The 288358-nt window shown below is 38.6% G+C and overlaps 1 protein-coding gene across 6 annotated transcripts; it reads right to left on the bottom strand.

The window, feature by feature from the left end:
- Window positions 1-83150: 83150 nt before the first annotated feature.
- TNS3 (tensin 3) lies at window positions 83151-251923 on the bottom strand. 6 transcript variants are annotated; one of them, XM_058831211.1, is made up of 33 exons: window positions 251856-251923; window positions 238906-238950; window positions 225904-226015; window positions 212906-212943; window positions 203948-203986; window positions 190970-191011; window positions 181614-181666; window positions 180260-180431; window positions 177843-177893; window positions 176518-176640; window positions 174927-174991; window positions 170771-170854; window positions 167493-167605; window positions 165849-165909; window positions 165620-165695; window positions 161128-161257; window positions 160127-160192; window positions 157259-157363; window positions 136705-137964; window positions 126977-127155; window positions 126516-126633; window positions 126329-126412; window positions 105982-106153; window positions 102989-103623; window positions 102279-102365; window positions 98367-98495; window positions 96029-96124; window positions 92509-92586; window positions 90729-90806; window positions 88586-88754; window positions 87514-87582; window positions 87345-87371; window positions 83151-86425 (listed from the first exon to the last, which is right to left on the bottom strand). In XM_058831211.1, the coding sequence occupies exons 8-33, from the start codon at window positions 180407-180409 to the stop codon at window positions 86281-86283; spliced, it is 4350 nt and encodes a 1449-aa protein (XP_058687194.1). In that variant the 5' UTR covers window positions 180410-180431; window positions 181614-181666; window positions 190970-191011; window positions 203948-203986; window positions 212906-212943; window positions 225904-226015; window positions 238906-238950; window positions 251856-251923; the 3' UTR covers window positions 83151-86280. The 6 variants fall into 6 exon arrangements, with proteins under 6 accessions (XP_058687194.1, XP_058687195.1, XP_058687192.1 ...); XM_058831212.1 differs by lacking the exon at window positions 238906-238950 and having other exon boundaries at window positions 251856-251899; XM_058831209.1 differs by lacking the exons at window positions 212906-212943; window positions 225904-226015; window positions 238906-238950; window positions 251856-251923 and adding an exon at window positions 207266-207377.
- Between the last annotated feature and the right edge of the window lie 36435 nt (window positions 251924-288358).

Here is a 288358-nt window from a genome sequence, read left to right as displayed (position 1 = left end):
TTTTGTACGTTGAACTGACCTTTCTAACCCATGCTGACACTTAACACTCAAGTATGTGTTTTGTAGAAAATAAGGCAACAAGGAAATATTCACAAACAAACATGCACAGAGATACAGGTTCTATTCCTTAAGCATCATTATTATATGTGCCTACATTTAATGCAGTTTGTTTGTGGCTGTCATTCTGTTTAGAGTAAATTCTTGCAGTAGCCAGTTATTGTGCTCTTTGATGGTACAGGATGCAAGTGGGCTCCTCAGTGCTTTGCTGCCATCATGTGCCTGGATAAATAAATAAAATTAGGGGAAATTATGGTGTTAAAAAAATATGATGTTAATAACAATGAGTCAAACAACTGTACAGCAAGACTGAGATTTTTTTAGAAGTGTGACATTTAGTCACTGTTGTTTCCTAAAAATATCCACAACAAATGTCATAGAATCGCAGAAGACTGGAAAAGATCATCAAAACCAATGTTTGACTTAATATATCACCATACCCGCTAAATCATATTGCACCAAGTGCCACATCATGGCTCACATCTTCTCTCTTTCAGGTTCTCTAAGACACCACTGTTTAAATTGTGCCTGGTAACATTTATCACCCCTTCAAGTAGCAAAAGCCTTCTGACTTGGAAATCCAGAAGGAAAAGTTCAACCTGCCTACAGAAGCAATTGCTGTGACCAAAACCAGCTGTTCTCAGGAATACCAGGTAATCCTGATGAACTTCATGTCAATTAAAAATTTATAACACAAAATAAAGTATGGAACGGGGTCTTAGTCTTACTAATGCTAACCATAGTCTACTACACAATACAGTTGAAGTGAATGAACACCACCTAAATTTCTGTACCTATAACATCTCTGGCCAGAGTTTCCTCTGGGAGAGGAACTACGTCTCTTTAAAAAGATAGGTATATTTTAAAAATATAAATAGTATATAGTATTATAGTAGCAATCCTTTCCCAGAATTGTTATCTAGCTTGTGGTACATGACATAGTGCTCTCATTTAAGTCTACAAGGCCACTATCAAGGGATGATTGCATTTATCCCTCTGCATCTTTTCCAGAAAACGAGAAATTTCATATGCCATACTCTGGAAAGAATTACAATCATAGAATATCCTGAGAAGCAATGGACTCACAAGGATCATTGAAGTCCAGCTCCTGGTGCTGCACAGGACAGCTTCAAGAATCACACCATGTGCCTGACAGCATTGTCCAAACACTACTTGAGCTCTGTCAGGCTTGGTGCTGTGACTACTTCCCAGAGGAGTCTATTCCAGCACCCAGCCACCGAAGAATCATTCTCTAATATCCAACCTAAACCTTCCCTGACACAACTTCAGGACATTCCTTCAAGTCCTGTCAAAGGCCACCACAGAGAAGAGATCAGTACCTGCCCCTCTGCTTTTCCTCATGAGGAAGTTGTAGACTGCAATGAGATTTCCCTTCAGCAAAGTGACCTCAGCTGCTCCTCCTATGATTTCCCCTCAAGGCTCTTCACCACCTTCACAAGCCCTGCTTTGGACACTCTCTAATAGCTTAATATCTGCCTTGTATTGTGATGCCCAAATCTGCCCCCAGCACTCAAGGTGAGGCTGCAGCTGTGCAGAGCAGAGGGGACGATCCCGTCCCTTGCCCAGCTGGTGATGCTGATGCCCCCCAGGACACTCCTGGCCCTCCTGGCTGCCAGGGCACTGCTGACTCACATTCAACTTGCCATCAACCAGGACCCCTTACCACGGTGCTGCTTTCCATTCTCTTGTTCCCCAGTCTAGACGCACAAGCACAGTTGCCCCATCATAGGTGCAGAATCTGGTGCTTGCAGTTGTTAAACTTCATATGATTGGTGATTGCCCATCTCTCTAATTTGTCTGTGTCACTCTGAAGGGTCCCCCTGTCTCAAGGGAGTCCACATCTCTTCCCAATTTAGTATAATTGGCAACTTACTTAATATTGCTTCGGGTCCTACATCCAAGTCATTTATGAAGATGATAAGGAGACTAAGGACCTAATACATGTTTTGTTCTTCCTTTTATTTCAACCAGCAAGACATTTAGTTTTCTTAGACTTAAAAGCTGGGACTGTCCAATTTGTATCATCTTTTTTTCCCTTTGTGTTCTTTGAGGATATTTTCAGGGTATAAAGTGAATACTATGACTAAAGTTCCTTTTTTAGAAAAGATCACACAATTAACCAAGTGAGTTAGAGGACTGAGTTTTTCAAATCTCTTACTGTACTTATTGTAGGATGGCTGAGACAATTGCATAAAACCAACGATGGGCTAACCTACATCTTCATGCTGTTTGCATGCAATGGGTACATTCCATAAGGAATGCCATATTCTATATATTTTAAGCTATCAAAATACTGACCTCATTCAAGTTTGGCTCAAAATTGAGTAGTAGTATTCCTCTTGCCACCTTTACATTAAGGACTACTGTCAATGCAGAACTTCAGTAATTTTTTCAAGTTTTTGTGCAAATCACAGGACATGCGAGTGCAGACCCAAAGCAGTAACTGGTTTCAGCAGCCACTTGAAATCTGAAGATTAAATTTGAGTTCACCTATTATAAACAGCTTTCAGATATGACAAAGACTTCTGGATTTTTAGAGTTTTGAGTTACTTTTCATTCATTTTCCACAATTATGAAAAACATATATCTTCCTTAAAGATATTTTACTCAATCTGTGACAAGACCTTTTACAGAGAGAAACCATAGACAAAATAGTTGCAGAACAAATACTAGGGATTCCAAAAGGAGATCTGTTAGATTAGTCATGGTTTGTAATGGATTCACCTAATTAAAACAATAAGAAATTATGTTTTCCTATTTGTGGATCAAAGATTCCTTTCTTTTAATTACTTTCAAAGTGTTCTAAAAACTGGGACTGCTCAACAGTAATAGAAATGTGTACAAATTTATGTTTAATTCCTTTCTTCTCTCTGACCTTCATTTTGTTTTTTATTCTTTTCTTTGTCTCAGTCAAGCTAGTAACTCTACAGATAGAGGACTAACACTGATGTTCCTGAAAAAGAAATCTTTCCCATCATATTCTTGCAAGGCAAAATTGAGTAGAATCATACCTTACAAAACCTGTAGCAGGCACTGTTTTGTGTTTTGGTGACAGATTTAAAAGTTTGTCTTATTTTTGGCAAACTTAATGGAAAACACTAGTAAATGTCAATATGCTAAGATTTTTAAAAATCAGAAATATTTTAATTGCTGAAAATCACTCATATTTCACAGTGTCCTTTTCATACAGTAGTAATTCAAATGGCACTAAAATGACACTTTAATAGTAAGTTCCCATAAGAATTCAGAGTCTACCCCCTAAATAGCTTACATTATTCATGTAGGAAACTTTGCCCAATAACCCAATTTACTAGGAGGGTTAAATGAATTTGTTTCCAAAATAATTTGTTTCCAAATTCATTTGTTTTCAAATTTAATCATCTTTCAGGCTTTGACATTTTTTTGGTACAGAAGTACTTCCTTTTTATAGATACATGTAAAAGATCCACCATGATATTACAATATTTTATACTACCTTTTTACCTTTCCCAGAGTCTGTTCTGGTCCTCTGCAATACAAAAAAGAAAATGGATATTTCTTAATACCTCTGGACCCATGCAGATTCTGCAGCTCCCCAAATAACCTTATTCTGACCTTTTTCACATTAAAAAGAGCACAAAAGGGCATAGATTTTCAAATACTTTCTTAATGTAGCAAATCATTTCACTCTGAGAAAAAAGGCATACATGGAAGGCAAATCATGACTTCCTAGAGTCACCTAGACTACTAAGATATATTCAGATTTCTAACTAGGGTATGTGAGGCAAAGAATGACACACATTCAGAAGCAGTCATCATTTTAAAAAATCCTTACAATTAAAATAAAAGTGCATATATTAAAAAGAAAAGAAAAGAAAATTTTCAACACAAAATATGTAAGTTGGAAAACTGCTAGCAAATTTTAAACAGCTCACTCTTAAAATCCTGTTTGATTGTCTGAATTCCCTTGTGCTTCCTGCATCATTATCACTGAACATAACTGTCAAGATACAACTGGCCAAATTTTGCTATTCAAGCTATGGGTAAATGTTATTTTAGCAATAACCAGGACCACCAAATTTATAATCCTAGAGCTGATAGTATGAGAAAGCCACAGACTTGGCTATCAGCTCATGAAGAAAAGAGTTGGAGTTAAACTGCTAGAAAGTATTATGGGAATACAGTCTTGTAACTTTGGAGTTTGTCAGCCAAAAAAGCATTGGCAATCCTTGATGACAAGGTAGCAACATATATGTCTTTTAGTCAAGTGAAAAAAACATATAACTAAGCAATGATAGTCTCCATTCCTGTAGAGTCACATAGTAACTTAGCCAGTGTTTTCAGGACTGGCAAGGTCTTATAAATGACACTTTTTAGTTATAGCCACTGGCCCCTGTGGGTATCAGTTTCACAGCTCACGGCAGCAGCAAAAATCAATCAGCAGAAATATTGGCAGGCATCTATAGTGGTGGAAACAACACATGAATTTTAAACTGAAGCTGCAGCCCACTGCTTAGCTTGGAACTTGTTCCTGGTGGTCTGCAGTCAACAGAGGATCTTTATCTGTTTAAACAGCAAATATATATATATATCTAAATAGGCGATTTCCTGTGAATAACCAGTTTTTATTTTCCAACCAAAAAAAAAAAAAAGGTGCCATACAAATCGTCAAATTCCTAATTGTGCAAGTTCTAAACATCCATATAAATTGTTCTGTATGTATTTCAGCAAGGTTATAAGACATTCACAGTACCAAATTTGATACTTACAGTATCAATTATCAATTTAGCCAGAAGTTTTAATGGAATGTTGATTTTACAAATTACTCATAACAGTGGCTTTTTCAGTATTTACAGAGGCCCAAAAAGAAATTTTGGAGCCAGAATTGTGTATTCAATCACGCAATACCAACCAGCAAAGGAACTCAAGACAATATACATAAGGATGTGCATAAAACTGCTCACACGCCCTGGCAGATGTACTCACACAAGCAACAGTCTTTGAGCTTAAAACATCAGAATGAAATGCCTAAAGAAATGCAGAGAATAGAAGCATATTGCAGTGAGCATTTAGGAGGAAAATACAATCTGAAAACAACTGAAAATTAATAATATGCAGTTTGACTTGTGTTCTGGTTTAGGAATGGTCTTTTCTAATTCAGTTTTCCCACTAAAACCACACCTCCACTCATTCTTTTGTCCCCCTCCAACTGGAGGCACAAAAGGTAAAGAGAATAGGTTGAGATAAAAACAATTTACTGGAAACAGCAATGAGGTAAGACAATGAGCAATAACAACAACAATATTAATAACTAAAGGTATAAGATAAAGAAATTATTTCCATGGAAGGTCCACAACAATAAACAAATAGTAGATGACTTCCCCTACCATGTTTTCTTGATGGGAAGGAAACCTCCCTGGAAGAGACAGAGAATCTCTTTTCCATGCCCTCAGCAATGATATGAAGTAAAACAAAATAATCTCCAGGTCCTGGCCATGCCTCCTCCTGGATACTGCAAAAAATTATCCCTGCCTTGTCTGGAACCAGGACAACTTGCAATAGTCATTCTAGTAAGTGTATACACTTAATAGCCAGGAGACAAATTCTTTTCCTGTAACTTTCAAAATTAAGAAACTTGAGATAGCCTTTGCAGATAATTCAGATATCAATTCTTCAGTGAATCGCCAGACCTGTACACTGCTATGTAGAAATAACTTCAGTACCTCCAATTACAAGACCTTGAAAACAGAAAATTCAAAGTAGGACAAGGTAGGGTTGAATTTTATTGACAGAGATTTCCACACGTAAAGTTTACCCTAAAAAGAGCTCAAGGAAGCAGATTTTTTGTTTTTATTATTGTATAATACTAGTCATGTAAAATGAGTTTTGCTGAGTTTCCTTTAATAAGTACTACAAACACTTTCTCTTTCAGAAATGAAAAAGTGGCACAGACTGATATAGAGCCCAAGAAAAAAGATGAACATGCAATTAAATATGATTGTCAATGGATTATCAACTGATTATCAACTCTCTGAAATTATTTCTTCAGTGCACAGCCCCTTTTACTGTAGTAGAATTAGTCCTAAATTGTTGTCATTGTAAATTCAGAATTAGCTCTACAAAACAAAAAACAAAACTAAAATCAAAACAAGAGGGAAAAAAGCATACTCCTCAATTACAAGATTTTGAAAGACTGATTTTTTTTAGAAAACAAAAACTAGTTATAAAGAAGACTTATTAACTTCTAAGGTCTTTGAAAGCAAATCATGCTTCTCCCACATGTTGACTTGTTAGTATTCTCCAAATCCTGCTTCCACAATCGGCATGAAAATACTCTTTGATTTGTGAAGTCTTTGAGGGCCTTCATCTTTGAGGGCCATCTCTTCTTCATCAACATCATCTGAAAAAGGCAGTTGCTTCCCACACCTAAGAAATATATTTATATTCAGCAGTTCAAAGAGAGTCAGAAGAGTGGCAAAAAGACCACACAGAGTGATTCTCAAGTCACTGTTACAGTTCATAACCTAACTCATCCAAGTAAAAGCTTTCCTCTTAACTCTCAAGACTGAAAGATTTGGAAGATGGGGAGACAAAGGTCATGGTGACTTGTTAAACATAACTGAAAGTGCATTTTTGTCACAAATTTCTCCTTCTCTCAGGTTTCCAATACATATATTATCTGAATGAGTTAAAAAAAAAATATTAAAAGGAAAGCTTTCCTGCTCTGTTGAGAATCCTGGAAACCAGGAAAGCCATCTGAAGCACAACCTTTGATTTGTTAAAATTGATGCTACCTCTGCTCCTTTTTTCCCAAGCAATTCTGTTACCTTCCAAAAGTTACAAGTAATTTTCTTGAAAAATATTTCACACAGATTAGTGGGACTATAATATGTCTGTCTCCTTTCCACCAATCCACAGGAGCTGAGGGGCATCCATGGGCATGTGTGGGAGAAGCAGTCGAATAACCCACCTCACTTCAGCCACGCAAAGAGGCAGAGAAAAATACGCCTACATTTCTGTCACGCCAGTTCACAGCCAAGTGCCATAGCACAGGCACCTCCTTGATAAGTTTAAACTAAAGCCAAGTTTTCATACATGCATTGTGGAGGAACTGTACAAAAAAAGTGTCTTCCCTAGTGCTTGCCATCTCCTGGGTCCCAGCCTGCACAATCTGAAGACAAGACTGCATAATGAAATAGATCAAAATTGAAATTTAACAGAGGAGTAAGACTACTTCTTTTGCACCTTTATCCAAAATAATTTTTACGTAGTTTCTTGGGTTTCAAATAAGCCAAATATGACTATTCTGAACAGTTTGAGAATATCTTGACTGACTTCTCAAAATGGTTTCTGATTCCAAATGTTTGATGAATTTGAACACCTGTATATAGTGGGCAAAAAATATGGAGTTAAACGAAGAAATTTGAAGTTAAACTTTAAAGTTAAAATAACATCTATGAACTCTGACATTTCATTATAATATTTTTTTTAAGAAATAGTATTGCATCATTTTGTAACATTTTCTTAGAGTAGTTGTATCCTGGTTCTTGGACTCCATGTCTTTCACACTGTGACATTAAAATATGTGAACATACTGTACACTAATACTGTCCTTAAACAAGGTTGGATGACCTTCACAAATGAAATGAAATTATTATCTTATTGCAAAGATGATCTCAACATTGGATGTGTTTCCTGCTGTTAGCTCACTTGGAATGTTCTTGGCTGAGAGTCAAGGTTATTCTAATCCTGGCAAAACTAAAAAAATTTACTTTAAAATTCCCATTGTCTTCTCTGTTCTTATAAACTGAGAATCCGATCTCTTCAATTATGCTAATTCTATTTAAGTTTCATTGACTCCAATACTACTTCTGTGCATTATAACTAGAGGCAGTTTTGCCAGGGCACTGTACTGGTACACAAGAGCCCTGAGGGTCTGCTAACACTTCTCAAGGGTAGGTTTTGGTGCACAGTGGTGTGGTCTGAATGCACAATCTTTATTCCACTGGGGGCCTTTAAATGCTTCTGAAACATTGCAAAGGACATAAGAAATAATGTCTTCCATAATTTAGTGGCATTTGCATGCTGCTATGGACCAGTACTAATAAATAATAACTAGTCCACACATGAGAAGATATTAGCTCTGACATCACTGTCATTGTAAAGACAGACCATGGGACAAAACACTTATGCTACTTCCTCGACCTTTCTTTTTTCTTTTTTTCTCCTTCTATTTTTTCCAAATTCGATATAGAAGCAAGGCAAAATCCTTAAATATTTTACCAAAAGAGCTAGCTTCCTGACCCCAGCATCCTCAACCTCATGCAAGTTTGGTAATTATTCTGTCAATCATTTATCAGCCTTGTTTTCACTACTAAATATGTTTACCCTCAGCTTGTCCAGGAAGTCTTCTGTTGCACTCCATTCCCATTCTTTTTGAAGATGTACTTTTGCTGGAAAAGTTGCTTACTAAACACAACACGTTTGAAGAGAAAAGGGAAACAGTTTACAGGCCCCAGCACGATGATTAAGGATGATCTTAAGCAGATCACCTTCCTTTAGCATGCCATAATTGTGCCAACAACAGCAATCTTCTCTGTAGAGAGACAGCAGTCCATTTTCAGGTACTGAAAAGTACAACTTTGTGAATTCTAAAGCTCACTGCTGTGAGCTAAAGAAAGTGCCTTTGCTTTATTAACTAGTTCCTGATTTATTTGGATCACATGGCTAAGGAAATACTGAAGGAAAATAAAGGGTACCCGTTCTTATTTCTCTCTGAAAAGCACCATTTAATTTAGTAGACAGGAACTACATTTGTTTGATTTCTTTATGATATCTTTCATTGAAAAATAAAATTTGATGGGTTCAGGTTACTGTTGTTTCAACAAACAGATCTGTGGGAGGTTTATGTGGCTTCTGCACATTTGCAAATGTAAATTTAGCCCAGAAGTAGCAAGGGGATACATGAAAAATTTTATGAGACCAATTGACATCAGTCCAAAATTCACCAGTGGAAAACCTAGGTGTATAATTTCAGAACTGTCAACCAGTAAAGGACTTCAGGTTAATTGAAAGTTGAAATGAAAGAAGAAAAATGTTTTCATCACAAAAGGTGTAGCAAATCTCCGTTCTGGTGGATTCAACTGGAAATTTATTTTGAAGAAATTAAACAGCAGGTGTTTCAAGTTCAAATTACTTGACATTCGGATAAAGGCTTTATTTCAGCTTTGAAAATAGCAAAGGGGATTTATGTTCTTTAGTAGGCAAAGGCCAATTCAGCTTCTTGACAGATACTAAGGTTCTTGTTCTTTATTTAAATTGTATTTACGTGAGCGCAGATTTAAAGAAATATCACAGATAGCCAGGTATTAGGACCTAAGTTGTGGTGACATCTTTTTTTTTCAGATTTGTTCTATTAGATATATTCCAAAATTAGAACCATTGTCATGACCCTAGCCTAGAGGACTTGACAAGCCAAAGATTACCTTTAATTCCCCTGTACTTCATTAGATTATCTTTAAAGATAAGAAATACGGAACGTAGACTATATATCATACCTTTACCTCAGTCAACTTTTTTCTCTTTGGAAAGGCATAGGAGGAATACCAATTGTAGTAGTTTGAAAGCAAAGCAGTGTGAGATCCCAAGTCAGAGCTACAATTTAATAGGAAAACTAAAAAAAATGCAACAGTATAAAAATGCTGACAGAGTCAGAATACAACCTGACACCCTGTTTGCTGGTCAGGGTGTTGGCAGCAGTCCGATTAAATGGTGGCTGGAGTGATAGACGTAACTCTATTGAAGTAGAAGAAGGGTCTGGTCTCCCTCCAGGAATCCAGTGGCTAAGGTCACCTACGGTGTTCCAACCTCAGATTATATCCAGGTAGGAAGGTTTGGCTCCTCCCCCTGGGTGGAGCAGCTCTCAGTGGAATGATGTAATTTTATCAGTCATGCAGTGAGACTCAATGGCCCATTAACAGAAGATATCCTCCCAGAGTTGTGAGGGATGGGTCATGGAAGAGATAAAGAACACTGCCCTACTTGGTTTTAACAGATGGTGATAGGATATATACTTTTGGTTACATCTTACATTGTAACCTAAGACACCAATAAAAACTGAGTTAGCGTAGAAACAAAGAAAAAAATTTTAAAGTCCTATCAAGTAAAACTTCATAATAGTATTTTTCAGTTATTTTTCATTACATGTATTCAGTTATTAGAGCTTAATTCTTCTCTTAAGAAACAAGCAACAAGATTGCCAATCCAAATCTTCCCCATCACAGTACATTCTAAATTTTGTGCTGCCGGATTTCCTTCATAGCAACAAAAGCCAAAGGCAGCATAGAAGTGAACTAGATTTGACAAATGGAGAATATAAATAGAGCAGTTAGTGGGTTTTTAATAAAAGTTCGACACCTAATGCTTCTCTCTCTACTGTGTCACAGTAAAATACAATTGATGATGTTGAAAGGATTTCCAGGACTAGTGTGGGAATTATGTCTCAAACATGATGTTTAAATATTTTTTTCTAGACTATTTAAGTATAATTTTTTTACCAATGTCAATCTTGTTAGAAAAGGGGGAATTCAATGAAAATTTGACAAAGAGAGAAAAAAAGAGGTAAAAATATTCAAGAATTCTCAATATACCCTTTTTCTCCACATAGATAACAAGTAATAAAACTTCCATTTAACAGCATATAAAAATTTTAAAATTAAGGTATGCATATTGCAAGCTGAAATACAAAACTTTTGAAGTGCAATCTCTGAAGCTCAGACTCTTCCCCTTCAAAGCACCATATTCCTAAAATCTCAAAAGCCCTCTTTAATGAAGTATAAACTTCAAAACAGCAACAAAGTGCAGTTAACTTACAAGTGGATCAAATTATTTTTACATTCCATTCCATTCCACCTAAAGTATATCAAAGTACTTCTAATTGTTTTCTTTGCAACCAAGCAGTCAGTAAATTAATTCCCTTGAACAAGCTATAGAAAAGCAGTCTGTTGTGTTACAAATACCATCCTTTTATACACTTAAGTACAAATTAAATGAAAATGTTGCAAAGTCCCTTATTCTACCGCTGTTAATGTTTCTGGGAATTTATTTTAATAGTTACCATATATAATAGTTATATTAATATAACTATATTTACTATATATTAATAGTTAAATAGCTACTCATAGCATATATTTCATACTGATGTTAATAGTATAATAATATTTATATTTGATAATACTAATATATTTGAAAGTGTTTGATGTTTCTTTTACTACACCTATAATGATTTTTGATACAAAACCCTTCAGGTTGCCCCATTCTTTTTATAAGATTTTGAATACATAGGGCTGGAAAATAGCACAGAGGGTTTGAGAGGAAGTGCCAAGTGCATATGGAACTATATAAATATTGACTTTTTTCTGCAAAGCATGACATTCTCCAGCAGATATACAGTGGTTTGGGGGGGGGGGGGGGAGGGGGGAGGGGGCGGAACAAAAAGAAAAAAAGAGAAAGAGAAAGAAAAACACACACAAAAAAACGCCACAACAAAACAACAAAGACTCAGATCAAAAAACATTTGTTCTTTTTGAGTGATAACAAGAAAATAGAAGTGAATTTAGGTAGTTACATTGCTGTTCATCAGAGCAAGAACCAAAATCAAGCACACTGAAGCAAAAACACCTAACACACTTCATCCTGCAATTTCTTTAACCATATCCAGTATTAGTTCAAATTACATTAATCCCTCCTGAGAAGTATTACTGAAATAAATTGGTTTCCATTTTAGAGGAAGACAATATCTCTTCTCTATCAAACGCGAAACCATTTCCTTGTACTTTAGCTTTTACAATTCTATAATGGATATAAGAATAATACCATTTATTTAGCAGTAGTTTTGTATCTGCTCCCATTTAAACTCTCTCATTAACAGACCAGATGTGAAGTCATTAGACATAATGAAAATACTATTTTCTTACCTATCACCTGAGCTACTCAAGTATCTAATACAAGACAAAGATGTATAAAACATGATAAGCACTATGAGAACAATTTGTTTTCCATTTCACCAACCAAAAGAAATTTAATAAAGTGTTCTCTCTCCTGAGGAAGGGCAAAAGGGGAAATCAGTGATTTCTCTGAAAGGGCTTCAGTGAATTTCTTTCTCCATATCACTGACATGAGACCAAAAGTGATTATGGGAAGATCTATAACTCATGGGCAGCATACTTACATGTAATCTTCATACAGAGTACCACATGAAATACAAACCAGTCCTTTGAGTATAGGAAATTCTTTTTCTAGCTGGCAGCTACACAGACTACATACAAATAGAAAAGACTCTTTTGAATTAGTAGAAATGTTGTAGTGTGTTTTATTTAATAATGTTAAGCTTTGTTGGAATGTTCCATTTCCCCCGGGTTAAATGTATTGGTTTCTACCTGTTGTTATCCCTCCCTCATCCTATCCGTCAAAATAAGCCCCTCCCTTCCTCCTCAAAAGTTCCTTGTCTGTCACCCCAACCCTGCCCCTACTTCCCTGTAAATCATTGTAAACCCCACCCTATTTTCCAGATCCTTCCCTGTCAATCATTTGTCCCTTGAGGCCCCACTGGTTAGTGTCTCTTGCTCCCTCCCCCTGCTTATCCCTATTGGTTTTGAAGTTGGAATCCCCTCCCCTTACTCCTCCCCTCAGGACTCCCTATTGGTCCATTGTTTGTACCCTCCCCGGAAGCTTGGGCTGTACTTAATCCGTTGCACAGCAGTTCTCAGGGTTCACTGGGATCTGATCCTTTACGGTGTGTGTTGCTCATTTTCCCATCCTTAATAAACCATTGCAGGGAACTTCACTCTGGAGAGACTCCTCGACTTTCTTACCTCCACCCCTAACACCGTGCACCACAGAGCTTGGGGCAGCCCAAGTCTCTGGAGGTTTTACTGAGGGAAAGGCCAATGCCCCAGTGATTCCCCACTCTTAGCACTTGCCTGCACCGGAGGGAGAGAAGCATCACTGCAAAGCTAGCCAGAGCTCCGGTGCAGTGCAGCGTCATAGACATTTATGAATTAAGTTTGCATATGGTATGCTACATTTTTTTCCAATAAATTAAAGCCAGAGTTCTGAAAGCAATAGTCAAGTAAGTGATCTGCTGATTTATCTAGATACAGACAGACAAGAACTTAATTAGATAGAAAGGGCCAATAACGCAACTGAAAATACACAGTGTCATGTATGGTCCTTTTTCACTGAGATACAAAAGTTAAATATTTAAAAGTCCTTTGTGCAAAATAATTGCCTCTTCTGAAACAACAGAGTTTGACACATTATATTTAATAATATGGAGGCCTACTTCTAAATAGTTCAGCTGTTCTCCAGGTACCTTGTCTTCTGTTCTGAGACAGCTGAACTCCAAAAGGTTAAGGCACTTTTAGGACAAAATTTCTATTGCTGCTTTGCACTTTAAACTGAATGGTTCATGTCATTGGCAAAATGTCAGGCACTCATGAAAGCTGCTCACTCACACTTCCCTGCTACAGCTGGATATGGGAGAGAAAACTTGAATGAAGGGCTCAGGACCAGGAGAACACTCCAATGGCAAAATAGAGATTAAATCTCAAAAACTAGAGATACAAAGTGAGTTTATTACTAGCAAAATCAGAGGAAGATAATGAGAAGTAAAATAAGTCTTAAAAACACCTAATTCAGGGCAAAAAAAGGAGACCAAGAGCTCATGACACGTACTTTTATATCTCCTGGTTCCTCCCAGAGTCTGCCTGCTGACAGGAGTACATTGGCCCAGTCCAACCTTCGACTGCAGCCCTTTGGTGGAGACTTTTCACCTCTGATTGGAGAATCTCTCTGGAGGATCCAGTGTCTTTGGTGTTTCCCTGCTGACTGCCTGTCCCATGTGAGACATGAAATGGTTGCCAGGCGAAGTCTCCCCAGAGACAAGGCTTTCTCCCATCTTCTCCTAGCTGTTTCCTGCAAGTGGCAAGAGTGCAATTCCTTCCCCAGATGCTTCTGACAAGCAGTGTTGAGACAGAAATCAAAATTAATTTGGCCCCTCACAGTTACCATTTTTATTTTTCCTTTGATGCCAGAATTACGGAAGATTAAAGTTATATTCTGTTTCAAAATCTTGAATCTGGGGAGGAACAGTCCCAGGCACCAGCACATGCTGGGATTGACTGAACACTGGAAAGCATCTTGGCAGAGATACAGAGTCCTGTTGATCTCAGGCTGACCATGCATTATCATTCTTTCTCAGGAATGAGAGCTACACTCAATTAAGTAATAAAAATATATCACAGGCAGTTTTTTGTGATAGCACTGGAAAGTATTACAGTGGTGCAGTTATCCTCCATAAAAAGATCAGATATCCAATCTACATATGTGATTAAATGCTCTTGAAATCCAACTTGGCAAAATCATGAGTGATCACTTGGAAAACCTTAGGTGTACACATAATAATAAATCATAATCCAAAAGTACAAAAGCATATTGTTAATACAGTGACCTTTAAAGCACTTTATTGTTTCAAAGGATTTCAGAGTATTACAGTCTAAAATCTAATGCAAATCCTTATTCACACTGGGTAGATTATTTCCTCTGAATAATGCCAGGAGTCTCTGAAGAACCTTTTAAAGGACAGATTCTGGAACATGGTGCCTTAGCAGTTGTAGCTCAGTATGGAGGCTTATTTCAAGACTGATAAAACATCTTCAATTCTCTCTCCAAATTTTAATTAAGTTATTTTCAGAATGTCTTTCTTAGCTAATGCCAAGTACTTAAATGCACCACATCTCAGTATAAATACATTTCTTTTTCACTCAGGAGCCAACTAATTAGCAGAGTAATTAATAAAAAACAGCTGGAAGTCTATATTGGACTTCAATGACAGAACCAAATTTTGAAACATAACTTTCATCCAAAAATAATCTTTAAATAATAATGAGTTTTTGCTTACTACAGTCTACAGACTTTTACCAGAGCTACTCTTGAGATTGTATATTATGGTACTCTTGAATGCTTTACACTAGTTTCATGATTTTTTCTGCAATTATTCCAAGATAGTCGCCTAGATTGTTTCTCGTTCTAAATTAAATTAATGATATGTGGCATCATATTTTCTACTATGTGACATACTATGGTTGGTTTGGACTCCCTTGTGACTTCTAAAGTTTTCAAATAATGGAAATCACAAGACCAAGTGGCACTTAGTTTCTTTCATAGGTATACTTCTTGTATGTGCCAACATACATGCCCTACAAATAAAATAGCATAGACAATGCACAGATGCAATTTCTGTTTCACCAACATACAATAAATTATATTTGAAAACTGCAGCAGTTGGTATTTTTTAATTTGAAAATATATATTTAAGAAGTTAATAGAATTCAGTTGTGTTAACTACAAAGAAAGGTTTGGAACTTGTACATGAAGTATTTACCTCTGTGCACCACTGAACATACATTGCACAGCCCACACTACCTGCATTAACACTGCACTATGGTGCATTGACAGAAAACACGCCAGTGGCTGGGAATTCCAGCACACAGGTGCCAACTTATTCCAAGCAAATTAAATTCTCCTTTCCCCTCTTACGCAGACATCACAGGTGAGCAAAGGTTCTTTTAATCTACCTGCTCTTCACACTCATTTTCACAGAAAAGTAGGTTCTTTCCTAAAAGTTAACAATTAGAATGGACTACGTACGTATATATACATATATATGTATAAATATATATATATATACATAGTATATACACATATATATCTATACAAATATATACATATATATACATACATACATATATATATATATGTGTGTATATATATATATATATATATATATATGAAAAGATCTCTATCCCTTTTCTTCCTGGGCAGATTTAGAGTACAACATAATCCCTTTTTTTATACTAAATAATATTGCATGTCCAGTGCCAAAACACACTTTTGGAAGAAGAGGTAGACAAACTAAGGTCCTAAAACAAAATTATTTTATTTTTGGAAGATAAAAGGGAAGAAGACTATATCAGTGAAATACCTTCATTAAGAAGCAAGCTTCCTGAAACTTTTGGTTGCACTGTGTCAGCTCATCTATATTTTTCACATTGTAAAAATCCCATCCTTTCTACTCTTCTCCAGTCCTCAACACGCAAATAATTTACCTTCTCAATTTATGTATGCATATAACAGAACAAGGATTTCTTTCTGTGCTTGGTATTATGCAGACACACAAAAAACTAGACATTTCTGTCTTTGAGTACCACAGATAGGATTTTAAGCACCATACAAAATACTGTTCAGTACTGAAAAGTTATGTTATGCTTCCTTTAGCGCTTGATATTGTTTCTTCAAGCAGCCCAAGGTTTTGTTTGAAGGAACTGCATGAATACCAAAGATGATGCTTCAGATCAGATATTCAGACTGCTACTTATAACGTAACTTATACTAACAACTCTACTTCAGTTATTAACTGTCACCTATGTTCCACTGAGAAAGTGAACTTGCAGCCTATCAAGCTTCCTCTATCACCATATGTTATGACTACTCAGACAAGGGATCTGATGGTGCAAGAACTGAAACATGTCATACATTATAAATATTAGATAATTGTTGGAATATATCCATGCAAATTCTCCTGCTTGCCTATACTTCCTCACAACAACATCAGTTGTCCTTCCAAATCAGTGTCTTGGGGTTGGTTTATGTTCTCATCCCGTTTTGGGGGTCTTCGATCTCTTCTGTCTCACACCCAAAATTCTTGCTTCCAAGAGTCCTTCTGGGGCACCAGGATTGGCTGCCTCTCTGGGATTTGTAAAGCAAGCCCTTTTTCCATCCCTTTCCATGGTAAAAGCCATGGTGAAGCCACCATATGTGATCATGAGCTTCACACTGGAGTGCCCCCTGCCGGCGCGGGGGAATCATCGCACCTGCCCTGCCTGGCCGGGAGCCACCAGCGCCCCCTGCCGGCTGTGCCCGGAACTGCACCGGAGGGGAAAGTGCCTGCGGCCCAGAGAAGGCGTCACTGGGCTTGTGGTGCTGCTCCTTCTGCTGCCCTTGTGGCTGTTTGTCTGCCTTGTTATACAGATATATTCTGGTAAAGAGCTGCTATTCTTTCTCCCATATCTTTGCCTGAAAGCTCCTTGATTTCACAGCTATAATAATTTGGAGGGAAGGGGAGGGATTCCAAGGCATTCCTCCATTCCAAGGGAGGCTTCTGCCTTCTTTAGCAGACACCTGTCTTTCAAACCAAGACAAGCAGTCAAGTTTCTGACTCAGCTGTAGAGAATTTATTTGTAATTTTCAAAATTTTTTCCTAGGGTCTTCATGAGAGACAGCAGGTAAGTTTTCTGGAGAAACACTGTGAATGTAATACTTGTACTAGTTGCCAATTACGTGTAAATTATGTAATATACTACAGGTTACTAATAATTTATCCACTGAAAAAAAACCCAAAAAAACCAAACAAGACCCCAACAATATTTTCTCATCAAAAATCAGCATTACTATGGATGAATAAAAGAAAGTATAACCATGCTGGCAAACTTAAATATACAGGAGCCTGGAAAACTCAAAAAGCTTTGTTAAGGGGAAAGTTGAATATGTCCTACACATTAACATCAATCAATTTTATAGATTATTCAAAAAAGTCTTCACATAATATTTCCACTAAAAGCAGATAGACAAAGCCTCATAAATCTTGAGAGTTTATGTGCCCTTTCCAGCACAAGTTTTGAGACTCAAAATAAGCTCTGAGTAAGTATGTGAAAACTTATCCAGACATCCAGCTTATTGAAGCTTATTCATTGTTAGTTGTCTCATCAAGCCCTCACTGAAAGAATCAATAAAAGCACAGGATACAGAAACAACTGCATCTGAAGTACCAGCTGTGTCAGCAGCTTGTTCCTACTATTGAGCAGTTTTGATGCAAAGGCTCTGGATATCTGTCCTGGGGTGATTCATAATATTATTGTATTCCATATCTATCTGCATCCAAAAATTGTTGTTGTATCTTTAAGACCATGCAGCAGCAGGGGCTTACTCTCTGCAGGCCTTTTTAAAATCTCTGCAACCAGGACTTTTGCAGTTCTTCGTGGCATAGTATTTGCTTCACTGTCTGCTTAGTCTTTGTTCAGGCAAAGGCTTTTCTTTTCTTTCGGGTTCTTTTTTCAGTTTTTATGGGGGTCTTTTTCCCCTTTTCTCTGGCTCTGAAGGCCTTAATAGTGTTTGAGCTGCCTTAAGGGCAAATTCCACAGCTGCCTGTCCGAAGCTGTAGGCATTGCACTTGCCGTAGCGGAGTGGAGCACCCCACTCTGGCCCCGGTGACTGCCAGCAGTGTCCAGCTGAGAAGAGACAAGTGGCTCCAGCTCAGCCGCTCTGCCTGGCCCTGCCTGCCCTGCCGTGCCTTGCTGTGGGGAGGAGGTTGACTCCAGATGAGCCGTCAGGCATTCATCTGCTGCTGGAACTGCTCCGTGAGGCATCTGACACCATTCTTTGTCCTACCCACTCAAGGCCATCCCGCCAGGCCTGGTAGTGGGAACAGGTATTTCCGGCATTTCTGGTCTCTTTGTTCCAGTGCAGCTGTAGGATTTAGCAATTTGATAGCTAGCAATTATTTACCTTTTATCCCCCCTACCTGTTGGTGTTCTGCTTATTAATAAATCATTGTTTTTTCCACTTTCATTTATTAGTATTAGCTCCTTGTTGGTGGAAAGAGATTGTTGGAACCTTTTAAAAGAAACAACCTCATTCCAGAGTATTCTTTAATTGTCTCAAACCAAGACAGTATCACAAGGCAAATCTCTTGACTGTATTGAAATTATTTCCTTGGGTTTTGGTATTTCTGTAGCTGAGATGAACTGCAAAAAAATATAGTTACAATTTTTAGATAAACTAATCTCTTACATGAGAAAGAAAATACATGTAAATATGGAATTAATCTTAGATGATGGTAATGTGCAAAAATACAGAACACATACTTATGGTTTTTAATTCCTCTGATATCTGATAATTTTTCTTCATTTCACTTATCAAAAAACGTGTCAGTAGATAACAAGAAAGTCTCTTCCAAATGATGCAACCACACAAAAGTAAGGGAAGGGGAAATGTTTCATACAGTCCACATTAGTAGAGATTAATTAAGTCTATGAACAGCTAAACAGGTGCTTCCCCAAAGGCAATGTGAAAGCTCATGTTCAACTTGAGACAGGTGGAAGGTTCTATTGGGTTTCCAAGTTCAAGCCACAATGATGAGCTCACAAGTTGACTGAAGACTCGTAAAAAGTTTAGTTTTTAAAATTCAAACTCATATATGACCCAAATATATGAAGACTGAGTTCTGAAGTTGCACAACTGACTCAGAGATCTTTCATGAATGTGCAATTTCATCTCAAATTTTATGAGGCTTTTTGCATATTTCTTTTCTATCCTGCTTTGGACTGCTTTAGATATAGAAAAATATCTTGTTCTCTGTCTCTTGTGTTCTGCTTTTAGAGTAATTCAAGAGGTGAAAATAAAAAATATAAAGGAATGTGTATAGTCAAACTGAGTTTTTAAATTTCAGAGTTCAGATCATGTTTGGGGTGAGAGCAAGGATGAGAGTTCATGTGCAGTGCAAGCAATCTACCCATCGCTATCTCAGCACTTACATAATTTGTTTTCTGTTTTACTAAACTGTTTTCTTTAAAGCAGTTCTCACACAGACTTTCATGGGGAATGGCTGACACCTGTAGATAATATCAGGTCCATTAGGAATCTTAAATTATGATCAGACAAGTGAAACTAAACTTTCTAAACTCCAGAATTTTCCTGCATATTATTTACTGTTTGTTTCATTTTTAGTGCTGAGTAACTTTACCAAAAAGAATCAAAATAGGCAAGGGAACTGTTGGAGAAATTTAATGGTACTCCTTGAAGGAATTTACACACACATTTGTGCTGAAATATAAAATTTTAATGAACATTGCATTGAGCAGAGTCCCACTGCAATACACAGCTCTACACAGTCTGCAAAGATGTGTCACAACTATATTTCCTATACACGTTTGCACCAGCACCAATCCAGAGTGCAGTTGTATGGGACAAATCAGCCCAGCCCTAGATTCATCCCCCACCCCAATACTGTTGCCCAAAGGTTGCTGTAAGCTTGGGCCCTGAATGCTCAGATTCCAGGATGATCTACAAGACAGTTCACAGGGGACAACTTCACTCTCTTGCAAGGAGTCAGTTATGCCTCTGGCATTCCTGCTTTAACGCCTTGCAACTGGGCCTCCTTGCTCTCCCTCTATTTGAAATCATTCTTCTGTCACAAATTACCACAGCTGAGCAGTTACAAATAGAATTTCTTTGTAAGAAGTAAATGCTAACTGAAGTATTATCCTGAACTGAACATAATGTGCGCTTACTTCTAGGCTGAAATCCATTTCTCCCTCTCTCTATCTCCCATTCTTTCCCTATTTCCCCAGTTTCCATCATCCTCCAATGCCTCTAACCTAACAGGAATTTGCACTCATTTGCAAGTGTTTTACTTCTACCCATTTTCCACAAACAGGAGGTGGAAAAGTAAGTGAGCAAGCCTCACTTTTGGCTGCCTGCATTCCACAAAAGGGGTTAAGCTAATGTGCTTCGTATGGTTTTTTCCCAGGAGAGTGTTCAAGTACTGAGAATAACACAGCTAAAAATTTCACACATCTCTCGGTCTGACTGCTGTGGATCAAGTGCTACAATGTTCAATTCATGCCCAGACAGGTGCTGAGTGGTGGCAGGTTTTTAGGCCACAGAAATGTTTTCCTTGGCACCTAGCCCCACATTCCTAATTCCATCCAGCATGCTTTCATTTGGGACAGAACAATAACACATTGCACCAAGAGGCCAGTCAGTTAGCCATGAAAGGCTGGCATTTACTAGAAAAACAAAACAGCTTCATCACATAATCCTACTCCTAGATCCAGAACAGGGGGGCAGGGGTTAGAAATCTTCTAGCTGCATTTTGTTGTCTAGATTTTTCTGACTAGAGAGCTGGCTCATTTGGCTCATTTGTCTTTGCAACAGGTATCTGGTAGAGGATAATCAGTGCTGTTTCCTTCCATCAGTACATGAACTCAGCAATATCAAGTCTGTCAAAGCAAGATGACAAAGCAGCATTCACTGTCATGAGCCTGCCAAATACTAGCCAGATGTTGGAAAGGGCCTAACTTGTAGGGTTGCCCACTTTCTGTTGTGAAGGCAGTGAGCACATTCAAAATAGGTTATTAACAATTATCCCATTATTGGATTCACCAAAATGAATGTTGTCCTTTGGCTAAATCCATGTATATTAATCTTATATGTGCTTAGAGTTGTGCTATAAAAAAATATATCCTATAGTACACAGCTGGAAAAGACAGTTTAATCACCGTCACAATTAAACAATCACAAAATATGTAAGGTAGGAAGGAATCACAGTGGGTCATCTAGTCCAACTTCCCTACTCAGGTAGGGTCCCCTAGAGCATGATACTCAGGATTGTGTCCAGATGGTTTCTGAATATCCTCAGGGAAGTAGACTCCACAACTTCTCTGGGCAACCTGTTCTTCCTCATGCTCAGATAAAACTTCCTGTGCATGAGTTTCTGCCCATTGTCTCTCATCCTTTTCAGCACCACTGAGAACTGCTTGGCTCCATCCTCTTGACACCTTCCCTTCAAATGTTTCAGATACTTACAGGTATTGATAATGTTCCCTCTCAGTCATCTATCCTCCAGGCTAAACAGGCCCAGCTCCTTCAGCCTTTCCTCATAAGTGAGATGTTACAGTGCCCTCATATTTTTCATTGACTTTCTCTGGACTTGCTCTAGGATCTCATTGTCTGTCTTGTACTGAGGAGCCCAGAACTGGACACAGCACTTCAGATGTGGCCTCACCAGGGCTGAGTAGAGGGGCAGGATCACCTCCTTCGACCTTCTGTCAGTGCTTTTCCTAATGTACCCCAGGATATCATTTGCCTTCTTGGCTACAAGGGCTTACTGCTGTCTCTTGTTGTCAACCAGAACCCACAGGTCCTTCTCTGCAGAGCTGCTTTCCAGAAGGTCAGCCCACAATCTGTATTAGTGCATGGTATTATTTCCCAGATGCAGGACACAACAATGGCCTTTGCTGCATTTCAGAATTCCACTCTGCCCATCTCTCCATGCTGTTGAGGTCCTTCTTAATGGCTGCCCAGCACTGAGGGCATTGGCCAGTCCTCCAAGTTTTGTCATCAGTGCACTTGCTGAGGAGGCTCTCTACCTCTTCAAACAAGCATCTGATGAGTAAGTTAAATACTGGAGCCAGTACTGGACCCCTGAAGAGCACTACTAGCTACAGGCTTCCAATTAGACCCTGTGCCACTGATCACAACCCCCTGAGATCTGCAGTTCAGTCAGTTCTCAATGCTGTACACTACGTTCACCTAATACCCACTTCCCTTGAGGCTATCCTGAGAGACAGTGTCAATAGCTATGACAGCATACAGCTGGGACTGTATGCTTCATAACACGAGGAGGCTTTGGCCACAGAGAGCAGACCCAACCAATCCCTGATGATGAACACAAGCAGGCAGATATTGGTCAATGAGCTGGGTGGTAACCATTCATAGCCATTCAGGTTAGAACATGGGGACTTTTGAACAGGGTATGTAAGGGCTGTGCAGACGCCATTAAAGGTGTCTCTGCTGCATGAAACCCCAATGTCATGTTGTCCCTCCATCTCCCCCAGCTGCCACAAATAGCTGTGCTGAAATCCAGGTAGACAACAACCACTGCTCTCCCTCATGTATCCAGCCACTTGTCCCATTGTTGTAAGCAATCACTTTGGTTAGGTATTATTTCCCATTGGTGAATTCATCTTGACTGATCAGCTTCTTGTCTTCAACATGCAGGGATTGAGGTAAGGCTGGCTGGACTGTAGTTCCTTGGGTCCTCTTTCCTGCCATTTTTGAAGATTGGAGTGACACTTGCTGTCTTCAAGTTCTCAGGTAGCTCTCCAGACTGCCATGACCTCTCAAAGATGATTGAGAGTGGTCTAGCAATTATGTCCATAAGCTCTCTCAACCCTGGTGGGTGTATCCCATCAAAGCCTATGGATTGATGGATGTCAAGTTTGAGTAAATGGTTTCTAACCCAATTTTGCTCAACCAAGAGAAAGTCTGCCTTCCTCTAGACCTTCTCCTTGGTCTTTTGGGTCAGGGTTTCCTGAGGGCTGGCCCTGGCAGTGAAGACTGAAGCAAAGAAAGTGTTCAGTATCTCAGCCTCACAACAGTGACACCCTTGCCAGTCTGCCGTTTAATCCTAATCCATAAATTCTCAAATTGCTCATCATCCTCACAGAGGATAATCATCCTCCCCAAAAGCAGTATCAAAATTTCCATTTCCTTATCCTTCATTTAGTGGTATGCTTCCTTTTCTGCTTGTGATGAATTTTCCATTGAAGTCACATTAACATGGAAATACTATGTCCCTCCTGCACACGGCTGTACCTCTGGATAAAGCAGAGCTCCTGGGAGCAGAATTAGAAACAGATACAATCCTGAAGTCACATTCTCAGTGTGAAGACTATGCAGCAGAGTTGCCACTAAAGATTGCTGAATTCAACCTTCATGACGAAGTTATGGGCCCCAATTGAAGGAAAGGCCTCTCTGCTCTGCATGTAAGAAAGCAATTCAATTACTTGTTTTAGCTGCAAAAAGAGCAAACCTCACCTACTCCCCCTCAAAAAGACATATTCATGATAGAATTTCAGAAGACTCAGACAAGACAGACATCATGTCTGAAATAAAAACACAAGAGTTCTGATTCTGTGCTGTTGCCACAGCTGACAGCATGCATGAAGAAATTAAGCCTGACTACTTTAATTGTATGCCAGGGTGCAAAAAACAGCATTAAGTTTTAACAACTCAGACACTTCTAAAAAAGAACACTTCAAAGTTTTAGAATACTCATTCACAACAACTTTCTAGTGACAGAAAAGCAATTAGAGTTGATGATGTTTCTCAATCATGTACAGCAGCATTTTAATTGACAAATTAAATTAAAATCAAAATGCTAAAGAACAAACTGCATTGTAACCTGTTATCTGTAATCTACATTAAGAAAACAGAGTAAAAGTGTGGGGAGGAAATGAAAAAGGTCTTCTGTGTTTAGCATGATTAGAGGAACACTGAGGAATGAAATTAAGACTTGAATTATGTCTTGAAAATCTATAAAACTGAAGAATGTGAACTGGTACTATTCTGTCTGTTAGACTTACGTCAAAAAGGAATAAAAAGCACAATGCTGCCTCTCACTGGACAAGCAATATTGATTTTACACTATCAAGTAAGTTACAGTAGTGACCCAAAACTTCCTCTGTTGCCTTTCTTCCTGCCAGAGTAGTGATATTTGCTAAAACCTTTCAAAGCCTGCATGTTTCATTCTTTTTTTTTTTCAAACTAGTGGCAGCACCACTCCAGCTTGTTACTGCAGAGTAACTGCTTCTTCTTGACATGCCTTTCATGTAGACTTAATCTATTGAATTCTTTGCTTCACTTACACAAAACATAAATATAAATAAACCAGTGCATTCTAAGTATTGCAAAAACAATTGTCTGACAAACAAGCATAGCATAACTGGCTGGCAATTGAAGTAACAGGCTGAATACACTCCACACATAGGAGTCTTTAGCAATACAAGCATCAATATAAATGCCAGCTTCCCTTTTTTCCATCCTCATTCCACCTCCCAAAAGAGAATCTGATCAAATATGGACTAGAAAATACAAATGTCCCCATAAGTGTACTGAGCCCATGTGAGAGACTGGAAAGATTTATGTCTTAAGACACTTTGAGATGCAAGTGTAGGGGGGAAGGGGCAGGTGGGGTCTTGCCCTGGGTGAGGCTATTACCTGGCCTCTACACCCCCACACCCAGAGCCTATATCCCAGCCTGGCACTGGCTGCCAGTCCCTGGCACATCACAGGCAATGCTCCACACCCGACTCTGGTGCCCAACCCAGCTTCTGAAGTGGCCAAATAACCAGCATTCCCACCTGGGGGAAGGAACCAAGAAGGCCAAGGGATATTTAAGGCTGAACATGTGGTTAGCACATCTTCACCCTGTCTCCTCTCAGAATTTCTATTATGTTCAGCTGAACACCACTGTTCAGCTAATAGAATTATTAATTACACCATGAGTAATTGTATTTGAGGATTTTTAATTTTTTCTATCTTTCTTTCTTCTTCTTTTAATTCCCTCTTCCTGGAATTTTTGAGTAACTTAAAATCAAACGGGCTTTGTGTTTGTTAAGTTGAATGGGCAAAGTTAATGCTTTGAGAAACATTTTATGTTGATTGAATGTAGCACTAAACTTTTTACTAAACTTCCCTTGATTTTCTGTAGTTGCTGGTAAAGCTTTTCTTGTTTTGGCTTCTTGGGAATATCTTATATTTCTTTCGTGAGTCTAACTCAGAGTATATGAACAACTGTAAGCTCTTGTAAAAGTCCCATCAGGTGAGATTTTTGGGGCCTTATAGCCCATAACAAGTTTCTGCAGCTAACTATGAAGCCAGGAAATGTTTTTGAAATGTTGGCTGAACAGCCTAATCTTGAATCAAGAGCCATTTTATTTTTGTCTTGTACACAATTAGTATCCATGTTAGTCTTCTCTGTAGCAAATGCCCATCTCCATGGTCATGCTAATAGAGAAAAAAAAGAACTTGGTGAGCAGCCCTGAAGTATTGTCTGCTTAATACAACACAACTTACTTCTCTTCATTTAAAAGGCCTTTTAGAAGAGGAACAGGAAGCATACATGAACGAAGTAGTCCTTAGGACATTATAGAGAATCATAGAATAATTTAGTGTAAATAAGACCTATAAGATCCTCAAGTCCAACCATTAATTTAGTACTGCCAAGTCCAACACTGAATCATGTTCCTAAGTACCGTATCTACATTTCTTTTAATTACCTCTAGGAATGGTGACTCAACCACTTCCCTGATCAATTTGTTCCAATTGTTGATAACCTCTTATATGAAGAAATTTTCCTAATACCCATTCTAAAATTCCCCTGGAGAAACTTGAAGCCATTTTTTCTTGTCCTGTCACTTGATATCTGGGAGAAGACACAGACTCCTACCTGTCTACAACCTCCTTTCAGCCAGGTGTAGAGAGCAATAAGGTCTGCCCTGAAAATCCTCCAGGCTAAACAACCCCAATCTCCCTCAGGCACTCCTCATAACACTTGTGCTCCAAACCCTTCACCAGCTCCATTGCCCTTCTCTGGAGACCCTACAGCACTTCAGTGTCTTTCTTGTAGTGATGGATCCAGAACTGAGCACCAGATTTGAGGTGCATCCTCACCAGTGCCAAGTACAGGGGTACAGTCACTGCTTTGGTCCTGCTGGCTGCATTACTGCTGACATAGGCCAGGATGCCACTGGCTTTGGATATCTGGGCATACGCTGATGCATGTTCAGCTGCTGTCAACCAGCACCCCCAAGTCATTTTCTGATGGGCAGTTTTCCAACCACTCTGCCCTAAGTCTGTAGTGCTTGTTGTGACCCACGTGCAGGACCTGAATATTTTCCTCTACTTAGTTCACGCCTTTCTTCATATACTATACACTACATACACTTTACACAACTTAGTTTTCAGCTTGGTCAGGTATATTGTAAAAATACATGTCCAAATCATAAAATTTACACCCAAATTTCACATTTTCTAATTTGCAACCAAAGATTTGAGACTGCTTTTATCCAGAAAACTGTGACTTAATATGAAGCCACTTTTCATATTAACTAAAAAAATACAAATCAATGTCACAGTGTGGTGGCGAACAGCTGGCCTGGAGGCCTCACAATTACAGGTGAGCCTAATTATAACTTGACAAGTCTGTGACATTAGGGAAAAGAGGTAAACGTCCCTAGGAGGAAGGCACAGAGAAGCTGGGGGATTCGAATTCAAACAGCAGATGCCAGCTAACCCCTAAAAAGCACAGACACAAGCAGCCATTGGCCAGTGAGCTGAGTGGTAACCAAATTCAGACAAGTGTAGGACCATGCAGATTTTTGAATGCCATATATAAGGAAGCAGCACTTAATAAAATTTGCTATTGCTACATGAACTTTGTGTGTCATGTTGCATCTGTCCCAACTGTGACATCACAGCAACTCCAGGTGATTTTTAACCACTAAGAGCCAGAAAAAGCTTTGGGTCAGAAAGTCCTTGCAGGCAGCCCAAAGGACCACAGAAGAGTTCCAAACAGCCAAAAGAAATGGGAAGGTTAGCTGATAGAGTTTTTAAGACATTCACTAAGACCAAATGGTTGGATTTAAGGCTCAAAATGCAAACAAATTATTTTCTATTGAAAAAACAAAGCTTTGAAGAAAACTTTATATAGACATGTGGGCTTTACTATGTCTTTTATGATTCAATATGTCATTCTGAGATTCCACTACCGGCAGTACTCATAATACAGACTATGTCAGGATTTCAACAGCCTAACTAGCAAACTCTCCATTTGAGAAGTCATTCTCCATATGACTTCTCTCAAACTTTTCTTCCAGAAACAGAAATGAACTGCACTCTGCCCTACACATAGTTTCCATTAAACAGCTTTGTTAAATCCTGGAAAAATATCAAAATTTTAAGACTAGTTCTTCCAGCCTCCTGAACTCAAGGCAGCCAATTTCTCTGTCTGATTTTGCTAAGTCAATATTAAAAGGGAAAAAAAAATCTTTATTATTCTTCCCCTCAAAGCAATAATTCTGCAATGAAATGTCAGTGCCTGAAGATTAAATGATAGGAAGACACCCGACAATTTTTATATGTTGGTAGAAAAAGCCCCATTTTCTCCTCTTTGTCCCTCCTCAACCCAAAATGGGCAGTGAATGGTCTAAGAAAAATTACAAAGAGAAAAGCACAACAGCAGAGGCTGCTGAGCAGGGTTGGTTCTTCTTTTTTGCAAAAACCTTTAAGTCTTCAATTGTGTTCTCTACTTAAGCAGAAAAAAAAAAAAAAAAAGAAACTTTAGAGTGTTTTCACAAAACATAATTGCATCAAATGTTTATGTTATGACAAAATAGCATTCTTTGATGAAAGTTCATTTTGCCAGAAATGTTTCTATTGGCTCAATATGAATTGGTATTGGCAGTAAGATAAAAAAAATACAACGCAATAAATTATTTTTCTTCAGGAACAAACAAGAAGCAGGGCAGAACTTCACTATCTCAATCTCTCAGCTATAAAATTTACTTCTCAAGGTTTCTTCAGGGAACTGTAACTAATAGAGGAAGTAAATAATCAATTTAATTCCAGATAAGTGCAATTTGCATGTTATCCAAATGAAGATGTTATCATTTTACCATTTATGTCCCAAATACTTACATTTGTAAGACTTTGGCCTCACAGGCACATACGATTCTCACAAAAGTGAATCAATTAGTAAATTTGTGTTATTGAATAGATTAAAAAATGTCAGTCAACATTTGCAGTTATCTCTTTAAGTCTTGAAAAATCTTATTTTCTTTCAGTGTTGGAATATACTATGATTTAACCCCAATGTGTAAAAATATCCTGTTTGCAAAACCTGTCTTCCCTTAAAACAAAATATAAGAACTATTCAGTCCTGATGATCAGATTGTATGTGCACACATCATTTTAAAAGACAAATACATAAGGCAATAGAATAGTATTTCATAAACTTATTTTTCATTTCAACGTGAAATAAACAGTCACACCTGGTACTTTATTACATAACTAAGTTTACTCACCTTCCAGTGAAAAATTACAGATACCCTGAGAGGCTCTCTAATAATTTCATATTTATTTCAATGTACATGTAAGGAAAGACAGAGGGATCACCCCACATAAGGAAAAGAGGTATAAGGACTACCAAATAATTTAGGAAAATAAATTTTTTCAAAATTTAATAATTTACACTAGAATAAGCACAGATTAACTCAAATGTGACATCCTTACATTTTGCTAGAGCTATTTTGTATTCATTTAATTGCAACTAAGAAATAAAGTCTTCCTACCGAAAAGTAGCAAGGCTACACCACTTACAACAGTTTCCTGAATAAAATGCAGGTTTTTACCCCCAAAGACATCTGCAAGCTCAAATATTAATATGTCCTCATAAAGTTCCTAGATTTTGTGGAAAAAATGTCAAGACAATTCTATCACTCATAATCAGATAGCATGAGACCTTGTATGTGACTACTTTTCCAGCAGGACATGCACTATCTACCTGTTAGCAAGCAGAATACAAATCAGGAGTTTCTTTTCTGCTAATACTTTACAATGAACTAAGCACAGAAAAGAGTTAAATTCAACTGTAAAGGAACTTTGTCAAGTATTCCCAAGGGAGATCAATTAATGTATGTGAGGTCTGCCTCTCGGTCTCTTCAGCAGCCACTGTTGCATCTCAGTTGTGATACCTTGAATGTCCCCATGCATTCTCCTGGCTGTAGTTAGTTGCCTAACTGAGGAGCCTCGACCCACTGCACCTTGTATACAGAGCCTCAAGGAGCAAGAAAAGTTACAAATGTTTTCCTGTTGCCCTGAAATTCTTCTCTTTCTGGCATATGCAGTTTGAAGTTTTAGTCTTTGTGACAAGGAGGACCTTGATAAATCTCTACCACTAGCAAACACACCCTGTTGAAATTACAGTATGTAGTTATTTCCAATAGTAAACACAAGAATTAAGTGAATATAACTGAAGGCACAGAGCGGAGTAATGGGAAACTAAATCATCATGGAAACTAATCCACTATTATTTAATGGCAATTACCTTGGGAAAGATATCTAAAGAGAGTTAATAATATAAAAATCTATGTGCTCCTATAATGGTATTTTCAAATGTCCTTCCACAGATTATGTATATTATTTCCACTGAAATTAAGTGAACCTTGTTTGGTATTTCTGAATCTCATAAATGACTATCTAGTGCATACCACTTTTGAAAATATGAGCACAGAGTCTGAATACCCCTTTGGCTCCTTAAATCAACACCTGCTTAATTAATCCTCTACTCAGCCTTTACTTCTGTACTAAAAAAGTACAACAAATCCAAGTATATTTAGGACTGTATAAAGAAACTACCACCAAAGAAGCCTCCCTGAAGATGCCTGACTGGAACTTTGGACTGTAAGTCAAAATACTGAGATAGATAAAGAAAAAACCCATTTTTCAATCGCCTGAAACAAACAAGTAAACAAGAACAAGAATGTGAGCAAGACCCAGCAGCTGTGGTGAGAATCATCTTTGGCTCGCTCCAGGGTAGGGGAGGCCATAGCCCACAGACCCATTTGCTGGGAGCAGGTTTGTACAGATTCTCCCCCCAGCTGAGGTGGGAGAGGAAGTTTCAGTGTGCTGTAACCTCTGCTCAGGGGCAGTGAACCCATCCTCCCTTACCCAAACTGGCTATGGAAGCTCCAACCCTGGGAAGGCCACATCTGTGGGACATTCAGGTGAGAGGCAGCTGAGGGGTGCCTCGATCCATCAAAGGCCCTCCAAAGTGCCCCCCCAGAGTCATTCCTGAGGCCTTGCACCTGAGGACCGCACGTGATGCAACAAATCCAGAGTCGGTTGTAAGAGACAATGGCAAATCCCCTCCCAGGGAGGTGCCTGGATTTTCCTACCTGGCCTGAGTGTATATCAATCCATTGAATTCTATGTTTTTCAGAGGGACCTTCACCACCAACAGGACCAGCTGGAATGGATTGGCAAAACATCGTTGGGATCCATGGAGTGGTGATATTTTCCTTCTTCTGTCCCTGTTCCTCTATTTGTCCCCGCCCCCCCCCCCCCCCCCCCCCCCGCATTTCCTATTTCTTTCTCTCTCTCACTCTCTCCCATATTTTACTATCAAATAAAAACCATACTATTGTCACTGGCATATGGTCTCATTTGCACCTTAACTCAGGCAGGGGCATTTCTAAAAACTTCAGTAATCAGATCTTGACAGCACAGGGGGAGAGTGACAGGGGTTAGGTGGAAGCGTATCACCCATCCTAGGGTCCCAACGACATCTTGTTGCCCCCCTCCATCTGGTCTTCTTGGTGGTGAGGGCCCAATGTTTAAGTTATAAACTAATATTTTAGTCTCTAACACAAGGAATTCCCTAACTACTTTTTGAACAGTATATAGTTTTAATACTTTTCATTTCTGTGAGTAGAGCATGGAGGTGAACAAGGTTAAACATAAAAAATTTAAATAGCCAGATAAATCTGAAGTGGATTTACAGAACCTTGAAAAGTCCTGCAGAAAGAACCGAACAAATTACACAAACAATAGAGATTATTCATTCCAAGTATAGAAGGTGTCCTGTAGAAGATGCAAATTGATTAATTCAGTAGGGCTGATACTGTAGGCTATTTATAGCACTTAGCATACACTTCTTTATTTCTTGTATTTCCTTATATTATTTATTGCTTTTATGAACTTTTCAGTCACTAATAAGGCATTCATCAATGGGCTAAGAAGGCAAAATGACAACAGATTGGAAAAGTAACCATGTATACACTGTTGTGCTCTGCTTACAAAGCTGGAGGAAAAAGAAGGATGGGAGACGCTGGGAGTTACAGACTGTTTCCAAGTAACTGCTATGTATGGTGAAGTCTTAACTTCCAAGCAAAGGCTAAATGTCTGTTTGTAGATGGGAAGTACTGAATTAATGTTTTTGTTCTGCTTTAGCACACAGCTTTTGCTTTACCTATTAAGATATCTAATCTCAAGCCATCAGTTTTCCTACTTTTATACTCCCACTGTGGAGGAGTGAGTGAGTGGCTGTATGAGGCTCAACTGTGTGTCAGGGTTAGCCCACAACAGCTGGGCTAGCAATGAGGTGCTCTTAAATAAATGTATGTTACAGTCCTGAAACAATTTACAGTGTCTCTAGTCCGGATGTTCTAGGCCTACACTACCTTGCATAAGTGTAAATGCGCTTAACAAGAGAAGCAAAACCATGAAGATGTAGATTTGCTCAGTCTCACATGCTTAACACATTTTGATGCTTAATTATCATGCTTAACCCTCATTCCGAAGGTTTAGATCTGGGCCTAGAGAATCATGAGCTATCAATAATGTAAAAAAAGGCTCAACTGAGGCATGCCAAGAAAAAACAAAAAGTAAAAAATTTACACTATTACTGTATGGTAGTAGAGACAGATATTTATTTTCAGGGCCATAAATCAGCTTTCATGGTCACTGACCTCCCTAAAAATAAGCACACTAAGATCCACCTGTGAATAGTTCATGTTTGTTTCTATTCTTCTCAAATATTCAAAGCAGAGAAGACCATGTGGAACCAGTACCTAAACATTAATAACAAACTACCACAGAGAATAATTGTAAATTTAAAAGATAAGGATAAACTCTTCTCCATCTGTTAGTTATTCTATAGGAAGGCTAAATCCTATTTCCTACCAGATAACTCAAATTTAAATAGTCTCACAGTAATTCATTCCCCTCCCAAATATACAGTATACATGGTCTGAGTGAGAAGTCTCTTGGCAGCGATGACATTCTGTGAAATTCCAACACAGAACAAGGCTTTCCATGTATGACTTAAGGCATCATTTTAGTGCATTTCATTTTTGTGCATTTTGTGCAGTACAACAAATCCTAATATAATATATTAGGATTTTAATCTCAAATTTAGACTCCAATACTGGTTCAGGCTAAAGCAGCATTTTTGTCTTTTGGTCCAAAATTCCTGCTCACTTGCTAAGAAATTTCATATTGTCTAAGGTTATTATAGTCACATGCCATTAACATAACTTTACTACTCACCTCACCCTAATATAAGTGAAATGTCCAAAGGCAGGCAAAATAGAAACAGAAGCCAGTAAAGATCCTGTATATTTTTTCTTTTATTCTATGTGTATCTTCTATAATTTTTAAAGAAACCTGTGTACACTAATACAATACAATAATCTCTTTTTGCTTCCATCCTACCTGCTGGCTGATAGATACCACCCTCCTAATCTGTGGGTTAGAATGAACAAGTCAGACAAGATTTATCAATTTTTCCTTGTCATTCACTCTACAGGGTTTTAAATAGATAAAACTGTCATTGGAGTAGGTGCAAGATGTTGGCAGCAGGAGGGCTGAAATGATGGATACTGTGCTGGCTTGGGCCAGTTACAGCAAGTTCCAGGGAGACCCATCACAGACCAGAGAAGACTCTACCAGTAAAGTTTGAGATGCATTTGTGAAAATGTATGTAAGAAAAGACAGAAAATATCAGAGAGAGAAAGGACCTGAAACAAAAACCAAACACCCCCCCCCCCACACACACACACAAAAATAAAACAAAACCCAAAAAACAACACAACCAAAAAAAAAAAAAAGGTGGGGGGAGAAACAAAACAGAATATCAGGGTCAGAGAAAGAGGAGAGGAAGGAGAAGAATGCTCCAGGTGCCAGAGAAGATACTTCCTGCAGTCCATGGAGGACCTGCACCAGTGCAGATAGTCACTGCCATCTATGGACAGCCCCGTGCTGGAGCAATCAATATTACTGAGGGAACTGCAGCCAGTGTAGAACTCATACCACAGTATATTTTCTTGGCAGGAACTGCAGCCTAAAAGAACCCTCTCACTATTGCAGGGCTGAAGTGTGAGGAGGAGGGAGTAACAGCTGTTACAGAGTGACTGCAGCGCACCATTTCCCATCTGCCTGCACCACTTGAAGGGTGGGGAGGGGGTCTAGCCGGAAGCTAGAGTGAAGGAGTGATACTGTGTCTGAGAAAGGGGTAAGGAAGGGTGTTATTTTGAAGTTTATTTCCCACTACTCCAACTAGTGATTATGTTTTTAATTGGCAATTAAGTTATTTTCCCCAAAATAAGCCTTTTTTGCCAACAAAACTGACTGGTAAGCAATCTCCCTGTCTGTATACATACCCTCAAGCTTTCTCATTCCCTCTCTTTTTGTTTTCTGCCCCATCCTCGGGGAAAGACGGGGGGTGAGCACACAGCTGGCTGGGATTTTGCCTGTTAGCTGAGGCTAAGCCACAATATGAAGTCATAAAAATGTTTGGTTTCACTTAGGTGTTTGCAAAATATTTCTTCTGCCCTTAGTAAGAGGAAATCATACTGGGCTACTCTGCACATCAAAACTTCAGTCCTTGTCATCATCATAGTCACTCTTCTGAAATATAATAACTAAATAAATAAATAGATAGATACTGTTACCAAACAAGTTCTGTTTCTTTAAAAAGGGCCCTATTCAGCAGTGGAGAAAAATGTTAGGACTTAATCAACAAGGAGGGTGATTTATTCCATGAAATAAATGGCAGTGAACAAGCAAGCTCTGGGTGATATCCAGGTGTTAGAAAAACGTTTAGGGTCTGTCATGCTTCAGTGCTCTCAAACCTGGGAGAGGAAATTAACAAATCCTGGAAGTGAAATTTATTGTTGAGACCTGGACACCAAGGATGCAGAATTTATAAACCACAAGGACAAGTTACAGAAACCAGACATGAAGAAGAAACTAAGCCAATTACTGGGATTCTCTCTATCTGGGAAAAAGCTAATAATAAGTCAGAAAATGTGGGCTAATTGTCATGAGAAGCAAGAAATCAATTACCAATAGATGTAACTTGTTAGCCAATAAACACTAATTCTTTTATTTGCTAAAATCTATAAATAGTTAAAAGCTTTGATAACTGATATATGTGATTTGTGGAGTGATCCCCATATAGCTCAACACTGAATAAAGTTGATTTTCGAAGCTAGAAAACTAGTTAGAGAGTTTATTTCCTGGTTTTCAGTGGTCATAGCACATGTTCTACCCAGTCTGAACATGAATATATGTTCATTCACACCTGAATGAACATGGATGTATGCACTGGATGAGGCTAATGTTGAAGAAGCTTTCTTGTCTGACCATCCAGGAGCCGCTCTGGCTGTCACACTTGCACCACCTAAGACTGTTAGCACTGAGACCGAAGCCCCATCGCAACACATGGCTCCAGTGAGTCAATGGGTGCCCTGCTTGACTCCCTACACATTCCATTAATAGGGATGGAATGGCTCAGCCCCATTTTCCTGGAGCAATCACAGATGTCTGGTTCCCTTAAGTTATGACTGAGCCTTTTATCGTGGTGCAGCAGCACAACAGCTTGTGCTGGTGCTGCCTGAGAGGAACCCCAAAGAAAGGAATCCCTGGGCTTTTGTTTCCTTACAGTCTGTGCACCTGCTCCAGTGGTGATTTGGGGACTGGAATCTTCTCATCCTTCATTTGTTGCCCTAGAGTCCCTGAGCAACAGACCAGCCTGCCCCCAAAGTCCCCATATCCTCAGCTGTGCAAAGGTTGGTGCCAGGTCATGGCTCGTTGCTGGGGGCTCCAGCCATTTCCTCCCACCCAGGGCACAACCTGCAACTTGCACTGCAGCTGCTCACTGAGCTGCCTGCACTGGCTGTAGTCCTCAGCCACATGCACATGCAACGGGTCACAACCTTAGACAGAAGAACTACTAGCTAAAACAACAGAAAGATGCTTTTCCTCTCTCTCAGTTCATCAGCTTAAAATATAATACCTTCCCCACTAAGATGTGTAAAACTTTTAAAATTATTTTACCCAAACACTCTGCAATTCTACTCTTTTTTGTTCTTACTTTTTTTCATAGCATCACAGTCTTTGACTGCATTAGGAAGCCGTACAGCACAATAAACACAGTTTTGTACAGCACAGCACCGAGTGCTAAGGACTTCATGTCCACAACACATGTGGTTGGGGGCTTTATTTTGGAGTAGCTTTAGTCTGGCCACTTAGACTGAGCACCTGTTAGTGATTAAAGTGCATTAGGTGTACTTTTGGAGCATATTTTCTGGTATCACTTGAGGGGGCAGGGGGGTGGAGCAGGAGGGAGGGAGGAAAAAAGTAGTTCCTGCACTCCAAAACCGTTTCAGGATATGAACCAAACTGTTTTAGATAGTAGCAATTGGGAGATAAAGTGCTTTCTTGATGCAGCTTTAAACACTACTTAAGTGTGTTATTTATTCAAAGAAAGTAAAAAGAATTTCAAGAAAAAAAATCCTGCAGCAAACGAAGAATGTTGTTCCAATTCTATTTCTTCATATGCAATTCCACCCAAGTTAACTTTATTAAATGTATCACATAAGGCATGGTAAAAAATCCTTTCCCTCTTATTTTGCATGCCACATTATATTTGATGCTTAAAGTCACAAAGCCCAGTGTAGCTTGTAGATCGGATCCCTCATATTTCCTGGCATATCCAAGCTCTCCATTAAAATAGGTATGTAGTTATTTGAGTGGCATAATGTCCAAGAAGAACTATTTTTCTACAATAAGTAATTTAAGAAATTACTATAATATAATGCTGATTATTTAAATAATTATTATATATCTTAATAGAGATACAAGTTTCTATTCCTTCTATAACTGGGTACTACTGATTTCACCAAATATTTTCCAACCACAGTCTTTCAGGCAAAGAACAAATAAACACCTATATTATGCAGCAAGATGAAATAATGGACATTCTGTACTCAAAGTAAAGGCAACACTTAGTAGCATGGCTATTTCTTCTTTCTTTAAAGGTTACCACTTCATTGGTCACAGAAGATTAGTATGGTCATTGTACACCAAAATGTACTACAGTATCCATCATTTGCATGTGTCAACAGATGTGTTACACAAAAGCCTGCTAAGGTAATTATTCTATTTTCAAAAATATCTTACCTTGGAGTCACTAGCAGGCCTGGGAACCATAGCTTTAAACAAATGTGAACTACATTTGTGAAGTTGAAAAAACAAATTGATTTATTTTTGGCTTTTGCAACATCGCCACCAAGTAAAATTTAGCATCTGTAAATGGCCTCTGTGTCCAAGTGAATGGACTGAAGTCTTAACTTGAGGGGAGCTTTATAACTGGCCCCTCTCCAGAGTCTGAGGCTTCAGGCTACATTCCTAGGATTTGCTGTGCAGGGACTCTTTTTTGCTGTGACTAGGTAGTTCTCTGTTAGAACTCATGGCAGAAAATCAATGTCCTTTTCATATTACTTGCTGTGTTTTCTTAACCTCTCAGAGCTCAAAACCCAGAGAGGCCGTATTTCATTCCAGCTATATATCATACTGGCAATTTCCTGTTGATTAACAAATATGCTACTAATGTTTACTAGTGGTCCTATCCTAATCCTCATGTGCATTCATTACTTCCTGACTGGCAGAGATAGCAGTGTGATCTGTCCAGGGAGTAGACAAGACATGTGTTCCTGGGTCAGCTAACTTGGCAACTGAGAGACATAAATACAAGATAAAAATATCATCATGTTGGGAAAACATGTTCTAACACCTTCTTTAGGAACTAGTAGTAGAAAAGAAAAGATGAGGGTAGGGGAACTGTGATCCTTTCTTCTTTTTCCTCCTCTGGTCTTTGAGTAGAAAATGAGATGGCAACAACAGATTCATTAAGATGGTGGTGGTGGTGCCACATCTATATTTTATCCTCCAAAATGACACATACAAATGTATGACTTGACCCTCTGAACAATAAGCTGTATTACTATTAATGCTGCTGGCATCAACAATAATTAACAAATTATTGTTAATCTGCAACAAATTACTGTTAATACCATTAACAAATTACTGGCAATGCTGCTTGATACTTGGTTAGGAAAATGCAGACTTGGAAAGTTTTAGGACCCAATCCTAATTCTTTACAAATGCTCCATGCCTTAGTCTTACAGGGGAGTGAGTTAGACATGATCCTAGAAATCCCAGTTCCCAGAAGTTTTTGCTCCAGCAATCCCAGTTCCCAGTAGTTCAACCAAGGTGGCAGCCATAAACACTCGTCTTTCTAAGCACCCATGCACTATTAACTAGAATCTAAAGATCACTGAAGAATTGAGGGTTTATTTGTGGTTTAATCCCAGCTAGAATCTGTGTACCATGCAGCTGCTCACACACTCCCTGATGCAAACCAAATGGGGAGGAGAATTGAAGGGAAAAAAAAGTAAACCTCATGGGCTGAGATAAGAACAGTCGAAGAACAAGATCAACAAGAACCAGAAGGAGGAGGAGAAGGAGGAGGAAAACGAAGAGGAGAAGAAAGCACAGTACATCTGGCTAAATTACATGTGGAATTAGAAATATGAAGCCACAAAGCAACTTTCAAACCTTGAAAACTAACTAAAAGTATGAATGAATGGCAGAGTTAAAAAAAACAAAACAAAACAAAAAACCAAAAAATATTCAGACCATGATTCAGGATGGCTTCCTGGAATTATAAGGAAAACAGAACTAAAATATTGACAGCTTTTTTTCCAATAAAAGGCTAATAGAAAATCAAAATCTGAAACATATAGTACACAACTATCATTTGCCATTCAAAATACCAATTTTTATTTTTTAAGACACTTTTCAATGCTAGAATAGGAATTTCAGGTATTTTCTGTTGTTCTAATTATTTTGCCTTCCCCAAATCAGTAAGACATGGATTTGGATTGCTGTACTATGAAAATAGCTAAAGGGAGAACAGATTGTTACCCATAATGGTTTTGTGAGGCCTTTGTAATCAGGTGTTCAATAAGGCCACAGGAGACAGAAATTCTCAAAGACCATTTTCCTTTGACTCACTGTTTTATTCTGCTGTGCCTAGCTGCTGCAGTGCAGCTTGCCAATAAATGAAGTACAGTCACTTTTCCTAATTTCCTGGTTATTACTGAATGGGGAAGGGAGGTGCACATGGTGCAGTTTCCAGGCCAGAGCATAAAGACCTCCTTCTTCACTTTCTGTATTAGAAGTACAGACTTGTGGGTCAGCCTCCAGAAGATTGTCACTATTTATTCCATTTAGCCACATATTCTTTACTTCCCCAATGCATGGATTAAAGTAGGAACTGACCAGGTCTCTTGATTACTTTCTAATACAACGATTCCCCGTCTATAGCAAGTTAGCTACATCTAGATACCCAGAAGCAAATGCTGAAGCATATTGCAGTGTGCTGTCCCATGTGAAGATCTGTTATTGATTTGAGATTATTTGAATCAAGCAGATGGAGCTCAAGGACATCCATATTCTTTAACTACAAATAAAACATATTACTCAAACATTCCTATTCTTTTAAAAGTATTCCTAGAAAACATAGCTTCCCACAAATCCTAGACCCACATATCGTAGACCCTTCCTAGCTCAATCATAGCACTTGCAGTTCATTCATGCTGTTGCAGTCCTTTTTTCCTGCTCCCTGCACTTACAGTAAAAATGTATGGGTTTTAAATTTATAAAGGATAAAAACAGTTGTGAGGCAGCTGGGTACCCTTTAGCAAGCACAATTAGTTCTTCCATCCTCAAAACATTAGGTTTTGCCAGAAGCACAGCTGCCAATAGCGGGTCAAAGACATAGTGCTTCTGTTTCTTACACCGTCAGGCCTTCACCTAATTTCTCCCAGCACCACCTGGCTGGGGTAAAAGAAATAACAGTCTTTCAATAGGAGAAGATAAGGGTTTGAAAAACAAAGTAAGTAGATACAAAATATTATTTTTAAAGCTGTTGCCAGGTGACCATTCATCAAAGAAGCCTTGCTCAAACCGCATCAGAATTACCTAATTGTTGTGAATCACTACCATGCCAGTCCCCCTGCCTTTTCTTGCTACAATGCTTCCCATTGTTTTTGTCAGACTGAATTAGAGTCAGAATGGGAGATACTTCTTGTGAAAATTCCTTAATTTCAAAGTCCAGTAATGTGCAGCATAGTAATTTGTACCTTATTTTAAATGGGTAAATAAGGCAGGTGATTGTTTTTGGAGCCTTTCTCTTCATTTATCTACAGTCTGGCAGTGGAATAGTCCCTTTAAGATTCATTATGAATGAGGGACACCTACTGGACAAAATTCACCATTAAAAAATCCATGTTTCCCTGGAGTTCCACAACCTGTTTACTCCAGAAAACAGCACTTAAAACCAACCACAGCTTCCTTTAAAAAAAAAAGGGGCAGGGAAGAAAGAAAAGTCAAGCAAGACGTTGGTTTTGCTTTCAAAGTTCTCAGTCAAATCAAAATGAAGTTTGTACTGAAAACAAGTGAGCTATCAGAAAATTAATCTCATTTTCCTGTCTGGAAAAGTAGTCAACAGAGAAGTGAGCAAAGACAGGAATTACTTTTCATGGAGGTGTTCAAAGTATTCAAATATACAAGTCATTTTTAGACTTGCTGTATTCAAATCTCAGTTTCAAAGAGAAAGCAGCTTCATCTCCAGTTGATTTCCAGTTCATGTTGGTGTGGGGTTGTAAGGCCCCACCAAGTTGTAAGATTTGGTTGACATGATTTTTAACAAGGCTTACAATTGTTCATGTACTCTGAGTTAGATACACTGTAGAAATACTGGCAAGGTATTCCCAAGAGTTCAAAACAAGAAAAAAGGGCTTTACCGGCAACTTTAAAAAATCAAGGAAACTTCGGCAAAATATTTAGTGCAGTACTCAATTAATATAAAAGAGTTCTCAAAGCATTAATTTAGCCCATTCAAGCTAGCAAAGTTTAAGCCTGTTCAATTACAAGTTACTCAAGAATTCCAAGAGATAATTGAAGGAGAGAGGACAGAAAAGATACAGAAAAGCACACATATAGCTACCAGGTCCTGTTTTTCCATGAGGATAGAAACTCCAAAAGGAGGTAGGGTCCAGATAAAGTGATGGTCTCGTGTTTGGCCTTAAATACCCCTTGGCCTTCCTGGGCCATTCCCCACATGGGAATTTTGGTCACTTAGAAGTTGGGTTAAGAGAGTGTGGGGCATTGCCTCTGGTGTTCCATGATTGGCAGCCAGTGCCAGGCTGGGATATAGGGTCGAGGGATGGGGGTGTAGAGGGCAGATAGCTGCCTCATCCAGGGCAAGGCCCCACCTGCCCCTTCTCCCACACATACGCCTTCCAAAATATCTCAACACATCAATTTTTCCAGGCTCTCACATAAGGTTGGAAGGCATATCTGGAGGTCACTTAGTGAAATTCATGTCCTGCCCAAAGCAGGTTTCTCAGAGCCCTGTTCTAATGAGTTATTATTACAGCCTGACAAACTACTATGGTGTTTGACAACGATCATGGTGAATGTTTTTTTCTCTCTAACTGGAATTTTCCATGTTGCAGCTTGCATCTACTGCTTCTTGTACTATCAACACACACCCTTGAGAATAACCTGTCTTTGTATTTTCTTTGCAAGTTGGTATGGACACCAATATGATCTGTCTTTAGCCTTTTCTTCCTAGAGCTGAAGGGATTCTGATATCTTGAGCTCTCATCTTAGACCCCTTTACCATATACTGGCAGCCATCCACTTGGACTTGCTCCGGTTTTTCCCTGCCTGTCTTTTGACCTGAGTTCATGCACAGAACCCTACATACAATCTCACAAGTATCACAGAGATAAAACCACTTCCCTCAATCAAGAGCACATTACTGACTTATGTTCAATGTGTGTTTCACCAGAATTCCCGATTCTGCTAAGCCTCTTCCCAGCGGTCTGGCTTGTACTAGTGCACAGGGTTGTTCCATCCCATAGGATTTTGCACCCTCCTTTATTGAACAAACTCAAATCTGTCTTACCTGCCTCTGCTGCACATAAAAAGTAATGACCTTATTGACAGGGACCAAGGTGGATTTAATTTATGCCTCAACATACATTACACATGAGGTGAAAGATTCCTAGAAAGCCTGTGCTGGCATCCCTACCCCTGGAGAGGCTTCAGCTGGCAACCAGTCAGGGCAGAGAAAGCCTCCTCAATGGGGAAAATACTTGAATGCCCGAGAAATCAAGCTGTGGGAAGAACTTTAACACATAAAAGCAGCCTACTACAAAAACTCGCTACAACACAGCGAGAGGCATTTTGGTTTGGGTGCCTTGGAGAGAGCGGGGGCTCACTTGTAGGTTCTGCTTGGCCTTTTCCACCCTGTGGTCCTGCTTCACCATTCCCATAAACCCCATCTCTCTCTTTCCTCTCTCTGCTCCATTTCTTTTCCCCTTTAATAGGAACACATACCCTTTTGGTTTTTTATCAAAAACTGTTCTCAGATAAAATGTTGCTGCATTTGCACTTTATTTTCGTCCAACAAATCCATCAAAAGAATCCTTCCCGACTCCAGCTTTTATAGAGGAATGGGACATTTATTCATTCTGTGTCATCATGGTGACACAATTACTGTTCTTAAAAAGTATGTTTTGCTGTCCTAGCTTCTTTATTGAACATAGAGCTTCTTAAATAATAAGGAAAAAAAAATCCATCATTCTTCAGAAAGTCTTAAAGTAGCATTTTGTTAAAGATGATGGGAATAGAGTATTTCACTGCCCAACACCCCATATATGCCAATACATATGCAAAGACAAACCTGCAGTGAGAAGTCACACTTATTTGCTATTAAATCACATCAATGCAACAGTTAAAAAACACAAGCCTAGCCACAGAGCAATTGTTCATATAGCCAGACAGCAAACCCTTTCCTAGGTGTACTGGTCTACAGCCATGAGTATTTATTTGCCAAACAACTGGACTGAACTCTGTCATAAAAAAAAACAAGCAAGTAAACCCCCACACACCACATACTATATGATGGCAAGAACTTGTGAGACATAAGCCAAAGTTTCAGGACCATCTACGCTTGGAGTGAGAACATAGTCACCATACAGAGTAGAGAAAGAAGGAAACAAACTTGCAATATTTTTGTGTTCAGGTGCAAAGTAAAGAGCTAAGATACAAAAGGGGAACGTCTGGAAAAACATCAATTCTAAGGGGCAGCATCTAATTTGATTAATCCATCTCCCATATGTGGTGCAGTCAAGAAGTCTGTTGCTTCAATTATATATAATGTGGCAGTTGGCAAGTAAGTCAACTGCTACAGACATTTAGAAATGCTGTCGTGTTACAGTGTTTATTTCTTTTTCTTATAGAAGTAAATAGTGCGTTTAAATTACAGTGAGAGAGGGTATAATACTATGATTTTATAGAAAGCAAAGGAGATACTAAAATAATAGCCTTCTGTAAGGCCTTTGACATGGTTCCCCACAACTTCCTTCTTTCTAAATCGGTGAGAGATGGACCTGGAAGGCTCACATTCAGTCTCTCTTGCCCATCATGGTATTTGCTGAGTGATCTCTCCCTGTCCTTATCCCAACACATGAACATTTTCCTCTATCTTCTCTCTTCTATCTAGTTGTGGAGGGAAGTAATAGAGCAGCTTTGGTGGACACCTGGCATCCAGTCAGGATTTTTAAGGGTGGAAACTCACCTGGATTATTGCTTTTAATACCATCAAGATTCAGTAGGATTTCAATATTTTTAAGGATGTGTGCAGACATTATTTATAGGCATCTATGTAAGCTGTGTTATGGTATTATTGCATAGATATACTGTGCGAGGCAACTACTAAATGTATTTAGTTAGTTAGTTAGGCTTTTTTCCTATGAATACAACAATCAAAGACTTCAGCAGGAACTGTAATGTCATCAAATTGTTTTAAAAAAGAAATCTTACTTAACATGGAATATTATGACGTGTCATTAATAGAGCTAAAGTAACCATTGTTTTCTTCCTTCTTTTATATCCAAACAGACTGAAAATATGTATGAAAAAAGTATTCAAGCATACTTATCAATTATGATAGTTACTGTGTCCCAATGGAGGCACTGTGCCTGTATTTTTACAGTGCTAAAAAATTATCTCTGCTGCATATAGTTTTGCACAATGATAGCAACATTACCACTTCCTAAATAAGTAAATAAATTTATAAATAAACAAATTTATAAATAAATAAAACCTGAAATAAATAGGGTTCTCACTCTTCTATGATACTGACTTCACAATTTTACAATTATTTGTGAAAACATTTAAATCCCATTCCATGACCTTTGATTTGACCCCGTCATTAGGCCCCATTTGTGATAGTATAATTTGGTGCCAAGACTTGTGTAAACACTTCCATCAACTAATAGATGAGCCAGAAGAGATTGAGGAAAAAAATATTCAATTTTGCCTTCAGACTGGAGATTATTCTCTTTTGAAGATACTGTTAAATTATGTAGACATATTGTTCTCAGAAACTAGAAAAAAAAATGAAAGCTTGAAGTAACCAAAATTCTCAGTCCTCCTTCCTCTGCAGAAACTGGCATGCTTCTCAAAAATTGTGCAGTCATATATAGACTGTTAGAAATATGTAGGTTGGAAAAGACCGTAAGATCATCGAGTCCATCTTAAATATACCACTAAACTATTTCCCTAAGTGTCACATCTATGCATCTTCTAAATATGTCCAGGGAGGGTGACACACCCACTTGCCTCAGGACTCTAATCTGATGCATGACATTCACAGAAGCCTCTTTATCATATAAAATGATCTGACAAATAATACCCATTATGATAAAGTTTTCTTAAGTGAAGCAAAATATCCAAATTTCTTGCTATTGTACAATCTCTCTTCTCTGTAGCAAAACAGGTGCAAAGCTATTAAGTGTCTTAAAAAAAACATAGGAGAGGACACGACATCATTCTGGAATTTCAAAGTAAATGACAGTTAAGTTAATCATTAAAATCAAGGCTTATGAGCCCAATAATATATCATGTTGACATGTTTACTTAGTTACTTAAATTAAGTTGCCATCTTTGCCTTGCCCTGTGCACTGTACCAGACATATCGGGGGTTTTGGCACCTTTACTATCATACCTATTACAAATACGCAACACATTGCTGTAGATAGAGGCCGTATGGATTAAAGATGGGAAAGATTTCCAGAGACAGTGGAAGGAAAGATAAAACTGCAATTTCCATGAACACAGGCAGAACAAGCTCCTCCAAAGATGTGAGCAATGCTTTAACTTCAATCTTTTTCAAAACTAGGCAGGTGCTATTACAGAAATCTAAGGTACAGTCCGCAGACTGGCTCTGCCATTAGGTCCTGAAGCAGGTTGTTCCTGCCAGATGTGTTCCTGATGCAGCAGAAGCACAAGCAGAGGAAAAATATAAGATCAGAGGGACATTGGTGAGGATGAAAGAGGGAGGTATAATTCTTTTGAGTCTGGAGACAGGGAAATTATACAGGTGTCAGGGCCTAGAGGGGAAAACCATTCAGAAAAAAGTGCTAATGGCTCCTTGGCTGACAAAAAGTGCAAGGGAGTCCGAAGAGGCAGTGCTTGCAAGGGATAATTTCTTAAAGCAATTACATATATGTTATTCTCAGTTCTGTAATATTTTAGATTTACCCATCCTTATATTTGAAAAATGTGCATGTTTGGAGGATGGGATTTGACTACATTTCAGAAATTATTTTCATAAGTTTATGAAAATTGCTGATGTTCTGACAGAGCAAGAGGAATGGGGAGGTTGTAGTGCAGAAGAAAGTAGAGATGTCTTATTCTAAAGGTACCTTTCCCTTTATTTCTTGGGAAATAAAAAACCCTAAAAATAGAAAGGAGGGAAATTAATAGAGAACTAAAAATAGAAAGGAAGCAGTAGGGCAATAAACACTGTTGGTAATCCCCACTTAGAGGAGAATACCTAGCAATTGCACCTCAGCAGCAATCGAAAGGCATATATTAAGAGTAACTTTTTAAACCTGAGCTTCTTGCAGACATTTTGAGAAAAGAAATATGGAATTTTATATTAGATTATAAATGGTGGCCCAGTTTACTGCTCACTGTCATTTCCATTTTTATGTTTTCCCAGGTACTGAATGTGAATCTTCCTTGCTGTAATTATGTTCTTTTAGAATTAGTTCCAATTCACCAGGGTCTTAAAATTCCTTTCTCTTTGCACAAAGTCTGGGTATATATTAAGGCTATTTTTTACTACTTCTGTGAATGCCTTAATAAACCTGTGGTCTTGCTCTTCTCAGAAATGTTACCAACAGGGTAGGGCAACAGCCTTCTTGAAACATGGGAAGTTTTGGCATGCAGCTCTTCACGTCTTCAACACACTTCAACTGCTCAATCATGTAGAAACCTCATGTCAGAGTCTGACTGTGTGAGTACAATCAACTGCCAACTGGGGAGCATTTACTCAGGCCCATCTTTATCTCAACTGAGTGTCATGATGCCATTGTGCATCTCTTTTCGTAAACAGGCTTGAAGAATATTCAATGACAGAAGTCCCTAAAATAAAAAACTCATTATAAACTGGAACAGAAGTTCTAAATGTTATTCTTGTAGAAATGCTATTATAAGGTACATGAATACCCCAAGCCTCCGATCCATTATTCACATGCCATTAGGATAAACAAGGTAAAAAGTCATAGACAATTTCATGGATTTATTTTTTGAATACATAAGGCCAGTAAAGAGTGAGAAGTCAAATGACTGAAGTTATAAAAAAGATCAACAACACTGCCAGAAATAAAAGACTCCTATCCACACTTTAACCTGCACCGAATCCTTTAAAAACTATATGAATTTCCATATGAGGTGTGATTTGATAAAAAATTAATCCAGTATCTCATAATAATAATCAAAAAGGGTTTCATAGGGCAGGTTTCCTAAAAGAGTTCAAATTAATTCTTCTAGCAGCAATCCACACCAGATTTTCATTATATTTCTCATCTTTACAATCTGCAGGGAACATTTTAACTATCAAATTTATGTGACTAAATTAAAATCTTCAAATAGGGGTGTGCTGTATTTGTTCAGACCACAGTTGTATTCCCCTCAGAGGCAATTTGAAGTACTGGAGATATTTACTCTCTAAGAATATTCCTTCTCTTCATCTACATAAATGCAAAAGTTTCCTGGACTTTAACAACAGTTATCATAGTGATTGAATTACAGATTCTCTTTTAGTAGAAATGATAAATAAGTAGGTAAATAGCTATTTTCATATTTTTTCATTTACAAGAAAAAATAGTGTACCTTTTTTCAAGGAATAACAACTTATTTTTTTAAAAGCTTTCTATCACCAATTGAACATCAGGCAGTGAAGGCACATTTCTCCAAGGTATTGCCCCAAAAATTAATCTCTGAATGTTAAACTGAAAGGGAGTGGTATCATTTGGCATTTACTTTAGATTTTATACTTATGAAAAATATAACTGTTCATAAAATTAGTACAGTACCTTTTAGAACCATAAGACATCATACAGAGGAGAAGTTAAGATTTTAGGACAATACTTGGAATGTCTTCTCACAGCATATTTTTAAATGTTTGCCAGTTTGTGCAAGGTCATTCCAAAGGGAAACAGAAGAAATGCTCCTAAGTATTTTCATGAACTTTAAGAGATGAGCTGTATCTGGCAGACAAAGTTTAGTTCTGTTCAAAGAGAATGGCAAAAGACTGAGTAATCATTTTTAGTCCCTCACTTCCTTCCAATGAAGGAATTTTAATGTGAAAGCCCAAGAATTTTGTTCAGCTTATCTCCACACCGCCTCAGAGGAACATGATAAAAACAGCTGCTAGAGCAACTTATGCTCCCTTCATCCTCAAGCAAGCAGCTTACATCAGAGTCAAAAATCTCCTTTCATTTACATTTATTTCAGTTACATTTGCCTAAATATAAAGTGAATAAAATACATCAAAATAAATCTAGTTCGAGGTCAGAGGTAACACAAATAGTAAGAGTTACAAACAAGACAGAAAAATTAGATTAGAACTTAAATAGCAATTTTCAATATGTCTGTAAATCAAAAAATATGTCCAGTGACTGGTCATTCATAGCTCTTGCTTCAGTAGTACATTAAAGACAAGGATTGATGTCTTGGTTAAGGTAATTTATTAGGACAGAAAGCAATGACTCTTTTCAACCCCAGAATGAACCCTGAGCAAGTCATGTAACTTCTGAAAACTCACATGATAACAACTTTATATCAACATGTACTCACTGGAAAACATAAATATTCTGTCCAGTGTCCTGATAAATCATTCATTTTAGTCTAATATTTCTCGATTGTGTATCTCTCAGAAACTTGGTCCAGTCCAGGAATTTCAATCACATCAGATGTCAGAATCCTGAACCTTGTGATGTCTCACATTAAATATGAAGAGCATCTTGTGCCAAACAGCATTGTGCCAAAATCAATAAAATAACTACATGAAAATTGATTTTTGTTGGAAGTCCACTAGTGGCTGTGTATAAGTAACCAACATGTGAAGAAGAGCAGAAGAAAAGCAATGGAGGCACATAGATTTTTTTATTGGCTAGAAAGTCAATCAAGACCTGTATAGAAATGATGGGTGGAATTTTCCATGTCCTTTCAGTGTGATTAATGTTCCACTATCTGCCTTGTGATTTGCGATTCTACTGAACGGCGCTACTTCTTTGAAGAAAGCCCAAAGGAACACATACAGAACAGAGATCCAAAGCTTTTTTCTCTGAATACCTTACTCTAGTATGCAATTATTTAGCTTCCAAGATACTCTAAGATTAACTGATCATTACCACTATAATAGTAGTTGCTTTGTAGTATAGCATCTGTCGAAGCAAGCACAAGCAAAATGACCATGGAGTTTTAGAAATCTTTTTTCTTTTTTCCACCTTGGCTTTCTAGCTTTATCCTGTACATTCCAATACAGGTTTCAACTCAGATTTGAAATGCAAGAGACAGGACACTTACTGATCCTGACAGCTTGAATGAGAGTCTCATGTACTAGATTTATCTCAATGCTACATGCCAACTCTCCTCTGATATGACCAAAATGTTTCTTTCAGCCATAGTTACATTGCTTTGCAAACTCCCCACTGCCTGCTCCTCATCAGATTACCAGCAAGAGATGGAAGCATCTCCAGATTCCACAACTGCCTCTGGTCCTTGGTATTTCCATGTTTAGTATTGCACTTGAACTCCAGCGCGCAAAGTGTGCACAACATTGCACAGAGACTTATGGACAAAGGCTCTTATTACTGACAACCTAAAATAATTGCAGACTAAATCTAACAATGACATTAATCTACAATTCAGTATTTTCCCTGTCCTTCCAAGCCTATTAATGACTTTGTTGCTTTCTTCTGTCAGGTAGAGTTGGGCTTTTATGATTTTGCAGTGAAGAGTGTCTCGCTGCAGAACAAGTTTTAAATGTGTGACATTGTTATGTCTATAAAGCTGTAATCACGAGGAAATATTCTTTTTTCTCCAAACACCCATAGTTTTTGGCAGTCAGAGTAATCAACACATCCCAAGGAAACAGAGTAGATATTTATCTATTGTAAGTAGGAACTTATTTAGTTCTTTGGCATTACTGAAGCCATGTGCTATGAGACTGTTCATTACAAAACAGATATTTACCCATGGGTAAAAGGAAATTAAAAATAACACAGAAAATCTTCTCAGTGGAAAGCAAGAAATACATACTTCATTAGTGTGTGGCTTCACAAAGGAATACATACTTTGAACTACTTAACCTGGCCTTCACACACAGCCTGATGCCTAGCTCCTCTTCAAGTCAAGATGGAGCTCTAAGGCTCAGCTTCCTTTAACCTCTTTGTCTATCCTAATACTGCATGTCTCTTATTTCAGCATCCTGTCAAGATTTCACAGTAGGAAAGAAAACAATCAGACACAATACAGTTATTCTGTACTCACTGTCTCAGTGAGTCAAAAATGGGTCTGTACTGAGGACAATATGAATTAACCAATGCAATTTTAGAAAAGTCAGCATGAGTACCAATGCTAATTCGCATCACATGTAAGTTAATTTGCCACAGTTGGGCTTTTTTTAGAGTTTGGAGTTAGCTCTGCTTGAGCCAAGTCAGATAATATCCATGCTAAGCTGTCATTTACATTACAAATATATACTCAGTTCTGCTTTGTACTCTCTAAGAGGAAACAGACACACAAATCTACTGGCAGTATTTACCACATGCAAGCGCCCAGGTGTGCTCTCTGGGAGAGTAGAAGCCTGGGGTACCCCAGACCAAACATGACTTTTTCCAGATAGCTCCAGCAGCCCCAAAAGAATGCCTCTTGGCTCTCCAGCCTTGAGCTCTTCAGGGGAAACACAGCTGAGAATGGGCAGAGCACTGCCCAGGAGGGGGTGGTGAGGGAAAAAGGAAGAAACAGGATGAATGAACTTTCCCCAAGTCAAGACTGTTTTGCCTGTGATAGTATGTGACCTCCTTGTCTTTGCTTTGACCCACAATATCTTTTGTCATTTTGTCTGCCTGTCCAGTTAAGGAGGATGCACAAAAAAGAACAACGGGATGAGGATTTGGCAGCCACACAATGTGAAAAAATATCTACTGGAAGGATTGATTATCTAATAAAATAATTCTTTATTAATAAGTCAGTGCTACAATACATGTACACATAGATCAACAGGTATTTGCCAGGGCTGCTAAAAGAACTATTTTGTTTTTAAATTAAGTGTTTAAAAAGAAAATTCAATACTCAAAGAATAGACAAAGGAAGAATCTACTGAAGTAAAAGGAAAGGGAAACACTCTACCAGATTTTAGATTAAGAGGAGGACTGACACCAACAATTACCAAACCATAAGCCTGCCTGGAGAGTCGATATTAGAGAGGAAAGCCATTATTCTGTACTCATGCTCCGTAGAGCCATGTGTGCAATTAAATTCATGCTTAGTCAGAATAAAAGAAGAATGTCTCATGAGATGCTAATGTCTTCCAGGTTTCTGACAATACAGTTATTACAAATCTCTAAGACGAGAGAAAAAAGGTCATGTATCAAAGAATAGCTGATTTTCTCTTAATATTTTATATCTGAGGCAAGCTTACACTGTACAAATTGCAAAACTAATTCAGATTGGCATGGCTATAGCTACTAGCTACCAAACACACCACAAATTAACTGAAGAAAAGCCAGAAACCTCCCAATTTGTATGAAGAAGTATAGTATACAGTGAGCTGCTAGCCATCCCTATAGCTCTTGTTCTGTAGCAAACAGGAGGAAGAATTAACTATTATATTCTTAAATGAAGCTGCTGCACATAAGTGTCTGGTCAAAAGTGGCAAATGGAATGTCCTAGGCATTATGCAGGCGAGCAGAGACATACAAATCCCAGCCTCGGAAGGTTTGCAATTGCCTTGTCAGACAGGTAGATGGGCTTAAACAGAGAAATGTGATTTGGGAAAACGAGGTTAACAATAAAACAAGCGTTCAGCATAAAAGCAGCTGTATTAGATGTGTTTGGTAGAGGAGATGTGAAGCCTTTGCAATAAAAAAAGTCTCCATTTTGGGGATGCCAACTCTACTTCAGGTCATAGAACAAGACAGCAGAGAGTCTCATATCACTCTGATGAAAATGTAATTTGTGGAACAGTTGGAAAGGGTGAGTAAAACTCAATACTAATATGCTTTTACTTCCTAGTGTTTGGGAAGGAAACAATAAATATTCCTTTGCTTGAGATTTACAGCAAGACACTTCATACACTATTTAAAAATAAATGTCATTCTTCACTGGTAACAGGGTAGATGAGAAGTCACATAGCAATTTATATTAACTGTATTGCATATTTTCACTTTTCAAGAGTGGAAATTATGTCCGCTAATTATATTTTTTTTCTCTTCTACTAGCGATTTTTGGTTTACTATTTTACTGTAAGTAATTCTACAACAAATTAAATACGTACTCAATAAGTAATACTTATTGTATTATTATTAAGTATACTCAAAAATACTAAATATTTACAACAAATTAAATAATTTGCATAGTCTAAAGTTTCCCCACTCCTTTGAAAAATGCAGAAAATTCTTCACAGTTTTTCTGATCACTCTCAGTGATTTGGTCAGAACTTCACTAGGGCCTGTTGGCAACTGCTGTTTTCACCACCATATAAATGAGGTCGCAAGGGTTCTATCCCTGAGAACATTAGCTTATATATGTGCAGCTACTCACCCTTCAATGCAAAGTCAAGTCTCAGGGTCATGTATCAAAAACAAGCCAGTGTTGGCCTAGTCTCACCCTTATTTTTGCAATAGGAGGTCACTGACTTCTGACTCATTTATCAGCTGCTGATGATTTGTTTGTTTGTTTTTTCCTTTTATTGTATCAAATGTTTCTTAGATGTCTGTAAACTTTGTTTTCATTTTGTTTATGTTTTTCTGGAAATGTGTTTTCCCACAGAGGTTTCTGAAGCAGTCATTATCTCTTCTTTCCCAGATTTGTGTGTTTTGGGACACAAAACTCAAGTAGCAACCTGTCTACTGCCAGATGTTGGATATCACATTATGTGTAGCACAAGGGAAAAATATGCCCAGAACCACAGATTTCTAAGAACTTAAGTCACTGATTCCAGGAATAGTATTCCTGGTGTACACCATTCTGAAGCAATGGCCACTGGGTGCTATGTTTGTTCACATATGTTCACAGCATGGATCGCAGTACCTCAAGCTGTGCATTATTAGATCCAGCCAGTTTATTCACTTACTAAGTCATATTTTATGGTTTGTGTCTGGCATAACTACTCCTTGGAAAGCCAGTGTCCTACATTTGTTTCATGTCTGAAATTAACCTGACCTCTAGGCAGTTTGCTTTCTGTGACATCCGTCATGCCAACCAGTACTGCTAATAAAAGTTTAAGGCATTTAACCAAATTTCTATGGGAAGAAAATAATGGTGGTTCAGTGACAACAAAAAAGACACAAATAGACAAAACATAAAACAGATACTCACTTGCTTAGTGTTACAAAAATGCTGTCTGGAAAACAATTAACTCATGAATCAGCAGTGTTATACCATGCAACAGTGTCACTTACTTAATGGATTAATTCAAAATTAATCTGATCCCAAAGATGCAGACAGCTAGACTAAATTCTTTCTAGTTTGTAAACCTTGTTCATCCCAACTATGCCTTATATTCTGGTAAAATCTATTTGATATAGTTATGTTTTTTCAAGGGATAAATAATATACTATCAATTTTATCTTGCTAAGGTTGAGCTTTGTGACTACCCATTTTGAAGGGATGTGACCTCTAAGGTTACTGTATTTAATAACAAAGTTCTCTGAATAAAGCAGTGATCTTCTTTTCATAATACTCTTTTAAAATAAAAAAAAAATCTGATTATTTCTTACATACATGGTAAGGGGAAAGAAACCCAAAGGAAACACTGTTTCACTCAGGAAGTTTATGGTAGAGTTAAAAGTTTAAACCTAGTTTTCTGCCAAGCCACTGTTTTGAGCCTGAACTTCATAGGCATCCTTTCAACTTCCCATTTATAGTCAAAAGTATAGTCTATTTACATACTTAGCATTTATAATAGTTGAGTTTGATCCCAGCCATAGCTCTCCCCCCCACTCCCTCCATGCTGCCATGACCACACAAACAGAGACAGAATGTTTCTTTTAGATTAAATCAAATTAAGGAATGCTTAAGCATAAATGAGTATGTTTCTGACTTGCTCCAGTGGGATCTATCTGTGTGGAAATGTGAAACTAAATCTACTCTAATTTGCTTTGGCAAATAAACCCCTCCCCTCACATTTCTGAAGAAACAAAAGGTTGCACGTACCCATCAGATACACTTTTGCTCCGATTCCTTATTGTGAAATTAGAGATTTATTTTTTAGAATTGACATGGTTCTTTTCCCGTCTTGCTCATTTATTCACACACTACCACAGGAATTATGTTGTACATAATTCCTGTGGTAGAGCATTTTTCAAACAGTAATTTAAAGTAGCAGCATTCAGTTCTGTTCAGCTACCTGAGGTTTGAATAGTGGAAAAAGAAAAAGAATGGAGTGGTATTTACTGAAGAAAATAAGGCAAAAAACCCACAAGTCATTCAGAACTGGAATTTACACAACTAAAGCACAGCTGTGTAGCAACCTGCCACCAAGAACGGTGAACAAGATCACATGGGAGTTAAAACTATGCATTGCCATATAGTAGATTGAGAAAATATAACTGACAAATACCTCAAGTTTTCTACTTTTTTGCACTTTCAGAATATTTCTATAAATGAAGATAAATGTAACACAAGGCATAAAAAATATTATTTCTCTGTCTGAAATTGGGACCTTGCCTCAACATTGTATGAATAAATTTGAAAAGAAAAAGCAAACTATGAGAAAGTTTTCTGATAATACAAGGAAAACTCCTCATTTCAAAATTGCCTTTCCCTTGTAATCAAATTCCACACAAAGGTTGTCATAGGAATAACATGACAGCCAATTGCTCACATGAGAGAATTCTTTGTAGGACTTTTGCCTGGACTCAAAAGCCCTCATGTCTTTCATCTACTGCCATTGCTTTGATCAGCCATTCTCTGAATCTCAAATTCTGATGGTATCAAATTCATGGAAGTAGGTATTAAGAAAAGCATGGGGTTGTGGGGAGAAGGTTGCTTGCTTGTGTTAATTAATAATATTCTTTGTTGGTTTCAAAATATTTTTATAATGGTAACTTGCTAGGAAATTGTTTGTAAAAAAATTGTCCTTCTAAGTGCTTCAGATTGCTGACTGCCAAAAAAAAAGAGGGGGTGCAATGGGAGGATTGCAGCCATTTCAGCCGGCTAAAATATGTTCCATGGGAAAAAAAACCAAAACCTTAATTAAAACATTACACTTTTTTTATTTTTTCCCTCCAGTTTAGTTCACTTTTTAACTTCTGGAAAAGTAGTCAGTGCTACTTTTCATTATCTGACCTATTTGTAATGTACTGGAAAGAGCTCTTCTCTGTGTGTTCAGGTTAGGATTTTTCCTTTTTTTTTCTTTCTGGGAATTTTCTCCCATGTGGTGCCTAAGAGATGATAATTATGACACTTAAAAGATGTGGATGGAAGGAGGAAGAGGGAGAAGGGTGAAGTGTGCTACCATCTCTTAACTGGGTAGCTTTCTCTTGGTAAGTGCAGAGACAGCACAGGATTTTGACTGCAGGGTGAGGTTCTGGGCTCGGCCCTCACTCACTCTCTTGCTCTTGGGATCGAAGTGGGGACAGGTGGGGTTTTGGTGCCAGACCATTGCTGCCCAGAGCATTTGCTGCCATTGCAGAGTTTTTGCCCTGCACAGTTTCTCCTTACCATGGGTGAGCCCTAGCTTGTAAGAGCAGCTGTTGAGCTGGGACCTTTCCAACACCCAATCACACTGGAAAGGACCCTCACCATCTACTCGGGTGCCATAGGGGAAAACCCACAATCCTGACACCCAATCCCTGGCCCCCTCCAGAGAAAACATCTCCTGTCTTCCTGTGGGAACCCAGACACCACTGCCCAGCCTCGCTGCTTTCTGCCACTGCTTCAGGCTTTTTCCTATAATTTAACCCGACACCCCACATCCCTATCCCCTTGTGGCTCCTGGCACAGCTTCAGGGGTTTTGATACATTGTTTAGCGACCCTGGCTGTGCCTGCCTCTGCTGTTCCAGCGTGCTGCTCCGAGGTTCCTGCTGTGGCCCATTTCACCATCCAGAGGGGGCACTGGGACCAGCTGCCCCCCGTGAGTTTGTGTGTTTGAAGCCCCGCTCTGTCTCTCCCGCCGGCAGCGCGGCCATTGCCCGTGTGGGGAGAGGCGGCCGGGCCCGCGCCACAGCGCCCCCTGCCGGCGCGGGGGAATCATCGCACCCGCCCTGCCTGGCCGGGAGCCACCAGCGCCCCCTGCCGGCTGTGCCCGGAACTGCACCGGAGGGGAAAGTGCCTGCGGCCCAGAGAAGGCGTCACTGGGCTTGTGGTGCTGCTTCTTCTGCTGCCCTATATATATATATGTAGATATATATATATATATGGATGGATGGATAGATAGATAGATAGATAGATAGAGATATAGGGATATATGCATGTATCTATGCTTTTCCCCAAGATACTGCCTCACACTGAGCGCTAAAAAAATATTTGTCCTGGTTTAGAGCAAATTTTGTGAGGAAACCTCTGAAGGGGTCCCTCTAGACAGCAAATTCAAGCAGCCCCCCCCCCCCCCCCCCCCCAGTTCAGGACACATAAATCTCCTTTGAGAAAAGTGGAAAAAACTGTTTATTTAACAAGCAAAATATTCACAAGCATAAAATAATTAATAATATTAAACGATAGAAACTCTCATTCTGAAGAGATGTAGCACGACTCACTCAGTCTCTTATCAGTCCCTCCTGTGCCGGAAAACACTGTGTCCCAGGCCCCAGTGAGCCAGAAGCATGAGCTCCCAGTGTTTTTTGGGGTTTCTCAGTCCAAAGCAGGGCTGATCAGTTCCAAGAAAAAGAAAAGCCACAGTCCAGGGAACTTCTCTGCCTCAGCTAGCTAAAGAAAAATCCCAACTAAAAGCAAAAGACAGTTCTCCCCTGCTCCCTGTCCATGGTACAGGCAATACACACCGAGAGAAAAGGAATTCTGGGGAAGTGAAAATGAAGCTGCTGTACACACAAACTGCGTGCCACCGCTTCCCCCTCCCTTCACTCTCAGATCTAGTTTTAAAGTCACCCTAGGACACACAGTCACCAGAGGCAAGGAAAAGATAGGAAGGTGGGACTGGGCTGAAAGCATTTTCATTAACCATGGAGCCAGCATTCTCCATCACAAAAGAGAAATAATACCATTCTGCTCATGGAATAATTAGGCCAAATAGGAAGGAGACTCACTCTTGATGTCAGTTCAGCCTTTCAGCATACATCAGATGTGGGTATATGTAAACTTGGAGAAGTCGCAGAAGGAAGTTCATGTCATTTTGTTTGAGCTGGATTACCTATCGTAAGAAACATTTATGGGTCTTTAGTATTTGTGCTTAAAGCTAAAAGCATAAAAAGACTAACATGGCTGAGATTTTTAAAAGTCCATGAGTACATGGGCCTCTCCAATGGGAAAGTTGCTATTTCTATTGAAATTGTAGGGCAGTAACACTAAGATTTGATTCTCCTTAAGCACTCTTCCATGATACATTAGCAATGGGTGGTAAATACAATGGTGAAAGCTAGAGACATGCATGGAGGACAAAAGCAGATATTAAGAAAATGGTGCATAAAAACAAAACATATACTGGCTCACTAAAGCGAAGTAAAGCTTCAGAAATTAAGGCTCTTGTAAAAATCTGAAGCACAGCCCCAACCACATGCCAGTTATCACAAGAGAGGTTTTGTTCAGCCTTTAATGTAAAAGTAAATCCATCAGTTCCACCAGGACTGCAGCCAACCCTGAGGACTTGGCGACTATTTTATAACTGAAATTATTGCCTTTTGGAAGTGATCCATGTCCCAGACTTGTGCATGACACATACAGTATCAGCAGAAGAGCCTGTATGAGACCAAAGTCATTTGGGTCTGGAAACTCGACTGATTTTCAGGTCAACTCTCCATGAGTTACTTCACCTCCTTCTTGATATTTACTGTGCAGTTTGAACACAGATTTCAGAAACTTGTTGGCTTTATTGTCTTGCTTTAATATATATCTCTAAAACTAACATTCAAACAGGCCCTGCCAAAACCAAATATTTTTCAACATACAGCTAAGAAGAAATCTTATCTTTCCCAGGACATTGAGGAAGAAACCATGAAAGTGGCATTTTTTTCCCTAGCAATCATTATTAATTTATTACAATGACATGCACATTTTTATTTAATTACAACATGCCATCCCTGTGCTGATGTATACTGTCCAGTTCTTTCTTTGCTCAAATAAGAAGATGGATAAAGAATTAATCACTGCAACAAATGCTGAGAGTAGTACTTTCAAAAAGTTGAAGTAGTTACCTTGCAAACAGGAAAAGAAAGGTGGGGGGGGGGGGGGGGGGAATACAGTTTAAAAGTTTGTCAAATAAGGGCAAAGTTGAGAAGCTTTAATTAAAATACCTTTTATTGACTTTCCTGTGATAAGACCAGCAGTCTTGGGCTGGTCTCCACCTTACCTGAACTGCATTTGTTTCTAATGAGGTAGTTACACATTAGAGTCCATGTTCTCACAGTTGCTTTCAAGTGAACTTGGAAGGAGGTGCAGAGTCTATTGTCACTATACATATAGCATCTGGGGCACATTATTCTTGGAAAAACAATAGTCATATTTAAAAAAAAATATTGCAATGAAATTTTATTATTATGGCCTACTCAATCAGCTGCAAGAGTAGTAGAGCACTGGAGAAGATTGGCATTGAAAAGGAATATAACAGGGAAAACGTGCTTTGATTTGGGGCCATTGTTTGTTTTCTTGTTTGTACTTTGCTATTATGGTAATCAGTTCATTTGCTCTAATCTCTAATGAATTCCACCAAATATGCAATCCTGGGGAAGGGCACCCTTTGAAGAACACATTTGTCATTTCTTTAGCTTCATCAAATGCTCTGAGCCAAATTTGTATACTGACGGATCTTCAGTGGACCTCAGCCAGTTTATATTCAGCTGAGTATCTGACCCAGTTAAAAGTTTGATTAATACCTTATTCAGTGTTCTTATCCCAATGCAAAGCACATTTGCACAAAACTATCACTTGTAGTAAAACAGTTATTCTGGGGAAAAGAAAGGATGTAAGTGAATTAATTTTAAGAAGTCAGTAGGCACGATACCTTCTGTTTACAAGTAAACAACAATACCAACTGCTACTTAAATAAAGATGCATTTTACAATAATAATAATTGCCATTGACAACCCTGACCCAGTTTATACTAAAAGATTAATGCTGCTATCCCCCACAATTACATTCTACTCACTATTGTATAACTGAAGAATCTTCTCACAGTAAATGTTTCTGTGAGTCCTCTAGATGCTGTACTTTGAGAGTTATTTCCTTTGTATAAAAGTGGATATTCAAGCATAAAAGCAAAAAATTATAAATTATCACTTGTGCAGTATTTTATAATGTAAATCCACTTATTATCAAAGTATCATTTTACAACCATTTACAACAAATGTTACATCAATTTACAACAAAGTATCAATTACAACAATTTCTCTATTCTTTAGAGCTTTTCTTCTCTAACACCTCAGTCATCTCTTTGGAAAAAATAGAGCAACAGCAAGATTTTAATGTCTGTTCTCATCTGACTGCTTTTTAATGGAAATTCCTTAGCTTCTGCTATATCCCTTTGAAAATGAAATGTCCAGTTCTGCATTCAGGATGGAATAGTCAACTCTCTAATTCCATAAGGGATCTATAATTCCTCCAGTGCACTACTTTGCAAATGGTCATTTATGATTGCTGTTGTACACTGACCTTCCACTAGCCTACCTACAGTGTGCCACAACTATGAGCAGTCAGAAAACATTTACAGCTGTCCAAAACTGGAGAGCTGAAACCTTCCTCTGGAGGTTGTAACAACTTCACTGAATTTAAAGTACCACTGGACAAAATACTGCAGTCTAATGGCTATAACACCATTCTTCCATTAGGCACATATGAGAAGTAAATATGATGATTTTCTGTGATTTTCTTTGCTGATGGATTTTAACTAATTTTACCAAATAAAGAGTATTTACCTAAACCCTTAATACTTTCCAGAATTTTTGTACAAATAAAGTAATTAACTTTCATGTGACTTACACTCTCAATATGTTTGTCTTCCTTTTAAGATAGAGAGCTTAGTAAAATTATATTCACAAGTTGATATCTCTTATAAGCTGAAATAAAGAGTTTGTTCTGAGATTATTACATTTTAAATTTTAGGCAGAATAGGAAGAAAATCATTCTATTTACCTATAAGAACCAGTTTAGGCTGCTTGATGCAGCTTGTAATTCAACTTTTATGTCAAGTCTTCACAAAGAAATGCCCATATTTCTGGAAAAACAATTGTTTAATAACTTCAAAGACATATATTTGAAAGACTTATTTCCTTAGCTCTCAAGAAAAACAACTATTAAGTCTAACTCAGTCCAAGTAGTTTTCTTCATCTTTAAAAGAGACTGTAAATATACACCTCCCAAAAAGTGCCATGTAAGATAGATAGGTGTCACACCATTACCTTATAGAGAAGCAAGCCACATAAAATAATTTGCTTAATTCAAAGAGAGAAGAGTGAATCTCAGGAACAATGTAAGAAACCTTTTATATTGAAACTTTCATGCAAATACAAATGAAAAAAACAAATCTGTTGCTGTAGCCTTTTCATTATTTGTTAAAGTCTGATCCATTGCTTCATGAAGTGACTGGAAATAGTTCCACTACAGTTCTAACTGGGAAGCAGATTGAGAAAAGCTCCTGCAGCCAAACTCAATGGGAAAAGCTGCAACAGTCCCAGGAGCAGTAGCTGTGCAGCCTGTTTGCCAAAGAAACATCCACTAATTTTACCACTACCAGGCAAGTTTACAGGGGCAGAAATAAGAATGCTATTCAATTAAGAGTACTTCTGCAGGCATAGCTAGATGAGAGGGGACAAAAATCTCTAAGCTGGCAATTTGCCAAATTACCTTTTTAATCCCAACATTTGTTCCTGTGTTTCCTCCGGAAGAAATAGTAAGGCATTTAGAGACAGGCCCATGTGGAATACGAAGACCTTTCATTTCACTGTCTAGAGCAAACATTAGAATTGTGTATTTAATCCTCAAAAGTATAAACATTAGCAAAGTTGTCCATTGGTAGGTACATGTCCTTTCCTGGCCTGTGAAGCTGAATGGCAGGGGAAAAGTATTTCAAGCAAGAAGATGCACCTAGCATCAGCAGACTTGTACCAATCAGTAGAGTAGCTGCAGACCAGAGGACTACACTAACTGGGTTTTAAGCTCTACTGATTTCCATTCTGGAACAAATCCAAGTCAGACACTAAACAAATGGATGACCATCTATGGCTCTATGTGTTTTTTAAATAAAGTTGTCTTGGCATAAAAACTTCTAATAATGGTGATTTGGCCTGTCCAGTTTTGAAAATTATCTATTAAACTATTCTAAAAGTTTGTATAAACAAAGTACTATTCTAACTCATTGTAGCTGATGATGTCATGTCTCAGCTTCTGTGCATGGCTGAATGACCAACTACAGGAGAAAGTGATCTGACTTCATGGAGTTTCCTGGCAGATGAGTAACTCATCAAGCAAACAACAGTAATTCTCCTCCAATTGGGAGCTCAATACAGTACAAAGAAAACAAACTTAAAATCCAGGAGAGGATTAGGAAAATATCTTCTAAAGACATTGCCATGGATTTAACAGGAGAACAGGATGAGGCAGCCTTGAAGTGGATCTCTAAGGATCCATTACAAAGATTAATAGATGCTGAGTTATTTTAACCTAAAACATATGTATGGCAATGTAGATATATAAAAATGAAGCCAGCTCATGAGGCACTGTTGGACAGCTGCTACCAAGGGCAGTTTTTTGATGTGCACAGTGCAGCTGTATTTTCAAGCAGAATAAATTCTCCCCTGTTGCAACTCCTCTACTACTGCTGTTTGGGTGAAGTGGAATAATGACTATACATCTAACACACCCTGGTCTCCAGCATATGAGTACAGTCAAAATTAAAGACTTGCCTGTAACCAGGATATTTGGTCATTTTTTTCAGTGATACTGATCATTCTGACTATGAAATCCATTTATCTTCTGGACTTGATCATGGACTTGCAGTATCAGCACAAGCACTCTCTGAACAGCTCAGTAAGAAACGTTATGTAGTAACTGCACTGTTTTTCTCCTTAATTTAACCACAGATTGTACAAACATCTTCTATGAGAGAACCACACAAATTGTAGGGATGTAGCTCAGACTACAGTGCAGCACTACAGTTTTTCAGATGTGACAAAGCTGGAAAAGTTCCACTTATGCATCTGCATTTACAGTCTCAATCTATCTTAATGGACAAGAGGAGTCAGTAAACAGTAATTTCAAAGTTGTGAGCTCACTGTTGAGAAAGCTCACTATTTCCCTATTTCTTTCAAGAAAAGCAACAAAATGCAGAAGTTAGATTCTTCACAGAGCATTTCTCTACTTTCCACGAGTTTGCTCTGTAGAGCACATGTGAGGAAGAAAAATGTCTCTGCTAGCCATGAGCAATTTTTTATATCTGTAATTCTGTCACATACTTAATATACTTAATATAAAGAACCCCAAAACGTTTGCAAAATCAAATGAAAATATTTACTCTGATCCATGTAGATGGTAAATATAAACATTAGTTGTGAGCAATCCAACCTAAAAAGCTTTTGACTAAATATCATCTTTTCAAGTTTCCCACAGATTTCCATAATTGTCGTATTTAGATACCATTACTGTAAAGTCATTAGAAATGATAAATGATAAAAGAAACAAGCCCTATGCAAGGATATTTAAACTTTACAGTTTCAAGGATAAGAAAAGACAGTTCTTAATAAATGAGATTTCAAAGATGTGGTTATAAATACCCCCTTGTACAATTGGGAGTAGGTGTTGCAGTTTTGTCATTTCAGCATCAATGTACTGAGAAGATACTTAAAAAGATTCCTCTTCATAATCCAAATCCATTATTATTTCTGCATATTCTCTTGGGGGAAAAAAAACAAACAACCCACACAAACAAACAAACAAACAAACAACTTAAACCCACCCGAATCCATCAACCCACAAAACAACACAACAAACTATGCCACAAAATCTTTACCAGACAAAGCAAAAAAGCTTGTCTAGGGAACACCCATTAGCAGCAGGTTTGAGCAGATTTCATGTAAGCCTTAGGACATGTAGGACACTACATGCACCACATCATGCTTTTTCAATGGTAACTACGCATGGAATATGCAAGTTCCTAATTGGTTTCTAATTGCACAATAGAATACAAGCATTTTAGAATGATATTATGCACAAATTTTGCTAGAAATTCACTTACATTGTGTTATTTTTAGATAAATACAAAATTCATTCAGAAATGAGCTATACTAATGCCCTAAAGGAAAGAAATGTGTGTCTCAGAGTACGCTGATGGAGTCCAGGATATAGGTTAGTGATACAGCAAGTAAGGATGATATGCTGTGTCACTCTCAATTCTTCATATTTCCTTCTGGAAATTTCTAAGTTTAATGCTGAGCACCAGGAAAGAGGTATAGTGAGCTATCAGAGGGGCCATGGTGGGGATGTGGAGGTACAATTCCCAGGAGAGGGGCACCAAGAGATCAGTGTTCTCCCTGGTAGGTTCCTACACCCCATTCAGATACTCTTCATTGCCCACTTTCACCAAAATCACCTCTGTCATTTGCTGCATTTTAGAAACAAAGTGGCATCATTCAGTTTAAACAGAATTGCTTAAACTTTAGATAAAAAAGAAAGAGAACTTTGAACAGCTCTGTTCAAAATAACCATCTCCTCCAAGGACACTAAGGGACACAATATGCCTCTTCTTTTCTGTGGAGCAAAAAAAGTGTTTGCATCACTGTGCGATCACTCTGTAATCTTAACAGCATGAAGTAAAGTTGAAGATCAGAGAATTAATTTTACATGCTCGAGCAGGTCTCAGGCACTGTACAAATGCGCCACCTCCTGGGCAGAATTTTCAGCTCTCAGCAAAAACATCAGCGGAATCTGGGCATTTTGGGAAACATTCAACTACCATTTCTGAAAAAAAGAGATGGAAGGGTTGGCAGTGCTGGGAGGTAAGGGAATACCAGTTAACCAACCTGACTCCACTGTGGGGAATATCTTCATGGCTGCTTAATTCCAAAGGCCTTTAAGCAAAAATCATTGTCTTTAAAACTCCTAAGCACAATTCCAAGTACTGCCAAGCACAGATAGTAAATTAAATTTAAAAAAAAAATAAAAGTCCCAAGAAAGAGCTCAGTTTCCATCTCAACCACTCTCTCCCAACTCTGTTCTCTAAACAGTAATAAAGGCAGATGCTCCCAAGAAAATGAGTCAAAATAAACTTGAGCACAGCAGTAATATGATGGAAATTGGGACTGCCAAGAGTTCTAAGTTAACTTTGCTTTTGCTTCTGTCATCACCTTGCATGGTCAGACTCCTTAAATTTTCTAGACTTTCACTTCCCTCCATTCCAGCCCGTACAAAAACATAATACAGTGCACATATATGAATATATGAAAATATAACACAATAAACCCATTCATGATAGTTTTGATTCTGGAAATCTTTGGTTAGTATTTTGATTACATAAGGAAAATCAAATTCTGTATAAAAGTTAGGCAAAATTATTTCCACTCTCCTCACAGATCTAATTAAATGCTACCAAGATTTTATCCATCTTTAGAACTCATCATATCAATCATCATATCATCATCATATCAATCAGTAAAGTGTGGGAGGTAAGAGCACCCATTGTCTTTCCATTCTCCTGAACCACCTGACCACTGAACAGACCAGCATCCAACACTTAAATCTTAAATCCACATTTTGCTTGCTTTAAAATGCACTACTTCTGAAACTCAGAGTTTCTGTGAGTTAGTATCATTTCTGTAAGAGCAGATACCCTTCTCAGATATCCCACTTATGACAAATTCTAAGAAAAGGAAGAAGAAAGTATGTAAAACTTCACAAACTGAGCTGGACTATCAGATACAGATGTGTTGTTCTTGTCTGTGAGAATGCAGGAGAACAAGTTAATCATCTAAGACCTCTTCTTTAAAATAAAAAAGTTTTCTCTCTGCATCACATGTCCCTGAAACAGTAGCCCCACTCTGTTCTCACCCTTTTTCTACCACCAAGCTGTCCAAGCTGGAAAAAAGATTTCTCCATTCCTTTGAACAACTTACAGCTGCCACACAATAACTGTGTTGTCAGTGTCACATTGTTAAGTACTGACGAGCATGCCACTGATGGAAAATCTAAAGTATAATCAGCTGCTAATTACAGAAAAGAGGTCTTTCAGTTTTAAGTGTAGTTTTTAATGAGATATTGGAATCTATGTCCAGAGCAGAAATAGGTGTCATATGCACAGTCTAGTAAACTGAGCAGGTAAACATACAGACATATGTATATAAATTACACATTAATATATGCATATAAGATTGCTAATATGGCAGAGAAATTATATATCAAAATTAATTATCTTTGACGTTGTGAAATTCAGACAACTTTCCCTGATATATTCAAGCAAGTCATTAGTTAAGCCAACAGTCATATCTTACTGCACAAATGCTCTTTTAGAGTTATGTGCATGCCTCATGCAGGGAACATTAAATTGGCAAGAAGAGATACTGAGGTTGGCACCAAAGATGACTTCATCTTGAAGTCATCATTGACTTCACTGACTTTGTCATTGAAGCATGGCTTCAAATAGCTGGCAATCAGGCAAGTAGACATAAGCAGATTTGCTTGTAGCAAGTAAAAGCATCCTATTTCCTGGTTTATAAACATATATATATATGTCAGCTTTCTTGCTTCACAATAAAAGCATCACAGAGATTATTACAAACATACTAAAGCATTTAAGCTCACACCTTTGCTTAGGCAAATTTAACCCTGCAAGGAAGATGCAAGGGGGCTTTAGAGTTTTAAAACATGGAATCTTAGAACAGACCAGGTTGGAAGGTCATCTGGCCTAACCTTTTCCATGGGAAAGACCTATGATGAGATTATCTAGAATGCTGTCCAATGCATCTTAAAACTCTCTACTACATCCCTGGTTGTTCTAGTTTGTTCCCTTTTTAGACATGAGTAAGAAAAAAATAGAAAAAAAAAAAATTAACTGTGTGTCTATGCCATCCTAACAATGCTTAAAGCAGAGCCATCTCACCCACTACCATAGCAATCCTACAGGCTCTGACTGCAGGATCAGGATTCACATTATGCAACAAGCAATCTCCAGACACAAACAGGAACCGTACAATTTTGTGAACCACTTCCTAATTATCTGTTTTTCTAAGCTGCGTATCATTCAAGAGTAATATTTTCCCCAGTTCACACAGCCTCCTGAGTGCTATAACAAGCTAATGCAAGCTTCTTAGGATGGGGGGGTGGGGGGTGGAAATTAAACCCATACATTAATTCCTTCATTTCCTCCCTTCCGTTTTTTTGCAAAGGATTAGGTAAGTTAAGGAAACATTCATGTCTGACCATTCTGATGTCAATGTAGCAGTCACACTTGCATCACTCCAGACCTGAACTACTGGGACTGAAGCCCCTTTGCAAGCAGGTGGCTTTAGCAAGCAGAAAGGTGTCCCCCTTGACTCCCTACATAGTCACAGTCAGTCAGTACAACCATAGTCAGACAGGTTTCCCTCACCACTTGAGCCCCAGGTTTCCTGAAGCAGGGTCCCCGAAGTTGGGTTCCTTCAAGTCATTTAATCATGGTGCAGCAGCAACACAACAGCTGGAGCTGATGGCTCTGCGGAGGAACCCCAAGCAAAAGGATCTCTGGGCTTTTGTATCCCAGTGATCTCTGGACATCTTCCTCACACACACTTCATGCCCCTTACATGTGCCTCTTGGTTGTGATAACTGGTCTGGAGCCCCCTCTTTGTTTATTTGTATTCTACAGATTCCCTTAGTGACCGCCACAGATACCACACACCCCTCTGTCTGGTGCCACAGCTCTCCATGCCCTGTTAGGTATGTTGTTAGGCAAACAGCCAGTGCCAGGTCAGGGCTGGTAGCCAGGGGCCATTACCCCCACCCAGGATGCAACCCGCAGTTTGCACTGCAGCTGCTCACTGAGCTGCCTGCACTGGGAGTTTTTTTTGGTTATTTTTTACTCTCCTGTCTTCTTGGATAAGCTTTGCCTTCAAACAAGCACTGAAGTGCTTATGATTCAAGGTTATGCTTTGGGGACTGCTCCCCACTCAGCAGCTGCTCAGCACGCAGCATGCCTCACTATCAGCCATTTGGTCAAGTGTTTGCATGATTCTTGCTGCTGAGGGACACCTGTCTGGCTCCCCCCTCACCTTTGGTGCCTGCCCTTGTCCTTGTGGGGTCTTTGCCTAAATGGCAAGCATGACTGCTAGGATGCAAAAGTAAATGCTAGCAAACCTCCAAGGCCAGAGTCAGCAGCCCCCAAATGATTCCTGGTCTTGAAGTCTTAAAAAACCACAACCAACAAATGATGGCCAGCTCTTCAGAGAAATCCAAGAGCCTTAGCAGTACTGATGGCTTCACTGTGAAGAAACTCAGGTTTTCAGTGGTGAAACAGCATCGGTATAATTTATCTGTGGCAAACAGGGTTTAGCCCATTTTAACAGTACATAGGTGGCAAAGAACTTTACAAGATAGACTGGATGTTTCACTAGCACTTAGGGTTTGAGAGGAATGGCATAGGAGGAAGTGTTGAGTCTTTTGTTGGTGAGTTAGCCTATGAAAAATAAAACTTACTAGGTAGGGAGTACAATAGCTGTTGTATTCAAATGACACTAACTCCTGAATTATACCACAACTCAGTAACTAGCTACATGCTGTTGTAATCTCATCAACAGGTGCAAGTGAAGTTCATGTTAGATCATTGCTTGTAGTGAAACTCAAATGAGAACTGAAAGATCTTTTATATTGTCCTAGTGAATGAAGGGATAAAGATTCTTCACATCATGATGGGAAATCTCTGAATGAGAAAATTTTACTTCAACAAAAAGTTGAAGTACAAAAATTAAATGTGAGGTCATCAAAACACTTCAACTTCTACTCACAATTGCTATTAACAATAAGAACAATAAGACAATATTTAATCATGCTAAGGTGAAATTTGATCATGTTCCAGTTTCTTATTTGCCTATTTCATGCACATATGGGAATAGAATAGACTATGGTTGGAAGGGACCCACACTGATCATCCAGTCCAACTGCCTGACCATTTCAGGGCTGACCAAAGGTTAAAGCATATTATCAAGGGCAGTGTCCAAATGACTTAAATGCTGAAAGGCAAGGTCAGGCATGACCAGCTCTCCAGAAAGACTGTTCCACAGGGTTTGATCTTGGTAAAGAAACGTTTCCTTATGTCAAGTCCAAACTTTACTGAGTGACACAACTTTCAGCCATTCCGTCTTGGCATATATACCGGGGAGAAGAGATCAGCACCTGTGTCTCCACTACCCCTCCTCAGGAAGTTGCAGCGAGCAGTGTAGTCACCCCAGAGCTTCCTACTCTCCATACTACATAAGCCCAGTGTCCTTAGCTGCTCCTCAGAGTGTCTTAGTTTAGGGCAAATTAGGGAGGAAAACTCTGGATGGGGATTTCCCCAGGGAAATGCCCCTCCCCACCAACCGGTCCGGGAAAGGGAAAAAATTTCTTTGGAGAGAAGTGGAAAAAGCTGTTTATTTAACAGAAAATTGAATAATATTAAATAATAAAACCTCTTGCTGTTCGATGGGATGGCAAATCTAGGAAGAAAAGTCCTTCTCATGTGGTGTGTAGCTCGGCTTGCTCAGTTTCTTATCAGTCCCTCCAGCGCTGGAAAAGTGCCGAGGCCCAGGCCCCGCTGGGCCACAGGCGTAGGCTCCCGGGGTTTAGCTGGGTGTTCAGTCCAGAGCAGGCTTGCACAGATCCAAGAAAAAGGGAAAAAAAAAACCAAAGGTCCAGGGAATTCCTCTGCCTCAGCTAGCTAAAACTAACTAAAAGCCAGGGAGAAGCTCTGTCCCGCTGTCTGTCTGCGCTGCAGACAACACAGTCCAGGAGCGAGATGTGTGTGAGTTATATTTTCTTTAACACAAACTGCGGCTTCTTTTTTCCCCCTCTTTTGCTCTCAGAGCCAGTCTTAAAGGTACAGAACTTAATATATAACATAAACCAGACGATTGGGGATACCAGTATCATAAAGTCACCCCAGGACATTCCACCCCTTATCCCCATATCGTCAACTTATTATCAAAATTAATATATATATATATTTTAACTCTACAACACATACATTATACAGACAAGGGAATTAATTCACGATCTTCACCCAACCATCAGATCTCCCTGAGGTACACATTGTGTTGTTCCATCTTTCCGCATTATCCACCATGTGCAACCCGGTCCCTGAGCAAAAACAACCCCACGAATGGGTTTGTTTGCACTCGAAGTAGAATTGATCCAAACTGTCTTTCCTAACAAACCTCTGAGATGTACCGCTGGGACTTTGTCTCCGTCTACTATATACAGGGCCTCGGATTGGGCTGGGCCTGCTCGGTTGGTGGAACCTCGGGTGTTAACTATCCAGGTGGCCTTTGCTAGATGCTGCTCCCAATTTTTGAAAGATCCCCCACCCAATGCTTTCAAGGTAGTCTTTAACAGTCCATTGTACCTCTCCACTTTCCCTGCAGCAGGTGCATGGTAGGGGATATGGTACACCCACTCAATGCCATGTTCCCTAGCCCAGCTGTTTATAAGGTTATTCTTGAAATGAGTCCCATTGTCTGACTCAATCCTCTCAGGGGTGCCATGCCTCCAAAGGACCTGCTTTTCAAGTCCCAGGATGGTGTTCCGGGCAGTGGCATGAGGCACAGGGTAGGTTTCCAACCATTCAGTGGTGGCTTCTACCATCGTGAGCACATAGCGCTTGCCTTGGCGGGTTTGGGGCAGTGTGATGTAGTCAATCTGCCAGGCCTCTCCATACTTGTATCTGGACCACCGCCCACCGTACCAGAGGGGCTTCAACCGCTTGGCCTGTTTGATCGTGGCACACGTCTCACAGTCATGGATAACCTGGGAAATACTGTCCATGGTTAGATCCACCCCTCGGTCTCGTGCCCACTTATAGGTGGCATCTCTACCCTGATGACCTGAGGCGTCATGGGCCCATCGAGCTAGGAACAACTCTCCCTTGTGTTGCCAATCTAAGTCTATCTTTGACACCTCTATCTTTGCAGCCTGATCCACCTGCTCATTGTTTCGGTGCTCTTCATTAGCCCTACTCTTGGGGACATGGGCATCTACATGACGGACCCTCACAGACAGTTTCTCTACCCTGGTGGCGATGTCTTTCCACTCATCAGCAGCCCAGATTGGCTTTCCTCTGCGTTGCCAGTTGGCTCTTTTCCACCTTTCCAGCCATCCCCACAGAGCATTGGCTACCATCCATGAATCAGTGTAGAGATAGAGTGTTGGCCACTTCTCTCTTTCAGCAATGTCCAGGGCCAGTTGAACAGCTTTGAGTTCAGCAAGTTGGCTTGATCCACCTTCTCCTTCAGTGGCCTCTGCGACCTGTCGTGTGGGGCTCCATACGGCTGCTTTCCACTTCCGGTTCATCCCTACAATGCGACAGGAACCATCAGTGAACAGAGCGTAGCGTGTTTCTTCTGCTGGCAGTTGGTTGTATGGTGGAGCTTCTTCAGCCCGTGTCACTTGTTCCTGCTCCTCTTCATCAGTGAGATCAAAGTTTTCACCTTCAGGCCAGTTTGTAATTATCTCCAAAATCCCAGGGCGATTTGGGTTTCCAATACGGGCGCGCTGCGTGATGAGGGCGATCCACTTGCTCCATGTAGCGTCGGTGGCGTGGTGGGTAGAGGGAACCTTTCCTTTAAACATCCACCCCAGCACTGGCAGTCGGGGTGCCAGGAGGAGTTGTGCTTCTGTGCCAATCACTTCTGAGGCAGCTTGAACTCCTTCATAGGCAGCTAAGATTTCCTTCTCTGTGGGAGTGTAATTAGCTTCGGACCCTCTGTAGCTTCGGCTCCAGAATCCCAGTGGTCGGCCTCGAGTCTCCCCAGGCACTTTCTGCCACAGGCTCCAGGACAGACCATGGCTCCCGGCTGCAGAGTAGAGCACGTTCTTCACATCTGGTCCTGTCCTGACTGGGCCAAGGGCTACTGCATGAGCGATCTCCTGCTTAATCTGAGCAAAGGCTTGTTGTTGTTCAGGGCCCCACTGGAAAGTGTTCTTTTTGCGGGTGACCAGGTAAAGAGGGCTCACAATCTGACTGTACTCAGGAATGTGCATCCTCCAAAAACCTATGGCACCTAGGAAAGCTTGTGTTTCCTTCTTGTTGGCTGGTGGAGACATTGCTGTGATCTTGTTGATGACATCAGTAGGGATCTGACGCCGTCCATCTTGCCACTTTACCCCCAGAAACTGAATCTCACGAGCTGGTCCCTTAACTTTGCTCTTCTTGATGGCAAAACCGGCTTTCAGGAGAACCTGGATGATTTTCTCTCCTTTCTTAAAGACCTCTTCAGCCGTCTTTCCCCAAACAATGATGTCATCAATGTACTGCAGATGTTCCGGAGCCTCACCCTTTTCCAGGGCAGCCTGGATCAGTCCATGGCAGATGGTGGGGCTGTGCTTCCACCCCTGGGGCAGTCGGTTCCAGGTGTACTGCACTCCCCTCCACGTGAAAGCAAACTGAGGCCTACATTCTGCTGCCAGGGGAATGGAGAAAAATGCATTGGCAATGTCAATAGTGGCATACCACTTTGCTGCTTTGGACTCCAGCTCGTACTGGAGCTCTAGCATGTCCGGCACGGCAGCGCTCAGCGGTGGAGTTACTTCATTCAATGCACGATAGTCCACAGTCAATCTCCATTCTCCTTCAGATTTACGCACAGGCCAGATGGGGCTGTTGAAGGGTGAGTGGGTTTTGCTGACCACCCCTTGGCTCTCCAGCTCTCGGATCATCTTGTGGATGGGGATCACAGCATCTCGAGTTGTTCTATACTGCCGGCGGTGCACCGTCGAGGTGGCAATTGGTACTCGCTGTTCTTCCACTTTCAGGAGTCCTACTGCAGATGGGTTCTCTGACAGTCCAGGCAAGGTGTTCAGTTGCTGGACACCCTCTGTCTCTACAGCTGCTATCCCAAATGCCCACCTAAGCCCCTTTGGGTCCTTAAAATACCCACTTCGGAGGTAGTCTATGCCCAAAATGCACGGGGCCTCTGGGCCAGTCACAATGGGGTGTTTCTTCCACTCATTTCCAGTCAGGCTCACATCAGCTTCCACTAAAGTAAAGTCCTGTGATCCCCCTGTCACACCAGCAATAGAAACAGATTCTGCCCCTACATATTTTGATGGGATTAGGGTGCACTGGGCACCAGTGTCAACCAAGGCCTCATATTTTCGTGGTTCAGATGTGCCAGGCCAACGAATCCACACAGTCCAAAAGACACGGTTTTCCCTAGCCTCTACCTGGCTAGAGGCAGGGCCCCTCTAAGCCTGGTTATCCTTCTTTCCTTGGGTATATGTCTTGGAGGTTCCTTCAAGAGAATCAGACATGTCATCATCATACTTGTCAGTTTGACTACAGGCTACTGGAGCGGCTTTCTTTTTGGTGGAGTATCCCCCCTGAGTCTTGCTGTCTTCTAATTCACGCACCCGTTGTGCCAGAGCACCAGTAGATTTTCCATCCCATCTTTTCATGTTTTCTCCACAGTCACGTAGGAAAAACCACAGCTCAGCTCGTAGCTTTTTCTCTCTATCTGGGGAATTTCTGCGTTGGGTCCCGGGGCTCTTGGACTGTACTGCCGAGACTGGAAGAAGATCTTCCTTGAGTTTCTTGAAATTCTCTTCCATTTTGTCTTGGAGGTTTTGCATATCTGTTCTCACAGCTGCAATTGTTGCCTGCATGGGGCCATGCACGGTATCTGCATATGTTCGAAGTTTCTTCGCCATATCCAGCACAGTCTCCTCTCGGTCATCCCGCTTCATTGTTGCTAAAGCAGAAGCGTATTCTTGTGGCCCAAGTCGAACAAGTTTTCGCCACATCACAGATGTACATGGCACCAAATCTGGATTTCTAGTACCTAAGTCACCCACGAAGACAATCTCTACTATTGCCATTTCTCTCAAGCGCTGAATCCCTTGTTCTATGGTTTTCCAACGAGTTTGCTGTATATAGAGATCGTCTGCACACAGATATCTTTGTGCCACACTTCTTAGGACCCGTTCCCAGAGACTGTAAGGGTCAGCCCCCCTCATCACTTCTTGATCGATAACCGGATCGTGCGACAGGGATCCCAGATGCCTCGCTTCAGTGCCATCCAGAACTGTAGCTTCACCTGCAGCATCCCACAGACGGACTAACCAACTAATTATAGATTCATCAGGTCGTCGAGTGTAATCTTTTCTCAGGCCACGAAGGTCCTTCAGGGAGAAAGGTTCACCAGCGCCTTCTGATTTTTGATCAGTTGCTGGTCTTGAGGGTCCTTCCCCCTCATCGCCATTATCATCATCTACTGGCCGATCGGTTTTGGTTTTGAATTTCATACCTCTCGTGGTAGGAGCAACAGACACTGGCTTAGGTTCACTGTCTGGTTTGGCTGCTGGCTTAGGCTCACTGTCTGGTTTGGCTGCTGACTTGGCTGCAGCCTGAGTGACTGGGGTAGCTGCTGATTTATCTGCCTGCCCTACAGTATCTAGCAGCGTGCGATAAGCATACACTAGGGCCCAGCTTATTGCAATGAAATTTTTCTTCTTAGAATCATCACAGCAATTCTCTTCCAGATATTTCCCTACTTCATCTGGGTTCTGAATTTGTTCACGTGAAAATTCCCAGGCTGGGGAATCAGAAAATTCCTCCAGAGTTCGGCCAATTCTCTCCCATTCTCTACTCCACTCAGGATTTTTCACACCTGAGCCTACTTCTGGGACAGGGGTTTCATTGGCTCCTCTGGATATCTCAGCCCTCACTCTAGAGAAGTTACAGGCCGTATAGAGGAAGCTTAACAGCTGAACTACCAGGAAAGTGACCAGGAAAGTGGTATCCTTAACACTCAGGGGAAACTGGATATTCTCAAAGAGGGACATAACAGATTCAAAGGAGAAAAAGGAAAGAAAAGGCTGAAAAGCCTCATCCCCTGCTCTTCCTCTAACAAACTGGGTACAATTACCAATAAACTCCCAAAATGTGCTACTGGGACTGGGAGGCAGGGTCGGGCGAAGAAACCATAAGCCAAACATACCTGACAGAAACTTCAGTAGTTCTATAAACTTCCTACAAATAATTATCACCAAGCCCAGCACAATAACCATTCTAATCCATGCCCCTCTATTGTGAAAGAGGGAAAAGACAAGTATTAAAACCTCAAAAAATTCTAGGGACCAGATCGACATGAAGGCTTCCACCCCGAGAGATATTATGTATCCAAACAACATGGCTACTGACTGCTTTATCTTAACACAGAATAAATACAACCAAAAATACAACCAACAATCAGTACAGGTTTTTCCACTTTCTCTCGCCCCGCACTGGGCGCCAAAAGCTGTATATGTCTTAGTTTAGGGCAAATTAGGGAGGAAAACTCTGGATGGGGATTTCCCCAGGGAAATGCCCCTCCCCACCAACCGGTCCGGGAAAGGGAAAAAATTTCTTTGGAGAGAAGTGGAAAAAGCTGTTTATTTAACAGAAAATTGAATAATATTAAATAATAAAACCTCTTGCTGTTCGATGGGATGGCAAATCTAGGAAGAAAAGTCCTTCTCATGTGGTGTGTAGCTCGGCTTGCTCAGTTTCTTATCAGTCCCTCCAGCGCTGGAAAAGTGCCGAGGCCCAGGCCCCGCTGGGCCACAGGCGTAGGCTCCCGGGGTTTAGCTGGGTGTTCAGTCCAGAGCAGGCTTGCACAGATCCAAGAAAAAGGGAAAAAAAAAACCAAAGGTCCGGGGAATTCCTCTGCCTCAGCTAGCTAAAACTAACTAAAAGCCAGGGAGAAGCTCTGTCCCGCTGTCTGTCTGTGCTGCAGACAACACAGTCCAGGAGCGAGATGTGTGTGAGTTATATTTTCTTTAACACAAACTGCGGCTTCTTTTTTCCCCCTCTTTTGCTCTCAGAGCCAGTCTTAAAGGTACAGAACTTAATATATAACATAAACCAGACGATTGGGGATACCAGTATCATAAAGTCACCCCAGGACACAGAGAAATTACCTGCCAGACCCTTCCCCAGCTTTGTTGCCGTCCTCTGGATGCACTCAAGAACTTTCATATCCTTTTTACATGGTGGATCTCACACAATAACCAATTGTGAGGGCATGCCAACAGTGAATACAGCAGGATAATCATCTCTTCGGACTGACTGTGTTTGATGCATGCCAGGACATGGTTTGCACTCTGGGCTGCCCACTCTCACACTGCTGCATGATATTGAGCCTGCTGCCAATCAGCAATCCTAGCCCTCTTCCGGCAAGGCAGCTCTCCAGCCACTCTTCACCCAGTGTAGACCTGTGTCAAGTGCTACTCCACCCTAGCATTTCGACTTGTTTAATTTAATCCCTTTAATTACTGTCCAATGCTCCAAGCTACCCAGATTCCTCTGCAAGGCCTCTTGTCCCTCAGGAGTGCCAGCAGCACTTCTCAGTTTGGAGTCATCAGCAAACTTGCTAATGGTGCATTCAAGCCTGCATCCAGATCACTGAGAGATAGATTGAACAGAACTGGCCCTAGAATGGAGCCCTGAGGAGCACCTCTGGTCACCACACACCAGCCAGATGTGGCCCTGCTCCCTGCAGCCTTTGAGCTCTGCCCTTCAGCCAGATCTTCACCCAGCTCACCACAAACCCACTCATCCCACAGCTGCACAACTTGTCTGAAGAACAGTCTTACCATGTGAAATACTGAATGAATTCCTTGTTTAGCTTTGCTTGTTCATCCAGCTATTGCTTTACCTACTAACCTGTCTTTATCAACTCAACCCATGAGTTTTCCCACTTCCACTCTTCCAAATCTCTCCCCCATCCTACTGCAGGAAAGTGAGAGAGTGGCTGTGTGGGGTTGTCACTGCTTGCATTGCCAATGCCAATAAGCATGTCCAAGGTCAGCTGGGGGAGAACAACCTCCGTTCAGACAAGCTCTGCCTTCTCCATGTGTGTCACTTCTCCTGCACCTGCTGCTGCCCATTGTGCTGCTCTGGTGTCCATCACAAACAGGTACAAACCAAAAAGTAGAAAAACAAATTAACAGCTCCCGAAGAGCTGCTCAGGAAACCTCCATAGGGCTGTGCTACTGTAAGCTGCATCAGTACAGCTTTGTGTCCATATCATTCCATCAGCTGGCAAGAGGTCAGGTTAGGAGAAGACAAAAAGGAAAAAAAAAAATCAGCATTTCTATTGAGTTTTTTTCACTGCACTTTGCATTGTATTCTCATAAAGGTCTCAGAGATGGCTAATTACATGAGAAGCTGAGCTATAAGTTTTAAAAATTAGCATGTTTCTAAACCTGAAGAACTTCTGTTGGCTGGTGGAGACATTGCTGTGATTTTATTGATGATACTGGTGGGAATCTGATGCCGTCCATCTTGCCACTTCACTCCCAGGAATTGGATCTTTCAAGCAGGTCCCTTAACTTTGTTCTTCTTGATGGTGAAATCAACTTTCAGGAGAATTTGAATTACATTTTCTCCTTTTTCAAACACTTTTGCTGCCATGTTCCCCCACACAATGATGTCATCAATGTACTGCAGATGTTTTCAAGCTTCACTTTTTTTTTAGTGCAGTTTGGATTGGTCCATGGCAGATGGTAGGATTGTGTTTCCACTTCTGGGGCAATCAGTTCCAGGTGTACTGCACTCCCCTCCACGTGTAGGCAAACTGAGGCTTGCTTTTTGCTGCCAAAGGGATGGAGCAAAATGAACTGGCAATGTCAATAGTGGTATGTTAATTTGCTGCCTTGGACTCCAGCTCATACTGGAGCTCCAACATGTCTGGCACGGCAGCGCTCAGCGGTGGAGTCACTTCATTCAAAGCACAACAGTCCACAATCAATCTCCATTTTCTGTCAGATTTGCACACAGGCCAAATGGGGCTTTTGAAGGGTGGGTGGGTTTTGACTCCTCTTTGGCTTTCTAGCTCACAGATCATCTTGTGGATGGGAATCACAGTATTTGGAGTTGTTCTATACTGCTGACGGTGCACTGTTATGTGGCAATTGGTACTCACTGTTCTTCCACCTTCAGGAGTCCTACTGCAGGTTCTCGGATAGTCCAGACAAGATGCTCAACTGCTTAATGCCCTCTGTCTCTACAGCTTCTATCCCAAGTGCCCACCTGAGTCCCTTTGGGTCTTTGAAATACTCACTTTGGAGGAAGTCTATGCCCAAAATGCATGGGGCCTCTGGGCCAGTCACACTACAGTGTTTCTTTCATTCATTTCCAGTTAGGTTCACATTAGCTTTTACTGAAGTCGAATTTCATGATTCCCCCGTTATGCCAGCAATAGAAACAGATTCTGCCCCCACATGTCTTGATGGGATTAATTGGCACTGCGCACCAGTGTCAACCAAGGCTTCATATTTTTGTGGTTCTGATGTGTCAGGCCAACAAATTGACACAGTCTAAAAGACATGGTTTTCTTTAGCATCTACTTGGCTAGAGGCAGGGCTCCTCTAAGCCTGATGATCTTTTTATTCCTGGTGTATGTCTTAGAGGTTTCTTCAAGGGGACCTGACATATCATCATATTTGGCAGTTCAGCTACAGGCAATTGGAGTTGCTTTCTTTTTGGTGAAACTTCCTCTGAGCTTTGCCTTTCTTCAATTCAAGCACCCATTGTGCCAGAGCAGCAATATTTTTTCTATCCCATTTCTTCATGTTTTCGTCACAATCATGCAGGAAGAACCACAGCTTACCTTGTGGGGTGTACTTTCTCTCCCTGTCTGGGGAACGTCTGTTTGGTACCAGAACTTTTGATCTGTATTGCCAAGATTTGGAGAAAACCCTCTCTAATCTCCTGAGTTTCTTGTGATTTCCCTCTATTTTCTAATTTCTGCAGACATGTTTCCACAGCTGCAATTTTTGGGCCATGCATGGTATCTGCATATGCTCAGAGCTTCTTCACCATATCAAGCAGTCTCCTCTCTGTCATCCCGCTTCATTATTGCTAAAGCGGAAGTCTATTCCTGTGGCCTAAGTTGTACTTTCGCCACATCACGGATATACACCGTATACACGGTACCAAGCCTGGATTTTTAGTTGTTAGGTCATCCGAGAAGAGAGTCTTTGTCACCACCATTTCTCTCAAGCATTGAATCATTTGTTCTATGGTTTTCCACTGGGTTTGCTACATACAGACATCATCTGCACACAGATATCTTTGTGCCACACTTCTCAAGACCTGTCACTTCCCAAGACCAGAGACTGTGAGAGTTAGCCCCTCTCATCATTCCTTGGTTAGTAACTGATCATGTGACAGGGATCCCAAATACCTTGCTTCAGTGCCGTCCAGACCTGTAGCCTCACCTGCAGCGTCCCAAAGACAGACTAACCAACTAATTATAGACCCATTAGGTTGTCGAGTGTAATCCTTTCTTAGGTCACAAAGGTCCTTCAGGGAAAAGGACTCAATAGTGACTTCTGATTTTGAGTCAGCTGCTGGAGTTGGCTTTGAGGGTTTTTCCCAGATTATCATTGTCCACAAGCCAATTGGTTTCGGTTTTGTGCTTCTTTCCTGCCGTAGTGACTGCCAGTGGCTAAGGCTCAGTGTCTGGTTTAGCTACAACCTGAGTGACTGGGGTGTTGGCTGCAGCCAGAGTGACTGGGATACAAACATCATAAAGTCACCCTAGGACACTGATTTGTTTTCTTGCCCCCTGCCTCTATCTGCTGCCCTACAGTATTTAGAAGTGTGCAATAAGCATGTCAGGGTCCAGCTTATTGTAATGAGCTTTTTCTCACTGGAATCATCATGGCACTTTTCTCTCAGGTATTGCCCCACTTCAGCTGGGTTCTGTATTTGTTTACATGGAAAGTCTCTGGCTAGAGGGTCAGAAAATTTTTTTCAGGGTTTGGCCCATATCCTCCCATTTTCCACACTACCCAGGATTTTCCATGGCTGGGTCTACTCCTGGGTCAGGGGTCTCATCAGCTCTTTTGGACACACCAGCCCTTACTCTAGACACACTGTGGGCTATATAAGAGGAAGTTTACCAGATAAAATACCAGGAAAGTGATCTCTTTAACATTCAGGGGGAACTGAACATTTGTAAAAAGTGAATTAACAGATTCAAAGGAGGAGGAAAGGAAAGGCTGAAAAGCTTCATCTGTTCCTCCTCTAACAAACTGAGTGCAATTACTAACAAACCCCCAAAACATGCTACTGGAACTAGGATGCAGGTTAGGATGAAGAAACCTTAAGCATACATTTATTGAACAAACTCCAGTACCTTTGTAAACTCCCTGTAAGTCATTATCACCACCCAGCACAATAGCTATTCTAATCCGTGCCCCTCTTCTGTAAAAGCTACGTGTTAGGGACAATACTGAAGCTATCTCCAGATAAGAAAATAAACCTAGGGACTAGAAAGGTATTAAAACCTAAAAACAGCCTAGGGACCAGAGATACATGAAGGCCTCCACCCAGAGAGACATTATGAATTCAAGCAACATGGCTACTGACTACTTTATCCCAATACTGCGTAAGTGAAACCAAAATGCAATCAGTGCAGGTTTTTTCCACTTTCTCAAGCCCCATGTTGGGTGCCAAAAAAGCATCTGTCCTGGTTTAGGGCAAATTTGGGAGGAAACTCGCAAAGGGGTCCCTCTAGACAGCAGATTCAAATGGCCCCTCCCCATACTGGTTCGGGAAAAGATTTCCTTGGAGAAAAGTGAAAAAAACAGTTTATTTAGCAAGCAAAGCATCAACAAACATAAAAAATGACTAATATTAAACAATAAAACGTCTCACTGTTCTGAAGAGATGGCAAATTCAGAAAAACCTCTTCATGGGGTGTAGCTTGGCTCACTCAGTCTCTTATCTGTCCCTCCTGCACTGGAAAATGCCGTGTCTTAGGCCCTGGTAGGCCACAGGTGTGAGCTCCTGGTGTTTTTCTGGGTTTTCAGTCTAGAGCAGAGCAAATCAGCTCCAAGAAAAAGAAAAGCCACAGTCTGGGGAACTTCTCTGCCTCAGCTAGCTATAAACTAACTAAAAGCAAAGGAGAGCTCTATCCCACTGTCCCCTCTGCAGACAACACAGTCCAGGAGAGAGAATCCAGGGGAGTAGGTGCAGTTTCTGAAAACAAACTGCACACTTCTCTTCCCTGCTTTTTGCTCTCGGAACCAGTCCTAAAGGTGCAGAACTTAATATTCAGCATAAACAGAACAGACAACTGGGGATACAAGCATCATAGTTACCTTAGGACACCGTGTTTATTCCATTTCTGCTGAGAAACAGGTATGGATGGATCCCATGTAAGTAATACAGAAAAAATATAAAATGTGGATGTTCTCCAACTGGTGTGAAATCAAATGTATATTTGACAAGAACAAATGCACATACAGATTTCAGCACATGTATATACCATATACTGTAGTTATGCCACTACATAATCAATACCACCTTTAGGGATTTTTTCCCTGATTTGTGACAAAACATACTGACGTGTTAAGCCACATTTCCTCATAAAAATCCTTAACAAACTTCTACATGCTATTTCAAATACCTGGTACCTGGTACTTGTTATGGAAAGAGACTGAAGTGGTCAAAAGTTGAGTGCTCCAACAAGGAAAATTATTTAATCTAGCAGTTACTTTCAGGGATTGCTGTCTTTTTGTCAGTTGGAGCAAAACAATGCTTATAGACGAAAATATGACTCCAAGTTTGCTGTAGAACTAAGTTATAAGAATGAATTTTAACTATTTTCATATGTAGGGAGAAATTTGTGTGCTGTGAAACTTCCTGCTGAAGTCCGAGGGCCTCCTCTCATCACTCGCATATACTAGGCATAAAAACTTAGCACGTGCTTCAGTGTGAGTTTCACATTAGCTTGCAAACAGAAAGGCTTGAAACTAGTACTTCAGTCAACATAGTTCTGTTTATTTTTAAAGCTGGATTATTCTACTGCATTAAACACAAGCATGCAGGTCTCTTGGGCCAACTCCATCCCACATCTTGATCCCCCATCCATAGAGCATTTCATCCAAATTTGTTATTCCGTGTTTTCTTTCATAGCTGCCATCTGCTTTACAAACAAATCATGACTTGTACATAATACAGGTGGCAACAAAAAAAATCCAAAAGTCAGATTTAATTAGACTGGATACAAATGGTTGTAGGTAGGGATGGGGCATCCACAGCTTCTCTGGACAACCTGTTCCAATGCCTCACCACCCTTTGACTCAAAGAATTTCCTTTTCTAAACTTACCCTCTTTCAGTTTGAAACCATTACTCTGCTACCCATCATCTGATCACTACACTGCCTGATAAAGAGTCCCTCCTCATCTTCTGTAGGATTTTTTTAAGTACTGGAAGGCTGTGGTCTCCCTGGAGCCTTCACTTTTATTACGCTAAAGCATCCAAACTCACTCAGCCTGTCTTCACAGAAGAGGAGCTTCAGCCCTCTGACCACCTCCATGGAGTCAGCATGGCTTTATTAAGAGGAAGTCATTGCTGATCAACCTTCTGTGGTGAAATGACTGGCTTGGCTCAAGGGAAACCAGTAGATATTGCCTTCCTGGACTGCAGTATGGCCTTTGACACTGTCTTGGATAACATCCTCAAAGACAAGCTGTCAGTGTAGATAGATGGGCAGACAGTAAAGTGGATTGAAAACTGCCTGCATAGCTGAGCACTGACAGTGCTGATGAAAGTGCAAGGTCTAGTTGGAGGCCAGTAACTAGTGGTCTACCCCAGGGCTTCATACTGGGTCCCCGGTCCTTTATAACATGTTAATCAATGATCTGGATGGATGACCAGGCAGAGTGTATCCTCAGTGAGTTTGTCAATGACATAAAACTGAGCCTGTGGAAGCTGCGCAGCCTGGCAAAGGCAGCTCAGGGGGAGCTCATCAATGTGTATAAATACAGGGGGAGTGCCAGGCTCTTTACAGAGGTGCCCCATAACAGGGCAAGAGGTGATTTGCACAGACTGAAACTCAGGAGGTTACCTCTAAATATCAAGAAACACTGTGGGGGTGACTAAGAACTACCACTGATTGACCAGGGAGACTGGAGATTCTACCCCTGGTGAACTCAAAATGTTTGGGCAAATGGCTCTTTAAACAATGGAGTTGGACTAGATGATCTCCTTAGGTCCTTTCTACTCTCAACCACCCTGTGATTCTGCAAATAATAAAACATTAAAACTGGTCCAAACATTTGTACATTGTGAGACACTAAATGTCTTCAAAGGAAGGGAACAGTTACAGTTTGATATCCCTTGTAGTGACATGAATGCAAATCCCTTCTCAGTTATTCAGCAAGATCCTTTAATTCTCTAAAAAGCTCCCCTTTGCCCTTTTGGTAGTTTGCCAGATGTGCTAAGACTCCTGCAAGGTTCCTGTTTCTGACTTTGGCTTTTAAGAACTTCTTTAGCTATTTGCCCTTGTAATTTCCTTTGTCCTGCCTGATACAGTTTACGCTACTGTAACCTTAATTCTAGGTATCAAGAGCAGAAGCAGATAAGGGATTTACTCCACCCATCTGGTGGGTCAAGTTTTCTTGTTCTAAGAATCTTCTAACACAAACATTTAAAAAATTACAAGGCAGCAGCTTCTGCCCCTTTTTATAAAGAGTCTGGTTGCATACTTAAAGGTCTCTCCAAAGAAATTACATAACTGACAAAAACAGCATTTCAAACACAAAAACGCATAAAGGCCAAGTGCTGACTTGTTTAGCCTTGCCAAAAGAAGACTGAGGGTCACCAGGGGGAGCAGATCTCCTGCTATAAATATCTCAACAGAGAGAAGTTATTCATACTAAGGAGAACACTGGCATTAAGAACAACTGCATATAAACTAGTTGTAAATATATCTAGGATGCATCCTGCAAGCAGATTTTCTTCCACTGGGGCAAACAGACTCCAGAGCAGCCTTAAAATGCACCCAACAGCAGCACACATACACAATGGCAGCCACATTCAAGAACAAGAGTTTAACAGGAGAGACTGGACTCTTGACACAGAAGATCCATTTTACCAATGCATCCCTGTCATCTGTTCCACATTATAACTCATTCTAATAAATGTGTTCACTTTCCATAAATAACAGTCACTTTACAACCATGCATAAACCTCACAATGTCCTGTAGTGAGACAGTCAAGTACACTGAATGAAAAATTCCTGCCAGTATATTTCTCACAGAAAAGGCGTAAGCATGACATACCAGAGTTGATCAGACTCAGAAATAATCCTGATAAAGCATGTATATAACACAACCTTCACTGTGTGTCTGATGCACTGATTTTGTACCTGTTTCAGCCAGGGGTAAAATTTTTCACCCCCCTCTGGAATATTTTCCAGTGTAAGCACTGTGGAGGCACAGTTAAATGGTTACAATATCTCAGAGAATGACATCATATTCTTCCTTCTTACACTAAAATATGTAACACAGGCAATAGATACTTTTATACCATTATAACCACAAATTAACTAGGAAAAATTATATGCTTTAACTGACTTGAACCACTAACACAGGCTCATGTGAAGTCCTTGAAAGAAATCTCAAACGTTTCTTACCACTAAACCCCAGGACCCAAATTACTCTTAATTCACAAAGAAGGTTTTGCTTATTAGCTGATTTTGAATGTCAGAAGGTAACTTTAATTCAGAAAAGACTGCCCTGTGACACTGTGTGGTGGAATTTCACATTTGTAATTTTATTATAATCTGAAAGAGGCGGTATCTGAAGAGCATAGAAAATGACTACAAAAAGAATTTATAGAACATTTATTTATATACTGAAGACCTTTAGATGCTTCTTTACAGCTTCAAGGAAAAAGTGAAAATTTTCACTAGTAGGAAAAACCAAGAAAGAAACATTAAATATTTCATGATACTGTTGGATACAGTGAAACCGTTTAATTAAAAATGTGGCTTTAGCATTTTTGTAGTTTAACACTGTATGATTATAGTAGTATATTTACTAACCACATTAACAGGAGTCTGGCTAAATATATGTGTCAACTTGCTGCCATTAGTTATGAAATTGCATATACACATCTACCAAAAATCTTGAAAGAAAGTGCTATATAAAGATTAATCTTTTATTTGCCATGAACACATAAGTTCCATGAATATTTTTCTACACATACTACATAATGGTACATACTGAACTATCTTGCTTTGTACATTTTTAAATTCATTAAAAAGCAAATGCACATGGCAATATACCATCCAAAGGAATGCAAAATTGAAAATCTCCCTTAGAAACAGGGTAACTTCTTTTTTCCCCACTTAGCAAGTAGAGCTAAACTCCCAGAAAATACCACCAGGAGTGTCAGCATGCAATCCCTCATGCTTTTGAATTCAGCAGACCTTGAGAAAGCACAAGGAATAAAAAATAAGGTCCTGAACGGAAATGACAATATATGGGAAAAAAAAGACATTTTATTTTCAGCCCAAAGGCCAACACTTAGTGTCTAAGAAGACACACTAAAATTTATTATCTACAGAAGTGAAAAAATATAGTAAAAAAATCCTCCTCATTTCAATGCTTACAACACATCAGATTAAAACCTAATGGAGACTTAAATCTACTTGAGATCTCAGCTGAAGAAATTCTCTGGGCTCCAACAGGGTGATGAAATTAGGCAACTGGAATCTTTGTACACCAAAAGAATCTTAAAAGAAAACTTGTTCTCACATTTTATAAAAGGAGGAAAGCTCCTAGAAGTAAGAACTGCATTCTTTTTTTGGATGGTACATAAACACTGTTTAAGTAGTATACTTCTGTGCCAAAATAACAGAATTATATGTTACTAATCAGAGGTACTTGCTTTTGTTGCTTCAATGGTAGCTATTGAATTCCACACTTTGGATTACTTCACCCTTCTACAGATATCCAATGCCCACTGCTACTAATAAACCACTTTCTGGTCCAAATACATTAAACTTCAAATATTTCTTCTCTCTCTCTTCCTCACTACCTTCCTTTTAAAAAGCATAAGGTTATTTTTTATTAAATTTATTTACAGAAAATTGGTAGCTACATAAATAATTTGGTAACACTTCAGCTATGGTCACTGTATAAGGTTTAACCTAGTCCTAATACTTCAGGAAATACAAAAAGAGCTGTCAAAAATACCCCATATTTTATACAGGAAAAATGCAGGTCTATTTGGTGAATAAAGGGATTAAAATCTACAAGTGGATAAAGTGGCTCACATATCAACATGCAAAATACAGAATGTTATTTTATTCCTCAGGTTATTCATATGATGTTGATGGCCACATATGAAAGAAAGAAGTATTGAATTTTTCAGCACTTGCCACACTAAAGTCACATTTTAACCATCCGTTCTCATACAGGGGTCTGGTAGGGCACTTTTTGAGTGAATGGGAACTACACAGGAGATCTCAGTGGCTTAATCTCCTTGTACAGGCTTCCACTGTAACCCACTGCATCAATTTTTTACAAAGCTAAATAGCCCTTTCTTATGCATTTCAAATATCAATGTGTTAAGAAAGATAGAGAGACATGTACAAGTGTGATGGATGCAGAAACCATGACATAAAAGCTCTCAAGAAATGGGACAAAGTAACAAAATAAATTCCATTCACTTTCATATTCCCTAACTTAAGGAATAACAAATCAAATACAGCTCCTACAGATTTAAAAAAAAAAAAAAAAAGTAAAACAAATCCTCAAAACTCTAGCAAAATAATGGAGTACAAGAATCCATAAACATAATTTCATATTATGTAGGGGAATGAAACAGTATTGCAGAAGCAGGAAATGGGAAGTGTCTGTAAGAGAAAAGACAAAATACCACACTATTGCCTCTAGCCAGGCACAGACTACATACACATTTACCTACACAAAACAGTGCTAGAGGTAAAGCTCAATAATGATCTAGTTTAAGAATTATCTCTATAACATACGAAGATCTGAGATCTGCTATAAATAATTTGTCATGGGTAAAAATGCATAAATTATACAATCTTCCTCTTTGCTTTTCCCTCATTTTTATCCTGTAGTTACTAAAATGCTTAATCTTCCCTGTTTAGTTCTCTGTATTAAAAAAATATACAAAAAAAGCCCTAATTATAGGACAGATTTTCACACTTATTTTTTGTTCTTCCACTTCTGCTCTACTGAAAAATTTTCACACTAAAACAGCTCAGTCTTCTTAACACTAAATGCAGAGCAATCTTCCTGAATATTCCACACTGCCACTCCTTTCTTACCAGAAAACAGCTTGCACAAACCTTCTCTTCACATACATCTTCCACTTTCTCCATTCAGTTCTCATCACTGATCACAGAGACATAGGGAAGAGCAAATAGCTTTCCTCACATGATCACTCTCATAAAAGCACATTTGCAAGGCCTATAACTACCATTGATGCAACCATGGCAAGTGCCTTTGTGGAGGTTTTACAAAACACTTTCTGAAAAAAAAAGTAGCGCAATCTAGTAAGTATTTCTGCTACAATAAATTATGAGAAACAGCATAGGAAGATATATTAGAAACCCATCAGTATAAAAGTTCTTCATTTATGCTTCATTCAGGTAAGGGCTACATTGCTTTGGGTGGCATGCAGCTTCTTTTCTTTTATCCTCTGATATAAAAACAAAGAAACAATGTTTTGTGAGGCATCTTGAAATAAAAGCCTGAGCTCTTGCAAACACAATACACAGATCATCCTCCGCTTTCCTTACTGGGAACAACAATACTCAGATACAGTTGCTGAATAGCCTTTCTCCCTCTCACAGTGATTTCCTTCGGTGAAGTCAGCAAAGAGCTCTGAATCAAGGATGGAAAGGCATCAGATCTTCTTCTGGGATCCAATCATGACCTTTGATACAAAGTTTACAATGGCACTGGCAGGTTGCTCTGGATCATGTTCCGCAAAGAGGTGGCATACGTTGTCTGTGGCACTGCCTTGCTTCCTGGCAATGAACCCAAACACTCTGCAAGGGCAGCAATCACAGTATATCAGAGAACTGACAGATAGGCATTGCCTCACTTCATAAAACAAACGATACTGCAGAAACCAAGCACATATGGCAGACTTCTGTGTTCTGATGAACAAGGTTCCATGTGACTGCTAAACACATCGGTCCAAATGGACCAGCCAACTCAGAAGAGAATCAGAGAAGGAGACTATCCCCTTCCTTCTATCCTGTCCATATGGCATCCTGTATTGTTTGCTGTTAGAGACACGCTGCTGACCCTGGGGATATATTTAACCTGATTCCATACTGCTGTTCTCTTACCTAGTGTGGGAGGCATGTGCTGCGGTATGTCAGGGATTGCCCAAAGACAGAGTATTGGACAAAGGATTTAAGCCATCTATTTCGTGTTCCTTTCCAGAAACAAGTACTAAGCCTCTCTAAGTTACTTCTTTTTATTAAAGAGTGACAACAACATTTGCCTTCAACAGAAAACACTTTGCAATGCACAGGTAATCACGTATTTATGCCACACACTAGTATTACTAGGAGTGTTTTCATTTATGTACCAAGGGAGGGATTTTTTTAAAGCAATCAGTCTAAATGAGACAAGTTTGTGTTAAGTCTTGCTGGCCGGGCAGAACACAAAACTGAGAGGCAGATATCTCTAATGTATGAAACCACAGTCAAAGCACAGTTCTGCAATCTAAATAAACCGTGCTAGGTCTGGCTCCATCCCACCACCACACCACATAATTAAGACTCAACTTGAAGAGGTGTAGATGAAGTAACCAATGTATAATTACAGAGGGCTGAGAGACTTTTGCCTCTGAACAACCACTTTCCCTTCCACATCTCAGACAAAAGTCATTTAGAACATCAAGAAACTGATCACTTTAACGATATTCCTAAAACATTCAAAAGAGACTCCACTTACTTTGCAGAAAGGCCATCTTTCATCCACCTTGTCCATTAAGAAAGCAGTAAAAAAACACAGAATGGAGAAATGAAAATTAAACCTATGTTAGTTTTGCTTTTTTTTTTGTTTGGGTTTTTTTATAAAATAATACAAATAATGTATCAAAAATACTGCTTGTCATACTTACTTTCTGTCCTGTGGATCCAAGGCACAGAAAATAACAGTGTTGACTGAATAATGTCGCCGAAAAAAGAGTCTGGATAGGAAGAAATAAAACAAATTTCAAAAACAATAAAGGTGTTCACAATTCTAAACAATAAACTAATCTAAAAAATAGATTACATTTAGTCTTATTTTAATATAAACCATATTCTTTGCTACCTCTGAGTGACTCTGAAAGCCACCTGAACTGCTCCAGCACAATAAATAAGCACTTAAAACAGTAACATCAAGTTTTTGAACTAAAGGAAAACTGATTCTCAAGCTAAGAGTACGAAATGTATTTTTTCTAAAAACTGGCCGTTTAGATACTATTTTAGTGGGACAGACAACTTTGTGGAACCTGTGAATAATTTGATAACATTATGTTTCAAAAAGGGAGTTATGTTTCAAAAAGTGTTTCACACTCCTAGGCATTACAATTAAGGTAAAGGTTCTGTGATCTGCTACAAATGATTGCAAACCCCATGGAATGAAGAAGTCTGGCACTTCTTTTTTTAACCTATAATGAATTCCTGTTGTCCTTCCTTTGTTATTGTAATTTTTTCTAATTGAAAGAGTTGCTGGTACCCTAACTAGCACTTACAACAAAGTAAATATAAATTAACTTTTTATTACTGTTTTTTACAAGCTATTCAAAACACTGTTTCAGATCCTGGAGATACAAATCATCTGCTTAAGTCAGCTCTGTTCAGTGATACTGGTCAAAGACATCATTAAGATCAATTATTCCACTGTATAGATTCAGTATCAAATGTTAGCAGAGCCATTACTTACCTTTTTTATAAGAAATAACAAAAGAAAAATCATATTAAAGTGACCTTCCAAAAGTAAAATACATCATGTGGAAATAAAGCCCACAGCTTAAAAAATACATTTTCCTGTACTGCAGCCATCTTACACAATCACCATCAATCCTATAGTTCTAGTATCCTCTGAGACAGAGATTGCAAAATGTAACTAGGAACGTCAAATTAACAGTGGCCAACACCTGACAGGGCCAGGGCCAGATATTCTCTTCCCATCCTTCTTTTGCTTACTTTCTTTGATTATCTGTCAGTGTGATTCCCTGAGCAGACACCTTGAAATGGACAACAGTTGAGACAGGAGAAGGATCTTGCATCAGTGTCAGGCTCAAGGCTTTCTGTACTGCCTGGTAGCCTGTGAGGGACTCCATCTCCACAGAATTCAGGTACCAAACGTTACAAGCTGTAATGAAAGAGGGGAAAATTTTAAGAAGTCATAGGCCTTTTCCTCTCCCTTTGGTTTTAATACTTTTATATCAAACCCAATTACTATATTTATCTATTACCCATAGATACCCTGAAATTTCAATAAATACAAGACAGCACCAGAGAGTACACTTGTAGGTAGTACTGGAGCAAAGGCATTCCTGAAAGAATGGGGATATTTTGCTTTTAAGTTCAAATACATCAGCCAGTAAGAAAGTACACATTTGCAACATACATTCACATGTTCTACAGTTTCAAATATCTGAACTACATTCAAGAGAAACCATTCACTTGATTGGCAAGACAAGAATGTTTACACACCAAAAGAACTGATGGTTATTTCTATGCTCATTTCTCATTAATTCCATAGTGTTCTGTATGTTTCATTATTTCAGGGCAAGTAAAACTTCCACACTGATAAAAATTGTTGACATATATTTTTAGGCCTTTTCTTTATTTCAGCATGCACTTACTTCTAGAAGTCCTGTTCTTCTTCTAGAGGTACTATTAGCAACTTCTGAAATACCTCTATAAAACAGATGCTCACTGGTTTCTAGGGCTACCAGTTACTTTTTTTACATGGTTTCCTATCAAATTTGCAGTGAGCACTAGGAAAATAAGTATTAATATTATATAGCATTATATAGTAGTACCACTACTGTATAATATTACATAGTACAGTGCAATCTGAAGTATGAACTATTATATAGAATTAATAGAATTATTCACATGCTTATTATGGGACTGTGCTATAAAGTCAAATTTAGAAACAAATTAAGAACAAGCAAGAATGATTATGCACATCCATAGCTAAACACTAGCACCAAGAGATTTTGTGTTTGGTAAAAACACTTGTGTAGGTATTCAGGACAAAATTTATGACTCTGTCAGTTGACACATACAAATTGCCATGGTTACATTTCATTTGTATAGCAGTTTCACTTGGTTTGCCAACATTACTAGGGAAGAAGAGATTTAAAGATTAAAGATCTAAGAAAATTTTGTTGCTGAATAAAGCAAGGTGTATTCTAGGGAAAAGCCTCTTATCTGTATGGTCTCTAGTCTTCAGTTGTCAGTGTCTAAGAAGCAAAGCATTTCTAGTCACCTTCAGCACTTACAACCTAGAAATGCTCATTAGGTTTTTCAGGCAGCTATAAAAAAACTAATCATTCTAGGAAAACACATAATATTTTGCTTGTGGAGTGAGAGAAGTATGGGTATAGAAGGGCAGGAAGAAAGTGTATCTACTTTAAAGTTTCTTTGAAAGGACTCAGTTTACATGTTTTTGAGTCTGCACTTCAGTGTTGAACTCCACAGCTTGAATGCTTCTGTGTCTAGAAAGGGACCCCTGATGTATCAAGACAAAAAAGAAACCCTCTGAGAACTTATCACAGTTAATTCATCTATTTTGTTTCCAAATACTTGTTTAAAAACAACAAAACAGGTTAAAAAAAAGGGAACTATCTTTAATATTTCTTTTCAGATTGATGCAACAGTAAGCATTTTCGCAGTGGTATTGTTAACCCCTCTGATGAGAACTTAACCCTAACTGAACACCTTCCTTAGGTGGCTTTTGCAGACCTCATACATAGTTCTTGAACCTCAGCAACCACAGGTTGAAAATATCCTCTCAAAGTTTATCAGTAACGAAAGTAATGTCAATGTCCTGTTTAAAAATTGCCATGCTTGAAGTAACCTACATATGCCTCATATTCTCATGAGACACATGACTGGAAACCAAACACAGGGTTATAGAACGTAGGAGCTGCTTGCAGAAAACAGAGAAAAGCTGGTACATATCCTCACTGTGCCCTTTACACTTCTACCCAGCACAATAAATTTAACTGCTACCTTTATGTATCCTTTAATCCAGTCTAAGCTTCAGCTTCTCCTAACCTGTAAGATACAAACTTTGGTAAGAGTCAAAAACAAGGATAAAAGTTCAACAGACCTGCACCCTGTTTGAGAAGCTCCGCAGCTGAGTTTGCAGCAGTTTGTGGAGAAGTTTCTGCTATCTCCTCCAAGGGATCTGCAAAGAGAAAACACTGTCCGTGTCTTGTATGGACTTGATCAACAAATCGAAGTCCACACTCATGTATAAACTTAGCACTTGTAACTGTGTTCTCATCTACCAGACAACTCTTGGCCAAAAACATGAAACCACCTTTTATCTGCAATTATAATCATTTATGTAGGTTTTGTGCTGCATCAGGTTTTTTTGCCTCAAGCACTGCTAGCGGGATGCTTAACCTTTATTTCCTGACAATAAAAGACATAACACAGGCATATGCTGGAGGGACTCACGTGATGACACATTAAGACAATACTTAGAGCTATATTTCCTCACTACAGTGTGATTTTAATGATCTCATTTGATTTTTATAATTTACACTAATTTCTACAGAAGGGCTTTATGTTACCATGATGAAGTCAATTAATTGTATTTTGATTAAGGGCATTACAACTTTCTCAACAACAACACAACTTTCTTCTTAAGTTGAAAAAAACCCATCTGAACCACTAAGAGAGAAGTGGAACATTTGCCTCCCAACTGATTGTTAGTAGCAAGAAAACTGTTCACCAACATGTTATTTCAGGTATATAAATGCATGTAAAAATATCTCACTTACTGCTGCATTTAGCATGAGGCATGCAGTCTTTCAATATAATCAAATGAGGAAGAGAGCTGTAATACAGTTTGTGACACTATTCATACAGCTAGAGTTACAGTTGTCCAAACATTTTAAATATTCCAGGCACTGTATCCTGTCATTAACTACAGAAGACCATCTTAAAATGCATGATCAAATCAGATTAAAAAATAAATCCAAAATAGAATTTCACTGTGTTATGTTTATTCAAGAGAAGGCAATGTTCCAGTCCTGTACCTCTGGAAGAACAGAGTAAGTTTTCCATCTTAGGTGAGGGGGATAAAAGCCAACCACCATGCTGTTTTGCCACATAAATGCATGAGATCTTTTGTTCACACCTTCCAAAGCATATTTTTGTGCTAAAATGGTTTCATTGATGTATTCACATAAATCAAATGCTATTTTTGTACATTAACATATGGTCTGTAACAAAAGTTTAAAGGGTTCAAAAAACCCTTTAAAGTCACAAACCACTAGAACATTTAATATTTCAGCAATGTGTCTCGTGTTAACTTCATGTGGGAGAATATCAGACAACTGAATTACTGGACAAGTATGAGCATTTTGGTTTTTATCTTAGAATGGTTTATGAAATTAGTATAAACAAAATTACAATCATAATCCCATGAAGCAACATAGGCTTTTTGATCATTTACTTTAACAATATCTGAACCTGTGCAAGTTGCTACACTTTTCCTGCCAGTGTCACACTCAGGGCATCATCTACTCTTTATCTACTTGGTATCCTTTTGCTATCCAGATCTGAATGAGTGGTTAAACCTAACCATATACTGGCATAGTGTCATGTCTAAGAAGTTAATTTGTCTTCCTACATGGTGAATTACTGCATGGACTTCCATGATGAATATATGTTTATGACTGGAATAACACAGTACCAGTATGCTCACAACCACACTTTGGATAACAGTCATCACCAATACTGAAGACAACAACACAGCTTCCTCCACGGTGCATTGTTGCTTAGACCTCAACTTGTGACACATTCATCTGCCTTCAGACACTGACACTTTGAAGCAAAACTTGGCTGGGAATATCTCTTCTGTACTTCAACAAGCATACCTCTGTCTGGGATGAGCAGCTTGCAGGGCAATGCCAGTGGAGTGATGGAATGCTGATACACTAGAGCTGTCAAACTCCCTGTGGTCAGAAAAGTAACAAGACATTCACAGTTAACTTGGTAGACAACAAGAACACTTAAGTTATGTTTGCTCTCAAGTATTTTAGATAAGGGCCCCCTCTGTTTCCCTTTAAAAATCTCTTGGGACCTAAGCCAAGATCTTCTTGAACCCATTAATCACAATCATATGTTCCCTTTCCCTCTTAAATACACCACTTAGATCCTAACCTAAATGTCTGTGCTTCAAATGGAGAAGCACAAAAATTACAAAATTAGTAACATATAGAAGTCAGTAAATTCTGTTCAATGCTCTTAACTGCTGCTACATTAAATGTAGTAAATTCTTACAAAGGTGGCAAGAGCACAAGAGGTTGCTTGTGCTACAGGATGAGGTAAAAAAAAGCAAATTCTACCTCTTAGCCACCTAGGCTTCATCATCTAGCATTCTGTCTACACACACCTTTATTTTGTACTTCTGAAAGTATAAAAGATAGACCACGTAAAACCTCTTCCGTTCAATGCAGCAGTGATGTACATAGCATTCTCTATTAAATTACTCTTCTTTTTTACTCAAAGTCACTCTTGCAATTTGGTCTTGGCTTGACTGAAGTAATTCAACATTAGTTATCTTTGATATTAGCATGTGAGACTATAAGGAGTGAGAGGAAGCCATAATATTCACCAATCTGTTTGTACAAGAAACCATCCTTCAATCCCATTTACTAACAAGAAGCAAACATTATAAAACCATGTGCTGGAGAAAAATCCCATTTCAACCAAAACCAACCTCACCTTCACAGTCCAACAAAGATTTCTTTGAAATGGAAAGATGACCCAATTCTACAAGGGTCTTAACAGAAATGCAGAATGATTGATACTATTAGTCCTTCCCTATCTTACCCATAAACATGTGTAAGAGTGCCTGTTCACCTACTTTGTGAAGCAGTTTTGAGGCTGTGTCCTGTGTTACAAGGTGGGGTGTAACCATGCTATGTATTCTACTCCCATCCATATAATTCTTGAAGTATTAACAGTGGGTTGTTTTCAACAGCTGCCCTGTGTAAACCCAACCTCTCAGACTGCAAGCTGGGTGTTAGATAAGGGAAAAGAGGCAAACCCTGCAAGGCAATGTTTCCTGGTTTTCACAATTAACTCAGCTGTGGTAACTACAACCATCCTGAGGGGGTCATCTCTGCTCAGGGGCCACCATGGACACCCAATGGCCCTAGCAAGAAAGGACAATGAGTGCAGTGACTCAAGCATTACATCACTCCATTGTGAAACTCCCCACCCTGAGGGAGGTACCACCTGAACCTGACAGTATATCATCTGTGGTTTTGGGGCACCACCACTACTTCTCAACAGACCCAGAGGAGGACCAGACCTTTCACAGGACCACCGCTTTCAACAAGTATGCAGTCATCATTTCAACAGGACTGCAACCACCTCTTAATCAGACTGCAACCACCACCCTGACCAACAGGGTGCAAGGCTGTACTCTGACTTCGTGAATTTAAGCCAGTTTTTCTGTATCGCTGCATTTACTGTAATATTTTTTATTTAACTGTAACTCCAACCTGCTCTCAAGGTATTTCTGTGGGGTTCATCTCTTGCTGTGGTTTATTTTCAAACCAGAACAGACTGTACACATTGGAGATTAGATGCTCAAACTAAATGACGAGTAGGGCTATACAGGTACTTCAAGATTGATGTAGGAATGGACTAAAAATTCTGATTTAAGGTAAGTCTCACACCAAATACTGATAAACTTCAATCTACCTTTATTTTAAATACTTTAATTTCACATGTCTTAATTTTATGGTAGATGACCCTTTCACAAGTGTATTTGGTGTATGTGACAAGGCCTGTAACAGGGGGTGGGAGGGCTGCAGGGTAACCTCTGGGTAGAGTTCAGGGGCTTTTCATACCAAACACAGCCCATTGCAGCAGATCCACTGCAGGACACCTATGGAACAAAGGTTGGGTGCAACACAGCAGAGGGAATGCCATGGACAGAGGAGGAGGACAAGGAGATGCTCTGGGTATCCAAGTTGCCATCCCCCAACCTGCAGCCTCTGGAGGACCTCACATTGGAACAAATGGGACATTTTCTGTGGTTGACAGAGAGCACATACTCTGTATTGTACATACTCTACAGATTTTTTCCCCCACAGGATGGCAGCCTACAGGGAAAGCCCACATCCCAGGAAGGAAAAACTGGGAGAGGGATGAAGCAGCAGAGGAACTGTTCTGTAATGACCATATGCCCTCTCACCCATTGCAGTGGGCATGAGGAGTCTGGGAGGAAGCAGTGAAATTGAGTTTGGAAAAGGGGAAGGAAAAGTGGTATTTAATACTTCTTTTTGTATTTTCTTTTGTATGTTCTTTTTTAAGGAAGCTTCCCTGTCTGACCATCCAGGAGGCACTCTGGCAGTCACTCTTGCACCACCTGAGATGGTACTCAAAGCCCCTTCACAGCTACACACCCCACACTTACAGTCAGATGCTTCCTCACAAGCTCAACCCCAGGTATCCCTTAGCAGAGTCTCAATCTTCCAGATCCTTAAAATAATTTAATTTTGGTTCAACAACTTAATAACAAAATAACACCTCAAACTGGGTGCCTACAAGAAGAGATACCCTTTGAGTCAATGGGCAGGAAAGTCTGGAGATTGGCTGCTGCTGTGTCTCTTGAGTATCTGGTCACCTGGCCACACAGGTCCCTGGGCCCTTTGTTATGCAAAGGGTCAGCAGGTCATGGCCTCTTGCCTGGGACACCCACAGATCAATCTGCAGTTTGCACTTCTAGCTTGCAAACCCAGCTACCTGCACTGAATGTATGCCTCAACATCTGACTACCTGAATATTGATTTTAATTGGAAAAACATTAAAATAATTTTCCCAAATTGAGTTTCTTTTGCCCTGTAACTAGTTAGCATCTCCCTGTTTTCATCTCAACCCATAAGCTTTCCCATCCTATTTTCCCCTCCTACCCCAAATGAGTGGAAAGCAAATGAGTGAACAGCTAGGTAGGTCTCTGGCTGTTTGTCATTACAGGTATTGTTACTTCCATCACATTATATTAGGTAGGCTGACATAGCAAAATGTACTTTGTGAATATCTCACTCTGGTGTCATTTTTAGCCACCTTATATGCAGCATAAATATAACACAGGACAAAAGGTCCTGAATCAATTAGGATGATAAGAGAGATTTATCTCAGCTTTCTGCAGCAACACTGGTAGTGGTAGACAAACTTGACTGTTTGAAGCTTGGTCATGTGCATCTGTGCTGGAGTGCCCTGCACATCTGCTTAATGTAAATGTGCAAAAGGCTCCTGGAACCTTGGAATGGGTTCCTACAGAAGTCATCAGGACTCAAACAAAGTAGTCTCTCATTTGTATTCCACCCAAGTCAGCATTGGCAAGCCATTTTCTCTGTCTCTGTGATGCACAGCACTTACCAAAATATGGTTCATTCGGGCATCCTTTCAAGCGTACCCCCTTCTGAGTACATTCAATCAGAAAATGCCTTACAAGTTCATTTGACAAATCTCCAACTGCGTTGAAAAAGAAAATTCATGAAAAGAAGCAATTAACAGACAAGTCTCACAAACTAGATCTTTATGAAGCAGTTTCTCCACATTACCACTGAATGTTTTGTATACAAAATGCAAAGAATACAATTAGACCTTCTCTGCAAGTTACAAGACGTACCTAAAAGGCCATTTTAACAAAAACAAATAAGAAAACAGCTCACAGCAAGAGGAAATGGTTATATATTCTTAAGTGACTGACATATACACTGGTGTCCAAAAATGTGCAAGTATGATCCCAACTACAGACAGGAACAGAAATTTGAAAAATGAATGGTTAGAAATTTGAATGCACTTGCCCATTAAAAGAACTTGTATCCAAAGTGACAAAAAAGTAAAAGTATGAAAAAATATTCCCATTTCCAATAACATTTCTGTTCACAGAGGTTCTCCAGATTATAAGAGTAGATTAAGCTATACAAAGATAATGATGGTAATTCTCTCCATGAATTTTTAAATCTCCAAACGTCTGCAGTTTTCTGCTCCTGAAAACAAACATTTAAACGAAGCACTAAGGTTTCAGTAGATTTTAAAATAGTTTTAATCTCAGGAATCCAAGACAAACAAAAATTGTAGTTAGATGAAAAGAGGAAATTCAAAGCCCAAGAGACATGTAAAAATTCCCTCAAGATTTAACATTCTTTTAAACACATACATATATATGCAGACATATAATTAACATAACTTAAATATTTCTTGAAAGATGGATTCACAGTATTTCATACCTGAGTACAAAACAAATCCTTCTCCAAATAATTAAAAGGTTATTTCATACCAATAGGACAAAGCTATCAAACCATTAAAACTATAACAAAAGAGCTCCCTTTGATCTATCAGGAAACACCTCAAGGGTTGACTTTCAGGCCAATACAGATCAATGCATTAATATGGACAGCAAAATCTTCTACACAAGCAAATATTGCACTGACCGCTTTTTCAAACAGCTTACTGTTTGCTGTTATACTCTCACACAATTAAAAATAAATGGCTACAAGATATGCGGGAAAGGGAAGCCTGGAACAAGAAACGCTACAGGAAACTAATCCAATCTGTGCCTTCTGGGATTAAGGAGTGGAGAACAAAAAAGCTAAGTATCATGAAGTAAGAAGTGAAAAAATGCTGCAGTCTTACTACTGTAACATAAACTGTCTTTGAAAGGCTGGCCGAGTATGAGCCTTCATCTCTTCCTGGAGTTCACCAATTACTGTAAGAGAAGACTACTAAAAACACCTACAAGCCACTTTCAATTTGCCTCCTGGTTGTTGCTATCACAACTCCAGTACACCTACATTCATTATGTAGAACATTGGAGTGCTTCTGCTGATGTTGATTGGCAACAAAAAGGACTACATGTCAAGCTGTTATTAAAAATTGTTTCAAGATACCAGATTAAAACAGATTCAAAGTGTCACTGTATTAGAGGTGAACTGCCTTGTCCCAGAGTAAGTAAATCCAAACTAACAAAAAACCAAACCAAAATAGGCAAAACCATACGTCCATAAAAACAGCACTAAGAATAAATGCTCTCCTGTAATCTTAGTTGTTTACCTCACCAGTCATTATGTACTAATGAAACATAGTAAGCTTTGTAAAAGAAAAACAGCAATAAAAACCACTCCACTAACCTCGCAGTAGTACAAATGGAACCAAGAACACTACAGATATTGGCTGCTGGGTTTCCATATACCAAATAATGATTTCTGCATGTTCTTCTCATTTTATGTTTCACAACCATCAGGCATGAGTTATATACGGAGGCACTGGAGCTGACAGAGTAGGTATATAAATCACCACTTCTTTTGAACAATTATCCTTAGGAATCTCTTCAGATTTGTATCTGAAAATAACTGTCTCAAACAAAAACTTTGGGATCAAAAGTATTCAGCCCTCCAGCTGAGTGAAAACTTTACGCTGTAGCCTGTGAATCAAATGCAGACTTCTGATTGCTAGGGAAGACCAATTGCTGAAATGACACTGATTTTTTATTATGTTGATGAGGTATAACACATGCACAGCCACAACACACAAGTCATCATGAAACCATACAGTACAATGGGCAGTGTATCCCAGCTCATTTAACAACACATCAAATGTAGCCTGAAATTTAAGTTGCACTTATGAGAAGAGGGGAAGATTCCAACAGATTTCTACCCACCAGTAAGGATTACCTAGTACGTATTGTTTGTTTAATAACATATAGAAGTACCTTTCTTTAACTGTAGCACAGAAGGAGGTGGTGTGGCAACTTTCATTGCTAGCCCATAGGCTCCCCGAAAAGAATGACTGTCTCGAACAATGAAAGACCCAGGTTCCTTTTCCTTGAGAACAGCAATGGCTGCAAGGGATTCCAGCAAAGAGAGAAACAGTTCAAGAACTTTGTACACATTCAAAAAGTACAGAAGTGAAAACGTATAATGTATAAAACAAAATACAATCAAGCATATTTGGGGGACCTGAGTGGAAATACCTTGTCCAAATCTCACAGATACTTATTTTAAAAGAAGCCTGAAGTACAGAACCCCGACTTTTACTGACTTTTAAACTGAGAAGTGCACTCAGGTCCCACCAAAATCCCTAGAACCAGTGCAAGAGCAAGCCTATTTCTGCTTAGATTTTTCTATTTGTTAAAAGACTGCACAGCTCTCTGTGATTCCAATACTGTCTAGACAGCGCTGTTTTTCACTTCCTATTCAGCCTCAACAGGCAGAACAGATTCATTTTTATCCACCACCAAGTTTCTGTCCCTGCAAAGCCACCTTACTGTCTTAGGAGTTTTAAAGCAAAGGAACGAATGGAAGTGTATATTTTGCTCTTTGACTTTGAAATATTTTTCATCTGTAGCTTGGAATCTCTTCTGAAAGTGCAATATGTAGTCCTCTCCAAGAGGAAACACTTGCAGGGAAATTGCTGCTGCTTTGCACAAGTCAGTCGCAGACTATGAAATCAAGGAGCCCAAAATTTTAAACTTACTTTGAAAATAGACAAAAAGTTAATCTAATGATTGATCTTAATAAAATCTTTGTTCTTTCCTTTCTTTCCTCCCCAATAAACTTTTTAGAAATATTTGTGTATACCAGTATACTCTGTTTCTAAAATTTCCAGCCATCAGCACATCAGAGAAACCCTAGAGATAGACCAAATTTGACACCAGACTCTCTAACTGCCTGTTCACATAGAACATGGATATTATGCATATGGAACACAAAGGCATATTTTTTGCAAGGCCTGAGCGATGGTTCATTCAAAGCAAAGGTTCTTTTCATGAAAAAAGGGGAAGTAAAAAAAAATCAGGAAAATGCAGACATAATTATCTCTTCTGTCAAAGCAAGTAAAGCAAACATGTATGCACTCTATTCTCTTCATCTGTCAGATGGCAAATGAAAGAACCTTTTTTCACAAAAATGTCTTGTTTTGAGAGGATAAGGATGTATATGCAAATCCCTGCAATTAAGCAGTACATAACACTTCTAAATACAAAGGCATACAGTAATAATTTGTCACAGGAGCAGGTACTAAACACAGGGAAGAAAGAACAAATGTTCCCCTCCTCAGCAACAGTACCTCAGACACTTTAAAAGAAGTTTCACTTCAACGATGAGAAGAGGCATATTAAAAGGCTGAGAAGACTGTTGCTTCATTCGTTCAAGAAGTAAGCTTTAAAATTGCTTTAGATCTACTTCCCTCTCTGGACACACATCATGTCAGGTATTTTTCTGCATATTTAGAGAACATCCTTACCATCTGAGAATCTAATAACTAGACAGACATAGGTGCCAATAGCTGACCTTCACACTATTTTAGTTTAGTATGAACATCCTTCTCAATGCAGAACGAGTTAGTAATTCTTCCTTTTTGATAACCACATTTAAAAAAAATCCCACTTTAAAATCCTGCCTTATCTCATTAATCACAATTCACTATAGCTGATTATTATAAACACAAGCACAGTCAGACCAATTGCATTTGGAAAGCACTGTCAGAGACTGAACATGTTTCATGTTTCAACATGTTATAATTTCATAGCTGAATCACTGTTATAAAGGACTTCTGCCCATTATGGAAAAAATGTATAACAAAGCTGCATTAAGGAAGCTGCACCACCAAAGCCCACCCCGCCCTGAATGGGCCTCCTAACTGAAACCTTGAAATATGCGTTAAGCCACTTAAAAGAACTTGAGATAAGATAGAAGTGATGCTGTTTTCCAGTCATTTCAGGTTTGAGACGAAATGGATAAGGCTGGGGGAGAAGGATGCATTCATAGGAGAGCCAATCTCAGCAGCTGTCCTGAAAATCATCCCCAGCTGGCTTCAGGGTGGAGGCCATAGCCCACAGGCTTATCTGCAGCCAGGTTTGCAGATTCCTCCTCAACCAAGGGGAGGGGAGGATAGTTTTGGGTGTATGACATGACCTCTGGTCAGAGGCAGTGAACATTCACCCTCCATTACACAAACTGGCTCAAATGTAAAACCCCCCACCCCAGGAAAGCCACATACACAGGACACTCATGTGAGAGGCAGCTGACGAAGTGTCATAATCCATCAAAGACACCCAAAGCACTCCCCAGACTCATTCCTGAGGCCTTGCACCACAGCACTACACATGATGCAGAATCTTCCAAGAGACAGTATCAAACTTGTCCTTCTTCAGGGGATGTACATGGCCATTACCACCTGGCCCAACTTGTATTAATCTTGGAACCCACAGATGGGTGATACATTTCTAATTATTCTGTTCTTATCACTCTTCCTGTCCCCCCACAGCCTCTTTTTCTATTTCTTTCTCTTTCTCTCTCATTTATTGTTAAATAAAACATATCAATTTTTTGATATCAACATTTAGCCTTGTTTGGTTTTAGTCTCATTTCATGGAATATTCAAACCTGAAGTTCGTATCCACAATCCAGAGAGAGCTCACTTTGCTCCTCTATAAATAGTGGATTGTAACAAGCACCAGAATATATATTATATATACACACACACTGTTGCAGGGACAAGTGTATAAATTCATAGAATCATGGAAGAATGGCCTGGATTGGAATGGACCTTTAAGATCATCTACTTCCAATGCTCCTGCCATGAACAGAAACAACTTTCATTAGGCCAGAGCCACATTCAACCTGGTCTTAAACATTTCCATGGATGGAGGGCATCCACAGCTGCCCTGGAAAGTCTATTCCAGTGCCTCACCACCCTCACAATAAAGAATTTTTTTCTAGTATTTAATCTAAACTTACTTTCAGTATGAAACCATTTCACCTTCTCCTGTCACTGTATGTTCTTCTGTAAAGTCCCTCTCCATCTTTCTTGTAGGGTCCCCTCAGGTACTGGAAGGCTGCAATTAGGTCACTCTGAAGCTTTCCCTTCTCCAGACTCAACAATCTCAATTCTCTCAGGCTTTCCTCATAGGAAAGGTGCTCCATCCCTCTAATCAATTTGGTGGTCCTCCTCTGTACTAACTCCAACAGGTCTGTCTATATCTTTCCTGTATGCCAGATGCAGTACTCCAGGTTCTTCTAAGTATTCGTTTTCACATAGGTAAAAAAAAGCTTTCTTCAGTTGACTGAATAATATATCTACATATGGAAGTATTTTATCTGCATCATACATCATAAAGATGTTGTTCTACAGTAGTGACCTTTAAGAAACAAAGTGTGTCACTTGACACTGAAATTCAGGCTACAAAATGACTGGCGGGTGAGCATGCTTTTGTGATGACCTAGCTAATGAATTATTCAGAGATCATGTCAGAACAGCACACTTAAAAGGTTTTAGACAGCAGACAGCTGTTTGGTATTGTTTAATGCATATCTGCCATTCGAAAATCTGAACCTTCACAACAAAGAGCATTTGCAGCAGCTACCGCAGGTAGATCTATATTACTTCATAGTTCTTTCAGTTAGGCTAATAATTTGTCTGATTAACTGAATGTTTTTCAGGACTATTTGACTGCTCTCCACACTCAAACTCAGCCTTTCAACAAAAGAAACTAAGAGGAATTGCCTGTGGCCCTCCTAGGTTTTATATTTTTTTTAGTGATTAGGTATGAATCTAAAATTGAGAGTTCACCAACTAGGTTTTCTGTGAATGGGTACATCAGAATATGTATCAATTTATATACCTTGTTCTCTTGAAATATCTGGCTTATACCAGAACTTGGATGTGTCCTGAACAAATTTTACGGTCACATGTTTATCAGCTGTGTTTTCTGTGAAACAAAAGGGAAAAAAAGTCAAGAATTTTTTTAAATACTAAAGTGTTTTTACTTTTCTTTCCAATTTCTAATCACCACAATTACTCAAAAAACTCATCATTACGATAGTTTAGAGAAACTGAGCTGTTTTAGAACCAGCAAATATAATAACACACACTAAGATTCTGAAAGCATGTTCAAAGTTTCATTTTGCAAAATCCATAAATTATTAAAAACTTTTAATTATAAAGCTGTATTAAATACAAACTTCTCAACAGAGCCCAACGAGCGCACATATACATTTTTAACTTTTTTTGGCACAACTCTAAAAGGTGCAGAGAGAAGCTAGCCCTTTTTAACAGAAACTGGATTCAACACTGATCCATTGTAATCTGACAGCTGAAAAGGTAGGCTGCCCAATGGCTGACTTCTAGGAAGCACAGGAAGAAATCTGAAGCCTTGTTTTCTGAATAATGCATCCAAAGGCAGTGAATTGGCACCATTTACTACATTCAAGTCCTCTGTGCCATTTTCATTCCACTACTTTTTCTTTCCTGTCCACTTTTAAAATCCCCAAAACTCTTTATAGACTCATATAAAATCTAACGTATTTTGTATTTCTCTGATACAGAACCTACCTGGCACTGGGGAAGGGCTTAACATTTTTGAGAAATCTGGGAGGACATTTGGGAAGGGAATGCTGATTGTGCTTCCACTGTGAGGGCTAGAGAAGCCACTTGAAGAAGGTGACACAGAGGCAAAGGAACGTTCTTCAGAGGATCTCTTCTTCTCTGGAAGAGGTGGCTGAGCATGTAGGCTCCCTCCATGCTGATGTGGAACTGCACTGTTCTGGCTGTTGTGTCCAGAGGCCACTGTAAGAAAGTTTTGTGTCAAAAAGTCATTGTCATCAGCACTTGCCACTGATGAGCTCAGGGTTTTCGATGTGCTAGCATTGGCTATGCAAGTAGCCTGTGTCTCCTCCTGGGGGGAGCTACTGTCCCTGGTACTGCCGTAGCTCAGGTAGGCACGGGCACCGCTGCTGATAGCATGTTCTTGGTGTGGCTCTGCTGGTGAACTCTCCAGGTTGCTCAGGGTGACAACTTGCAGTGCTGGAGTTTGGAAATGAGACAGGAGAGAGACATCCTGCACAGCACTTGAAAATTCAGAGGGCACAAGGTAACTTCCTGGCTGCCTGGTGTTTCCCATTGAAAACTGGGTTGACAGGGAAGCATTAGAGCTGCTTTCAAGCCAAGAACATTCTGCTGCAGAAGAGCTGTAAAAAAAAAAAAAAAAAAAAAAAAGCCAAAAATTGAACACAAAAAAAACCCCAACAGCCAAATCATTCCCTTAAAATGTTACTGTACAACTTGTACTTCAGTGATCACTGAAAGCAATGAAACATCAGACCCAGGATAAAAATCTCAAGGGTACTCTTTGAAAACATCCTGGACAAGGTAATGGAGCTGGATCAAGGGATTCTAGTCTTACCCTAACCAGTAACTTCTTCAATGTATGTTCTGCTTTATCTCACCCTCCACCTAGCCATGTTGATGGGATAGTTTCTGAGTTTGCACTATAAATGAGTCCATGAAATTAGTCACAGCTAAAAATACTTCTCCTTCTCCTTGTTTGAGGAGGTTAGTTTTAACATGAATCAGTTTAGTAAGGCTGTTTGCAGCATTGCTCCACATACAGTGGTCCTGATGAGCTAAAGTGCTACCTGAAAAATAGCAGCAGAAGGCAACAATTTCTTATGCCAAAGCTGCATAGAGGTAGAGGTTTACAGAAGAAACCTGGCACGGCCATACCAGTTCTTACATGCAGAGTGTCTTATCCTCACCAAAATAAAATTGAAAAGAAATGGCCTGAGGAGGTGGTTATGCACCATCACACAATAAATCAGTAACTATGATAATAGTAAGAACACAGTTCACAAGGATTAACTTGTGACCAGGTCTATTTTAATACAATTTATATTAAAAAAAAACCAAAAAACCAAAAAACAAAAAGAGAAAGGAGGCAGGTCCAGTGGTTAATTTATTTGACAGTGGAAAAATTCTGATTTATAGAATTAAATATTTCAACAGCAAACACTCTATTTTTCTAGTGGGTAGCAATTCTACCTGTTTAAGTTAAAAATATAAGAAATGTCCTTCCAAACAAGAGAAACTAAGCTTTTGATGAAATCATCTGATGAAAGTTTGTCTCCTTGCTTCTAAAAATGAAATGCCCTTAGGCTGTAGCTGGAAAATATTACTAATATTACCAAATCCGGAGAGAACAAACTCATTGGGAAATGCAAAGGGAAAAAGCTGACATAAGATATATATCAAAAAAGAAAGGATTTTTATTTAAAAGGGAGCTGTGGAAATGAATGCTAGTAGATTTAAACAGTACAGATTATAAAGGCCATTAAAGAAATGGAAGGTAAGTAAAATGAAGAAGCCATCCCTGCAAGGAAAAAAACCTCTAGAGCTGTAGCTATCTGCTAGGTGAAATAAAAAATTATAGAAAAAATATTTAGAAAGAAGGGAACAAAATTTTCTAGATAAAGCCTGATGTAGGAATGTAAACTTGATAAAGACTGAATTGCCTGATAAGCTTTTAATACATATCCACTTGTAATTGTTACATTGCCTCCTCTGCAGCAAATACCAACATATTTTGTTCTGTCTTATGGTTCACATTCATAATCGCAAAACCAAAGCATTCTTTCACAGTCTCAGTACTGACTGAAAATGAAACCAATTGGATTGGAAGATAAATTAAAGATACATAGGTAACAACATACTTGACGTACTCACACTCTGACACTCAAACCAGAAGTATTCCCAAATACTTACTGTGAAAAAGGAGCCAAATAGCCAAAAACAAGAATAGGATAATTAACCAGAAAGGAATGTTTTTGCAGAGTGATAGAGAAGGTAGTTTCTTCAAGTGTCATGTACCACCTTTTCTATTGAGTAAATAAAGCACACAGCTAATGACTGATCACACATTTTTATGGTCTTCTGAACACTGTGTAAGTAACTAGGGACTCCTTGTTTGTTTGCGGCTTCTTGCCATTTCTTAGCTTATGCCGTAAGCTCCTTTGGACAAGGACTGCTTTGTACATTTATACTCTTCATGCCCTTTTCCAGAGCCCTACATGTTTGCCACAATATAATTAAAATAATAAGCCTGCTGAGCAGTTGAAAGGGAATCAGCTATATACCACCAAAGCAAATCTACTGACATTTATTGACTAAAAACATATGTCTATAGTGAGAAGAATGCTCCCCTTTTCTCATATGCAGCTTATTCCAATGTGAAATTTCATGACACGGCTTTAAGTAAAACATCGAAGAAGCCAGTTAAACACACACACAAATATATATGAGCTTGTGCTAGCACAAATAACATAACTGATTTTTGTCTTCCCACTTGTCTTCAAAGCTATCTGTGTCCCTGGCATGAAAGTAACACCTGTGTATGTGTTAAAATCCAGCCAATGGACAACATCAACATTAAATGCCACAGCCCACCTCGAAGTTCTTAGAAAATGGTCTGCAATTAAGATGCAAGCATAACATTTTGGCTGGGAACTATCATTATGAGAATTAAACAATAATGTAGCAGAATATTTTCCTACCTTTCTGCCCCTGGGATAGGACTGCTACTTGCAACAGTACATGAAGATGCAAAACATCGCTGAAAGGAGGGATCAGTCTGCATGTTGGCCCTCAGCAAAGAAGAGTTAGTGCCCACAGTGCTGTCAGACATCACCATAGGGAGGTTAATGGCTTCTGTGTAACTTTGAGACTCTGCAGCAAAGAAAAAAGGGAAATGCAAATTTAAAAACAACATGCATTTTTATAAACCTTGTACTGAAAAAAAGTGTTCATAAAATAATATGGTTTTCTCTTAATAAGATTATAAGGAAGAGTTTTTGCTTGTTTTAGCAGTAGATATTATTTCACAAAATTATGTTGACTGCTGAAAACATCCAGCAGGTCAAATAGCAGAGGGAATAGAGATTGCAGGATTGCTACACTCAAACTGTTTGATCAGTTCTCCAGAATACATTCTCTGGCCCTAAAGATGAGAATGGACCATTTATTCCAAGATACTTTGCATTTCACAGTCAACAGTGTTAATCAGGTATGTCTAGTCAAGAGCACCATTTGCAGTTAAAATACCAGTAGAAAACTGTGTGTCCTGGTCCCTGCCATGACAGAGTTAATTTCTGCAGTACACAGTAGGGGGCATGGCTAGGACCTGGAGTTATTGTACGCCACCTCATGTCATTGCTAGTGGTGGGGGGAAGGGAATCTCTTCCAGGGAGAAAGGGTCCTTTCTGGTTAAGAAAGCACAGTGGAAGGAACAGTGAGGGGCTGGTGGTAGCAAGCTGGAGGGAGGGTCTCAGGTGGGGCTGAGGTCAAGCTCTTTGGTGTGAATTTTTGCATGTGAATCACTCTCTCTTTTCCTAATATTGTTGCTCTTACTGTTTGTTTTCTCATCTCACTGCTGTTTTCAGTAAATTGTTCTTATCTCAACCCATGATCTTCACTTTTTTATTCAGCCAGCCCATTCAGACCACTTGGTGAATGGGGCAGGGACCTGATGGATAAGGACACAGATGACACTGAGCTACTCACAACCTTCTTCGTATCAGTCTTTATCAGTAAGACAGGCCTTTGGGAATCTCAAGCCCCTCAGACTACAGAAAAATCTGGATCAAAACATACCCTCAGTGGAGGAGGACTAAGCAAAGGAGAACTAAAACAAACTGGACATACTTGAGTCCATTGGGGACTGAGAGGTTGAACACACAAGAGCTGAGGGAGCTGGCTGACATCCTGGCAAGAGCAGTCTCAATAACCTTTAAAAGGTCTCAATGACTGGGAGAGATTCTTAACAAGAAGAGAGCAAGTATTCAAGAAAGGTATGAAGGATGATCCAGGGAATTGCAGGCTTGGTTAACCTAATCTCTGTTTCTGGAAAGGTGATTGGAACAACTAACCCTGGAAACCACTTCCAAACACATAGCAAAAAATGGATTGAGAGCTGTCAGCATGAATTTACAAAGGGAGAATCTTGCATATCCACTGAGGTAACTTTCTCCAGTAAACTGACTAGCTTAGTGACTAAGGGAAGAGCAGTGGATATTCCTTATCTTGACTTTGGTTAGGCTTTTATTGTGGTCTTCCATAATATCCTCATAAACATGCTGACAAAAAAAAAGGGTTATATAAATGGAAGTGAAATCCAGTAAAAACTGGCTGAGTATCTGGGCCCAGAGGCTTGTGATCAGGTGCAGAAAATCCACTAGAAGGCAAGTCATAGCATTATACCCCAGGGCTGATACCAGGACCAAGAGTCTTCAACATCCTTCATTAATTAACAATGTTGATAATGGGATAAAGTTTCATCAGCAAGTCTTGCAGACAACAGAAAACTGTGAAGAGTCATTGACAAACCAGATGGTTGTACTGCTATTTAAAAGTGGGAGAAATGGGACAAAAGGAATCTTAAGTTCAACAAGCAGAAATATAAACTCCTGCAACTGAGAAGGAATAATCTGTGGTACCAGCACATGTTGGGGGCTGATTAGCTGGAGACAGTTTTGTGGAGAAGGACCGAGCAACACAACTCCATGGCAAAGGTGGGCAATAGTATCCCTGCCTGCATCACAAAGTGTTGCCAGCAGGTCAAGGGAGGTGATCCTCCCTCCCTGCTTAGCATTAGAGGCCACACATGAAGCTCTATGGGCTCCTCAGTACAAGAGAGACACGGATTTGCTCCAACAAGTTCAGCACAAAGACACCATCACTGGGACTGAAGCATCTTTTATAGTAGCAGGGGCTGAGCCCCAGACAGCTGGGACTGTGTGGCCTGGAGAAAAGAAAGCTCAGGGGTATCACTATGTATATAAACCTTATGGGAAGGCATGAAGATGCCTTTTGCTCACAGGACAGTAAAGGACACAGCTGGGGCTGAAAGGCAGTTTAGTAGCACAGAGCAGCATGTGGTTTACCTGTTATACTGGTTTTGGCCAAAGCAGAGTTGACTTTCTTCACAGTGGCTGGTATGCATCTGTTTTGGATTTGTACTTAACACTACTTAACAGCAGATAATACTAAGGTATTTTTGTTATTGCTGAGCAGGTCTTACACAGAGACAAGGCCTCTTCTGCTTTCCATACTGCCACACTGGCAAGGGGGTGGGACGTAAATGGGAGAATGGGCGGAGACCCAACCAGGACAGGTGACCCCAACTGACCAGAGGTATATTCCAGACCACATGACATCATGTCAGTAAATAAAGTGGGGGGAGGAAGGGGAGGACATTTGGAGTGATGGTGTTTGTCCTCGTAAGTGACCACTACATGGGATGGGCTCTGCTCTCCTGGGGATAGCTGAACATCTGGCTGCCCATGGGAAGAAGTAAATTAATTCCTTGTTTCGTGTTGCTTTTGCGCATGGGGTTTTTGCTTTCCCTCTTAAGCTGTCTTCATCTCAACCCATAAATTTTCTATCTTTTACCCTTCCAATTCTCTTCCCAGTCTTGGTGTTGGAGAGCCAGCAAGCAACTGCATTGGGCTTGGCTGCTGGCTGGGCTTAAACCATGACACTTGTGCAGCTACAGTTTTCAAGTGTGACTTTGCCCATACTACACAGACAAAGCAAAACAATTGTAAGCTTTATTTTCTAATAGCCTGCAAACAGCAGGTTACCAGGGTAACTGGTTTCTAAACTGACTGAAATATGAAATATGTTCAACTTAATTATGCTGGACATAAATACTATAGAATATAGTTAAACAGATGCATTTAGATGAGGAATAATGTGGATGCTATTACTGCAGAGCTTTATACAGGAAAAGTTTCACCTTGGTTTTTAGAGGTACACTTAAATAGCCAGTCAAGCTCTAATGGGGATTACATTTAATTATTCCATATTAGCATTAAAAATTCAATACCTATTCACATAGGTCCAGGCTCAACCACACTGTTTTCCATGACAGAAGGCTAAAATACTACAAATGTGTATGCAGCTGAATAGCTTAATTCACCTGAATAGTCCGACTGACCTCAACACTGACAGGACTGAAATCCAGTAAGGCAATCACAGATGAAACAATCTCTCATTACTGTCTCTTGAGTTGATACACTTCCTAAGAATAAGGGAGGGGTGAAAAAGAACCCAAAACCAAGGAAGTCATGGAACAATTCCATTCCTACAAAGAGTTAAGATCACACTAATGCATCTTTTCCATAAGGAAACCTTCCTAATGTCAAACACCACTGAAAACAAGTCAAAATGAATATTGTTTTCCCTTCAATTCATGGCAGAGCTTGGTTCTGCTCTTACTTGAATGAGAAGTGTGCAAGGTACTTGAAAGATATGTCTGAGACAAAAAAAATCTGAAAGTTAATGCCCCAATTATAAACCATCTGAATTTATCATATAGCACACACTGTACAGAGCAAACATTTAATTAGATGAGGGAAACAGAAAACTGCCTTTTAATAGAAACTTTTAACTAGACCATTAGTTGAACTAAATTCATAACAGCCACAGAAGTGAACTTTAAGACATACTGCAGAAATGTTTAGTGGAAGAGCTACAGAAATCCAAATCTGTAGTTATCTACCAGATCAGCTACATTACAAGTCATTCTCATACTGGTGCAAACAATCAGAAAAGCTGGCTGCACAAGCCCATGTTGGTCAAATTGAGCTACGTATGAATTCTACTACAGCCTCTCCAGAAACACAACTTTGACAAATCTCCAGAGACCAGCATTTGACAAAATATCTCAAGTACAATAGGCAAATCATCTCTGCTCATGAACTTGCTCAGATGTTTCCCAATTACACTGCAGGTTGAGATTATTCTGCTTCTGAATGTGAGAGGTTAATGTATTCCCCACAGGAATAGGAATTACAATCTCAAGCTTATCATGCTTGCTTGTTTTCATACCTCTGTCTCTGTTCTCCTGATACCAGACTATACAGGGGAGTTACTGGAATCCAGGGGAGTGTGGGGGCAAGGACAGGAGTGGCACTCCTTCTGAAATAGCTTTAAATCTCCCACTCTAAATACAATCTCAACTACATGCATAAGAGTTAAACTAACAAAGCAAATTCCACTCCTTCTTCCACAGCACTTGCTTGAATAAAGGATCCAAGGCTTGATTCTTTCCTGTTTCAGGCCTAGGATTGTTGCTATTACCTCTAGAGCTCTATACACTGCATGAGGGAGGGACCACCATCATGCTCACAGATGGATTTCACACCCCATTTTCACAGGTGTAAAATACTAAAGAGTGAAAAGCCACTGGCAGCTAGGCATGTAAACTGCAGAAAAAAAACAAACTCGGTACAACTCTTCCCAGGCTAGAAACAAGTATATCTTTAAAGGAACTTCCCATGAAAGCAGCCTTTTTTTTCCTTCAACTAAAAACAAACCTTCTGGATATTTCAGCTATGTCCTCTCATTGTCTGATGCAGAGTTCACTGGTCAGCTGTTAACCCTTTATCTCACAGAATCAATAATTCTGCAATTTCATAGCTTCTACAGAATTAACTAGCCTGGCACATTTGACAGAAAGCAAAGCATCAGTGCTTCTTGGTTCAGGCCCCTACCATGCCATTTATAGCTATGAAAACACGGACAATGTAAAAATACAACTCCCTACTTCAAGAAGTGGCATGACAAAGCCAGGATCTTTCATGTTTGTATCTCTTCATGCAGCCAGGTCAGACCTACATTTACTATCATTGATGATCAACTTTAAAGGCAGGACCTTAAAAAGGAGCTGGACTCTGCACCATACACTACTGAGAAATGACTTTTCTTTTTATTAAGAAAAAAAAAATAATGCCAATTGTGCCAACATGCAAGGTACAAAAATATCCAGCTCACTCTTCTACTTGGCTGGAACAGGTAAAACCAGTAGAAGTTGCAGACTTTTTTCAGTTGTAAGGAGAAGCTGCTGGGTGTGCTGACAACACAGACGTATGAAGTAAGATCTTACATATTAACCCGTATTTTAATCCACTAAACCCGTTGAAACAAAGAAAAAGGAAGCCACCCTCCCCCCGCCCTCCCCAAAAAAAAAAAAAAAACTACTGAAAAAGAAAAACCCAGAATAGCCACACCACGGTCCAGATAAAGATAGGTAACAACATTCCTTTTCTTTTCTTGCAGCAGCTGAAGGGCAAAATCACCTCATGCCTTTAAAGACATTCCCTTCCAACAACAGCAGGGAAGTAAAAGCAGTCATTTCACTACCATACCTTGTATTTTAGTAGGTTGTCATACATTTCAGACTTTGTAGTCCTTTTTGTGAGAAGGTGATCCTTAATGTGGATCTATCAGCTTGAAAACTCAAGTCAAGATCCTCAATTACATCTTTCGGGGAAAGGAAGCTTTAACTCAGTGTTCTGCTTCCAAAATGCTGAGCTCACTACTTCACAACAATCTGTGGTGAGCATAAAAGCCGAATGGACTGAGAAAATAATCCTGCTCTGAAGCAAGCCAAAGTAATGGCCCACTTGAGCCAATTAACAAACTAACACTTTTCCAAGTCCATTTGCACTGTAAGATTCTTAGAGGTTATCTATCTTCCCTTTCACTCCCTTGCTTTTCCAAGTACAAAGGTGCCAAAAATAGTAAGAGAGAGCGAAAGCTTCTCTTGCTTTCAGTCAAAGTATTAACTTTACTGAAATTCTGACCTTTTAAACTTACATTCTGCTCTCAATTTCACAAAAATACAGTGAACCAAATTATTCCCTTATATGAAACCCATCAACTTTGGTCACACTGTTCCTTCCTTTTCGCAGAATATGTGGAAATCAATAAAGGATGCTTGAAGTCTTGTCTTTTAAAATTCCAGATTCCATGAAATGGCATAACTTTATTGTGTATTCTGCACAGTACATGCTTTCCTATTCAACGTAAGTAGCTCCACATCTCATTTAGAAAAAGTACATGTCATATACCAACACAAAGACACCTGCAGTTCCCACACTCCCTGAAAACCCACCAATACCAAGCAGAGAAAATATTACAGGGTTTTTCACATTTCTAAAGGAAAAGACAAAATTACTATTGCTTGGAGATTCTGCTAATGCCTGTTTGAGTGGACCAATTCTCTTGGCAAGTATGCAGTCAGGCTGAACCTGGGGCAAGTCATTAAAACAGTGCCTCTAGCATCCAGGTATTAACCTCTGCACAAAAAAAGGTCAGCTTCAGTTGCTTCATCTGAGAAGAATGGAATATGTGGAATATATGTTGAGTGTGTGTATATATATATATATATGTGTGTGTGTGTGTGTGTACATAAAATACAGTAATGGAGTGGCTGACCACCTCAGAAACAAAACAGCACATCTGGAGAAGCAGTAAAGTATTTGTCAGAGACATTTATCTGCTGGAATAAGAAACACATTCAACAGTTAGAACCCAAAGTGCTAGTAATTAAATGTAATGTAAACTGATGGTTTTAAACCTCATGCAATTATTTATTGTGTGCATTTAGAAAGTGTTTCGAGAGCCTTTCAAACATATTTAGAATTTTTAAAAAATCATTCTTGCCTTATGCTTTAAAGAGAGCTGTAAATCATCCACGTCACCCCTTGAGGAAACATCCCTGGCACAGCAGTCCTCCCCAGCAAGCACTGGGTGAGGAAGGCTGGCACTTCACCACCATCAGGAGAGACCCTGGCCTGCTGGCAAGATGCATGACAAAAGTGGGAGTGTATTGGTACATTCCTGTGTTCTCCAACTCCTAGCTCCCATAATAGCCTGCCAGTAACAGCCAAATGCAGCCTCTGAAGCTATGCCAGGTGTCAGTTTATCTCCAGGCAACCACAGGCTGACACAATTAACTGCACTTACCCTCTGCCCTCTCTGCACAGGGATCAGACTAAAAAGGATGATTTACCAGACCAGACTTTAGCCCACCCTAAAGCCTGTACTATATGGCTTATTTTCTGAGAAAATAGCTAGACCATTTTACAGATAACTTGGTATATCGTACATTCATTCAAACACCAAAATACAAATACCTCCTATTTGCTGAAATGGAATTAACAATACATTATCTTCTAAGCAGCAAAATCTTTATCATGACTTTCTAAAAGGCTTTCTTATACTAATTCATTTCATTCTCCCAAGTAGTAACAGGAGAAAAAAAGAAACTTCCCCAAGGACTAAAGCAATCAGTTGCATATGTCTTTTCATGTATTTTAAAAGATCTTGCAGATGCTGTGCTACTAACTTTAAGCAAGCTTTGCTGTCTTAGGAATGCAAATCAGCTGCAGAGACATTCCTCAAGACTTCCGGGTCACATGTAACATAAAATGCGACATTTATTAAAACACTTTTTAAGAGAGAATCACTACCAGTACATAATGCATAAACAAGAGAACCCCTATCCTGTTTCTACATGCAGCATATCATTCAGTGGTGAAAAAAAAAAATCCAGTAAAACAATTAGAACACAATTATTAACATGTCCACACTAAGTTTACACAGCAAATTAGTAAAATGGCTTTAGAGACAGACAATTCCATTCTTATCATGATTTATCTCACAACGGAATTTCAGACATTCAGACTGCTGAATATGACAATTTTCATCAAACCGTAAAATTAAATTGCAATAGTTTTAGAGAAGAAAAAGAAGAACCTATGAAACATGAAAATAGAACCTTTCACAGTACAGTAATGCTTTTTCAAGCAGAATGCACTGAAAGACCAAGCACCTTTTAAGAAAAGAATAAAATATCAGCCTTATGTTCCAAAGTTCATTATCCATTAAAACTGCTTGAAATGTTGGAGATGTAGGTCTAAGACGTCTGTGCTGAATTGAAAAGTGCCACTCATGTCTACTGACATACACTGCAAAGCCAAAGGAAAGGAGGCAAGGCTGAAGGCAGAGGGGGAAAACTGAGTGAAAGAAGGGACAGAGCTTTTTGGCACTTCTGAGAAGCAAGTACAAAGACTCGGTGACATTTTCTATTTTGTGTTATGACCCTATATATTTTTCCTAAGGTGAAAGAGAGGGAAAGAAGGAGTTTAAACTCCCCTTTTCCTGTCTCAGTCCGGTTCCCTGGTGCCACGAGGAACCAGAGGTCCTAGTATGCAGTTTTTGATGTCTGAGGCATACTTGCCTCATAGAAGAAATGGAAGCAATCAAACTGATGTCTAGACCTTCTATCAAAGCTCTCACTTTGGTCCTGTTTTTCTGCTATGAGAAAAATTCTGCTAAATGTGACAATCTTCAACCTGTTCACTTTTTCAGTCACTTGCCTGCAACAAAATGCTGAACCCAGCTCACTGCAGCCTGAATAACAAAATCGAGGGCTGCTTTTTGATTGTTCAAGTAGTACACCTAAACCATTTTATTTTAAAACCAGAAAAAAAATCTGACTTATCAAATGCTGCTTTTAATAACCTGGAACTGAAACTAGTAAAAACAAAGTCAGTTTATCTTCAGTGTTGTTCAGTATCACAAAACACACAACTGAGAAGTGACGCTCTTGCATTTTTTTTCTTGATCTGTCTCTCGAGTACTGCGATTCAGTAACTCTCCTTTTAGGGTTGCAGTCTTTACCCAAGCATGTGCTGCTACTGCCTGAATTGCAAAATTGTTTGAATTAAGGCAGTAGGAACCAGGGTCTTTATTCTGGTGCATCCTGTACATTGTACCATATAACAGCTGCCTGCTCTGAGACTCCATTATATTTTTATGGAAAATTTTGATCTGAAGTAAGAAAGTCAGAGTGTTTTACATGTATTACACAAATACATTTTGTCTTGGATGCACGAATTAGACAAATCACCCTTCCAGTGCTAATGGCACAATGAAGTGTTTTTCTCATTAAGCAAGAAAGCACAAAAACTATGTCACATTCCTCATTTAGGAAAGGCTCGTGTTTACAAAATCTTACACCTTTCATGTTTTCAAAAAGAAATTCAGTGCTGCTATAACATTACTAAGAACTCCTCAGCGGAGGAAGAAAGACTCAGCCTGGACAAACTTTTTCTACATAGACAGAGATTATGTATACTCCAGGCAGCCCTCATTTCATCTACTTTGAAAAAGACCCACCACGACATACAAAAAATTACAAGGCTTCGTCGGCAGAAAAGTGACCAGACAAAACTCTCAACCCCTGCCTGATGCCCTCAATCATCCCTCAGCGATTGCAGTAAACTCTCACACTGACAGAAGTCCTTGTCTGCAAACCTTCTCCGTTTCTGCGTAGCCTCCCAAAGTTGTTACATGGCTACAAAAGGCGTAACTCTTCCTCCCACTTAATTCCTGCCGAGCTCGCAGCAGCAGCAGCAGCAGGAGCAGGCCGCAGGCTCCGTGCGTGCTCCCAGCTCCCCACCCCGCCAGCGGAGCGGCCGCTGCCCGAGGCTGCTGCTTCCCTCAGTGAACTCCCGCCGCCCTCCCCTTTCCCTTGGGGTCACGTTTCGCTGCCGCTGTGGCGAGCGCGACCAGCCAAGCACAAGACCAACCCACAAAACGAGTTTGCAGACTTAGCAACGAGCAGAGAACGCAGGGGCGCAGAGAACCACAAACCTACCTATGGAAGCCATCGTGACGGCTCCTCTCGCACGGGGCTGTGCGAAATCGTCCTTCCTTCCCTCCGTGCCGCATGCTGCCCGTGGCTCAGCGAATCGAGGCAGCCGGGCGCGCCGCCCCGCCACGCAGAGACTCGGGAAAAGCTATTTCCCGCATCTGCCAGCACCCTCCGCTCTCCCTCGCGTGTTACAACTTCACCGCAAAGCGGGTTCCAGGCTCTGCGGCGAGAGAAGCACAGGCTCCCTGGTCTCCATACAGCCACCCAGATGAAGAATAGCCAGAGTTCACTTCATCCAGGCAGAAAGTAATTCCCCGATAGTTGTTAGACTAGGCTTCCCGCTCGCTCTTCAGCTCGACTGCCCATTCAGTGTGTGCCTGCAGTGCTGACTCCACCTCATTTGCGTTTGCCTTGTTCCCCCCGCTTTTCCCCGCCCGGCTCTCACCGCCTCTTGGAAGCCGAGCGCCGCTCCCAGCGGTTCCCGGGTTCCGCGCAGCGCCGCGGGGGCGGAGAGCGAGCGGACAGCACACGACCCGGGGCGACTGGGGACTTGGCCTGGGGGGAGGGGTGCTGGTATTTGGCTGATTTGGGGATTTTTTTTGAGTGTTGAGGGGCGGGTGTTGTTGTTGTTGTTGTTGTTGTTGTTGTTCCCCCACCACTTCATTTGACCTCACTTACTTGTTTCTTTCAAAGACTGTCAGATTAGTGCTTTTTAATGTTGACCAAAGCCCAGCTACTCTATTACACCGAACTGGCTCAACGCTCTCGGATATAGTTAGCATCCGGAGCTCTGAATACAGTTTTACTCGCTTCCCAAGATCACAAAACACGTGTAGCCTTACTGTGTTGCATTCAACATCCCCCTAGCATTGTTCTGAGCAGGTTTTATTTACAGGTCAGGAAGACGAGTGGAAACACTGCAGCTCCACAATGAGCAGCACATTTCCTTTTCAGATTTTTCTTCAGTGCCCCACACACCGTATTTTCTGAAAGGATGACTGCAGACAGAAACAAATACAACCATTTAAAACTTTCCCATAATGAATTATTCTATTGCTTTCAAATTTCTACCGGCATGTTTTGAATGCAGGTACTAAACCGTTTTGATAGTATTAAAATACACAAGCTGGCTTGGTTATAGAGATGAGTACCAGTAAACTAATTAACATTTTGCTTTCTTTCACAGACCATAATGTAAATCAAACTATTCCTTAACAAGAATATTCATTCATACTACTGTTTTCCTTCATAGCAGCTGCTCCTATTAAAAATGTTACATAAAGATTGCACATAAAAAAGCCAAATAGCAAAGGTTAGTTGTGATATATACCATATTATCAGGTAAAAAGAAGGGAAAATCCTTGCCACAGGGTCAGGTTATGCAGCAATTCAGAAATGACATCAGTTACTTTGGTTAATTTCTTATACAACTACATTTGTCTTCGATGCTTCCTGGCAGAGCCAGATGCAGTCAAACAGTTCACACTCCTATAAACAATAATGATTAGAGAAAATTTTTCTTCATAGAAAGCATCCCCATCTGTGTATAAAAAACACTGTAATCACAGGACCTTTGGATATCTAATTTCTTTCCTGATTTTCCAATCTTGAAAGCTTTGTTTGTTTGGCTATTTATCCTTGCTGAATTAGAAGGGAACAAGAATAGTAACCTTTAACAAAGAAGGTAACAGTGGTTTGAGATGACATGAAGAAGGTTGGTTAAGTAAGAAACTTACTTTCCAAAATATTATAAGGATGTAATGTAAGAAGAAATAATGTAATTAAAAGTATGAATATACTTGAGTTTTGTCAGCATTTATCAAATTCACCCTTTCTTAAGATTTTTTTGCATGGATCCTTCTAACAGACTCAGTTAAAAAGGGCTACACATCAAGAAAATCCCTCTGACATGGACAGTTAATAACAAAGGACAGGGTGCATAACAAAAATCTCACCTTTTGCTTGTTTTTCTGTCACAAATTTAAATTTTCAACCCGATGAGATTTTCTTCTTCAAGAAAGAAAAAAGTCTGAAACTCTAAAGCCAGAAGATAGAAAGGGCAAGGCTGGTTGTACACAAAAGAAGAGTTAGGAAAAGAAGGAAAGGCAGTTGGCTATCTCACGTGAGGAACTGATTTGGTTTAGGTTAGCACAGTTTGTAAGATATGGCCATCTCAAAAGGAGATAGTCTGTTTTTTGGCAAGAAGGATTGGTTTCATGTCTGTTCCAGGCACAGCACAGCCATCAGGATCAGGGCTTTCAATCTCTGTCAGGTGCTACCAGTGTACAGTTCTCCTAGATATAGTACATCAGTTCCCGGTTTGATCAAAACGATTACACTGCACAATTTATCCAAAATAGTTTAAAACATAGGGCTTGAATTATAACATGCAGCAGAGTGGCTATGTCATGTCCTTCATACAAATTCAGCAAACTCCACAATTTGTGAAGGAATGTCATGCATTTCCCCACTCCTCTGATGACTGACAGAAATGTGGGAGTCAATGTCAAGTAGATTGCTCATCTCAGATTTTGTCTACAAGGTGCCTGAATATAAATGGCTTTGTGAAATAACATACCTAACTCAGGCATAGAAAAACACAGATTAATTTGGTTTTCTCCTCCTCTGCAAGAGGGAATAAACCTGAAGAGAATTAACATAGGAGAGAACAGCATCTTAAAAAACAAAGAGCAATATGACCTTTAGACTATAAACAATTAAGTGGAACTCAGTGTGTATTTCCTCTCTGTTCCTACTCAACACTGGAAAGTTTGTCATTCTGAAACTGCAGAATACGTTTAACTTGTGAATGCAGTAGACAGATCCTCCAGACACTTAAACACAGGATCATTTTAAAACTGCACTTTTTTTGAAAAGATGTGCTCACAGCTCTACTTTGACTTTTGGAACTTTGTTCTTCAGCCTTCTCTCAAACTACGTGGATTACTCTAGAACATCACAGTCATGAAGTGCCATGTCATATAGTAGGAGGCCTGATCCTGAAAAAGTTGAAAAAATTTCATGGAATCATAGCAAAAGCTGTAGTTGTTCCCATGGTTTTTTGTTAATTTAACCTTTTCCAGACAAAGTGACTAGTGACATCTCAAAAATGTGTGCTATGCACATGCACTGCAAACAAGCAACCTCAGGTATGTGTAAAAACAAACACATCTGCCAGGCTGTCTGCTCATCCAACCCTATTTCTATTAAATTGTTTTTAAGTTTCTGTCAATGGCTTATTATTTGCATCTCCAAAAGAAGCAAATATTAGTGATGGATTTCTCGGCTTCAGATTCTTTTGGATTTTATATATGTGTAAGATATTATTCATCTATATTTCAACTAATATATACAAAGATAGTTATTTATAAAATGACTGATTTATGTGGGAAAACGCATTACTTTTTCCATGCAAAAGGAAAAAAAGAGAAATCAAACTCTCTAAAACAGAACGCTTTAAAAACCTCTGAAGTAATCACTTTTTCAGTGGTTCTTAGCATGAAAATAGAAAGAGGAAAAAAACAAAACCAAACCATCACCACCACCCACCAGTGTCAGTATGTATTTCAAATTTAACTGAAGAGGCACATATGCTTTGAGACCATGATCAAGTAACAACAGTGAAGTATTGTATTAAGACATTTTTCCCATATAATATTTGATTATATAAACAACTTCTTTTTCTGGCATTTGGAACTTCAGTATTATACAGCTTATTTTATTGCCTGAATTTTAAAATTTTTGAGCTCTCACAGATACTAGTGAGCATAGCAAGAAACCCTGCTCAGCAGCCTTGGAAGTGTCATCATCTTTTCAACAAATAAGAAGGATAATAACTAATAAAAAAACCCCCACAAAAATAAACACCAGATAATGCTACTGCTTTCTCTCAAGAGAAGATGCCTTTGGACTGGAGCTACAGGAAGGATGTAAGCTGCAGGCCACACAATTAAACTTTCAGATGTATTGGTTCCTGAATGAAATTGCAACAGGCAATGTGTCTTACATATTTTATGGACAACTTCAAGTTTTTCTCAGTTACTAAATCCTTTTGAAATAAGGCAGATCTTTCATTTTCAGTTCACAGTGGTATGAAAAGTTAGTCAAGACAAAACAAGTAACAGACAGACTGGATTAAAGTGTGGTGCCCCAAATAAGGGAAGCTCTTACAGGATGGGTGGTTTCTTGATGAAGAACCTATCAGCAATTGCTTGATTTAATGCTACTAGGGAGGGATCAAGGATCAGTCAGACTTGCTGAGGTACCACTGATGAAAGACACATAACATGCAAGAGACTTTAAAGATGTCCCAAGCTAGAAACCTTATTTCATATGAATTCCAGTAGGAGAACTCTTTTGTCACAAGATTTGCCATTCCTTTAATGCAATTCAATATTTGAATTCAGGACAAAATGAGTGGATGAGAAAGTAGAGAGCCTGTTTCTGTATTTAGGGTCTCCACCACTTGGATACTCATTTCCCTGTGAGAAAACTTAATTCACATTTGCTGTTTAGGCAGGAGACTCCATGTAACTTTTCAGAAGTGTCTTGGTTCAAATGGTTAATGCAGGCAGTGCCAAGGGACCTCTGAGAGGGTCATTTCTAGGGGAACAGCCTCAGTACTCTGATTTACATATCTATCAGCACTTCACCCACATGGAATGAAAAGTCATCCATTAAAACAAACAAACAAAAAAACCCAATGTAAATACTTGCACAGCAAAATAAACACAATATGTAAAACAAAGTCTTTCCAAATCAGTATCTGATTCTTTCTCCAAAGCAGTTTTACAGGGCAGGATATGGTCTAAGGCCCATTCTGATCTATGATCACAGTGTCTCTGTCCAGATGCAAACTCTGCTACAAAAGCAAGGGGGCTAGGAAGGGGAGTCAGTGAACAGTTTCTCAACATCTCTTCAATGTAATGTCTGAAAAACATTACATATCTTCTCTTTTTTTTCTTCCCCCTTCAAATTCTTAAGTATTATAGAGAAGCTGCACATGAAATTATGCACATGTGCACTAGGTTATGCATTCTGCTAGCACAGTATTTTCCATGACCATCTGTATCACCTGAGTTTTTCTCATGTTCAATGTGATGTTCAACATGAAGGTCACAGCAGACCATGTCCTTTTGCAGAAGTTTAGCTTGGGGAGCTGTAAGAACAATTCATAATGAAATATCCTTGTCCTGACATAAGCATCAGATTTAAGAATTATGGAGTCTGTGATCAGACACAACAATAGCTGCAAAACAAAATGTATTCATGTTCCAGAATATTTTATGAATCTATAGTATCCAAAACCAGTGGAAGAGAGAGTATATTTTAGAGAATGAGCTTTCTTATGAAAATCCAGTAACGAGAGTGGCCTATTTTGTCAGCTTTAATGTATCAGCCAAAGAAAACACACATTTATATTGTCCCACTGGTTTATCATCACACACTATCTGCCATGGACTTGGCACGCCCTAGCTTTTTATTTTCAGTTATGTATAATTATAATACTTTCTCCTCTGAATCAATGACATACTAGAATGCTTGCAGAGTGGCTAAAATATGTACAGATTTTTTTAAGTTTTATGTAGAAACATGTAACATAGCTGTAAACAAAACCTGTCCACATATAGCTAGCTAAATGGATTAAATTCTAAATCATTTAATCTCTAAAGCTTTGGGAAGTTAAGTAGTGTAGACTGGGATAGTTCTTCCCATGAAAATCTTAGCCAAACTGAGTGAGGGGTGGGAAAAAAAAGCTCAATTACAGCTGATTACCAAATAGCTCAGTTACAGACACTTATAGTTAAAGGATTCTCAGTAAAGGCAGGCAGAGACTACAAGTATTTTAAGGTATTTTCAGTTTCAATTTTATTCTACTGTTACAAGATGCTTTCCACCATTCAGATTGATATAAACTAATATATAATTAATATATAATAATATAGCAATATATCAATATAATATATAATCGTATATGATATATATTTATATCATATATATTAATGGTTAAGCTTTTAAGCACATGAGATGGAATATTATTACTTTTGCTGTGAATTTGGACTACCAGAGTCCCTATACTTGCTTTGACATGTATATCTTACATAAAAAGGTAAGAGGAGGAGAGAGAGACAGGTATAAATGAGTATTATATGAAAGCATTTCACATTGTGGTGAATTTTTGCCCATCACAATCAAGGAAATTTTCTCTTTCACTAATTAGTTTCACTTTTATTCCCAAAATGACCTTCAGTTCAGAACCCTGACATTTTTTTATCAAAATTTAAGCAGTATGTATCATTTCCCTTGCAACTAAGTGACTAGAAGAAATTACAATCCTGGAATAACAGTATCAAACCACAAAAGTGTAAAATTCTAATCACTAATAGAATTTTTCAATAATGAGGCTGTTAGGTTGTGGGTTTGCCTTCCAATACATTTATTAAGTGCTCATCACTCCACTGGATGATGTAATAGAGTAAGTCTGTGTTAGTCAGTGAGGGGAATTCAGGGCTACGATGTCTCTGTCAGATATAAAGAGTCTGTATGAGAAAAATTGTGGAAATATTCTAGTGTGTGGTCTTGAAGAGTTCCACAATGGCATGAGGAGAAAAGTTGCCCTTTTTAAAATTTTTAGAATAGATGCAGTTCATACACAAGCTTTGAGTACAGTACATAGGCTAAACTCCATGGAATAGATGAAAAAGCAAAGCTTTACACAGGGTTGAAGGCTCAGAGAGGCAGCAGTGCTTTCATTCCATCATTTGCACTGCTTGAACTACACAAGTCTAGTTAGGCTGTTCAGAAAAGAAGGGGAAAAGTGGCATCATGTCCTCTCTTTGTCAGTACATTGATAAAGGATTATAGACAATCTTCCCTTGTTCCACAGATCCCTGGCCTCCTGTTGCAAGACAGTGCCTGCTTGTGAATGCAGACCTTCTGCCCTTCTGCAAAGTTCAGTCTATGCTTTGACCAGGGCTGAAGAAGGGGCAGTTCTTCACATGCAGCCTCAGGGGTGGAGTGGCAGGGCAGCTAGCCAGCATTCAGTCCCCCGGCAAAGAGCTTGCTACGCTTTTGTTACTTCTGTGTACAAAGGGACTTGAATTAGCTGTCTGCTGTCTGAGACAATAGGGCCTTTATGAGTTTCAAAATGACCTACAAATAGTGCTTCAGTTCCTTCACTGATGTGTGGGACTCTCCCTCCCATGGAATATACATCAGCTATCAGTGTATCCTGGCTCAATATGGAGCAGCCCTATTTTTTGAGTGGTATTTATAAAACTACCCAATTTATAGACACTTAGGTTCATCTCCAGAAACAAGGTGTCTTTCAAAGATAATTCAGAATGAACTCTGTATTGTATTACTTTCAAGCTATATAAAGTGAAGAAAAGGGCCATGAAACCATAGCAGCAAGTGATCACTGGAGCAGCAGTGCTGACACAAAATTGACTGCATGCATAAAGACTGAGGGAAGTTAAATTTATAACTGTTTGATAAAGAACAAGGCTCTGAAAAGAAATCCTGTATGCAGGACATCCTGTATGCATTTATCTCCAATAAATGTACAGGAAGAATGATGAGTTAGGGCATAGCTAATGTAAGGGAGACAGATACATAACACTACTACACTGGCATTCTCCAGAAAAGTGGTTTTACCTGTACAGAAAATTAAGATTTCTAGGGATAACAGAGCTCCTTTTTATAAGACTTTATTAAAGACAGTGTCGTTAGGTAAACAGGTTAAAAATCAGATGCATTCTATCTAAGATACTAGGTACATAGTTTACAAGAATAACTTAAAGAAGAGATAATTTTATAATTTTTTATATGTAAGGACTGGATGTCATTGCAATTCTTGACTATAACATACACAAAACCATGTATTTTTTCAAAATATATACCTTTGCACTTTTCTAAAAGCACAACAGAATCCCTTGATATGGTAAATGCTAATTACACTGAATGTTATTCTCCACAAGGAAAGAGGGAGGAAATAAAACTGTAATACGTCTAGTTAATTGGTAACCAGGTTTCAGCATCCTCACTGGTAACTTAAAAAGCAGCTAAACAGCAAAGCTGAGATGCAGAACAAAGCAATTTTTTAATTCAAGGGTGATCTGAACTGAGATAAAAGTAGTAATATCTTAATGGCAGAAGCTAAGACTCCAGAGCCCAAGACTCAAAAGGCCTCATGCTGTTGAAAATTTCTGAAGAAGTCAGTATGTTTCCTGACTTTTACCAAAATAAAGACCATGTAAGCATTTAAAAGAAGAGCTAGGCTGCAAGGGGAAGTACTAAAAATTGAGGCTGTTAAGAACTCTTGGAAAGCGCACACTGTTAGAGTCACCTTTAAGGCATGTGCATTAAAGCAGTCTCAACCACAGGAACAGCTGTGTCTGTTCCCTTCAGATTCTTGGCCTCTTCAACACTCAAAACATAACACTCTTGCTCTGGGCATGAATTACGGATTGGTAGCAGAAATAAGAAGAACTTGTCGCCAAAGAAATCAGAAGACGCAGAAGCAAGTAGCTACAGTAGAAACAGGCAATAACTATAGCAGAAGTGAAGGGAAAAGATAAAATTTTAAAACATTTAAAGTATGATTCTTACTTGCCTCTGACAATAGAAGTTTCTATGCTCTGATGGGAAAGTCACCCAATCAACATTTCTGAGAGATGCTTGCTAACAGGCATCTTTAACTGCATGTTTTCTAGCTGACCCACCTCATACCTTTTACTTTTAACTAAGTACTTAACCTTTAATTAAGAACTAACCTTTAACTAAGAACTAACACCTTTAATGTCACAGTACATTATGTTTACAGCTAAAAGCAAAGCTGCATGGAGATGAGCACTTAACCTGTAGCATTCAATACACCTTGAACCTCATTTTGAAACAGGCACTCAAAGGAAGAATTGCCTCCTTTTCTAATAATTAGAATAATTATTTTCAGTGTTCCATTAACTGAGCATCTAAAACCAGCACTTTAGAGATGATGACAGCATTTACAATTAAGCAGGACAATCAAAATAGAAAAGTACATTGAAAGCCAAGTATTTTTCCAGGGCAACTCTTAGCTCTTAGCAACATTAATAGAAAACATTTAACAAAAAACTGATCAGTAGATAAACCTATAATTGATATGATGAAGTTGCCCCCAGGAAGATATCTTCCACTAATTACTTAGAAGCAGGGAATACCATAAAGAGATGTCTTGAACTGGGAAGAAGATTTTTCTATAGCTAAAGATAATTTTATGCTGTGCTGATGTTATTTGCTTTTGACAACTATTAAGTGAGGCAAATTAAACATAAAGGGTTTGGTTTTTTAAGTTAAAACTGAAACACTATTATTGCATCAAAACCCATCATCAAAATTATTGAGAACTCTACTATCAAGATCCTCCTGGAGAACACAGTCATAACCTAAGCAGTAAATTGAAAAATGAAAAATGAAAAATGAATTTTCATTTGAACATCATGTAATGCATAAAATGAATGCCTGTGATTTTTACTCAGTTTTCATATACATTAGCTGGCTGCCGGCTATGTCCAGCACTTTCTGATGCAGTCCAGAAACACTTTTTTCTTTTAAATCCTAGTGTTTTCAAATAATTTTGCAGAAAAAAGGTGACAGGTAACAGTAGCTTAGCTGCTATTTTTAGTAGCAAAGAGTTAAGGTCTTGAAAATCATCCTTTATTATAAAAAATCATAGCTAGATAATATTAAATCTTTAAATATGTCATAATCTACTACCAACTACTTTCCCATGGTTCCGCATTTACAAACTGTATCTTGGCAAAAAAACCCTCCAGAACATCATTCGTCTGGTTAAGGATCTCCTTGACTGCAGCATAGCTACTGTCAAGCTCTATTGTCAACTTCACTTGCCTGGAAAGATGGCAACATGAATATTACCCATCTTTCCTCAGATGAAGACAAAACCTGCTTAAAATCACAAAGAACTCAAATCTCCTGCTAGTAGTATTATTTAGATACTACTAATTTAGATTAGTGATCACATATCAGCAGAAAGATTGAGGAACACTGAAACCATGCAAACAGAGAGAACAAGAGCAGGATAGTCTGAAACACTGAGCTGCGTTTCCTCTTCTTTCTGTGACGCAGCTGCCTAATTGCTCCACACTGAATTTGCCCACTGGGACTCCCTGTTGGCAGTTAAAATCTGGAAGGCATTAAATATTTCTTGGATAATTCTTCATTACTCACTTGGTTTTGGTGTGATTAAAATAGGACTGCTAAAATCCGTTTCTCTGACTCGCACATCTAAATTCACCGTTTATATGTCCCATTTATAAATCACTGTTCCGCTGTTGTGTTAGTTGCCTTCATACACAGTTCATTTTCACGTTATTTAGGAAAGAAAGGTACCTTACCAGAAATGGTTCTGTACCGCTCAGATGGGCTGCTGACCTTTTGGCTGGAGGGAATCTGCTGATGGCATACTGGAGGTGTTGTCACTAGGGGAAAGAGAAAAGGGCAGTTCTTCTTCAGTAACAGCTAAAATGTCAATAGTGGTACTAAAACAAATAAATAAATAAATAGAGACGGACATTTTCTTACCATATGTCATCTCTGTTGACAGGGGAAAAGCTGATGTGAATGCGACAGCTTCATTTCCGTTTTTCATTGTGGAGAGGATTCCCCCATCCATTTCATCTTGGTAATGTACAACGATCATCTAAAAGAAGACACAAAAAAGCAAAATTACAGTGTGATAATTCTCACTTAACCCTATGACACAATGGGGCATTCTTCATCAAATTACAGAAGGTTTCTGTAATCAGATATAATGTGATCTACTGTTCCAGCAGAGAGATTTTGGAACATTGAAAACATGCAAACACAGAATAGACAAGAGCATCCTTAAAGACTGAATTGCATTTCTGAGGTAAATGCAGTTATTTGTTCTTACTGCCATGATGCAACTGCCCAATTGCTTCACATTAATTTTGGACAGAGAACATAAGACTTCCTACTGGCCGCTCACTTCAGTATTTAGTGAAAAATTCTTGATTGTTTACCTCTTTGGTTTTCCCTCCAGCAATTGGTGATCCTGGAATTACAGCCTGGTGAGTAGCAGGAGACTTCACCCATCCACACCTGTTAGGCGATGGCTCCCCAGGAACATCGTTGTCATACTGCCCAACACTTAACTTCCTGAGCCTTTTCCCCGCTGCATCATCATCTTGCATACCTGTTCCTGAAAACAGGCAAGCTGATTAAGAAACTATTTTTTTTAGTTACAACAGTTAAAACAAACTTCACTTTTGTGTCTGTACTGAATATAATCAAGAATGTTCAAACTGCTTTACAAAACCACGTAGGTGGGGAAAAGATAACAACTGTAGTTTCTTTGCTGACACCAGCTGGAAAATATTTGCAATTCCCTTTGTTCTAAAGGAGTAAGTAAAGCGGCATGTTTCTCCTGATATTCGTTTTTGAAGCAATCACCCCCAGTGCCATCAGAAGAACAAGCCAGCAGGGGCCGCTACGGGCACTCCAACGAGAAGCCTCTTGCCATTTCTGACACACAGTGGCTCTTGACAGAAAAAACATTGCTGCTGTCCACGGCTGTATTTTCTCCTCCTTTCCCCTCCCAAAAGCAGATTCTTTTTAGCTAAAACAGACCATGGCCCTTATAAACTCAGTTCATTGTACACCTTTTGTGACACACATAACAATCACACTTACTCACAAAAATTAGGTATTAGCTACACACAGAAGCTGTAATCCTTTTGAGGAACAGCACAGAAGAGTAAGCTAAACCAGCAGAATGACCTATATTCAAGGATATAAAGCAGTATTTGTTTCCAAAGACGTTATTAAGAGCACATCACTAGATGCAGAGCTATGATTAGCAGGATTTTATACATGGTCATCCACTCCAAACAGCAGGCACTTCCAGATTACTCCTGCAAAAATTGCTTTTTCTATCCTTCTTAAGTCAACAGTAAGGACCTGTGGAACTTACTGAGTAGTCACAAAAACAACCACATGCATAGCAACTTTTCAAATACTCCTTTGAGAGCTTCTATGGTCTATATATATGCAAAAGGATCTTTGAGGATTAACTATTTCTCTTAAAAGAGCTGAGTATTTCCACAAGAAGTTACTTTAATTGTTTGGTGTCATTTAAACATTTTCAGTCATTTCCAACTGTAAGCACGTGTTGTTGAAGCACATCTCCTACACACCCCGATCATGGAGCCATAACACTAGGAGTCCAAAGTCCTTCATCTAACCCAGCAAGAGGGCTGAATCAGCAACTTGGGTAGAGAAAAATGATAGCATGTGCCTTATGCACACATCTATTTCCTAATCTGAAGTAGCTGATAGAAGCTAAGGTGTAAAATCTGGCATACAGCATAAGAGTCTGTGTTACAGACATTTCACCTTGATTACACCACAGATTTACAGAGCATCAATGCACAAATACGTAACTGTATAGTGGAGCAGTTGTTTTTTTCAAGTTTGAAACAGAGACAAGGATTTTAGACTAAAATCTATCTTCAGAATCTTCAGTGATTCTGCATTGACATATGTATGTATCAACCCGAGTAACTTGCTGGCAGGTAGTGGCTAATCCTAAAATATTAATAAATCTCTTGTTAAACTACAGAATTAGACACTTCCAAAAAATCCATCTCTGGATCTACTAGCATCAAAGCTAGTGTGATAATAACTACTATTGAAGCAAATAAATAAATAAATAAATAAATAAATAAATAAATAAATAGAACCATGTTAGTAATTTTTCAAAATTCCACCAATAGGGTTAAATTTCAGGGTCCAAACACAGCCAGTTATTAATTTTATCAAGTCAGTATTTATGAACCTAGCACATTCTGAAAAGGACAAAACTGAGATTCTGTTTTAAAGGTGCAACTTTGAAAACTCAAAAACTTTTTAAGCATCCATATTTAACTCTTTTTCCCTTGACTTGAATCTTTATGTGTGGTCTCTCATTTATGCAAAGACTATCTGCTGAAGACACTGCAAGAAAACTAGATTCATCACTCAAGACTTTCGAAGCCAGGAAAGGACATGAAATCACAAATATCTTTGAAACCTCTTACATGATACTAAAAAGTCACTGTGAATTCTACTGAAATTTGAGACATTTACGAATGTAGACTGAGATCATGCGATTCCAGCATTTACCAACTTTTTGCATTGGATTTCTTTTTTTGTTTGTAACTTCTGTAAAGAGAAATGAGTGGGAATCACTGCAGAATCTCAGACTATCTGAGACCAGACAGTCCCAGTCCCACCACTTCTCCATAGGAGGCAGCAGGAGCCAGGAACAGCACATAAGAGTTTCACTTAATCTGTAACCAAGTTACAAAGGTACAGACAATTTATTTCAGAATATTTCTCTTGGTTAACATGGCCTTGTAGACTACTTTATGATAAACAATATCTGTATTTTGGATGGGTCAAAACAGACCTTTAAACTTTAATGCAAGTTTTGCTTGCGACACTAATGAGAGGATTTCATCATCAGCAATATTGATGCACTCATGAAGCTTGTCATTTCTACAAAGTTAATGTAGAATTAAAAAGCTATAAACAGGTCTCTCTGAGAAAATGGACTTTTCCTTAAATAGACTGAAAGTGCTTTACATACCAAATTACCATCAGATGCTGGACAACAGTGGGGAGAAGTTGACCTGATATATTTCAGTAAAGCAAGTAACGCAAATCTAAGAGATTAAAATGAAGGACTGAGAAAAAAATTACTTTCACTTAGTTCAATAGTTTCAAAAATGTACTTCAAAGCTACCTCATTTAATGTAAGAGACGTTTTAGACTCACTAATTTAAAGGGAACATTGTACGGTGTAACATGTCAGTTGCCAAGACTTCCTAGAAGTTACAAAATCCATTCTTGTTCATATTATTTGGCTTAAAGTTTTGGCAGAGCTTCATAAATATCCCAGGAGCATATATTTATTTCTTGGAAAGCATTTTGTACACTCTCCGTTCTGTCTTCTCCCATGTGAAAAGTAATTTTTCCCTACAAAAGTAATTTCCTTTTCCCCAATGAACAAATAATAACATTCCAAAAAACTGGGATCAGAACAACATCAGGCACTTACCTCTCAGATGGTTATCACCATGCAAAAAGCTACAGCTAATAGAAGCATGGCCAGTGGTTAAAGGTTAATCATTGTTTGGTTTATTTAACTGCTTAGCTTTCCTCAACTATTATTATAATTATTATAATATACTATTATTTATAACTATTAGAAAGAAAACAACACTAAACTTAAAATCTTGTCTCCAGTGGCTTGTCAATAACAGTGCTGTATCTCATTTATTAGCAAATTATCCAACTAGTTGTAAACATGATTCCTTGTTATAGCACTAAAATATAAATGTTTGAACTTGTAAAATTGATTTTAACCACTTAAATTTCAATCACCAATACTTGAGCAACAGTTAAGATAATTTTTTCTTTACATATATATATATATAGCTTAAGTAATGTTAACTATATTATTTCATAGGCAGCTTCTCACTTACTTAACTTCATTTATTGCCTAGCAGAATTTTTGGAATCTGCAATTCATTTTAATTCTAATCCTTTCAAAAGAGGGAACAGGTAACATCTAGACATTCAAGAAAAACTGACAAACTTGTAGGTGGTTTAAGAAAATGACATATTGTTTGAAGCAACAAAAGGAAAACTTATTAGGATGTACACTTAATCAACCAATCAATACAGATTAACAGATTTTGGAGCTAGATAAACTTTAATTTGCTGCTGTGTCCAAGCATGTTACACACAGAGAGGAAAAGACAAAGTGCTTCTTTTTCACTTCAAGCAAGCTTCTTACCACAACTCCAACTGCTGTGGAAAGCTAGCATGACATAAGAAGCTTAACCAGTTCCACTCACAGAGCAATAAAATGCAGGGCTCTGTTGTGAAAGGAACAGCGAAAATTTCCACAAAGCTGTTTTTCTAGTGTCCCTTTCACAGACCTCAGCAGAAGTCATGAAGGCTGAAAAAACACTCTGGGGAAAACTGTGTTAGCATTGCAGAAATTCCAGATGTCAATGCCTACACAGCAGTTCAAAAAGACCTATCAATTACTGTGAAACAAGGGGATTCAATCCAAGAATGCAACAAGGAGAAAGAAAGTCCACAAGTTAACTTGTAACAGAGGAACCTTCAGAGACTGCCCCTCATACTAAGAATGTTACCAAGAACACTATCCAAACCAAAAGTTATCTCCTTCTCTGCCACCATTTATCTTCTACAAAGTTTAAGATTTTTAAAGAAGGTGTGTAATGATCAAGCTTTCAAGACAGCTTTATGCTTAAACCATAGCAAATCTACTTTAAGAATTTAGAATCCGCTTTACAATCACTATGACATACTGAAAGAAAAAGTATCTTCAAAGACGGCAAGATAAAACTTGAGCTAAACATTGCTGTGGTGGAAAAAGGATAATCAAATATATACCCAGTTGAAAAACAAAATCACAGAATATTCTGAGTTGGAAAAGACTCAGCAGGATCACCGAGTCCAAATCTTAAGTGAAGTACAAGGACTGAACCCATGATCTTGGTGGATTTGTGATGCAAGCACTAAACAAGGATCTTGATATGCTCAAACTTTCAGATTTCCAGATCTATAGGAACACTGTTTCAAAGGTATTAATTAGAACAAAAGCCAACTATGCTGTGCCTGTGATACATTCAATGCCTTAATCTTTCTAAAATGTAACACAAAGTGCCGCTGAAGTCAGAAAATCCCTTTATTCTTGAAATATTGTTGAAAAAATACCCAATAATTAGCCATGATTAACAAGCAAACTGTTCTTTTTACCCCAATTTTTAACCGCTAGTAGACTAGGAGTGTAAACTCCTTATAAACAATTAGTCTAACAAAGAAATGAAAAGGTCCAAACTCTACCCCAAATTCAAGTAGACCATCGAGCATAGGACACAGCAGCTTTGCAGGTCTGTCACTTAAGTTTCATAGCCCATTTACATTGCTAAGAATGGGGAGCAAGCCTGGTGCAAAATCCAAGCTGGTATCTCTAAACCCTTAGAGAGAGTTCATAATGATGGTACACTCAGGCCCACCTGCTGAAAATTACAAGACTTGTAAGAATTTATGGAGTAAGTACATGACATAAATTAAAAATTATTGTGCTGTGAAATATAATGAATATTCAATTAACTGTAGCTTAAAATTTTATTTTAGTTTAAAAACTGAATCTAGTTCAGTTATAACTTAAATTTCCACCTTTAATTTACCTAAAAACTCAAATTTACTGTTAACCACTGTAAAATTAATTCACAGGCACCAAAATTTTCCTGTGCAATGGAAACTACAAGTTTCATAGTGTACTGTACATACAAATAAGGCAGGTGAGAAGTGGGACAAGCTTTGTTTTTCTCTCACTTCACAACTTATTTCAGAGGGACTGTGTTTACCCACAAAATAGCACAGTAAATGGGAACATCTATAACAGCAGTTCAGTGCTTTTAAAAAATATTATTTAATAAGGTATGCAAAAAGGATGTCTTTTCTCCTGTGTCTGCAGAGACACTGTAGTATGATTTATGATACTGTATCTTGGCCATCTCCACAGGTTTCTTTTTGATAGAGGAAAGATCTGTGAAGGTATTCCAGACATGTAATCAGATGCTAAGCCACCTCGGTTTTATTCATTTTGCATTATTGTTTTGAGAGAGGAAGGCTTTGTGTAATGCTCAACTCTGTGCTGAGCTGAAAAACTCTGAGTGAAATATTAAGGCTGTATGAATTGTGTATCTGTGTTGTTCCTACAGTAGGTAGCCTAGGGAAGTTTTGAGATGGTAATTTCAAACACCATAACTCATGCATGAAGAAGAATTAGAATTACCTGAGAGCAACGAAGTAATTTTAACCTTATGGAAAATACAGTACTGCTCTTCCTCATGCTGGCAAATTTAGATAGAAATGCATCTCTTGGTCACAGTAATTGAAACAGGCTGCCCCAAGTACTGAATGCATGTGTTTCTGTGTCCTGCCTTTGCTTCATACAATTCCTCACCTGCATCTAGTATTTTTCTAAAGATGCAAACTGTAACATTTTTACAGTAAAAAGGTGGGGTACACAGATGAGGCATGTTGACAATGATGGTAGGTTACAATGCAAATGGGTAAAAAACTTTCTGTTCTCCACATTTATTAACAGATTCTTGCTTTTACAGTTTCATATGTTGAAGCAAAACATTGATTTAGCTTTCTTTTTTTACTGAATAAGCATAAGCCTTGTGGAAAAGATGGCTGATTTGAGAAAATATGTCTTACAAATATCTTTAGCAGTAGACTGAGGTCATGTGTTATTAGTCATAAAAGAATATACAGAAAGGAAAGCAAATGGGGAACATAAGGCTGCAGAGGAAAGGTTATATACACATCAAAATTTCTTCATCCTACAAACTTCCTGTCATTTAAAATTAAGCACTACTGCAGCAATGTGTTACTAGTAAACAGCAGCTTTATTCATTACCAGAAACTCTGGTACAATTCTGCATCACTCAGCTCATGTAGAAGATAAAAATTGGAAAACTCTTAATAAACAGCACAGTGATTCACCTCTGATAAGCAACACCCATGACACTGAAGAAGAGGTCATCAACCATTGTTCTGCATGGTTCATAAAGATACGTTCTAGCAAAAAGAAATTCAGTGATTCAAAAATGTTATGCACTTAATGCAAGACATCATTTCAGACAGAACTAGAACTCTGCTGCATGGACAGTCAGTAGTTTGTGCCATGTTGACCTATGCTAAGGATACATGCGTATAAAAACATCTAGGAAGAAGCATGAATGAAGAGGTAGTTGTCTATGTGTCAGTGCAGAACTGGATGAGCAAACAAAAGCAAGAATGCACCATAATGTACATCCTAGCTGACACACACATTTCATTCTTATGCACATTCTTCTAGCTTTGCAGGGCACTGGAAACATGCACACACCTTTTAAGGTATATATTTTCTGCATCCTCATGCAGGAAACCAGATAATTCCACCATCCTCCTACAACAGAACCCTCAAGTCAGAGGCATACACACCATGAATCACATTGATCCCATTCACCTCCAGCACTGGTTGCTCCTCGCAACAGAGGGATTCATGCAGCATGTCTCATTTGTCCCATCAACCTCACTCAGACTATTCAGTCCTGATCTGCCAGCTCTCTTTATCACAGGCCAATTCATTCTTCCATGATGTACTTGTTAGGTCAAGGACTGTTTAAGTCATAGAGTATAGAGCTCCCTCTAAAACCTGAATTTGTAATATTAGCCACTGTGAGCAACTATTGTTTTGGTTATCCATTATTAATGGCTATTTTCTTCATCCCCATGGCAGCCAGCATTTATTTGTGCTATCAGTTACAGCTCCTGTGCTGCACTAGTTTCAACAGTTAAGTGCCTTGGATGTTCACCTGCTTATCCTAATTCTATGAAATTCTACGAGTCTACTCCAAGGTAAGATAAACCACATTCAACACATTCTGGAGTATGGCCACTCCTCCCAGCTTTATGCATCAGCAAACTTACTGGGGTGGCACTCTACCCCTTCATCCACGTGATTAGTGAGTTAAACAAGACTGGATTTAGACCCCTAAACTAGAGGCATCTGTAGACTGTGCCACTGACCACAATCCTCTGAGACCTGACATACAGCCAGTTCTCAATCCAGTGATTCAGATCAGTAGTGTAGGCAGGGAAAAACATTCCAGTGCTCCTCATTCCTAATATTCATTCAGGTAAATTGCTTTTTCCCCATGCTCATTTGTGCACACCATGCATGAATAAATGTATGATTCTGTATATTTCAGTGAGGCAAGTTCAGATATATAAATAAATAAATCTACAGCACTTGGAAAATAAGTGCTGGTGACCTCCTAGTCTCAAGGTGGCAGCATGCCATACATATGTGTTGTTTTACCTCTGGAACCCTAAGTAATTTTAAAGTCAAGCTGCTGCTAGCATAAATTGAATGTTACTTGCAGAAGTCAGAAATGGAACATTTTAGCACCTGACATAAAGAAAAACTTAAAAAATTATTATTATTCTAAAGCTACACAAATTATTTTTTTAAGTTTTGTTCAATTAAGGGCTATTCTTATATTCCTGACTACTAGTCTTTCCTTTTCTACTGTGCCCTGATACCTACCTCCCCTCAAATATCCAGGATTTTAAATTTTGTCTATATCTTTATATTGGATTCCCTTCAATATGGAAATTTAAATCCTTAAAACAAATCCTCTTCCAGATCATTCCCCAAGTACAACTATTTTCATTGGTCTTTATTTACCTGATGTTAAAAATGGAAGGGAAATTACAGTGACTCCTACTTCCTTTGAGATGACCAGAATCTGTGAGAAAATTTCAAGTATCTCTTTTAAGCATCATATATTCAAACACAGAACTGTAGAAGATGTCTTATTCTAAATGATCTCTTTATCCCCTTCACTAGGTTTACTGTATATAAAGGGAAGAGTTCTCTCCTGCTAGAAAAATCTAAATTTGTCCATTGCCAAATAACTTGGAAAGATTCAAAATAATTACAAACTAATGCCACAAAATACATGTTGTATATTTTAAAAAAGCAGCAGGGCATCTCACATTTATTCATCATGCATTTTTGGACTTCTTCAATCCTCAGCTACCCTCCTAAACTCATAACTGTGATTTCCCCTTCCCTACAAGAATCACCATCCTGGATCACACAGGTGTGCCCATGAACAGGCACCACACACTAGTTAGGCACATTCACCATTGAATGGTTTAGCATATCCTACTGGGCTTGAGCTGAAGCAACTCATTTGTGTCCAGTGAGGACATGGACCCATCTTCTGTCATGCTGGCTAATACTCAATCAAATCCTGGGGACACAAACCAGTCTTTCATTGCACCATGACTGGAAACAAGAAGAAGATGAAGATGGAAGTGGAGAAAGGGAGGCAAGGGTTTTGCTGGAGAAATTAGACCACATAAAATTTTCAAACATGACAGGACAGGCAAGATCTTATTTGTCTCAAATTTTAGGTAGACCATTAATAACAGGTTTAGTGGACTTAGCCAGAAGCAGACTACTCATCCTTTTGCAAAGCTGTTAGTTCTAGTAGAATTACTTAGGCAACATAGTCAGCAAGTGTTGTGTATTTAATTCTACCAGCTGTAATCATTTCAGAGTCAGAGATAACAAACAAGCACTGTGACTTGTAAATTTTTAAACAGAAAACTTTCCAAAAGAGCATGTCTTAAAATAATTTACTGGCAAATTATTTGTGAAAACATTGCATAAAAATTTAATGCCAGCACCATTACACTATATTTGAAGATAAAGTTGTTGCCATTTTTCGAATTTAAATGGAATAGTAATCATGAAAAACACACACCACTAATGTCTTCTAAAAATGTCTCAATGTACAAATTCTGCTCCCTTACAACTTAAATTCACAGCAGAAAAAAATCCCAACAGATGATCTATAATAGTTAAGAACTTGCTGAACAGTACTTTTTTCAAGCAAAAAGGCAAGTACCTGCAAAACTCACTTATCTTACATAAATTTTATTCCATATCTTGGATGATTATGTAAAGAGGGCATCATAAATAATCCCTTGTTAATCATTGTAAAAGTTTTTAAGTAATGACCTGAGGGTCCTGCTGTACCATATAATGAACACACATGTGCTAGAAAGAGTATTATCTTCAGAAAGTATTACAGCTTACCATGCCCGGAGGGATTCCTCTTTGTGACCTCTATTTTGTCATGGAAGCCAGAACTACTGTTAAGCTCTTCCATGTGTGCATCAAGGCTGCTGAAGCCATTCACTTGATTTCTGTCACTGGTGAGAGTGTTAATGCGGGTTGGGATAGGTTCAAATGTAGGGTCTAACTCCAAGATCAGCCTGTTCAATTGTTCAATGGACTGATCAATATCCAAAGTTGGAGAAGCTGGCAAGTCCCCAGCATTTTGTCCTAGATCCAGGCCATTTGTGTTCCTCTGAGGCATTGACCTTGACTTAAAACTGTCAGCACTTGCATGTTCTTCAGCTTCTGCAGCACCCAGCATGCTTCCTAGCCCTCTCTGGACAGCATCTCTGCTGCTAGAGCCACGTGTTGGGGCATCTGGGACCTGGGACTGGCTCTGGACACTGCCCAAATTCTCCACGGTGTTATGAATGCCAACCCGGATTTCATTCTCTGGGGCAAAACCATATTGGTGAGCAGTGACCATCTGCTGCTGGCGCACCCAAGTCTGAGTAGAGTAGTTACTTGGGCCATAGGTTTGTGGGTGGGGTGAGAGAGAAGGATTCTGTTGCAGTTGCTCAGTTGACTTTGGCTCAGCGCTTCCAAATGATCTCTCATAGAGGGAATCCACACCAATTCCCAGGTCTGCAGCAAAAGCATTGTGATGCTCTTCCCCAGCATTACTTCCAAAGCCATCTGAAAGAAGTGAGTTCTGACTGCTCTTGTGGCAACTGAAGTTCCCTAGGTGGGTGGAGTGCTGCCCTTCTGAGGAAGACAAAGTCCCAATGCTGTCCACACTGTGAAGGTCATGATTAGGCATTTCATCATCCAGAATATCAGTCTCCCTGTCCTTCATTTTGGTGACTTCATTCATGTGAATTTGAGCTGGCACTATGTGGCGAGTAGCATTGTACTTGCTTTGAGCATCAGTCATATCCTTGGTGGTGCTGACAGAATCCTCTAGACCAAAGCCACTAAGTAGCTGGTCCAGTTCCGCCTTCTCTTGTGGGCTCAGGCCCCGTTTAACTCCTGGTACAAGGCGTTCCTCAGTCTTGTCAGTTCTGATGGAAGCTGTGGAGTGTCCTGAATCACTACTGACAGACAGGGTATGATCACTGTGATCAGGACTGCCTGTAACATGAACACCCTGAGGAACACCAGGGATGTTGCTGTCTGAAGAGCTCTTCTTTCTCACTTTTGCATACAGACTGCCATCAATGGGACCTTGGGTATGCAGCACTGTGGAGATATAAAAAGGAAGAGGAGAGATAAGAACAAGGCATCACACAAGAGCTTTGACTAGTGTTGTGCCACAAGTATTGTTAACAGTAATGGCATAGTTTCTGCAAAACTGAATCGACTTTATACCAACAGCAAACACCAGTGACATTATCTTCTTTGATTTTACAACACTTTTCTTGATGGAAATGCAGTATGCCATTTGTAGCTCAAGATCAAATAAAATCCTCTCTTTTTATGCTATTTTGAGTCCATGCTTGTGGCTCCACAAACTCTTCATACTAGTTTAAAGAATTCCACTATTACAGCACTAGAAATTTTAGAGGTAGCTACTATTCAGATATTCCATTCTACTATTTCAGGTATTCCATTCAGAGCAAGAATGGTAGAAACCTACCAGCAATACTTGCCTTTAATACATATACTATGTAATTATGACTTCACCCATTTTTACTTGATGGCCTGACTATACTACAAAGAATCATTTTCTCCTTTTCTTGGTAGTACAAGGAAAAGACAAGATTTTAATCAGAACTACAGTCCTTGGAATATACATAAAGACTCTTCACAAATGAAGGCAAAGTAAATGTTAAGAGTATGACATTTCTACATATATGGAGGATCTGAAATGCATGTTGTATTTTTGTTTCAAAAAACGACTAATAAACTTAAGTGGAAGCCTCCACAGAAGTAACTATATTTGCCTTATTCCCATCTAACCCATCACACCTAACACATTACACAGGTTAGACCAACATGAGGTTGAAGTATGGCTACTGATTTTTATCCAGTGCTGAAAACGAGCACAATTCTATCTCTCAAGAAAAGCTTGATGAATAAATATGTCTAGTGTCTGTAAAGCCAAGTAAGTAAAGTAAGTAGTTCCACTTTCAAAGGACTTTACATTCATTTACCAGAATATTTATATTAAGCATATATTTCTGAAAAACTTTTCCTACTCAAGTCTGAGAATGAGATTAAGAAAATTAAACCATTACAATTTAGGAACAGGCAGACTTTTCTCAAAGGTAACCATCAGCTGTATCTGGAGTAGTTCAGAATCAAATGCCCCATGGAGAGCCCAATGCATTTCAACTATTAACTCTACCACACATTTTTAAAATGTATGTAAAATGGCATCATGATCATGAACTTCCAAATTAGGAAACTTTTTCAGGCAATACCCATTTAGAAAAAGCATTATGCAGAAATTGTACTCACAATGGTAACAAATTCATTTGTTTTTATAACGGCAAGAAAAGTAGTCTGGTTGGAAAAAGTTTTCATTATGAGACACACTGACATGGTTCCATCCATTAAAAGACCTGCATCCTAAAGGTTATATATAGTGTTAACAGATTTCAGCTAAACTAAAGGACAATCTTCTTTCTAAGGACTAGGAACTATTATTTGTCTGATGTCGATTTTTAAAAACAGCATATGCAAAACACCAAAATATTCCTTTTCAGAAGAAGTTATCAAACTAAGCAAAAAGGGAAGCAACCCCCCTTGATGCAAAATTTCTATGTGGATCAACTTTGATGTGCAAATTGCATGGTGAAAAGGGCTGCTATGCATGAGGCTGAATGTATACAGATATTTTAAAACAGTATTTATGAAAAAAGATGTATCAAAAACACAGCCAAAAGACAGTTTCTCGGCTCTTTCATGCTGTGATTTCTCATAAACTCTCACTGCCTTCTAGGACTACGAAGCATACTTGGTGTTTCATGTGGAAGTATTTAGATACAATTACCACAATAAATTGCAGAATTTTTTAAAAAACAAAAAATTAACCAGAACTAGGAGTAACTATTAGGTGGGCTTTCTTATTGTATGCTTGGTTTTGAGTTTAAAAACTAGAAAATGATACAAAAACCTGCTTTGTTTGGAATAGTTGTATATCCTGATACAATATAGACTTGAAAAAGTTATAGGTCTGAACTGGAATGCAGTGAAATAAACAGAGAACTAGAACACTTAAACTATTACAAAGTCTTCCTGTCTGACTGTTCTGTTACTCAAAACTAGGCTCTATGCTGTAAAAATGCTGTCAGCCTAAATACTGTAGTGGATTGACCTTGGCTCTCATGCCAGGTGCCCACCAAGCCACTCTATCAGCTCCCTTCCCAGCAGGACACCAGAGAGAAAAATAAGAGGGAAAAGGTTGAGATAAGGCAGTTTATTAAAGCAAGAAAATAACTGAAGTTTGCACACATAAGCAAAGAGGGTCTCTACTTCCCAGCAGAGAGTAATGTTCAGCCACTTCCCAGAAAGCAGGACTTCAGCACAACACACTGGAACAGTTGCTCCAGTAGGCAAACACTGTAAAATAACAAAGGCCTCCATTCCTCTTCCCTGCCTTAGCTTTTATATCTGAACTGACATCATATGGTATGGAATACCCCTTTGATTAATTTGAGTCAGCTACTTTAGCCTAGCTGTGTCCTCTCCCAGCCCACTTGACAGGAGGAGGGGATGAGAGAATTGTTAAAGAGACAGCACCAGTGCTGTGCCAGTGCTGCTCAGCAGCAGACAAAACACTGGTGTGTTGTCAACTCCTTTCCAGCTACCAATGCAAAGCACAGCACTGTGAGGGCTGCTAAGGGAAAATTAACTCCAGCTCAGTCAGACCCAGTACAATACCTCACACAAGATCAAACATTCTAGCATGCAGATTTGGTTCTCCTTGAAGAAATGGTAAGTACAAAACAACTGTCAAATTCTCAAGTACAGCCATGGAAAACCTTTGTGTATCTCCCTCCCTTAGCCCTCCCAGCACCATCACACAGTACCATCCAAGCACAGTGTCAGAAGTACAGACAAGACACACACTGACAGCAGACTACTGATCCAAGGGTCTTGCATGTGTGCGCTATGTAAGATTCAGAGATAACCCTGTCCAGTACTTCCTCCACTAATACAAAATTTTCAAATTTATTCTGCATCTTGCTTGAAATGACAGGCAACCCCAAATATTTGGGGGTCTTCTAGCTGTGAATCGTACAGCTTCCACTCTGAAGAAGAGACACGAATACAGCTTACTTAAAATTTCATTTAGAAAAAAAACCAAACAGAACAGCAAAACTCACAAACAGAAAATTAAGTACTGCATTTACGTGTTAGTACAAGCCTTAGCCTTAAATGACTTCAGGATTCTCAGATAGCTTTTAAGTAAGTTAAGAAATATCTCTCCTGGGTAACCAAAATTTTATTGTATTCCATATCTATCTGTGCCCAAGATTGTTATTGTCTCCTTAAGACCCAGCTATGCGGCTGGAAACAGGGCTGGGGGTTGCCAGGGTTTCTTTAAAAAGTCAGAGCACCCAAGCCAGGTTCTTCTTTGCCTGGTGGCTTTTGCTCAGGATGGAGGCCTCACTTGATCAGAGGTTGTATCAGATAGGTTTTTCTGGGCTCACGAAGATAACAACTCAAAAAGCTAAATTTCACAATCAGAAACTGTTTCGGAGTAAATTTTGCAAACCCTGTTAGCAGCACAAAGCCTGAGCCAGTCCTCGGGCTGGGTCACCCCACATCTGTGCCAGGACACCATTTTAGGAAGAAGGACATCAGTGCTGAAAGTCTGGTCCACTACCAAGTTTCAAAAATCCCTAAAGCAATCTCGTGAAATTATGGCTTCCCAAAAAGAAGTCTCATTGATCACAAGTAGGATGGTGAGCCTGACAGACATTACTTTTGATATTTACACTAGAACTTGAGGAGCCATATTATGCGTCTACAAATGAAATGAGAATAGAAGAATTTGGGACCTACTGATTTTTGGCTCTAAATTTCAATACCAATATAATATTATTACATATCACAAGAAAACAGCTGTGATTGTAGGTCAAAACAATTTACTTGGAACTAGACAATTTGCTCTAATAGATAGCCACCTTTTTAGGAAACAAAAAATACCACTCTGCATTATAAACAGGTAAGAAAGAATGAAACTCATAGCTAAACAAAAATCTAGCCGTTCCTGAGGAGTCTGGATATTTAAATTTTCAGCTTTTAGTAGTGAAAATAAAATGCTTATTGCATGTGACAAAATTATTTTCTAATTTGCATATTTGAAGGAAAGCATTCTTAGATTAATTTGGAGTTTTTAACTATCATCACAGAATATATCATAGAATGGTTTGGGTTGCAAAGAACCTTAAACATCATCTAGTTCCAACCCCCTGCCATGGGCAGGGACACTTTTCACTACACCAGTTTGCTCAGAGCCCCATCCAGCCTGGCCTTGAGCACTTCCAGGGATGGGGCATCCACAACTTTTCTGTGCAGCCTGTTCCAGTGTCTCTCCACCCTCTATTTATGCCTTATTATCTCATCTAAGTCTCTTCTCTTTCAGTTTAAAGCCTGACCTGTCACTACATGGTCTTGTAAATAACCTCTCTCCATCCTTCTTGTGGGCTCCCTTCAGGTACTGGAAGGCTGCAGTTAGGTCACCCCTTTTTTTCCTTTTTCATTTCCAGACTGAACAAACCCAATTCTCTCAGCCTTTCCTCACAGGAGATAAGGAAATTCATTCATTCTTCCAACCAACTTTGTGGCCTCCTCTGGTCTCGCTTCCTGTGCTGGGGACCCCAGAGCTGTATGCAGCACTGCAGGTGGGGTGAATCACCTCCCTCACACTGCTGCCCACACTGCATTTGATACAGCCCAGGATATATGTGGCTTTCTGGGCTGCAAGAGCGTGTTGCTGGGTCATGCCCAGCCTCTTAATGACCAGCTCCCCTAAATCCTTCTCAGCAGCACTGCTCTTGATCTGTTCATCACCTAGCTCATACTGATATTTAGAGATGCTCCAACTAGGTGCAGTACCTTGCACTTATTAAACTATAAATAATATATATTAAAACTATAAATATATACAACCATATATATATAAAAGCTATATACATATGTGGTTTGTTTGTTCATAAAACTAGGACAAATGAACTATTCCAATACTATAAATCACAAAATACAAGGGTTTGTAGTTGTTCTTCTATTATATAATATCTTTATTTCCTATTCTACCTTTTTCTTAAACATAATTTTAGAATACCTCTGCACTAAGACTTTTGGACTTCACTTTACCCCGGTCTTCATCCATGTGTTTCCCAAAAAAGGTAATAAACCAACTTAATTGTAAAAGTAAAGTTATGCATATAGGAAGGAAACAGTTTTGACAAAAGAAAATGAGGAAAGGTAACAGCAGTGCAACATTTCATTCTTTACACTTTGCTAAGTAATGGTACTGCAGAGGCCTTATAAATTCAATACCTCATCTCCATGCACAACCCAATCCCTGCTACCATTTTTTCCAAGGAGGCAACACTTTAAAATGCAAGAGTAACACAGCTGTCAAAAAACAAGATCACAAGAGAGGTGACCTAATTAATAATAGAATTTAACTAAACCCAAGGGACCCACTTTCAACCTGACCACTCTTCCCACGAGCTGTTCCAACTCTCCAAACTGCCCAGGCTGAAGCCCAACAACATTCCCATGCTGAATCTGAATTACACACACACACACACACACACCCAGTATCAGGGACTCTTGTAACTGAAAATCTCAGAGCAAAGGTTATGTGTGTATTTTCACTCCTCTACCTGATACACAAAGAGCAACTTATTTAAAAATTAGTAGCATATACCAAATACTAACACATACCAAATTTAGTGACATCCTTCCAAGTCTGTGTTTTCCTGGCACTCCTTTCCTTGAAATCCAAATACCCAAAGGCAGGCTTGTGAGTTAAAAATATTTCAGTCTCTAAGCCTTTGACTTGTCCCCACAGCTACCCGCTGTCCATTCATCACTTGGGAAAACATACACAAATGAAAGCCAGCTAGGTAAACTCATGCACCACAAATTCAGCAAGAGCTGTTCTGATCCAGTCCACCTGAACAAAAAGATGATTGCAAATACACAAACTTTTTCAAACTGTACCCTTGTTCATGTTGCAGCAGGAAACATTACAGAAGATCTGGATTATCTTTTATCAACCTCATAAATAAATACTTTTACCTTCAGGCAAACCTGGACAAGTCCTGAGCTGCATTCTTTTGAAGTTAAATCTTTTTATGTGTGCTTGTCTTTTCCTTTCTCCCTCTCTAACAAAGACAGGCCTTCATTCCTTACAAACTTTTCCTGTGTAAGTCCTACAAAATCCATAGAGAAATATATGTGGTTTGTATTTCCAGCTCTTGAACCAAAACAAAGCTACTTACCTCTTTACTAGGCATGACAAGGAATTTTCTGCAACAGTCAATCACTGGCTTGTTTACATCAACTAAATTTCCTAAGCAAAACTCTGCACATAGGAAAACCAAAGTTAGGGCAAATCCTCAAGCTTAAAAAGGCCAGAAATATCTCTACTCCTACTGTGTGAGCTGCAGTCACTGTTTCTGCTCCTGGAGGTAGGCAGTCTTGCTAAAGAATCACGAGACTTGTATCAGCCAGAAAAAGCAAATGAAAATGTAAACAAAAGGGAGGAGCTGGAGAAGGCAATCATGTTCAATGAAATCTGAACTACGGCAGCCAAGGAAAAGTGGAAACATATTGGCTGAAAAGGTAATTCAGTCTACAAGCTATTTCCTTACAGTGGTTCTTTTCACAGTTTGTTTCAATATCCAAAGATGAGTGAATTTCAGTTTCTAGATCACTGACATAATTCTTGCCAAAATAAACAGCTGCTAGAAAAAGTTGTTCTCCTGCACTGACCAATCAGGCTAGACAATCATCCATATCTTCAAGAATTTGTGCATTACTGGAATTCTCAGGCAGGAAAAGCTTTCTGGAAATCCTGTAGCAGTAACACTTATTTTTATCTAGCAGCTGCTGCTCTCAAGCTCCCAGATCTGGGATTTACCTTCTCTGTCTCTGGAATGAATCACCTCAAACTAAGGGAAATGAAGCTGTTAGTTCCTCCTTTAGTAACAGCCGTATTTCACCACAGAGCAGCCCACAACCTTTTGTTCTAAATGTTACTCCAAATGTACACATACATCACTACCAGACCACTGTGCCCCTGGACAATGTTCATTTTTTGTTTCAGGGACTGTCAGCACTTTAATGACTTCTCAGTTGAACAAAGGATAAAAGTGATTCTTGCATCCCCAAAATATATCTACCTGTTCATTGTTTATGTAGGATTTAAAAGTTAAGTTTAAACCTAATTCAGAAAGCACATGCTTTTTGGTTCAAATGTTGCTGTTCTTGCAAATCACTAAATGGTTGCACATGAAACAAGTCAGGACTCTGATAAAAGACACAAAGCACACAACACAAGGCATGCTGGCAGTACTTTTCCAGAACCAGAGAAGTGTCTCCCTCCTTTGGGATGATGCAGAATTGCTGTTAAATTGGAAACATCCCACATTTGCCTCAAAGATATGAAAAGAAAGAAGTATATTAAAAACTCCTAGTGCAAACTGATGAGTCTCACTTAAGATGCAAATTTAGTTTTAATCTCACTGCATTTTGGTTCTTTGTGAGTAAAAAAATCCCAGCTCTCTTCCTTGCTTCAATTACAGGCCTCTTTTGCTCTTTCATAAGCCTGAACTGCATGTACATGGCAGTGATTCTGGACATTTAACACCGAGCATACTTGAGTATAGACTGAGGCGCAACACTAATGCCTGCACTTAGCTAGACTACCAGAAGAAATACAGACAACATAACAGCATCACTGCATAAATTAACTTATCCTGTGGATAAGCTTACCTGAAACAGATTCATTCAGACAGATCACCATGCTGCTCAAATTTTATTGTTCTAGATATAGAACAATACAGTGTTCTTGGTGGTGCTCCATCACAAGAATGCTTTGGGATAACCACTGGTTAAACCTATCCATGGAGGTGTTTAGAAAGATGTTCTCTAACCATATCACTCAACCATTTTTGCGTCTTCTGTTATCAGTACCAGGCTTCCTGGGATGCATCACCTTTTGCAGTACTAGGTACTTCTGGCTATGTGCACATTCCCATATCTGAGGTCAACTGGATTACTAGGTATCACTTCAGATACAGATTTAAATTTTGTAAACAAGGCTACAATATACACCTCTTCAAAGGTTTTATGCTGACTGTTGCATGTACAGATGATACCTGGACTGGTACAGAGTGGCAGAGAAGGGTCATGCAAATGAACCAATCGCAATGAACTGATCAAAAATTTGGGGGAAAATATATGGTTTTCAAATACCTGTCATCTTAGAACCTGGTATGGCCCAGCTGTGGTGCTTTCTACAGTTTGGAGACCTAGAACTGCATTTAGTGCAGGTCTCAAACTGTGACATAAAAAGTAGGTCCTGATTTTGTAAATTGGTACACAAGGCTGTGAGATCAATTTCTGGTTCATAAATATTAATCTGTCAATCCTTTAGTATGTTTTTAAAGAGGTTTTAGATAATTATTATTTGAAGGTAACAGAATTTTAAGAGAAAGGAAAGAAGTCATCTATCACTTTTTTCCTTAACCTGACCCAAACAAGCCTGATATTCATATACACATTGCATTTTAAACAAAACTAGTTCTCCAACATGAGGGAGCAGTACCTAAGTCATCAGGAAACTGTTTGGTTTACTAGGTTTCTCACATCCCTGAGTACAACAGAAAAATAAAGGAGGCTGAAGAAAACAAGGCATGTTATCACAAAAACAAAAAGTGAACACTGAAAGGAAAAAAATCTGATGGGATTATTGTTAGCAAAATGCTAACAAGAAGAACACAAGAAGATCACATGAAGTCCTTAAACCTTTGAGATTATTTAATTATTAAATAATTAAGTATTATGTTAAATTATTAAATAATTAAATTATCAAAATATTTAATATATTTTGAGAAGCAGAAAAGAGGACATCCCAGACCCCACAGAAACTTTATCTCTGCAAAGGTTAAGATATATTTCCCAGTCAAAAGGATCTCATCTGTACTTTAATGTTTTTATAAGTACACTGGAGCAGGAAAAAACTGCTTCACAAAGTACTACCTAGGAAAAAAACTCTAGACCAGAGGCTGGCTGCTGTTCAGCGAATATGGAACACAGACAGAGTCAGCTAGCACAGGTTCATCCTTAGAATACTACTGTAATTTATCATCCCCCGTTTGCCCACCTCAACAGATCAACAGAAAATACTACTTGTTTCATGATCCAAAGTACAAAGAATATACCAATACATTTAAAACTGTCATCCAATACACAGAAGCTACTGTGTCATTTTGATTCTACTTCTGCAAAATTTTCTCAGTTACTTTAAGCAAAGACTTAACTTGAAGTACCTTATGCTTGGATAACCAGCAAAAGAACAACATAACATCACAGTACAGAAACACTGTCACAAGTACAAAACACTAAGTAAAGTTTAAGCATATTTCAAAGCCACTAAATTACGTGAAACTATCTCCCTTTGTTCCTATCAAAAACAAAGCCCATCTTCTGGAACACTTCAATAATTAGCAAGTTCATACTCCAAATGGTGATGTTCAGAAGTCACGATTAATTTTTCTAACAGGTGAAACAGCACACAAAACATGAGTCATGGCATTTCTCTTACTATACTGCCAGGCTTTCAGCAAAAATTAATTATGTTCCTCAAATATAAAGCAGCAGGAAAACACTGATGGCTCTAAATGGTTGCTGAAAACTGTACAGAACCACAGTGAAAGGCTTAAAGTGGATGTCTAAAAGTTCAAGATAATGAATTTACTAATTTTTTTAAGTATGGAACATATAGTATTGCCATTCGTAATAAAACTGCTCCACCACTCTATGGAACAATAAATTGATCTTCAGGTGTTTCTAAACAAGTACACATATCAAAAAAGGAATTCAAGCACACATACGTTTTAGCAGTGCTCTTTGATTTTCTAGCTCACTAATTGAAGTTAAAGGATTTTGCACTGAGACTCAAAAGACTTGTCATTTATTTTCAAGTAATAGAGTAATAAGTAGAAGCAATATTGGGTAACCTTATACGATAATAATTATAGTATTTATTTCTTGTAAAATAAATTTGAAGATGGTCTATACACGCTCAACATAAGCATATGTTTGTTATATTTGTAACATAACAAATTATATATATTTGGTGGAAAACGTATACTGTACCTAAATGACTTAAGATCAAAAGTTCTTCATACAAAGAATATTTTATGTGTATTTACTGAAAGGAACACGGGGAATATCCTGACAAAGAAAACTCTGGATAAGCTTCAGAAGTTTAGCAAGTTCTTTAAATGGGTAATAGTTTAGATAACATTCCTCAAGCTTCAAAAAATATAGAGAAAAACAGTATCTAGCCCATACTACTTGAGAGAGAGCTCACTGCTCTGGGCCATCTCAGAAACTTCAGATACAGATCCTTCCACCTGGTACTCCAAGAACAGAGAAAACATAAACAATAAAAAGAGCTGTAGTAACACAACTTTTACTTTCACAGCTGGAGAGAGTACGTCCACAGTAAGAAAGAGGATTGGGTTCTGACAAAAAAATTTCCCTCTGCTTACTTAAAGTTGCCTCCATCTATTCAGTCTGCAAGGAGTTTGAACTAGTGCTCTTCTTCAGCATTTGGATTGTGCCCACGTTTGAATGCAGAACCTAGAGGAGATACGATAAATATGCAGGTAGACCTGCAGTCTATCCTGTCTCTCACTTTCCTCTTATTGCCTAGCAGTCTGATCCAAAGATTTCTGATGTCCAGGAAAACTTTGCAATGAACTTAAGCCTTAAACAAAAGGAATCACAGACAAATATTTAACACTTAACAAGTGAAACTGCCAGAGCAGGAATAGAGGTGCCCAGGACAGCTTTCTGGGATCAATACATGGATAACAAATTGTACTATCTCTAGCAAAGCTTCCCTTACCATTAAAATACAAACAAAGCACTAGAGCTGACTACATTAAAGACTGTTCATGTTATTTGTACAGCTAAAATTGTTCTGTCATTTAAAAAATATAATCTCCTGGTTTGAAGGAATTTATTTAACCACAATTTACTATCAGAAGTGCCAGTGGTCTACAGTGCTAAAAAAACACAGAGTATTAAGCTTCACTGTGCAGGCTACTGAATAAAACAGGCACCTTTTCAAAATTCAGACATTAAAATCCAAAGCTGTAGGACTCAGGATGGCTAGTCTTTTATTATGTTTTTTTCCAAAGTCAAGGAAAAACCCTTCAGCACATATATGAGGTGGTTGTATTATGTACTAAAACCATCTTGGAAACACACGCAATGGAATAAAAAAACCTCTCTATATATCACTATTTGCAGAAGATGCTTCCTGCAGAAACCTTTCTGGGAAAAGTCCTTAATTCTCCAGTAAGTATTCAATGGCAGAAACTTAATACATACTGTTTAATTAACCAGTGTCCCAGAAACTGAAAAAAATTGACTGTTACAGGATAGTCCAAATAAATCCCAGCATGACAAATTTGCTGAAAGAGCCCTCCTTCAAAAACCAGCACTTGTCATAGAATCAAGCCTTCCTGACCAAAGCACCTTCGTAACAAAAATCACATTTTGAATAAGCTGTACCCAGAACCTCATAAGGCCTTTCTAATCAACAGAACATGCTTGCCAATGGGAAGATAAGTGTCAACATCACAAAGTATCTTATAAAAGGAGTGTTGCAGTGGCCAGCTGAAACCACCATGCAGGAGCAAGAGAATCACTGGAAACAAGTCTAACCAAAAAAGGAAAGGTACATGATGTTAGAAGACCAGTGAAAGGGTAGAAATTACCTCAAATCAGAATATGATTACTTCAGGATTCACCAGAAAAGGACTGCTATTGCTACCTACATGGTGGCTTAAAAAACCCGTCTCTTGTTCTGTAAGTTTTCCCAGAGAAGAAGTCTCTGTCATTTGGCAATCATAATGAATTTGGTGTCTTAACTCAAGTTCATTCATTCACATGCAATGATTCTATGACCTCTTACATTGTGTACAAAGGGCATCATGGCTGATAATGCCCTCTAATCACATTTCATTTGTTTACTAGAGTAAACACTCACATATATATGACACATAAGGCAGTTCAGTGTATGCATGCTTTGGTGCAGACACAGATTTAATTGCTTCTCTTTCTGGTCTTAAGAACCAAATCCTATCTTGTAATAAGGCCTTTTGGATTGTTTCTTCCTTACACATTTAATCTCTGATGCTGCCATGCTAATTGTACTCTCGGGCAAGTAAAGTGTTAAAATATATCCAATACCTATAACATCAAGAAGGTTATTTTTCCTTGGTTAATGAAGCTAAACAGGTGAGATGCCCTATTGCCTTGAAAAAAAGGAGGAAGAGTTGTTCAGGAAACAGGTGCAGGGAAGGAAAACACCCGTGGCAGAGGCTTGCCTCTGATGCCTTTTTCAAGCTTACTTAGAAACAGAGGCCAGACAAAGTTCAAAGAATAAAAGCGGATATATTTACTGAAGGGCTTTCAGGTACATTAAGGGCAGACAAAGCCTCCTCAAGGGGCTACACCTAAAATGGAGAATGGTCTCGAGTTTTTCAGACAGATATGTTTGGTCTATTTACATATCAGGGGTTAATCCTCCAATTACAGCTTCAGGTAATAAAGTCATATCCCCCCAGTTTGCTCCCCACCAATTCACTTTTCTTTATACTATTCGGGGCCTGAGGCTGTAGGGTGTCCTTGAGTTTCAGGCCTAGAGGAATTGTTTGGTCTGATCAAAATGTGTAGATAGTAGCTAATACTTTATATGGAGTTTAGAGTTATGCATTAATGCAGTACAGGATTTGAAAAACATAAGGCTAAAATCTTTTAAGACATCACCTCTTGCAACTTTTTATTCAACCTGGTCCATTAAACAGGTTGTAAGAATGGGTGAGGAGGCTTCTTCTGTCGTATTTGTACATGGGAAGAGATACTGATTTGAGCATTAGTGTTTAAATTAACAGTATTAACAACCATAGAATATTGCTGACATGACTAAGAAACAGGCACATGCTAAAAGATAAATACAAACCTGCTGAAAAAAACATAAGCTGGGAAAAGATAAACTTGGTTAAAAAAGCAGTGTTACGTGGCACCTAAGTTAATGCTAGTCACAGTCACACATGCTAGATTCCTTCTAGTTTCTAGGAATCTAGCTTCTGTATCTGCTGTGCTGAAGAGAGAGGTCTTTTGCATAGTCTTATGAAAGTAGAACTGCAGAGAATATTTAAATGTTTCATCAACTACATTAATATTTATTAAACCACCCAAATTTCACCCTATGGTCTTTGGGTTTAGAAGTGTAATGAAAGCTTTTGACAAAGGGCTAGTGAATAAATCCTTGGGGTAACAACACTGTCTATAACTGAGACAGGACAGAAACAAATTGGACAGTAAAATGCATTTTTTCTTTTGAAAGCAAAAAATTTGCTCTGCAGTACCTTGTAAGTATTTGACAAGTGCAACCTGTGCTTCAGATAAACCTGTGCACTGTTAAAAATACTGATACCAAAGGGTGTGGAGTGAAGCGTTCCCAGAAGTGGAAGTACAGGTAATGGGAGGCAGGAGGCTCATGGAAAAAATCCAGGGGCCTAGAGAACCATGGTTCTAATCTCTTCTTGTTTTCAAGCATAAGACTTTCAATATTTAGGTTAGGTATAACTACTCTTTGGCCCTTAGCATTTTGGGAGAAATTCTCTTTTTATCTGAGCTAAGTTTAAACTCAGCAGAACTGACAAATGGTACTTAGCAAAATCACTGTCTCAGGGCACTAAGTAAAATGCACATAATTTCTCAATTCAGACACTGTCTTATATACAGACACTGTTTGGATAAAAGGAAAAAACTAATTTTCAACAGAACTGGACAGGCCAAGTTCTGGAGCTCAGCTTAGCACTTAAGCAAATACTCAAGACCTTCAATGAAGTGTTCAGTATATCTTATGACATATTCCTAAAAGAGACAAAAAAGTAACTTTGAATCAGTAAATCCTTTGAAAGTCTGGCTCCTGGCTGCACATAACTATTGGCTCCTATCTGACCTATGAAAAATATTACAATCATTTTCTTTTTGGCAACAAAAAAACCCCAAAATCAAACACAACCAAAGATTCCAAATCTCCAAAGTATGAGTCCAGAGAAAATACATTCCAGATCAATCTTAGCTTATCAAGCACAATCTTGAAAACATGTGTGAAATTATATTTACTCCCTAACATACTGTGAGGCCACAGTACTGTTACAATTAATGCTGTATTAATGAAGAAGGTAAAAGAGAATTGCCTATTGATGCACTCATAGAAATGAAACCTTGTAATCCTGTTCACATTCAATGTTTCTAATATATGAAAGAAACCATTTTATATTAATTTTTCTCTTTGTCAGCTTCATGATTAAGTGGACTAACTAATTTAAATTGTATCTGTTAAAGAAAAGAACATACAAAACTTCAAGAAATAAAAGAATTAAGTTTTCTCAGAGAAAAATCAATTAAAAGCAGACACTCCACAATGTTTCAGATACTGTTTCAAGCTGGCAGCATTTTATAGTGTAAATTTGTCTACCTTCTATAGGCTTCTCTACTTTTACTGTCAAATAGAAGGGAATTATTAGAGGAAACCTTTTTATCCCTATCTTCTACCAAACTTCTCTTTGTCTCAAAGAATACTGCATCCAACTGGTGACTAAAAACTGAAATTACCATTTATCCACTAGGAATTTGTTCTTCAGCTTCACTCAACAGAAATGGCATCAAAGTTGCTGTTTTATTTGTTAGTCATCTGCATTCCTGCTAAGGTACCAAAACCAAGCAGTTTTGCCTCAACTTTTGAGTTTTGCAATACTGAAGGGGCCCTCAGGAAAAACAAGTGTTTAACAACATAAGAGGGCACCTCCCTACTGAATAGCTATTTACTTTACCTTGAAGAGGAGAAAAAAAATCTCAGTAAAAGTCAAACATCTCATCACATGACACGGCTGCATACCAGAATGTTGGTTATTTATTGCCTCCATGGAAACATTTATTGTGTACATGGAGACACCTCTCAGATACTTTCCTTTGTGAGAAGGAAAAAAGCAGGAGCAAAGTAGTTTATAAATATTTGGCAAATTTTAACTGATTGTTGTTGATTAGTTACAAAAGAACAGAAAACTTGGAAAGTAACACTCTTGAGATATAGGAATTTGGATTCACTCAGCCCTACCTTATTTGGATTTAAAAGATAATTTTTTTACCAAAGCTGTTTCTGTTCTGTCTAGCACCACTGAGCAAGCAAAGGTACTTGGTTGGGAAACACAGAGCAAGGCTTTGTTCAGAAAGAAACTCAAGTATCTGCTGTGTAAAGACTAAATCAAAGTCTTTCATTTGTCATTTTAAGCAATTCTAACATGCACACGTGATTCTCTTTCCACAGACTATAGTGCTGGAAGACAAAAGATTGCAGAGGGATTTAGCAGTTGTTAAAGTACATGAAATGTCTTAAAATGGAACACTGAACAAGAATCATGTGCATTTCTGTTGCCAATTCACTGAATTCAGTTGAACCAAAACAAATACTATTTTGGCCAACAATGAACTTTGAATTTACTGGTTTTCTTTATTTAAAAAAGAACTGAAAATCCTGTATCTCAAGCAACTGAATACCACACACACAAACGGCATTCTCTCCCTAGAATAATTTTAGAGTGCTATTAGGATACTTAGAACAGACCTGAGATAAAGCAGTCAGACAGTGCAAAAGGAAGAGTAGCATTCATCTGTTCTTCCAATAATTCACATTTTCTATTAAAACGAGTTTATGTTCTTTAGCAATATATATTATTTTAATATCTTTTTATTTTAATCTCTTTTTTTAAATCTGATTTCATTTTCAGAACATTTCAGAGCCCAGGCTTTTACCAGGATCCACTGGCAGGTTTCACATAAACTGATAGTTCCTATTCAAAAAAGACTTGCATTTTCAACAGGAGGGAAGTAATTAAGAACAGTATCTATTGTGCACTACACTAAGTAATAATCCTGGAAATCATTGCTGTGAACTAAAAATGAACTCCTCAACAAAAGACAAAAGTCAACAAAAGTCAAACCTTTACCATTTACCTCAATCCCTCTGATTTGGGGTGGGAGGAGATTTTTCAATACTATTTGTCATTTCATATTAGAGAGAGATTTTGGAAGATAATACATGTGTGGCCACAGGTATCTTGCTATTTTGCAGCAAATGAACAACTTTTTTGCAAAAATTAAAGAAAAATATAAGAGTAATTTCTGTTCCTTTCTATCACAAGAAGTCTTTCCAGGCTTCAAAGCCACAGGAAAAGCAATGGCAATGATGTCAGACTTCTACATGGCATAGGCAGATCCGATTCTTCTGGTTCCAAATACTACACTTAACTGCATACTTTTAAATCAGTGTAACAGAAGTTTCTGTGCTAATGTACTGCTCATGGAGGAGGATATCTGATTTAAATTGAAAATTAGGAACTTAATATAATTTTTCATCTGTTATGGAGGACCACTTCCCAAGGGATCTGAAAATAAACAGTATAAGAAGAAATGCAAATAATTTATTGCTTTCCAATTGTCAAAATTCCTTAAGAATATTAAGAATGAAAGATAAGGAACTAAATTCAGATAGCAAACTGTCCATAGCCTGGCTATATTCAACATCTATGTACACAATCTTATTAATAAAGGGTTCAACATAATTTTAAAGGCAATTGCTTATATCTGTAATACAGTGTCATACCTGTAAATCAAGAGCCTTTGGGGATATTTTTCTTTAATCATGTCTTCCTATCTTTTGTACCTTTGGTAATAAAGCCAAATAATTATACTATATCAAAAGAGATACTACTCTCTTATTCACTTCTAATTTCTATTTAAACACAGCAGCCTGGAAATACACATTCCATGCACATATACCTACAAAACAACTCATGTTCACAAGGCTCTGCTGTAGCCTTCCTGACCACCTCAGTAAGAAATTCCATAGGCCCACATTTTTTGAAATTAACAAAAAGATGTATAACTGTAATACAAGAATCATCTGTCACAGTAACAACTCATACTATTCCTTCCAAAATTCCTGTAGGAAAACAGGTACAAGTAAAACCATGAAGACCAGCTCCTACATAAGGCTAAGGGTTTAACTTAATGTAAAGTAGAACTGAAAAAGGCGCTCTGTATGAGACTTCCCTACACCTTAAACATACCACCACTGTTATGAACTTTCAAATGTACCATGTATTGCACCTTAATATTTTCTGAAGTACAGAAAAGATTCTCAGACTTTAGGGTTAGAGCTAAAGGCCTCATATTCTAAGGTTTTTGACTTTGATCACATTCTGGATGTGAGATCAGCATCTCCTCTTAGTGATCTCTCACCTGTAGTGAAAACTAGGATGCAATACACATTTTTAATGCACAAGCACAACACTAAACATCTGCACAAACCATAAAGAGAAGCTTGTCCTGGTAAATCTTACACAGAAGATGACCCAATGGCAATATATTTACCTTGAACAGCAGACTAAGCTCCAACTTGTGTTAAGTAAAGACCCCATCCTTAAGAGAAAAATACAGCTGTCACCTCTGTATGTGCTCCCCAAGATCTTTTGCCCAGACTATGCAGAGACATTGCTCTGCCTGCAATTCCCTTATTGAATATCACAGGGCAACAGTCTGCCTCATAAATATTTACTTAAGAAAAGAGTAAATAAATTAATCTATTCTTGTGGTATATTTTCTAGCTTAAATTCAAGTGGGTTTTTTGCAGATGTACAATGAAATTCTCAATATCTGTGCTATCACATCCTATTTCTGTTCTATCTCAGGTAATTTTAAAGGTACCCTGCAAACAAATTAGATATAAAAATCAATTAAATAGCACACATGACTTCTGAACAGCAGGCAAACATGCTAGTTGTAAATGGTCTCTGACCAACTCTTATTGAAGACATGAGCAGCATACAGTTCTGTATCTTGCAACAGAGTGCTGCCTGCATGTTTATCTCTGCTTTCAACTTCCTGTACTGCTGTAGTTACCTACAATGCAATGCATGAGGATGGAAAGGTCAAATCCATCTAGCCAATCAATCTCAGCAATTAAAAAATATTTGGCATCAATGCATTGCTTGTTGAGGGCCAGATACATGCAAAGGAAGGGGGAAAGGATGGCAGGGGGAGGAGGGGAAAGGAATCATAAATTACATGGAAATATCATGGGAAGGAATTAAGACACCACTTCCAGTCAAGATTCAGTTTCTCTGACATTACTCCTTCTAAAATACACTGCACAGTCTCATCCAACTCTGATGACTCCCTATGGAGTGGTCTATCTGCTGCATGCAATGACTGTTTCTCTATTCCCCCAGTTTTCTGCAGACTGGAGTCTGCTGTGCATTAGGAAATTCTCTTTATTACAAGAGTGAGCCAGTGGAAAAAGGTCAAGTTCTCAGTAAGCTTCTGCCCTCACTGATGTGGTCATTAGATGGTCAATGCTAAATCCAGATTATAAAAATCAATTAAAACTGAACCTAGAGAGCAGCTAATTAAGTATCATAGCTTCATGTGTCTCTCATCTGATAACAGGCAATTTGTAAAAACAAGAACTTTGGCGTCTATTCAATACCTTATCTCACATTTTTACTTGCGACAAGTCAGGCTTGCATGTGCACTGAGGTGTGCAGCCACAGGTGTAATATTCTGAGTCCTTACATGAAAACCACATCCATTAAAAACACAGCATTCACTCAAGCAAATCATCAGGAGAGTATTCACACTGGAGTCAGAATCTGAAGGCAGCTACTGAAGGTTTTCATCTTTTGTAAATGACATCTGATTACAGAAAAAAAATAATCTAAAAAACCTGAAAACAGGTACATTTACAAAGGGAGATATGAAAATAGGCACATTATTTACTGTTTGTTTATTAACAGCCTAGTGCATGTTCTGAAATACTCCAGATAACACAGTAACCAAAAGCTACAAACTCACCATACAATTTTGTTGTTTTTAAAATTCTATATTAGAATTCCAACTAGAAACCTTTGAACAAAGAAAAAACTTTGCTAGGTAAATTTACAAGTAATAAAGCTGTATCAAACAGCTGTGTCTCAGTTCATTCTGTGTATTGACGGGGATCTCCCTTAACTACAACAGCTTTCTTTCCTAAATTAGAGCCACTAATGCTAAATAGGGAAGGGTAGACAGCTATTTCACACATCAGTAAAGTGGCACATTAGCTTCAAGTAAATGAGGTCTCCTTTCTCCCTTCAAACACACTAGAACAGTTACAAAAGGTTTTGCCCAGGTCTAATATGACAAAATTACTCACCTTCCCCATCAGGGCTCATATTTTCATAGGAATCCCAGCGTATTAGTGGGTCTGATGTATTGTAATCAACTATTACTCCATGATCATTCTGAAGGTGTTCACATCCTAAAATAAAACATGTGTTTGAGACCAAAAATTATCAGTCACATATGTAATTATATACATACACAGATGTTTGCATGTACGTTCTGACAGATGTTTGCTCCTTGAATGGCAACACCCTATTCTGAAATGTAAGAAGCAGAAAGAGGGGAAGAAAGGTTAAATAAAACATTTTTTTAAAAAAAGCTTAATTTATCATTCAGAGAAATTTATCTTGAGGTTTATGATTATTATGTAGGCTGATAACTTGGATCAGTCCCTAAACACAACTAAAACAGATGATCCACCTAGCCCTAGAGTGTCAGACATGATAAAGAGCTTTTGCAAATGAAACCATGAGTATCTATAAGGAGATGGTTCTAAAGGAATGATAAAATTAGACTTTGTTACAGATTTCATTCTGATTCATTCAGATTATCATTTTTATACGAGAGCAATTTGTCACTAAGGATAAACAGGGAGAGCTGAAAACTGTGACTTCATGCCACTTCCAGTTCCCCCAAGGTGGCAGCTCTGCAGAAGCTGGCTTTCAATGTGTTTTGCTGCATTTAAGTATGCTTTGCTGAACATACCTGGAATTTTCAGCAGTAACCCATGTTACTGTGCCCTTAACAAGGCATTAAATAACGTTCAGGTTTTAAATGGATACAGTGAAAAACTTAGGCATAGTGCAGTGATTCAAAAGGAAAGCACAGGCATCAAGAATTCATGACACTGAACTTGGCTTTGATACTGACACAAATCAAACAGACTCTCTTTTCTCTTCTGTCTAGATTAGGGAAAAAATAAATCCTTAGTTATCAAACCTTTGGCTGTCTCTACAAAGCAATTCCTACTGTAAAGTTTCTAAAGCAACAGTATTATGCACATACTATGACTTTTAAAACAAAAATATTTACAATTACAAAATGCTATGGTCCTGTACCTTTATGTGCAGCCTGGAAAAAGCCATCTGTAGAGAGTTTCTGTGACGACATTTGTCACAAGGCCGATTATATGTACTATATTATTAAATATTCAGGGATCTTATATTCTTGGCAACTGCATTCTTTCTTAAAAATATTGCAATAATTTAATGTTCTAGAACATTGTGTCCAGTTTCAAACTACAGAATACAAGAATTATATGAATAAATTGAAGCAAATTCAGGGGAGTATGACCAAGGTGGTCAGGACTGAAAGACTTTCCCTGTGAGGAAAGGCTGAGGGGTCAGGGCTTCTTCAGTCTGGAGGTGGGATGGTGGTGGATGGAGGTGGGATGGTCTTGACAAGGAGCTGACAGCAGTCTCCTGAAGGCCATAGAGAAGACAGCCAGGCTGGGGCAAGGCAGAAGGAAAAAAAACAGGGAAAATTTGAATCTAGATAAATTTAAAGTCAACATAAGGAAAAAAAAAAATCCACAGTGAGGACAGTCAGACATTTAAATAGCCCACCCACTGAGGCTGTGATGTCTCTGTCCTTGAAGTTTTTCATGATTTGACTGGACAAAGCTCTAGGCAAAGTGGTCTGATCTCACAAATGAATGTGGTTTCAGCCGGAGGATGGACTAGACATACCCTGTAGTCATTCTGTAACTCAATAATATTTTCAGATGGGGAAAACTCATTTTGCAGAAATTGTAAATAAGTATTTCAAGGTGTCACTGAAAATCAGGAAATAAACTCTCCAATCAATCAATAGGTTAGAAAGCCAACATTACTAGCAGCGCTTGCTGCATGGGGATTTCTCCTCAAAGTACATACCCCCAGTAACTTAAGGTTATATTCCTGAAACAAATACATACTCATCACATTTCCTGAATACATGCATATATGCTAATTATTTCTGTGGACTTATTTGGATATGGTTCCAGATTTTCTGATTAATCTTTTCTCTTTTAGAGTATTTCAAACACGTGGTGATGTCATAATGTACTTCTCTTATCATTCTTTGTTCTGATACATGATCCTTGTTCTCAAAACTAAGATCTCTACTAGTACATATTAATCACTAATATAAGTAAATAAGGAAGCATTAGCTGGCACAAGACTTGTTAGTCACAGATTTAGAGAATTAACGCAAGGTCACATTAATCTCTGGTATTTATATTAAGCACTGTATGGTGCAAAACTAAGCATTAACCACAAATATAGGGATTATATACTATTGTACTAAATCAGTTTCAGGCAGAATCCATATTTTTTAGGAAGCCATAAAATGACTGAGAACACATTCATTAACAGAATTAAACTGCAATGATCTGCATAATCTTAAATTCTTACTGCAAGTGAGAATCTTAAACATTCTGAAACAGAATTTTGGAAGCATGTAGAATATCCTACAAGCCAACTCCAAAGCAGAAGCATTTCCAAGAAAACTATAGCTGTATCTCTTTATGCTAAACTGAAACAGTCCAAACTTCAACACTGCAAACATAATTATGACAACATCCAAAAAAGGTTATGGGACAGGCCACTGCTGTCACTTATGCTGAGCCAAACCACCTACTATCTATGTTCCATACAGATACACCAAATGTTTTCTACTAGTTGTAGCACGTGTTCTGGTATAGCTTTAAAATAAAATCTGGTGACTTCTATGCTGATATAAATGCAGAGTCTTTATTAACTTTTTCAAATTTAAACCAGTAACTAATATATTTTAATGAAAAAGTAAAATTTCAGATTTTTTACAAGAGAAGTGGAATAAAAGAAGAAAAAATAATTTAATAAGTATTTCAATATAATTTCATTTCAAATTAAGTATATTTTTGGTTCTCTATGCTCACCTTGAATTTTCTCTGGAGTTCCTGAAAACACTAATTCCACCTTGCTGTAATCAGGGAAACGGTCATCTGAGAAAAAAGGACAGAATTTCAGCAAGATCTTTCCCAGGACAGCAGTTTCACAACACTCAGAAACCAGGATTTTCTATAGCTATGTATACATGTACCCTCATCACACTTCCCTTCCCACTTGCAGCTTAGTGAGCTGCTTTTAAAAGACACATTCTTTGTGCCACACATTCTCCAGAAAAGACTACATAAATTCCAGCTGGAGTTTTGTTTACTTTCTGGAACAGTCAAAAGCAGAAGAGAAGTACAGTTCCTAACCCCCTCTCTAGACAGTAGACAGGCGTGGCTTATACAGAAAACACACCCAGGAAAATTAAAATTGTTTCCCATATCGGCTAAACCACAATACTTGACCACAAAACTTTTGGTAGCCTTATGTTTTATGTTGCAGGAAAATGTGCTTGATTTTAGTTTGCTAGTAACATAGGCTGAGGAAGTTCCAGTCCTGCATATAAACACAATAAAACTGACTATAAGATTTGGAAAATATGAGGACTAGTGCAACACATTTTCAAGTCTGAAAACTTTGCATCCATTCTTTGATATTCTGAAGCATATTAAAAGACTCAGACTATGTCAAAAACACATTATTAGACTTTATGACTGTTTTCACTAGCCAGAAAAGGGAATAATTGAGCTCATCTTATTTCCTTCAATGGTGACTGGTTTTTTTGAATGTGAGAGAAGCTGATAAGGACTATGTAGGAGTATCTGAATTGTTGTGACAAGTTAACTCACTTGAAGAGCTTTTCCTGTCATCAGGGTTTTGCTGGTGTTACACACTACGATTTAACTAACCCAAAGCAGTCTCCCTTTCCCCAAAAATAAGAAAGGGAAAAAAAAATCCTTTTCAAAATGGGTGCTGAAGATCATCACATGCATATGTTTGCACACCTGCACATATACACATCCAACCAATCACTGAAGACAAGTACCTTTGTTGGCATTATCCAAATCTTCTTTGCCAAACACCAAGCTATGTCCTTGAATAGCTCCAGTGTGAAACTGAAGACGAAAAATCACATCACGAGTAGCTGACCTGTATTTTTTGTGATAACACTTCATCTAGAAAGACAGAGAAACATTTTATGTCAGAAAGTATTTTCTTACAATTCTGAAAAAATGTGTGTACATAGATTAGTTGCTAATTAAAGCAGCCACGACACAATTTATTGTAGACAGCTCTGATGTTGGAAGAAGCAGGGTATGCATTATTCAATCCTTTAAAATTACACGGGCTTAAGGCAGGATACTTCTAGATATGTAAAAATTAAAAATCACTATTTTCATCATTATCAGTCACCTATCAGTAGGTTATGAGGCAGCATCACAATATCTGGCAGTACAATATTGAAATGCTGACCTGTATACAGACTTCTTCCCTACCAAATTAATGAATTCCAGCACACCCATTTCAAAATTACTGAAAAATAAGAGGACTTTTTAAAAGCAAGCCTGCAAGCTGCTTGTATCTACTTTAGGACTTGTAAAAAACCTACTCTAGTGGTGACAGGATCTTATTTTAAGTAACTGCAGGAAGTTGATAGCAGTTTTGACACCTTGGCTAGAACTCTACGAAACAGAACTCTACAAAAACATCTGGTATGAATTTCAGCAGCTAAAAGTGAACACTATACCTATTCTCTAACATCAGCTTCCCTTAGATTAAACCTATGGATATTTTACCTTCTAATTCTCTGAGTCTACTGTAATACAAAGGCACTCAGCATTCTTACAGGAATATGTAAAAATTTTGGCAACCTTAGTCACAGGACTGAAAATTTTGTTATACTGTCCTGATTATATCAGGATTTTATGATAAAGCAGATATTACTGAAATGCATTAAAAAGAAAACAAATATCACTTATATTCAAGTCAGAATAAGAAAAGCATCATAGCTAGAAAATGCCAAACAATTGAAGAGCATAGTTATTAAAATGAAATAATGCAAAAAAGATGTAGAAGCTTATGAGGGATGCTTCTGAAAGTTGGGATTAAAACGTAGTTATGAAATTCCCCTCACTACAGAATTTGAAAAATCTAACGTAAGATGTTACTATCTAGCCTTCATTATAGTAACCCCATGATATCCTAAATTCCAGAAGTTAAACAGTACTGACCATATTCCTGGCACACAAGACAACTTCTGAAATATTTCAGCCCATATAAGAGAAATGTTTTCTTTTCAAGTATTCTGTATGCAAATCACATATTCCTAACCCATTATAAGGGCTTGGAGATTATCCATGCATGTAACCTCTATTTTATCGGAAAGTGAGGAGGTTGTTTGTTTCTTTGTTTGTTTGTTTTAAGAGAATCCCTTACAGTATATTGGCAATACCAGGTAAAATAGGTATTTGCTTCTTTTTTTAGACATGCTTTACATGCACTAAAAGGAACATTGTGTACACAACCCTGTCTATTAAAGGGATCTACTTCCTTTTAGTCCAGCACAACTACCAGCATCACTTCACTACTTTAATTACCAAAAGGTAAGGTGTGAGTAACAGTCTGACTGCTTGAGTCAATAAACAAATGCTCAATTCTCCAGTATGGCAAGCAACTCTGTAAAGGCAAAACAACATCATAAAGGTTTCAAAAGGCAAGTTTGCCCAGAAGTGAAAAATGGACACAAACAGAATTAAGAGAGGCCTGATAAGAGACATTAGAATTAACCTGTTCCAAAATGTAGAACTGGTATGAAAGTAACTGTGATAATTCCATTTAATTGTATTATGCAAGCAAAAATACTTGAAAATAGTTTCTTTAGGTTTATATACATTTATCCACAATTTAAGTTTTGGCTTTGCACAGTTGTTGGATTTACTCAAAAGGTACTGGCTATTACATAATCTCATTTATAAAAATGCTGAATGAGAGAAGGAGTTCCTCCTTCTTTCTACTTTGTAATTCGAAGTACTAGCCTTGGATTTAACCCAGATCAACTTAAATAATTAAAAATTTAAATTAACATAACTTAAAATTAACTTAATTTTAGCCCTAAATAACTTACCTGCAGAGAAGTGTAATTTTTAATGAAAATCTGTCCTCTCTTACAATCAGTAATATTTTACCCCTATATCCATAGACTGAAAATATCTTTCAGTGCTCAGTATGCATAATAAGCTTTCAATGAAGTCTAAGCATAACTTTGAATTCTGACTCCACTACCTTTTGATGCCTTAATCAAGAATTAATGCAAGCCACTGCAATGTGCTGGAAAATTCCTATATGCATTTGCAGATGTCAGTGCAGCTTTTCAAGAGCTGCATCTGTTCTGCATCACCACATGCTATCCACATTGTGTTAACAAACTCCTGGAAGCTAAGGCAAGAAAGTATATTTTATTCACCTTTTTAAAAACAAACAAACAAACATGCATTCCAAGAAGTTAAACCCTTTGGAATTGGAGATGGAGCATCCTACAGACCATTATTTTTGTCTAATATCACTGAAGTTTTTGCTTAGACATAATAAAAAAATATATTCAAAACTGAAGTATTTGTTTAGGAAATACTGAAATGTTGAAAGGCACTGGTTTGCTCAGAATTATCTCAAATAATAGCATTAGATTATGGAAGATTATCTCTTTTAAAAGGATGCATTACTGAAAAGCTACATCTTTTTTCACTCTAAAATCTCATTTGAGAGATACTGAGTTTATCTCAGACTGATTTCTGTTGTGATGTATTCCATTTCCTTAGGCACCAACAGTCCTTCAAAAAGTAACAAAATTTGAAACTGTCTCAAACTTTCAGAGATGCCAATTTATAATAGTATATTGAAAATTTGTTTCTCCATTTTCCAGTGAAAGAACAAAAGAAGAATATTCAGAACTGAATGGAACGATTAAAAAAAAGAATCTGATACCAAGGACACTGTCCTGGTTTAGGAATGGTATTCCCCAATTCAATGTTCCCACTGAAACACCTCAAACCACACACCACTCAACCACACCCCCTCCCCTTTTCCCCTGCAGCAGGCTGAAGAGAATTGGAGGCACAAAAGGAAAAGATCACAGACTGAGACAAAAACAATTTACTGAAAATAGCAGAGAAATAGGACAATGAACAGCATCGATAGTAATAACAGAGTGTACAAGAAAAAAAAAACCCAAGAAACAACAACAAAAAAAACCTAGTCACATACAATTGTTCAAACAGAACAATCCCCCCACAGAAACCACAACAGTGTGCAACTGCTCTTTCCACTATGCAATCCAAACTGGAAGGAAGCCCTTCCCATGCCCCAAAAATTCAACAACAGAATTCAACAGAATGACTAGGTTGGAAGTGACCTCCAAGATCACCGAGTCCAACCCATGCTGGTATCACATAATACATCAACAAAACAATCCTGATCCCTCTCCCTCTTCTGAAAAATATCATAGGGTATGGAAATATATACAGCTAGGTACCACACCACAGGGACAAATCAAGCAACATTGTGACCAGTGGCTCTGGACTTAATGCAACAAAATGCTCAGATGAAATTTGTTTCCAACCCACTCTGGGCAGACCTGTTGGTATCATATCCCTTCGTGCCAAAATTTGGGCGCCAAATAAGGCAGCTGTGGTTCGGGAATGGTATTCTCCAATCCAGTGTTCCCACTGAAACACTCCAAACCACACACACTGCTCAATTGCTACCCCTCCCCCTCTCCCCCGCAGCAGATTGCAAAGGAGAATTGGACACACAAACAGTAACAGCAACAATGACAGAGGGCACAAGGAAACAAAACCCAGACAATTCACACATGACTGCTCACAGACCTCTTCCCTTCTTCCTCCTCCCTACCTCCCAGAAACCCCAACAACACCCAAGCACTCTCTCCACCATGCTACCTGACCAGGAAGGCAGCCCTCCCCCTGTCCCTGAAAAGTGACATGAAGTGGTACAAAATAACCTTTGGGTCCAAGCTATACCCTGTCTGGCTACTGCAAAATTTAACTCTATGATGGCCAGACCTTGGACATTACCTATCCCTTATTTGGTATCTCACTTTCTTGAGTGCCAGAACAATTTAGAATTACTTAGGTAATTTCTTTATAGCAGGTAGTTTTAAAATTGTGAACACTGCCTGCCAAATTAAAGGACAAGATATTTTAATGCCAAAATACAAATACTCCCCAGAGTAATCTTAAGAAAGGAAAGATCAATACAGGCCTCACTGGACTTGCTGATGCCATAAAATGAGAATGCTGAAAGCAATTGTTTTGAAAACAATTTGCTCCTAAAAACCTTCTTGAGTTTTACATGAGTTTTATTCCCACAAAAGCAAAAGAAGATGACTAAATTAATCTAAATTCTTCTTTAGTATCTCCAGATATTTCATCATATAATTTTTTTACAAGAACATAAAACAGGTCAAAGACTGTAAACTAAATGTCATGTCAACAGACTTTAATTCCATACAATTAACTCACCATAATATCTCCCTTCAAAAGCTGGGCAGGATCTATAGCAATGCAGATTCGACTTTGATTTTCTGACCCTATGCTACTTGACAAGAAAAAAAAAATAAAATACGTGGTTTAAAGACACAGAAAACACAAAACAAACAAGAAACCCACAAACTAAAAAAGGCTATGTAATTCTGCAATCATGAAAATTAAAATCTAAATTCAAACGTAATGAAAAATGCTTACAACTTACTATATTCCAGATGTATAAACTGGTTGCATAGCCTGGTATAACTTCAGAAAAGGCCGACAAGCTGAAAAGAAACCAACAAAAAAGAGTGTTTTGTAACTAGGAAGCTTCATGCACATCCAGACTGAGCAAAAAGGCACACAAGTGGCAAAGCTGGACTGTCAAAACACCCCTGGAAAGCAAGATTGGCTTAAAGGTATTTTATTTTATTTACGACTAGTTCTGAATTCAAGAGGAAGGGACTTTAAAGAATTCTAGTAAGGAAGGAAACAAATTCTTCAAGAAAATGAAATTATTAAAGGAAGAATGACAATGGCTGAAAGAAACCAAACCCCCAATATAAAAGAAAAACATTTTCAAAATAAATTATTCTATCTTCAGTTTTGTTTAAAAATTAGTAAGGCCCTTAAACTTCTACCTAGAATAAACAGTACCCTAACTATATTAAAGCAGTTGTTTTAGAAATAAAACCAGACTAAACAACAATGACAATATAATCATTGCAAATTCATGCTGATTATATTACAAAAGGCCTTTGGATAATAAAAGTGCAGGAACACAGAACTGTTATGTAATCATAAATCATTAAGTTCATAAATCATCTCTAAGTTCATCAAGTCCAACCATTAAAGTTGGATTCCTTTACTGTGCTCTAGCACATTATGTCATTCTATCATTTTAATTTTAAAGCCACTTTGGATAGCAAGCCATGTTAGTAGCACTGGCGAGGCCGCCCCTCAACTACTATGCTCAGTTCTGGGCCACTCACTTCAAGAAAGACACTGAAGTGCAGTGGTGTGCCCAGAAGAGGTCAAGGGAGCTGGTGAAGAGTCTCCACGCATGTCCTATGAGGAGGGGCTGAGGGAGCTGGGTTGTTTCACCTGGCGAAAAGGAGGCTCAGGGAGGCCTTATCACTCCCTATCACTGCCTGAAAGGAGGTTATAGCAAGGTGGAAGCCAGCCTCTTCTCCTGGGCAGCTAATGATACAATAAGAGGACATAGCCTCAAGCTGCACAGAGAAGGCTCCTTTTGGACAACGGGAAGAATTTTTTCACTGAAAGGATTGCAAAACTTTGGAATGGAATGCCCAGGGAGATGGTGGAGCCACCAGCCCTGTAGGTGTTCAAGAAATGACTAGACATGGCACTTAGTGCCATGTTCGAGTTGACAAAGTGATGATGCATCAAAGGTTGGACTCAATGATCTTGAAGGTCCTTTTCCAAACTAAATGATTCTGTGTAATTCTGTAGGTACACCCAAACTCTCCAAACAGCTTTTCCACACAAAATCCAATCTCAAAACAGTAAAGAGATTATATTTATAATCATTTCCCAAAACAAAGAGAAAATAACTGTGAACTCTGACCAGGTTCTCAGATCCTTTGCAGTAACAGGGACCACAACTGTTCAGAAACAGGCAGACATGAATAGAATCAACTATTCATTTAACAAAGAACAAGAAATTGATTTCACCTGCTTCAGTTTTTGTTCTAGAATGCTTCTCTTCTGCTTAATTTACTTGGAATATTTGGATGGATATCAAGAAGATAATAATTCTATTCTGAGATTCATGCACGCTTTCTAGAAAGTTCCAAAATGAAACAAGACTTTGATCCTACACCTGAATAGGAAAAATTAGGTAATTTACCTCCCCCAGCATCTAAGTTTGGGATGCCATGAAGGATAACATAGTGCAGGAAAAGAGGGGTTGCATTCATTTTCACAGATCCAGATAGAAGGCCACTTAAGAACTGCACATATCTGAAAACAGAAAGTTTATCTGAATTATATAAAAACACTAATACCAGGGAAATACATTATTTACACAATGGCATTGCCAGATTATGGGTAATAAATAGCATTGTGACAATGCACATAACTCCAAAATAATAATCTTCACAAAACAGCATGAAAACACACTTCAATTTACCACTGTATTAAATCCATGGCTGTTACATTGCTATTGTTGATATCTTTATTTTAGTTGTTTACACTACTACTCTAAGGAAGAAACTAGAAGAGACAGTAAAGTCAATTGTTTTGATACACATTCTTAGTTACAACTGCACTCTTAAATGACTTTCACAGCAGCATGATATGCATCCCATCCAATTCACAGTTAAGTAACCTTCATTAAAACAAGAGCAAGAAGTGCTCATCAGAAATCTTAACCTTAAGGGCAATGCAGTCAGGTAACACCTTAATGACAAGTGATCTCACTCAGCACAAAACAAGAGCAAAGCCACCACAGCAATGTGAAAATTACTCTATTTCTGAGATTTAGTATGTGGTTTGGTCACATGCAAGTAAACATCACTGCACTGTCTTTCATTTTTCCACTGGCTTTGAGCCCCTCTTTCTTCCATGCCCATAAGAAAACCTTCATTTAACTTTATTTTCAGGAATGTAATAGAGGAAAATCACCTTTTTCACCTTAATGCACAGATCTCATTAACTGAACTCCTAGTAACACCATAATGAAAGATATCCTGACAGGTAACAACAGCTTTACTACCCCAGAATGGGGGTTGTGGTGATTTAAAATTGGTTTAATTTCAGAGAGCTTGCAAAGCTCAATTTATTTTAAATGTTAAGAAAAGGCAACTTTTTTTTTTTTTATTTCTCCTTCAGTCTTTCTGAAAGAATTTGGTACATCAAAATCACAAATTCTACAAATTGACACACCTAACATGACAAAAAAACAACATGTTAAAATCTTTTGTCAGTGACCTTTCATAATTTTAATAAATTAGTTTATTAATATCAGTGTGAACCCTTTCTTCTACCAGCTTTTTAATTATTACAAAAATGTAACTGAATTTTTGAAAGCCATTCTCAAGGCAGTGCACTTAAGGGGCCTACAGACAGTTCACTTATTTTGAGAAGAACATTCAAGGATCTATCCTGAAGGTTTATGAGAAATTTTTTTTCATATGAAGGGTCTCTATCTGCATTTCTCATTCAGACAAATCTTCAACTTCCTATCTGAGAATGGATTCAAAATAGATCTGGTCATCTACAGTTACTTGTCTTGCCATTGTTACAGTACCCAACTAGCAGTAGGGAAAACCTGTGTGACTTAATGGCCACAATTTATTTTTATCTGGAAAATATTTAGCAGAGAAAAGGTTTCAAAATGTGAAAAATGGGTGTATTTTCATACTTTACAATTTTGAGATCCACTTAAATTATACCCACTTATATCAGCTGGGTTTTAATAAGGATATCAGTAATTAATTACCCAGCAGTGGTTTCAGAGATAAAGCACATTAAAAGGCCACTGACTGATCAGAATAGGAACAGAGTATAAAATTATCCACAAATATTACAGGAGTTGGTTTTCCTTTCTCTGCAATAAGATTAGCAGCCGCTGCCAGGCCAGACATAGGTAGGAGAGGTGAGATTCAAGAGAACAGTTCTGACAAACAGTTTGGAAAATCACCATTGTTCTCATGAGAAATGACAAAGTATGAGTGTATGTCTGGAAGATGGTAAGGGCAGCTCAAGTTCAGTACTGGTGAGCAGAGATGTTAACTCCATCAGTCAAGAAGCAAACGGAGTATCTCTGAGGCCCTCCCCCGACAGTTACCTCCAGAAGAATTAAGCAGGTGTCCTTGAAGGGTGTGTAGGAAAGAAAGATGCAACTATCTTTACGTCTAGCTATCTAACGTCTAGCTTTAGGGCTCACATACAGTTCAGCTAACTTAGTAGCTACTGAAGCTTCCTGTTAACATGGTTGAAAAACTGCCCTGATGCACAATTCACAGGCAGTTGTGGAGGTTCCTGGCTCTCACTGAAATATCCCTGCTGCCTAGGGTTTCTGGATGGGAAGATTAACAATATATCTTCCCTTTTGTTGTTATGGTTCACACTTCTCTGTCTGGCAGGCAGCATACTCAAATCCTTATTATTAAAATGCAATACACATATATGGAAGCATAAAACTGAAACAAAAAAAGGCCAGCTACTTTACTTTTTAACTTCTACTTACGAAAAGTTTATTTCAAGTCTAACAGAACGTTGTGTTACTATTTTTCAAGTTATTTTTCAAGGAGCTATGCATGTCACCTAATGAGTTAAAAAAGTAACTGGTAAATTTCTATTTAGGGATGAACAGAACCAAACACTGTACACTAGTTGTTAATACTGATTTTTCTGTTTTAATCACTAGCAAATTCTTATACTTTAAACAACTTCTAAACAACCTACTGCACAGACATGGATTAAGACAAAAAAATAAACACTAATTATCAAATCAAACCCAGATGATATATTATATTTTTAAAAGAGATTCACCCTTATCACAACTACTTTTCTGATGGATACCAGTATCTTTTGGTACTGAATCCTTCAATTACCAGTCATCAAAACAAGGTACAGAGTGAACCACAGAACTATTCACTTTCCAAAGTACTCGTTATTTTGAATCCTAACTCAACCTTTGTCATACAGACAGACTGAAAAGATAACACAGATAATCACAATGAATATGCTTTGACAAACATTTACTAGCATGGACATGGGGCAAGTGCGTAATCCTCTAAATGAGTAGTAAAAGAAATCTTTATTGCACACAAATCAGCACACATTCCATACTCAGCATTATGCTACGGAATAATGAGTTTATTGTTATCTTGGAACAATCAAGATTCTGACATCTCTTTGCTAACAAACAATGCAGTGAGAACACATTTAGATAACTGTGTGGTACAGACGGTCTTGTCTATCTGGGACCACGTGCAGGAACTGAAGGAGAGATCTCATCAAGGAATATTAATATAAAATAAAGTGCTGAGAATTCAGGAAGCACTGGAGGATCTTGTGGAAATAGTCTACACTATACAGTAGCTGGGGAGGGAGTGAGGGATGAGAGGAGAAGACAATAAAGACATTTCCTGTTGATATAAATTAGAAACAATTGAATACCTTCTTTGGGACGGCTGCATTAAAGCTGAAACTTTATCATCAAAGAATTTCTTCATAGCAAATCTGTCTAGAGCCTGATCAGCACTGTCAAGAAAGAGACACACGTTATTCTGCTTCAGTGTTATCTTGAAAATTCAGCAGGTTACTGCTTGAAATATGCAAAAATATTTGCAAGAAAAAAATGAGGGAAGTAAAGAAAAATGAACAAAAAGAGCATCTAACTAGCAACACTAGTAATTTGGACATTGTGGACAATGATGTTTATTTCACTGACACCTTCTCATTCAACACCTTAAGATAGTTTCCTTCCTGAGCAAAGCACCTACTTCCTTATTCAATTAACTGAATGGCATACTTCCAACTTGGACACATTAAAATCAGAACGCAAAAAACTTTGTCAAATCTTTGGCTCCCAAAGAAGGATACTTGCTATAATTTCTTGAATGTGCCCCTGGGGAGTTCTCTCTATAAAATACAAATTTATTTTTTTTTTCAGAAAGAACTGTAGTACCAGGATAGTATAAATACCAGGCTAATTAAAGCAGTCAATAATTCATTCTGCATTTGTTTCCTGTACCCTGACCCATCAAGGAAGAGACTGTCTTTGAAAAAGAACTATTTTAAATCAGACAACCACATACTTTTCAAACACACAGTCAAGGAGCAACATATTCCAAAAATACATTTTCTTCTATTCTCTATCCAGAATGCCTCTTATATGGGTCTTTTTTGGGTGAAGGAAGGCAAGAGGCTACAGAAAATAAAGAAAAAGAAGTGCCAAAAATCAGTAAGAATGCTGTTTATCACATATGCCAAGTAATGTACTATGGTGATTCTTTTATATCTATTCCATATATATGTCTCATAACAGATGTAGTTCAGAGTTTTAATTTAAATCAGAATAACAGATCTAGAAGTTCCAAAACATAAGAACACACCAGAATCTCAACTTTTAAATTCCACAACTAGTTCAACCTAAATGAGTTCAGAGGAAAAAAAACCTGTGCAAAGCATACGTATGCATATCAGGATAAAAATTAAATATATGCTTTTTCAAAAAATTAATCATAAGATGCCAATTGTCTTGACAGGGTGCTGGATCAGGCTATAAAATAAAGCCTTTTCTTCATGGGTGTTAAAAACTACATAATGTGTACTTAAAATATTCTTGACCCAAAACCTCTTTCTCACACAAACCACCATATATCTCTATATATCTTCACCCACTGCCATCCAGAATTTAGGCAGCCTAATCCCAACAGGTCAAAAAACTGCTATCACTGTGCTTGTTAAAATAGAGTTTACCAACAAATGCAAAGAGCTCTGTTTGACCTCATTAAATTTGATGACACATTATTCATTCCTAAATGAGAAAATTTGATATTACAACATAATAATTGAGGTTACATCAATTAGGATTTTTCATAGAATTATATAATGGTTTAACTTGGAAACAACCTTAAAGATCATCTTGTTCCAAATCTCCTGCCATGGGCAGGACACCTTTCACCAGACCATGTTACTCGAAGCCCCATCCAATCTGGCCTTTAGCACTTCCAGAAATGCAGCATTCACAATTTCTCTGGACAATCCATTCCAGTGGCTCACCACTCCAATGGTAAAGAATTTATTCTTTATATTTAATATCTAATCTAAATCTCCCCTCCTTCAGTCTATAGCCATTCCCTCCTTGTTCTATCACTGCCTTACTTTAAAAAGTCCCACTCCACCCATCTTGTAGGCCTCCTTTAGGTACCGGAGGATCACTAGGTCTCCTTAGAGCCTACTCTTCTTTCAGACTGAACAACCCCAACCCTAATCTTTAGCCTGCCTTTACAGGAGAGGTGTTAAGCCTAAATTCACAGGATTTCACTAAGCCTAGTTTTTTTTGGCATGTTATTGTGGTTTAGGAATGGAATTCTCTAATTTAATGCTCCTACTGACGCTTTCCAAACCACACTGCTGCTTGTTCCCTCCCTCCTCTCACCGTCCCCTGCAGTAGGATGGAGAGGAGAACTGGAGACACAAAGGCAAAGATCACAGGTGTTGCCGCTGAAGATGAACAGATCACACGGACACAGCTCAAGGTGTGGTGAAAGGAAGAAAGAGTTTATTTTTCCTCCCAGGATTTATAGGTTTCTGACCATGGCCAGGGATTGGATGGTCAGGATAACACTTTCTCACTGCACTGGCCATGAGAGATGCCCATCACAAGACGTGTAACAGAAAGAATGTACACATATCTATGTTTACAGTTACTGTCCTGGGAAAGTCTTAGAAAACCATGTCAGCAAGCTCAGAAGCTGAGTTTTCAGGGCGACACACAGGTTTTGAACTTTGAATAACAATTTACTGGACACAGGAATGAGATAAGAAAATTAATAGTAACAACAACAATACTAATGACAGAGGGCAGAAGAAAGGAAATATCAGTCACTATGGAAACCACCAACAACAGACAACACTGGATGTCTCCCTCTGCCACACCTTCTCAACCAGAATGGACCCCTTCTCCCTTGAAGGATCCCCTTCCCCTCACCCCCCCGCAATGAGATGAGGTGGTATAGAATAACCTCTGGGTATTGGATACGTGCATACTGAAAACATTAACTCTGTCTTGGCCAGAACCAGGACACCTATGCATGCTGACAATTAAGAGCTTTCTTCAGTGTAAACATCTTCAAGGTCTTCTAAGTACCATTTCAGACACAGTAGATGGCACCCTTAACATCAGCACCTGCAGTGATTTCTGCTTCTGCAAGGTTGTTGTGTACCATTTTCAAGAGTCTTGGTAATTCTAGGGATATACAAATCCTTGCTGGGAAATCCCCAACCTCATTCTTACACAGAAAAGTTAAGTTTTGGATATCAGCTGCCAGATACCCAGAAAGTTAGAGGGCATTCAAGCTCATTCCTCTCCTGCAGCTTTACTGGAGGAATCCTGAATTTGTTTGTGGTAAAAGGTGATACCTTTCATTGCTGGGCTTAACAAAAAAACACCTGAATGTGACTACAATGATGCTATTAAAATGTATTCATAGCCAGGTATCACCTTTAAGGGTGACATAATACTGCAACACTGAAATGACACCACAACAACTGTACTACCCTCACTTGACAGTTTTTGTCATTCAAAATATGTCTCAACAAAATATGAAATTGTGGCAATCACTGATGGGTTCTTTTCAGCACATATTGGTGCACACAATAGTTTCTTGGTCCATAATGATTTAAAAATTTGGTTTACCCCAATGAACACAGATTATTTTCCAGGATTCTAGTTTGATTGACATCCCTGAGTAATTTGCCATCAACCTCTAGTGATTCAAGACTCCATCAACTACAGTAGTGGATCAAATCTATTACTGACAGGCTGGTGTGAATTCAGGACCAAATTTGATTTAACCATGGCACTGAGAGTGTATTCTTCTTTTAATACATTTATGTATGTATATAAATAAAAAACCCCAAGGGAAAACAATGTGATTAGAAACCAAACAAAAATTTCTAAAATGCATTTCATCCTTTTTGAGACCATTTATCAAACTGTAGCTTTTTTTAATATAAATTGTCAATTCTCATTTCATAATTTGAGCACTCAAAAGAAACAATTAAAACTAACTAATGAGACAACTACTGTTTAAACTGACTGCAAAATAAAGTCGAGATTATTTCTTACACTTGATTTTGCACTTGAATCAATGTCTAGGAATTCCCTATTCAAACATTGTTTCCAGATTCTAATAACAGTTTTCCTTAAGTACTTATGGAATAATTTCTCACCAATTCAAGAGGCCACTTGATGGATGTGGAAAATAGATAGGTTCAATAGAATAAAGGTAGTATCATTACATAAAAATGGTTTCCTGCACATTCTATCATTCATTTGAAAATATCCTTTTGAAAAGTTTTCTGTAAACCAACAGAATCTCAGTTTCAAAGGGACTTTAGGCTGTCACGTAATCCAACCTCCTGCTGGAAGCAGGATTACAAGAAAACTATCATGAAAGCAGGCTCTGTTAAGAAAGACATGCTCTAAAACTCTTTGAGAAGAACACCTGACAAACACTAAGCTGACAGACAGTAATCAACCAAAAGGCATTGTTCCCCAATGTTTATTGTAAAAAAACATGCAACATGCATAATTCACACTTACCTTGCAGAAACATTGGTAAAGTGCATATATGATGATATGACTACACCTATCCTTCCTTTTCCTCCCTGTATTAGGAAAAAGGGAATGATAACTTATATTATGTATTACATTATTGGGCATTATTATATTTAAGACCCATACTAAATAAAATTTCAAGGCAAAAGAGCTTCAGAGTCCTTTTGCTCATGCACCCTGCATTGATGGAAAGGTGGAAATAATGGGTAGCAGCTTATCTGTCAATGTAAGCTGGCTGACAAATGACATAAAAAAACACTAAGCAGGATTTCTATGTGCATGCGTCAAATCTTACCAATTAAGAGGAATCAACTGGGAAAAAAGAAAAAAAAAATTGTATAAACTACTCTAATTTTGTATTATTTTTTCCAGAGATCATTCATAACCAATCTAGACAATGTTGCAATTCCCAGGATGAAATGCTATAAAACACCTATTTTAGAAATAATATACCTTTATGACAGGTTTTCACATTTTTACCTCCCCATCACCTGAGATTTATAATAATGATTTTCTATTAATAATTTAAAAAAATGCTTCAAAGTAATTTTAAATAATTTACAGGACAATTGCAGTAAAATTTAACAAGCAGTAATTCTCACAGATTTCAAAATATTTTCAGTCCCTCAGCTGATAGTAGTCGGCTGTATCTATCCCTGTGGCTGGAACCCTCAATAAGCAAAAGGCATTAATCAAGAACATACACTATCAATTTGTATATGATTGTCTACCTAGAAATACTTTGTTCCCTTTTTTTTTGTCCCATGTATGGGCCGTTCTCCTGGCTGCATTCCTGCAACTTGTAAGATTTCAAGTATTTCGGACAATAATGGCATCCTGCCTGGAAGAAATTTGGGACTGAAGACTATACAACCTGACTTGAAGAGAAGTTTCCATACCACTATCACAGTCATTTTGCTTAGAGTAACATCTGTCACTGATATAGAGATAGATTTGCCTCAAGCGTCACGAGCACAGCTACCACCCCAGTTCTGAATTCACTTTATCCAAATTAAACTAAGGTTTTTCTTTATTTCTGTTTATTGTGAGCAAACAGGAGGAAGCAACACAGCACAGCGGTAGCTTTGTTCTAAAGCACTGCAATGATGCTGTCAATTAAAACCTTTCAAAAATATCCAGAAGGTCCTTAATGACCTCATTTCCGACAACCATACACAGTCTCAAGAGATGATCTGTAATACAGTGCTTGTTCTTATCCGGCAACAAAATTCGTGAGTGTCACAGAACATGGAGAGTTTTCCATCAAGCAGGAAAAACCTCTAGCTTCTAAATACATTTACAGAAGTAACAGTGGCCTTTGAAGGATGAAGTAACATTGGTTCATGCGATACTGCAGCAAGGGCTATAGGACTTTAGTCATAAAGAAATCTTTAACAAGCATGAAAGGTCAATGGATTTAAGCTTATTTACATCCACAGAACATCAGGCACACATTGTTGACACAATGACACACTGTTGTCAACACTGAAAACAGATCTAACTTTTATTTTTTAAAATGAGAAGAGTAAAGGACAAAGTTTTTGAAAATTAATACAAACCCATCCATGGCACTTACTCTGCAATGGATCACCACCACGTGTTGAGGATCATTGTCCAGCCAGGACTCCATAGCCTTGCAGATGGTGCACACCTTATCAAGAAGTGGAGCATGGAGATCAGGCCACCCCACATCCATAATCTGCAATTAAACAACTAACATTTACAAGAGACACCTTGACTCTAGTATCACAGACTAAAATCTGGATTCAAATAATTGTCATGGTTGAAAGTCTCCACATCTTTTCCCATCTCAGATAATCATGCAAATCAATTGTCATGATGCTTGCAGATCTCTTAAGTGGAAGAGGGAATTTTTTGGTTTTTAAGGTACCAGTAGATCTAGTTTTATAAAAACAAATAGACAAAAAACCTCCTCCTCCTCGCCCCCTCCCAATCTCACCAAACACTTAAAAATTACATTTCTGAAGGTCTTGATTTCTAAAAATATTTTTTAGAACAAACGATTTTTGATGGCTTTCATTTTATTTTCAATTTATTTCCTTCATGTGCAACTTGATTACAGCATGTCAAAATTTTGTTCAGATTTTTTATTCACTACACAATAGTTTACTAAGCCTGCTTTTATTATATTCATATTTACTAGCAAAACATATGCATAATTACTAACAACACATATGCAATGCAAACATTATGCATTCAACATATGCCTAATATTAAAAAAATACATCCTTCATGATCAATAAAGCATGCAAAAAGTTAAAACTAAGAGGGATTTTAGTACTTTCCTCAGGTATCTTATCTCTGTAAATGTACTGCTGAAAATACACATCTGTGCTACTCTGTCTGGCCTTATAACAGATGCTGAAGTGTACCTGCACACCAGTTTTTACAACACATCAATTAGTGAGAAGGAACAAGAGTCAGACATCAATCATTCTGGCATTCCCTATGTCTCTATTGGGCTGAGAAGCAACTACTCAAAAATAGTACAAAAGGGAAGTCCTTATCTGAATTGAGTTCCCTAGCTTCAGCTGACTGGACATTACAGTATACAACCCCAGTATCCTCTAACTGCACAAAAAAAGTATACTTGAAGTAAAATTTCTATCATCCAAGAGAAGTTTTTCAGAAGTCACAACAGGCTTCTGGTCTTGTGTGTAAAGTCTAAGAAAACAACAGGAATAGCTGTGTAAAACACAGATCTAAGAGACACAAAACAGAACTTGAGAAAAAATAATGAGGTACGCATGTTGCATTTTTCACTATCTTCCAAAACTTCTTCTCTTACTCTGTATATCAACAAGTGCATAGCTTCAGGGCTTATCAGGCCATTTAAGTTGTATTTAACACTAGAAAGCTGTTATGGAAGACAGTTGATACCTTTGGGTTAAGCTTGGCAAGGTCATACCTCTTTTCAGAGAGGTTTAATACCTGTTCAGAAAGAAAGAAAAAAACTTTAACCATCAAGACTTCATAATTTATGTAGTAAATAGATGTATTTGAAACATAAAAATTACAAGAAACTACAATGATACAGCATCAGGTTTGCCCACTGTTCTATTAAACTAACGTCAGGTAGCATTAGCAAATATATTTTAGATACTCAGTTATTTTATAATAAAACTAGAGTTACACCTAAATGCACATTTTGAAAAAGGACAATTAAAATTCTACTACATCTTATTTATTCTGCATGGCTTTGAGTCAGAGATATACTGAGAGACCTGGCTGTCATGCAATATAATGCAGAGCATAAGAATTAACAATAAGAATCCAGAGCAGTCTGGGAGGGTGATACAGTGTTAAATATTTGAATTTGCATGCCTGACAAGTCTTGGTCTGTCAGAACTTTGCAGGGAAGGTATGGCATACCCATTTAACTATAGCTTAGCCTATGAGATCTTCCAACTCTTCTGTTAACCCACTAAATAGCAAGGTACTCTCCACTTAGTGCTTAATAAGGAATAAATGAAGAGATACACCGCAAAATGAACAAAAGAAAGCAGTGTACACACTTCCATTAAAAAGCGCCTTAAATGAGTAACAATCAGTAACAAAAAGCTGAAATACCTTTACTCAAGAACTGAAACAGTGCTAATGAGAAAGATTCTTTCACAGTGTGGCTATTTCACATCCCAACTTACGTACAGATGGCATAATAATTTGAAAAGTCTCATTAATTACACTGAGAGAATGGAATAAACAGGTCAAAAACATAAGAAAGAGTCAATATGAGGCAAGTCCATTATACAGTTTATTACTACCCAAGGACAATTTAAGAACCCTTTTCTAAAAGGGTTTCTGAAGTATTACCCTTTTGCGTTAATCAGCACTCTCATCAGCTGTCTAAGCAAAGAGGCCAAAAACTGGACAGGTTAAAGCAACTACATCACTATACTTATCCTTCCTGAAATATCAATAGTAAAACAGAAATTAAACATTGTCTTCTATATATTACTCAATTTTTTCTGTAATTTTCTATTAGCTTTCATAATTGGAAAACATTAATAGAAAGGTGCAGTTCTCAATACAGATCTCAGTACAGAATTCTTAAAATGAGTGCTAAAGCTATATTAAGAAATCGATTACCCAAAGTTTTCCAGAGGAAAAGAAGTACTTGACAAAAACTTTTCTATTCATCTTTCTAATTGTATTTATACTTAAGAACAATTTTAAATCCCTGCATGTCAGGATAGAGTCCTGTTCATGATCGCTATTTGTCACTGCTGGGTCAGACACTGACCAAATTTGCAGAAACACATTTGGAGTAGGTGGCATCAAGCTTTCTATTTATCAAGACAGCTGATTTCCAAAGTACCCTTTAGAAATAAACTAATGAATAGAACAAAACTGAAACAAAAAAATCAAAAAAATATCATCTTTGCCAGAGAAACTAACCACAATCCCTCTCAGAAACAGACACTACAATCCTTCTCAGACATCAGTTCACATGACGAGTTCAGTCTGGTTCATAATACACCTATGACATCTCAGTTTGTGAGAAGAAATTAATGAGTTTCAATCATTAGTGGAATCTCTCCAGTTACTAATTTCTACTGTGAGTAAAGTTCATGTTCCTGAAGTAATGAAATTTAATTCCAACAGTTAACACACAGTACCTACAAAGACAGTAAAAGGAAAAAAGTAAATAAAATATTGGCCTTGTTTTAAATTCACCTTCATAGAACAAGCTGAGAAAATACATGCCATGGCACTAGCCAGAGAATAACACAGGAGATTAACAGCTTGTTGTCAACATTAAAAAAAAAAAAAAAAAGAACCTGCACACGGAGCTCACTATACATTTACTTGATTTCCAGAAAACTAAATGGCATGAAAAATGCACCTAAAACAAGTTAATGGGAAAGAGTTGGACAGAAAACAGCAACCCTACTTTTACATGTTGCCTTCACAAGTGAAGACATGATAGTGAGAGACTACCAGATACCCACCTGAGAATCCAGATGTAGCTCGCTGCTACAAAAGAAGAACACACTCCACATTGCAGGTTGTGTATCTTTTAAGAACATGCTTTGGACAATGAAAATGGTCAGTGCAATTATTCTTTAGCATTTGACTACGTGTTATCACCACATCAGCACAGAGACTGCACTGCCCCAGCAAAGAAAGTGTTTTCAATATCTAGCAGCTTAAAACACTACTGAAAATCTTGCACTTAACAAGGCTGTAAAGTCAGACCAAAGAGTGACTTTTAGTTTCTAAGGGTTTATATGGACATAAAGTAGTCTTCCTGCATGACCAAAGAAGATGTCACAAACAGCTGATCTTACACATACCAAGTAATTATCACCATGTTTGGATTTCAGCATTCGTGTTACTTCTTGTAGATTGTGGAGGTAAGTTTCCTCAGAACAGCCAGCAGGGAAGGATACAGCAATAATCCGCTCTGTGATGTAAGTGAGGTCAAGTTCATAGCCCTCCTCCATAATGTGATCAAAGTCTGCACTTCTGGGAAGAAATTAGATGTGGAAGTAGTTCAGAGCAATGCAGCCAAGAAGAAACATGGCATATTAATGAGAAGAAATTGCAACCTAGACTCCTACAGCCAAGCATCAGATGTTTCCAATAATTTCCTTACTATTACAACTCATTATGTGCCTACAGAGCTTGAAGTATTCAGTTCAGAACACAAATGGAGTTCTTTACCAGAATTCTTCACATCAAAACTGTAGTGAAAAAAATCTCTGCAACCAATAATGTGGAAAAGCAGCAAAATGAATATAAGCAATTTGACAAATACTAATACAACAAAATTTGTGAGTCAAATAGAAATGTATAGGTACTTCTGTCTGTAGAGATCTCTCTGCAGAATTCTGCAAATGCTTTACAAATTGGAAGCTTGACCAGTGATCTGTGAAACACCGCAGATATTGAAGCCTGCTCTGAGTAAAACTGTTGCATCAAAGCAGAAGGGACTCCATTTCCTCATGCAGAAAAAGCCAATTCTTTATTCACATAACTCATTTTTATATATTCAATTTTCATAGACCTCATGTTAAACTCTAACTAGCTAGTAGTTTTCTTGCCATCCAATACATTGGATAAAAGGTGTTTTGTGTGTACATGCTAAGACTCTCTCTTTTATTCAGGAGTTTACATATTTGTGGATTCTCATGGGATAGATTTATTGTTTATGCAGGTGCAAACTGTTTTTCTCTACAAGAATAGTTTGTTATGCTAACTGTTTCTCATTCCTTTAATTTTTCCTTATGGGAACTCACATGCTAGTTGCTAATTTAGCTAGAGGAGCATGGCTTAAACTATATTTTATAAGGCCTTTCTTTCATAATATCTTTACCTGTATGTAACATAAAACTGAAGTGAATCTAAAACCAGTCCCCAAAGTACAACAGACATGAATGTAATTTAATTAATTTCACTGGTTAGTCTATAAATACTTCTCTTTCTTTTCCAGGTGATGGGCACAACTTTGTCCTTCTTAATAAAATATCAGAAGATCAGCTCAACAAATATGCCTAGTTGTTTTCTCACAAAGCAATTGTAAAAATGGTATTTGGTTGTATCTTGCATAAGACTGAACTCTCAGAAATGACAACCACAAATAACAAATCCTAAATCCAGGGCTGCACTATGTGACATTGCTACATAAAAACATAAGGAAATACTTGCCGTGATACTTTGTCACAACTGAAAGAGGAGTTCTTCAAAGCACTGCTGGAATTCTGGAACAAAGAAAGCAGAAAAATCAATCCAGAACTTTACTTGCCATCACTGATGTCAACGTTTCTGCCTTTTTTTTCCTCATTTATGATTTGAAAGACTGTAACAACAACAGGATACAAGAGGATCATTGCCCTATGTTTTGAACGCAAACACTGTAGTTATACCCAGGTTTTGTCTAACTTTCTACTACCTCTTCCAACTCACTACTGCCTAAAATGTCTTTTGCGACACTTTTAGTGCTCTTCTTGGTAACTGCATTAAGATCAGAGAAAACATAGCAGGCTTTGAGAATATGTAACTTGAATTTTTGTATCAACCTGCAAAAGCAAGTTCCTCTCCACTGATTCTCTTATGACAATACTGAAATATATACTCCCGTATCAGACTCCTGAGAATTTACTCCTGAGAATGTGTAGTTATTTTTGTAGTTACATTTGTTCAGTAATAGTAACTATGAATGAAAAAGTGTAAAAATATTCTCCCTCATGAACCATAGTAATAGAACTTGTCTCACCTAATTGTAGCTGTCTCAGATTTAAGCTCCAGTGTGATTGTCACCCAAGCTCGGTATGTAACAGAGAAAAACAGACATCTGGAGGGGCTATCCTTTCTTCCAGGATAGGTTTAAAAAGAAAAAAAAAAAACTACAAAAAGACAGCTACTACTATACAAACATTAAATAAAAATAAATAATAATATTCACTTTATATTTAACTATGTATATATATATTTAGCTTCTGTTTATTCTATTTGATATATTTTTTAATTCACATATTTCGTATATCTTTTAATGTAGCAGTTAGATATGTCTATGTTTTAATACAGAAAATCAGAAGTTGAATTTAGTATCATGCACTAGTAAATCAGTAAGAGTATTCCCCCTCCTCTTCCCTGCCCTCCATTCATACTTAATATATAGACACATGCACATAAAAGCTTATTTCTTAAGGGTTAGATCTGGAAAACTGATAAACCCTATCTATTTTGGCTACACAAAACAAGTATTCCCAAACCAAATAAACTGTGTTTGAATGGAAGACACCTTAGAACTTTCCATAAAATGATGCTGTGTATCAAAATCTGGGAATAACTAGGACACATACAAGCATGAAAGTGGCATGTTTTCTTTCAGAATTTCTGAAAGTGAACTGTTCTGGAAAATTTTAAAGCACAACTGATGACATAAGGTGCACCTCGTGTCAGTGTTTGATCCCAGTTTCACTAGTTTCTATGACAACAGAAGATGAGGAAACTTCATGGTATTTTCAGCCTCTTTTCACCCAATCCCTTCTTAGAATTTTAAAGGCTTTAGATAATACAGATAGATAGGTAAAAATGGGTGCCAAAACAAGTAAATAACTATAACTGAAATTCAAGACATAGCTTTTGGCATATTTTGTTCTGGTTTTATAGAAAGCAATTAGAAGCAGGACTCTACACTTCCTTGGTTTCTGTTGGTCACAGACGCATCCATTGCTTAAGAAGTGCTTCTGTTATTTACTAAAAACTTGATGACTAAACTGTCATGTATCCTGAATAATCAGACAGCTTCCTCTGCTAAGAAAGTTAGTGATAAAATCATTCTCTATTTCACACTGTTGTGCCATATAAACTAGCATAAGTCCTAGAAGCATGCAGTGCATAAGCATATGAACAATAACATAACACAAACCACTAGCAAAAAAAAAAAAACATTAGTGAGATATATTTACTATATGCATGCATACTGTGTCACCAAACCATCAGAATACAAGTTTCCCCAAACAGGATTCAGCAGTACAGGGCAGACCATTCACAAAGGCAAATCATCTCCATCCAAGTGAAAACAGACAGTTTTCTGCTTGCTACACATTGGAGGGATAATGGCAAAAATTTTGACTAACCTTCCAAGACAGCAAATACCATTTGGCATATCCCAGAATGGACAATTATGCAGAAAATCTCAAAAAACTAGGTATGATTTTAACTTCCCGACAACTAACAGCAGTAGAGAAGATGCCAGACAATGAAAAGCAGTGGTTCCATACAGGGTGCTTTAACCACACTTGGCTAAAAATTTAGAGTTGTAACCACGACAGATTCAGTGAAACTAGTGCTTGATATGTACTGAGTAGACCACCCTGAGATTATTCTTCTGTTAACTACTCCCCATGATTCTTGTTCCCCTGCTTCCCAGGGACTGCCTGGCAATGCTAACCAGTATAACAGTATAACCAGTCATATAAGGAACAGTTTTCAAAAAAGTAAACACCTTCTATTCACCTATTTATTCAGTTTTAAATAATATTTATATTCCAAACAATACCACAAAGAAGTTATCCCTACATATGCAAGTGCAAGGAACCTTTTCGTCAAATTTACCTGCAGTTATGTGAAAGCCAGCAGGTACACGCAATAGTGTCTCAAAAAATAACCATCTTCTCTCCAGTCACAGATTTTTTTTAATAAATTCATTGCATTCAAGGTACTATGTCATTGCCCTTTTACAGTAAAAGCTCAAGCTACACAACTCCCTCCTTTGAAACACACTTTTTTTTTATTGCGTCTTTCACAGCCATTGGCTCCTGCACATAGTACTGGGCTCATCACAGAGTTTGTTAAGCCAACTTACTCAAAAATTCAGTCCTCAGGCAAAACCATCTGTATTGGTTTTGTACAGCCTGATTTTTGGCAGCAGGGAGGCCACAAAGATGGCTCCTGTGGGAAGCTGCTGGAAAACCCACAGGTTTGCTCCTAGTCAGAGAAGAGAAGGAAGGGACAACAAGTGAAAGAAACAACATGGAGGCACCAAGGTCAGTGAAGAAGAAGGGGCAGGAGCTGCTCTAGGAACCACAGCTGAGACTCCCGTGCATTCTTCTGTGGTGATGACCATGGTACAGCAACTGAGGCCCTGCAGCCTATGGGGATCCAAGGGGGATGCAGAGATCCACCTGCAGCCTGTGAGGGAGGTGCTCATGCTGGAGCAGGTAATGTCTGGATGAGGCTGTGATCCAGTGGAAGACCTCATGGAGAGGGAGGGCCCCTGCCTCCAGGCTGGAGGAGCCTTGGAAGACTGCACCCCGTGGAAAGAGACCCACACCACAGCAGCTTTGGGAGGACTGTCTGCCTATTGGAGGGACTCACATTGCAGCACGTGCAGCAGGCTGCTGCTCTTGAGAGTGGACCCATGTCGGAGCGGTTAATGGGGAACTGTCGCACATGGGAGGGACCGCACAATCTCACATGGGAAGGACTCCTCTCCAAGAGCAGCAGAAGAAAATCTCAGTTGTGAACCGACCGAAACCCCATGCCCTGCCTCCATGCACTGCCAGTGGGAAGGAGGGAGGGGCTGAGAGGAAACGGTGTTTGAATGGCTTATTTTACTTCTCATTATCCCCCTCTGATTCTGTTAGTAATAAATTTCACTTTGCAACCTTAAGTTGAGCCTGTTTTGCCCTTGAAGTGTTTTCTCCTGGTCCTTATCGCAACTCATGAAGCCTTTGTTAATTTTTTTCCCCTCTCTTCTGCCCAGCTGTGGCCGGGGAGGAGGAGCAAGTGACTCTCACGAGTGCCTGGCATTGGGCCAGTATCAAACTACGACACCATCCCAGAGTCCCCTACAGCCAAGGCATGATACAGAAGCTAAGAAATAGTCCCATATTTAGTTCTGTATCACTTTCACCAGGTCAAAACAGTCACCAGACATAAGTTTCCCAGTACAGCCTGCTGCCAATGCAAGTGTAGAAAGTGAGCCAAGCAGTCCAATTATACTAAAGCACAGACTGAACAAAACAGACTTTTTTAGATCAGCTCTGTTTATTCACCTTCTTCTGACACTAAAGAGGGTAAATTTCATCATGGATTACCTGGCTTGCTTCAAATAGCAAGCTTGTGCTTGTCCCATGCAGCAAACAGCATCTCATACCTTTATAATCTTACTTTGAGCCACTTCACAGCTTCAGAGAAAAAACATGACAAAGGTCATGTACAGGCCAGCTCAGACCATGTGGCACAGAGATGGCATTGAGACAACTCTGAAAGTTCAGAAACAGAAAGAATAAGAAATAACTTCTCTACTAAATCTGCATGCCCTGTCCTATGATGAAAGGCTGTCTCTCAAAGAAATTGAGAAAATCAAGTAAAAAATAGTGCCTGCAAAAAAAAAAGGTATCTGTAAAAAAAGTCACTGTCTCATCTAGATGATCATTCTTCACTTTTCCAAGAATATAATAAGAAAACTTGGGTTATAACCAGTAGGCTTACAAACCTCACTAGGCCTACATACTTCATAGGTTAAAGTCCTCTGTAGTAGAGATTCTAACACCAGAAAGATTATGAAAAGGTCAAAGGATAAAGGGAGTTCAGTTTTGCACCAGATAAATTAATTTGCATTTTTGCAGTACACTTAGTTACTACACAGCTCTGGAAAAGTAAGTAAATCAAAAACCTAATATGTGAACTACTGTTTCCAATACCAAAGTAAAACTACACATGCGGGCCACACGTGGGCTTAGAAATACTACATGGGATTAGGACTTGCCCCTTTTGAGACTAGAATCAAAGACAGGCTAAGGAAGCCAAATGAAAAATTAAGTAGTTGCCTTTCCTAAGACCCCATTGCTGGCACTGAACTATAATATGGTAGTATTAGTAGAATGATAGAGTATCTGCTTAAAAGTTATCTCAGCAGAATATAAGAAAACCTGGATTCAAGGACTGGGTTGTTCTCAACAGCTGAGTCAGCTGTACATCAACCATATATATATATATATATATATGTTCCTTTGAGGAACTGCACTACTGAAAATTCAGAGCTACAAGATCTGACATGCACTCACATAGCTCATCTGTTTCTCTACTGGGCTCCTTATTGAATGAAAGCATTAACAGGTATAAGAATCAATGAGTAGAAACTACAACGATCTGAAATGTAAATCAATGATGAATCTGTGATTTAAGGGTATTAGGACATTTTGAATGAACGACATGTACCTACTTTGGATATAAGTATTTTATTTGTGCCTATTTTTAATACTGCTATAAGCAACAGAGAATTTGATTAGCTAACCTGCATAAAATTATATGGGTTTTACACAGATTTTAATCATCTTATGAAACTTTTTTTCTGTGTGATTGTTCACCATTCAAATAGCATAAATAAAATCATGAATAAAAAGACTCATCAGCAGGATACCTGAATGCATTTGAACCAGATCTGTGATTTATTTTCATTTCTCAAACCATGGACAGGAATCAGAAGAAATTATCCAACCTATTCCAAGGCACAGTGTGACAGTTCTGTACACTCCAGCATACTGCAGAAAAAGGGCAATGAACTACACTGTCATTGGACTGCTCACCATAATAATTCCTACTGACACAGTGGAACATGTCTGGATGTTTTGGATGAGAATAATAATTTGCATAATCTTTTGGCCTCTGGCTTTAGAATGATTCCAAGTGGAGAAAATATTCGTGCTTTGTAAATAAAAATGTCTCTCTGCTATTGTGTATTAATTCCTGTAGTAAATATTAAATATTAATCCAAAATATTGTTTTAGTTGACTCCACAGAAGAGATTTATTTCTACTGCAAGTAGCTATTTGTTTGAGAGCAACTATAGTTTTGTTTTGTATACTGATCTGTTCCCCTGTGTGGTGTAACAGCAGGAGTCTAGACAGATGTGACCCTTGCAAGTAGCAGTGTCCACAGAAATTATAAATCCTAGCTTGCTTTCTCTCTGACTCTTAGCTGCTGGCAAAGCTGCTACCATGATTCTCTCCTACAACATTTCAGCCAAAACTGCCAGGCTCTCCAAAGAAGTTCACTGTAGGGCTTTGTAATCCACCTCAATTTTAACAAGTTTGTTGGGCCCTTGGATATAGAGTTCTACCTACCAATCTGCCAGGGCAAGAAGGAACTAACTAGGGCAGAAAGACTATCTTCCAACTTACTTAGATTCAAGAAAATAGCCCTCCTCATGGCCTTAAAGCTCCCTGTACAGTTGGGCTGTCTATTCATCGTTTGGTCTTTTTTCATAACAGAGAGAAGGCACATAGCGCATCTCTGCTACTAAGGACTCTTAAGAAAATACTGAAGGCATGTAAAATCATTATTCATGTGAGAATAAAGTATAATTGTGTCTTACTTAGTGTATAATTTTACAAATACACATGCTCACATTTAGAAAATCATACTTCTGAAGCCTTAGTTCTGCAATATCTCAAGACTAGAAGTTCACACAAAGCTTTGTGAGGTTAGCACCCAGCCCTAACCAGCACTATTGCCTTTTGCACACCTGCCTGGGTGAATCAGAGTTGTCTCAACACTCAAATGACTGTGTTCCACTACAAATCTATGGGGAAAATTAATATATCCATATGTAAGTATTACTACTCTAAGTATTAGGAAAGGACCTTGCCCCAACTGACTAAAATAATGTATGTGCCCCCGTTGTAGCATAGTTTCATAATTACCCTAGAGCTTTGAAACAGCTTCCCGAGTATAATCCACAGGCAGTGTAATTAAGCACAACAAACACAGCAGAGTGTAAAGGTTTCTGCATGAATTCACACCTACCTCATTGTGAGGCTCTGTAGAAGTACTGCATGGCATGACCACGCAGCACCTAACAAAGTTTTTGTATGTATGTGCTCTATTTCCTCTAAACAGATAGTTATGTGCAGAGTAGAAAGAAAAGAAAAGGTGGCAGTAGAGGGAAAACCTGCAGAGTGGATCTCCTGAGTTTCTCTCAGACCTAGTTAAGACGCAAGTGATCAAAACTGAAGTAAAACTTGTACCACAAATTCAGAGCACCTGTTAGCAGAAGATCATGCACACACAATTCTTGAATAGAAAGTGAATCATTTCTGCTAGCCTTTAGCTGAAACAAGCAAGAAGTTCAATTTAGTTGTTCAAAATATGTTAATATTAACAATAAAATAACATTCCATGAGGAAGCCCTTTAAATGTAAGAAAATATACTTCTGTGATTTCCCAAGCAAGAATGTTCTATCCATGCCTCAGAGCTAACCTGAACACTAGAATAAAAATAAAAATAGAAAGCTAACAAAATTTTGAAATCTAGGTAGTGTCACAGCCTAATCAAAACTGTCTTGGTTGATGTTCACAGAGCTTTCCTATAAAGCAGTAAGGGCTGGCACTAGAAATATTCCATTAGTGAACACATTGCCAGGAAAAAGCAAGAGAGTTTTTCATTCCTGAACCAGATGCCATGAAATAATATGCAAAGGAGAGAGAGAAGGGAAGAAATCCCAGAGGAAAAAGAACCAAACAGTTAAAGCACTTTCTTCTAATTTAGTTAATAAAAAGAAAAGGAGAACAAGCATGGCACAGATTTAGAAGTAAGAGAACAGAAAGAAAGGGATGCACCTCCCATTAGCACCACACAGATGGGATGTGTACTGCAGTCACAGAAAAACACTTGCACGAGCCTCATTCAAGCCTCATCTCATGGCTGCATCACAGCCCACTGCCTGGAGACAGCATTCTGTGACTTGCCCAGCCTTGTAGCTTTACACCTCCTCTCTTTTCCAAATAGAAGTCTGTGTTTCAGATTGGACCTTTCTTCTGTACGTCAAGCCATGTCAACCTTTGCTCCTGGAATACACTAGTCCATAGAAAGTAACTACTGACAATTTCAGGAAGCTCACTAATGGTCAAATAATAATCAATGCAAATGCAGTAAGATAAAAGGCACAGCTGAAAAAACATTGCTTGCTATTAAAGTTGCTTTCAAGATGGCTGTGCACAAAGTATTACATGCACAGAAAAAAAAGCCAAGAAACATATGATCCTGGCTTGTGCAACAACCAGTAAAAACAGGAAACCTGAAGTATTCAGAAATAATACAAAGATGCTAAAGACTTCAAGCTAGCAGTTAGATCAGAGAATGATCTCATTATTTTGCTTCATGTTTGTTTCACTATAAGCAGCAATCAAACCAATCATTCACATGCAATTAACTAAGAAGTTTTCTCTTTTCTGATTTTTTAATTTTAGTCAATTTGTCTCGTTAAGGATGAGAACAGTGAACTGAAAGGAGAAATAATCATGTCACTAGACATTTTAACTGATCTCAATTATCAAATATATTCTAGCAATTAGGAATAATTCTAATTTTACTGAAACAGAGTAGATAATAGCATGTGAATCCAACACAGAGATACCCTTGGTTGTAGAAAAACATTTATTGTCAGCTAAATATTGTCAGCTAAAGGAAACTAACTACATCGCTAATACAAACGTAACCTCTTTGAGTATCTCCTGTCTACATAGGTAGTCAGGGATCAGAACTCTTCACATCCTGCACAGAGTGGCACCAGCAGAAGCCTGCAGCACTGAACCACAGACAGCATCACAAAATAAATGCAATGCACACAAGACTAACAGTGTGAAACAAATGCTCATTTATTGCAATAGAGAGCTGGTCTGAAATTGAACAATAAACCAGTGAAGACCATGTACATCTTGCAAGACCTTCCTTCTGTCCCTTTTTAAATTTTAGCCTCATTTTCACAGGGGCAAATCAAACACATGCATCACAATTGACTAATAGCAGATACTTAACTATAGGTATCTCTCATGATTTATTTAGAAATCTACAAGATTTGACATCTCTATTAAAAGGTAACTGCAAGGGACTTGAAAAACTTTACTTTTTTGTCTTATTTATTTTACAGAAATTGTGCTAAAAGTATACTTAAAAGTGCTGTCAGTATTGAAATGGGCTGTACTTCCTATTTGCAGAAATTTCTGCATCAGTTAGATAACCTGGTTCTACTGCACTTCAATAAATGTCATTAATACTACTTTTACCAGGAGTACTACAGCCATACTAATAAAGGAGTACTACACCCATACTAATAAAATGTTGGGAAGGAGTACCTAATTTGTTTTTTAAATAACATGGCATAACAACTGGAACAAATATAACCTTAAAGATCAATTTTATATTGAACACAATACAAGAATTAATATTATCCTTGCTGAAAAAAAATCTGACTTTCTGAATGCCTCGGAATACAATTCAGTCTATGAAGATTATAGTATTTCCCTTTATTTCTCCCCTGCTTAAAAACAAGGAATGCAGAGTTCATTTCATTGTTTCTGAAAAAAGTCAGTGGTGGAAAAAAACATTAATGGTCCTAATCAGAAGCTAATTTCACACAGTACAGAAACCAAGGTGTGTACTTTGAAAATGGCTAGCAAGAATGTTTTGTGAAGATGTGATGCAGCCACAAGCAGGAAAATAAATCAGGCCAAGTAAAAGAAAAAAGAATAAATAAAATATAATTACTTACACTTCTGGTTACATGATTTTTAACCACCTCAGAGTTATTAGCCTGCAAAAGGAAAAAAGTTAACACAAACTACTTTAATTCTCCAGACAGTTTAAGTACTTTCTAAGAAATCCCCTCCTAATGGCACATACATACATACCCGCACACAAAAAAATCATTCAGAAGTACATATTCATTCCATTAATAATAATTAAGCTAACTACTTTTCAAAAAGATACGGAAAATTAATTAATTTTGCACTATCATCCTGCATATTCAGATCTGTATGACAGTACTCAGCTACAGAGAGTGTTTATTCCAAGGTACAATATCCATGGAGATGCACATTGCTAATCACTTACTCCCTTTTTTTTGCATTTTTACCCAATCTCTCATTTTATGCTTTTTCATGAAAACAGACACTTGAGTGGACATTAATGAATTGCTGGCCATTTTCTGTAAGTACTGTATGAAAAAATCTTCTCAAGGCTTTAAAACATGCTAAGTTGTATCAATGGAGGTTTAAAACAAACCTTTTAAAAGGAAAAAGCCAATCCATCACTACAAAAAAAATCTATCAGCAGTGGTACAACTAAAAATTGGCCTCTAAATCCTGCTGTGGGAAAGATGTTTTGAACTAGAGAGGCAGTTTCATAACTGTCAACATTTTTTGGTCACTGAAGTCCAGACACACTCTAGTTACAAACCTCACCTTGAAAGAGCTATAAGTTTTCAGAGTGTAAACTACAACACCTTCAAAACCTTGTTTAGTTAAATGAACCATACACAGTTTTACTAGGGCATACCTCCTACACCAACCATAATGCTTACAATGTAAGATCTGCTCACAGTTAATCCATGAGAATAGGCTTTAAGTTTGGTTGTTTTTTTTTTATTTAAAAGCTTGACTTACCTTGTCAGCTATCAAATCTCCACAGTGTTGAAAGTACAAATCTCTCAGTCAGAAGAACTAACATACAGACTGAGCAGACCTATTAATTCAATCCATATGAGCCATGGATTTGTTTGAAACTTCAAGGTTCTTCTCAGCAGATTAAAGGCGATACACAGGACAAAGAACTGTATAACTAAAACTTCTATTACTATTATTTCAGTCTTAGCACATCCCACTGCTACTTAGCAAAAATACACAGACCCAAATAGAAAAAAAGCAAAACACACAAAATACAGTTTTTGGAGTCACTTGGAAATCTCTGTAAAAAGAGACTTCATAAGGTACATGAGCAGAGCACTTGGGAAAGCGCTCACCAGAAAGTTCATACACAAGCTGAACTCAGCACCTACCCTTCTAGAACAACTAAGTAGCCTATTTGTGTAATTGTGTATAGAGACATAAATGAGGTTTACACCTAATGTGTGCCGGTTAAAAGGGATTTTGTCCATGTACCTCTCAGCTGGGCATTGGATTGGTGTAGTCTGCAAGTTTTTCTAGGATCACTATAAGGTAGAATATGGAATAAGAAACAAGAAGCTTTCTTCTCTTTCCTTTTTAAGGTTTTGAATTTGCTCTCCAGTTTGTCAAGCTTCTACTGAAATGTCTCATAATCTCTCACTCAGCTAGAAGCAACAGCTCTCTCCACTTTAGTACTGAGAGGAAACACAGAGTGCTAAAAGCACAGAGCTTGACATAACTATCTCAACTTGCAGGATCACACTGTTTCCTTTTTCTTCTGACTTGAGGGGAAGACTGTTGAAATGAGTTATGCTGAAAGAATCATCTCATGTAAACAGATGAGTTTGTATACACAAAGTGTGTCTGTATAGGTGAATGTAATAAAAGATTACACTCAAATTTTCATAGGCTCCCTCCACAACTTTAAAATGGTTGCCCCCAAGCCAAATACAGCTATTTCTGCTGCCTGTTCATCAGCTCTAGGACTAAAATTACAAATAAACTCCTTCGCTGGCTAACTACTGTGGTAAATTTGTTTGAGATTGGACAGTCCAGCTTCAAGTCTCTGACTGGACACATATAAAGAGAGGCTTTGAAAGTATATTCTAATATTCAAGCTAAAATCTTAACCAAGACTATCAGCCCCATTGAGATTGAAGTCTTAAACTTCAAATTCCTAAAGTTTTAGTGAAGGCTTGACATTTCTTTTGAAACTTCAACACTATTTACTACACTGGCATGGGGTGACCACTCTAACCACTGTAAGAGATAGCTGTGCCAATTATAAATATTTCTGGTTTTAAGTCCTTAAAAAAAAAAAAAAAAAGGAAGAGATCACACATAAATCTATGGTACATCCAAGTAAAAAAAGTAAAGGGAAAAAAAAATTTAAAAAATAACCAGAACAGCCAAACTGATTTTACAATCTCTGTAAAAAACTGTCGAAGTCTTCCCTTCCCTCCTTCCCTATTCATCTCATGGCTGCTGCTTCCAGTTTCTGAGTTCACTTCCATTTGGAAGACATACTGTCATAAGCAAAAGATCTGATATCTTACATGGAAAACATCACCAAATATTAAAATATCTCACCACATATTTTTGGGGGTAGTCTTTTCTAATACTATGTGTAAAAGGAGGTCTCCATGGGGAAACTGTGATGTGTATTAAGAGAATTATTTTCCAGATGTAAACTTAGAATTCAGAGACAACAGGAGATTTGATGCCTACCACATTTCATTAGCCCCATGTGCAGTTATTGTACTTTGACTCAATATAAGATACTGAACACCACGATAACAGTATACTCAGTATCTTATGGCTAAACTGTTCTGGTTTAGGGCAAATTTGGGAGGAAACTTCCAAAGGAGTCCCTCTAGAAAGCAGATTCAAGCAGCCCCACCCCATACAGGTTCAGGAAATTATTTCCTTGGAGAAAAGTGGAAAAAATCCTGTTTATTTAACAAGCAAAGTATTCACAAGCATGAAAAATTAATAATATTAAACAATAAAGCCTCTCGCTGTTCTGAAGAGATGGCAAATTCAGAAAGTCCTCTTCATGGGGTGTAGCTCTGCTCACTCAGCCTCTTATCTGTCCCTCCTGCACTGGAAAATGCCAAGGCCTAGGCCCTGGAGGGCGACAGGTGTGAGTTCCTGGTGTTTTTTTGGGTTTTCAGTCTAGAGCAGAGAAAATCAGTTCCAAGAAAAAGAAAAGCCACAGTCTGGGGAACTTCTCTGCCTCAGCTAGCTATAAACTAACTAAAAGCAAAGGAGAGCTCTATCCCACTGTCCCCTCTGCAGACAACACAGTCCAGGAGCGAGAATCCAGGGGAGCAGGTGCAGTTTCTGAAAACAAACTGCACACTTCTCTTCCCTGCTTTTTGCTCTTGGAACCAGTCTTAAATGTACAGAACTTAATATCCAGCATAAACAGAACAGACAGCTGGAGATACAAGCATCATAAAGTCACCCTAGGACACATGAATAACATGTGTATGCTTATGACCTTACTGACATAATGGAAATATACTGGGACAACTCCTATGACTGGAGTTTTGGAATGGAAGGGTGCAGGCTCTTTAGGAAGGACAGGCAGGGATGATGAGGAGGTGGTGTTGCCCTCTCTGTGAATGAGTATGGAGCTCTACCTCGTGATGGATTAGGAGCTGATTGAAAGTTAACACTTCAGGATGAATGGGAAGGAGGACAGGAACAGATTACATTCTAGTGTGGTTCGGGTACAAGGCCACTTGACCTGGAAGGCCAACCTGATGAGACCTTCTGCAGGAAACAGAATGGCCTCAAGGGTCACAAGCCCTGGTCCTCATGGGGGACTTCAAACAACGCAGTATCTGTTGGAAGGATGCCACAGCAGTACACAGGCAATCCAGCCGGCTCCTGGAACGCATTGATCCCTTCCTTCTCCAAGTGACAGAGGAACCAACAAGGAGAAGCACTATGCTGGATCTTGTTTTCACCAAAAAGGAGGGGGTGGTGGGGAACACGAAGCTCAAGGAAAACCTGTGCTACAGTGACCACAAAGCAGTGATGTTCTAGATCCTTGGGGTAGTGAGGAGCATGCACACCAAGCTCACTACCCTGGAATTCAGGAGAGCAGACTTGGCCCTCTTCAGGGATCTCCTTGGTGGAATGCCATGGGCTTAAAGCCCTGGAGGGAAAAGGGGCTCAAGAAAGCTGGATGAAATTCAAGTATTGTCTCCTCCTGGCTCAAGAGCAATGCATCCCTACCAAGAGGAAATCGGGCATAAATTGCAAGAGGCTTTAATGGATGAACAAGTTGGACATTGGACAAGTTGGGAGTTGCTCCTGGACAAACTCAAACACAAAAAGGTACCCTATAAAAGGTGGAGACAGATAGCCTAAAAAGAACAGAAAAATTGTCTGAGCAGTCAGGGAACTGACACAATTAAATCTGGCCAAGGACATCAAAGGTAACAAAAAAGTTTCCATAGGTACAGTGGTGATGAAAGAAAGACTAGGGAAAAAATGTGGGTTTTCTCAGGAAGGATACGGGAGACCTGGTAACACAGAATATGAAAAAGGCTGAGGTACTCAATGAAGGTAAAGGCAGGGATTGGAAGAACGAAGAACTGTCTGCTGTAGGAGACCACCAAGCCAAACGCCATTTAAGGAACTTAAAGGAACTGAGGTCCATGGGACATGATAAGATACATCCATGGGTCCTGAGGGAACTGGCTGAGGAAGTGGCTAAGTTACTATCCATCACGTTTGAGAAGTCGTAACATTCCACTGAAGCTCCTAGTGACTAGAAGAAAATGAAACATAACCCCCATTTTTATAAAGGTAATTAAGGAAGACCCAGGGGGATACAAACCAGTCAGTCTCACCTCAGTGTCTGGCAAGATCATGGAGCACATCTTCTGGAAACTAAGCTAAGGCACATGGAAAATAAGGTGATTGGTGACAGCCAACATGACTTCACTAATGGCAAATCTCGCCTGACAAATTTGGTGGCCTCCTATGACAGCATTACAGAACTGGCAGATGAGGGAAAAGTGCCAGACATCATCTAGCTGATCCTGTGCATTAAATTTCCCATTGTCCCACACAACACCCTTGTCTTTAAATCAGAGAGACATTGATTTCACAGATGGACCACCTGGTGGATGAAGAATTGGCTGGATAGTCACAGTGTTGCAGCCAATGGCTTAATGAACAAGTGGAGACCAGTGGCATTCCTTAGGTGGGTATTGGGACAGTACGGTACTGTAACATCTTTGCCAATTGACATGGAGAGTGGGATCAAGCGCACCCTCAGTAAGCTTGTCAATGACGCTAAGCTGTGTAGTGTGATGGGCATGCTGGAGGGAAAGGATGCCATGTACAGGGACCTAGACAGGCTTGAGAGGTAGGCCTGTGTGAACTTCAGGAAGTTCAACAAGGTCAAATCCATCCTGTGCCTAGGTTAGAACAATCCCAAGCACAAATACAGTCTGGGCCAAGAATGGCCAGCTTGACATGTCTCAACAATGTATGCTTCCAGTTGAAAAAAAACAATCATATCCTGGCCTGCATGAAAAGCAGTGTGTGCAGGTAAAGGCAGATTGCACCTCTGCTCTTGTGAGAACCCACCTGGAGTGCTGCATCCAGCTCTGGGGGCCCCAATATAAGAAAGATGTGGACCCACAGGAGCAGGATCCAGAGAAGGACTATGAAGATGATCCCCTCTCTTATGAAAACAGGGTGAGAGAGATAGGGTTATTAAACCTGCAGAAGAAAAGACTCCAGAGAGACCTTAAAACAGCCTTCCAGCACCTAACGGAAACTGGAGAGGGACTTTTAACAAGTGTATGCAGTGACAGGACATGGGAGAATGGCTTTAACTGATGGACAGTAGTTTCAGATTAGATATTAGGAATAAATTCTTCACTCTGAGGGTAGTGAGGCACTGGAACAGGCTGTCCAGAGAAGCTGTGGATAGCCCATTCCTGGAAGAGTTCAATGCCAGGCTGGATGAGGCTCTGAGCAATCTGGTCTAGTGCAAGCCCATAGCAGAGGAGTTGAAACTAGACAATCTTTTAAGGTCCCTTCCAACCAAACCATTGTGTGATTCTATGGTTCTATTTCTGCACCTCACCAATCACAGCATTTCAATATCAAATATTAAAAAAAAAAAAAATCCTTGTTGCCACCCCCCAATAAGGATAGTTCAAAGGAAATTAGATTTACATGGTTAGAAATAAAAAACACTTTTCTGTGAAATGAGCTAAAATCATTCTAAAACCAATTATTGTACCTCTCTCTCCTACCAATATTGAACAAAACCATCATGGATTTCCAACAATGACAGCCTAAAAACAGCCTATCTAAAGGAAAAATAAAGTCATTATAGCAAAAGATAAAATGACACCACTTATAGTATCTTCACCTTTATCTGCCCTGAACACTTCTCATTTGGACTGCACTTTAAAGACATCCAAAACCCAATTAATTCACCCTTTCCACCCTCAAAATCTGCCAGGTGGTGTTGTGACATTTCTCCAAGAAACAGGCCTGAGGTTTGACTCCAGCATTTAATGCCATTAAATGAGAAGAACCAAAAGCAAGTTCATACGTAACACTTCTGTCACACCATTTTACTTATGAGCAGGTACTAAATTTTTGCACCAATGTGAAAAACCTAAATTAAATGAAACAAGTACGATTTCTGACATGATAGAGAACTAAAATTGAATGGGATGTCAGAGACAAAGTTCACTTAAGCAATAAACAAACAGAATCCACCCTTATATAGCAGTTAGACCAAACATAAGAATTTTACCTAAAGTATCACACTTGCTTCACAGTTCTATCCAAAAAGAAGGCTCCACATAGATAAATTATTCATTGTGCTTATTCCAATGAATTCTGACAATAGGAAAAACTTTTTTAAATTAACACTAAAAGATTTGTCTTTTCCTTTTGAAAGACAAGTGGCAGTCCTTGATTACATTGTAATAACTAATGCCACAGTCATTTATTATTTCAATATTTGGCTAGCATTCACTTACAGTGATGGCATTAGTACTGTCCTATCCTTTTACACATACCATTGTTGAGAAAGCATTTTCAAATATTAACCAGAGGCATTTTCACATGGAACATAAGATCTGTCACTCTCAGGGTAAGCTATGAAAGAATAGAAAATTAGGCAGATAAACAGAAAAAATACACCCTGTAGTAGGTACTTCCCTTTTCCAGTATGAGCTGTCAAGCAGAACCTATGCAAGCCCATTTGTTTTTTAGTGAAGTCAAACATAGAAAAATGTTTCAATGCCACCTGAAAACTATTGATACTGAGGAATCTGAACCATGGATAATTTTTCTTTAGAAGAAGGAAGTTGGGAAGGCAGAAAGAAGTATGCTATACCTTGGAAGAACATAACACTTCTGGATTTATCTGCTATAGTAATTAGTGTCACACTTCCAAAACGCAGATGCTTCTGCCTTGCAAAAGTACCACACTCAGTACAACGGTGTGAAGTCAATTTGAAGAAAATAAACAAGCAGGCAAACTTGGCTCTGGAAACTACCAAACCTTTCCTTCTTGTTGATGCCCTGTTTCTGCAGACTGTTCAAAGAAAGCCTGCTTTTCATTTCATTTTGGATGAATGCCTGGAACTGAACATACTGTACTATAACAAAACTTCATATTCAAATTCCTATTAAATCTTGTAATCCTCTAATATACCTAGGAACAACATGAGCCCTCCCTTCTGGAAAGTTCAATGACTAGCTTTTGAATTTAGTATGCTACACACAGCTCAGTTCAAGACCACAGCATTTCATAAATTTGAGGGATTGGAGTAGCCAATTCATGCAGATTTATTCTCTGTGCCCTCTTATGACTAAGTCAGAGATATTTACAAACAAGGCACTGACTGCACTTAAAACAGCATTTTGGAACCAGGGGTCCATGGCTTTACTCTGGTAAGCACTTGAAATCTAAAACTAAAGAAACAAATCCCATAGAAATGCATTACAAAGAAATGCCCACACCAGCCCCCTTCTGGAGAACTGAAATACAAAAGAAAGTTTGAAACATGATCATGTCAAGTTTTTCAAATCAGGCATCAGCTCACAGGTTTTGTCAAGGAAGTGTCTCATCAGTCTGCTCTTCTGCATATCTACAACTAACAAAACAAGAAACTAAGAAAAGTAGAATTGTTTTTTTAAGAAGCTAAAAGAAAAAAAGGAAAGGAAGAGAAAAGCACAGGTCAAAATTTAATAAAGCAAAACTGATCAGCAATACAGAGAGGGCTTTAAAAAAAAGTTTCAAGGCACCTTTGCTTCCTTGTGAGTTCAGGAAAGCTGTATGAAAGAGAAGTGAAGAAACATCCCTCCATAAATGTTTCGCCAAAGCCCACAGTTTTCATGGAGACATGAGCACTATGGTTCTGGATGGTGACAGAGCAGGAACTGAACAGGCAAATAGAAACCTCCACTGGATATTCCCACCCTTTGCAAACAAACCAGAGAACAGAACCAGGCTGTTGCACTTCCCTTCCCATAATGTGTAGGCATGTACACAAGACAGGCAGCTATAGCCTGCAACATTCCCTTAAGAACTGCTCTGGTGAGTCTTGAAAGGAGGCAGGAAAGTTCATAGCAATGGGAAAGTCTGGTAGATTTAGCATGTCCCTCACCTTCACCAAATCATGCCTGCTATATGCATATAATGATTGCTTTGCATGCATCGCACAGGTCCTGTGAGCTAAAGTTTGAATGTAGCATATAAAAAAAAAAAAGGAAGTTTCCCTAAATAACAGAGCTGGCCATATTCCTAGTTTTCTGTAAGCTTTCCATGCTATTTCTTGAAAGAAGAAGGACAGGAAAACATGAGAACTAATTAGCCACAGACAGTTCATTATAAACCAAACCCACTTGATAAATTTTTCACAAAAGCTTTTACTGATTTAAGCCAGAAACCAAATTCAGAGCTGGCAGAGCAAAATCATTGCATATACCAGTTTCTAACTGCCAGTTTAGTTACTGCTATCATTCTCCACTGCATTTGAAGGTCATGCCTGACTAACCAAATTTAACATATTGTATCTTCTAGTAATAATGAAACCCCACTTCTAATGAAATGCAATCCTTCCCAATTACAATGAAATGCACAGACCTTCCCAATACCATAATTATTCAACTTCCCATTTCTCAAAAAATCTCTTGCATGCCCACTTTAAAAACAGATGGATTGTGTTCCATAGGAACAGAGAATTGTCTCGCATTGTTTGTCTCAAAACATGTGTTTAAAACTGAATGCAGTAGGGATAAAAATTTATTTTTTCATATTCACTGATCTTTCTCATACAAAGCTTCTGGGGAGGATAGCATACAACAACATGAAAAAAAAAGGAAGGAGAGGGTTTTTTTTTTTGCAACAGGGGACAAGCATTCTTTCAAACACTGTTAAGAGTATTGAATTTTCTTAGTTTCCTGCTCTCTTCCTCACTTTTCATAGCTGGGAGGTTGGTTTTATATATCAATATGCATTTTCAGTTCTCAGTTTTTAATTATTTTTTTTTTAGAAAATATTGGCACTAGGTTGTATGTATGTAGGGGTATACATAAACTACAATGGATTTCAAATAAAAAAAATGAGATAAGCAATTAAAATGAGGCTTTTGTGACTTCACAGTCACTTCTTCAGGAATTCTTTCCAAGGTATGCTCCTGCTCCTTTTAAAAAACCAAATGAAAAATGCACACACCCAAAAAAAAACCCAAAACCAACCAATCTCTATTTTCTCCACAAGTACTTTTATTTTGTTCTCCTCCTATTTTGAAACTGTATAGAGCACAATCTGACTTACTGTTCAAAATCAGGTTTTAGTTTGTTAGGAGAGGCCTGAATGTTAAAGTCTTTGATTTTTCTTTCTATGGGCAGAAAAGAGGCTTGCATAATTAAGGAGATGGGGGTGGAAATCAGAATCATTTACACCCTTACTCAGTTTATATCAAAATGATCAAACTTCCACTCAAGACATAGCAAAACAGCTAACCAAACTTCAGCTTGAATTGACTATTATGGTAAAATATACATTACACCTAAGTGTCCATTTAATCGGTCCACGTTATAACAGCTAGTTATGAAAAGTGATATTTAAATGGCAGACTAGAGGTATGCAGAATTCTTTGGGAAAAAAAATAAGAAAAAAAAGGTTATTAAGGTTAAATCAGGAATTTCTGTGCTGAAGATCACTATTTAAAGGTGTCTTAAAACTGACAAGTCATGCAGTCATAAGGACCATTTATCAATGAAGTAATTTTAAGATAAGAATCCATGTAAGAGTTTTGAGCCTTCACATAACATTTCATTACTGCAAAAAATTTGGTGGCATAGGTGATGGGACTCTGAGGAATTAAGATTTTGTTTGCTTTATGCTTTTCAAAGATACACTATCATGAAGGAGAAAAAAGAAATTCAGTCAAAACTAGCTTACCGCCCTTTTGAAACATCATAAATTATCCTAGACTATTTCCTGACTCTAAACTAATATCCTTCCATTGGCTTTCCTTTTATCTTTTTTAAGTAATAGATGAAACAAAAAGTATTCAGAGCTCTATGGTTATGGCCTAAACCTTTCCTTATTTTGACAGGACAAGAGGAAAACACTTGTCATCATTTTTTTTAAATTAAAAACATCAATTTAAGAAATACTATCAGCTGAGTAGCTAACAATCTTTCAAAACAAGATACAATAATTCCAGTAAAGGCCATTTAAACAAACCTACCATCTTTGATTTTTATCTAATTTTAGAAGTACTAGATAAGCTCACTCAGCTCTCAGGTAAAAACAAACACAGTGACCATGCCACTTTTTTTTTTTTCCTTCAAGTTTTTAGATTAAGCTACAATTCTCTGCAATGAAAGACCATTCCCACAAATAGTCCATTGTCTCTTCATGAAATAAAATTAAGTGCAACACAGTAAGTCATCTTTGCTAAACATTTGAATTTAATCAATCGAGCTGGACTAACATCATCCCACTTTCCGAGGAATGTGCATGACAACATAAAGTAAGTAGTATTAGAACACAGGGACCACTTTGTATTTTAGCACCTGAAATTCCAAACAGCTGCACTGAATTGACATATGAGGCTCCTGATGTCATTACAAAGCTGCAAGAAACATGGCTCATGAGAAATGGGAAGGGCCCCTTTGGTAACAGACAAAAGAAAATACTCAATAAAACACACATTTTGAAGAAAAATAACATCTGTGAATTTCATCAGGCTTCAATAGTCTTCCAAGAAATGTGTCACTGAGATTCTAACTACAATTGTTGCTATAAGCCAGTTTAAGGCAATATAGGCAACCTTTACATTGACTAAATAGATGCAACACTTATTTAAAGAAAGCATATGTATTGTTTATTCATGTGAAAACTAAAAGGTTAGAATTCCTTGACTGGATTGGAATGAATGGGGATAAATCAATAGTTCAGCAGCAAATTATGACGATGCAAAGTTTTGTTTAATTTGAATAGATGTTGCCCTCCCTATTATCTAAATCTCTCAACTTATTTTTGATCTTGTCACTTTACATGCAAAACAGTTGTCAAAAAAATGCTTACAGCTAACATCATCATAGATATTCCTCTTTCAGAACAACAGAACTATTCATTAAATAGATGTGCTGAACAAAGTGCTGAACAAAGATGTAACATAAAAATTTCACCACATTTCACACCAAAAGCAATCCACACTATTCAATATTGCTTTCAGCAACAAAACATAGTGTATACTGTGTAGTGAAAATATTTCACCTACAGATATCCCTACAAGAAATTTCAATAGAATTCCACTCCTTCTGCCCAAACTAGTAAATGCTTTATTTGGTGACTGAATATACCTGTCTACATTCCTGCTAGTAAACTAAAACAGGTTGGGCCACTTTTGCCATCTGCATTCTTTACCAACTGGCAGGTCACAGAGTCAGTTGGGACTATATTATCAGCATTGCCCCATGTACACATAAAACAAGTTCAATCAGAATTATTAATGACTAGTAGCATATCCCACAGGATGCTATATGTTTAAATTTTTTTCTGAACCACAATAACCAGTTTTCTATTTCAGAATCAATACCTCAGTTGAGTGCACAACAGAAAAGAAAGCAACTGCATTTGCCAGTATGCACCTAATACTGTGAGCTGCAAACAAAAGATTTATTTTCTATTTATAATTTTAGCAGTGATGCTATACAAGATCCTCAGACTCTGACATGGGTTAATTCATAAAATTACTGAGTCAAATCTAGGAGAGACCTCCAATGAGTTGATACTCACATTCCTCATAATATCAAAAATAACTGATTTTGATTTCCAGGCTTTATTTAAAAACCACCTTTTGACTTCTGTGGTTTGTGATAGGTAAGTACCATCACCTCTATTTTTCCAGCATGGAAATCAAGACACAAAAATGTGCGAAGTGGCTTGGCAATTCACACAGCAATGCAGAATTGAGATGTAGTATTCCTAATTGCCAGTGGTTGTATCACTTACCTACAATACACAGAGTTCTTGGCTGACACTTGTGCATCAGCGGTTGGCTGCTTAGTCCTAGTAATGACACTAGCAGCTGCCAGTGCTGGTTCAACAAGTAACTTAGAATCCATCTTCCCAGCATCACTCATATTACCCTTGGAGTTCAAACAACCAAATACAGTCATGCAAGCCAGAAAAGGCTTAAGGTTTTCCTATCCTGACCAAGTATGGGTTCCACCAGCAACCGAAAATAACAGGTCTTAAACAAATCTTATACTACTTGCACTTCCAAACTGACACAAGACATCAGTATGTTGAAACAAATCATTACTGAGCTGGTTGTTCTTTTTTTTCATTTAGAAGGCAGAAATAAAAGCATAAAACATGTGCATTCCTGGATGGGACAGGACACAGCAACAAGCTTCAGAAATGGATCCCTGATTTGCCAAGCCTTCAGAGAGGAAAGGTGATAGCACAGTACTGAAATAATAAGAGGTTATAGGAGACTACAAGAATAATCTAACCTATAACCTAATAAAACCTGATGGCTATCAGTAGTGCCAAAAATACTCACCAGCTCATAGCTGCCTGGTAGAAAGCAGGGTGTCACCACCTGGAATAAAAGATGTTGATAAAATAAGGAAAAAAAGATAATACCTTTGGAGATGCCCCAGCTGCATTGTTTGAGCTCCATCCAGACAAAGAGGTACCAACCAGATCAGATGCAGAATCTGAGCATCCACCTGCTGCTCTCAGCTGTACTATCTAATTTCAGCTCCCTAAAAAGTTAGCACTAGCTCCATGCAAACTCAGTGCCCTGCTCACATACTCTAATCACTGAAACAGGTCAAAGAGTGTTGCAATGTGTTTCTTGTCAATGGTATGTTTGGTTATTACCTAAGTTGATGGTTTGGTCCAAATGAGACCCTCCTACCCCATGTTGTCAATCTACCCTGAGTCTCCTATCAATCTGTCTTACGCCCATCGCATGCTTGGAATTCCTCTTCGGAAATCCCCTAAACTTCGAAGTTTGATTAGTCCATGTGACCCAACTTTCCTGCCCTACCTCCCTCATTGGATGATGATTTTGTGAACCCTGCCTTTTACCCTCCCCAGGGTATCTCTGATTAGCTGATGCTTTATACCCTCCCTTTGAACCGCCTCCCTATTTCAGCTGTTGCAAGCTTGCATTTTCTATCTTTTGCCCCCAAGATTCCCCAGAGCAATAAATGCTCTATTATCCCATGCAAAAGACCTCCCTCTCGTCCTTGCTTCCTCAGAGCGCAGATTGACAGCCAAAAAGCCGTAGAGCAAGTGCTCTAGTCACACCTCGGGTCATCCTGCTCCTGGGGTGTGACCCACTCCTGTCGCAGGCCGAAGTGATAGAGCCAGAGAAGCTCCGGCGAGATGTGACAGAAGAGTAATGTTTTCCCTCACATCACACAGTGAAACATGAAGGGCTTTCTCCCTTCCTCTATCCTTTATAGCGTTCTTTAATCATCACCTTAGTTTTAGTTAATGAGTAAGCATTCTGCTTTTCAAGAAATCTAGAATTTCAGCAGTTCCCAACACCTTACCCTTGCTCTGGAACTGACTTTGGGTCATGAGTTTAGCAGAGCAAGCAGAACAGATATTCTGTGGATTCACATATCTTCAGAGATTTGTCTCCAAATTAAAAACACTTCCTATGAAAAACATAGTCTGTATACATCACACAAAAACACCCCAAGCCACCTTATTTTGATATTCAGAAACCAAAACACAAAGAAAGCCAGGAAAAGCATGACTAACTTGGATTACATGACGACCTAGGAAAAAACAAGTGTTAGATTATTTCTACAATCTCATACAGCAGGCACCCTCAAATCTCACACATACAGTCATAAAACTGTAGGTTCATCCATTCACACCACTCAGCTGAACTTCAGTAGTAGTCATCATGCATGCTCAATTTAACAGGTACCTTGAGGATAAGCCCAGTGAAAACTGTTTCATTTAACATGCTCACCCTCAAAATTATGGCTCTCTGGGACAGATGTGCCTCTCAACCAGCAGAGTGGAGCTAGAAACCCTGCAGCAACACCTGGACAACAAAGGTGGAGTTTCCTTTCAGGACAGCTGCTGAGTCCTACAATGACTCAATTCACGGTTAGGTTACTGAGCAGAGGGGGCCTCATGTCTCATGTCGTTTGTAATCCTTAGAATAATAAAAAGAAAAAACTTCATGTGCTACCTTGAATAACAATCACCAACTCTCCTTGAAAGCCAAAGTGACAAACCAAGCAGAGCAGTGCCCAGATAAAAGAAACAAAGCCACATGCACCCTGCACCACCACCACAAGCAGCAAACACCTGCATCTAGGGAAAAAAGACTGTCCTGAGCTGTCCTGACCAAGTGATTACCTTGTACTTATAAACTGGTTTTGTTAGTGTTCTCATTAGCAACACCTAAGGTTAAAGTAGATAAACATGAAATGTCAATTACTTTCCTCTCACTGCATATACTAGGAAGAAAGAATTAATGGAAACACCAAAGGAGTTGGCAAGTTAGCTGAGTGGTGCAGTGGAAGAGATGAACTAACATTACATGCTCACGTAATTAATAATGTGAACCACTTATTATGGAATAAAATTATCATCACTGACATACAAAAATATAATCTCTGTTCTCTCCCTTCCCTTCACTGATTAAAACTCTTGAGGAATCAAGCATATCTCTACCCCTATAGCTAGCTAAAACACAGCTCTGCTGTAATCTTCTGGCTAATTACAGCTGATTCACTGCCTAAGAAAAATCCATTTTTCTGACACAAGAACACTGGGGACATCCAGTGGACAAGAACTTCAGAAGCAGATTACAGATCTCTGCAGATTTGTGACATCTTATTCAGGCAGCTCTGGACTGTGAGAAGATGAGAGCTAACAAGAAAAATAGCACTTGATTTTTTCCTTCTCTGAGCTCCTCTGTACCTGAAACAGTTATATATACCAAACTGACTTTACAAAAAAAAATGTCATCTTCTGGTTCTGTGTCTTCTGCACTTCCTTTTTACAGAAATCAAGACCCATGTCAAAGACTTTGATATTCTGCTGCTGTTTCTGTTCTACAAAACTCAATGAACCACCCAAGATGCACTGACTTTTTTTTTTTCTTCTAACTCCTTAAAAAAATAGCACATTTCTTCCCAGATGAAGCAAAATAGCCAAGATCTTGCTGTATCCCAACTTTAGTTCTCATGACCAGCTGAAGCAAATTCTTCCACTGTTAATCCAGACACAGGCTAAAAGCAAAAGTGTTTTTTAACCTGTTAACAGGTAACAGCGGATAGTATGACATCCAAACAATCTAGGTTAAGAACATATGAGTGGCTCTAATTATTTTTCCTACTTTTCAAAGGTCTGGGACATGCTGAAAAATAAGCTTTAAAGAAACAGCATACAGCTAAAAAGCAAACCAGCAAGACTTAAATCCAATAACAACACAGAGATAGAAAACCAAGTGTAAAGGTCTCAGTCATTGGTTTAAAAAGTTACACACTGTACCAACTGCACAGAACAATAAACTTCAGAAAGTCTTTTCTGGTCCACCTACCGAAGCTACAGCTAATCTTAAAGACATCTACAATAACCTGGTTTGTCAGCTTTCAACAGTTTCTTTATTCTTGTAAGAAATGTTCTGCATATGCATTAGTGTAATATATCATAGCTCCACACCAAGGTGGATTTAGCTTCTATGTTTCTGTACGTTCACATATTAACACGCAATATCAGAATGTAAGAAAGCTGCGCCTACTTTCATAAAGTTACCTCTTCAGTGCCCAGCACATAGACATAGAGGTACATTGTTAGTCTATTCACAAATCATCAAGCAACTGTTTTCAAGACAAATTACCTGTTCTTGCATACACAGTTAATATGAAAACATTTTCCTGGTGTGATATTTCCTGCATTGAGCCTTAGCTTGAAAAAGTCCCACATTGATGGAAAAATGATTAAAAATAATTTTCTTATGAAGAATTCTGATTACAATTAATCTGCTGGAAATTTTTCTTCATGTGACTGTAACATCAGTCACATCAGTTAATAAGTAACTAACTAACATGAGATAAATGTTAATTCAAACAAACAAAAAAAAAGTCAACAAATGGCAGGCTATCTGGCACTAGGGAAATAAAACCTGTCCCCGCTTGTTCTTAACAGCAACACCATAATGCCCCCCCCAACGCACAACAGTTCATTGGCTGGGATAACCAGTAGTTACATTTCAGTGATTTGCATTTTTTTTTCACTTCCAGATGCATATTTCCTTTTTACCTTCTTCCTTCTTATTTTCTTTTTGTAAGAAGTATGTGATTTTTCAGAGGAAGAGCCATCTTCAAAGAATGAGCCAGTTATTTCCAAAGGTGCATTTCAAAGTCCAAATCTCAAACACTATTATATTGCTTTTGTAAAAGCAATTTATCCACATGGCTATAATGAATCACTTTCTCCCCAGCTACAGTTTTATCAAGTAAGAAATTCTGGCATGCTTGCACAGGTTATGTGTAACACAAACTATATTCAGGGGGAAGAATCTTCACCTGTAAAGTAACCTACTAGAAAACCTGTTGTGAAGACTCTAGTTCACTATTTATGTTACAAAATTGAGGAGAAAGAGTAAAAAGACCAGTAAAATGAAGTCACTGACATCCTGCAAATAGTGTGAAGTTATAATCATGTTAGTAGATTTTCTGAATGTTACATAGATGACTGTCAGAAACCTATATGGTAAAGTCATAGATGTATTTAACATGAATTTATATATATATATATATACACATACACAGACACACATTTATACACATAATTTATTTTTTTTTGTTACACAAAACATACACACCTATTTATACCAATATACACCTTCAGAGTTAAGCCTGGAAAAAAATATTTCTCTGCTTAGTTTTCTTCTTCTGGCATGCCTGTCAGTTACTGTTTCCCTTTTCCAACCTACCCTCCCAAAACACTCAGGACAAAGGCTATCTTCCTTCCATGCTGTGGTATTTCATCTTGCAGTGTCACAGCCCTGACCTACATCATTAAAGTTCTTCAATTCTCTGAAGAATACATACAAGGCAAAGACACTTGTTACATAGGTTATTTGGGAAAAAGATTTTTAAAAATCCTCTAATGAAAGAGAAGGTACTTAAAAGCAAAAATTGATTAGTTTCCCTTGATAACTGTAAACCAGTAAACAGAGATAAAGTCCCTTCCTTCTTCAAATCGTGGGATTTGTTCCAAATGAGTTCAGAAGCAAAAGAAAAAGTCAGAATTTGTGTGTTGCTAACAGGGGTTAAACCAGACAGCAGAAATCAAGATCTTAAAACTAGATTTTACTGGACTTTGCACTAGCCCTCTGTACTGTGGTTTAATTTGCGAACCTGAACTGTAAATGCTAGCTAGTGCCCCACCTGATTTAATCTGTGTAATAGATGAAAGGGCTTTATAAAATAGGTTGAAATTATCTGACACAAGTGCAAAAAATATAGTGTATTTGCTAAAAGTATCTCCTTTTGCTACCTCTTCAGCTTAAAAAAAAAAAATCAAAATTTTGACAATTGTATGTATCTGTTTGAGACTTAACTTCTCCTTTCTTTGTATCCGATCTGACCTCTCCAAGCTTTATGAGGCAGAGATTACTCAGGGAACTATGCTACTCTTTGAGGATTCCATGTGTATGTATTTTGGCACAATCTCCATTAGAAAACATTCTTCATTTGCAAATAAAACTTGCAGCATTACCAGATAGGGAGGATGGCAGGGAACAAACTACCAGCATGGATTAAAATTTCTTGAATGGAAACAAACTGTGTACCAGACTAGCTGCATCTCAGAATTCTGCATCTATAATGTAAGTATCAGTCTAGCTTCTCAGGATTTCAGTCTGCTTCCAAATCTGAGTAACAGTGATAAGAACTACAAGCATTATGATTCCTACAGTCATAAATGGCACTTCAGCCAACAGTACCAGAAGTTTTAGGGTGAGGAGACAGGAATTTTGTCACAACAAACAGCAGATATCACTGCTCAGCCCACAGATTTCACCGCATCTAGTGTACATCCAAGACCTAAGATCTGTGCTCATCAAATAAAAAGATGAAAGATAAGATGAGATCAATATTTAAACAATAAGCATAGGTTAAAATGGGGGAGAAGTGTGGTTTGTTGGGGTTTTTTTTAATACATATTACTGGGTAGAAAGGAATGTGGTAGCAAAGGGCACCAGCAACATCACAGAAAGATATGAAAGCAGAAGACACATGTGAAACTTGCTGGTCAAAAATCAAAAATGAGTTTGAAGGTCATTTCAGTTTTTTACTTTATTTCCCTACAGTTGAAAACCATCCATGTACAGGATGACCCTTTTCATCTCCCTAAGGTAAATTTAATGATTACATGTGTTAAATCATAAGGAAAAACAGCTCTTTGCATCAGGCAATACTAAGATGCATACAGCAATTTAGCACAGGCCTGATTTCAGTCTGTTACAGAAGGTCTGCAAGAATCATGCCAAATAGGCAGTGACCTCTCCAGCAGGAAGTTTATAGAAAATATTTGCAAACACTTCTAGAATATGCTTCTTAGCAAGCCAGAAGAGGCTAAATTAGCCCAGAGGGTTGTGAACCAAACAGAATCCTTACACTTTCTCACAAAAAGTAGGAAAATGCCATGTTGTAAAGACGCAGTTCACTCTGTGAGGCCCCAGTTTGCCCATTTTTGAAATCGAGAGCATTTTGTTGGATGTTGACATGGAAACACTTGAATTTTATGGCATTATTTCTGACTTTCACATATCACAATAGTGACTTTAATAGCTCTCTTGTCATCTTAAAATCTTCCCTCCTCCCAAAACACATTAGAATAAAGTCTTAAACATTTACATTCCAAATATATTTTCAGTTTTCCAGTTTAAGCTATTTGCTGACTGACTGCTTTTCCGAAAATCAGAAAATAAGCCTCTTGTAAGAAATAACTGATTATTGAATTTGGTCTTCTTTTCATAATTTTTTTAATATTCTGTAACAAATGCTAATAATTTCATTTCAGTTATTCAAAAAATCATAAAACATGTCAGTCAGTATCTTGATGTTAGGCTATTACATGCTTTTGGTACTCCATATTCTACTCTTTTCAACAGTTAACACCCAAATGGCTAAGAGCTGAAATGAATGTCCTGTTTTAAACATAAGGTGTACATATGAAATTATTCATCTCCAAAACAAGTTTAAAGAACCACACTGGTCTCCAGAATCATTTAAATATCATCATTTCTGGAAACTCTAGTTCTATGTAGCAACTACCCAAGTAAATCTTTGAGCTACCAATGTTGTCAACAAACCAGATTCTTTCTAGTACAACTGGCAGAACTCCATACTGCAATTACTATGTGGAGAACCAAAGCTACTGTGCAAAGAAGGATCAATTGCATCATCTGGTCTAACAAAAAACATCTTTCTACTAAACTGTTCTACTTCTACCAATAGGCCACCATTACTATAGTATTATTACTAATCATTATTATATGTATATATATAGGTGAATTAATATAGGTGATGAAACCCTTTAAAAGGTAATACCTTACTTAAAATTTAATTACCACTATGTATTTCATTATCTTATTTCATTAAAAAACACAGAATTCGGCATTTACCCAGCATACCACACAAAACAGTAATTTTCAAATGCACATGTACACTTTTTACTCAAAATGGGAGATGCTCAACTAACTGACACTTGTATTTACTAGAATTTCCCAAAATGTCCTGAAAAATCTCCAAGTCCTTCACAAAGCAAAGACTCTTCTCTTGAATTTAGTTACACACCTTGGATGTACTGAACTAAATAAATGCTTGCAAACATCAAGGTAACAACACAGATATTAAATCGAGATCTTTGGTCTCCAGAACAGACTATAAAACATGCTGTCTTAATAGACAGCAGGTACTAATCAAAAGTTTAAGTTAAAAGAAGGGAATATTACCCCACAAAAGTGCTTCTGGCAAAATAAAGTCCTCCAAGACTGCTAGATTTAGACTGAATCTGTAAGTGTCTCTTGTTTACACAAATCTAGCAATGGGGAAAGTAAGTCACGGGAGACCATGGAACTACCAATCTCATCTAGTGTGAAAGGAACTTGAAGATTTTCTAAAGTAATGAAACTGAACTGACAGAATCTACAGTAATCACTGAAAAGTAATAATATGCTTATACTTCTTATACTTCTTCTAACCCAATGCGAAAAGTTTGCCCTTAAATCTCCGTTGTACAAATTTTATATATTTATATATTTGTATAGGTGGGGGCATACAGGTGTGCATGTGTCAGAGACTGAAATATTACAGTTTTTGACTTAAACATTTTCATGAAGGACTTCTAGAATTGTTTTACAAAAGCTGCACAGAATACTATCACACCCTGAATAGGCCTTCAGAGTGAGGCCCTGGACCACTCACTGATGAAGATAAGATAAAACTCAGGAACTGGGGACATTCACAAAGCACAGGCTTAGCACCTTCAGCAATGAGACCACAGCCCCAGGGCTATCAGCTGCCAGGCTTGAACAGACCCTTGCTCCAAAGGGTGGGGGAGAGAGGCTTTGGGTGTGTGTAGGAAAGGCCTCTGGTCAGAGGTAGTGAACACCCTCTGATGTGCAGACCAGCTCAGCTGAGGGACCCTTCTCCTGGGGGAAAGCTTATCCACAGCAGAAGGGGGTGTCATGGCCCATCAAAAGGCTCCCCAGACCCTGCAGCAGACCACCAGAGATAACGCAACAGATCCTTAGTGTTGCAAGGGACAGTGTCAAACTGGTGTTCCCACTTGGCCCAAAGCGTGTATTAATCCACAAAATTCTATACTCTTCAGCTTCTGGTGGCATGGCGTGGGACCCTTACCACCAAGAAGATCAGATGGAGGGGAGCAATGAGACATCACTGGAACCCTCAGATGGGTGATATGCTTCTACCCAACCCCTGTCATTGTCTCTCCCCCTACCCCCCAGTCACACTTCTTTCTCCATCTCTTTCTCTCTGTCTTTTCTATTATTAAGAAAATACACCAATTTTTTGGCACTGACATCTAACCTTGTTTGGTTTAAACCTCATTTTTGGGTATATTTTGAACCTTCTAAATTCTTTCCAGTTTATACATAGAGAATTACTGTTCTTTGTCTTTCTGAGTTTAAACTGGATTATAACAGCATGTATACTTTATTCACTCAGATGTTTTTTTCTTTTCTGGCACAACTGTGTGGTTTGTATTTCACCCACTTAACCTGATGTTTTCAACTTAAAACATCTCCTCCTGTGGGAAGAATGAGAAACTCAACACTGGTGCTAATTTTTCAACTATAGATTAATTTTTTTTCCTCACAAATTAGTGGCAAGAACAATACCCCAGCTAGGCATCTTATTCCTAATAAATTCATACAGATTTTGTTGTCTAAACTTTGAATACATGTAGATCAAAAGCAAGAAGGGAGGCCAAAAACCATGCTTACCTTTTCTTCACATTTCCTGTGGCAGGCATACTTGCAAACTAAAACAAAACAAAAAAACACATAAATGACTAAAAGAGTAGGTGAATTGTCCCCTCCATTTCTTTAGATCAGCTTTCTATAAGAGATCTGGCCAAACTCAAGTGTCTATCTATAAAAGTATTTACATACTTCAAAACAAAACCAAACTAAAAAGAAAACATGCATTTAGTTTTCACCCATTCCTGAAAGATTAGTTAATTACAGCAGTGTTATCAGATTTGTGCATTTTATCAGCTCATGACACCATATGTCTGGTTAAATATCATGGGCTGAATACCTTGACACTTACCTTTAAAGCTTCACATATACCAGAAGTGTTATAATTTAAATAGCACAGATAGTAAGATCAAATTGTTCCCAGTGTAACCTCTGAATCTTAGTCATATCAGCAGCCCCAGAGACCAAAGAAAAGCAGGCTGACTTCAAATTCATAGACAACTAGTACTTGCCAGACTGTAATTTCTGATTATGAAATTTAGGTTATTCAGTGTTGCAAACATTACTTTCAAGAGGAAAGCACTTGATTTCTTTTAAATTCCTTCTTCTGAAGAGCAGGAAAGGATGAAATGTACCAGCAATTTTAGATTCAGGAAACAGCATTTAACTTAAAAAGCAGCCAGATGAGCAGTGATGTAACTATGACGCAAAGCACAATAGCTATAATCTAACACAAGCTGGTTTTTATTTGATTTTCCATATGCACTTCCTCCTTTACTCTGAAATGTGCTTTAATTCCATGCAGTGTCCATCCTTTGGGTTACCATGAGCTAACCTGTATTTTAAACTGAGGAAAAATTTACTTATTCAATCTCCAAGATCAGTAAGCTGCAGAATATCATAGAGGTTTAACTGAAGATTAACTGTGGTGTAACCTCAAACCACTGAAGTTGAAAGTCATGCTTGTTTCTCGGTACTTCCACAGCAGCCTGACCCCTACAGGAAAGATACAACTACCAAGACATGAGGTCAGCAAATTCTCTTACTCATTTCAGATTCAAGTGCAACAACAGCTGAATGAAAAGCCCTCATGCTCCAGTCACTGCTCAGGGGAAAAAAAAGTATGGCTTACAGACACATCTCCTATTCTATCTTGTACATGCTATGTTCACTTATTTTCCCCACATGTAAGTTCTTCGTTCACAGTGCTTTACAGGATCAAATTTCTTTATCCTTAAAATTTATTAACATTCACACAAATACACTATTAGCATTGATAATGATCTATACCACTTAAAAACTCTATCAACTTTAAAGCAAATGGAAGGCTGCTCTTAACGCATGAGGAAAAACTTAATTTTCTTGCATGACAGCATAGGGAATAAATGGCTAAATTCATTAAGTGATTTCACATACCAAAACTGTCTATTTAGTAGAATCCATACTTTAAATCAGTATGATTAGCTTTAACTTTGCAAAAGGCTAACAGATGCTCTAAAAATACACATAGTATCTGCATATTCTATAAGCTACATTGAGATTTCCTCCAAAAACAAAGACAACAACAACAAAAAAATAAAGAATGAAATGGTGAATCCGTCAGAAAACCCTGATATTACAGAGAAGGTCTCATCTACTTTATAGATGCTTGAACATAGATTTCTGTGAGGCAAGATGAAATACAAAACAGATTTCATTCCATTACAACTTCCATGATTTTGCTACTGGCTCATGTAAAACACAAAACCTCTATTAAGGATGTTAAATGCAAGCATTAATTTATTATTTTTTTAAGTTTCCACATACAAGAAAATCAGTGTTTTCTGCACTTGTGAAACACAACAGTTCTTACAGTTTTTCTGGAAACAAATCACTTAAGTCAGATGTGAACTTAACCTGGACAGCAACTTCAAGACCCAGTCTTTCAGGAGCATCTCATTCAAATTCATAAGCAGTATCAAAATACAGCATAGAAACTCCATACATAATTAAACTGAGAATACTTCACAAAGCTATATTGCTTTATTTATGAGATTCGAAGGAAAAAAAACCTAAAGCCTCCACAGGCAATTAGTTAAATACAGTCAGGTAAAGCTCTCTGACTGAAACAAACTGTATTTTTTCAGTTGTTTAGATTTATAACATTCCGAGCATAGAGATAGGATTCACAGAAACTGCTTCACTCCTCCTCAGCATCCAGAAATACTCTAAGCATATCTAAATCCAGTATTTGCATGGGTTAGACTGTGTTAAGCTATTACCTTCCCTTCTTCACTATCTAGTAAAGCTGATTATGATAACAAAAATTATCAGATCACAGACTGCAGATGCTGGGAGCAAACAAAGCATTCCTTTGTGCTCAGATGCAGAAAGGAGGTTCTCCATCTTCCCTCTCAGGAGAACTTCAAACTGCTTATTGCATACGTTTCTCCTACAAGGCACACCAGCTACATCCCAACAGAAATGGATTGCCAGGGATAATTGATCCAAACTCCAATTCCCTTTTCTTGACAGGTCTGAATTTCACTAGTTTCTGCCCAGAACAACCAAACTTTAAATGACTGGGGACATTTTAACCGACTATTCTTTACATTTACCAGATGCTCAAATGTTCAAAATGTACGATGTAATTTACATGTGTACTACTGAGGTACAGTAAGCATCACAAGTTTTTGTTTGCTGGTAAGGTAATATTTTTAGGAATATAAAGTTCTGTATATGTGTGTTTGTAGATATAGACACGTGTGAATGTATGCATACAAATATATAAACACATACATACACATACTCCAAAAAGCACAGAAATCTTGCTTTTAGCAAACATACACTCAGTGGCTAAAACCAATCTTAAAAAAAAAACCAAGAAAAAAAAACCCCACTAAAATAAAATACATACCCACAGATGGTGGGAAAGGGGGCAGAGCAGAAGAAGTAGCAGCAGCATTTGAAAGAGATGAAGATATTAAGACAGTCCTAGTAATTGTCTGCAAGGAAGCATGCAGACACATCAAGAAAGTGTGAATGGAATAAGGCCATGCTGCAGCAGTCAAGTTTCTAAGCACAGACAAGTACTGGAAAGAAGCATCATTGCCTTACCAGGCACATCCTTTCACAATGCAATTCATATGGGTTTCTCCATTACAGCTGCTAGCATCATGAACAGTAAAAGATCCCTCCCTTCACCAACACTAACAAATTAAATGTTTACCTATAGAGAGAAGTTTACTTGTTTGATATTTCATTATTTAGAATTCATTGTGCCACAGCTATGATGAATTCTAAATACAATTAATTCTGCTACATCAAAGAACAGTGCTGCCTGGATGACTGCACCACTTCAGACCAAGGCTGGTTTTAGCTTAGCCTAGGCATTTACTTCCAAAGGCCAAAAGAGCAATATTATACCATAATTGTGCAACCTATGTCTTTTCAGAGCAACAAACATGCAATACAAAATCATACGAATAACTGAACAACTGGTATGCTGATAGTATGCTAAGGAAAACACATGCAACTCACATTTAAAAGATCTCAACAAGCATCTTGTATTGAATGCTGGCATTCTTCAGGCAAAGCTTACAAGTGAAATGGCACTCAGCTCTTCTCAGGACTACAGCCTAACTGTACTCCAATTCTAAAATGTGCCTGAAACAGTCCAGAGGACTTAATGCCACACTCTGCAAGGCTACTTCAGTAAAACAGCTCAATGTCTGTATCCCACACACAAGCTCTCATCAAATACTAGACTTTCCAAATTTACGTTCAAGGATTCTAGCATCAGCTCCAAGAATAACTGTCCCATGCTGACTGGTAGTAAAATGGAGACCAAGCCATATTTAGTCAATTTACTGCACTTCAAAACAATTCCTAAACAATCAAGGAAAAAAAGGGAGTAAGGGTAAGACATTTCTTTGTATTGAAATGAAAATGTGTTAACTCCTGCAAGTTACCAATATTGTGGCCAGGGTAAATAGGGAAGGATAAGCATAGTGAGTCATACTTTTTAGTCATAAGCCCCAAAGGTTTTGTAAAATGAAAGTTCTGTTTCTTACATTCTTGTGTGTAAGAAGCTCTCTGAAAATCATTAGAAATGTATTTACAAAGTAACAAACTACTGCTGTAAACTAACCACAGAATGATTTATGGTTTACCAGGACAAAGAGCTTAACCTTTTCTCTGTCAGGTAAGGGCTCTGCACCTTGACACATCTAAGGATTTCACAAATATATGTTATGTCAGTATGTTTCATATATTCCATCACACCGCACACATAATGAATATGGCTGGTTTATAAAGACAACCTTGCAATTAAACACAGCTTTTATCAAGTGATTCTCTGTGACAGGTTTTTGTGTGTTTGTTTTTAAACAACACTGTATGTGTATGGCAAGTGTAGAAAGAAGATAATTCAGGAATACTCTTGGGGTAGAAACTTGCATATAGAGAATCAAAGAGATGTAACTCAGTTTAATGCCTTTCTAATCTCAAAGAAAAATTACTTGTTCCAAAAACACTCACTGTACAGGCCTGGATATTAATCTTCAACTTCCTGGTGACAAAATAAACTGGGATACCAAATCACAGGCCTAGATGTCTGAAAGATGCCTTCTTTCCCTCAGCATCTCCAAGTCAGCAAAAGAGACACATGCTATTAAAGATAGGTTTTGACAGTAATACAAGTCCTTGAAAATTCCCAACAGAATGTAATCTGCATATAAAGCAAATAAAAAGATTTGTGCTATCAAGACTTAAGTTTTACAGTTCCCAATTTCAGACTTCTCTCCTAATACCAGGACAGACAGGTGTCAGAGGGTAACAGAAGTGGTAGAGTCTGGCTATTTTAATATGTAGGCCAGCAATACTGCTACTGAGCAACAGCTCACACCTGCAGGAAATGTCCTTCACAAAATATCAGGCCTGTCATTGGCTCTGAAGAAAATGTATTCTCTTTTTCTTAAAATACCTTGATTTGGTTTCTGAAAATGGGAAGTATGGCCACCACAACAGGATCTCCTTGGGGCAGAGGAGGAGGCTATCTGTGACCAAAATCTCCCAAATGACTACTGGCTACAGTAAACCAGTCTGGTTGAAATGGCTTTGTGGATTAAATGTTGTTACAAGTGCAGTTTGGTGGCTATTTTTATTTCAAAAAGTGTTTAATAATGTTGTGATCAGATTTTTAGAAAAAACTCATACCGCCACACATTTCTGCTGACCCGTTCCTACCAACTTTGCAATGATTCAACTTAAGAAAAAAGTCAAAAGGAAAGCAGCATGAAAATCAGACGCACAAAAATTACCCACAGCATTAAAAATAAGTTGGTATGCAATTTCCTATGAGGCAGTTTTGTGCATTTCTTCCCCCACCCCACCTTGTGTAGGGGGTAGAAGAAGTGTAGCTTAGCTGTAAATATTAGTCTTTAGATGCAAAAGTAAACACTTTTATTTTTAAGAAGTTACCAGTCACATGCCAAAGATGTCACAAGTCTCTAATAGCCACACTACAGCATCATCTGCTGGTGCATTTTCTGTGTTTCAGACATTATGCTTGATTTTCTTTTGTTCTTTTTCTCATATTCAGAAAACCATTGTCTCCTCATCTGAATATCGCTCCCACTACTTCATGACAGTGACATTGTTTTTGAAGATGAAGGCTAATAGTCATGGGTAATTAGTGCAGAGCTTCAGCATTTTGTTAGTGGGTGGGCAATACAGTGTTGTTAATGAACTTTCCCACAGATTAAATATTCCATTTGCTGTTGCCAACAACAGCAGTGGACAATCTTTATTAAGAGGAAAGTATTTTGGCACTACAGCTGCAATAGCATGTCCTTTCCCTTTACTCCCACCTTCTTCCTGTCTTGTAGAAAAGTCTTGACCACAAAAGGGTTACAAAGGCAGAACGCTAGCAACAATGAAAATGTTTCCATGTTTTTAAAAATACTCATACAGTAAATTTCTCCCATCTTTTTAAGCTACACTTGCCAGTCAATTAGGAAATTGTTAAACCTTACTCCAGTCTAGAAACAAAGATTATTTTTAGACCTCCTCCCTCCAGCTAAAAAGATAACCCTGTGTTGCAACGTTTCATCCACAAAACCATCTCAACCAGGCTGTGGTTTACTGTAGACAGCAACCCACATGAAACCCAAAAAATGGCTGGACTGTCTCCAGGACTTTCTTCTATCTTCAGCTGCAGACAGTGTATGATCTCAAGAGCTTGAATGTCTGTGATGGATCTTGAAAACATACCCTGCATAAATTATGCTAAGGGCAAGAATCAAAGAAAACTAAGAGATCAGCTTAAAACGGGTGATCTCCAAAATAAGTAAGAACACAGTTAGATTAATAAGTAAGACATTGTTAGATTATGTGGGTAAAACCTTATGGGTCTAGAAGTTCTGATTCACAGTTGTTCTTAAGCTCCTACAGAAAATGTGACAAAGACCATCACCAGATGAGAGCACAATATAGGCTATGAAAAGAAATCATCAATACAACCTGAATATCATCAATCTGATATGAATAAGTACTTAGTTGTAGGCATGCTCTTCAAGTGTATTTTTTAAATCTCACTAATGACAATAGATGGAAATGCTGTGCAAAATCAATTAACAACTCTTCCTCTTATCTATTTATAGGGCTCAGATCCTGAATGTATCTAGGAGTTATGCTTGTAGCATGCTTTAAGTGTCTTGAAGATTTCTTCATGTACCAAAACAAACTCTTCAGTATTAAAACAATATTCATCACCCATTTTTTCTTTAAATAAATTTCATCTTCCTATACATTATTTTTGCCTTCCATGGTAGTTGTTCCCCCTGCCCCACCCCTTGTTTTGAAGACAAAAAAGATGAAGTTGTTTTTGAAATGCATCAATATTTACTTTGAGGTTCCTCTCCTCACATAGCATATCAAGTTCATTGTGTTCAAATTATATACTCTAAAGACACTACCATTTCATTTCAGATTTTCCTATTAGAGCAGATAATTCTAATTTCCACTTATATTTAGGAATTAGGGGGGCTAAGCTTATAAAATTGCAGGAATATCAGATGAAATGGTAGTCATTGGCTTTTCAAGCAAAAACTGTGGGGTGGGGGGATCTTTGCTTTTTATTTATTTTTTTTAATTATTTATTAGCCATAATAAAGAGAAGTTGCAGCTTTTTAGAAACCTTAGGAGCTCTAAAGTTAAGAGTAAGATTTAAATGTTAACTTTAAAATAAATTTAATAATCACAGATCAAATACTGGTGTGATTAAGTTGGTGCTTCTGAGATAAACAAATAGGTTTTAGAACTCAGGTTCTACAGACAACTTTCTGAAACATCACGTAATACCTGTGAACATTAAACATTCCACAGGTTTTTGCCTTGTGCATTTTTGCATACTTTTTATTTTCAAGTTATTAGGAACTTACCTTAGAGATTTCTGCCAAAATACCTCCCTCTCCCCGAGTTCTCACTAAGATAACAATATGCCATCAAAGGATGCCAATTTTACTGCCTCCCTCAGCTCCAGAGTGAGTGTGTTCAGCCAGAATGCTTATGTACCAGTTTTGTAATGCCTACTCATTACAGTGGCTTCTTTTGTATCTCTATAAGCTCTAGTAAGTCTTTAAATTATTCTTCCCTTTCATGTCTTTGCTGTTGTTATGCATATAACTTCCATGATGCACATAGTTTCCATGTCCCACTAGCTAAGCTCTGCACTGAAATATTAATTAATATCTTGTAGAGCTGTGTTAGAGAACATTTCACTAATCCAGTGGAACTTGCTATTTATTGTGTACACCTTTTGTCAAGAGAAGAGGGGCTGACAATCCCAAGCTTCCAAAGCCACAGATGGGCTGGAGTCCACATTCCTTTTTTCACTCTCCTTTCCAAAACAGTACACTCTATGTCACTCATATTGAGGTCAACATCCACTCATTTCTGAGGAGTCGCTAAAAAGACTTCTCTGCTTTTATTAATGCAGTATCATTTGGACATCTTCACAAACAAAACTGACAGACAAATGAAATCTTACAGCAAGAGCTTGGTTCCCTACCTAACTCAGCCTTGCTTGCCCAATTTGTAATCTCACTTCCTTAGAGTTCACCAAAGCTGTAAATTATTAATCTGCTCTAGGGGCAACAACAGACCATACCATTTGATCCTATAACCTGTATATCCTGCTTTAAATTTTGAGGTAATTAGAAGTTAATTACTTAGGAAGATAGTATGGTTTTCTGGTTTGTTTTCTGCTGCTTCTTGGTGAATCTAAATTGCACATACAAGAGATTAAAGCCATCTTGAAACAGTCCCACAGAAAACAGTATGATTTGCTGGATCAGTCCTCAAGAAAACATGTAAGTGTACAAACACCACACAGAGAGAAAATAGTGATATGATGAGAATCTCTTTTAATTTGATGATGATCTTCTCATTCTCTCAAAGACTTCTCACATTATAACGTCACAATGAGTAGACGGATATGCCTGTTGCCATAATTAATGGTCTTAATCAACCAATGTCCATTGCAATAATTAACTAAAGATGGTTTAGTTATGTTGAACTTAGAGTGTATATATATAAAAAAATGATGATGGATAGATAGATAGATAGATAGATAGATAGATAGATAGATAGATAGATAGATAGATCTCATAATACACCCATGTAAGCACCTTACAGGATCTTACTTCACAAGGATCACTCAATGGAAATCAGACTGACACAAACACTCCTACCTCACTACACTCTGCCATTTAGAGCCAACTGCAATGCCACTAGCCCAAGCAGGATACAAATTCTAGCTTTCTAGTTTGTCAATTCAAATTCAATTTCAAGCTTTCTAGTTTGTCTGCCAGGAGTACAACAAGAGACGCACTTTGTACATTATGAAGATGCTCATAAGTTATTACTGGTCTTAGCACTTACTGAAAAACAGAGTATATAAAACCACCTGCAATATAATCATATAAAATTAAATACGAATATACTTACACAGTATGCCCAAACAATAAATATGTCATCTCCATATGAGTCTTAATATAAAAATGTACTTTGACTTGCTATAAGCAATGAATTTGATTAAATATAGAGGGCTTTTTTCAATCGAGTAACTCCAGCTAACCCAAAAGTGAGGTATTAAGTGGATCACTAGCCAGAAGATTTTACTTTTTGTAGTCAATTTTTTTGACAACAGCAGAGTCACAAACAAGTGGGTGAATTTCAAAGGAAAATATCAAACCTCTTAAAGAAGAAAAATAGCTCCAGTTGTCTTCGAATCTTAATCTATGGTCTGTAAGCATGTGAAAGCACTTGATTAAACACAGATATTGCAATTTGATGAAAATGTATTTTCTATCATTAACCTGCTCAATTAAACAGTCCAGGACTTACTGCAAGCCAGTTAACAACTGAATGAAACATAGACTAACATAATTTACAGTTTATATTTACAGATGTATATCTTAGAAATAAGACAAGAAAATGAATTGTATTCTTTTTTACACTCAGCTTGCACATAATACCACAGTAAGCATTTCTCTGCTCACAATACTGTTAGCAGCAGATGCCAATATAATTTGGCACCTCTGGCTAACATTTATACATGGTTTATAGTAAGGAAGTTTCAAAGGAAGAAAGCAAAACCCAAATGTAGTCAAAGCATAAAAGAAAAACGGTCTTCATAAAAAAACAACAAAACAACAAAAAAACAACAAAACAACAAAACAACAGAGGAAGTAAAATTCTACAGGGACTGCCATTTGGATCACTCCAACATACATATTTCCAAAACCAACATATTCATAGCTACATTAGATTAACAAAAAGATACTCAGTTCATTCAAACAACCATTAATTGCTTTAAATTCAGAAAGTAGTTCATGGAATGTTTTGTTTTGCATGTAAAGCCTCACTAGCAGCTAAATCTAAACTCGGTAACTTAATTGTAAACTGGAGATGAGGGGAGTTTCATCAAAAGACATCCGTGCAGTGCTTGAAATTTTCACACGTATTTCACCCATCACATTAATGTTCTAAGAGCTGTGAAATTATACTTATTTATTTAAAATTACCCAAATCTTCCAAATCCGGTCTCCAGCTTTTTTAACTGCCAGGAAATCTAGGGATTCAGAGCTCTCTTTTCTACACCAAAAATTATTTAATCACAACAAAGATAAATAATTTTTAAAAAATATTTTAAAAAGGAAAAATGTAAGAAAATCTTAACATCTATTTCATATACATAAAATATAAAAATAATAAAATGGAAATTCATATGTAAAGACAGAAATTACATCCTTACGACAGCTCGTTTACAAATGAGGTAAAATACTGAACATTCAACATTTAGGGAAAGTAGCTTAAAAAAGAAATCAAAAGGGTTCTGTAACTCTAGTGGCCTTTTGCTAACCATGTAAATGTGCAAGATTATTATGTATATTTGCTTAGCAGTGAACTAAATTATACTGGACTTCAGGGAAAATCAAACCAGAGCATTCAAGCTTGAGGTAGTGCTGAAGAGACATGGGGAGTCATGCGGTCTCTGGCTTACTGCAAGATATGCAGGTACTGTCAAAATCAATCAACAGCTGTTTGTCCTTGCTTCATAATGAGAATCTGTATCAAAGACAAATATGCTTACCACACAGAAAAAGAGCCAGGAGCTTCCCCTTCTTCAACTTTCCTTTTTGCCACTGCTTTTTTGTAGAAAAACTGAGTATGCTTTGCTGGTTTGGAATGAAGTATGAAAGGATAAAGGGAGACCATTCAAGGGTACCTTTCATTCAAAAGTCCATTGCTAACAGCAAGTTTTTATGCACCACATTTGTAAGACAGGGTAAAAAATACACCCCCAAAATGACTACCACATACTACTAAAAAGCTACACAACACCCACTCACAGCTTTTTTCTTTTTTCTTACAACAAGTAGATGATTCATTGCTACAAAACAGCAAATACCATATACTGACCAATCTGGAGCTTTTCCCTACCTCATTTCACTTTCATGTAACTTTCCTTTAACCAGTAAGATATACTCTGAAAGTAACCTCCAATCTGTATAAAGAGCTCTCATATTTTGAGAAGAAACTCTTAAAAGGGAACATTTTCTCATTAATAGACAAATAAACTATTTCTTAATGATAAGCTTTTCTTCCTCCTCCCCTTACTGCAGTGCCAACTTGCAACATCAGAGAGAATTACCAGACACAGCAGAGCAGCACCAGGATTTGGCTCTGAAACAGCTAGTTTCTTTTTCTTCACATTAATAAGAGTTTCAGAGTACTAGGATACATTTCAAGTACTTTTAGCTCTAGCAAGGAAAGGGACAACTATTAGTTCTTGCTTTTCCAAAACTATGCTCTATAAACTCCATGCTGCAAGTTAAAATACAAATGGATTCTTACTCAATTGAAACTACTTGGAATCATCTCTTCACTGTCTAACTTCTGTTTGCTCCCACCCACAGATTAAGTATCAAACAACCATCAATCAAAATGTAACAGCAGCAAAGAGCAATGGTGTCTGTCTGATGCTCACATCAACAGAAGAGGGTTAGGTAATAAATCAAGGGGGTCCTACTGAAAACTGCACCGAGAAACCTAGAGAAGATTATCCAAAACTGGCCTAGATATAGACACAGCTGTATCATAGACATGAATGCAACTGAACAGGGAGTGTGTGGGAGGGAAGTGGCATTTAAAAGACACATAGATGTTGCCCTTTAGGACATGGTCTAGTGTTATCCTTGGAAGTGATGGGTTATCACTTGGATTCAATGAGGTCTTTACCCACCTAAATAATTCTATGAAACAAAGTTCTGGCTCTCTCCTGGTACAGTACTTTTTACACTTTAGGCAGTTCCTTCACTAAACAGCCTTCCTTCCAAAAATACTATTTCTGCTAAATTGAAAACAACTAAATCCTAAGAACTTTGAAACCAACCTCCAGAAGGACAGATGGGAAAAAGATTTAGAGAAATGTATACGTAATTACCACTCCTATGATGACAGCTAAAATGCTTAATATATAGCTGTTCACTTGCAGACTGCACCATAGCTCAAAAAATGGCCACATTCCTTCCATATCCTCTCACACCTCCTTCTCAAACCCTCAGAGGGCTCATAAGGTGTCCGAAGAACACGGAAGGGGGGAGATGGAAGAAGGAGATCCAACTAGAATCTGAACTCGGTGCAAACACCTCTAAGTGAAAGCAGCAACTACTTTTTAGATGAACAGACAATAACATTCTCATTCTGGGAAGTAAACCATGCATAGAGCAGTTACAGAAACTGTTTGATTAACATAGAATTAATAGGAGTCAAACATTAACCAGACAGAACCAGGGGATCAAATGCCCTATCCCTGGACAACTTGCAGAAGAGACCTATTAAGTTTTCCCAATATTCAATTTATCACAGGTATCCCATGGAGAAGAGGAAAGCATGTGCAATTCTACACAGCAAGAGAGAAGAGTGAGGGAGAATGGCAGTACGGTGCAGGCAGCAATGCCACAGGCAGCAAGTCTCTAGACTATGTTATCCAGATCTTTATTCTTTCTGTGAGTGATTAAACTGAATGACTAAGGATTACATAGAGAATAAAGCAAATGGAAAAATTAAGTAAATAGACAACTGCTCTTGTGATTTTTTTTATTTTTTTTTTGCAAATTAACAGATAAATCCTTCATGCCTCAGGGAGCAAGGGTCACACACTTCCTCATTTGTAGGCTGAATTCCAGAGCCATGTGTCATCCACTGCACACAGTCACTATGCCCCTCACAGATCCTTGAAGGCACTGCCTTATTCTGCCTGAATAGCCTAGTAGTAAAAGCACCTGATTATACAAGTCCAATTACCAACTACAGCACCCTATTCCCTGGCAGTAGCAGGGAATGTTACTGTACAAAGGAAGGAAATAAACCAAAGGTAACTTAGTTCTAGGGGAATTACCAGAAACATGCATTCCTAGAAACTTAACGTTAATACAAAACTGATTTTCTTAACAGAGCAAGAAAGTATTACTCACCTCTGCAGGAAATTCCTTGGCTATCAATTACTTGTTTGCAGATTCCACAGATACTGGATTTCTTAAATGACTTATTTTTGAAGGTGTGAGATCTTGAAGCTGCTTCTTGAGGCTGGAAGCAAGGAGAATAACATCAGACCTTCACTCAGCTTTTGAGTCATCATTTTAAGGGAAATATAAATAAATTAAAAATAACAGTGTTATTACATATAGTAGCGTATATATAAAAAATAATTTCATAGTATACTTTTGTATATAGTACAATTTAACAGTCATGTTACGTTTAGCAGTATAATAGCAGTAACATGAAAGTGCTCTCACTCGCTCTCTTGTCCCTGCTCTTGTTCTATAGCATAAGCTTTCCATTCTCAAGTGTGGGAGACAACAGAATGTGAGGAACCTCATTCATATCAGGACAAGGCCACTGCACTCATTTTTTTATCATAATTTCACAACTCCCTCTGTAACTTTCTCTATCTTTTAAGAGTAAATACAGAATAATGTCTATGTACCCATTCTAAGCTCTTATCTACATAAAAACTAGCATTGGTTCAGTTTAAACTGGTTAAACATACCCTAGATACTCTATCACGGTAGCCAATTTAATTAAAGATAACTTAAAAATCCCTTTGTTTCATTTCTGCATAAGAAATATACACTAGTTTAAAGTAGCATTATTTCCACAGAAGCTGAAATATCATATTGAAATACAATGCAATTATGAAATTTCTAACTGGGGACAGAATCAAAAAGTCAATATAGTATTTGCAATGGGTATTTTATGGCTTCTATAACTTAGGAAATATTTAGGTAGAAAAACAGAGGAGGCTACCAAAAGCCTTTGACAGTCATTATCTTTACTAGAAGGTGCAGTACAACATACATGTTCACTGGCAGACTTTTTGGAAATATCAGTTACTTATTCAGAAATAAAAATACATTTCACCAGACCATGAAAACCTCCAAACACTCTTCACATTTCTTCGTTTTCATTACACATTTGCACCTTACTGTCCTTAAAATACCGCAAACAAGCCTGCATTCAACACTAACACCTGTGCTGAGCTTTCCACACATACATCAGTTGAAAAAGTTTCCCAGCATGGTGCAATGCCCAAGGTAACATGAAGAGGTATCACAAGATTTCTTTGTGGCTTTAAGCAACTCAACATGGCCCTAGGCAAAAGGTTTACTGGCTCCAAAAGTAACTACAACACAACTCCATGACAGGCACAAGAACAGTCGTAAAAATCAATGACAATTTTCAAGTACAGCTTCCACTTGGGCCTATCCAAAACTCCACAGAAGCCCTTAGGAACACAGATTGCAACAACTGACCACACTGAGCAGTCTAGGGGCTCAGAGGCTATTGGGGGTTCACAGCTTAATCTTAAGAATAGCTTCAGGAAATATTGTTAGTCTTACTCACAGTGTAAAGCCAAGATAATTCACTTACATCCATAAACAATAAATTAGAGACTACAGGAATAAACCTTAGTCTGGACTTTCAAGAAAAACTTTCCAATGGTAAGGTGTATTAAACAGCAGAAATCAGTGAGAGAATTAATCTACTAGTCCACATCCTTGGAAGTATGAAACAGGGGATGAAACATTTGAGAAATTAAACTGATTTGTATACAGTGTTTCACAGTATACTGGGTTTGCATGGCCAGGCTTTGGTGGGCAGGGTGGCTACAGCACTGGCTTCTGTGAGAAATTGATAGAAGCTTCCTCCATTGATAGCCAGCTCCAAGACAGCTACCACTGGTCAAGGCTGGGCCAATCAAAAATGATAGTAATGCCTCTATGATAAAATTTTTAAGAACAAAGTTATTGTGCAGATATCATTTTGGCCAGAGAAGAGCAGGGTGAGAATACATGAGAGGAACAACTCTGCAGACATAAAAGGTCAGTACAGACGGAGAGGGCAGAGGTGCTCCATGCATGGGAGCTGAGATTCCTCTGCAGTCCATGGTCCAGACCATGGAGAAACAGCTGTCCCTCTGCAGCCCATGGAGGACCACAGCAATGCAGAAATCCTGCAGCCTATGAAGGACACCCACACTGGAGCAGGTGGATGCCTGAGAGGAGGCTGTGAACCTGTGGAAGGCCCTTGCCACAACAGGCTCCTGGCAGGGACCTGCAGGTCCATGCAGAGGAGGGAGAAGGTTTCCTAGTAAGACTTGTGACCCCATGGAGGACTCACACTGGAGTAGGCTGCTCTCAAAGGACCCACGGAACATCAACCCACATTGCAGCAGTTCATGGAGAACTGTAGCCTCTGGGGATGGATTCACAGCAGGTTTGTGGAGCACTGTCTTCCATGGGAAGGACCTTATGCTAGAGGCAGGGGAAAGACTACTCTCCTTGAACAGCAGCAAAAACTATTTGTCATCAATTGATGTTAATTGCTGGCAGGGAGGAGGTAGAGCTGGGAAAAAACGTAGGGGTGGAGAAAGGTATATTTAAGGTCTAACTTTATTTTTCATTAGCCTGCTCTCATTTTGCTAACAGTAAATTCAATATCTCTAACTCGAGCCTGGTTTGCCCATGATGGTATTTGGTGAGTCATCTCGCTCTGTCCTTATCTCATGAGCCTTTCTCATCCAATTGCAGAGAAAAGTGATAGAGAAGCTTTGGTGAGAGCCTGTCATCCAGTCAGGGTCAACCCACTACAGTCTTTTTGGTGCCAAAAGCCAGGAAGGGGTCTGCTGTGATTTAAGCCCAGACGGAAACTACATATCACACAGCTGCTACGTCAGCTTCCCTCTTTCTTCCCCCTCCACCCCAAATGGACGGGGAAGAATTGCTGTGAAACTTGTACATCGCAATTAAAACAATTTATTAATAATTATTATTGTATTTTACTTTATTTTCAAAGGTAAATAATAATGGTTACAAAAAGAAAACAGTAAGTGATGCAAAATGCAATTGCTCATTACCCACTGACTGATGCCAGACCACCCTTCCTGAATGCAGATCAGCCACCCTTTCAATAATTTTTCCCAGTTTACATACAGGGCATGATGTTTTATGGTGTGGCATATCTCCTTGGTCAGTTCAGGTCATTTGTCCCAGCTGCACTCCCTCCCAGATTGTTTTGCTCATCTCCTCACCAGCAGAGCATAAGATAAGCAGAAGAAAAAAGTCCTTGACTTAGTATAAACACAACTTGGCAAAACACAAAACATCAGTGTGTTATCAACACCATTTCATACCAAATCCAAAACACAGCACCGTAACAGCTACTGAGAAGAAATTAACTCTAACCTAGCTAAAGCCAGGGTAATTAGACACTTTGATCACTCCTTGTAGAAATCAAAGGAACAAATTCCCCTGTATGACATTTGCAGCATGTTACTTCAGGTTAAATTGGGAGATGTTGTCAAAAGTATGATTCATATCAAAAATAAACAATTAAGGAAAAGAACAGCTGAACTCCAGAATTACATAGGACCATAGCTGATGGCAAACAGATCAAAGTTATTAGTTTAGAAAAATCTGTCATGATTAGATTTTTTGCCTTTGAAACTACAGGAGATGCTTTTAAGGAGACAGAGGTCTAGGACGAAGAAAAAGTGTCATTACACACAGGATAATTCTCTAATCCAACACAAGGAGGTTCTGTGCCATACTGGATTTGGGCATTGTTCCCCAAGAGCTGGGAGTCCCTCATTTCCACAGCCTCTTCTATACTGAAGAAAAAAACTTAAAAAATCTCCACTGGTTGATGCAGTTTCTCTCTGTAAACTTATACACAAAAGAACACAATTCTCAGTTCAGATTTATTCTCCCTTCTTCACTGCAAAGTTCTACATTTGGGACATGTTTGTGACTGTCTCTGAAGATGAGTTTAGCAGAGCTTCACTTTTAAAGAAATTAATGGATAAACTTCAGTGTAAATTTATTCTGTAGCTAGGCCTGCTTCTCCTTATTTCCTACCTAACAAACACTTCTTCGCAAACCTTGGCACCTGCACTATTACAAAGACAATTGTCATAACTCACAGTTTATATACTGGAGTTTAGTGTAAGTAGGTCTTGACATTAGTTGATCAACTAGTCAATCTGTCCATTTAATTTATAACAAACTTTAAATGCAATTCTTCTCCGTGGCATTTAGTAAATATTCTGAATTGCAGTCTTGGCATCTGCATTTAAAAATATGCATGTTTGTTCCCTGTTGTTCATTTTAGGTACATTCCACTATGGGCTCTCCAAGTCCATATTAAGTTAAACAGTTCATTTAGGAAATTCAGTACCCACAACTTACAGTCTCCTTATACATTAACTCAGCATAACCTAGTGTGAAATCTACAGAAGCCTAGACAAAGGTTTCTTTGTTGTCACCTGGTACAGCTTTAGCAGAGAATCACAAAGAAAGACACCAAGGAAAAAGAAAAAAAAATATATAAAAAGAAGGGAGGGGCAGGGGGTGGGGAGGGAAGGCAAAGCAAATGCACCAGACACCAAGCAATGCTACTTTCATGAGGCTCAAGACTGGAATCTAAAGTGCATATAATTGTTAGGAGCAAGAACTGGAAGAAAACAGTGCAGAACCACAGGCTCCACACTCAGGTATTGTCCAAAGAAAAGGCTGTAATTACATGTGGTCTCAATTGATAGCATTATGAAAATTATTCTGGAAATATTTTGCCATGCTGTGCTCTCTGTGGCACACAGAAAACTAATGAAGCTGGAACTCTGGAGCTGGAATGAGTTGGAACTCAATGTAACTCTGCAGACTGTGTAAAAACTTATAGATGCATTCACAGCAATGAAGAATTTCAAACACTACTCATGACAAAGCATTTTCATTAGGTAGCTAGAGGCTAAACATCATCAGATGCAAAATTCACAGCAAATCTGTCAAACGCAGTTTACACAAAAAACTCTCCAGACTGCAATTAAGCCAATACAGATTAAAACAGTCAAGATCCACAACTTTGTTTTTGACAATACCAGTACAGCAATTCCCTCTTGACAGAGACTTAGCACTGGTTCATTACACCTATGGAGTAGGTATGCCTAATATTATTCCCAAATAACATATCACAACATAACAGTTAATGTTTCAATGAATAACAGACCTAAGCAACATTAGTTTATTCCAACTTCATGTTTCCAATATGTTAACTGCAATTGTGATAACAGATTATTTTTTAAAGAGGCAGTCAGAGGATTTAGATCTTTTATTAAATAATCAAGGAAATATCTTCAAAAAAACTATATAACTATATCCACACACATACATTAAAAACAAACAAAAAAAGGCACTTAGCTGAACAGAACTGGTTCCCTACAAAGTCATCCAGACAGTGACTAAGTTATACTTACGAGAAAATACAAATCTCAACAAAAGTTATTAGACTTTTGAAATTAAATAATTTATTTCAGGTGTAACTCTGTGTTGATGAGGAAGGCAAAACCTGTTAGTACATTATTTCTCCATCTCCAAAACTTGTAAAAATCCATGTCACATTCCAGCTAAAAGAAAATTATAAACACACATACAAAGCCCTATTAACTTTCCCTATGGCACTTTTAAAATTCCTGCTGAATTTTACACGGCCTCTTAGCATAACAGCAGAATCATATAAAGCAAAAATATGCTTTGTTCACTTCCCACCTGTGATCATACAAATTCTTTTTCCTTATCTTTTAACTTACCAACCTATACTGCAATTTCCTCAGATTCCCCTTGTGCATTCTCCTACTCTCCAAGGTAGCTTTAAATCCACTGGATGATATAATGCTTACAACTATTATTTTGAATACATGGAGGGAGGGGACAGCAATGTATTAGCAGAATAGGTATTTCACCATCTTTTATAGGCTAGAGAAATGTCCATAAGTGATGTCCAAAAGAAAAGTTCAGATAAGAGATGACTGAACAAAGTCTTGATGAAAAGGCTCAGCCCCAGTTCAAAAAATGAAACCTTTGCAAAACTAAGCTATATAAATAAATCACATGACTAACAAAAAAACAGCACACCAGAGGAATGTCACCTCTCAGCTCTTTCTGTTAAGTCTGCTCACTGTTACTTCTGTTACTTCTTCACTTCCTCTGTTCCTTCTTAGTTAAAGTGCAACACAGAAGTCACATGATTTCTGCCCATTTAAAGATCCCAAGGAAAAATCAAAGAATAAAATCCTTCAGGTTACCCACACGTTCGCATAACTAGCATTCCTCAAGCAAATACTGATGAGATACAGCTGCCCAGAATACAACAGTTGGTATTATACTGATGAAACAAAAGAGTTTTGAGTTTTGCTACTCTCCACGCAGTACAAGAGCATTTTTTAGCTTTCCTGCTCCTGAACCGGTACTCCACATCTGCTGCAGGTTTCATTTCCAGAAAGATATTTAAGAATGCCTGCTGTGCATACAGACCAAGTAATATATTATCCATCTCCCCCCTAAACCTGGCTCTTAAACAGGGCTGACCACAACTTCTTGGTGACTATAAAAAGTGATTATATCAAAAGTCTTACACAAGGAATATGAATACACAATGAAGAACTTCCCAGAAATAGCAAAGAGCATAGCATATGAGATTCTCTGCAGCTCTCATATATCAGAATTTCTTGGAAAACATATTATTGCTTCAAAAGTAGTGCTATTTTAGCCAAATTACATTAACTAAACCTATCACACACATTTAAGTACATCAACAAGTACTGCCAGTGAATATATAAATATTGCAGAACCTATGCTACATGACAAGAATAGGTGATGTTGGTGAATTAGAACACCAAAAAAAATACACTTGCTGAAATAACTGAAATAACTTCACTGCTCCCTAATAAGAGAGATTCTATGTCTCATGTACTATTCTTTCATGCACATTTGTCTATTTTAGACAGTTCACCTTAAGAAGAGGTGCTTCATCTCGGCCATCAAGGTCCTTCATCAACTGCAGGTGCTCTTCTCAAAGTTTTAAATTCTTGAGACAAATCAGAATCAGCTTTCTTTGAAAAATTATTTCCACAAGATGCAGAGGTAATATAAGAGAATAAATTGTTTGGAAAAGACTGGTAATCAGGTAAATTTCTTTTCCCTTTTTAAACTTTGAAGTTGACCACCTCCAACTTTAAACAACAAATAGAAACTTTATCATGTTTGCAGTTTTCCAAAAATTATGATCTGTCTTGAAATTTCAGCCCAGAAGGTAATAGGTCAGGATCTGCATAGAGGTAGGTAACAGCTGCTTAAGGAAAGCCACACCTGGAGTTGTCTGAATGCATGCACATTAGTAGCCCAACATTCGTTCCAGCATAATGGAGGCAGCGCAATACGCCTGCTGGAGAGACGCAACCCTCTTGCCCTTCTCCAGCCAAATCCTCACTGCTCTCTTTTATCCTAATATCCCTAGGAATCAGTCACCTGTACAGAGCAGTGGTTCACTCCCACTCTTCCCAACAGGAACAAACAGGGGAGCCTGAGGTTGACTCCTCTCACACAAAATAGCATCAGATCTCACATCTTTTCATTTCATCACTTCTTTGGATTTTTGTTTTAACACCTCCATTTCGCCACTGCTCATGGATCTGTATAAATGGAATAGCAATTAGGAGACAGATGAACAGTCCATTAAGACAATCATTACTCCAAACCCTGAAAAACTTTTCCATTTTATCCTCATTTCATTAGCAAACCAATACTTTGTTCTGTATGGGAAAATACCGTAGAAAGGAAATCCTTTTCCTGAAAGAAGCAAAGGACTGTCCTTTGCCTTTTCATGAACGTTCAGTGTTTGTCAATGGCTATTCTTCTTCTTCGTTAAATGAACAGACCTTGTCTTCTCTGAGACTAATAACACTGCTTTTATTACATAATGACTGGAACTCCCACATAGTCAGAACCAGACAGCTCAAGACTAGAATTCATGTATTTAAGTAACAGTGGAAAAAAGGCTGTATCTGAACATACTTGGTTTATTTTGTTCACAGACAAAAAAAATGAAGAGCATAAGAAAAGTTAAAATTCAGATACATCAGGCATCTACCCTTGAAATGCTGCCAGCTAATGTTTCAGGGTTTTTTTTTAAATCATCTTACACATAGACTCTCCAATCAAATCTTTTCCCACTGCAGATGAATTCTTGCAGGTACACAAACACACTGAGCTTACATGCATGTTTCCTCTCTCTGTCTTGACTGTCCCTAATAAGCCTGTTTCCAGAAGCAACAAAGGACTGCAGCAATGTGCAACCTAACCCCCTTGTGACATAATGCAGATACAAGGCCAAATACCAAAGAGCTACCAAGAGTTCTCTTGTAGCAATTTCTGATGTGCTAAGAAATAGCTATTAAAAACAAACAAAACAATAATTACAAAAAAAAAAAAAAAAGAAAGAAACACCAAGGAAATTTAACAAGCAAACCTGGAACAATCTGACAAGGAACAACCAGAAAATTTACTAAATTCTGCAAAGAAAGGAGAGAAAGCAAAAGAGGTCAGACCTGCACTACAAAAAGGACAGACAGAAGCACCTATGTGTCAAAACACTGTCCAGAAAAAAAATAGCTGGGAGGAATGAAGGCATATGTCACTAAATCAGTGACTAAGAAGCAGAAGAAATATTACTGATACTAACGCAGTGAATATTTTTACCAATTTCATTTAGGCTCACAGCTTGAGTTTTCTCTCCTACCCTGACAATCCTGCTGCTTGGGGCAAGTGTGCTACACTAACATATATCCAATTTAGCACTTCAAGCAGGTAATGTGTGCAGCACAGAAGTGATATCTTTCAGATATATCTTTTCTACCCACTATCCTCCAGAAAAAAAATCAGCATCCAGGATAGAAGTACACAGAGGTAAGGAAGTTAACAGTTGCACACTGCATATTTATGTGCATTCAGCAGCTGCTGTACTAAGGAAGCATAAACACTGAAAGTGCATTTATCAGGGAGGTCATCAATCAAGTTGTTACATCTTCAAAAGCAGAAGATAACAAGCTTTCCAAGTCTGCAGGAAGATCTCCTTAAAACCATTCAGCAGGATGAAGAAACAGCAATCTCAGTTCAGTTTCCTCCTCTCCTCACACATTATCCTTATTTACCTACTTTCTTTTAACCCAGACTATCAGCATGGCTCATAGGTCCTACTGACAAAGACAGTATGAATGACTGCATGAAGTCTACCTGGCTGTTATACTTTGAAAGGCTGGAGTTGCACTAAGCAAGGAACAGAGTGCAGACCAGCATCTGTGGCCAAAATATCTTCACTCAACACCTAAGCTCCACACCAAAGCAGGTACTTCAATTTATTCCTCTAGGTCAGAAGTAGTGGTATTCCAAATGCTCCTGCTTCAATGTGTAAACAGCTCTAGTTAAACAGCAATCCTATACAGATTACCATCAGCACTAATGATAGTAACTCGTACTGAAAACAACACTATGTGTATGCCTGGAATTACGTCCTTATCCATTTCCTCTTCTTATAAATTTATCTTACTTAATGTAGTTAAGACTGTTCCAAATGGTAATCTAAACCAATGTATTTTATGTAACAACTTAAAATAGAAACATTTTTTGCATTTCATTAAACATGAAGACTCAATATTTTTGGCTTACAAAACTTTTTATTCAGTAATTTAGGAAGGAGGAGAGAACCTTACATATAAAATTAAAATCTCCATTGTGCACTGTTGGTTAAAGTTTAATTTCTTCCATAACATTTAGTTTCACTTTTTCCAGCTGCTTTTACCAAAGTTTCGACAATTTTTTTCCATCAAGTTATAATCAACCATTTTCAGGTTTCAGAATCTAACCAATATTTACACAGACTTCTACAAAAAATTGTATAGGACTAGTGTCACTCCAAAAATCAGACATGTTTACTCAATCCTGCTCTAGAATGCAAATTCATTAATTTCACTGTAGAGCAGACAACTTGTGGTTAGTCATATATTTTGTATTTATCCTGGTGTTCTTGTGTGGTCTTTGAAAACACAAGCTGATGAAAAACACTCTACTTGCAACTGTAGATTTTGCATACCTTCTATTTTTTTTTTATTTTTGATATTATAAGATTGGTGATACCAACCGCTGAACACAAGTATTTCATGTTAAAGCTGTATATTTGATCAAAGCCTCGAACACATTCCCTTATTGCTACTAACCACAGATAATATACAGAACCCACACTCACCAAATCAGAGGAAACTTTGAGACAGTGCAGGTACTAGGTAAGTTTGTATTTTTACTGAAGAACATGAACGACACGCAAAAAAGAAACCCAAACAAAAACCAGTAAGCACTAGTCTCAAAACTTCCTGGTTAAAACTATCATAACATTCATAACATTCTTAACTATTCGTAATATGACAACATTTTCGTAATGCATAACTACTTTTAAAAATGCTAAGGAGGAATCAAGGTTTGCCTGATGGTAACAGACACATTACTCACTGTGACAAACAGCAAAATAAGGCTCCTCTTCTAATCCACACACTCCTTCCAGCTCTAACCATCCTTTGCACTCTGGTACCTGAACCAGTAGTATGGAAAGCAGGCTGCTCAGGCTTTGCAGACATGCTGAGCAGAAGATTCACTCACACTCTGCCACACAGAAAAGGAAAGCACTTGCCATGTCAGCAAGGTTCAACCTTTACCTCTATTTGAGAGAGTAAATGCAAAGAAAAACTTAGCAGCAAAGCGTACCATGTTATGGTAAAAGAATGCATCAATAGCAAGGTAATAATCATAACTATACCTACGTCCACTGAGCCTCAGATTTCAATATATGAAAGAATTTTATTTAAGTTAACCTTATTCCCAGCTTATTAATAATCATTTTCACAGTCACATCAGTCACAGGCTGGAGATAGAATAACACCCTTGGCCAGCCTGTCCAAATGGTCTCCACCTTTTCAGTTAGCTATCCCCATTCAAATGTTTAGCTCTAGCAAGAGTACAGGAAAATAGCCATCTTGACAAATTTCATAAATTCTGGTCACTGACTGGTGTAGGCTGCAACCAACTGGGACCACTGTACGTTCTCATCCAGCCAGGAAAAGATTTGTTGCTACTGGCCTGAGGCTTGGAACTTTAATAGCTCTCCTCTGCCATATGAATGAACCAGAATAACATAAAATGGCGTAAGTACAAGGATCACATTCAGCTGCAAGACCTAAAGCTCTTGTGGAAATCAAAATCAAACACATTTATGGAGTTATTATACAGTGCCTGTTCTGTAGCTGATTAACTTGGACACTCACCCAAGGACAAATAGTTAAACTATTACATCAAGAAAAACAATTACATAAAATGCAACTGTTGCTTAACTCAACTGATCTGCTCTTTCCTTTTGGGTCAAAAAAACATGCACTTTAAATTTCTAAATAGCTATCTTAGTTATTTCTCTGCCACTTAAATCAGAACCTCTTATCACAAGCAAGTAAAGAAAAACTCACCAACACACATGCTTAACTTGATTTTCATGATCCTTTTCAAAGGCCCAAAGAACCCACTTGAAACACCAATTTCTTCCTCCTACCAACCACAAAGCTCCACAAACCCTTACTCTTATCAAATACTCCCCAATCTCATCAGTATTACTTCACCAGGGATCATCGGTTTCCATTCACAGCTATAGCACCAAGGGTACTTTCATACTGGCACACTGGAAGAGTACTCTGCTTTTTTTACTCTTTTCTCAGAAAAAAAAAGTTTCCTTTAAAGCCTTCATAATTTCTATTTTATCATAGGCTGATTTCTTTTCATGCACTTTTAGAGGGTTTCATCTATTATCAGAGCAGTTACTACTCCTTCTGCCCCACATAAAAAAAAAATAGAAGGTACTTCTAGAATAGATTCTTCACATAAGGTAATTTTCTAGATCACAGCAATTTAAAAAAGCAATAGCCCCATGATACACTTGCCAAAATCTGAATTTCATGGATACTTATTACACAAAATATGTGAGACCACAGAATGCTTATTTAAAAGGCTTAGTTAGTTTTGACATCCAACTATTCCAGTAACATTTTCATTATTACAGAGTATATCATGTAATGTATCAATATTGCTGTTAAAATCAACTAAAACTTGTGAAGCATCTTTATTGCCTGGACATCTTTGTTTGCAGGTCTGTTGATAAGGCAGGTCTGCAGGCTGGTCTTTTAATAAATGTTGTGAAGGGAAAGCACAAATATTGTTTTGTCAAAACCTGAATTGGGTCTGCGATCATCTGTTAATGAAGAGGAGGTAATTTTTCAAAAAAAAAGCTACCAAGTCTCAGCCATAAGTGTTAGCAGGTCTTCATCACTCAATAGATTTCACCCAAAAATCTGGTTAGAGGTTTTACTCTTTCAAAATATTTTTATCTGGCAAAGTAGACTCCTTAAGAAGCAGCAAGCTATTTGACAAAAAATAAGCAACTAAGAGAAAGCAGTGTTTCTGCAGTACTGGAAAAACACCACCTGCAAGTGTACAGTTAGCTACTCAAGATTTGTATGTTGACCTTTTAGAATTATGTGATTTTCTTTGTATAATGAAGTTTAGGGCAGGAAAAGTTGTAAAATTTTTCAACTGTCACTGTACAACATAGGCCATGTCCTGTCCTTTCCTTTACAGCAAAAGTAAAATTTCCAAACAAGAACTCACTTTTCTACAAACACATAAGCATATTGAGCAAACTACAGTCAGAACACACAGTGTTCTCCCAAGCAAGAGTGTACATAAGAGAAAAGGGAAAAGAGAGAACTGCCTCTTTACAATGTTCTTTCAGCAAAGATTTATAATGTCTTAATGTTGCCAAACAAACCTGATACTAACAGCCAAAGAGAGCCTAGTGACTATATGCTTGTTTTGTTTGTTAATTTTCACTACACACAAGATTGTAAGGCAGTAAAATTTTTTATAAGCTGCAACCCTCAGCAGTAGAGAAACCACAAGGAATGCACAGATGTGACTACCTTCTTCCAAGTTAAAAGCATTACTTCAGAAACATCAGCATATGAAATATGTTGAATCACTGATGAATGAACATACCTCAGTTTGCCCACGAGCCAATTCTGTAGATGAACTGTTGTGAGCCTGTTTTAAATAAAGGGTTGCTTTAATTAGTGAAATATTACTAACTGACAGGGCAAATTCCAAAAATACTTCACAACAATTAGAAACCTTTTTCCCCTCACTAAAACAATTTTTGAATAGCACTTAACCCCTACACAGCTACATAAGTATGCTCTAAGTATATTAATTTCTCCTCTGTACATCAAAAAAACAGTTAAACGAGAAATAGAAACGTTTACCAAAGCACCTGAAAAAGCTTCCCTATGTTATTACCAGAGATGAAGCCAATATTTAATTTCAAACTTGTATCAGATCCCACTAGGTCTGATTTTTTTACAGAGGGCAGAAGGAAGGGTGGCGGCACAGGGCGAAACGTGTAAAAGAAAACAAAAAGCCAGACAGCTGTTCAAACCAGTTTTCAGTTCAGCTGAAGTTCAATTCATAGCCTGTTATTACAGTGACTGCAACTGTCACCTTTCCCTACCTGCAATTAATTGTCCACCTTTTTGCTTTCCAGTTATTCTTTCACCACCCTGAACAACCTAACACACCATAGTTCACCATGTCCACCCAAGACTCCAACCTGTCCCCGCAACGTCCTCCATACAGTCACAATCCTACTGTGTTTCTATAGGATGGCAACTTGAACTCTGAAATCAAAGTTTACTGCTGATAGAATAGATAGTAAGACATCAATACCAGTGCAGATAGTTTTAAACAAAGAAATACTATTTTGCAAGCAAATAAAGGATGAAGTATTTTTCTTAGAATAAGTGATAAAATTCTTTAAAGTTAAGACAAACCAAATTCTGCAATTTATTAACCTGAACTACTGTATTCTATTCACTCAACCATGACAAATTAATCTTTTCCATGCAAAACATGCACATATACAAAACCTATTAATTGTATAATTCCTGTACCACAACATATAGATGCCCTTTTTGCTCTTACTGCTTGCAGGTGCTGCGAGTACAGACAGACGTCTTCAGACTAAATGATATGTCTTGTCATAGTAACACTCTGCAGAAAATTTACTATCTTTCTATAACTCTGCCTCTTGAAGGATGGCTGTGTTTAACTGTCTCTCTGTGACTGAATGTGCTTTGTGAAAAGGAGACAACCCTTTACAGACTTCTTGGTTTATGTGAAGTATCCTCCAAACATGAGGCTGCCTGAACTGAGATTAAGATTTCATTCATGTAACTCAGTGCTCCAGTGAGCTCAGTCTCAGGAAAGCAAGGTGATGGTACAAGGTCATGCAAGTGAAAATTTCTAGCAGAATCAGAATTAGTTCAGACTTCTAGTTGTCCAACTCATGCAATCATTTCCAAGCATTCCAGTCAGCATAAACCTGTATAACTTATAATCTACTAATGCAATGCTTACTTGCATCATGATCGATGTTAAGGCTTCCTCTTCACCACTGACTGACCTATCTGAATCTAGAAACAAATACTTCCACAGAGACAGCAACAAATCATTATCCTCCAAGGTCCCCCAAAGGTCCTCATATAATAGGTGCTAATACCTAGCACAGTCCTCAAAAAAAAAGTAAATTCATTTTTACACATTTGTTGTGCAGTTCATTTTCTTTGACTCACTCAACTTCCTTTAGTCATCAGCTTTTCTTAAAGAGACATTTTTTAAAAAAGCATTTCAATTGATAGAAACCACTTACTGCTCCTGAAAAATGGTAGCAGATGGCAAAACTGCCAATTCTTTTAATTTTTTTTAACACTACTGTATCACCCAAGATCTCTCAAATACAAGGAAAAAAAAAAAAAAAAAAAAAGCTTTATTTGGTTTACTCAAATTTAACCTCAAATATACAGTCTCCTGTTAGCTGAGGCCCAGCTACCAGCAGGTGACAGTCACTGTGAATTCAGGAGGTTTCAACTGTTCCTGGTTTCTTTTTAAAAAATTTCTGTGAGGTGGGTGAGAACAGTGCTTAATATTCTTTCCTTAGGACCTCAATGCACCTAGAATGAGCCACAAACTACAAAAGCATCAAGGTAAGTCATCTAATCAAAGCTAGACAGACTACATTTATTCATCCTAGAACATGATCTTGGTCAAACACATTTCTGAACAAAATTCTTGAGATACTAAAACGTCGAAGAGTTATCCCAATCCAAAGCAAACTCCTAAAATCTTTAAATGTAGAAGCAACACTGGGGGAAATTCCACTAAAAAAACACTATAAGCTCATGCCAGGACTCTAACTTATGTGCTGCTAGTTTCTGTAACTTTAGAGAAACAAAAAGTTCCAAAGGACACATGCACACATAAAAAACTTCTCAAAATGTCTTCTGAGGTGGGGAAGAGGTAGGGGATTAAATCTCTCTGTAACCCAACCAGTACTATCTTACCTGCAGATAAGCACCCAAGCAGAATTCTGAGAAAATACAATGCAAAGAAAATCCTCATTCTTTTGGAAAATCTCGACTTAAAAGAGCAACTTGAAAGGAGGCAGGGCAACACAAGTTCAACAGAAAACAAGCTTAAGATGTTTGGTTGAGAAGCAGAGCATAAAATTTGCTACCAGCCCCTTGTCTATTTTAGGTAATTTAAATGTATATGATCCCTCCTACCCACAATTAAGAGGTCTGAAGTTGAAATAAACAAGAAAAACATGTTCATGAGAGTGAACTATTGTGGACTGTCAATAAATAAAGTTTTCCTAAACTCACTGAAGTGTCTATGCAGTAACCAAGTACCACAGACAACCACAACACTATGCACTGTGACACAGAGGAGGCTCAGAGTGCTACCGAGCAATTTTACCTCCCTCATTCTGCACAATACATGATGTTGCTCTGGACAATTAGTGTCAATTCCTTCAAGAGTTGTAGCTTAGGAGTTGTGCAGCCCTGCTTCCCATCTACATTCTTCTTGCATTCCCTCAATCTAGTCTGGAACTCCGTGTCAGCAGACAGAGAAATGTCTTCCTGCAGGCAAGAATGAACAATCTCTCCCCAATTACAGAGTCATGTGTGGGCTATAAGCAATTTTCCAAACATAAAAGGAAGGCGGGAATTTGCTATCCCTATATTAGCAAGCTAAAACAAGCCAACCTGCAGATGGAAAGGATCAAAGCATCTAAGTCACCTCAAAATTAATCCCCTTCAGGAATGTTCACCACCTCCTATCCACACATATTATATCCCTCCAGTCCCTCCCAGAGCAAAAAGTCAGTCTTTGAAATTAGAATGATTACCTAGAATACCATTGTGGTTTGACACTGGCCAAACTCCAGGCACCCATGAAAGCCACTCACTCACCCTCTCCTGCCACAGCTGGGCAGAGGAGAGAAAAAAAAATTAACAAAGTGTTCATGAGCCAAGATAAGGACCAGAAGACACTCCAAGGGCAAAACAGGCTCAACGTAAACATGCAAAGTAAATTTATTACTAACAAAATCAGAGGAGGATAATGAGAAGTAAAATAAGCCTTTAAAAACACTTTTTTCCCCCAATGCCTCTGTCCTTCCCACCGACAGCACATGGAGAGAGGGGGTGGAGGTTTTAGTCAGTTTGTCACCCCAGATCTTCTTCCACTGCTCAGGGAGAGGAGTCCTTCCCTTGTGAGACTGTGAAATCCCATCCTACAGGAGACAGTTCTCCATGAACTTCTCCAGTGTGGTTCCAATCTCATGAGCAGCAGTAGTCCCAAAAAAACTGCAACATTAGTCCCTCCCACAGGCAAACAGTCCTCACAAAACTGCTGCAGCACTCTTCCACAGGATACAGTCCTCCAAGGACAGGCTGCTCCAGCCTGAAAGCAGGGACGCCCTCCCTCCACCCGGTCTCCCAAGGGATCACAGCCTCCTCCAAGCATCCACCTGCTCAAGTGTGGGCACCGCCCACATGGGTTGCAGATTGATCTCTGCATCCCCCATGGAACTCCACAGGCTGCAGGGCTGCCTGCTTCATCATGGTCATCACCATGGCCTGCAGAGGAATCTCAGCTCAGGGGCCTGGAGCAGCTCCTGCCTCTCCTCCTCCACTGTCCTTGGTTGTTTCTCTCACATGTCCATGTTGTTTCTCTCACATGTCCTCAGCTCCTCCTCCACACAGAAAAACACTGTGCCCCTACCTTCTTTTGATTTTCTTCTAAAATATGTTATCACAGAGGTATTACCAACATCTCTAACTAGCCCAGTTTTGGCCAGCAGCATGTCCATCTTCAGACCCATCAGGGATTGCCTCTGCTGGACATGGTGGAAGCTTCCAGCAGCTTCCCACAGAAGCCACCTCTGTGACCCCTGCTATCAAAAACCAGGCCATGCACAACCAACACAACTTTACTCACATTTCAGTCCAGCTCAGCCTAACCAAGTTTTCTGCACTAAGAAGAATAACTGTGTTTTCATAAAATCTCACATCTGTGGGGGACACAGTCTTACTTAAAAGCACACAGATAAAGGCACTAACCAGGACAACTGGGTCTTTATATGAAATGTTAATCCATTGAACTAGGGGCTGCCTTCTTCACAAATGAGCACAAGCCATTAGAAAACTATTTCCAAAGATTTTTTTGATTATTTATCAGTTCCTTCTAGCAACATACCACATGATCTTACACCCCATGATCATTGACCATGTTGAATCTGTTGTCTTAAACAAGACTGAGAATCAATGTTTCAGTCAGGGTTTTCCACAGAAGGTCTGCTCTGTACTTGTGGATTCAAGGTGTCACAGCTGAACGCAGCCACTCTTTCCTAATTAGCCCCCAAATCTTCTTTCTTGGTAAGTGGTATACCATCTCCTGCAGGCCATAATGATAGCTAGAGTGCCTCATTAACTAGTCTCCAGCTTTCAGGAAAGGTCAGTTTGTTGACACACTTTATGACCCTAAGACACAAAGAGAACAGCTATTCTTTTTTCAGGGCAGAATGAGCATCTGCATTTCAAAATAAAATAGAGCAGCAGCATGTATACACACAGGGAACAGTCAAAGTGTTTCTGTGATGTAGAATTAAGAAGTTGAAACTGTAATTTTTTTTTAATTAGTTTTCTTTAAAGTACCTTTGCACAGCACTGAGAGAAGGTATTAAACAAAAGAATACTCCCAGCAAAAGCTAAAAGATTTTACTCTTGCACTTCCTGGGGAATGAAGTTTTAACTGGCTTCTTGCATAACTCCTCTAGAGGTTCATTTCCTAGATGGAACTATAAATCCCACGATGCACTTTATCAACGCTAACAATGAAACTATTGTGCTTCAGCAAAGCAACTCCTTGGAGAAAAGTCCAGTGCTTACTAAGGCTGGGACGGGGGGAGGGGGGAGAAAACATCACAAATAAAGCACATTCCAGAAAGCAGCACAGAAGTAAAAGCAAAATATTAGACCGAAAATGAAGAATTTCTAAGCTGTAAAAGACAAGAACTCTATGAGAGAATATTACGTGTCAAGCCAGAACCAAGCCTATTTCCTCCTCTGCCCCATCAATAAGTGTCTTGAAACACATACGTAATTTAATACAGACAGACAAATCTTAACATAAGATTCAAACTCACACCTTTAAATATACTTCTGGAAGGCAGGCAGGCAAAGGAGCACCAGGGCAGCACCAAAATATTTTACATAACCACAGTATATAAGACAAAGAAATTAGACAAGTAAAGTAATACTAGCATCCATAAAACATTGCAGAACACAAAAAGCTCTCAAAATAACACAGAACAGCTGGAATCAACTGCAGCAAGGCCACTGCCGAAAACCTGCTGAAAGGGAACACCTGCAAGGTTACAAAAAGCAAAAAACATGCAACTCCTTTGAAAACAACTACAGAATTGTCAGTCACTTATTACCACAGTCATAAAGAAAGCATGGAAGACTTGCCCATATTTATGTACTATATTTTGCTTATGGATTAAAGATGCACTTCTATAACATGCATATTGCTCATATTTGAAAGAGAGTTTTTATTTCAACAAACCATATTCAAAGGGCAAGAGCAGCTATAGTAGAATAGCAGGGGGTTTTTTGATGCTTATAAACTTACAGATCAATAAAAATCCAATACTGGGGCTAGACCAGACAAAACAAAAAAAAATTTAGAAAACAGGCTAATAACAGTCTCAGAGGTTCAATTGAAATCTACTAATCTAAACATTTATTACTTAAAATCCAGTCTTCTACTAAAAAAATTCTACATTTTCCCCCAAAGTTTGATCTTAAACACCCTAACTTATTGAATTTGCCATTGGAAACACCAGGCTTCCCAGAACCTGCAGTAACAGGTTGTACTTGACTTTTCTTCTTCCAAATCAAATCCATCTCAACTGAAAATAAAAATAGTCCTAAAGAATGAGTGTGGTTGATAACTGCAAGAATAACTGAATGACTGAAAAAAGAAGCATGCCTCAGGAGTGACTTATTTCTAACTTTGTGAAATACTTTGTGTTCTTAAAGGAAGTGTTTCCACAGGTTTTTCAAGCACAAATTAAATTGATTACACACCAAAATCAACAGCAAATAACTGAACCATAGACCTAGGTTCTCATTTCTTGACCACAACAACAGTCTATGTGTTTATTAGCTATAATCAGGTAACAACTCATTCATCAAAGCCGGAGGGAACAGTTTGTTACCAAAATCCAGGCAGCTACAGTTTCTTCATGTCTATATAATAAATTTTAAAATGGCGAATCACCCATAACCTAGCAGACATACAATATCAACAATTTGTTAAAAATTACATTTCAATTGCAAACACTACAGAAAAGTTCAGATCCACCAGGTAAACAAAACCTAGCACATATATTCAGAAAAACAGATGTTCCCAGAAGTACACAATACCCACAAAGATATTTTTTATAGCTACTATTTCCAGGACACTGACTGATAGAAAAGTATCCTGCTAACAAGTCACTATCACCCATTCATCAAAAGCTTGCATGCACAAAAGCTGTATTTCCATGACTAACTCATTTACAATTAGGGGAACAGTCACATCAGGCTGTGGAACACAGACCGTGTCTCCCTCTTCACTAGCCCAATGAGGGGCAGAAAACAAGCTCAGAATGTGGTACAGAACCTAACACCACTAAAGCTAGGCATCACAAACCACCCAGCACTGGAAGAAACCTCTAATGGACTAGTCCACTAGCTTGTGGTTGGTATAAAACAAGCAGGAATGCCTGACCTGAGCATATCTCAGTCTCTCCTATTACGGCAATTGCATTTCATACTGAAGCACTGAAGCAGGAAGGGGATAATCTGCATGTACAGCATACAAAGAAGCAAGACTGGAAGACCTCCAAGCCAGTACACTGTCCTCTGATGTGGAAGGGTCACCTTCATTGCTCCTTCTCACCTTTGCTTCCAGACTGCAGATGAGCACCCCAAACACAGTGCTGTGGTACCTCTCTCTTCTTGGCTCTCTGAATACTGGATTATTTACCACAATGGTCTAGTCTCAGATTCCAATACCAGTTTCACCCTCCTTCTCACAGTGGGTTGCCCTTAATTCCCCCTATGCTGCTAAACTACCAACTGACCTGTCTAACAGCTGCAAGCTATCTCTGCTAACCACTACAAATACAGCCACAGCCGTGAAATAGGAAAAAACTTGATAGATCAGAGGATTGAGCTACTAACACTACTGCTGCCAGAGGACTGGAGAAGGAGGATATAGCCACTTCTGCAAGGACAAGAAGCAACAGCAGCATCCTGACACTGACTAGCATCATGAAAGAAGGTGCAGAATGCAGAACACAGCTCTCTGGGCCCTCCTCATCCCCTCCAGAGAACAGGTGGGGAGCCAAATGGAATTGTCCTCTGGGTCACTTTCAACTGCAGCAACTTGCTAAATCACTAAAACAAGATACATGGAAACCTGAGTGCACAAAAAAGGCCCAAAATGCACTAACCAAGATGAATAAGGATGATTAGGATGCAAAAATGTCCTATTCTGGCAATCAAGAAGCCTTGCAAAAACCTGCAGTTTTTCTCTGCCGAAAGATAAAAGGTGCAACATGCTTTATATGACACAAAGCAACACTGATAGAGAAAATATTTCATCAGAGACCCTGGTATCCAACATGGCAATATTACACAAATATAAATATCCCTCATCAAAGCACACATTAGTGATTTCTTTTTACCTTATCTCCTCAAAAGAATTTTAGTAGTACTAGCTGCAGAAAAAGAATAGGTACAGAAAGACCTATGGAAGAAGGAAGGCCACTTATTTTACTTCAGCTAAAAAGACAGCTGTAAATACACTTCTTCTATTGATCAATGCTAATGTGCTTGCAAAGCATAGAGTCTAAGAAATGGTATGCAAGGTACACAAGGTAGTATGGTACACTGAAAATTTTATATATGGTCTAAGGTACATTCTTCCTTTTCTTGAAAAGAGCTCAAACTCACATCACAGGATTCCAGTTTCCTCAACTAAAATTACCTCCTTCAAGAAAAACCACAATACAATATTTAAACTGAAACTAAAATCATGTCTACAATCACCTTTTTACTCTGTCTACAAGCATACAGATTTGACCAAATGGGGAGAAAAAAGATGGCCTCTACTCTGCTTTTTTTGTTTGTTTCTGTGGTTAAGGCTGAAAAGATATCATCACCAAAGTTATGGCTTTTTCAGTAAATTTATGCAAGACAGAAAGTTAAATTAAAAACGCTAAGCTCTAGAGGTTTCTTCTAAACATATAAAACCTAATAGACTCTTCTCCAGACACTACCATTCTTTTTCTTATTCCCCAAACCACAAATAAATACATTCCTAAATGGACTCACATCCTCTTTCTGCCATCCCCAAAGCTAAGGGAGTGTCTGTGCAGCTCATGGAACTACAAAGACGTAACAGCATCTTCCCTTCATCTGTCTCCTGAGGCTGCTTCCTCGGATCCTTTTCAGTGCATGTACACTGAAAGCAGGCTGTATCAACACATCTGTCCATCAGATTGCTGCATATCAATCCGTCACCTAATGCCTTAAGCAATTCATTATCTCAATTCTGTTATCACACAGGTCTGTACCTACAAGGTAATTAGAGAGTAGCATGGTGGGGTGGGCAGGACGAGAGAAGGAGTAGTGAGCAAAAGGAAAAAGAAAGGTGGACACCTAATCCCTGTGAAGCAAGGCAGTGCTAATTTCCTGTCATTGGCAGATCACCCAACAGACCCTGCAGACTATGAAAATTCTGACTTAATATATCAAGCACAGAAAAGCTATACTCTTTTCAAGATGTTAACAAGTATGACTTGCAAATGACTATGCAAAACCAGTTATATTCTTAAGCTATGAAAAAAACAGCAACTTTAAAAGCACAGTTACATTGTGAAATACATAAATACAGAAGACTACCAAATTAAGTGGGAAAAAAGGGTGAGGGGGCACTTACATGCATTAAGTGTATTACCATTATCACTGCAGACTCCCTCACACTACCACAAACTCACATTTATCAGAAACAGCAGCCTGCTCTATCCCTAGGTGTAAAATATCGTATTGCAGGCTGTTTTTTTGAAACTTTTTTTTTCATCATCAAATGGCAGGCTTCATTTTGGGGACATTGGCCTGCCAAAACCTTTAATAGCTTTGACATTTTCCAGATGCTTGCTTTCCCTACCCCTCATTAAAATAATTTGCTGCCAAACACCTGCAAATACTTAGATAGAATCCCTGTAACAGGCCTGCTGTGTAAGAAATAACTAAGCAGGAACCAACTAACTTTCAGAGAGGCTATCCAGTCACCTGGTTTGCTTCTCACCTTCCACCCACAAAAGCACTAAGACCAGGAGAAACAACAGAACCAAAAATCCAAAACCCAGACCAACCAAAACAAAACTTTAAAAAAACACAAAAACCACACACCACTGCATTTTTCACTCCCTGTCTCCCACCTCTCCTATCACACATCTTCCTTCACAGCTGGAGAGTTTCCATCAAGAGGTATTTTCCAAGAGGCTCTTCAGCAATAGCTTGGGTATGTAGCTGATGTGATATGACTCTCACTATGATATGGGAACTTCTGGTTACTTTCAATCCTGTATTTGGCCCTCCACATGGAGGCACACGAGCTAAGGTTAACTTGACCTGCAAAGTCTAGTTTTTCTTTTTTAGGCTTCACTTCCTTGTTGCTGGTCAGGTTTAGCCTATAGATCCACACTAGTGCTAAAAATGTTGGGCATTTCCAGATGGTGAACCAGAAGAACTGCTTTACAGTGCCATTTCAAACAATACGTTTTCATTCATAAATCATCAACATGAGTACCTTACCTAACATACAGATAAACACTTCCATTGTGATCTTCATAATTTTGCTCAATACCAGACGCCAATGCCAGTGCCAGAATTAGGACACAAACTGAAAAAGTGAACCATGCAATATTTTAAGTTGCACTGAAAGAGCGAAATTGTGGCAAGTAAACAAAGCTGTAAGTTTCTTACAAGATTTGTGAAGCTGACACATAAGGCACATTCACTGCTAATTGCTACAGGAGAAATTGTATATTCTCAATAGGTTCTGAGTAAGGATCAGAAGATACTCCCAAAATGCAAATGAGTTAACATTTCTTCATGCCCTTCATACCCATTCTTCAACTAGCAGCCAGAAAAACACCACTACAAATTCTCACCAGGAATAAAACTGAACTGTAAGCCCTAAAATTAAATGCTAACCAATTATCAAGTTTCTACAGTATTTTTACTGACTTCTAATTTCCTTATACTGGTTTTCCTTCATTACACCTGTTCTGCAATTTCAGAACTGCTCTATTTTAGTTATCATCTCTCTTTTTGTTAAAAAGTATATTTAGGAGATACATAGGTAATTATACTAACAAGGTATTACCTAAGTGCCCACCCACATGTCAAAAATACCAACTCATTCTCTGTCATTATGGTCACTTCCAGAGAAGAAAAGTCAGATGAAAGAGATTAACAGACTCCCTATCAGCTTTTCCTAATGCAAAAGAAATTGCTGCATTTTCCAATATTCTGCATAATTCTGCATCTCTATCTCATTGGTATCTTCTGATCTGCTAGCCGCAGAGCTTATAGTCAAAGAGGAGATAAGCCTGAGGAATCGACTCACATGCCATCCTGCAAGCAGCCCAGAGAAAGAAAAAGATCCCTGTTGTGGGTTCTGTGTTCCAGATACAAATATTTTCTGAATGACCAGAAAAAATGAGCAGGCCAAAGAAAGTAATGCCAATGGTGATGGTATTCCAAAATATCACAGCTGTTTTAGTAAAACAAAGTGTAACCTGCAGAAAGTGTAACTTCAGATTAAATCAGAGATTGCAAGGAACACTGATTAATCTACTTGTGGCCACTGCCTTCTCTAAATAATCATTCCCTGGGGCACATACATAATCTAAACTGAAACAGAATGTTTTAACTCATAAAAAACTCTTGGCAATGCAGCCCTGATTCATGAGTACATGTACTTCCAACAAATTGCATGACTAATTAAACCTTCCAATAAACATTACTTATTAGAAGTAATCGATTTAGTTGCACAAGAAAAAGGCAATTCTGGCTATGTAGGATGAAAATCCCACTACTTTCAACAGCTCAGGTTCTCTTTCACAGCTTCAACCTCAACAAAAATCTCATTAGCTTAAGCAAAAGTCCTGCTTAGCCTAGACTAACTGTAGCAGTTTCATTTAAAAATTAGCCAGATTAAGACATCCGTTATCAGTCGAAGTTGAGCAGCATACAGAAATTTCATATCAAATATCACATAAAATAGCCCCAAAGCCCTAGTAGCTCTGGCTACTGTTCCATTTCATACCTAGTAGAAAGTAAACACTTCAATTACGAATGTAATGACTACCACCAGGCACTTCTCAGCATTTGAAAAAAAAACAAACAAACAAAAAAAACCCCTCGCTGTTAAACATGTAAGCAACATTCCAAAATAAAAAATTCAAGTTACAGAAAATACTATAGTTCTCGCCTATAGTTTCCACCTCTTGGAAACGTGACTCTTGTTTAAGGTGCAACTCTTTAACATTCAGGACCACCTGACATGGAGGATCACAGCTGCGGAGCCTGCGCTATTGGCCAGCAACAATGCCAAAAACTGTTTTAACACCAGGACTTTTGTCAGAAGACACACAAAGGTCCTGAATCTCGATTCTCAGAAAGGATCATTTATCTTAAAAAGGCACCAGAAAGCTTCAAGCAGCTGGAAATTTTAGCCAGTGGTGGCAAGACACTGCCAACAGTTCATAAAGGCTGGGCATCGGGAGAGATCTGGGTGGGTACCAAAGACAACACCATTTATCACACACACCACCAGACGTGCTGCAGCGGTCCAGGGCAGCCTCAGCAAGGGCTGTCTGTGGATGGCGACCCTAGGAGCCAAGCAGGGGGGGCGTCCCCGCTGGCAGACGCACCTCAGCCCCAGACCGGGAGTTCCCCTGCTAAACCCACAGGCTGAAGAAACTTTCTAAGAGAGAAGCGAGTGCCTGGCCACTAAGCTGCCCAGCATGGAAAGAGTTAGCGTGCCTACAGAGATAGGGGAGCGCCTTCCTGCCCCCTCGGCCGGAGCCGGCCTGCGGCCCTCAGCCTCGGCGCCATCCTGCCTTCCCTGCGGCGGCGCTCCACCACCTCTACCCTCCCGGTAATACAAACTCGCCAACACTGTCCCAGTGGACGGCGCTCCCAATCCTCTGGACTGCCCGAGCCCCCGCCGGCCCCACCACCGGGAATTCCGCCCTTCCCGCCCTAACACGCTCCGGGGCGAGCGCACTGAGCCCCGGCAGCGGCGACTGTGGGGGCGGCCTCATCTCCCCAGTCCCACCGCGGCGGCCCCGCGGCCCGCCCAAGGGCCTCCTTCCCTTCCCCGCCGCCGGATCTCCTCCGACCCGGTAGGAACAAAGCCCCGCGCCGCCGCACCGGCCGGGCGCGTTCTTGTTCCCGCGGATCACGACGGCCGGCAAAGTTTACCTCGCTTTCCCGGCTCCGCGACTGGCTGGACAAGACGGCTCGGCCGCCGAGCGGGAGCAGGGATCCCCCTCCCCCAGCGCCGCACACAACTTGTTTTTATTTCATGCGTTCCCTCCCGCCGTGAGAAGCCTCCAGCTCTCGATCAAGGCTGAGAAGGAGGCGGGGAAGAGGCGCGTGGCGCTGCTCCCGGCTTGGGGCGGGGGTGCGGGGCAGCCTTGCCGTGCCTCGCTGCCCCTCACCCTGAGGCGGCGACAGCGGCCCCCTCCCCTGACCTGCTACCTGGCGCCATCTCCCCGCGGCAGCCTGACCGCCCCGTTCGGAGCTGCTCTGCTTGCGAGGGGCCTGGGGGATCCTCAGGCCAGGAGAGCGCCGCCACCCCCAGAACCCTGCACGGCTGGGCTTTCCTCCCTGTACCCCGGCGGCTTTGAGCTTAAGCGCAAGGCTAGGATTTGCAGCTTCTGGGAGAACGGCATTTAGCTCTCTCCCGGACGGCTCGGCGTGGCTGCCGGCAGAGGAGTGACGCGAACACTCCTGAGCAGCTACGTGCAAAGTGGCCACAGTAAGGAGGCCAAAATCAATTGGGTGCCAAGAGGTCTGCACCTGTTAGTTTCTCAGCAGGACACCAGAGATGCAAAGATGATCCCTAAAATCACAGCTTAGATGGTGCCCAAAGCTGTAGGTTCCCTGTGTACGTATGCTCATACAAGTACAGTTCTTTACTGCACTGATATTTAGGCTATTTACCCACCAAGAATTATCTCTGCTTTGAAGGAGCTCAAGAAAGGGCAGCTCCGCACCTGGGGTTCCGGCAGGACACACACACACGGCACTGTGTTCTCTGTACCTGCTGGTTCATAGCTGCTGTCATTTGCATAAGAAGTAACTTCCGTGACATAATACAGCCGAAGAAAAGGGCAGGGAGGAAACACATACTACTGTCCTTTTGCTCCACATTTTAGAAAGCAGAGGTTTTTTTGCACCCCTGATGCAAAAAATGAGAGTTCATGTCTTTCCTTTGTTGTAGAATTTCACTCCCAAAGGTACCCTGAAATTTAGCTGAAACAAGCTAAACTTGTAACTTGAGGCCATTCCTTGCATACATATATATATTTAATCGCATATTAACTGAAGCAAAAAAGAATTTAATTAATAGGATTAAGTTTGCTAACACACACGACACTATCAGATGGTAACTCAGGCCTCTCTGGAAGTGAGTGCATATTACTAGTGACAAAAGAAATTATTTGAACATGCCTCTTATGACTAGGACCCCATGTAAACAGCGTCCATACTGATGTGACCTTGTTGTAGCTTGTTCCAGAAACAAGCTCACAGAAGTGATAAGCAATAATAAACGCCTTACTTTATTACTCTTAGAGGCTAGATTTACAGCCAGCCTATTCTAGCACTAGGCACTTCTCCTGGCTGATTTAGGCAATACAGTGGCTAATATTTGCAATTCTATTGCATTGAGGACAAAGGACCACCAAGAAACAGAGATCTCTAAAGATCCCAGAGATAGATTTCAAAGTTCAAAGCTAAGTCTGTTTTTTGCAATGCTTCATATTATGGGAATAGGCAAAGTGCCAGCAATACCAACAAAACAAAAGAAGAATTTCAATCACCTTCTAGCTTTCAAGCAAAAGTTTCAAAACTTGACCTCCAAGGAAAGAAGGCAGAAATTACTATATTTTTTAAAATTTAAACTACCATGATTTAGCACTCTTACGCATGGTTTTGAAATGCTTGCACTTAATCAAACTTTGGCAACTTCACATATATGCAGATACCAGCTTACAGATGCACATATTTTACATATGACATTAGCCAAAGAGAAAAAGTACTTTTGCACCACATCTGCAATATGAAGGCTCAGTGCCAGGAAGTTCAGTGTGTAGGGTTAATACCACAGTGTTAACCAAGCATAAATGTTCTTTATGTTTTGTAGTATTTCTATGATAAATAATATATGTTTACAGCTGTAATTATTGCCTCTATATTGTGAATTCCTCCCCTCATCACTTTTTCCTAGGAATGGGGAAGGATAGGAAAGGAGAAAATGTGTATCTGTGTTTTAAAAAGGTGTTTTCAGTGTTTTTGAACCTGCCTAGAGATGTTGCCACTGACCACGTTAAACATTCATCTCAGACACAAACTTGCTGCATCAAGGAATCTGCTGTGTGCTATGCTAACCTGCTATCAAAATAGCCTTGCCTTCTACTTTAATGACATCACAAACACTTTTAAATATCCCAAAGAATGGAGTAGAGTGGTTATGGTAGTGACTCAACTCTTACTCATGGGGTTACTGCTTGCCCTGATGTGCTTTATTCTTACTGGTTTCTACAGAAGCAACCAAATTTGAGTAATGTATCGAGTGAACAAATGAAGTTTTTATATCAGAAGGAAGAGGGATTGCTTGGTCAGTTATCACTGTGTTGAAAGTAACCACCTATTCTTACCAGCAACCAAGAACTTAGAGAGCAAGTTATGCAGAAATCTGGGCACATAAAAATTGTTTTGGTCCTACTGCTATTTTGCTTAAATATCACACAAACCAGAGCAGTAGTCTTTCATGTGCATAAAATACAGTGATGGCATATGCCATGTTTATAACCACTCATAAGGCATATATATAGATCACATTTGCATCAAGAGTACTTGATAGATACCAAGTTTCCCTTGAGCAAGTCTCCTAAAACTCGGTACACTCTTTCAAACTAAGCTATTTAATATAAATTTGTAGTCTGACTTCAGTGTTAGAGATCACAAAATAACTTTATGTAGCTCCAAATGTAACATAAACAGTAGCATAAGAATTTACAGTGCTTTATAAATGTCTCTGCAGCAGCTCTGTATTCTGGCATAAACAACCACCACATTTTTATTTGCAACAAGAAATAGACAGGGTTCTCTGGTAACTGGTTTTATTGTTTCTTTTCATTTTCAGCAAAACCAATCCTTATAGCCGTAGTACTGTACAAGTAATAGTCATCTTATTCATGTACTGTTGACAGAACTGGTGGTCTGTAAGGTTCCTTCCAACCCACACCACTCTGATTTATGAACTGCCCCTGCATATGTCAGCTTTGGGCACTAAGTCACCATTTCATAAATTTACAAGCTACCACATCAACTGACCATATTTAACCCCATTTCTATGTTCTAGGAATGAACCCACCTGATCTATTTTCCATCACTGACTTACTGGTACAGATGATACATGGTATCTGTGGTGGTTAAAAAGCTAATGTTAAATCTGCTGATTTATCAAACACACCCGTGATGGTGTTACAAGTGCAGCAATGAAACATCAATCTGCATTAACCTTCTGAAATGTTGGTACAAAATCAAAGAAAAATACAAAATCTCTAAAATGTAAATCATTTCAGTCCATACCTACAGTAAGAACAAGAAACTTGCACAGTATTTACAATATTTTCCGTGTTCTGATTTATCATGTTCCTACTAAATGACTACATTTTTGCAAGTTATCAGCTTGCAAGGCAAGCCCTTGTAAATGCATGTCTACATCACTCACTACAAGATATTATAGGCATGCTGAAAATAATTGTAAAAAACAGGACTATGCAGTTTTAAGATTGGCTCATTTATGTTGTTATGGTACAATGAGCACTATATGTGTATTCATGCAATCCAATACTCAATGCCCTGTGATATAACAGAAAACTCCTGGTACTTTACTATTCCAGTACACATTTTGCTATTCTCCAGTTTCCTAGAACTGTTCCTCTTTTTTTTTTTTTTTTTTTCCCCTGCATTAAGAAGCATTAAGAAGAAACTGGTGAGAAACACTGCAACTGGCAAGTTTAAAAGTAAAAGTCTGAATGCTGCAGAAAAGCCTCTAATATATTGTGTAATTGATGCTTTGTTTAACATATACTAGCACAACTGTAGCCCAGAAAAAAAAAAAAACACCAACTCCAGAAGTGCTTTCAAGGCAAGTCTGGTGCTACTGAGTGAGGGAAGACGTGTTATTTGATACAGAGAAAACCAGTAGGAAAGAGAACTAATTAAAAAGTAAAACAGTTGCTGCTTTTTGCTCTTCACAAAACTCAAATCAGTTCTCTCATAGGACTCAAACAGAAGTTCCACACACAGGGATCAATTGCACAATTCTTCAACTCCTGTGATGGGAAGCAGCTGAATCAAATGCCATGTATCATATACTTAGTCTAACATGACTGGAAATTTACTGCAGAACATACAAAAGTTTCTGTAACTCGCTACACAAAGTTAAAAAAAAGAAAAAAAAACAAAAGAGAGAACTTAGAGCGACTGATGTTGCAACACGCCTTGTCAAATCTCAATGCATTGCTCCATGTATTCTAAGCATTGGTGACTGCTGGGGTTTTTTGATGGCACAGGATGTTCAAAAAATATATTTCTCTTCCTCCACCTCCCTGTTTCATACAGTGAAACGGGGCCCAACTCAGAATAATCTGTAGAGATAACAGCTCTGAGACAGAATCTGCTGTACAAGTTGAGTGTCCATGAATAACATTAGTATGTGTGTACACTAGATTTTAGTGGAGATGGGTGGATTTCCTTAAACTGAAGAGAAAGCAAGCCTTCTTCAAGCCTGTGCAGAGCATCTTACCTCCTAGTTATGGTCCAGCAGTATCAGCTACCAATTATCAGTGAAGTCATACAACACCTACCTCATAGATAAGTAGCTATGAGTTTACATGTCCATTTAGAACCTTCACAGACTGCAGGTTACCCATCACTGTTTACTAGAATACGGAGAAAGACAACTTGGGTTCCAGACGTTAATTTGAAATTAAGATTCTTTAGGTAAGGGTAGCTAGAGCCACGCTCTTTAAGTACCTGTTGTGGTTTACAAATGGTATTCCCCAATTTAGTATTCCCACCAAAACCCAGGCACTGCTCTACTCACTTTCCCCCACCTCCATCTGGCAGCTGGAGAGAAGAATTTGAGGCACAAAAAATAAATATCAAATAAAAACAATTTGCTGGAAACAGCAATGAAATAAGAAAACAAACAGTAACAATCCTAATAACAAAAGTACAAAAAATAGAGAGTGATTCAGAGAATTCCTTCCTCCATCCTAGGCAATGACGTGAGGTGGTATTGAATAACCTCATGGTCCTAGCCATGCCTCCTCCTGCCTACTGGAAAAATTAGCCCTGTCCTAGCTGGAACCAGAACTATACTATAAACAGGAAATTTATTTAATCAAATACAATAATAATTATCCCTTCTTGAGCATAATATGCTATATCTCTGTAATATGTAAAACCAATGGCTGTGCCCAAGGAGCCTAAATTTTTGTTCAGTGACTCAACTCATGGCTGCTTTTTACAACCCTACATACCATCTCCAGTTCAAGGAAGATCCCTAAACTTTCCTTATAATGTCAGCTGTACAAAAAGCTTTAAAGATTTGAATGGCCCATCTGTGAGTCACATAAATCATAGGTCTGGTAGCTGCTCTTCTCAGGGAATGTGATGTCTTCTTTTTAATTCATAATGTCATGATTCAAAGAGTAGACCCCAAAGAGTAGAGTCTAACCTGCAGATGTGTATTATGAAAGGGGACAAAAACAACAGGACAATTTTTTTTTATAGAACACCTTCCTGTGAGTTAAGACATGTCTGCCTCCAGGCTCCAGGCACCCAATCCTATTTCAAACTCCTGTATCCTTTCCCCTTCACTCCAGTTTATAAATCAAAGTAGTCTTTTTATCCCCAGTTTGAATCATCTGGGGAGAGAAGAAGACACAAACTTTGAGTTTGATGTGAACTTGTGCTGTCCAAGAACATCAGAAGAGTTGCAATAACATAACTGTAGCCACATGAATTAGGAAAATACATTCAATTAGCTATAATAAAATAGAACAGAGGAACAACATTGCTATGAGTGAACACAATACACAAATTAGCCTGTTGTATTTTCCCAGAGCTTACATTCAACTCTGCAAGACAAATCAAAACTCTAACTGTTGAATGAGGAGGAAAACTTTTAGCATAGTGACAATTATAAGGCACAAGGGAATTACCTACTTGTTCAATACCAAACCTCAGCATAATATCCAGTCAAGAAAAACATAGGATAAAACACAAGTCTTCATTGAAATCTGTTGTAGGGGTGGAGAATGTTTTAAGAATTTCACTGCATCTTTGGTGCTCAAATTGTCTCATGGTTCTCACTGAAGACAATAAGAAAACCCCAAAAACCTTCTTACAATTTGTCATTTCCCATAGAAGTTTCTGAAAAGTTGCTTTCTGCCTGCCTGCTAAATTATACCAATCTTACACAAATAGAGATACTGGTAAGTTACTTATGACAAGTGGCAGGTGGCATTAGCATGAGCTGTTTCTTTGTTCACTCAGCCACCTGTGAAAGCCCTTAACTTCTTGAGCAGAACTTAGGAACCACTAATTGGTGCTGTCCCACACTTTTGGCCCACTTATGCTGACACAGCTTCCTACCACAGACTTTCTTTGCACTGGTCTACAGGATGTCTTTTGCCACTACAGCCATCTCACCTGTTCAAACAATATGAACCACACACTGGGAATTACTCTTCTGCTGGGAGGCCTCCATCTCCACTGAGGCTTTTTCAGCAATGCTCCATCAGTTTAGAAAAAGGTATTTTCTCTAAAAGGCCTCCCAGCTGACATGGCTGTGCCAGTCCAGCTTTACAACTTTAAAATGTAGAGCAAGACAAAATTTTGAGATTAACTCACTTTTATCCATGATAACCTTAATTTTATTTGCCTTTGTTTTCCATCTGTTTTGTCATCCTGGAGAGTTCATATTTTAAAACCTTTAAACCGAACCAGGAACTTTCCTTATAATAAAGAAAACCAGGATTAATGTATTATTTACTTATCTCCGGAACATTATAAATACACCAAATTATTGCAAGATTTGAGATAAAATGAACAGTACAGGCAAGGATATCCACTTTCTCAAAGCTACAGGCGGAAGCAGTTCTGGTGGCAGATGGGGTGTGGTGGCATTGCCTGGGGCTCCAGCCCTGGGGTGTCAGCTCTCCTGCTTCCTTTTGCTGACCATGGTGGTGTGTATGTGTGTGAGGTCAGTGCAGCTGCTCGCTGCCTCCTCCTGCCACCTGCTGCACTCAGCCGGTGTCAGTGCTGCTGCCACAGGCCCTGTCCCAAAGGGGAGGAAGGGGGAGAAGAAAGTGGACCAGTGGAGCACTGAGGAACAGTGACCCCAGCCGCCAACAGTCCCGTCTTGGTAGGGCAGCTACAGAAAGTATTCACTCTGAAATAGCCTTGGATTGCAAAATTCAGCTTTTCAGGTTTCTAATCAGAGAGCTGTCCAAAGCAACTCCCTTGGGAGCCCGGAGACTGACAAGAGAGGTCTCTGCGTGTCTGTTGGCTGTCTTTTAAAGATACCCCAGACCCCTCCTTTTCTGTGAACCAGGGTAAAAGACACAAGTTCCATTTCCCAGGTTGTTGACTCTAAGTAACACAAACTGTGCAGATGGATGTGGAGGAAATACGGAATATAGTACACATATTTTGGGTCACCTAGGATACTACCATGATGCATTCTAGAAGTAAGTTACAATACAAGCAGCAAACATGAATCCAAGATATTAGCACCTCAACAGACATCAAGAGGACTCTTCTTTCACATTTGGCTAGCTTATCTGAGTGAATGTAACTAAGAAAACATAATTCCTTGGCTCATCAACAGAGAGGATCTTACTACTGGCTCAGCAACAGGGCAACTGTTGACCTTTAGCAATTTATTTGCATTTCTGCCTGGGGATAATTGTGGGTATGTATTTATATACACACATAGGCAAACACTTATAATCCTTGTATCAGTTAACCAAATTACACAAAAAATATTCCCCAAAGGAAATAAGATAAAAACAGATCATTTATTGTTTGTAAATGTTGGCTCAGAAACATTAAGCATGAACATCATGCATCCTTAACTCTTGTGCCCTAAGGAATTCTTTTAACTACTGCTCTGTAATTTATAAGTATAGAAGTGGAGGGGGATCTCTTGTCTAACATTTGGTAATGATATATCTGAAACTAAACCCAAGTAAAGAAAGAGAATGCCTTTGTTCAAAGGAAGGCTACTTTCTTTTCCTTGATTTAGATCCCAGGGCCAAGTTTAATTAGTAGTGCAAGTACAAGTGCCCTACTACTATTCTGCCCAGGTACTTCCCACAGCAGAGATTGCTGAATAGACACTCAGCCAATTCAACTTCATCTATACATGTTGAGGAAATAGATTAAATGCCAAAAATTATAAATAAACTGCATTTCAGTTTGAGTTTTTAATAATCACTCAAACCAGACACGTGTTCAGCAAGAGCTTGTTCAGGTCAGTGCTTATTTTGTACAGATGAGATAACAGCACTTGCTTACAGCGAAGCACTAGCTGCATTAGAAGGGGTAAGTGGTTGTTTGTAACAGTTTATCACAATACCAGTGACTTTAGGTATAATTATATCCAGGCTTTTATTTTTATATCCAATGCATCTTACTATTTTTGGTGAGTTATGACTGAAAGTGATATACAGTGAATCTGTACAAGCCTTTAAAAGTATATATAACAATTTTTCCTAGCATATTAACTCATGCCCAGGTCTTGTAAGCTCTGTCTTGTCAGCCACTGCCTTCTTCTTACTCTACATATTATTTTTACCATTAAAATACTTCCCAGACTTTTGAAGATAGGAATTTTTGTCCCCTGTTCAGAACAACCTTGACAGAGAAATCAGGGAATCATGTAAATAACTTTGGAACAACTGAGAAATTAATCAAATTTGAAGAGTGCTGTGCTTTGAAATTAAGCTTTACCCGTGAACAACTCTTTCACTTCTAGTGGAATTCTCTGTTATACTTTTTATCCTTTTCACTATGAATACTATTGGGATTAATACTGGTTCTTATTTTTTCTGTATTAACTATTTTCCTTTACATTATAGCACCATCTTATTATCTTCAGCTTTGATCACCATATAGGTAGCTGCTATTAAAACGCATAAGCTTTAATATACAGTGCCTGCTTTGCTATATATTTGCTAGTGTCCACCTTTTTGTCAATTGTGAATGTGCTCATTCTTTAATTTAACAGTACAGTTAATCCCATCCTAAATGGGATCCACTCCTAGCTTATTCTTGATCTGTAAGGCCTGTAACCCTCAGAACCTGGGGTATCTTCCTGCCACCAGAGTATTTGCACATAAACTCTAGGTACCATATAAAGTAGAATTACATTAGTTTCTGCCAATTTTCTGCCCTCTTACTTAGCTCAAACCATTCTATTTCCATAAATATCCGTACCTGCACAGTCATTTTAAACCACTCTCCTTTGCTAAATTTGTAATTCTCTTCTCTGAACTATCTCCAGATTATCAGCTTACATATTTAATTCAATTTAATTAAGTTCCCATTAAATGTCAATTACTTTGATTTTAGCAGTAAGACTAACTCCTATTTAGTTGGAGGGGGGGAGCTTGTAGATAAATAATACCTTACAAAAACTTTTTGCCCATGTTAGGAAGAATGAATCTAGCAGAAGTAACTAACTGACGAAACTAGAGCACTACTTCCAGATATTAGAACATTAGCATCTTTCTTCAGAGTAAGTTTTTACAGTAGTTTAAATAATTTGCACACATGTTGATGACACCTTGGACATGAATAACACTGACATCAGGGTCTGTGCATCCCACAGATAATTTGCACCTTCTTCTGCAGCTAAATAGGCAGCTATCAAATGCACTGGATTTATGCATAGTAAGACACACCACTGCATATCTTAAACTATCTCCTTCCATTCAACTCATTCTACAGCCTCACACACAATGCTTCTTTTCATTTCAGCCACCAGGGAAAGACACATTCAAGACAAGTTCCAAGCAGGTCACTGTTTTATACAACAAAATCACTGGCAAAAAAACCCAAGAAGACAAACAGAAAAGAAAATAATTTAAAATTGCACAGAAAGATAAAATATTGATCACTTTTCTTACTTTTTCTCACCAAGAAAACTCAGAGTTATTAATACCAAAATAAAGGAATACCAACCAGCAATAAAGGAAACCCCAAACACCATAATTACAATATGGATTTAGCCACTGACATCTGGAGCACACTGTGAGCCTGAACAGTTGTGTCTGTTGATTACATGGGAAACCACTGGCAATGTGTCAGTGTCTGTAATATGAAGCACACAATCAACAGCATATTGTGTCAAAGCATTCACTTTCAGAGTACAGTGGAAATGCAGGTAATTATGGCTGACACTTGGAAAAATAATGTGTTTAGTGAGTGCCTCTGGGGGCAGCATCTCTGGCCCTTCCCTTCTATTAAGGCTATTCAGATGTTTAACCAAATCATCCTAATTTCTGAGGTTATACTAAACATTACAGGAGGAGTTTTCAGCTCTTGTGTGAAGCTTGCTAGTCAATAGCTCTCTTTTCTGTAAGGGAGAGATGGCCCAAATGGCACCTGTCTCAAAGGTGATTCTTTTACTGTCTCTAACAATCAGCTAGAGCAGTTAAAATCAGAATTAAATTACTTAAAATTTTATAGTGAGGTAAATTTACCAGCAATTTTGCCTTTAATCTGAATATTCTTTATAAAATTATTTAACAGTTATAAAGATTTAATGATCATGAAAGAGGATGTGTGCTGATTTTGGCTGGGTAGAGTTAACTTTCTTCACAGTGGCTGGTATGGGGCTATTCTCTAGATTTGTGCTGAACGCAGAAATGATAATAGATGTTTTTTGCTGTTGCTGAGCAGTGTTTATGCAAAGCCAAGGCCTTTTCTGCTTTTTGTTCTGCCACACTGGCAAGGAAGTTGGGATAGCTGGGAGGAGACACAGCCAGGAGAGGTGACCCAAACTGACCAAAGGGATATTCCAGACGATGTGACATCATGCTCAGTATATAAAGTGGGGAGAAGAAGGACAGAGGGGACATTTGGAGTGACAGTGTTTGTCTTCCCATGTTAAGCATGATGGGGCTCAGCTTTTCTGGGGATGGCTGAACACCTGCCTGCCCATGGGAAGCAGTGAATTAATTCCTTGTTTTGCTTTGCTTGTGTGCATGGCTTTTGCTTTCCCTGTTAAACTGTGTTTCTCTCAAACCACGAGTTTTCCAGCTTTTACCTTTCCTACTCTCTCCCAGTCCAGCTGGTGAGGGAGCAAGTGAGCGGCAACTTGGCTGGGGTTAAACCATGGCAATGTGTTGAATTAGTATTTACTCCCCTTAAAAAGTACCTCTCTCTTAGTTGCATCAGAACTGCCTGAGGTTTTTAAACATAGCTATTATAGAGCCACCCTCATGCAAATTTGCTAGATTTTTCTGACTCAGCTCTGACTGGAGCTGTTCATGTATTCCCAGAAGCCCTTCAGTAATAGAAATATAGTAATCACTATAAAACACATTCTTGTTTAATTCTTGACAAGTTGAAAATTTGCAGCTAGGTGTAGTGTGGGGCAGGAGATCTAACCAGGAATCAGTCTTTGTGGTGGCCTTGCACAGTGCATTTGTCTCTGTTACTTTTATTTTTAGCTTGGTTTTATTTTAGCTTGGCCTCTCATTAATTTCATTTAGATAACCAAAACACTGTAACATTTGGAGACAAGATTCTCTCCATCAGTGATGAACATTCAACTTTTGCTGCTCCTTTTCTAGTGTTGGGGGAATCAAGAGCCAGTCAAACTCACAGACAAATACAAAATGTAAGGATGTACAGAAACCAGCAGATGGAGACTAACTTGTTTAGAGTTAAGCAATGGCTATGGTAGCCCGAGGAGAGGGATTAGAAGGAGCCCTGGGATTATTCCCAATGTGCAACTCCTCAGACTGCAGAGTTGAAACTTGGAAATGTCACACTATATATAACAAAGTCAGGTTGTCAGATGGCACAATTTATTTTCTGGAGGTAGCTTGCTTACAAGTTAGAAATTAGTAGGAATATCAGTCTGGAAAGAGTAGTAAAGCAGGCATGTGATGCTGAATAGCTCTATGATAGCAATCCATTCAGAGTCACTTTCCCTGACTTCCACCTGTGCTGTGTGAAATGGCTCCAAGTTTGAAAAAAATTAAACAGACTCTTTAGAATGTTGCATTTAATCCAGGGAGATGTCTCTCTGTGGTGCAGACAGCTTTTAGCACAGGTAAAGAAAATAACATTTGGTATAACCAAAAGTGGAGTATACTACAAGAGCAATAATTATCACAAAAATTTCTGTTCCTGGAAACATTGATAAAATTTCAGTTCAGGTTGTATTCGGATAGATTCCAGACTTTCTCTTCTCAACATTTTCATTTTCACCAAAGAAATCTTCAACTTAAATAGATATTTACTTTCAGATTACAATTTTATTTAGGCTAACTACAGATTAAAAGAGTTATTTGTAGACCTAAGAAAAAATATTTGCATCTGTTCTTGGTGGTGAGTTTGGTTTTGTTTTGCTTTCCTTTGGGTTCATTGCATGGGTATCCTTACTATTGCCTCTTCTTGACTTACATAAATATTATCTTACATATAAGCGCTTTGTATAGGATTGTTTTATGGTTCTACTCTTGTATCTTGGTTACAATAAATAAAAAAAAACACAGTCACCTTGAAAAATAAGGATAAAGAGGATTATAAAAGTATACATGGGGAAACAAGAGGCATTGATAATTAATTAAGGAGAGTGAAAAGGATGGAGTAATAGTGGAAGATGATCAAGTCACAAACTGTATGACAGCATACAGCTGGGACTGTATGCTTCATAAGAGGAGGAGGCTTTGGCCACAGAGAGCAGACCCAGCCAATCCCTGATGATGAACACAAGCAGGCAGATATTGGTCAATGAGCTGGGTGGTAACCATTCACAGCCATCCAGGTTTGAACATGGAGACTTTTGCTTGCCTACTTAATCCCTTCATTTGGCATGGAAATATTCTATATGCATCTTCTTTTTTGAACAGGGTATATAGGGGCTGTCTAAGCCATTAAAAGTCCCTCTGCTGCATTAACCCACTGTGTCATCTCTCCGTCTCCCCCAACCGTGACAAAACCATTCATGGGTAACTGCTGTGAAACCTTGGAAAGATGTAAATTCAATATTTCCCCCTTCTCAACTGGAAGACAAGCCCATATCTTTCAGCGCTTCTAGATAAGAAATCAGAAGACAAAGAAACATATTTAGATCCTTTAATACCCATTGAATAAGAGTAAATCAGGTTTGTATTCTCATTACGGTAAGTAAAATTTTAGGAGATTATAATTACATGTGTGAAGTCTGGGTCACCTTATTAACTGAATTAAGTTTTTTATATAATCACTTTTTTTTTCCCCTCTCCATTCTAAGGTGCTGTGCTCAGACACTTTTCCTATACTTATATTTACACCCTCACAATTTTTCAAGTTCTCTAAAATGCTAATAAAGTTCATTGTTCAGTAATATATAAAGTAAAACAAACCAAACACTATTAGAGTCCTTACACATGGATGAAGGAAAAAAAAAAAAAGTATGTGCCAAGCTAAATTATTTTGACATAAACAATTTTTCTTCTCCACCAATTAAGTTTGTTGACCTACAGTTCCCTCATGATCCTATAAGAATACCAAGTTATTTCTAAGAAAGTCACATCTTTTACTCTTTAAAAAAAAAAAAATCCTGCTCTAATACAGAACGTAGAAATAATTTTGCCAAATTTCAGCCAGCTAAAAGCTGGTCTTCCAAATTTAAACTGTCTGAGCTCCCTCTGTAGTCAGCAAACAGCAGTAGCCAATTATAAAATGGTTCAATACATAATCTTCTGGAATACTTAAGTAGGAAACCTAGGTGAATATCTTCTGGATAAACATCAATTTAAGCCAATACATACATATTACAGAAATTTATACAGCTTGTGGTAAGTTATCTTTTCTTGGGTTTTCATCTTTTGCTCAATCTCCCTGTCTCTTTCTCACCCCATCTTTAATTTCCTCAGCTATTTTTGTTTCACTTCTCTGACACTTTTCTTTGCACCTCTTGCCTTCATATCTAACTTTTGGCCCTTCCTGTTCAAGTTCTCCTTTGCTCTGCCTCCCTCTTTGAATCTCCACATACAAACACGCCTCCTACTTCTGAGTCCCCACTACTCTACCCTCTCTCTTCATTACACTCTCCCAGTCACTGAACGTTTAAAGTCAAGAGAGTAATCAAGAAGAAGTTTTGTTACACACAGGGGTAAGAAGAAAACAGAGGGAACAGTAATATTTGCTAAAGATCAGTTTCTCCTTCTGTTAAGAGCTGAAAAGAGAATCAGGACTGAGACTGTTTGCACAGATACCAATCAGTAATTTAATTAGTAAAATATCTTGCTTGATAAAAGAGTGATCTTTAACCAAGTCTAATAAAGGTATAATTTTAAATTTTTTTAATAATTTTTAATTTTAAACTTTAAATGTGGCTTTGGATGTGTTAAGTTTGTTCTCTAGTGCCTGATGACAAAAGATATCAGTAAATACAAAACATCTGCTTCTCTGGCATCTTTAGATATATAAAACTTGTTTATATAAATTTAGCATGGCTGAGTGGACCAGCAGCCAAAATTGTGCCTTTCAGGAGGGCACCAGATTACACCAAATCTGCTTGCAGGCTGTTCAGGAAGTCAGAAATAAAATACCCTTCCTGTAGTAAATCACAGAGAACAGTTACAACAACTGCAAAGGAAGGAAATTATTAAAAGGGTCTATTTACAAAAAATTCAAGTCTGCTGGGACAGGCTGTAATTTTAAAGAAAGAAAAAGTTACAATAAAAATTAGAAACAGAACAACTTATTTATTCCTCCTGACTTAGCAATACATTGTGGGTCTTGTTCTCCTTCCCTTTCTTAATACAAGAACAGGCAACCTTTTTATAAATTATCACAGTTTCAGTGAAACTTTTCTCATTATTCCAAAATCAGTTTTACAGCGATATCTTTTAACTTCCCATAGCAACTAATTTGTCCATCGCAACCAGATATCCCATAACAAGGATGTGTGCATTGGAAGGGACAGGAGAAAGGCTGAACTGTAGGACGAAGGTACCAATGGGACTAGTTTGTCGTTCACTGACCTGTCATGGCCATGTATTAGAGGTAACGAAAACTCCAGAAGACTTTCATATTTGCTTGTATGGTTATGTCCCTTCACCTACCATTTACGTAGGGTTTACATAGAGCATTCCCCAAATGCTGGGAAAATATTTCTATTTAATACAGTCAGTCACGATCAACCTTCATCCTGAGGTCCATATGGGAACTGAAAAGATACATCTTGCTCTGTATGTGACAGCTCCTGAAAAAATTACTGACTTCAGTCCGTGTGTAAGGCAGCATATCTAGCAGCATAACTGAACTCTTAAATATCATGACCTAAGGAAAGGAGCAGCTCTCTGTGGTATGCCCTAGATCCACCGTCACCATGATTTAATGCTTAATGCTGCATTATTTAAAATTAATGCACCACCAGTTTAACCATATGTTAAAATATATTCTGGGGTTCAGAAGTAACTTGAGATATGAATAACAACCAGTGTGAATACACTCATACATGTATTCTCACATATAGGTTGTGTGCTGCATTTTGTGAAAACACATGCATGAATCTTTTTCAAAAAATAAATTCTTGCTACTGAAACCACTTATATTCATACGCAGGCAGTAAAAGTACAATTAAGATTACTATTATAACCTAAGTGCCCAAGAAGTAACAGAAATCCTAACTTTGGTGACTTTGAAAGGGATCTAGGACATAAGTACCTTTTCTTAAAAACCACAGGGTTGAAAAGTGGTTAAAAAAACAGAAGGTTATCTCAAGATCACTTTTATATAATAACTCTCCTTATATTGCCAGCTTGCTGAAATTGGAATCCATAAAAGTGGAGTCAAATAAGTGTTAACCCTCAGAAAGGGGATCCATGACCAGCTGTATGAAGCTTAATAGGAAAATCTACAAACCAAGTACAGCAGCATGACAAATAATGGATTAACAGCAGCATTCTCAGGGAGAAAGTCATGCTCAAAGCTGGTCATCACACAGGGTTTGGCAATGAACTCTGCTTTCAAAAGCCAGTTCAGACATACCAGACAACCAAGTCCTGATCATAATGATTTAAGGTGGTCATCCTCATCACAGTAAACTCCTGAGGTCTGAAGGAGTCCTTACAAGAAAATGTACTTGTTGGCTAAGAATAAATAGAAATCTCAAAGACCTTGACATAAATTTCACTTTACCCTATCACCATAAAGATTTCTTTGCTTAGTTTTTTGTATATGCTAGGAAATGAGACAGGTCAGGAATGAATGACACTGCCTATTCACTTCAGTTAGCACAATTTAGTTAGCTCTGGCATTTCCCAATTTTTTCTCTCCAGATTTTAAACAGCTCTGATAAACCATAGTGGCAGTTGACTCTCTAAAACATTTCACATCTACATTATTTGGCATAACTGAAGAAAGGAAGACCCACAAGGAACGGGAAATTTGCTGTAATTACAAAGAACTCTTAACAGTAAAAAATAATTTATAAAAAGCCAAGAATCCTTTAGTGCAGAAAGCAATACTGACTGGTAGTTAAAGCACAGATAATCTGAACTCATAAAATCTGTTACAGGCAGTGCTAGCAAAATCATGTGATCTATGTACACACATTAGGGGAAAAGAAGGGTAGTGGGCAAGAAAGTTGGTTTTGTGAGCCTATCTGAGAGGGCACAACAAAGGAAAAGGAAATATCAGGTAGGTATTTCTTTGAAGAAAGAGAGAGCATAATGATAAGTGTTGTTATGTTTGGGCAGAAAGAAGAAATTTATCATGACCAGCACCATACATATGTCACATGGGGATTAAACACTCCTAAATTTAATTCTTCCTAAGTTATCTTTACAATTCATTTTGAGTTTCTACATATGTCAAGATCACATGAGCCTTTGTTTTATTTTATAGGAACAGGCTTAAGGAAGGGTTTAATATTCAAGTGTTTCATTGAATTGTAAGAACCCAGTTGTAATAATAATCCCTGCTGGATTTAAGTAAACATCCAACCATGGCAGATTCATTGTTACCTTTTACATAATTAGAGCTGAATAAAGGAGTAGGGAAAATGATGTGAACATTTTATTTTTTAATGAAAGAAGCCAGGACTCCTCAGGCACCAGTGTTACTCAATCAGCAGGAGCTCTCTGCATTTGAAGGGTCAAGGGATTTGCATCAACCTTAATGTCAGGAGGAAGTGATGTATCTGAATTCTGAGTTATTGATTCAAAGAAACAGCTTTATAAAATGGTGGGGAGACCAAAACTAACCTCCTTGCTTTTAAGCAGATAGATTTGAAGCAGATTATACATACTTATAATATTCTTAGATTCAACTCATTCATTTCTCCCTCACTTTTCTGCAAGATTTTTATTAAGGTAGTTTTCTGGATAACCAGACCATCAAAGATTCAGGAAACACACTTATTTAGACTTAAAAAAAATAAATAAATAAAATAGAGAGAAGCAACAATGAATCACTTTTTAGACTAATACAATTTATTGTGCAGAAGTAAGGCTTGTGGAAAGAGAAAATTCTGGAGTTATAAAGCAACAGCAATGCTCAAAGTAAACCACAAACTGTAAAAGAAAAAAGTGTTTTGTCTGTAAGTTTCATAGGAAAGTTATTTGTCTTACCAAATGTCTCTTGCGGGCAGTAACCCAGCCATTTGGGGAACTTTCTTTTTACTACTTATACCAGTGTGAAAGCAAACCAGTGGGATATCCCAAGTCAAAATATCATTTAATATGAAAATTAAAATAAATGCAATCATACAGAAACACTGACACAATCAGGATACAACCTGACACCCTGTTGGTCAGGGTGTTGGTAGCAGTCCAATTAAATAGTGTCTGCAGTCCTGGAGGGACAGATGTGGTTCTGTTGAAGCAGTGATACTTCCTCTGAATCTTCCTCTGAAGGCCCAGTGGTGGTTATGGAGCTCTTGTCCTTTGTGAATTCAGTGGATAAGGCTGCTTGTGGTGTTCCAAGTCTCAGATTATATCCAGGTAGGAATGCTTGGCTCCTCCCCCTGGGTGGAGCATCTCCCAATGGGATGATGTAATTTTATCAGTGTGCAGTGAGACTCAAAGGCCCATTAACAGAGATAGCCCCCTGGAGGGAGGATGGGTTGTGGAAGATAAAGAACAGTGCCACACCTGGTTTTAACAGCTTGTAATAGAATGCATACTTTTGGTTACATCTTACATTGTAACCTGAGACAGTACTGTTCACTTAATATTCTTCTGGAAGGACAGTGTTTTAATTCTTTCTTCATTTATCAGTTCATCTAAGAATTTTTTTTCAAGTTTTGAGGCTGTATTTATTTTGCTAAAATAAAATGTTTCCCTCTTGCTGAAAATTGCTATGAAGCTGGATTATAATGACTGAAAACTATCCAGGCTATTTTCCACAGGACATATTGTAGCTGTCAGACAGAAGGCAGGATACTGAAGATGTACGTAATTATTTCAAGTAACAGCCATCACATGTTTAATTGTACTTCATCTGTCTGAGACCACTTGGAAACTTAACAGAAAGCAGGTAAAATTGCTTGAGGTTTTAAAAAGCTTTTTCCCCTGTTTGGTCATTAAAAATATGATAGACAACTTGCATTTAAGGAACCAGGCATTGTGCTGAGGATCTTGAAAAGAATTACAGTTACATACTGCTTTGTAATCTGTATTAGTCTTAACTCCCATTTTCCCCAAGATGGGACACCATTGCATGAATTAAACTGACTTGTTAAATAGTAACAATGAAGATGGAACAAGATACACAGTCTAAGATATTTCCTGTCTTCATAAAATAATAAAATTTATGCCACTTTCCTTCAGAATATATTAATTAGGTGAAAGAACACATTTACTAACAAAATGGTGATTGGCCCACAGGATTCATCAACATCTTGAATAGGATATGACTAATAATGACCCCACTGGCTCAGTCTTTTACAGTTGTCATTTTGGCCTGCAATCTGCAGAGAGGAGTTAGCATAGGCAAGAAAAATAAATATTATTATGGATTCTTGCTGTTCTATTCTGACTTTTCTGTTGCAAAACACCGTACCATGAAATTATGCTAAAGACTTACAGACCTGTGAACATTTTGAGCCAAAGCAGTTATTTGTTTGTTATTCGATCCATAAACCCTCTAAATTTATTTTTCTTGGTAGAACTACTTTTCTTCGTATCCTTCCTATATGTACAAATAGGTTATCCATAGCAGAAGTCAGAATATTCCCGCAGGGAGATTACGGACTGTGTAATATTGGTGACTGTACTGTCATGTACAGTATTCACATTTGCACATTTTCTTGCAGTCAGAGATACTAAGTTATAATACAGAAGCCTACTGTGCAAGGGAAAACACTACATAGATACATTTGGGCTCTCCTTTTCCCTTGCTTTGCATAAGTGATAGCTCTTAAAAAGTAATGCACTTCAGTGGAAAAGCATTACAATGAGGACTAGAAAACCTAAGGTCTTTTATGTATTTGCTAAGCAAGTCTGAAAAAGTTACTTCATTTACTTTACTTTGCACTTCAGTTTTCAGTCTGGTTTTTTTTGCTGATGAAAGACAGTAGGACTGATACACCTTTATCTTCTTTCAGCAATACAAAGCACAGGTTTGTATAATATAAAAGGTTATGAGCTGTAAGAACATCAGACTGATCTGAAATTATCAGAAATCATATATGAACCATTTCCTGTCTCCCACAGTCAACTTCCAAGAGGAAAAAAACCAAACCAAAAACATCGCAAAAATTGCTCCTCAAGAAAGTCTGATCTCACAAAAGGTTGTTCAGGGAGTTCGACCTCCATTACAATATTATATCCAGAGAAATTACAATTTAAAGAGGTGGTTAAAATTTAAAGATTAAGACAACGAGTTTTCAGGTAACATTGGGATGTGCTGAGGAAGAATTACCTACAGAAACTGAGCCAGGGCTGGTTCTCATTCAGTCCTGACTCCACTTCAGACTGAAAAGGGAATTCAGTAGTCAGTGTCATAGCAGCCTCTCACAGAAAGCTGATAAAATACCCCAGGATGAGGCCTAACAAAATATAACTGCAAAGCTCTGGCATTTGTGGTGATTTTTAGTTAATTTAATTCCATTGATTCAAAGAAAAAAATACTTGTCTAATGTAATCATACTGGAAAAATCTACCACTCCCCTTGAAAACATAAACCAAAACAACTTCCTAAGTCTTCAGAACATTTTCCTAGAGTCAAAATAATGCTATTTTCTCTTCAAATATATGTTATGCCTCTTGGCATATTCTGAGGCAGAATGTCTAATGTTACAATTATTTCAAACACCCAGTGACAGACATTTAGATGGCCTGTTGTATAATTATGTATCTTCCTGCTGGAAAAGAAAGATCAAGAGTAATATAGAAAGCTCAATTTTAAGCTATTGCTTGTTGCCTCCTTTTTTTATGTTCCAGAGGTAAAATAAATCCACTGATATTAATACATCTTGCCCACATGTTTTCTATTTTATAATAACAGCATAAATTGGAGTCTATGCCAGCTTTTTAGACTATTCCACCATTTGAATTCATTTTATAACTAATAATTTGAGAATTACTAGCTCTGCTTCCCCTATCACTCATGCTAATTTAAAATTTAAGAAATGCCATTGGCTCTTTCAAAGAAGAAACTCTTGATTTATAGTAATATGCAATAAGAGAAGAATGCAGACCATTCATTTCATGTAAACTTTGTATGAGAGTGGTGAAGCTCAGCTTAACCCCAGCCAGCCCCTGCTACATCCCTATAGACCAGTAGTAAGGAAACTACGAGATTTCATTATCTTCTTGTTTTATGTTATTTCTCTCTTTTAAATGTCGCATAAAAAGGACTTGTACTTTTGGACTTGTCACTCAGTTTGTTCTCTTGCAACTAGGTTCATTTGACCCTTCAGGATATCTTAAAAAAGGAAAGAAAGATTCACAAACAAACATCAAAGCAAAATCTAGCTTAAAAGGAGTAACAGTAATACCTGGAGAGCTGTCTGAGCAGCTGACTCTCAGTTAGCATCCCCAGGCATCCACAAAGAGAAGCAGCAAAGTACAGTGGGGCATAACTGTCATGGTGAACAGCTAGTGCAGCAGTGTGACATGGTCACCCATCCCTAACTCAGTTCTAGTATTATAAGATCTGGCATGAAGAAGAGAACAAGGTGTTTGGTCCCAAAGTCACACAGAGAGGTGCTTTCTCTCAATGTGTTTCAAGACCATCCAAGAAAATTGGTGCCCTGGTGCCAGCTAAGTCACTGCACGTGACTAAGAGTAGTCTTCCCTCTACTTTCATTTAGATTCTAAAATGACTCACAGTGCTGGAGCTAAGAGTTACTTGAAAGCTGATATTTAACAATCCCTGATAAAAGTTTGTTGTATTAATTTTTCTTCAAAATGTAGCATTATGATTTTCAGATGTAATATTGTGCCTAAGATCACAGACTGATACATATCAAGAGGTCACTGGAGATCATTGTATATGCTTTTAAATGGAATCATACTTGTTCTGCTAATTCTGAGATGGCAAAAATTCAGCCCTTTAAAGGACTCACTTGTCTGTCGTGAGTAGCTCAGAGGAAGGCAAGTCTGGCAGAAAAACACACTCAGCAATTTCCTTGGCAATTTTTTATTAAAAAATGGCTATTCAAAGGCACTCGGTTGAAATTTTACACACAAGAGTGAGGGAGATATTTTCACAGATAGGGTGCACACATGACAGGGTTAAAGGAAGCTTGAAACCAGTAAAGGTTATTTGGTGCATGCTACATACGTGTGTGATATATTGTCCATAGATTTCTGATAAACTGAGCCTAAAAGGGTACAATAGAAATGGGATGTTCCCAGAAAGAATTTGAAATGAAAGACTTTGCTTCCTTAAGTATGTGAAAGGAGAGAAAGACTGCTAAGCTGAGCCCAAGTCAGCAAAAACATTTAAACATATGCTTATAATTAATTTAAGTCTGTTGTTGAATCAAGCTTTCAGAAGTAACCCAGAAGGAGGTACATGAAACTTCAAAGGTCCAGAACTTTGCTTAGCAAACCAAAAACAGAGATGATTGAATGAGCCTCTGGAATGAGTTGTGTGGCATGAGACTCTCAGCTAATGCTCAACAGATTTCTGGTAAGTTCCTGTTTGCAGTCGTGCCTTGAATTTGCTATTTTGTGGGTTTCTCTGTTTTTGTCCATTGTCATAAAATCAAAGGGAGCCCATCACTTAAAAAAAGAATTATTTAATGTCGATCAGACTTTCATACCCATTAAAAGCCAGTATGTGTACTTCAGGACTGTCAACACATTCTTATTTTTGGAGAACAAAAAAGAGACAAAGCCCCCCCAAAAAGGAGCCTTAGATTCATATTAAAAGGCAACCAGGGCCATTTCCAAGACTAGGCCGGCGAACACAAGCTGTGGCATGTGGTGGCTGCGGTCAGTGTCAAAGGAAAGCAGCACGCTGCTGTTCCAGCTCCGCGGGCTCAGCCCCCGTCACCGGAGCAGCTCCAGCCACGAACTCCCAGCAGGCGCCCCAGAGCCGAGCGCAGCTCCGGGCTCCGCCGGGCTCAAACCGGACCCCGGGAAGCCCCCAGTAGGACTTAGGGAGGCGGCTAAGACGCCGCTCTGCAAACCCGCGCCTTGGCTTTCCTCGCCACGGCGGAGATAGGTGGGGGCTGCCGCTGCCACGTACAAGCCGCGCCGCCCCGAGAGGTGAGACCCGAGCGGGGCAGCCGCCGGGCAGGGAGCGCCGAAACCCGCGCCGCCGCCCACTCCGCGCCCGCCTACCTGAATCATTGCCCCGGCCTCTTCTTGCGCTGCTCGGCGGCGGGGCAGGGGATGCAGCCTCCTCCCGCGGCACGCCAGGCTCGCCCGGCCGCCCATGGGGCAGCCCCGGCCGCTCCCCGCCTCCAGCGCGGCCCCGCGGCTCGGTCCTCTGTCCGCTCCTCACCCAGTATGGGCAAGTCATGAACCCTCCGCCCCTGCGCGGCTGCTGCGGGGCTTCCCCCGCCGCTGTGAGTTCCCCTGGCCGCTACCAGCTCGACCGCTCTGCGAGCCCCTTCCCTCTTGGCTTTGCCTTTTGTTACCGGGCTCTAGAGCTGACCACAATGTGCCCCCTCCGTGGCCGGGACGACAAATCAGAGAGCCGCTGCGGAAAGCTCTGTCTCCAGCTGGACAAATTTAGCCTTCCCTACCCTGGTGGGAGGGCTTTTGGATCACTGAGTGGTATGGATTCAATAACAACGAGGCTAGTAACTTGCAAAACAGTCTGCTTCGGAGGGTGTGCTGCTTTTGTGCAGAAGAAAAGCAAACTTCCCAGCAGTCTACCATTAAAGTAAGCTGATAGTACCCGAGTAACTTGAGACTGAAAACCGGGTAAAGTTGACACCAAGAATGACTTTGAAAACAGTTTCAGAAGGGGAGAACCTACAGGAATTTCCTGCTTGTGCAATCTGCCTGCCTGTGCAGATTAATTATTTCAATTTAGTTTTTAAGGGACTTCTTTTCCCTGCCTGTGAAAGGATGCATACTGCTAAGAGGCAGAAAGGACAACCATGTGATGGATGCACAGCACTGTAAGCTTAGCAACAGGGATTGTTTCTTTCTTTGCCAAAAAGTGTTTTCTGCCTTGCGCAATGGAAGTTAGTAGAAATGTGCTATAATTTTACATGTTTTAATTCTTAGATCTCCAGCTTTAGGAAAGGCACAGCTGCTTTACCAACACTTCTGAAAATCTGTAATTCCCACCAGAATCAAAGGCCATAACACTGGTTAATTCTTGTTACTATAATTAAGGGATTGTGGGAAAAACCTTCAGCTGTCTTCTCTTTGGGTTCCCCAGTTTCCTTCAGTGCAACGAAGGAAAAGGTATAAAGCAGTGCTTCCCTGCCTCTGATTCCTCTGCCTGAAAAGTTCAAGACAGATTTATTTTCCTGTCACGTTGAAAAATATGTCCGAACAGTGAAGAGTTCATCACCTATTTCCAAACATTTGAATTTCAGTGTTCAAGCAGAAGCATTTTAAAATAGGTTCAGAGGAATTGGATCAACCGGTTTTGTTTTTACTTAAGTAATACAAGAAATGAGAAATAATTTCCAAGCATTTGTGTTGAGATAGCATCTGGCATGCTGTGATTTAGGTCAAAAAATATGTTTTTTTCACAGAAAAAAAAAATTAAGGAATGGGGTTTTAATTTATTTGTACCATTTGGGTATCCTGCGTACTTGGCTACCATTATGCCAGGTACTCACCTTCAAGAGATTTTATGAAATGAGTTGATCTTGTGCATGAAGGAGTTCAGGTGTACACCAAGTAGCATATAGGGTCTCATTTCTGGACTACCAATTTAATTTCATTGAATAAATCTTCCAGTGCTTTTCCCCCTGCCCTCCATTGCCTTAACTCTGTGTTCAAAGAGTCTGAATGCACAAGTGAGTTATTTCTTTAGGGTGAGAAATAAATTAAGGGAAAAAGGGTCCTTGAACAGGAAAAGCTACTGCTACTTATGTTGAATCTCTGGTATTGTCACACAAGCTTTTCTTTGAGGAAAAAGGAAAAGACAAATAATTACTAATAATAAGACAAATAAAAGACTAATAAAATAAGACAAATTATGACTAGTGAACTGTATTTGAAATATCTCACATCCCATCTCCGTGACTGGAGTCATGATATGTGTGAGAAATTAAGCCCACTCCTCAGTTAAATTTTAAAAAAATTAATAAAGGACAATAGGGGTCAAAATCAATAAAGCAAAAGTAAAAGCATTGTGTGCATAGCCGTAGCCAGAGGTACCCCAGCTAACTATAGCAAACCTTCTTATATACCCTTTCTATTACATCAGTCAAATACATATTCATAAATCATTATACATATTCAGACATTTATTCAAACTAGTTTACATATTCCAGGAACTTTTTAGCATGGCCCCTCCTCTAATCCGCCTGTTTTAGAGCATGTGTGGTAATCTTGGTTGCGGTTTTGAGGGTCGTGTGTCACCCCTCAAAAAGAGCCCCCTGTTCCGTGGTTTCAGCAGGTGGGAGTTGTTGCTAATTGAAGTATCAGAATCAGGGCTCTTTGTTACACCCGTTCCTCAAATGTTATCTGACCATGCAGACGGTTTAGTTATTTCAGTTATTGCAAGTTAACCACAAGTGCTCTAAATCAACATCAGCTACTTCACAAATATGTCTGAGTTATTTTAATTATTACCAGTTAGCTACAAAAATAAAAGCATTAGTTATTATTTCACAACTATAGCTATTTCTGCATAAGTTAGCATGATACTATAATGCACAGCACATAACATCCACTTCAATGTTTGTAAAAGCCAAAACTGTAATATGTCATTATCACAACATGTACATATGTATATGAAAGTGACTTTTATGAGCTAGTCAAAAGCAACATTGCCAACTAACACTGCACTGACTCATCCACTTTAAGGGGAGTTCATCTGGTGCTTGTTGGCTGATGCACAAGTAAAAGGCAGGAGGAGGGGAGAACTTAAGTCAGTATTGTTACTTTGACATTATAGGATGGTTATTGACATGTTTGAAATATCCAAAATGAAATAGTATAAATGTGGAAATTTCAACACCTCTGAAAGACTTTTCACAGTCCTACCTTATTGGGTTGACCTTTTCCATTGCTTTAGTGCTTTGACCCTACTTTTAATTACTGCCATCTTCTAAATATGATTTGGTATATATGAAAGGGTTTGCAAAACTTAACAAGCCAATGTTTCATATGGCTCTGCTGCTTGTCTTGGTATTTTAAAAATAAACAATCAATATTTGTTTTCTCAAAACCAAAGAAGAATCAAAAACTTAAGAAGGACAGAGGATCATACTACTGGTAAATAACTAAGGTTGGAGCTTTCTTTTTTGTGTTACCCCTTTGTGTATCAATTCTTCAAATGCAGATGGGCAGCTTGGCAGCTATGCAAGAATATCTATTTTGTACATAATTAAATAGGAATTTTATCTGTGAGTTCCAGAAGGTGGAGATCCCATCCTTGACAAGTGAAAAAAACTTCTGTTAAATGCTAATTCAAAGAACTCATTACAATAAACTTGATCTAGTGCAGTACCTGCAATGAAAAGGGTATATTTTTAAAGAAAGTGTTTTTATTTATAGGAGGGGCAGACATGCATTGACCCATCATTATTCAAGTAAGCAGGAATGGAAGAGTTTACTTCAATATTCAGTCCCTCCTCCCCCTCTTCCTCCTCCATTGTTAGCATTTAGTAAATATGGGTTTCAGTCTTGTCATAAGCAAAATCAGAGGGAGGTTGGGGAGGACCAAGGAATATGGGGAAAGAAGTAAAAAAAATGCATAGATGTGTTACGATTTTGAAAGGAATGAGGGGCTTGGCTTTACAAACAAACTGTGGGTCTGCTGGTAAACAAAGCTAGATACTGAGAGATAAAAGAAACAATGGGAAGGATTGCACTGATTGATAAATGGATTGAGATTTGTCTTTACAAACAAACTGTAGGTCTGCTAAAATTGAATACTGAGAGATGAAACTGAAGCCCGAAAGATAGGCTGGAAATGAATCCCCATAGATGGATGTCTATACAGCAGGTATTTGTTTATTGCAGCGCTGGTGTTGAGGGGGATTTCTCCACCTAACTCACCCACCTTTGTCAAATGCTGTGGTATATTTATACAGTAAGTACTGCTTAGTATCACTGTGTCACTACAACATCAGAACCAATTTACGTAGTATTGATCTCGCGGTTATTAGATAGCTCTTTTGCACTGCGCTTGCATCTCCCCAATTCAGGGGTCGTCAGGGGTCTTTGGTGAAGGCTTCCAAGGTCTTCTTCACGTCTGAACTTTCCAATTTTGTCTTTGGAGCATGCACAGTTATGGTGTTCCTTGATCTCTCTGGTGTTAACCAGCCTAAATTCTTGGTTTTGTGGCTAATTGGCTTTGCAGTTGCTGATTTTTCATTAGTACTATACTCATCCATCTCTAAGCTATCCCCTGGTGAGTCTTTTCTTCTTTTTTTGTCTATTCAGCATTAAAAAACTAGTTGACCATATACTGGCCATTACATTGTATGAAAAGTTACTTGTATCAGGTTATATAGGTATAAAAGTTATTATTCAGGTTATATAGGTATCAGGATATATAGATATATTAAAACTAATTATTTGGGTTATATTGATATCAGGTTATAAAGCTATATCAAATTATATTGATATCTTATAACTCAAGGTGTATAAGTACCTTGTAACTTTAACCTAAGTTATATAGGCATCAAACAAAACAATGGGAAGACCCATAAAATCCATAAGTGTTTAAGTAATTGCAGAATTATTGGCTTTCACCGTTATGTGTTGACTTCTGCAAATTATTATAAATCCCAACAATTTTTATGTACTACAGTTTGTAATCACTTTTAACTGATTTTGATATAGTATAATTTTTCAGCTTCTGTGGTCAGTGCCCTGGCCATGTGTATCTTATCCAGGCATTAGTATGATGAACATATATTGCAGTTTAGGCTTTCTTTCAGAATATTGAAATAGAGACTATGATAGCTCTTGTAGGATGCTTTTATTCTTTTGTTTGTAACTAACTGGCAATAGAGACTTAGATAAGTTTGTGGAAATAGCTTTTAAAAACCTGTCTGTATCATTAGATAACATTGAAGGAGCCATACAGGTAACATTGGAAAAAGGATGTGGAAAAACTCCTGTTCTGCATTCCTTGTCTGTAGTTGTGAGGAAGCAGCATACATGTTGTGAGGAAATAGCATATATATTGTAAGGAAAAGACATACATGACTCCCCAAAATAAAATCTACACTTTCATATGACAGGTCAAGGGTTGAACAAAGCTAAAAGAATCCCCAGAATAAGTAAAAGAACTTACATGAATGTTTGAATATTTATAACCTTATGAATATGTATGTAACAAATGTACTGAAAAAAAGCATATAAGAAAATTGTTTTAAGCTAACAGTGTGCTTCTGGCAGTTGGCCAAGGCACCCCAGTACTGGATATTGTCCCTTCTATCCCTTATTAAACCTTTAAAAACTTTAAAGAGTGAGCTTTGTTTTTCACAGTAAGGAATTTCACTGATTGACACAAGAAAAAGAAAAAGAGGAGGGGGTTTTGCATTAGAAGGGGGTCTTAGGTATTAGGCAATTCAGGAAGTCTGTACCTCTCAAGTACCTCAGGCAATGGTGAAAGAGAGGGACATGCAGTTGGGAAATTAGGATAAAAAGGAGGCTGCATCCTCCAAAAGTTTCAGAGACCCCTGGGGAAATGCCCCATGGCCTCTCCCTTTATTCAAATAAAGTAATGGGACTCCTCTGTCTCCTTTTTGGACATAAACCTCTGGTGTTTGTGGATTAATTTTCCTGACAATTTGAAATTATGATATAGATCGCTTCTAGAGGCTAATGACCTGTTTTGGTTTAAGACAATTTCAGAGGTGAACAATCTAAAATGACTTACCTCCTTTTACACTTTTAACCATTCCCTTTTCACCAGTAAGGAGAAACAAATATGAGTGGATAAAAGTGGAAAAATAGCAGTTTACTAAGAAGCTAAACAGGAACAGGCAAAAAATAACAGTAAATGATTGCTAGATACAAAATTTTTAAATCTCCAGAACTCTCCAGGAACAAAGAGAAGCAAAATTGAGAAGTACCCCACTTCTGCAGGATGATGCTCACCATGGGAAATCACGTGTGTGAAGACCAAGGGGAAATGGTGGACAAACTCTCCCCCCAATACAGGGCTCTCTGCAGGTGACCGCATGGTCCAGGAGACAAAAGTGAAATGGTTGGCAAACCCTGCTTGGCTCCACCTTCCCCCTGGAACAAATAAAAGGGCAGGTAGTGATATAGGGAACTTACAACTAGGTTTATGCAACTATAGCTTGCTGTGTAATCAAGTGTGTTCAGAACAGATACTCTTTTGCTAAGCAACAACAGCAGTTCTCCTATTATTAAAGACTGATAAAGCAGGAGCCAGAGCTCTAAAAAATGGTAAAAACTGGATCTTTAGTTTGAACTGTGGCCAGAAGCCTTGAAGGATGGCCAGATACCAAGAGAAGACCAGGTTCATCCAGAAGACATTGTGAGGATGACTACTTACTTCATCCAGCAACCCCTGCCCAAGACCACTGGGAGACAGTGCACAAGCACAGAACGATGAAAGGCTGATTAACATACGAAGAGAGAGTAGGAGGGGATAAGTTATGAATATGTATAGGTGATGCTGAAACTTTCATAAATATATATGAGCTTAAGTGTACATAAACAGGGCGTCTGCTCTGTTTGGCACGCACGTTTGTGGTGGAGTGATTCCCCCATGTGTCTCAGCACTGAAAACATACCTACTTTACAGCCTTGCAGGTTGTGGAGTCTATTCCGTGAGCCTTTTTAGCGGCAGATAGGAGCTGCCGAGAGTGTGTGTGGCCAGTGTTGCCACCTCCTGGCACCCAATGGACTCCGCCAGTGTTGGTGGAGGTGCTTCCTTGGGTCCCCACTCCAATGGAAGGGGCGGAAGGGGGAACCTGAGCACCGATAATGCTGTGACCCGATCCCCAGCGCTAACTCAGTCTTCTCACTACCGGCAGATATTGCAAGATTCACTCTGAAACAGTTACTGATTGCAAAATATAACTTCTCAAGTTGGTACTGTTGCAATCACAGAAACTCACTGGAAACAACAGCCTCTGGAGGCCAGGGAGAAACAAAAAAAAAAAAAAAAAATCAGTACAGAACCTCTGCCTTGTGCAAAAGCCACAAAGTAAAAAAGATCTGCTTGGGCAGCTCTGATTTTTCAAGAGATGCTGGTAGTCTGCTGGCTCTTGCAGTTCTGTTTCCAGGCATGGTGTTGGGGCTTAAAGAGACAGTAGCAATTTGGGGCACAGATATATGTGTAACACAGTAACATTTTGGGTTACCCAGAACATGACCACAAACACAGGCAAAGGTATATTGGCATCGAGCCTGCCATTAGGTTTCCAGGAAATGTATCAGTGAGAAGTCATTATTGAAGTTATAGCCAGTTATTTGGTGGGAGAGAAATTAGTCAGGCAAGAAGGACATTTTCCTTGTGGTACCGTTATTTTTACTGAACAGAAGAAAAATTATTTTGATTTCACAACACTGCATCTTTATTTGAACATCTTCATAGAAAGATCACAGAAGTTATTTGACATTCTTGCAAAGTTCCAGGAATTTTTATCATTGTTGCAGAGGTAAGAAGACCAGCTCCTAAATTTTGCACATATTTTCCAGGTTCTATTTGTTAGCTTTCTGTTCTTCAAATACTTAGCTTCACTCTGTTTGGAAGTTTTGGTTTTCCAGTATATGACTGCTAAAAGTCGCCCATTAGCCTTAGCAGTATATGTTAACAGGCCATTTTCTATTATTCAGATTACCTGGACATAACAAAAAATGCATCTTTAGTAGAAAAATGATGGTCAATTCTACTTGGACTGACAAGCTTAAGTCTTAAATGAGGTAGATCAATCTACATTGGTGTTCTGGTTTTGTCTAGGATAGAGCTGGTTTCCTTCTTAGTAGCTGTTACAGTGCTGTGTTTTGAAATTACTATGAAAATAATGTTAACTGGAAGCTGTTTTAGTTGTTGCTCAGTAGTGCTTACGCTGAGCCAAGGACTTCTCAGTGTCTCATGCTCCATCAGTGAGCTGGTGCACAAGTAGTTATGAGGTAGCACAGTGATGACAACTCACCCAGAATGGCCAAAGGGATATCCCAGATCACAGAATGTCATGCTCAGTATATAAACTGGGGGGAGTTGGCTGGTATGGGTTGATTGCTGCTTGGGGACTGACTGGATATCAGTGCACAGGTGTTGAACAATAGTATCACTTGGGGTACGTTTTGGTTTTAGTTTTGCTCGTCCCTTATTGTTATCTCCCTTTTCATTACAATTAATACTAGTAGCAGTAGTAGTATATTTTACTTTATTTCAGTTATTAAATCCTTCTTCACTCAATATGTAAGTTCTATTTTTTTCTGATTTTCATCCCCCATCCTTCTGGGGCAGGGAGGAGAGAATTGTTGACCAGTTACATAGTACTTGGTTACTGGCTGGGTGTCTTGGGGTGATTTATGATGATAGTCTATTCCATGATCTTCTGCTTTATGCCCAAAAATGGTTGCTGTATCTTTAAGGTGTGGCCAGGGGAGAGGAGGGCTTTAGGCTCTTTGGCAGGCTTTCTGAAAGCCTCACTCCCCAGGCATGCAGGTGCCATGCAGTTCGCTTTTGCTTAGTTTTTGTTAGCCCAGGCAAGAAATTTTTTCCCTTCCCTGACCTTGGAGAAGCAGCAGCAGCAGCCCTTCAGTATTGGTGTACAAAATGCTCGCTTGCAGTGAGAGACTTCTCCAGGGTCAAACTGTTCAGGTATAAGCAATTTATTATAAGGGTAAAGAGAGGGAGAGACCCGTGTCCGCCGCCAGCCTCGGCGTCCACGTGGTCTGGGGGGAGGGGAGAGAGTGCGGTGAGAGAGGGAGAAAAGAGGTTAGAGATGGAGAGGGAGGAAACAAGAGCAACAGAGGGAGAGCGGGGAAAAACAGGGAGGCTTAGGAGAGAGGGGGAGGACAAGAGAGGGGTAAGAGGGGGAAAGAGGGAAAAACAAGAGAGAGAGAGAGAGCGGGGAAAACTAAGAGGGTAAGGGAGGGAGAAACTAGGAGCGGGGTAGGAGCAGGGAGAGGGGTAGGGAAAGGCTAAGAGGTGGGGAAAGGGCTAAGAAGTAAGAGCTGAGAGTAGGGGAAGGCTAAGAGCGAAGAGCTATGAGAGCGAAGTTCTTGTTACAATACAATATATCTTTTTCTATACTGAATATTCTAATTCTTAGTAACCAATCATTACAAGATACACCCACTAAAGAATTTACATACAGCCTATGAGCATCCCCATATTAACATACAGTGTTGCATTTTAAAATTTAAAATTCTAAAAGCTTTACGAATTCTTTCCTTGCTTCTTGACCTTTGGACTTTCTATCAGCAGAAGGACATTGTTTTATCAACCAGGGATTCTCCTTTAGCTGTCTAGGCTATTGTTCTTTGGTTATATAATAACTAGTACTCAGCATCATGACTCAAAGCCGACTTTCATTTCTAGTTCGATTCTAGCCTTCATATTTTCAGAATCTTCTGCCAAACAATCACATTCATAAGGTTTCCCTGTTTCACCCTCCCCAACACTTCAGCAACCTTTTGAGGTGAACTGGACAGTCTGTTAGTCCAAGACCAGAGAAATGTGGGCTACAGGAGAGGGGTCTCTTAGAACCAGAAGGAGAGGGGCCACTGTTTCAGCCCCAAACCTTGAGAAAGACAAGCCAGGGAGAGAAAGCACACCAAGAGGCTCCAGCCCAGCTGCTTCATCTGCCATGGAGAGAAGGTCAACGCCAGAGAGTCACTAGATTTTCATCTGTTGCCCAAACTGCTGCATGAAGCTCCTGTTGGTTTGGGGTTTTTTTTCTCCCTGAGAGAGACCCTGACACTACCTTGTACCTCATGTTGTGAACCAGTACTTTCCCTAGCATTTTGGGGTTTTGTTCCAGTGTGTGTGGGGGGGTAAATGTCTGACAGTTTAATACCTAGCATTTATTTACTTTTTTTTTCCTTGTCTAGTGGGCATTAATAGACTATTGGGTTTTTTTTCTTCTTCACTTTCATCCATTAGTATTCATTTCCTATTGGTGGAAAGGGATTTTTGGAACCCATTTAGAGGAGATGACTCATTCCAGAGTGTCTCCTAAATTTGTCCCTAAGCTGAGACACTGGGGTTAAACTATGAAAGCCAGTTTTAAACAGAGCTCAATGTTTTGTGAGAGTAATAATACATTGCATTTCATGCATAGTGCTTTAAATGGCCCAATTTCAGAGCCAAGCAAAACCAAGAAAGAATGTGCTCTTCTATAACACTTCACATTTTTCAGTCTGCACAAACAGTACTGCTTTTGGTAAGAAATTTAGAGGTAACATCCAGTTCTAAAGACCAAAGAAACTAAAGTACTGTCTTCCAAGGAGGGTGGAATAGTACCTCAGCTGAGCAGTTGTACAGAACAGACCCTCTGACACTGATGTGAGACACTGATGTCGATCACAAGCTCTGAGTCTGATACCAAAAGCAGCACTGCTGTTAATAACTTCTACAAAACATTTTTTTCTGAGAAGGAATATGAGCATGCAGAGTTGAGGGGAAAATAGATGTATCAGGTTTAATATTTCCAGTTTGAATTCCAGACTAAGTATAATAACCAATAAATACTAACATCACAGAATCAGAGAGTGATTGAGATTGAAAAGGACCTCTGGAGGCCATCTGGTCCAAACTCTTTCATCAAGCAGGACTGCCTAGCACTAGTTGCCCAGGATCACATCCAGAAAACGTATGAATATCTGCAAGGATGGAGAGACCAGCACCTCTTTGGGTAATCTGCAACAGTTCTTGGTCACCTTCCCAGTAAAATAGTGCTTCCTGATGTTCAGAGGGAACCTCCTGTATTTCTCTTTCTGCCATTGCCTCTGGTCCTGTCAGCAGGCACCTCTGAAAAGAGCCTGGCTCTGTTGTCTTTACAGTCACCCTTCAGATACTTCTATATCTATACATACTACTAAACTCATCTACTTCTAAATCTATATATATATCTTCCATATGTTGATGAGATCCTTCCTAAGCCTTTCTTCTCCAGACTACATAGTTCCAGCTCTCTCAGCCTTTCATCATAGGAAGTATGCTTTGGTCCCTTAATCACCTTAGAGGCCCTTTGCTGGACTCTTTTGAGTAGCTCCACAGTTCCCCTGTAACAGGTAGCCCAGAACTAGGTTGAGCATTTCAGATGTGCCATCACCAGTGTTGAACAGAGGAAAAGGATCATCTCTGTCTGCCTGCTGACAATACTTTGCTTAATGCAAACCAGGATACTGGTAGCCTTCTTTGCCACAAAGTGCACATCATTGGCTCATGTCCAACTTGGTGTCCATCAGGACTCCAAGATCCTTTTCTGACAAGTTGCTTTCCAGCTGGGTGACCCCCAGCATATAGTGACGCATGGAATTGTTCCTCACCAGGTGCAGGGCTTTGAACTTCTCTTTTCAGAACTTTGCAAGGTTTCTGTCTGTCCATTTCTTCAGCCAATCAAGCTTGTGCTGGATGACAGCATGGCCATCTGGCCCAATAGCCATTCCTACCAACTTTGTGTCATCAGTAAAATCACTCTGCCCCATCATGAAGATGTTAAACAGGATTCACCTGGTACTGACTATTGGTATTGACACTTCTATTTTCCAGCCTCCAAGTAGACTTTGCATTGTCCATCATCACCCTCAAGGCCTGGCCATTCAGCCAGTTTTCAGCCCACCTCCTCATCCAAACCCTAAAGCACCTGCCTGAGGGTCTATGAGGCTGTTATGTGAGAGTGTCAGAGACTTCACTGAGGCCCGGCAGGCAGTAGCTACTGCTCTCCCCTCATTTACCAGACACATCAGTTCGTTGTAGAATGTCATCCAGTTGGGGACTTCCCTGTACTGAAGCGTGCAGGCTACTGTGATGAGTTTCCTGTCCTTCATGCACCTTGAAATGGCTGCCAGGATGAAAATGTTTTCCAGTATCACTTTCCTAGGGATCAAAGTGAGGCTAACTGGCCTGTAGTTGCCTGGCTGCTCCTTCTTTCCCTGTCTTGAAGATAGATATGTCATTTTCTCTCCTACAGTCTTTGGGCACTTCTCCCAGATTCCTTAATCAAGCAAAGATAATTGAGACTACCTTGCTACATTAGCAGTTGTGGGTGTTTACCCTCAGGGCCCATGTATTTATCTCAACAAAAGTTACTATACATTACAGTCATTTTCTGTGATACCAGTAATATTTCATACCAATAGCAGTAAAGAGTTCTGAAAAGGAGCTGATACCTTGGCGAACCTAATCAGTTCCAGATCTGAATACAGCATAATTATGAGAGAGCTGAAATAAAATAAGCCTGAATCTCATCTTGAGACATATGGATAAAGTGTATATTTATGCTATTTTTGTCTGGGGCAGAGGTAATTTGCTCATAGTAGCTAGTATGGGACTATGTTTTGGAAGTGTGCTGAAGGCAGGGTTGATAACGTAGAGATGTTTTTGTCATTGCTGAGCAATGATTGCGCAGCATCAAGGCTTTTTCTGCCTCAGCAGTGAGTAGGCTGGAAAAGCACCAGAAGCTGGGAGGGGACACAGCTGAGATAGCTGACCCCAGCTGACCAAAGGGATATTTAATGCCGTACGATGTCATGCTCGGCATAAAAAGCTGGGGGAAGAAGAAAGGGGGAATGAGGTGTGATGGTGTTTATATTCCTAAGTACCATTAGGTGTGATGGAGCCCAGCTGTTCTGGAGATGGTTGAACCCCTGCTTGTCTGTGTGTAGCAGTGAATGAACTCCTTGTTTTGCTTTGCTTGTGCACATGGTTTCTGCTTTTCCTGTTTAACAGTCTATATCTCAATCCACACTCTTGAGTCTTCTCACTTTTACTCTTCTGATTCTCTCCCCCATTCCACTTGTGAGGGAGTAAGTGGCTGTGTGCTGCTTAGTTAAAGGCTGGGGCTAAACCACTACATTAGAGACAGAAATAGAAAGTTCCCTAAAAAAAACATGGCCTTTACACTATCAAAGCTGCTCTAATTCCTCTGTTCTTCTAATAAGTATCATTATTATTGAGATACTTTTAAATACTGTTCTGAACTTTGTTTTGAGAAAATGTGTGTGAACGTAACTTCCGTCAAGAAATCTCCATGACCCACTTATCCAAAAGGTGTAACTACCCTGGCTCATAATCTGAGGCCAGCATATACAAATAAATCAAGTCATGTGGATTGTTTTGGAGAAAGAACTAAACAAAATTCACGTATCAAAAACTGAACAAGGGTCACATATCAAAAATCCCATTCTGGCCATTCTCTTATCTCTATCCACTACCTCTGTTACCCTCTCCTTTTAATACCCTCACAATAAAGTCTAACCAAAAAATTTAACCCTCAAAGAGGACAATGATAAAAGAAGTAATTTAGCTCTGCTATTCAGCTGCAGGAACACCCAATTTCCTGCTCTGCCATCCAATTATGGGAAAAACATTGCTCTTTCACCCCAAGCCAAAAATGTGGGAGGTCGAGAAAGGACAGACAGATGTGGCAGACTTAACAGCTTCACTATGTCTGGAAAACCTAATGAAAAGACATGTTTTATAATCCTAGTATATGTGCCTGAAAAGATTGGAGAGAAAAGGGGGTTAGGCTAAACCATTGAAATTGTTCCCATATAGTTATGTCCTTAACTCTCCCACCACAATTAAACTTCACCCTGAAAGTAAATAAGCTAAGAGTGTCATCTTTTGTCAAAAGCCACCACAGTAGAAAGAGAAAGGCAAACCTCTGCATTAATGCAGATGTG

This window comes from Poecile atricapillus, chromosome 2, assembly GCF_030490865.1.
Source record: "Poecile atricapillus isolate bPoeAtr1 chromosome 2, bPoeAtr1.hap1, whole genome shotgun sequence".
In the NCBI taxonomy this organism is placed as follows: Eukaryota; Metazoa; Chordata; class Aves; order Passeriformes; family Paridae; genus Poecile; species Poecile atricapillus.
This window is presented reverse-complemented; position numbering and strand designations above follow the sequence as displayed.

What these genes read in the sequence shown, in the direction of transcription:
- TNS3 (XM_058831209.1), bottom strand. An exon ending in GTCAACAGAGATGACATATG is followed by an intron (nt 126,413 to 126,515) that starts GTAAGAAAATGT and finishes TCTTTCCCCTAG; the next exon opens with TGACAACACCTCCAGTATGC. An exon ending in TGTGCTACAGTTAAAGAAAG is followed by an intron (nt 96,125 to 98,366) that starts GTACTTCTATAT and finishes TTTTCAACGCAG; the next exon opens with TTGGAGATTTGTCAAATGAA.